This window comes from Strix aluco, chromosome 26, assembly GCF_031877795.1.
Source record: "Strix aluco isolate bStrAlu1 chromosome 26, bStrAlu1.hap1, whole genome shotgun sequence".
In the NCBI taxonomy this organism is placed as follows: domain Eukaryota; kingdom Metazoa; phylum Chordata; class Aves; order Strigiformes; family Strigidae; genus Strix; species Strix aluco.
The window spans coordinates 4,208,717-4,482,864 of NC_133956.1; the positions used below are offsets into that span (position 1 = coordinate 4,208,717).

A 274,148-nucleotide genomic window follows, 5' to 3' on the forward strand; every position below is an offset into this window, starting at 1 on the left:
CAGAAGGGACAGAGCCGTTTCTCAGGGCTGCTCTGCAAACCCTGGCCCCAGCCCTGCCCAGTGCCAAGGGCTTGTTCAGGTGCCCTTTATCCCCCACGAGTGGGCTGAGGTCGCTTGAGGGGTTTTTTTGCAGAAGCACAGGAGTAAAACATGCAGGCAGCAGGCTGACCCCTCCCCAAATTCCAAGGGGAGGTGAGCCAGGAGACAGGCTGGGAGGAGGGATGAGCTGAGAGGAACGGAGCCACAGAGAAGGGTCTCCTGCAAGTCTTGGGGGGGATTTTCCCCCCTTCTTTCCTCTCACCCCAATAATCCCACAAACAAGAGGAGAACGAGAATAATGCAACCCGCAGGCCTGGCCCTCGCTGGCCAGGAGGGGGTACCAGACGCACCCCAGCTCCCGCTGCGGGACCGTCCCCACCCAGGATGGCTGTGGGTACCGGCAGGGAGAAGGGGAGCGTGAACGTGAGCAAGTGTGAACACGCACCGTGGTCTCCCCAGCCCGGTGTCACCTCCGCCAGCCCCGTCCCCGGGCAGGGAGCTCTGCAGCCTGCCAGAGCCTGGTCACGGGTGGGAGTGGGGATCTCGGTCTGTGCCCAGGAAGCACCCGGCTGGACTCTGCTCTCCTGCTGCCGCAGACGAGAGGCTGCTCCTTGGGTTTGGACTCAAGACTGACGTTAAGAGACCAGTGGAGTTTCCTCCCCCAGCCCTGTCAATCCCAGTTAAAACTGGTGTAAAGATGAGGTGACACCCTATGAGCGTCCTAGAATTATTAACGCTGCTGTGGGCAGGTCGTGGGCACCCCCTGCCCCACCCGTGCTCCGTGGGACCCTGGTTCATCCTCACTGAGCTCGCAGAGCCCTGACGGGATATTAGGGGCAGCTGCCCTCCCCACGCCGCCTCGGAGGCAGCTCTACCCCAGCCCTCGGGGTGCGCACGCAGAGAAAAACCATCCTCCTCCTCTTCCTCCTCTTCCTCCTCTTCCTCCTCTTCCTCCTCTTCCTCCTCTTCCTCCTCTTCCTCCTCTTCCTCCTCTTCCTCCTCTTCCTCCTCTTCCTCCTCTTCCTCCTCTTCCTCCTTCACTGCCATCACTGCAGACCCGCGGGTGGGAGTCCGGCGGGGCTTGCTGGGCTCTGCGTGGAAGGGGCACCGAGTGTGGGCAGCCTCGGTGGCGGGCGGGGGCTGTGCGGGGCAGGAGGAGGAGAAGGAAGAGGAGGAGGAAGAGGAGGAGGAAGAGGAGGAGGAGGGAGAGAGCCGTCCAGGACCCTGGACAGGGCCGGGGCCGTTCAGCACCATGGTCAGCGCCGGCGCCTCGGCGGCCCCGAGGGCGGGGGGGGGGGGGGGGGGGGGGGGCGGGGGCGCTTCCCCACGCGGGATTTTGGCGGTAGCCGGGGGGTGTGTGCGTGTGTGTGTGTGTGTGTGTGTGTGCGTGAGACACCCCCCCGGGTGACACCGCTGTCCCCGACGTGCCCAACCGCCGCTCAGTGCCCGCCCCGCTCCGCGCAACGATACCACGCGGGGCGAGTCCCGAGTGTTGGGGGGGGGGGGTCGGTGCAAACAGCACCCACCCCCCCCACCCCCCCACCCCCAGCTCTCCCTGCGGACGGGGGTGGGGGGGCACTGCCGGCTCGCTCGAATTGGGGGGCGGTGGCGTGGGGACCCCCCCACCCCACGCACACCCCCCAGCGCCCGGGAGGGGCGGCGGGCGGCGCTGTGCCCCCACGGGCCGGGGCGGCAGCGGGGCATTGTCCGCCCGCCGGAAATGGAGCCGCTGGTCACTCGCCCTTTGTCCCCGCCCGGCCCGGGGTGGAGGGGGGGGGGACAAGGAGGGGGGACGGGCCCCTTCCCCCGCCGCGCCTCCCCGCCGCCGGCACCGGCGGAACGCGGGGGGGGCACGGCCCGGGGGCTGCGTGTCCCCGGGGGTTGCGTGTCCCCGGGGGTTGCCCGCCCCACGCGCGGGACACGGGATGGGGCTGGGGGAGCGGGAAGATCCCGGTGTCCCGGCTCTCCCCGGTGCCGGTTCCCCGCCGTGTCCCGGGGAACGGGGCCGTGGCTCGCAGGTGGCTCCGCTCGTGGGGTTGGCCACGGGGTGGGGGGAGGGAAGCACGGAGAAACGCCGTGGAAACTCCCCCCCAGCCCTCGGGGGTCCCACCTCCTCCCCCGCCCCCCCGGGGGTCGCATCTTCCCCTGACAGGTGGCCTCGCCCCTAAGTGGGGGGGTCACTCACATTCTGCCCCCCCCCCCCCCCCCTTTCCAAATCCCTCCCGGAATGTGTCGCTATTACCGGCGGGGGTGTTAATTAGGATCACGTGGGGGCGGGATGGCGGAGCGGGGCCCGGCGCCCCCCGGCCCCGCGGGTGGGTCCTTGGGGGGGGGGGGGCGGGGGCGGCGGGGGCTGCTATTGTCTGCGAGAATTTGGGAGCCTTTGAAAAAACCCTCCCGCTCCCTCCCACCCCTATTGTTGGAGTGAAGATGGAGTCAAACCTCTCCCGGCTCCCTCCCGGCGGGGTCTAAGCTGGGGGTTTTTTTTGTTGGTTTTTTTTTTTTCCTTTTTCCTTTTTTTTTTTTTTTTTTTTGGCTGGGCTGATACCCTCAAAGCTGGCCGAGGAGGAGGAGGGAGGAGGCGGTAACAGCCACAACTCGGAATTTGCAAGCGAGTGTCGGGATGGGGTCTGTTTCCAACCAGCAGTTTGCAGGTTAAGTTATATTATTGTCGCCGCCCGCCTCGGCTCCGCGATTATTAATAACGGCGGCAGAGCCCGGCCGGGGGGGGGGCACAGGGACACCCCCCCCACCCCACCCCCCTCCTCACGACCCCGGCCCACCCAGACCCGCTGCACCCCAGCAGCGCGGCCGGGCCCGCCGTGGCTGCAGCTCTGCAGGGCTCGGGGGGGGGATATTTTTTTTTTTTTTCACCCCACCCCCCCCCTCCCCCCCAGCCCGAGGATGAGCCCAGAAGTTTGGGGCCGGTGGCGACTGCTGGGGTTGTTTGGGAGCGGGGGGGGCCCCGTGCCGCGGGGGGATGCTGACGGCAGGGGAGACTTTCTCCAGCGTGGCTTGCTGGGGGCGGGGGGATTTCGGGTTGGTATTTTGGGGGAGTTTTTCCCTTTTTTGTGTTTTCTTTTATTTTTAAAAAATTTTGGCTTTTTTTGTTTGGGTTTTTTCAGCTGGTTTTTTTTTTTTTTCGTTTTTTAACGTTTAAGAGGGGAGAACGGATTTAGGGCGCCCACCCCGCTCACCGCCTGGGTCGTGCCGGCAGGAGCTGCCTTTCATCCCCCCCCCGCTCCTGGCGTGATCCCCACGCACACGTGGAGGCAGAGCTGACCACTCTATTTGGGCTTTTTTTGGGTTGTGGGCGGTTTTTTTGTTGTTTTTGGGGGGGGAGTTTTCACCTTTTCCAGCCTGGGCAACCTGAGCAAGATTTGGGAGGCTCCTGCTGCCGGCTGGGTACGGGGTGGCTGAGCCGGGGAGGGGGGGACCCGCGGGTCCCCCAACCCCAGGCTCAGCGGCTCGGTGGGTCTCTCCCCAGGTGCGAAGCCGGGCGAGGAGCCGGCCGGAGACTCACCCAAGGCCGAAAACGAGCCCCAGCCGCTGCACGGCTCTGGCATCTGTAAGTGGTTCAACGTCCGCATGGGCTTCGGGTTCCTCTCCATGACCGCCAAGGGCGGCGCGACCCTGGACTCGCCCGTGGATGTCTTCGTGCACCAGGTACAAGGCTGAATCCTGCGTGGGGTCCTGGGGAAGGAAGGGGGAGCAGCCTCCTGGCACCAGGAGGATGCAAGGTACGATGGGGACCCCCTCTAGGCCGCCTCAGCGCGAGGTCATGGCTCCCCCCCATCCCAACCCCGCGCCCTGGTCGGGGTCCCCTGGGCTCGTTTCCCCGGAGCGAGACGGGTGGCGAAGGGCAGGCACGGCCACTCGCCCTGCCGCAACCTGGGGCTCCTCTCTGGGGACCGGCCCTGTAAGCTGATCCCCGAACGATTTCATTTTCCCATCATGGATCCCTGGGGAGCCCCTCGGGGCTGGATCCAGGGGAGCAGGTGCCCGCGGGGCTGAGCGGGACGTGCTGGAGCGGGAATGCTGCTCACCCCACGGAGGGACTCGGGGAAGAGCTGGTTTTCCCCCCGCACTGGGGTCCCGGGAGCCCTGAGCCAGGCAGGGATGCAGGACTGGGCTTTCCCCAGCTCTGGCTCATCCCCAGGGTGGGGGGATCTCAGCCCGGGCCCCTCGTTCCGGCTGTGGCTGGCACAAAGGCGTGCGGGGTCGCGGACGTGCCGCTATGGATTCTGTATGATAGTGACAGTCTCGTGTCCGGATTTGGCCCACATGCACCTTGCTGAGTGGGGAAGCCCCACGCGTGTCGGTGATCCTGTGCTGAGGGAGGTTGTGGATTCGGGGATGCAGCTGCTTGAACCCCCCCCGACCCGGCTGGTGGGGGAGGATTTGCCGGGGGACCCCATTTAGGAGCTGGGGAAATGGATTTGGGGATCGTGCCCAAATCAGCGCCAGCGTTGGGAGGGAGATGTGGGGCTCAGCACCGGCTTGCGTGGAACTGGGCCTGTGTGACGAGCGTGGCCCGTGTCCCCTCAACCCAGGAGAGTGACTGCCGTCGGGGCTGGGGAGCAGAGCGAGCACGGGCGAAGGGGCACAGGTCTCTGGAACAAACACGAGTGGTTTTGTGGGTGCTTGGGAGCAGCCGCGCAGGATTCGGCCCGAGACAGCGTGATGGTGCTGGCTCTGGGGACCCTCTGGCCCAGGGGCTCCCGGGGGTCTCTCACCCCCTGCCCACGAGGCAGTGGCTGCTCCAGGCAGGGCTACGGCGAGTTGGCAAGTGAATGACGAGCAGGGGAGAAGCAAATCTTTTCCTGTTGGGTGCAGCGTGGTGGAAGCGCCTTGGTAGGAGCTACCGTCCCAAAATCAGCTGGGTTTGGGGACGAGGGCTCCAAATCAGCCCGGGAAAACCGAGATCCTGGTGCTCTCAAGAGAGCAAATGGGTCTTTACATCTCAATGTAGCACAGCAGGACCCAGGGCCCGTGGGGGGAAGCCTCCCGCCCTCCCTCTCTTCTCCTGGGGGTTTATTGCCCCCAGACAGTCTGGTTTCCTGATTGCTCTTGCCCACATTCCTGCAGGAAAAGAGATTTAGCTGGGGTGTCTCTGCCAGGAGCATCCCGCCGCACAGGGAGAGGTGCAGCCTCCTGGTGTTCCCCATTTTCCGAGGCCAGGGGGAGCCGTGAGGTCCCATGTGTAGGGTTTGCTGCGTTCAGTAAATACGGTGCACGCTGGGTAAAATCGGGTTATTTTGGGTAGCAGAGGGGCAGCGGGTGTGTGTGGGGGGTCCCCTGCTGCAGCGAAGAGCAGGGTGCTCCCAGCGTGGGGCTTGGCACCACCAGAAGCGGGGTGGCTTTGGGCTGATGTCGAGTCTTTCCCCCCCAGGTCGGGCTTTGCCTCCTGCCCTGCTCGCTGGTGGCACAAAGTCGCTGCTCTCCCACCGCAGAGCACCCCAGCCCCAGCCCAGCCCCGGCCCCTCCTCACAGAGGGTTCAAACTCACTCTCCCACCCCAGCCTTGCTGCTTTTGGGTGGCTGGTGGGGAAACGGGCCCTTCTGCTGATGTTCTCCCCATCCCAGCATCCAGGCGCTTCCCGAGAGCCAGTGCTGGTTCCGCTCCCCGGGGAGGGAGTCAGGCCTGGGAGGGCAAAAGCCAGCACAGGCCAGAGGGGGACACAACACCCAGCGCTCAGGGTGCCGGGCTCAGGGTGCTGTGCCCAGCACCCATCACTCACACCACCATTGGGGTTTAACACCCCAGAGCCCCCCATAACCCGCTCCTTCCCCTCCTCATTTACATATGTGAATGATGACCCACAGGAAGTAATTGTGGGAGAAAGAAGGGAATTGGCCTCTTTAGATCTATTAAATCACTTATTACAGGAACCAGGTCTGAATGGCCCTTCTCTGCAGGGAGCGCGTCTCCATCTCGCTCTCCCTTTATCTGATCACAAAGAGATTAAAATCTCGGCAGGACAGGAGACTAACAGGGCTCCTCAGGGCTGCCTTTCCCTCGCATTGTGAGCTAAAAATGAGGCATTTGGGTTCAAATGCCTCCCCTGGACACTGGAGATGGATTCATTTGGGGGCTGTGAGGAGTCAGGGGGGATGAAGCACAGAAGAGGAGAGCAGGTTGTCCTGGGGAGGCAACGTGAAAGGGGTGAAAGGGGTGGGGGTCTCGAGGTGGCAGAAATCAGGCTGGTGCTCCTGAAGACCCCAAAGCTGTGGTGGTCCCCTGGGGATGTGGCTCCCAGGCTCGCACCGCGGCTCTGGGCATCACTTACAGGAGTGTGGGGCTGTGGAGAAGGCAATCTGGGAAAAGGAGAGGACAAAATCTGGGCACCCTGTGGCCCCGAGGCTCAGGACCGCTGGTTGGAGCAGGAGAAGCGGGTGCAGCTCCTGAGGTTCGCAGCCCATCCCCAAACCTGGCCCTGCTGCCCTGGGGGAGAGTGGAGGGGAAGGGGCTGCCCGGCCCCTGGAACTGCTGCTCTGCACAGCTCAGCTCTGTGTCTCCAAGCCTTTCTCCAAACCAACAGGTCTAAATTCTTGATAAAAGCAATGTTAGTTGGGGTTTTTTTTTGGTTTCTTCTCATGATTTTGGCAAGGAGAGCTGCTGGGCACCGCTGGGTCCCCACCGCTGCTGTGGCATCTTGGTGACATGGTCCTGCATGTCATTGCGTAAGGCTGTGCCTGTAGTTAGACCCGCTGGGACTGGGATGTGGCACTCCTATCCTGCCTGAGAGCCCAGGGCAGCCTGGGGCCACCCAGGCACATGCCAGCACAGGGGGAGGCTTTGGTCCCCCCCCCGGTCCCCTGGGTGCTGCTGTCCCCAGGAGCCTCGTGGGGGTCGGGGTCAGTGCAGGGGCTCCATCCCCGCTCAGCCGGGCAGGGGATGGGTTGGAGGGGGATGACGGCTGCCGTTCAGCCGTGGATTTTGGCTGAGCTGTCTCCCACCTGGGCTCATGCCGTCCCCCTGCGCTTGGCTGGGGACGGGGACAGCCAAGACACGAACATGACGTGAGTTCTTAAAAAAAAAAAAAAAAAAAAAAAAAGAGCACGTGTTTGGAGGCAACTCCATCCCTGACCGCGCAGAAGAGCAAAAAACAGGGGCACAAGGGAGGATTTCTTCATTGGGGAGTAGGGTCCAGCCTTCCTGCTGCCTTTCCCCTGGGCTGGGGTGCAGGGCAGGATCCGACCGGGGGGATTTCATCTGCGCGGCGCTGGGGTGGCAGCGAGGGGAAGGGGGAACCCACTCAGAGCAGTGGTTTGAGTGACTCGGACCCGTGATGCTCATAGAGGCACGGGACACATTTAATATCTCACTTTTTCTGCTTTTTCATGGGCATCGCTCCTGCGTTTGCTCCCCAGGACCAGGGTCACCCCGCAGCACACCCTGGGGTGGCTGCAGGACCCGGGAGCACCAGGGTTACGGGTGTCTTTGGGGAAGGGATCCCCTGGGGTAGAAACGCGGGTCGGCATCTCTGCTTTTGAGGGGAGAGGGGTAGGAGCAATTTCTTTGGGGTTTTTTTTGCTTTGTTTTGTTTTTTAATAACCGCTGAAATAAAATTGTATCGCGCCGCTTGTGCGCCACGTCCTGATGGCAAATAGTGAAAGAGAGCGGCTTTATTCCACCCCTGAAACTCCCTCAAGACGCACACAAAAAAAGCCTCCTGTCTCTGTCTAAAGATTAACTGATGGCTGCAGGCACATCCCTTCCCCCAGCTCCCCCCTCTCAGCCCCAGGGCGAGGGGCAGGGAGAGAAAACACCCTTAAATGGTCTCCCAGATAAAACGGCCCAAATGAATGGGATTGCTCCCGTTAAAGCCGGGGAGGGAGGGCTGGGATGGAGCCGCTGGCTTGGCGAGTCCCTGTCTCTGCCACCCCCAGCTCCGGCGTTTCCTTTTCCCTATTTCCTTGCTCCTAAGAATAAGCGGGATGAAGCCGATATCGCTGACGGAAGGTGCGCTGCCGCTCCTGGCCGTGCCCCTGCTTTAATGTGAGAGTATGAAATTAATATGCGACCGCTGGTCCCAATTAGCTGCCCCCTGGGAAGCACGGGAGGGTTTGGGACCCTCAGAGTGGGGAAAAATACAATGGAAGGAGCTGAAAGTGTGGATTTAGGGCAGGTAGCTGATGGATTAAACTCTGGTGGATGCTTTTTTTTTTTTTTCCCCAGAATTAGTAGTGTTTAATTTTGCCGGTTGATGGTGGAAAACTAAGCGCAAGCGTAATTAGTTTGGCAGGAAAGTGGCTTTAGTTTGGTTTTAGTTGAATGGGGAAAAAAATCCTTGGGGTTATTGCTACGGATGACAGTAGGGAGATACTGGAAAGCCCTGCTCATGTTTTGTTAAATCCCCCGTGCTCTTGCCGATGGGCTCCCGCAGGCATCACTCTCTTTATCTCTGCACCAAGCCCCCGGAGCCGAGCGAGGACCCACCGGCCGCTCTCAGGGGGGCTGCGCCGCAGGGAGGGACCACGGGCAACTCCTGCTTCGAGCCGTAGGCCCACGAGCCCAAAAATAGCAGCAGCGCAGTCGCCGGTGCTCAAACTGCCGGCACGGGGAAAAGATTTGCTGTGTGGTTTGGGGAGAGGGAAGAGCTTTGCTTGGGGACGCATCCAGACGTGGGCTGGGAAGGCAAAGGGACGTTTCCCTGCTGGCCTTGTGGCTAGCAGTGGGGAGCTGAGCTGGCCCTGCTGCGGCGGGGGGGTTTGGGGCATCGCTTGACGCAGCTGAAATCTGTTTTGGGGGTTGTTTTCTGTCGGGCAACGCCCAACTGAGGGGAGACCTGCTCTGCTGGGAACGGCTTGGAGCTGGGCTGAGGCTGCCGCATCCCAGCGGGATTGCGATGGCATTGCCCGGTGGCAATCGGAGCCGTGCCCTGAAAAACTGGGCGAGCGTTAGCCCCGGCACAGCGGCTTATTGCCAGTGCAGGAGCTGAGGAAGGGGCTGCTCTGCACCGGCTGGGCCAAACCTGAGCCCCGCGGGGCTGGGGGGGGTGGAGGGCTGGGGCTGCTCCCCCGGGATGTGCTTCTGCCCTGGGATGGGCCCTCGGGGGTCGTGGTGGGGTGAAGCTGGCCGGGACGTGGGGGGCTCTGCGCCCCGACCAGGCTGGCTGATGCGTTGAAGTTGGCAGCACAGGGCAGGCTTGAGCAAAACAAGAGATTTTTGGGGACGGGGACACTGCGGCTCTGGGGGTGCAGAGGCCAGTGGGGCAGTGTGGTGGTTGGGGTGCCATGGGTGCAGCAGTGGGTGCACCCCGGACAGGGAACCCCCAGCCTGCAGGCAAAGGTGGGGTGCAGTGATGGGGGCACAGACCTGCTGGGGGGGGTCCGTCTGTCTGAGTCCCTCTGGGCCACTTCCCCTCTGCGGAGTGGGGGAAACTGAGGCACGGGGCCTGGCTGCAGTGGGCTCGGGCTGCCCCAAATGCTCTGGGCATGGCCCGGCCGTACCCCTGGCACAGCTCAGCGCCTTCCTGCAGCCGCAGCGTCCCAACCCCGCTCGTTTTCCGAGGGATTTCAGTTTAACTGGCCGCAACACTCCCGCGCTGCTGGGAGCGAGGTGCAGCGGCCGCTCCGCCCCAGGCCCCTCCGGACACAAAGATGGTTTGATTGAGTGACTGGGGCTGGCTGGGAATAAACGTCCCCTTGTGTCACGCTGGGGAGGCCGCAGGGACAATGGTGACCCCGGGGCTGGCTGAGCCCCTCCGGAGCCTGGCAGGGTGGGGGAGAAGCAGAGCCTGGAGGTTTGGGGAGCAGTGGCTGGATTTGGGGTGCTCTACGGTGTCACCTCTCCGGGAGGGGAAGAAGGTCTAATGCTGGGATCTGTGCTGAGAGATGTGCTGGGAGGGAGGAAGAGGAGGGATGAAGGCACCCATGTGCAGGTGGAGAAGGGGAAGGAGTGAGGGTGGGGGACACCCAGTGCCGTGGGGGCGGTGGGCAGCGCTCGGCCGCTCATGTGCTGCGTCTTTGTCTGCCGTAAATAACCACGGAGCTGCCGGGGTGCGGGGTGGGTGGGAAAGCGGAGAGGTGTCCGCTGTGATGCCTGGCGAGGGGGTGCCTGGAGGGTCACAGAGAGCTGGGTGAAGCTGTGCCAGCTCTGCTTCTGTTCCTTGGCTCACTGGTTAACTCTGGACCCTAATGATGACAAGTGAAATCCTTGTGCTAGGATGCGCTTTAAAACAGTTTTACGACGAGGCTAGTGATGCTTTGTGATTCCAAGCCCAGAGAGAGCCCAGGGTGTCACCCTACACCCCCCCATACCAAAACCACCCCCCCCAAAGCTGACCCCTCAGCTCTGCTATGGCACCCAGACCCCAAACCCCAGCACCCAACAGGCAAGACCCAGCTCTCCCGCAGCGGGCGAGCTGGGCTCAGGGCTGATGTGCAGAGGGGCTGCAGGGGGTCAGAGGGGCCGCGGCCATGCCGGCCACCCTTCCTCCCCCCACCGTGGCCTGGAACTCCTGGAATTTGGGCAGCGGGAGCGCGGCCGCCGCCGGCCCTTTGTTCTCGCTGGCCGGTGGCTCCCGGCCCTGGCCCTCCCCTGCGCTCCCCCTCATCCCCAGCATCCCCGGCTCGCTCCAATCCCCCCCTTCCTCTCTTTATTTTTTGGGGGGTGTGTGTGTGTGTGTGTGTGTGTGGAGGCCTGGGAAGGCTCCGGCTTTGTGTGTGGTGTGGGACAGGGGCTCTGGGCCCCTTCCTTTCAGATGCAGGAGGTATGCAGCTAATTCAATGGGCTGCAGTTTGATTACCTATCTGATAACAGAGGAATGCCAGCAATGTGTGTGTTTTGGGAAGGGGGCAGGGGGGATGCGCAGGGACCACCAGCCACTCTGCAGCTCACATCAAAAGGCTGCAGCGGGGGGAGAGCTGGGGCGCCCCGGCCGCTGCCCCCCCCCCTCCTTCCCCGGGGAGAGGGCGTTTCCTTTGGCCTTTTGGCGGAGGGGGCCGGGGGGCCGGGGAGGTGGTTGTCATCCTCACCCGCTCCTGGAAAATAAATCGCTTCCCCCCCCCGTCATGTTGCGGCAGCTTCTGCATCAACCCTCCTCTTCCTCGAAATGGGGGTAACGGATGACTCACGGGGGGAAGGAGCTGGACACCCAGCACTGGGGGTGTAGCAGTTTGGCTGCCCACAGGTGATGACACCCAAGGCGTGGGCTGAGCTGGGGGGGGCTCAGCCTGTACGATGGGGTCCCCCCTGCCATGGCTCGGCTTTGTCCCAAAGCTCGGGGCCGAGCGCCTGGGAGTTTTCATCTCCGCAGTGTAAACACAGCTGGGCCAGCCGGTGCTGCAAACACCCCCGATAAGGATCTCTGGCTCTCAGCCCCCCGCCTCTGGAGCTGCCTCCTGTGCCACGGAGTGATGCTCGCCATGGAGCGATGCTCAGCTCCTCCTCACCCCCAAAATGCAGCCCCAAAACGGGGGCAAATTCACCATCCGTGGCAGCCCCTGTCACCCAAAGTGCCTCACGCAGGGCAGCGGGGCGGCACGCTGGGGACGGGGCAGGGTTGGTGGCTGACCCCGAGGTGCCAAGGCTGAGCCAGGTACCTCCTATGTTGTGCTGGCAGCTGCTTTGGACACAGAGCTCCTGCCTGGGTGGTGCTCAGCATCCTCCTGGTGACGCTCAGCGCTGGGGGAAAGCCGAGCTGAGGGGGGGGAGTGGTGTCTGGCCGTTGTGCTGAGCATGGCAGTGTTTGATCCTGCCCGGATCAGTCCCGGATGGGCAGAGGATGCTGTGAGACCTTGGCACGTCCTTGTTGTCACTGGGAACCTCATAGCTCATGGTTTGGCACTTCTTTTTGGGAGCAGGAGCAGGTCAGAGAGCAAAGGTTTGTGACAATCCCATCCAGCCCACCCTGGACCCCATCCCATCAGGCAAGGGTGGATGTGGGTGACTTGGCCCAGCCCACAAGGTCTGTCCTACCCAGAGCTGAGCCCCCAGACACAGAAGCGAGGGGAAAAGCAGCAGAAAAAGGGGCCTCAAGTGTTGTTCCTCAAGCTCTGCCGCGTTCCCACCTCCCTCGTGTGCCCCCAGACACATGCACGTTCTGCGAGACCCCACTGAAAAAAGTTCACTCCTAAAACCCAACAACTCCATTTCCTCCTTCTTTGCTTTTATGTGAGGTGCTTCCATGGGGGTCCTGGTGAGATTTAGGGTGGAAAAGGAGAAGCGGCCATGCCTGCCCGTCCCCAGGCAGTGTGCGCGGGGAAGCTCGGTGCGGGAAGAATGGGCGGCCGCGGCCCACGTGACGGGAACTCGCCAGGCCATGAATGGGGGAGATGCTCATTCATAAATGCAGGGTCCTGCAGCATCGTGCTGGCTCTGCCGGGAATCCCCAGCCCCGCTGGAGCTGCTCCTCCCTCTGCCAGCAAATCCCCCTTAACTCTTTGCTGGCGCTTGTTTGGGCTCCGCTAACAAAGTTGAGGGAAAGCCCTGCTCGAATCGCTGCCCGGGATGCAGCGGTCCTCTGGCAGCGATGCTCGTGGCAGCACGTGCTGGCACAAGAGACATCGACTGCATCGCCCAGCTCGGCTCCTTATGAATTTGTTCTGCTAAAATAGAGAGAGCTCATGAAAGTAGAGCGGATTTTTCTATCATCTCATGACCCCCCTCCCCAGCCTGGGTCTTTCTGAGCTCCTGAGTTTGATTGCACGGTGATGACCGATGTGGCGATCCTGGGTGGGACAGGAGGTGCTCTCAGCAGTGACAATTCAGGGCCAAATGGCTGCCTAATTAATTACTGGAGGCAATTAAAAGGTTTGAAGCAAGGTCAGCTGCAGTGAGGGGGATCCCTGGGACCTCGGGCTGGCAGTGCCAGCTCCCAGCCTCCTGGACTTGGCGGGGTGTGCAGGGAGCTCAGCCCAGGTCCCACGGGTTCTGCTGGTCTGCGGGGAAGCGAGCGGGATTACACGTGCCTGTGCAAAGCCTCAAGATCCTTTTGTCTCTTCAAAATGACATTTTTGGATCTCCCCATGAGCATCCCCAGCCCCGGGTGTTGTGAGGTGCAGGAGCAGCTCTTGCTCCCCAGCCCAGGGTGACAGTGGGAGAAAGGGGCTGTTTTGCAGCGCTGGGAGTCAGCATTTTGCAGCAAATACTGTTGAAATTCGGGTCAGAGCTGGCTCTGCCAAACCTTGCTTGCCAAACCAGTGAGCCCCACCTGGCTGGGTACCTCAGCTCACTGAAGGCTCTGAGTTATCAAACGGGGCTCCAGAGATTTTAGGGAGATGATGGTGCCTGGTCGAGCTTGGTCCCTGATGTCTGTCACCTCACAAGGGGCAGGCATGGGGTGATGGGCAACTCTCGTGCCACGGGAGGTGTTTGCTGGGCTGGGGCTTGTCGTGTGCCCAGCGGACTCCCCAGCTCCCTGCTGATCCCCGTCCTTTCCCTGTGCCCCCCAAGAGTAAGCTCCACATGGAGGGATTCCGCAGCCTGAAGGAGGGCGAAGCTGTCGAGTTCACCTTCAAGAAGTCATCCAAAGGTTTGGAGTCCATCCGGGTGACCGGCCCAGGGGGCGTCTTCTGCATCGGCAGCGAGAGGAGACCCAAAGGCAAGAGCCTCCAGAAACGCAGATCGAAAGGAGACCGGTAAGGGGTGGCCAGGGCCTGATTCAGGGCAGGGGCTGAGCTCTGCGGGCACCAGGAGCTGCCCAGGACCCCGCCCACGGCATGGGGATGGGCTCGGATCCAGCGGGGTGGGCAGCAACCCTTCCTCTGGGAAAGCGGCTTCCTTCGGCAGTTAATGAGTGGCAGATGCAGCGTGGTGGGGAAAGGGCAGCAAACCAGCAGCAAAGGGCAGAGGTCAGGGACACCCCGGGCGGCCGCTCCCCTCATCTCGGGGAGCTGTGCTGGGCAGGGGTAATTTTCTCGAAGAGAAACCCTTCCTTGTGGGAAGGAAATGGCCGGACGTCCTGGCAGCGTCTCCCACGGTGAAGCTGGGAGCCCCGGGGCAAGTTTCTGCCCTTCGTCCCCCCTCTCCTCTCCTGTCCTCTCCATCCCAACTGTCCGGGGATGAGGCATCCCAGCTTTCCCCGTGGATGCTGCCCACCCCACAACGGTTGTGTGTTCTCACAAGTGGGTTTTAAAATTAATTTGGAAAAGAACTGGGAAAGAAAAGGAAAGAGCAAAGGGTTGTGGCTGTCCTAGACAGATGCAGGATTTGAAATGGACACAAGGCAGCTGCCTCTGCCCACATCGCTCTGGGGTGAAGGTGGCACTGGGGGACGAGCGCTGCAAGGGTACAGCTGTGAGAGAAGCCACCTTTGGGGTTGTCCCCACACCGATGGCCACCGTCCCTGCAACAGTTCCCCAGGCTGGGGCTGTCAGTCGTCCGATTGCCTGTTCCTGCTCTACCCCAGGCTTTTGGTCCATAGCAGACCCTGGGTGCAGGGTCTGTAGACACAGAAGCCAGAACCATGATGGAGCCAGAGGGGTGGAAGCCCCCCAACATCCCCGATTTTTGTCCCCAAGTGCTGGGTTTCGGTGCAGGGGTTTGCTGCCATCTCCTGGGTACCAGCAGCACCACTGAGCCAGGTCCAAACTGGCCGAGCTGGAGCTGGGGCTCCGCAGGGACCAAACCCAGGGCCACCATCCACCCCCAAGGAGCCAACCCCACATCCCTGCAGCATCTGGGGCATTTTAAGCCCAGCTCTGGCTGTGCAGCAAGACGGGTCCCAGACACAGCCACGGCAGCATCCCACCTCATTTTATTTCTCCTCCTCGAATCTCTCTCCTCCCCCCCCCGCAGATGCTACAACTGCGGCGGGCTGGACCACCATGCCAAAGAGTGCAAGCTCCCGCCGCAGCCCAAGAAATGCCACTTCTGCCAGAGCATCAGCCACATGGTCGCCAACTGCCCCGCGAAAGCACAGCAGTCCCCCAGCTCCCAGGGAAAACCTGCCTACTTCCGAGACGAGGAGGATATGCACAGCTCGGCCCTCCTCCCCGAAACCCGGGAATGATGGTGGGTGACGGGGAGGGGGGGCTTCCACCGGGATGAAAAGGCTTTGGCAAGGCAACGGGCAGCCGCGGGGGCTCGGAGGAGGGAGGGCAGGGTGAAGGACTGGGGAGGGAAGACAGCGGTGCTAACGGTGGGGACCCGGTGTCCCTGCACAGACCTTTTCCCCCTGTTCCCAGCCTGGGAAAAGCTCTTCTTTAATAGGGATGGCTCGTTCCAAAAATAGGGGAAGGCAGCACCTAATGCACCTCTTCCAGCTAAAAAAACCTCAAACCATATTTGATTCATCTTTATTCTTTTCCTAAAAAAAGCCAGGCAGTAGTATCTCTGGGAGGAGGAGCAGAGCAGCAAAACCTCAGGGAGGAGCTCATGGCTCCTTGTTCTCCTCAGCTTCAAACAGGCTCCAGCACAGCTTGGATGAGCTGTGGGGCACCCGCTCCTACGCCTGTCCCGTCCCTCTCTGCCCCAGGGAGCGAGGCCGAGGGGGGAAGGCTGGCTGCAGAGCACCGGGGAGATGCCCGTGGGCTGGCCCCATGGGTCCCTCTGCTCCCTGTGGCTTTACACGTGCTGGTTGGTGCAAGGATTTGCAGTTTTTCTGTGGTTGTCCCATTGCTGAAACCAGCAGAGCCCAGATTTGGGCTCAGTTTGGAAGGAAATGGGGCACCTCTTGGGGCTGGGCTAACTCTTGCCACCTGCTTATGGGCTAGGGGGAGATCAGGTCAAAAGAAACACTTTTTTTTCCCCCCTAAGCCAACCCAAGTGCCAGCCCAGAGAGCACAAGGTGTTTTATTCAGTCAGCTCTTCCCCTCTAAGGCTTCTCTCTGTGTCCGAAACGAGGAGCTGGGGAGCGGGAGGGCTTCATGGAGCAGAAATGCTCTTCGTTAAGCCTTGGGCACCAGACACGGGGCAGAGCCGGCTCCCGGGGATGTTGCTGGCAGCATTTCCCTCGGAGTCCATGTACACAACTCACCCGGCGCTCACGCAGATCCAGCCGTGGCTTGATCCAGACACCAAACTGCCTGGGTCTCCCCACGGGCTCTGGATCAAACCCACGCAGGACAAAAACGTACTTCTGCTCCTCCTGCCCATCCCACGCTCCAGAAACCGATGGCTCCTGGGCTGAGCTTCCCCAGGGGCAGAGGAAAAGGGTTCCCCAGGTCGTTAGTGGCTGCTGTCCTCCCTCCCCACCAGCCCCCCCAAGTCTTGCCTTTATTTATTGGCCCCGGTGGACAGCCCTTCTCCCGGGGCAGCCCCCCCGGCCGTGCCGAAGCCAACGCCAAGTGAAACCTGCACTAGGACGTGCGTGAATGACGTATCTTTGGGTTTGTTTGTCGTCTTTGGTTTTTTGTTTTTGTTTTTTTTTAATATAAATATTCTCTTTTTGTATTTTTGTATATTTTAATCTTTAAGAGAAGAAAAAAAAAGAGAGAGAAAGGACATAATTCCTGCAACTTATTCTCAGGTATTCGAGCAATCTCAGGGATAAAATGCCTCTGGAGCCCAGTGCTGGACAGAGAGGAGGGTTTTTTCTAACAGCACAAAGACGTGATGAAGTTTGTATTGGAAGTGTAGATCTACCTCACTGGATGTTCGCTAGGTGGACTGACGTGTTGTCGAGCTTTTCAGTTGTGTTTTTTGGTATGTTTGGAATTTGTTTTCTTTGTAACTGTATTTTAATAGAGTCTCTTTCCCTTCCCCATGGACTGAGGAGGAATTTGGGTCCGTGTGTGGGGACGGAGAAGCCAGGCAGTGCCACGGGGCAGGGAACAGCTGCTAGAGCCCGTGTTGGCTCCCCAACTCCAGATTTTCTCCCAGCCTGGTGGCTTTTGAGGACTGTCCTCCATTTCTCTCTCCTGTTTACGCTTACACGTCCCCTCCTCACCATCCCGACAGGAATGCTCCAGTCCGCCCCGTGCCCCAGTCCTCCCATTGCCTGTGGGCTGGGATGTCGCACAGGCTCCCAGCAGGCTGGTGCCGTGTGGCTGGGGGTCAGAAAGCCAGGATGGGGGTCCCAGCCCATTCAGGGGGGACGTGGCAAGAGCTGAAAGCAACCAGGGAGACCAAGGGTTATCCTCAATCCCCTGCCCTAACTCGCCCTCAAGCAAAGGGCTGGCTGCCTGCCCGTGACCTCCTGGGATGAGGGACCTGGTGCCAAGGTGGACCCAAGTCCAAGGGAGGTGCAACTGCTCCATCTTTCTCCTCCCTTCCTGGCTTTCCCCAAAATGCTGGTTCATGATGGCCAGGGCAAACTCTGGATCTCTGGTTTGGAGGGAAACTCTGGATCCCTGGTTTTGGGGCATTAACACTCCATTTTGCATTCCAGGGGCTGGCTGGAGCCTTCCCAGGGAGGGCGTCTCGCTGTGCTGGCGTGTCAGGAGGTGGGCACGGTTTCTGCTGTTTTTTAGGTAGCGATAGGTTTAGATGTAGAGCAGAGCTGGAACAGACGGGGAGCACCTACTCCATCCTTGCCAACGAGCATCACTGAGGGGGATTTGCTGAGGCTGCTGGAGCCCGGTGACCCCTCTGAGGTTTTGCTCACGCAGGTCCAGGGGGTAGGATGGAGAGCTGCTCCCCAGCTGCTCGCCTGCCCTGCTCCAGTAGTTTTTATGGTGAGGTGGTGGTCTCTTCTTGGGAGGGTGGGGGGAAGGACATTTTAGTTCTTGACTAGCAATGGGATCTATACAAAACTACTTCAGGAAAAACGGCTTTTGTCTGAACGGGGTAAATGCAATAGAGCGCACTGGGCTGCGCGTCTAAGCCTGGGCCTCGCTCCCGCTGCCGCGTTGCGGGGGGGCTGTTGGCCTTCCCCTGGCACCTCGGTTGCGCTGGGGAAACTGCTGCCCCCCTAATTCTTGTATCTGTCTTGAAGAATCGTGTAGGACCTTTCCCCCCTCGCCCCCAGTTTAATGGTTTGGTGATTTTTCTGCTAGATGTCTAGTGTGTGTAAATACCTCTGTAAATCTTTCCATTTTTTCTCAGTATTCTCCTTGATTATTGTTTACAAAAGTAAGAGGAAAAAAAAAAAAAAAAAAGGAAAAAAAATAACCAAAGCATCTAATAGGTTATGGACCAGGGAGACAGGATCTTCTCTGTATACTCTGCCTTGTAACTCTGTGTGGGGATATGAGCTCTGCAACCATCCCTGTCCTAGGCTAAAGCAAATAGCAAATGGCTTAGAGAATCACTCAGGTTTCCCCCGGCACCAGCGTGGTACCGGGATCCAAGAAAAACAGGGATTTTTATCTGTAAAGGGAAGCCACGTTGGAGAGGATGGGATTGATTCGCATCTTCTCGTTGCATTTGCCATTGTGGTTCTTCCCGTATCTTGAGAATAATTAACTAAATTGCCGCATCATCACCCACCCTGCCCAGGCTCGGCTCGCAGGCGCTGGGCACTATGCATTAGGGGACAGTGAATCGCGGGCGGATGAGGCCGCACACTCAGGGTCCTGCTCTAAGACGGGAGCGTTTGAATGTATGAGGAAAAGGTGTCCCTCACGAGAGGGGCTCTGCCCTGGTGCGAAAGCCTTGAGTCACAAGATTGTCTACGAGGAGACGGAAGAATGTAATCCATGTTTACTGCTAGCAACCAAAGCTTGTTTGTGTCAAACTCTTGAATTTTTATGAAGTGGGTGGGAGGGAGGGAATAATCGGGGTGGCTGTGTGTGGCTCAGGGGTTACCCCGAGCTGCGCTTTCCAAAGAAATTTCCTGCTGGAGCCCCTGCAGTGAGATCCCCAGTTCCTGTTGCTGCAGGTTTTTCCCCCTCCTTTCTTTTTTTTTTAATTTTTTGTACCAACTATGTAAAATGTGTTTCTTTTCTGGAAAAAAAATAAAGACCATGGGCAATGGCTGCTGGTGATGTTGTGTGTGTGGTTACTTTTTTTCCTCCCCTGGGGTTGAGAAGCCCAGACCCCAAATGGGTGCTGCCTGAGCAGAGGGGGAGGGAGTGCTGGGAACTGGGGTGCCCCACAGCTGCCACGGCCAACACACCCCAGAGCTGCCTCGACTTGCAGCCGATACCCAGCCTGGCCCCACTGCCAGCTCCCAGCCCCCCATAACCACCCAGGCCTCGCTACCAGCCTGCAGCTGTCTCTCCCCCCCACCCCACCTACCCCCACGGCTCCCCCAACCCCCCCAGCCCCACTGTCAGCTTGCAGTCACCAATTCACCCCAATTGCAATAGGTCACCCCAACTCTGGCACAGCCCTGACAGCCACAGCCCCCCTTAACTGCCCCAGCACTGCCATCAGCCTGCAGCCCCCCAATAACCGCCCAGGCCCTGCCATCGGCCTGCAGCCCCCCAATAACCACCCAGGCCCTTCCAGGCTGCCTCAAAACCAAGCTGACACCCCCCCCTCCTCCTAACGCCAGCCCCGCCGTGGGCCTGCAGCCCCCCATTCCCCCAAGCTGCCCTGGCCCTTCTGGGCTGCCCCACAACCGCCCTGGCCCCCCCCGCTCGCTGCCCCCCACCCCTCCTCCCAGCGCCCCGCGCATGCGCACAAGCGCCGCCCCTGCCCCACCCCGCGCCGCGGCGCCGGCGGGTGACGCAGGCGGAAGGATACGTCACCCTTCGGTGGAGGTGAGGCGGCACCGGCCGAGGTAACGGGCGGCGGGTACCGCGGCGGCTCCGCGGGGTGGGTGGGGGCGTCTCCTTGCGCCGGGTGTTTCCCGCTCTCAGCGCTCGCTCCTCTCCCCTCACGGAGCTGGGGGAAGCGCTGAGGGATTCCCCGTTCCCGCTGTGAGCGGGGAGATCCGGTGTCCGCTTCCCGCCTCGCCCGGCTGGGGCGAGCTTCCCTCCCGCAGCGCGGGTGGCCCGGGTGTCCTTCCCGCTCGCCCCGGCCCTGCTCGGCAGCCAGGCTGTGTGTGGGGAGAGCCGCCTCCCGGAGAGGGCGGCCGGGGGGGTGTAAAGCCTCCTGGCTGGGCGGGAGCGAGTGTGGCCTTCCTGATGCCCTGTCCCTGCCTGACAGAGGAGGTCCTTTCTTGTGAGGCTTATTTTTTAAGATGACTGTGTGAAGTCGTGTGGGGAAGGTTGATCGCTTTTGACAGCCAAAGGTGGTGTTGGGAGAGGACGGGCTGTTCGAGGGGAGCGTTAAGAGCTTCGGTAACAGAGCCCGAGGTTCAGCAGTTCCTTGCCTTAATGTTTTGTGGCTGCATCTGTGGCTCGACGTCCCTTCCTGAGGGAAGTGGCAGAGAAGGCCTGTATGGAAAATTAATGCAATCAAGTGTAATTTGAATCTGCTTTGGCCCCTAGATGGGTACCAGGCGGTTGGAGTTGGACTGTTGCCCCCACAGCTTGCTCTTCATAGCTGCTTTGCCCACACCTCTTCGGGTTCCTAGCTGAGAGAATTGAAGATTAACGTGGAAGTTCAGCAAATGTGTCTTGTTAGCTCAAACCAGAACTTAGTATTTGATGTGGAGATAATGTGGTAAAAACCCCAATATTTTTACAGCTCCTACTTGTGAAAGAAAAGAAATATCAGTGGTGACACAAGTGCAGGGTAGTTGCTGATGTAGATGGTTGCCTCATTTGAAAGGTTTCCAACACAGAAGCACTGAAGGTCAGTTTGCGCAGCTGCCGCCCTGTGACTCGCCTGGTGGTAGCCCAGATTGTGGGTCCGGACTAACTAGCTGGTTCAGCTGGAAGACGCTGTCGTGTTTTTCTCTTGCTACTGGCTAGTGCAGAATCCCCTCTGATGACATACAGCTGGAAAATTCCAGAGCTCATTTCTGAGTTCCCTCATTGTCTGCTTATCAAAGTACTTGCACAGGTGATAAAAAGGGCTCCAAAACAGCTAGTCAAAGCTTAATTTTCTAAGGTGATGGTTTGTAGCGTTGCTTTGGGTTTAAACAGAATCTTCTGTACCTCTAATCCCTTTATTTTCATCTTCCCGTTGAAAAAGAAAAGGAGCTCTCACTAAAACATGTCGTGGATCAGAGAGGGCGAGCTGACCATCATAGAGAGATTTTGTGCCAACATCATTAAGGTAAGAAATGAATTTAGTTACCTGTGGTAAAAAATTGGCAGGTTCATCGGGGTTCAGAGTGGAACTGTCTCTGTGACTGCTCTGCTGTAGAAAGATAGTGTTGCTGGCAAGGGCACGTATTAATGCTGGCACTGGGTGTACATCCCTAAACAGCATCTGGGGGTGGAAAATTACTTAAGCTTAGTCTTGCAAATGAGCAAGGCTGTAGGCAGTGCTTGCCAGTAATGAGCTTATGCTCCCAGGCTTCCATGTTTTGTGCCCTTGCTGATGAAGGCAGGGCATGGGAAGGAGGGCGAGAAGCAAGATGGTGGGATTAGGAGTCTAAGAAATGAAACTGAGTTTCTCTTGATTAGAATAATAACTCACCAGTTCCAGGAAGATTCTAGCCTTGCTCAGCAGAGTCTTGAGACTGGTGATGCTGTCCTTGCACAAGGATCTGTGCAGACCTAATGAGGTCAGTGGAAAGGAATACTCCTCTTAAGGGGGGGAAAATATCCTGAATTTTTGTTTTCTCTTAAGTTAATTGTGTCTGTGAAGATGCCCTTGAACTCTGAAATAAAAAAAATACTTATAGCAGCACAAAACTGTGTGCACCCTTCTCCGTGGCTGCGGGGAGGTTAACTGTGGCAGTGCTGCTTTCTGTCCCTAGTTCTCTGTCATGGGATAGAAATGGGGAGGGAAAAGTTGCTTTTCAGTTTAGGCAATTGTCAGTACTGACATGCTTTTTAGCCTAAACTGGGGTTAACAGGGAGGTAATTAGCATCTTACTCTTTCTGGCTCCAGCTTGGAGCTGGGAGATACACACTGCATCCTACAAATAGGCGGTGCTGCCGGGAGCAGTGCGACTAAACTCTCTGCGATGCAAGGTGCCAGCTTGACTGTTTCCTTTCTGGTCTGTTGTGTTTCTCCTTCTTTTCTAGGCAGGTCCGATGCCCAAGCATGTTGCCTTCATCATGGATGGCAATCGCCGTTACGCCCAGAAGTGTCACGTGGAGAGGCAGCAGGGGCATTCACAAGGCTTTGATAAGCTGGCACAGGTAGGGAGGGTGTTTGCTGCCTTCAAGTTGTGCGTTGGAAGTTTGAGCCGCGTTCACCAGATGACTCGTCTGCCACTTGGCTGGTGTATTGTGATCCTTTTCCTCACTGGGGTCAGGCCTGTGCTTAGAACTGACGTTTGTCATCAGGGTTCCCAACTTCAGCTCCCCTCTCTCTCTTCCTCTTACCTTGCAGAGTCATTCCAATCAACTATTTTTTTTTTCCTCTCAGTTTCACACTCAATTAAAATATGTGCCTTGCAGATCTCAAAGCTATGAAACAGGTTGAATTTCCCTGAAAAGGTTTTGAAAGGTCCGGTGTTATATAATGTTCTCTACGAGAAGTGCTGGATCAGACCCATATCTCTTATGGATTCTCAGGCTTAGATCGTGATATCTTCCTCCTGTTCTTTAAAACGAATCCAAAATGCTCATCGACTGGGTTTCATTGTCAGCTCTTGATGGTTATTTCTTTTGATCCAATCTTTGCGTAGTGGGAAACGACAGGAAGGTTTTAGCAGTGGAGAAGCTGCGTCTTGCTGACTTGTCTGATTGTCTGAGGCTGCTTATCTGACTTTTGTTTTCCATTATATTTTTGTCTTATTGCAGACACTACGGTGGTGCTTAAATCTGGGTATTCGGGAGGTCACTGTTTATGCCTTCAGTATTGAGAACTTTAAACGCTCCAAGGAGGAGGTGGATGGACTAATGGATCTGGCAAGGCAGAAATTTAGCCGCCTACTGGAAGAACAGTAAGAATCCTGTCACGTCTGTATCCCACAGGGTGGAACTAAAACAAACCACGATTAAGAGGTGTTACAGAGACGTTGGAAGTTGTGAAAGTGGATTAAATGAAGGGAGGTGTTCTCCATTTCCAGCTAGAGATTTGTTTTGAGGGGCTCTGCCTACCTGGATGGCATGTACAGCTCCTGAGCACACCCAGTCCCCCCACGCACCAGATTTGTGTCTGTATCATCTGACTTACCGTGCAACAATCCCCGCCAAGCGCTGGGGCAGTGCAGCTTTCAGATGAGCACAGCACGATTACAAATTCCTGCTTAGCCCTAGAGTGCTAGGTGCCTTGTTTTGATGAAGTATCAAAGCTTTGTCTGAAATTCTGTCCCTGTACTCTTGGCAGATCAGAGTTTAGCTCGGCAACTTGCTTTGCACTAACTTGAGACTTCTACGTATGGGCACGTGGTGTGTTAAGTCACGTGTTGGAGTTGGAGAACTAGTTTGTGTGTGGTGTGTAGATGAAACCGGGGCAGGTCTGGGTGAGCTGGGAGGGGTGTTACAGTGCCCTGTTGCTCGGTAGCTCGGTGGATGTGTTTGTTTCCCCAGGCCTGACTGGTGTGAAGAGTGGTGCATGGAAGGGGTCCTTATCTGGTTGAAGTCGATTTGAAAGGCAGCGAGGGAACGTGGCTGGAAGAACGGAAGGGAGAGGATAGTGTGTGTGCACTGGAGTTGGGAAGATCAGGGCTAACCAATCACTGTGATTCAGAGAGACCTTTTCCCTGGTTTCTCCCTGATGCAGCCCTTCCTCAGGGAGTTTGTAGCACCAGACAGGCAGCAGCAGGAACCTGTAAGATCCCATGGGATGTCCTGTCTGCTCAGAATAATGCCAGAGTGGGCATGGATGATTTCCTATCTTGTCTGACATCCACCACCCCCATCCCACCCTCACTGCTACGTTAATATTTCCTCACGCCAGGAAGTAGTTGTGCTACTCTGTGGGTGACCGTTAGTCATCTTAATTTTTGATTCGTTACAGCCCAGAGTCTGTGGCTGTATTAAGTTTTCTGTATGGATTTTCATAACTTCAGGTAGGAATGCCTAATCTGTGATCATTTTCTAGTCCTTTGGTTATGTCTGTACCTCAGGAACTTCTATGGGGAATGATCAGTTTTCCTTTGTGGAATGGTTTGGGATGGTCAAATCCAAGCCAGCTTTCAACACCTGGTCATTTTCCTTTTTCCAATTCTCCGTTTTGCTGAGTTTTGCCTGCTACGTGCCTGTTGTTTTCATTTGGTGGATGTTACGCAAGGCAAACGTGGCACTTGTGCAGTAGAGACTGATCTGTTTTCTGTAGTCCTCACTCTTGTTGTTGGGTGTAGGGAGAGCTTGAAGAAGCACGGGGTGTGTATCCGTGTCCTTGGGGACCTGCCGCTTCTGCCCTTGGATATTCAGGAGCTGATTGCCCAAGCTGTGCTGGCAACTAGGAACTACAACAAGTAAGTAACGCACAGTTTAAAGTAGCTGCTACCTGACGTCTTCCTCTTCTACCCGAAGGCTGAGACTTGGCAGACATGCTACATCTTGTTTTTCCTTGGTCCTACAACCACACAGAACTGTTGTCGATGTTCTTCTCTCTGCCTTCTGCTGGACCTTCCTTAGGTTAGTCTTACATCTTTCTCCTCTTTTCAGATGCTTTCTAAACGTCTGCTTTGCGTACACGTCGAGACATGAAATCAGCAATGCTGTCAGGGAGATGGCATGGGGGGTGGAACAAGGATTGCTCGAACCCAGGTAACTTATCTTTCTGTGTGAGGTTTCATAGATGAAGACTGCCTGTCTTACCTCCTACGCTTTATTTATAACCTCTCAGAAGCCAAGTGGCTTTTAAATAGATCTCGTTAAACCAGTAGGACTGGAACAAATGACTTAAAGTTACTATGCAATGTTTGGTTTTTATTATTTCGGTTGCCATGGTGATAGATACACAACCAAGACAGAAGAGAAATTAGGTCTGTGTCTTAAGTTAGTTTAAATGTGAAGGCAGATTTTATGCCACAACAATTGGCTGCTTGGCTGGCAGTCTTAGCTATGAGGTCAAACAACAGATGAATCATGAATCCTGAACTGTTCCTCCACCCTGGAGGAGATGGAGGAGTTAGCACTCTGCTCTCTGCTCCAGATGGAAGGCCTCACAGTCTGGTTCCACCACTGTATTATGTTGCAAAAAGCATGGGGGGGGGGATGCTCTGGGGGCTGAAAGAGCATTTGAAATAGCCTGTGGAGCAGACAGCAGCGTCCATCAGAAGCGAGTTGGTGACTGGGTGAGGTACAACTCCACCACCCAGTTTTAATCTGCAGTCCTGTGTTTATAAAAAACCCTCAGTAATTCTGATTTAGTGGTGCCACCTCTGTCGGGTCAGGAAAGTGATCTTAATAAGATGCATCTGTCTTTCTTAGTGATGTGTCTGAGTCGTTGCTTGATAAGTGTCTGTACACCAACAACTCCCCTGACCCAGACCTCCTGATTCGAACCTCTGGAGAGGTTCGGTTGAGTGATTTCTTGCTCTGGCAGGTAAAGTCTTTGTTTTTTCCTTGAAATATTCCTTTTTTGCATCAGAGTGTTCTACTGTCTCCAGGCGTGAGCTGACACGAGGGCTCTTAATCTCTCTCTGCCAGGGGTTGGGTAGCTTCTTGGATGGACTGAGTGCTGGGGCACCTCTGAGGAATCTGTTTCTTACAATTCTGTGATTGCCTAAAATACTTTGCAGCACAAGTCTGAAATTCTGTCATCCTGAAAACACTTAATGAGAAATCACAAATTAGGCTAGCTGACAGCAGTCAAGGAAATCATGGATTGCTCATCCTTTTGCTCCTCTTCTCACATGTAGGTAGTTCCTCGTTTGATTGGTAAATTCCTGGCTTTGATTAATTTAACCTGGCAATACGTTTCCTGGGATGAGGAAATCCCAGACAGGATTTCTGGATTCCTGGGAGAGGTGTTTGTCACATGTCAGCTGGAGGTTTAACCCTGTAACGTACACGTAACGTACACGCCTGTCTTGTCACAGTTTCAGAAGTGTATTTGATAGCGAAACAAGACCCCACAAGACAGGTTCTAAGGATGGCAAAGTCAAATCAGCATGACTCGGCTGCTAAGTTAAAACATAGTAAGTTCTTAACGCATATAAAGTTTATGTATTTGCAGTTACTTTATACATGGTTATTTGCATGTATTTGCAAAGCTGCTTCCGTTTCTCTCCTGTGCTAGGCAATATTGACTTGTTTATAACCCAAACTTTGCAGCAGAATGTTTGAGTCGGGCTGCTTTACTTAAAGCTAACATTTTGTTTTACATGTACAGTTTGGAGCCAAAACCCAAATTGCCTTTAAGCAACCACATCACATGTTCCTATTCCAAGTTATTTAATTGGCAAGTTCACAGAAGCTGTCTGGCCTGAGTTGCGGCTGCCTACCAAGGCATCTCCCTCTCCTCCCTGTATTTTTGGGCACACGTATACCCTGGATGGGTGTCAGTGCTGCAGACGTAACATTTTGCTTGCTCCTCTTGGTGGTAGTCCTGGCAGAGATGCCTCAGAGACCGAGCTTGTAACTGGTGAAGCAATACTGAGGAAGTCAGTGCTCTGGGAGGCTGGCGTGGTGCCCCTCTCCCATGCCATGGATCACAGCTGAAGCAGCGGAGGAGAACGTGTGCTTGTGCTCCCACTCTGCCAGCTCACACACCAGGGCATTAGCGAAGATTTCCCTTCGCTAGCAATCATGTGTGTCCTGACAGCCCCAAAGTGGGAGGAAATTGTGCTTTCAGGATGATTCTCTAGTGTCAAAGAAAATGTTCTTATAGTGGTTTTTTGTATTGAATTGACACTAAAAGATTTTCGGTAGCATTACGATTTTGGGAGTCATGCAGAGTCCTTTTAAGTACTGGATTTTGTAGTAAAGGTCATAGGAACACATTTACCTGAAACTTTGAGGAACTTGAAGGCAAAAATAGGTTTTAACTTGAAAGCTTGCATCTTTCAGCTCTGGGATATCTTCAGTGCACCACAACTCTTAGCCTCATTAAGCAGTTTAAATGCCATGAGTGGGCAGCAAGGAATATCACGAGATGTCATTTGATGAATGGCTTAAATGTCATGTCCTGATCCTCAGTTCATCTGTTATTCCCTTAACTCAGCCTTTGGTAGTCCAGTGTTGCTATTTTAGTTTTGTTATATGTCTGTGATGCTTAAGCTATTAAAAAAAAAAATACCTCTGTGAAGACCAACACAGCATTAGAAAGAATTCTGCTGGTATCTTTGCAAGAATGGATGACTGGTGGCCCAGCATTAAAACCTAATTAAAAAGACTCTACATTGTGCAATTTCAAACTTTCCTGGCTGGTATTTATTTCAAGTAGAATCTGATAACACAGCCTAGGTAAAATCTTTGTGGGGAAGCTGGCATAGTTTGACCAACACAGCTGCCATCTTGATGATTTTTCCCTCACTGATGATTAAAAATGTTGGTGATCTTGCTTTCTGCAGACATCCCATTCATGCCTGGTGTTTCAGTCAGTCTTGTGGCCAGAATATTCCTTTTGGAACTTGTGTGAGGCCATCCTTCGGTTCCAGATGAACTACAGCGCTTTACAGGTAAGGGAGCCTTAGGGAGATGGAAAGCTCTGCACAGCAGCGTGCTGGAGATCAGGTGAGTGTGCAAAGTGGGAACAGGAATTGTTCGTTTAGTGCAGTTAGTTAAGATCTTGTTTCAGCAGCAGCTAATGCCAGATGTGTTGCTTCTCCCGTATCCGTGTGGCTTGTTACAACATCTTAGTGCGTGGACAGACTCCTCTACTTTTGGGAGTACCTAAAGTATCTGAAGTCACCACTATTACTCTATTACTCACTGCTCATTCCACCAGCTGGAAGTATCTGTCCCCGCTCCCCAGCTGACAGGACAGAACAAGTGAGCACTCCTGGTTTGCTACGGGGTAAAATCAGCCCGTTTAACTCAAACCGCTTCATTGGTGGTTTAAGCAAAGACTGCTTGAGTTCACTCTGGAATGAGCAAGGGAAATTTGCCTGCTCTTTCTCTAACTCCACTATTGTTTTTAGGGCTGTAACAAGTGGGTTTAGAGTTTCCTTTCTGGGAGCTGAAGTGAGGCTGCCTGAGCTGTGAGACTGTGGACAAGTGTCCTCTTTCTGGTGGGTCCAGATGTGCCTAATGAAGAGCTTGTTCCTATTGCTCGTTGTCATTGTTCCTCTCCTCTTAAATTTGTTGTGAGTTCTCCCTGACCTGGTTCAGATAAATCTGGCCAATTTAGTAGCAATTTAGTAATCTGGCTATTTTTAAGCAAAACAAGTCTGGGAGCTCTTGATCTCTTGATGGGAAAATCTGGGGGGCAGCAGCTTGTAGCACAGAGTAACTGGCAGGAGAAGGACCTTAGTGTGGTGCCTCTTACCTCCACCGTACCTGGTTGCTGAGTGCATCTGTTCCTTAATTATTTGGGTCCTCAGTTGTTAAAGACAGGCATTTATTGCCCTCTTCTACCTTCAGGGACCTTGCTCACCTCTGAGAGTTGTCAAAAGGATTCTAGACAGTCATGATTATGGGTGAATTTAATCAGGTCCAGTCGGTCTGGAAGCATCCAAATTCTCTACATCCTTAACCTCTTTTATTCCTATTTCTGCCCCAAGTCTGCCCTTTTCCTACCAGTATTAATGCAAGTAATACAACTAATGGCAATTCACCTTCTGCATGAAGAGGAAAGCCAAAAAGGCTGTAGTGTTTGTCATGGACATTAGCTTTGCCTCTGTCTTGAACGGTATTGAACAGTAAGGTCACTGTTCTGACGTTGCTCCTAGTGCTAATTCTGACGGGTAACAAATGCTGCTTCTGTCTCATCTCTTCTTGTTTGTGGCTCTGTGTGTTCATGCTATGCTATTATCAAGGTTTCTTATCATCCAGATTTGTTCTCTGGTCAGTTTTCTTGCTGTGAGACCCACTTTGCAGTACATAAGGCTGCCCTTTTTTCAAGGGGTGCAGCCCAGTTGGGCAGAAGGGAGCACTTCTCAGAGGAACTGCTGAGATTTAGGAGCTGGGGTTTTTTGTATTTGAAATAGATGAACTTGAAAGACACAAGTATCTGGAGCTCTTGAAACAAATTACCTTGGTGGAGGGGTTGCTTGTCAGGGAGGATGATGATGGGGCTGGGGGTTGCCTTGCTGAGAAGCCAGAATCTATTACAGCAGCTGTGTCTCCTCAGGACACTGGAGGCAGTTACGGTGTGGATAGGAAGGTTTGGTAAAAAAACTTGATTTGGAGGTATTTGACAAAAGCTATCCTCCTTCCGTCAACTCAAACAGCATCACATTTAATGGCCATCTTCATTTTTCCAGTTAGCCTGCTGCTCAAAGGAGTCTGCTAGCTGGTTGTTGCTCACCACTTAGTCCCAGGATCAGCTGTAACCTGCTTTTGGTAGTGGTAGACCTAGGAAGAGAATATAGATGTTGGCTGGCAAGCCTGCAGACTCTTTTCTGGTGAATAGACAGAATTTCACTTTGTTCAAGGGTGGAAGTCTTAGGCTGAATAGGCTGATGATCTTTGCATTTCAAATAAGCAGAGCTCCAGCAGTGGGGTGCTATCAATTCAGTGGGCTCTCTGTAGCTATGGATATTTCCTCTCTCATTCCCAGCACAACAAAAGCTAATTTACAGTGCCAGAGCATAGACTACTGACTTGGGCACTGGGAAAGTGTGGTGAAGAGTGAGTCAGGCTCTCATTAGAGTAATTACTTCTTGCTCATTTGAAAGGCCAGCACTCCCTAAGAGTGTGTATGTATGTCAGGTTATGTCACAGTGACCGGTTTTGCTCTTTTTTTTTTTTTTTTTTTTTAAATGAAAGCTTAATATTCCTGCAGGCAGATGTGGTTTTGCTGCTGGAGGCTGCAGGCTAGGATATGTGTAATAAGAAGACATCCAAAAGTGATGTTCTGCAAAAATATTTCAAATGCTTGAAGGGTAGGCAAGGATAGCTACTGCCTTTACCTTTCTCCTGCCCATCCTGCTGTGTCTCGAGCTGGTACATTATTAGATCACAGGCATTTGGGAATGCTGAGCCCACTCATGCTTTTGTGTTGAAGCTGATTAGCTCAATACCTGATCATCAGCTCAAAGAATTGCCCCATAAATCATTGTTCTGAATCCCCTAAAACCTTTCAGCTGCCGTGTGAATAGGATCAAAGATTCTGTGATGACACTGGCGAGGACAGCTCGTGTGTGCGTCTGGTTTAGAAGTCGTCTTGTGTGCTGTTCCTCTCTGATTCCAATATCTGAGGGTTTTTCCACAATCTGTCATGACCTTTATCTATTTTAACTAGGAGCTAATGCTGTGAGCAGACTTTTGTCTTGGGGAGAAGGTCCAGAAGGATATCCCTGTAGTTTTTTTTATAACCAATCAAGCAGGCTGCCTCAAAGTGGAGGAGGCGCACGCAGAGCCACCCTTCATTTAACCTGCAGACCGATGGCCAAGCAGAGGCTGTTTCTTCCGTAACCTCTGCTGCCTTGTGTCTGTGCCACAGGTGAGCTGGAAGGCCTGGTAAAGTGCTAACGCTCTCCTGCTTTTCACTCCAGAAGGCCAGAGACTCCTACATGGAGGAAAGGAGGCGACAACAGATGGAAAGGGATCAGGCTTATGTGACAAGGAAGCTGCAGCAGGAGGGGTTTGCGTCCCACGGAGACTCCCGGCGCCGACGGACACTGTTGCAGAAATGCACTGCCATGCGGGAAGAGAGAATCCAGGGCTTTCTACAGGCACTAGAGCACAAGAGAGTGGACTTCTTTGAAAGATTGTGTACGGTGTCTGCATGACATAGGTGCTGGGTTGTTCTTGGGAAGACAGTTTTTAACGGCGTTAGAGGGAACAGCTGCTATCCGGAGGAAATCACTCGGTGTGGTTCTGCGGGGGGGGATGCAGGGTGATGTAGGACTTGACGTCCCTGCTGGCCCTGTCCGAGGGCAGGGACAGAGTACTGTGAACCTTTCTAGTTCTGTGATTGCTGCTGGGGAAGGTAATGCCGTCCTTCTGTCTCGCCTCCCTGCCCCTGATGCTGGAGAATACACGCACCCTGCCATCTCTCTGCTGCTTGGCACTTGACAGGCCTGGGTGTTTTGGTGACGTTAACTAAAAAGAGCCTTCGGTTCTGTTTGGCTCCTCATGAATTGGCCCAGGCAAACCACTTCAGTCCTGTGAAATCAGTCTGCACTTGAATTCCTTCCATGGCTTTGCAGGAGTGAATCTTCTGTTGAGATTTCCTCTGCTGTCCCATAAGGGCAGCCTTGCATTCTGTAGGGAGAGGATTATTCCTGGCGTAGAAGGGGGAGCCCTGTGCGAAGTGGTGGCAGAGATATTCCTCACTGCCTGCTTCATGAGAGCATCTTGGTTTTCCCCGTCTTACTGTGCTGGTTTTGATCTATCTGCTCTTGGCTTCCTAAGAGCTAAAGCGAGGTGTTGTCAGCCTTGCTGTAAAGAGAAAAAGATACTCCAAAGCTTCACCAGGTCCTGTGATCCCTTCTGAGCAGTGTATGTGAGGAAAACAAAGATGCTGATGTTGGAACAGACTGACTGTGCTTAGGAAAGAGGCTCTGAGCAGGCAAGAAAATGGGATTGGTTGGGAATTAATGGCTTAAAAAGAAAAAGAAGTTAGCTAAAACCGGGTGATGGATACAGTATGCGAAATCCCTCTGAGACCTCTCGAGAGCTGGGACTTCAGGTCCTGTTTCCAGGGAGTGAGGGTGGGCTTAGTTCAGGAATACAGTAGCCAAACCTGACCTCTGACCCCAGCCAAAACGAAGGGCTGCTTAGTGGATTTTGATGGGGGTGGCTGGAGCAGCTGGGGAGTGTTGTTTGTTCTCAGTTTTCCATCGGCAGGGAGATGGACGAGCTAATTTCCAAGATTATTTCCGTCTCTAATTTCTCCTGGTTTCCGTCCCCGTGGTCAAAATAACTGAAATGTCTTGATTTTTGTTTCTGATGCACATACAGGTGCAGCAGTACCAGCTATTGCTGTTTTTAAAGTATTCCTTTTTACCTCCAGGTGAAAACTAGAAAATGCAGATTTAAGAGACTTGTAAGTGCTGCAAACTCAGCACTCTGAATGTGATTGTGAAGAGGATAACTACATTGTCAAATCGTGAATAAAGCATATTCATACCAAACTTATTTAAAAAATAAGCTGAACGTTTAAAAGTACGTAGAGCTGCTTATTCTGAGGTGTTAATGAAGTTGGCATCCAGGTCTAATATAATGTTGTTTAACCTGTGACAGACTCCATATCCGATTCCTGTTAGACTGGAAGCAATTTGAAGGCTGTGTTCTTTTTACAGTCTAGTGTGAGCAATTTGCTGATACCCCAAGGCTTGGCCGAACGAAGCTCCGTGCACGTACCTCCTCTTGCGTAAGTAGCAAACAGTACCCTGGATAAAAGTGTGCCGAGATAATGGGAGCTGTCAATTTTAAACTTCTTTTGCAGCCTTTTATTTTCTCTGTCTTCACATTACAGGAAGCTGTGTGTGGAAATAGTTTACTCTCCATGAGATGGAGCACTCTCCAGTCAGCTTTGCCGGGCTGATGGGGAGACTGTCTTCTACCTGAGAATGTACTTTTGCCTTAAAAGAGAAAAAAAAAAAAAAAAGTTTTTTTCAGTTGTGTTGTAGATGATACAGGTGACCAAAACTACAGTGGTGGTTTTCCACAGGGTACTGTTGCAGGTGTGGGAATTGAAGGATCTAGTTTACAAAAGGCTTGTAGGGAAAGTTTTAATCCCTTTTATAAAAGGAGAAAAAGTCCTTCAAGGAGTTCAGAAAGGTTTGTGTTACCAGACAGTTTTATTCCACCTGCATCAGTTACTCCAGTAAAATACCAATTTTCCCTGTACGCCTCGCTCTGTTAGAGGGTTGGGCATACGTTATCAGGCAAACTCTGAGCTTTGGGAGTGAATCTTTGTGACAGTTGTGGAAATAGAGCGACAGGTTTCTTCTTCAGTGAGAATTTAACTTCCTTAATTCATTTTTATATGGTGAAGATGTGAAAAATCAACACGACTGGAAAAACGTGCTGCTCTTACGACTGAGGTCTGAAAAAGCCTCAGAGATTACCTGGAGCGGGAAGGGGGGAAAATGTGCTCCTTGAAGTGGTTTTTTGTTGTTTGGGTGGTTGGGTTTTTTTTTTTTCCTGGATGAAGTTCAAGTAGAAGGTTAAAAGTTGGGGGCACCACGAAGTGTAGATTTTGGAATGGGGTTTGTAGCCAGGGGCTGTGCCTGTACCCAGCTCTGAGAAACGGCCCCTGCTAGAGGAGCCCAACTTTACAGGCCACTGGGCGCCTGTGGGAATTGTTTTAATGTCATTTTCTTGCATTTTGGTTTTTTTTTTTTTTTTTAATTTTAGCACTGCCTCACCCTCTCCCTTACTTTGGGTATAACTCTCCCCACCTCCCTTCTTTTTTTTTTTTTTTAAACCAGGAAAAATCCCGCTAACGCTATTTTCCCCGCCCAGCGCCGGGAGGGGTGGGGGGGTGTTGCCGTGCTCTCCGCGGCCGCGGAGGTGCTCCTGGTGCTGAACGAACAGCTCCGCTCACCTGCGCGCTGCCCCGCGCAGCCCCGCGCGGGCGCTTCTGCAGCTCCCAGGGGAGGGGGGGTGGTGGTGTGTGTCCCCCTTTTCCTCATGGGAGCAGCGGCCGCGCTCCCTAGGGCCCGCCGCTTTTTCCATCGCTTTGTATCTACCCCTGTTCCCCCCTTTTTTAATTTTTTTTTTTTTATGCCTCCCCCCCTCCCCTCAGCGTTTCCCGCCCGCGGAGCGCTGTGGGCAGGCGCGCGGGGAGGGGGGAGAGGGAGGGGGGCGCGAGGCCCAGTTGCGCGCGCGCCACCTCCTCAGCGCGGCCACCCCCCCCCCCCCCATCCCCTCCCTCCCCGCCTGGCCCCACCCCACGTGACCTTGGCGGGCCAATGGGCAAGCGGGGCGGTGGGGATCCGGCTGGAACCGGTTGGGCCGCGTCCGGCTCTATATAAAACTTTATAAACACCCGATTCAAATTAGTGGGGTCGGCAGCCAGCGGTCGCCAGCCGGGAGGCAGCCCCGCCGCGCCGCCCGCCGCCCAGACCGCCGCTCCGCTCCCGGCTTCCTTCCCCTTCCCCCTCCCCTCCCCTCACTCCCTTCCCCCGCTTCTCGCCGCCGCCCCGGACCGAGCGCTACCGGCTTCCCCCCCCCCACCCCACCCCCTCCCCTTTTCCCCTTTTCCTCCGCCTTCTCCCTCCGCCCCCTCACGCCGCCCAGCCGAGCTCCGCGCTCCCTCACACACACACACACACACACACACACACCCACACACACCCAACACGCCCGCCCGGAGCCATGCCGAAGAGAAAGGTACGTGGCGCCGCCGGGCCGGGGGGAACGGGCCGCCCCACCGCGCCCCTCTCCGCCGTAGCGGCCTACATCCCCCCCCCCCCCCCCCCCGACTTTGCCGCCCGCGCCTGTGGAAGGGGGAGGGCGGGACTACGCGCTCATCCCCCTCCTTTCTCCCCCGTTCCCCCCCCGTCGGGGCGGTAACGGTTGCGAGGAGGCCCTAACGGGGGTGGGGGCGGGGCGGCGCGGACACCGTTACCGGCGGCGCGCGTAGGGGGCTAACGGCGGGGGAGGGGGGGGATGGGGAGGGGAGGGGCGCGCCGAGCGGCGCCGGTCCGATCCGGTTGGTTTTGGCGGGAGGTCCAGAGGGGGGGAGGGGAGCGCCGGTGGGGCGGGAAAGGGCGGGAAGCGGCCGCGCTGCTTTGCCGCCAAAACCGCCGCCCCACGGGGGCAGCCGTGGGCGGGAGCGGGGCCTCCCTGAAGGGGCAGCGCCGCTCCCCCGCCTCCCCCCCAGCCCCGGGGGAGGTGTCAGCCCCCGCCCCGCTGTGGGGAGGGGAGGGAGGGGGATCGGTGTGAGGCTTCGGCCCGGCCCCGAGAAGGGGGGAGGGTTGCCCGGGGATCCCGCGGCCGAGGGGCTACCCCCCCACTCCCTCCCCGCCGGCCCCTCCCCGAATGTCGGCGGCCTCCGGAGCGCTGTCCGCGGCCGGACCGCCCGGCCTGCCGGCGCCGAGGGGCAGGTGGGGGGAGTCCCGCCGGCCCGAGGCGCGGTGAGGGCTTGGCACCCTCCGGGAGCGGGTTGGAAGCGTCTCCTTTGCGGATGGGGAGGGGGGACAAATAACGGCTGGGTGCGGAGATGGGGGCTGAGCGTGCCTCCCCTTAACTTGTCGGTACGACTTCTCTTTCACCTCCTAGGCTGAAGGAGATACCAAGGGCGATAAGGCCAAAGTTAAGGATGAGGTAAGAAGTTCAACATTTTGCAAAAGTTGGATCATAAAGTGTTTACGTTGGAAGATGAGGTTTAACTTCATCAAAATAAAGAACTGGGGAGCAGGGGGAGGGTTGGTCTTAATTCAGTCCGAGTTTTCAAAGTATTAACTGTCTTTTAACCGTGAAAAATCAACTTAACTCTAGTTAGCAACTAGTGATTTAAATGGGGTAGTCTCATGTTTCTTGAGAACGGGGGAAAAGGAACTAAAAATTGAACCATGAGCTCTGGGATTTTACTACTTTGAAATGAAAGTTACTTTATGAGGTTTTGAGAGTTCATATTCCATCCCATTAAATCCAATCGTTTTTCTTTTTAAACAGCCACAACGGAGATCGGCGAGGTTATCTGCTGTGAGTATTCTCTTGTTGAGCGGAGATGTGACAACGCTCGGTAGTTTTAAGCTTGAGTATCGGGGGCTGCATCTGTGTGAGAACTGTAGGTATTCTGGAGAGACGCATTGTTCAGTTGAAAGAAAGTTGCTGGCTTAAGGAACTGCCCCATTGTGTGGTGCTCTGGGAGTGGTAGAATAATTGACAAATCAAATAAGTGCTTCGGTTTCAAAGAGTTTTGATTTGCTTTCCTGAAATTAGACTGTTTGGGTTGAAGGTTCTAAAAAAAAAGTAGTACGTTTCTCTTAAAGTAATTGGAATAACACAATGTTTTTTTTCTCGCTTACAGAAGCCCGCTCCTCCAAAGCCAGAGCCTAAACCTAAAAAGGCAGCTCCAAAGGTGAGTCATGTCAGCGCTATTATTGAGAGGTAAATGGGTTACGAGGTTTAGATTTGTCCGGTAATAACTAATAAAATTTTGAATAACAGCACGTGTAGTGATGCAGTTGAGCTGTATCGTCACTTTTATAAAGTTGTGCTGAAAACTTTTCGAATTTTACAAAATTTTCATAAAAGATATCGCAGTGAAGACTCTTAGCAGTTGTTGTCAATCTCTTAAACACGCAAGCGTTTGTGTGTTGTGCTCTTTTCGGGCCAACATCCAATGTTGGTTTTTACCATTCTAGTTTTTGGATTCTTGTGGCTTACTGACTGGATGTTGGTAATTGTTATGGTGTACGTCATCTTACATTCACAGAAGAGCGAGAAGTTGCCCAAGGGAAAGAAGGGGAAAGCTGATGCTGGCAAGGAGGGAAACAACCCTGCAGAAAACGGAGATGCCAAAACAGACCAGGTATAACAGCGGGTCTGGCAGCTTCTCTTACATCAGCAAATTACTTTTTTTCCATATCAAACATAGACACGTCTAGGCTTGCGCTAATGAAGAGGAATTATTGCTTGATTATTTAGACCTGTTGCTTACGACACACCACATCCACAGATGGGGGGGGTGTTGCTTGGCTGGTAAAGAGTTAAAGTTGTCTGTTCGCCGCTTGAAGTTGCCACGTGAAAGTTACTGTTCTGCCTTGTTCTGAAAATGCGTAAAGTTCGCACGTAATAAAGCAACTTCAGGTTGCCTCTGACAGTACTTCAAATGGTAGGTTTTGGTTTGTGCAGCCCAGATAAGATTTCTTCTGTTCAGAGAACTGCTGTTTAGTAAAACGAGTTATCAGCTGTTTGGTGCAAGTGCGTGGTGTGTATTGACTGGATCCCCTTTTTCTTTTAGGCACAGAAAGCCGAAGGTGCTGGTGAAGCCAAGTAAAATGTGTGAATTTTTGATAACTGTGTACTTCTGGTGACTGTACAGTTTGAAATACTATTTTTTATCAAGTTTTATAACAATGCAGAATTTTGTTTTACTTTTTTTTAAGCTATGTTGTTAGCACACAGACCGCTTCATTGTTGTGTTTTAAGGGGGGGGGGGGGGCAGTGGGGACAAATGTCACTTAGTTTATTTCTTGGAATCTAAATTTTAATAAGAAAAGTTTTCCCAGCCCCCAGTTTTTGGAAGAAGGGCCCTTCCTGAATAGGGGAGGAAGGGATTCCTTCGTTCTGTGAAGTGCATCCGAGTGAACATGGAAGCTCCCAAGGTGCCTGTTGCCGACTTCAAAACCGCAGTTTTTAATGCCCTCTGTATTTCCTTCCACATCCTCGTTGTTTGCCTAGAGCCTATCACTCCGAAATACGGCAAAAAAGGCATTTTGGGACTTATTCTAAATGCGTTGTCAGGTGATCCAGACTCCTGGCGTTTGATTTGGGATCTAATGGCTCTAAAAGGAGCTGCACTTCCTCTTTTATATGGTTGGTTTTCAGATTAAGAAGCCTGCATTTTAATTTTTTTTTTCCTCTAAAAGTCAGGGTAGGTTTGTGAAGAGTTGTTAAACAACATGCTAAATGTGAAAGTGTCCACCCTCACTCTAAACTTTTCCCTCTACAAGTATGAAATGAAGATTCTTCAGTTTTATAGCAACTTTTACGTTTTGGTAGTCCATGAAGGGAGGGGAGTTTGACAGTTGTTGTAAAATGTTGCAGATTGTAGCCCATGTCCTGCCTAAATTACCATGATTGTTTATGAAAAGTACCTTTAATAAAGCTGGATACGGTTTGGCTTGGACTGTTCTTAATGCCTTTCTAATTCCTCTTGCCTTTATTTCATCTCTAACGTGGTTGATAGAATACTTGCTGTGTACGTGGATGCATTTGTATTTAGGTGCTGTTTTGCTGATGGCCAAGAATTTGTTTTAAGCATCTGAATTCCGATAATTAATTCAGTCTTAATTCACAAGTGAAAAGTGAGATTTCCTTACCTAAAAGCTAGATTGCTGCAGGATGTTTTGAAACTCTTGGCTTGCTAGGAGGCCCAACACGGAGCCCGTAAGTGACTCTACTGAGATAAATCATCTTTGTTACTGTCTAAAAAGTGGTACTACACAAAAGGAGGAAGAATACAGTAATCTTGCAGTCGCTGCGGAGAAAAATAAATTCTGGTAAGCTTTTCTTGGTAGTGAAACCAGAACTAGCTCCGTAAAACTGATTATGTGTTAGATTTCTGCACTTGAGCTTGAATATCGTTGCTTCTGCTAATCAAATACAGACTTTGCTGTGGTAGTGACTAAGCAGGAAACAAGATTTCTTTGAGTAAAAATGCACCATTTTTATAGTCACTACTTAAACTGTCGAGCAGAGCCAAACCAAAAACCCTAATGTGTAAATGTCTCCTTCAGTAACTTTCTCAGATGGAATATTTTTTCCATCTCCTTTTGGCCTTCCCTGGGATTTCAGTGTCTGTTCTTGATTAAGCTCAGTGACCTGTTTCAACCTGTGCTGTTTTCAGAGGGAATCCAATGAAAACGAACAGGGCAGAGTTTGACATTAAGAAATTTTCAGTGTCTGGAGTGCTAGAAGTATTCTAGAGTGGCTGGAGGAGCAGAAAACAGCCAGTTTGAAGTGTACCGATATGAACTCTTCTCTCTTGCATTATCATAGCTGGTACGCCTTAACATCTAGCAAATGTAAGAAAAATAATGTTTAATAATCTTGTATGTACCCCACCCAGAAGCAGCAGCTTAGAAACAGCCAACAAAAATACCGACAACTTGCTTGAGCAACCAAGCAGTAGGATGCAGCTGCCGAAGGGCCGCAGCTCCCCGGGAACAGGGGGAAGAGGTTGTGAACTGCCGCAGGGCGTTAGATGCAGCTTGTGAGAAACCCTGGGACATCCCTGGTGGGCAAAGCAGAAAGTGAGTCAGGGATTTGCAAGAAAAAGGCTGTTAGGGTACCCTGCCGTGGCTCTGCCTTGTCCTGCAAAGAGGTTGTTGTAGGGACCTGAGCGAGAGGCTGCTGGCAGGTTCGAATTTGGGATTTCCCAATCAGTGAAGTTTCAAGTGCCAGGGGGAGGTGAGCCCTGAGGCTGTGGAACAGTCTGAGACACTGTCACAACCCAGGTGATGCTGTAAGTGCTCTCTGGGTGGTGAAATCGGGATTTCCTCCGATAATAATGGAATTCTCGTTATATTAAAATAAGTTTTTAACTAAATGTTTTAAAATCAGAAATTTTGAAGTAGCCTGCCTTGCTTTCGTAGAGCCTCGCGTTGTTGGGCTCCTACAAAGAGAAGGAGCAGCTCCAAATGAGCCGGGTTCTGAACGGGGCTGCCAGCGGGGCTGCTGTGGTGTTCTCTGCGAACATCTTTGTGGTTGGAAGGTCTCTTCATCCCCTAGTCATTAAATAAAGCACCGCTAATAAAGCGTAATTGCAGGGTTGCTTTTTGTTGAAGAACTTCCTGCTTAACTATTACTTGATCTTTTCAATACCTGGAAGTCTAAACTGTTGCTGTCCTGTGTGTTACTGTACAGGACAATTTTCTCCAGCTGAGCAGGAAAATGATTATTTTACGTGGTAACTGCCACTTAAGTTTCTCTGCAGTTACTCAGCCACGCTATCTTACGCTAACCAGTGAACTTCCAAACCTCACTACATCTCGGCTGTACTGAATCGACTGCCTTAATGTCTTTCCCACACACGTTACCTCATGCTGATACCATAATACGCTTTGAAAGTATTGACGCTTTCATTTTTGCTATAAAACTCCTGTATTTTCCTTTATCCTGGTCTGGAATCTACTTGCTGATCAGAACATCCCCTCTCCTCCGTGCCTGTAAAAGTGGCGAGAGAAGTTGAACCCCCCCGGGTGAGCTGCGCCGTGGCTCGGTGAGGGGTCTGCCCGTCTCCTCTCCCCAGCTTCAGCGACACATTTGCTGCTGCAGGATTTGAACCTCTTGCTACATCTCGGGTGTTTCCCACTGGACGTGCCCTTGTGCTGGAGTTACTGGGCTTGACTTGACATGCAGGGCTCATCTATTTCTCCTTAAGCAAATAGAGGGTAAGGGATGCTAAAGACAGTAAATCCAACTAATTAGTTCTGTAAATTAAAAGCTAAAAAGCAAGCAATGCTGTGCTGCAATCCCTGCGTGTTTAGTGGTTAGAACAGCCACAAATCTGCATCTCCAGCTGCCAGAACGCCTTAAGCTAAAAATAAGTTTTTCTGTTAAATCGTAATCATTTTACGTGGAAAATTGTCTCTGTGTATCGTCTGGGAATGTGATTTATGCTGCTGGGTGCGTTTAAAAAGCTGCCCTGTCAGGTGGTCTTTGCATTAGCATGTGTTTTGTCCTATTTCAGCTTACAAAAACTGGAGCCCACCGGTGTGATGGGAACAAAGCTAACGTGAAAAGCTACCCAGTGATCTCCGGTTGGAGGGTACCGGTGCTATGCGGTAACGTGCAATTATTTTCCAACTTAAAAGACAGAGAGCATCCTATTTTAAATCCAGCTGAGGGTTTGAGCATTAAAAAAAACTCCTGGGAACGCACAACAACGGTTCCCGCTTGCAGCTGATGATTAGGAAAGACCACGGATTGCAGTAGCTTTAGGTAAAAATAAAAGAACTAGGTGTAGAGACAAACACTACTGGCAGAGCTCAGCTGGGTTCCTGGGCTTTGCTCAAACATCCTACCTGGGAATTTGTCTGTTGTGGAAGACATCATCCTCTGTTTTTTGTCCACTATTCTTCAATACTTCTCAAATGTTGATAGTCTTGAGGACCCGCAATGACATTTTGGGAGGGTAAGTAATCCGGGACGCAGGTAACGTTTGGACAGCTGTGTGACTTCAGTTTAGGTGGTTACTGCATGTCTGGAAAGCTGTGCTGGGCTGTTGGGCAGTGCTGGCTACGCTGGATGTGTCCTTAAAATAAAACACGAAAGCGCTTTGTCTTTCTGCTAATTACCCCAGTTCTGAACGTTTACTGTCAATTTACATGATCATTTTTCTTGTTCTGCTGCCTGATGCCTTTCCCACCTTCATTTTTTCCATTGTTTTACAGAAAAACTTGCGCGAGAGATACACAGTGAACCAGCAGCCCGACGTGATACGCCGGGGGAATCTTGCTCCGAGTTTCAGCGACTTGTGTGCGACGGGGAACAGCCACAGCCAGGATCCAGCGAGTCACCGCTGACAATAGAAAGGCAAATGAGTAGGTTCAGTGTTCCTTATCAGGCCTTGAAGAAGTAGCTGTGTACCAGTATGGTTTAAATCCATGTAAAATGAGTGGCTGTGCCACTAAATTGTTTTGCAGTTTATTAATTTCAGCACAAATTATCTGGGAAATAGACCCAAACTGCTGTTATCGTTTATTTGCCTCTTAATAGGTAAGATTGCAAATCATGGCCAAGTTCTTAACAGCACTGAAACCTTTGGCAGGCTTCCAGCAGAGCCTGTGGATGATTCTTGTTTTCCTGATACTTCAGGTTTATGCTGGGGTCTTAAGAACATTTAGATCGGTGAGAAATGATAGAGCAAAGTGTCTGGACTCCCCAAAAGCAGTGTACTAAGTGATGATTAAAGCTGAATAGAAGTTAACCTGAGCTAATTGCAGGCCAGTGGGTCACTTACCGTGATCCTACAGAACCCCCTTCACCCCAACGATGTTTTTACTTTCAAGTGAAAGTGGATTGGGCTAAAAAAACCCCCATGAGAACAAGTGAGCTAGATTGTGTTGGGAGGACTCCTCAAGAACAACAAACTCCTGTCGCTGCTCCTCCCAGTGCAATGCCCTTGGATTAACGGTTTTGAGTTTCAGGATCATTTCCTCCTGCAGCAGTTTTCATCTTGCGTTCACAGAGCTCAATTATATTTGGAAAAAGTGACAGTATACTTCTCCCGTCAGCCAAGCCCTGCCATGGGTGGGTATGAAAAGGAACAAGGAAGGAAAACGGACTAAATTTCAGTGAGCGCACCCAGTGAATATTGAGTTGCAGGATCATTTGTGTCAGAAGAATCACCTAGCTTGATGGCACAGGGATTTCATTGTCCCTAAATCATCCCAGATATGGTAATGCCATACCCAGGGACTAATATTGCTGACTATAATTTCTGAGAAATGGGTCCTTATCCTGCAGTTCGTAGGGATGAAATGGAGCTCTAGTTAAACTCACAATTTACAATGCGAGCCCGTGCTCACTTGCAAGGGATGGGAAGGAGATGGCACAGGGGGAGCTCATTCCGAGTAAAGTTTGATTAAGGCTAATGAGGAGGAGATACAGACTAATAAAGAGCTTTAGTAAGTTGGCATTGAGAAGATTTCTGATGTGAAAGGCTGGGCTTTTTTAAAAAAATGTTTTTGACGATCTTTTTGGTTCTTAACCATCTCCTTCCAAAGGGAATTTTTAGGGTGCCAGAAAATCTATGGTGTGGCAGAAGAAACAGCCACAGAAGACATCAGGGGAGACTTCCTAAATGTGAGATCTATTAAAATGTATTAAAGCCTCTGAACTTCATTGCCTTAAGTACGTAAAACCGGCCTGGAGAGAGTACTAAGGGAAGGTCCTACAGAGGCTGCAGATGACCCCGGGGTATGACATCTTCCCAAGCACCTTCAGGTGCTGGACGACTTTGCATTTGGCTACTGGACACTTAAACCCCAGACTTCCTAGGTTTCCCCCCTCTAAACAGATTTAATAGTGGATTTAATTTTATCTTACTGAATTATCCCGCTGAGTTTACTTTTGGATTTTTAACCAATCTCCCTCGGGGCAACAGTTGTCCCCTGCTCTCAAGCCTGTTGGTTGCTATTACTGTGCAGAGGTGAGCGTATACGGCAATCATGAAGGAAGAGAGGAGTTACTATTAAATTACTATTAATCTAGTTACACTAGATTACTATTTTAGCGTTGCCCAGACAGGAGATTTTGTCTGCCTTTATTCTAATAAAGTGGTATCTCGGTGCTTATTGTTGATGGAAATAAGTGTTATCTCAGTATAAGAACTGAGTGTACATATATTAGGGGTTCTGAGTCTAGCCTGAGGACTGATTGTAAGCTTAGGCAATTAAATTAGTTTTTCTCATAATTTCCTTCTTACTGGAGATAATACCAGGGATTGTTACTATGTTGTGGGTGTTTGGTGAATAGGTTTTGTTGGACTGCAGCCTGGTTCGAGATGCCCAGCTTTCCCTGCCATACCATGAGCAAATTAGCTTCTGTGTTGGCAAGCCCTGCAGAAATCAAGGCAGGCAAACTCCATTGATACTGAATTAATTTCTCTTGCAAAAAATACCCATGGTTTCAAAAGTAAGCTGGATCTGAGGCACGTTGGCATGGGAAAACTGGATTTGGCAACCTCATGGTACCTCCTTGCCACAGCCCAGTGGACTGGGGGATTTGTGTAGTGCTGTTTAGCTCATTAACACCGCTTTGATTAACAGCCTGTTCCTTCCCTTCGCCACACGGTGGTACCAGGAAACACAGAATCGGTGCTTGGAAGCCAACAAATGGCAGGCAGCGTCCAAATGCAGCACAAGCCGCCGGTTAACAAACTTGGGAGACTGGAGCCTGGTTTATCACAATCTAATGGGTGGTGTTTGCTTTCAGAAAGCAGGAGAAGCGCTCCTCCAGCAACCTCCATCGCCCAGCCCTTCTACCAGCCTCGGAGGATCAGCGTTAGACCAACGATAATCGCCTGAGCAGCGTGAGTCCCCTCTGAGCCTCTTTTATACAGTCACAGTATGCGAGTGCGTTCCAGATTTGTTATGTTTTTGCCTGAAATCCAGACAGAGTGCTCAATTCACGATCAGTTTACAGGCATAGCTGACATCTCACAGGAACCTATCCATGGTAGAGCAAGCCTTTGAACTTAGGCTTCCCAAATTCTATTTTAAGAATCCCTGGACCATTTCTTTTCTTCCCCAGGCAGTTATTGCAGCTGCTGTGGCACATGTCCTGAAAGTTTAAGCCTAAACTAGAGCTGCTGCTGTCCATCTCATCTGTCTTCAACTGGGGAAGGGATACTTTATGCTAAACCCAGATTTAAATAGGTATCGTATAAGCCTAGTTACCTTTAGGTGTGTTAGTACAAACTACTTATATCAGACTTTTGCTGAATCTTCAACCTGAGGCTGCAGAATCAGTCATGTTGTTCAAAGAAATAATGCTTTATTGAAAAGCTTGCTGCACTTTCTGCCGTGTCTCCTTTTGCTTTTGTATGCCAGTATCTTGAGTGTGTGTGCTTTTTCTCTACAAGCTAAATCCAGGAAATCAAATTGTACTATTTGTGCTGATGCACAGTGCTCCTCAAAGTCTAACTAGCGTGATTTTTCTGATGCTGTAGAACTCGGTGCTCAGCTTGCCAGCCAGCAACTTTTACCAACACTGCATTTGTTAAGTCTCACAGAATGCCATCCTATAACGTGGCTGAAGCAATGCCATCAATTGCAGAGAGCTGTTTTTTCTTCACCTTCTACATTATGAAATACCTTAGTCATTGGGTTATCTCCTTCTAACACATGTTTTCCATGTTTACCTTTACTAAGGAGCGGTGTGTGAAGATGGAAAGGAAGTGGCTGCTTCCCAGAGCTGGCAGGATTACATGTGAAGCACTTGACACCCTCATGATACTTCCTTGAAGTGGATGCAAAATGGAAAGATGAACTCCTGGTAAGCCAAACTCATTCCTTCACTTCTCAGTACCTGCTTGGGGCAGGGATTTATGCATTTATTGGGGTGGGGATTTATTGCATTTATTGGATGAAGTGGGCAAGACACCACCCAGAATTACAGGGGAAAGGCAGAAGGCAGAGATTTCCAGTCACAAGTATAAATGCTGTGGCATGAAGATGTAGCAAACATGAAACCAAATGTTTCAGGGACATCTGAGTGTGCGCTGTACTGAAGAATACGATGCAGATTTTATTCCCATCTCCATTAAACAGGCCCTGTCACCATGCCCCACTAGTTCATAGATAACAAACCTACAGTGCTTATTCAGTGATTAGCAAAATGAGCAGACCAAGGCTCTTACCCATTTGCATGGGGATGCTTTGGGAGTTTGGTTTATTGATTAACTCAGTAAATGAACAATTCCTCTCAGCAAAGCAAGGATGAGCCAGCCTTAAGGTTTCTGATTGGGGAGGAAAACAATAGGCCAGCTCAGCCCAGATCAGGGGGTGCTGATAGAGCCTCTCTCCTGTCTTTCACGGAGCTGGTGGGGCTGGCACGCACTGTTTGGGCTGAGTGTCCTGGCCCCAGGTTATGTTCTATACAGCGCCTGGCTCCCACACGTCAGTAAACAGATTGTTTAAGGTAAAACGCCCCAATGTCATCCCAAGGTCCTTCTCACATGTGGTGTGCTCAGCACTGGGTTTGTGCACCAGAGCGGTGAGAAGTGCAACGATTTGTTTTCTGAAATCAAAGGCGTTGGGTTCCTGCCCGGTATGAAGAAATGGAGTCTGAGCAGGTACCTGGTTACACAACCAGACGTAGGTGAGGACAGAACCGTGGCTGCTCGTGCGCAGCAAACCCAGCAGCACTCCCCGTGCACGGTTGCCTTATGTAAGTCTCCATGCAATACCGGGCTTTCCTCGCAAGAGGGATTGACTCTCCCAGCATCGCCGCCTCACTCACACTCGGGTTCTGCTGATTTTTTTTGCGTTTCACAGTCCCCATCTTACACTGGGAGGCAATAACTCAGTTTTCCCCGTGACTGGTGCTAAGAACTGCAGGAGCACAAGGGGTAACTAACAGCTGCTCCGGGCAGGCTGGTTTATCTGTTCTTCATCCAGACTGGTTTGCTTTCTGACATAACCCTTTCACTTTTCGTAAACATTTTATTTCTAAGCCCATAGTGTTGATATTTCAACCTCTCTTCCTGTCTGTGTAGTGATGATATTTAAACCCATCCATTTCTGCCTGTATCTTCCACTTTCGAAATCCTTCTGGCAGCAGGCGAGCTTGTGCCAGAAGTGAACTGGTGATCCTGTAGAAGGGACATTTGTCCGTTGGTAATTGACTCCCATATTAATTTCCAAGGAGCTGGCAAACAGCTGTCAGAAAACTGGTTCCCATCTCTGTTGATCAATATTACCTTTCAACAAGTATATGGTGTTACTGAGTGTTAACAGCTAATAGCACGATGTTTCTTGTACTATTTTAAGGACTGCAGCTTACCCCAGAGTCCTTATATTTGAAAGAAGACTTCTGAGTTAAATAACGTTACATCAGATGTTATTTATTAGCCATTTCCAACACACTGACCCAATTTCCACCATATCTTATGCTGGGCTGTGCCACAGGACATTTATCTCCCAACATTATGTTAGTGACTTCTTAGATTGAGAGGGAAAATGATTCTGTGCAGCCTGTAAATAGAAACATAAGACAGCAGGTCCAGCCAGGACTTTCTGAAACCAGGTTGTGAGCAAATATCTGATTTTCCTCAGGAAAAGGGTGAAAGGAGTCGTTACCTTCCAGACAAGTCTCATTTTTGCTGTCACTGAAGTTGGTGGCAAAACTCAAACCAGCTTCCAGAGTTGGAACCTTTTAAAATGCCCCTGGCAAAACCTTTATGGATAGAAATCAGCATGCGCTGAAGCTTTCATCGATCCACTGGGTGACAAAATACCTGTTGCATCAAGTTTTTACTTTGTAAGTTACTGTTACTCAGTGGCTGGAGACACAATGTGCGAGTGAGACAGGAGGTCCCACCGACGGCTGGGGGGTGTCCCTTGAGCACTCTGGGTGCTGGAGGTTTTTCTGTGCATTCAGCAGCGTTTGATTATTATTTTTTTATGTGCTTATTTTATGCATTCTTGAACATGGGACGCATTTCTCTATAAAAGATATTTAGTCCCCAGTGGTAATACTTTGTCACTGTGAAGAGGGGAGGGTGGTGTTGCTCAGACAGCAAAGACACAGCGTAACGTAGAGATGGCTTTTGATTACATGGGTGCCCACAAAGTTTAGCGGAAGAAAGATAAAAGTAAGCTTCTTGCTTTTGATCTTAGAAATTACCTTTTCTGAGTAATTCTGGGGTATGACAATGACATGAGAGCAGCACACAAGAATCAGGCAGGCAGATTTTTAGCCTGCTAATGGAAAGCCCTTTGGGCTGAACTTTGAATGCGTATGTGGGCAGTAGAGAATAATTCTGAAAGAGGATTTTTCCAGTTAAGGATCAAGTGGTTCCTCCCTCAGCAGAGGTGTAAGTACTCTAGGTAAACTCACCGAGAAACACACCAAGCCTCTCAGAGAGCCAGGAAAGGCCCAGCCAGTCCTTACGTTGCTAATATAAACCACAAGTGCCTCTTTTGAAAAGAAGAATGTCTAAAGAGCAGTCTCCAAGCTCCCTCCTGTTACTCATCACGAAGGTAAGAGGAGGAAAAGAGCAATTTAAATAGTCAAGCAGCAAAGTACCAACCTTGTCTTTCTGTACCATTTTACGGTCTGCTGCGAGGCATGTAACGCTGCAAAGTATCTAAGAGCCTCACTAACTCCAGGATCTGTTTTGGTTTTTTTAAATGCTGATGAGGGATGGATAGATTTTCTTTTGCCAAGTAATCGGGTTTCTGACATCCCTGAACCTGTTGTGCCTTTTGTTCACTCCCCAACAAGGAAACCATTGAGCACCATGTAGATGTATCTGCTACCTGACCATGCAAGCCAGCTGAGTCATGTCTGTGCTCCTGTGCTGTCTTAGTTTCTAAAATACAGAAAAAAACTGTTACGAGAAGTTGGAGACCTGTTTCTCTCTCCCTGAATGATGAAGGCACCTCTTTACCACACCTGTCTAAAAAGTCATGCTTGTGTTATGTCTTTCTATGTAACACGATTGATCATTAGGCCAAAATGTTCCCAGTTAGGATAATTTCTCATATTCTGGAAGTTTATTTCTTTCTCTAGTTATATTTGGGATGTGGCTTTTCAAGGCTGGATGTGTGCAACAGTCTCTGTTTTGTAAGAGGTCTGAGAAATAAAATACTGCCAGTCATGAATGTCATGTCAACAAATCGGAAATAAAGTTTGTTTGCCCTCTAAGGAAAATAAGATGCTGGAGTGTTTAGGCTTCTCATCAAGATTTCTGAAATTCACTTCCAATTTTGAATGGTTGCTTTTTTTTTTTTTTCCTTTTTTTGCTTTGAATGATGGCGTCCCAAACTGTGGAATGGAGTAATTAGGAACGGGTATTTGTGTGTGCCTTCTATTAAGCAGGATGAGACTTGTTCAGTTGCATGATCTGGGCTTGAGACCGCAAACACTGGAATGACATTTTCCTCTCGCTGGAGCTGGGTTTCTGTTGAAATGTGCTTTTGTTTTCCCCTACCCTGTCTGGAGAAACTGAGACCTGTGTGCTCTGTAAGTAGCACAAAATTGAGGGCATCTATTTGTATCCACTTAAAAGCCCCATCACTTGTTTACAGGTTCTTAAACCTAAAAGAACCATAAAAAACGACTGTACTTAGCACTGTTGTTTACTCAGCTTTCTCCCTGGCTAGGGGACAGTGAAAACAGGCCTGGCAGTTTCACTTCTGTTTACAGGTTCTAATAGTTTTCTCTTTCATGTTATCACTCCCTCGCATAGCGCTACACTGAAATAAACTACAAACATATCTGTATGCTAATTAAAACCAAAATTTGCTGGGTGACTCGCTCTAAACAACTTAGGACCTGGGCAGAAAACCTGCTTTAAAACATTAAAATTAAAAATAAAGCAATTGCTTGCATTTTATATGGGGTTTTGTAAAAGCCTTTTTCAGGTGTAGTTTGGGCCCCACTTGACCTCTCGTTTTTCCTTTGAGACAGGGAGCTGAAGTCACTGGAGCCTGCGGAGTCGTGCTGGGGTGTGTGTGCTGAGGCAACAGCAAGTGCGTGCAGCCGGCAGAGTTCAGGTCCGTAGCAGCTTGTCATGAATCCAAAAGGCTGAGCCAGAGCAAAGGCTGAATGGGCTGTGAAAACAGCTCCTCTGAGGTGCTAGGAAATAGCCAAAGGTTAGGACAGCACCAAATGCAATTGGGCAGAGCATTATCAGACTCGCATAGTTCGAATGCCGAAAAAGCAAGTCACCTCCCACTCTCCCCTCAGATGACGTAAAGAAGAGATGTCTAGGTTTGAAACAGATGATTTTCTCTTTTTGTTTGGATGACAAGGGTTGCGTCCTGCATAGGAACAGGAGCAGACCATCACTCGTTTATTTGCATCCAGGAAAGGGAAGGTAACTGAGACAGGAGACCGGCAGCGATTGTATCCATGACAACCAGCAGATATGGCCTCGCTGCCTCGCCGCTCATTCCCCATCGCCTCCCCTGCCTTCCCCGGGCACATCCCGGCTCCGACGGGTCCCTCTTCTCAAGGCACCTTTTGGCTGCAGTTCAGTCTCAGTGTTCCTGAGAGATAGGTGCAAAATTCACAAATTAAGTGCGTTTCCAGGAGCCAAAAGCTTAATCGGTTCTGCTAGCAAAACTCTTCCCTGGCTTGAGCTGTGTGTGCTTCAGCCAGGGGCTCCCTGGGAGATGCTTCAGGAGATCTGGTCCATGGAGGGACGCGTGGTTTACACTAATACCACGTAGAAGTGGGGTGAGCTTCGCAGACTGACAGTCAGTTTGCAGGACCTGCAGGCAAAATGCAATATATTCTGCAAAAGAAAGGGTTTCAGGTGTGCTAGATGCCTTGAGAAATACAAATGAGCTGAGCAAGGTAGCACGATGCTCACCTTTGCAGGGAAGTATCGGAAGGTTAAAGGTGTTTGCTCCATGAATGAGCCTTCAGCCTACGCAAGCCCCGTTCAGAGGAATGAGAGCTGGGCTGTGCTCCCCCAGGAGCTCTTCATCCCACTGCCTGCTGGGGTGCAGTTCCTGCATTCCGACCGCTGCCTGGACCTGCCTTGGAAAACACTGACATTTGAGGCAGCTGCAGTCGCACGTGGTGCTAAGGAATGGAAAGAAATCTGTCCAAAAAGCAAGAAAGCAATTAAACGAAGCCCAAGTTTCTCATTGCTGGGGCCACTGCTTTGTATCTACACTGTGACGTTTGTACCACGCTAAGGAAAAATGCGTCCCTGGGATCAAAACAAGGTGATCTATCATCTCTTCATAGTGGCAAAACAAAGCAGAAGAGGCGAGGAAATGAGATCGTGAATTGAGAGCTGGGGATTAGAAGACAGGACATGGAGTTCAAGTTCTGCCCCGACAACCTATTGAAAACATGACTCAGTTTCCCTGTTAGTACAGCGGGGATAACCGTGAACTATGGAACTGATTAGTCAACCCTAACAAATACAAAGAGGGTTGCTGCTGCGAGCTCTAATTAAACGACTGTCTTAGCGTGAACACAAAGCAGATTACACGAGTCTGTAAATTGTAGCAGGCATTTGGGACTCAGCCTTGCGAGTTCTCGTGCCTGCAAGCTTTTTGCGTTTCCTTATATGTGTAAAAGCAGCGTAGCATGAAGCAGACAGTTAACGAGAGATGTTCTCTGGCTTCGGTGAAAAGAAAGGATATGGTGAGCCGTGGGAGCTCTGGGTTACTCTGTGGTTAGGTGGAGAATCACTTGGGCAGCTTTTGGAATAACAAGGGAAAATTGGATCTGGTAATGTGGATACGGACCCATCTCGATATGTCCGCCTTGGAAATGCTTCTTCGGGGATAACTGGCTTAATGAATGTTGTCAACCTCTCTGAAAAGCAAAACGTTACACACCACAAGCCAGCCAGCTGCAGAGGCAAAAATATCTATAATTGTATTTGAGGAGGGTTTGATGTTTTTAAAACTAACTAAAACCACAGCATTTTGAATTTTCAGCAAATGCAATACTGACAGAAGGGCCATCCAGCTGAGCTGGAGTCTCTGTTTACCGTAGCAGCAGCTCTCCCCAGCCTGCAACTGTCTCAGAAAAATGCCAATATATGTGTTTTAATCACTGTATTTAGCCATGACAGTCACCCAAACAGGGTGTTAAGCTCCAAAGAACATTTTTTTGTACCCTGCTTTCGGAATAGGGGCTGCTTTTTATAGCTGCTCTTTGACTAGGAAATAAACCCTGGGGACACCACTACCTCATTCCTCTTACCCAAACGTCCCGCCCTGGACTTCCCGTCAATCTCGTGTGGCACATTTCTCATTCTGTTAATCAACCACGATTCAGCAATGTTGGATGCAGGAATCGAGGGAAGATCAGTCTGATAACAGCTTCTATCAGAAAATAGATGGCTTCGAGTCCTGGTGCTGGGGATTGAGAGCCCTCAGCCGGTGTACCCAGCGTTGCTGCTGAATTGCTGTGGTGTTACTCAGGCTTTTTGGGGGTGTTAGTACATTTTTGAGGATACTGTAGAGCTACCTCAGCAAAATCCTCTTCTAGCCTTTAATAAAAGTAGCTGCAGAGATGCAGGGAATACATCGGGTTTGGTCTCCCCAATACCTTTAATTTGCTGTTTTATTAAAAGAAGTGGACAGGATAATTTGGTAGCTTTATTTAGGTGCAGTGGTACCCATGGGTTTAGAGCTGTCTTTTTCTTCCAGCTTGAAGAAGTCATTGCTCCATAAAGCTTCATAATTTCTGTCTTTTGTCAAGTTCACAGTCAGCCTGCCTGTCTTTCTGCTGTGAAATATGACGGACTTTCTGCATCTCAATAGACCTGCCGGGGGCTGGGAGCAGCAGCGGTTCCTGTCTCCTTCCCTCACTGAATTGCAGTAGGCCTCGCTCTGCCTTTCAAAGGTTCCTCTGGATGTTGCCCATTAACCTTTCACTGTGACCTTGAAAATGAAAACTTGCTTTTCTACTGGTTACTGTACCACCCTATAACCTTTCAACACTTCAAAAGTGATTTATTTTTAACTTTTTTTTTTTTACACTGTTTATGATAACAGTCATGACCTTGAAGTCAGAAATTTCCCAGGAGTTAATGACCAGCCTGGCTGCGATTATCCCCTCAGCTGCTGCAGGTAACTGCTCAGCATCTGATCCTGCCAGACTTCCACACGTAACCCTCCTGGGAAGTCGGGAGGCATTTGGTGGGTCCCCTGATGGGAAAGGGCCTTTGTGCCCGGCATTATGGCTTCGATTCTCCCTGGGGGCTCGGCACCCGGCTGGGAGGCTCCCAGCACACCAGGATGTGACATCCAGAGGTTGGACTCATGGGGACTGGTGTTAAAGCATCCAGTAGGCAGCAAGTAGTGTCTCATTTTGTTCTCCTTCCAGAGAGGATGCAGAGAGCACTGTCCTAACCTCACCCCCTCTGCGGTCCTACCCCAGCCTGACACGCTCGCGGAGCAGAAGGAAAGGGAGATGCGTTTTGCAAACGTGTGAAGAAGGTAAACGCGGTGCCGGTGTTGACATCGTCATGTTATTGATGCCATTTAAAGCAGGTTGCAGCAGCTGGAGGACGGGTGTAAGCAGACGGCACGCCGTGTACCAGGCAATAAGGGGAAATTATGGGTAGCTTTGGAGCTGAATGAATAACTCTCCACAAGATCTGTTTCAGCTTGCTCCGACAGTGACACGAGTTTAATTGGCTATAACAGGACCTCACTTAGTACCAGTCGGGTGGATTTGTGTTATTTAATGCCTTCATCTGGGGCTCCAGCACTTATGGCACAAGCAGGGCTTGAAGGACTTGAAGATGGCAGTTCCCAGGCTTGGCTCAAATACTTACTGTCACCGTGGGAATTTACTACACTTGATTCCCCCACATGCAAAAAAGATGACAGCTCTAGCCTAAATCACAAGCAGGTCCTGATAATGACTTACACATTAGCTTCAGGTGCTGTAAAGATTAACTGGGATTTTTCGAAGCTCTGGGCTCTGTCCTAATTCAGCTTTTTTGGAGTTTGCTGCCCTCTCTGAACAGGTTAAGGACTAAGGGCTGTACAGCCCCAGCTTCCTGGGACAGCTGCTCTCAGAATGCAAAACCCCAGCTGGATATGCTTTCGCTTAAGCTCATTAAATATTTCCAGCCACACCTTGATGAAGTCAACCCTTAGCCATGCATTCTTTTAAAAATATTTTTTTTAACTAATAATTTTATGATGAAACATGAAAACAGGGTGCTTTGAGGTTTGGTAAAATGTGAGTAGGAGAAAACTTTTTCCAATTTGCAAAGCCTAGCAGGTGGGAATAGCTGTGAATTATGAACACTTGTGCTTAAGGCACCGTTCTTCTGAGGTGCTCCAAACACGGTAGGAAGTGTTTGATATTTTTTTTATGGGTTTTTTCCATGTTTTGTAGGGAAGGCAGGGTGAGGGGGGCACTGCAGGCGGTGATGAGCAGTGACTCACTGCGCATCTCACACTTGGAGTCCGGATTTCCCAGCGCAGTTTCCTGCTTTAAGCAGCACTATCTGAATTGTGTCACCGAGTTTCTCCTCACCACCTCTTCTTTGGGTGATGCTGTGCAGCACTGGGTGTACCCCGAAACGGCTGGATGCTCCTCGAGGGAAAAAAAAAAAATCTTTCCAAGGCACAGAAGAGCAGGGCCACTCGGTGTCGTGTATTTTTGGTAGATGTTTGGTGTTGGGGTGTTCTCGGTGCTTTGAGGATTGACTTGGTAGGCACGAGCAGGCACCGACTGTCCCTCTCACCTCGCGAGGAGCGAGCAGAACCCTCTGAGTCGTTTTAAACTGTTTGCATCCCAAAATTTATCAGGGCGAGATGCCCAGGGCAGGGCGCAGCTGACGGGGCTCATGGATGGCTCATCACTGAGGCTCTGGGCAACCTGGGCTCGTGGAAGGTGGCCCTGCCCAGGGCAGGGGAGTGGGACTGGATGATCTTTAAGGTCCCTTCCACCCCCAACCGCTCATGCCCGCAGAAGGCTGCACGTGCCCTCCGTGCCCCCCTCGCCACCTTTGTCCCTTCATCAACCCGCCGCACGCCGCGATGATCGGGGTCGCTCGGTGCCTCCGGCTGGAACCGTCCCCCCGCGCCCCGCTTCTCCCGGCCCAGCACCGCCCCGGCTTCCCCGGGGAGACCCTCCGAGCCGAGCCCGCTCCCGCCCCGCGGCTCGGCGGGCGGAGCCGCCCCGCTCCGCCCCGCCCCGCCCCGCTCCGCCCCGCCGCTCCCGGCCCGGCCCGGCCCGGGGAGCCGGTGCCCAGCGCCGCCGCCGCCGCTCCCAGCGCAGCCGAGCCCCCGCGGGGCCGCTCGCCGGCAGGATGCCGCTCGCCCAGTTGGCCGAGCCCTGGCCCAATATGGAGCTGGTGCATCTGGACACGGAGGTGAGCGGGGCACCGGCCCTTCCCGGTGGCGGGGGGGTGGGGGGGGGGCTCCGTTCCGGTCCCCCGGGGGTGCGGGGGGAATTTCCGCCGAACAAAGGAGCGCCCGGCCCGGCCTCCCCCCCCCTCCCGCCTCTACTTCAACCTCCTGAGCCCGGCGGGACCCTCCCGGCTGGGGGGTGCTGCAGTCACCCCCACACCGAGCGGGGAGGGGGGTGGTTTGGCGGCCCGGGGGGGTCGCAGCCGGGCGCTGCCCGAGGCTCGGTGTGTGCACGGCGGGGATCCGGGGGTTTCCTGGCCCCGCTGCTGCCCTTCCAAGCTTTGGTTATTCGGGGAGCGTGAGCAGCGTGCTCCCCAACCTCCTCCCGGGCAGGAGGAAAAACAGTCCCTGCTGAAGGCCCCGGGAATAAATATCTCGGATTTTGGGTCTTTCTCCTCCAGGCTTCCTCGCTACCCGCCTCCCCAGCCCCAGCTGCTCTCACAGGCCTGTGTTTCAAACTCTGATGGCAGTCCAGTGGCACTTTGCTAGATTCTGCTCTTCCCTCCCGCTTTGCTCTTTTCCTTCTCCTTAAAACCTCCCAGCCAGATGTGCAGGACGGTGCGCAGCATCTGGCCACATCTGCAGCCATTTCAGAATAAAGGGGACAGCTTGTGGCAGTTTTCACCCGTGGCAGAGCAGCCAGCTGAGGCACCGTGCTCTGGCACTCTTTAGTTAAACATCTTCTCATCCAAATTGGAACTAGCAGCTCTCCTGGAGAATCTAGAGGGGTGGGGGGGGATTTTATCCCAGGTATTGACTCAGACCTTGGTGCTTTCCCATCGTTTTGGGTGGATTTGATGCTGTCACGCTCCTCTATCACGCTTAGGGCCCTCGCGATGCTTAACGGGTCAGATTTGCTCATTCCGATTTAAAATTGCCTCATAAGAAATCTCAGCTTTGAGTGGAGGCAGCATTTCCTCATGGCTGCAGTGGCGTCTGGGAGGTCTGCTGGCCGTCCGAGGGGAGGTCGCTTCATCTTCATCGGCCACGTATGGGCACGGCTTCTCCTAGAGACCCCCCCCCCCTTGCCCGTGGGGTGCGGTGCCGAGGGCCCGCCCGCGCTGCGGGTGCCAAGCAGCCGGCATGAAGGTGGGGTGGGCTGGGAGCATCTGCTCTGAAAGCATCGCTTGAGCCACGAGGGTGGGTTTGGGCTCGAAGGTGGGAGAGGAGGGAAGTCCTGCGGTGACTCGACGGCGATTCCTGACACCATGTCGTGTGCCCAGAGCCGGGGTGTGGGTTATTGCTGGGAGACGGGGCTTTGTGTTTGTGGTTTCTCTCTTCCTCAGTAGGAAGATAGCCTGAAAAGCCAGAAAACGCAGCTAGACTCATAATGGGAGGAAACTAATGCCAGTGCCCAGGGCGGCGAATGCCGTGGGCGACATTCCTTTACTACTTAATCCCAGGTCTCCCAGGTGCCAGGCAGGCGCTGTGTCAGCATCATGGGATCTCTTCTGAGCGGAAACGGCCGGGGGGGTCCGGTGTATTTGTCAGCCCGAGTCATCTGTGAGGATCACAGCAGCCCCAAGGACTGTTTTCCCTATTGCGTTAATAACGGGGGTGTTAATTGTAAACTGAAACTGGAGGGCCTGCCTCTGGTTTCTGAGCCGCCCCCTTCCCCCATCTCACCTTGGCCAGAGCTCTAGGTCAGGGTCAGGAGCAGTTCGCAGGTGATATTTCTGCAGATCAGTCTTTTTGCATCTCAGTATCACAAGTGGGACATTAGCAATTTACCTCCTTTAGTTTTAAGGTGAGCAAGTACGTGCACTTGATTCCAGTGAGGAAGATCATACAGATGTTCTTCACCTCCCAACCTGGCTGCCATCGCCTGGGCCAGGTGTTAGAGGGTTCCCTGAGATCCAGCAGCGTATCTGCGAACAGTGGAAAAGGACTTGGGCTTGGGGGAAGTTTTGCACCTTGAGGCTAAAATCACCAAGCGTAGGGGCCTGAGGAGAAGGTTTTCACCTCTCCTGGGCAAGGTGGCACCATGGAGGAACCGAGGAGACTTTTCTGGAACGCCAGTTACGTAAATTGCCCTGGGATCGCTGCCATCCAGGTTAGAAACCGGCTTCCTCCAACCTTTGCTTTCTGAGTCACGGAGCAGCGGTGCTGTCACCACGCTGGTGGAGGCATCAGTCCTGTTGTTAAGGGGTTTGGGGTTTTTGCACTGAGTTCTGGGGGTGTTGGCCATGTGCTGCTGGGGATGGGGCACGGCTGGTGCCCCTTGTCCCAGAGCGCAGCCTGGAGCCGTGCCAGGGAAACACGGAGGAGTGGGTGGCAGCGGGAGCTTGAACTGATCCCTTGCAGGAGACCAGTCCCTCCATCCTGGGGCCTGAGCTAGCTTCATAATACTTTTTCCTTTTTATTTTTTTCCTCCCTGTTCTCTCTGCTGCTTATACTATTCCGAATATTGCTTATGTAGTAGAAAAACCTGGCTGGGGCAGAGTACGAGCAATAGAGTGGAGTGAATGACTTCATCACCATAGCGATGGATACTGTCATCGGGGCTATGCTTTTCTTTTAAACTCTTGTCTCATTACACAAACGTACAGCAACACAACTGACGTGGGATTACGCCAAACCCAACCACTTCAAGCTAATTATTTTTCCTTGTATATGTGTATCATCCTTTATTGAGCAGGAGCTATTCATGAATAACTATCTTTTTCAAGCATCTTAGCTGAACAATGCATAAAGCAATGATCAAAAGATAGGGGAGGAAGCCTGTCGTCTCTGATACGCCTTGTGCATAGACTCCTCAGTCTGTTTGAGCTACCTGAGTTCTTCTGGAGATCTTTATTTTTGCAGAATCATTTCCTTTCTCTGAACTGCAAAAGGCAAGATCTATAAATTCCACTTAATAGTAATAACAACAATAAAATGCCTCATTCTTGTGTCAAATGGCAGAAGCTCTGGGGTGAAGAGTTTCTTCCTCCATGCCCTCATCAAAGTTGGGTGAAGGAGCATCTCTGGGTACCTGCTACCCTTGTTGTGTTGTCTGTGGGCATCTTGGAAACGACTAGTCCAAGCCTAGAGGTCCAGAAATAGCAGCAGGCTGCTTTTCCAGGCAGAGCTGTCGATAATCCGGGATGACTTGTGCTGATGGTGCTGACAATAGAGCGCAGCCCTTCGTGGCAGCAGGAGCGGGCATGGTCCCACCAGGGGTGTGACTCGTCCTGGTTTCAGAGCAGCACCGGCCTGTTCTGTAAATTGCTCCCTGTGCTGCAGATTATGTGGAATTAAAGGGATTTAAAATGCAAGATGTCCCAAGATAAATATCTCCCCAAGTTCAGCCAGGCTGGCAGTTGTGTAACTGAATGCACTTGTTTTGGGTATACTTTCCTGCGTGCTATGAAGAAAACTCATTAGAGCAGCGTGTGTGCAGAAGGGCTTTTGCGTTACCTCCTGGGCAGCTTTAGCTGTCGCTTGCCCAGAGATGCCCTCGCTGCCAGGCTGCCGCTCCACGTGCCCATCAGATTAGCTTTGTAATCCCCGTTTCCGCTCGCCCCAGAGCAGTGCTGGCTGGAAGGCTGCAGGGACAGGCTGCTGGCCACCAGTGAGGCTCATGCTGCTGCCTTCTTGGGAGCCTAAGCCCTGCTCTGCCACCAGTGTGCATCAGCTCCTTGCTGCCCTGGGCACCCACGGGAAGGAGCTGTGCCTCCCTCCTGCAGCAGTTATTGCCTGGTTACTGCCTGCGGGGAGATCTCCAGGGTTGCTCTCAGAGTACGACGTTCAGGAGGCTCCTTTCCAACCCTGAGAACAACGTGCCATAAGAGGGTATCTGGCACAGAGGCAAACACACGTGCACTTGCTAACACGCTGTGCGTGGTATGCAGGGGGAGTGCAGAAATAAAGCTTTTTAAAGAGACAAATGTCAAACCGAGGAACCACAAACTATTTCAGCTCTGCTTACAATGCGGTGGAATGGCCGTATTTTATCTCAGGGGGTGATGAGTTCGTAGCTGGGAGTGTGTTTCCATCTTGGACACTTAGAAATGCTCTTGAATTCTGTATGAGGGAATAAGGCCTGGTTTTGCTCTGGTGTGGAAGGAAAGCACTTGGCCCTAAATACTGCAATTCTCTCCTTACACATCTGCCTTATGTCAGCTTTGGAAAGTGACTATTTCATCAGGAGCTTCATCCCTCTAAGATCTACATGCCCAGGAAACCTCCCTGGCATGGACACTGTGCTCTTTCTTTCCACATCCCTTCCATCCCCACGTAGGATGGATTTCTGTCAACAGCAGTATGTAGGACAAGCTTTCTTCAGGCCAGGGAGCTGATGAAAAGGTCTGGCAGGTCCGGAGGTGGCACCCGGTGTCTCCTACCGTATCCTTGAAGCCGAAGGGTTGGACAGACCCTGTGCTCACTCACCATGTGCTGGTCTTCCCAGAGGAGTAAAAGACCTTGTCCCATGTATCAACTCACCCCTCTCCTGACACGTGCCTTGTAGATCTGTTCTCCAGACCATGAGCCAGGCACTGTTTCCCTCTGTCTGACACGGAAATTCTACTTCTTAAGCTGTTTTAGACATAAACAGCCCTCCCCAAGCTATGGTTCTGATTAGCAGCGAGTTACGAATTGTTGATCGGTGACAGCTGAGCTGGTAAACATAAGGATGTTTCCAAGCTTGGCTATCTTGAGCACGGTGTCTCCCCCCTCTTTGTGGAGGCTCTGCATAAACACAGAATCTTACTTCACTTCTTAGCTATTCTTTGTGCTAATGGCACCAAGAGCGCCGTGTAAACATCAGGGCAACGTTCCTCTGGAAGAGCTCAGCTTGCGTGGTAGTGCTATTGTTTTTTTCAGTCATTGGCTGAAAATACTTTGGAACTTAAGCCCAGTTTAAGTTGATACTAAGGTGAGTTATGGAGCTCAGAGCAGGTCCGTGTAAATGTAAAGATTGTAGGGCCAGTGTCAGGCCAAGAGGCAGGTGGTCTCCCCAGCTGGTGTGGGGGTACTGCACGTTGTGGTGGGACTAAGGTGTTCGATGAAGTGCTGCAGGCAGCACAGGCTGGGGTGGGAGTGGAGAGACCTAAATATGAAGATATATAGAGACTCTGGACTAATGTCTGTGGATTTGAAGTATCTAAAAGCTAAACTTGTGCTTAAATTTAGCTCTTTAGCATTACACCTTTGATTGTGAGCTAGCCACGAGCAGGTAGCCAAGCAGTTTCAACCCAGCACTGGTGACCTCCTATGGGAAGCAGAAGAGTGGGAACCTGGAAGCACCAGTGAGTGTTGTAGCAAAGCGAGCACAGCATTAGAGGGAGGTTTTCTCAGCAGCCCCAAAGCTCTCTCAAGATCAACAATTGCAAGTTTTGCTTTGTATTAAAAGGAAGTAAGTTAAATTTGGCCCAAGGGGGAGAAGCGGATAGTGTAGTCCTAAGACAGATGTCAGGTTGATGTCCCCTTGCTTCTCCAGGGAAGGAGCTAGCTTTGTTTCTGTTAGATTCCTGAAAGGCTCTAAAATGCAGGCATTCGACTAAAAATCTGCAGCTGAAATACAATTTCATTGCACCTCTTCTCTTGGACTATAAATCTGAAGAGGAGTGAATAAATTTGCCTTGTTCTTTCAAAGAAAGAGAGGAATTCCATGATTTTTGGAGCCTGAGACTGTAGTGCAAATAGATGTCAAAGCAAAATCTTCTTGCCCTTGTTTTTCTCCATAGTCTGCAGAAAACCTCTTGTACGTGCTTATCCTGCTCTGGATATCTACGTCTAATTAAATCCCACCCACTTCTGCTCCTGCTGGCTTCTCCAGGCACGGTGCTGTGCTGAACCTGATCCGCCTTTGGTTCAGCGCTGAGTGTGACCGGCTGACGCGACTCGAGGCGGTTCAGGTCACCCGCTGTGACTTTGTACAGGGCTCCAGCAGCAGAACCTGGACTTGCAGGCCGGAGGTGGCCTGGGGCCAAGCAGGTGCTGCAGATTTCCTGCAGCTGTATCAGCTGCGATAGGGTAATAAATAACTGATAAATGTTCATGTGAAAGCCAACGTCATGGCAAATGGCTGTTAACTGCATGCTAGCGCTGCTTTCCCGGCTTCACCCCATCTCCCCTGCTCGCTCCTTCCTGTAGTCCCAGTGGAGGGGGTGCAGGAGGGTGGATGGTGCAACCGCAGGGCCGTGTCTGCAGCACATTCTGCTGAGGGTGGGACTCCTGTACCCACCGCCCCAGGGGATCCATGCCTGGGGGGTGCAGGGGTGCCGTTTGCCCCGCAAGCCGTGGTCGGTGTATAAGGAGCCCTAATTTCAGCTGTGGGGAGTGTGGAGAGTCTTTGAACACAAGACTTTTTGAAACAAGTTTTTTTTTCCTTGGCAGAAAGTGTCTTCTCGGTGTATGGGGAGTGTTCAATCGTCCGATACCGTGTCTGAAAGCAGCCTCCTCCCCTGTTTGTCCTGCATGAAGGGCTCCCAAAGCCAACAGCCTTTGTAAGGGGGTGTGAGGAGCGGTCCCATGCCTGGCGTGTGCTAATGGCAGGTTCTCTTCCTTTGCAGAATGGGCAGGCTGCTCCAGAAGAAGGTGGGAATCCTCCATCCAAGGTAAAAATGCTCTGGGGTTATATCTTAAAGTCATCCCTCTGAGCTGCGTGGGGGGAATGAGCTGACTTGGTGAATGGGTTGGGGACGGCTATTTTTAAATCCCATAAGCTGCTGCTTTGTAATCGGGTTGAGCACATGTGCAAGTGTAAGGGACTGGAGTAGGGGAAGAGAGGAGATAAAGCCTTTTTCTTTCTGCTGCTTTGGTCATCCAAACATATCTGGAAGGTTTCCCAAAGGGCTGCCTCAGTCCAGCACACAGGAGATGGACTGGAGGCTGTAGCACAGGGCTAGAAGTGAGAATCCCTGGGGTTTCAGTGCCGTGTTTACACCTTTCTCTATCTCGTGATCTTGTCAGACGGGATGAGAAGTACTAGAGTATTTGATGGTTTTGGCACAGCTGCCCTTGCTGAGCGCCTGGTATCTGTTTATTCTCTTGTTTTGGTGGGGCTGGGAGAAGCTCCGCTTCTGTCAAGTCACCCTCTGCGTCCCCATTAACATGAGCTGGGAATGGCTGAGGGAACTGAGCTGCTGTCTTCCATGTTTTGGGCAAGGGTCTTAATCTGCTAGACCTTCTTCAGACCCCTAAAGCTCTTCCTGCTCCACACATGAACATCATGATGTTTGAAGGACTTGATTTCTCTGATGTGAGCCCTCTCCAGGTATGAGGACTGATGTTGTTAGTGTGGGTATTTCCTAATTGTGCCCATACTTCTCTGTGCAGGGCAGAAGAGCCACCTCAGTATTTTGAAATCATGAGCCTTTCAGGATTTCCTTTTCTGATACATACTTGCTATAACCATGAAGAATGACACAACATGTTTGATTTGGCTTGGGAGACCTTGCCGAACGGGTTGTCAAGAGTTTGTCCTGTGCCTTACCCTCAGTGAGTGCCCTGTAGGAGTTTCTGAATCATCGTCTGTGCTAGATCTCTCTCTAATCATCGTCCCATGGGGGCTTATTGTACTGTTTTTCCAGTTGGTTACCGTTGCGTTTTTAGTAAAAGAAATTTAAACCTAAAACCCAATTGTCTACTTTTCAGGCAGTTCTTTGCCAGGAACTTATACTGGACTTCTAGCATTGCTGTTGCATCTCACCTACCTTTTCTGCATTTCTGTCCCAGTTGCTGGACTGGCACTTTTCCAATGGCCTGCAAGAAATCTGGCGTGAGTCTGTGCACTTCCCTCCCCTGAGAATAGTGGTTTTACAGTTCTTCACTGTGCCTGCATCTCTGGCATGGGAAAAAAAAAATATCTGTCTCTTCTGGTTGGATTCCAGCTGGGTTTCTAAGACTTGAGACTTTGCCTCTTTCATCTTCAAACACTTGGCGAAACTGCCCCCCCATAAAAGCTGCTGAAGGACGTTGCTTTAAAAATAATTGAAGATTTTTTTTTTCTTTGAAGGACATTACTGGGACAAACCCTGGCTGGATTCCATCTGTAGATGCAGCCCCAGAGAAAGATCATGCGATAGAGGCCAAAAAGGCACTTGGGGTTCTCTTTACTGCTCTGTGTCTGTCCCTCAGTGGGACGGGGAAGTGAAGTCCCCGTTGCAGCAGGGGCTGGAGCAGAGCAGCAGGCAAGTTGTCCAACATCCCGCAGCAGGGAAGACGCAAGGGCCCTGTGCTACATTCAGGTGTCCTGCTTTCCACTTTTCCGAGGCACTGTGGCCAAAATGCCTGTGAGTGGTGTCTGACAATCCCATTTTCGGTAACTTTTGAACACATGAAGCCCTGTTATGTGCTCCTGAAATAACCTCAGTCGTATTTTCCAAGTTTGTACAAGGTACATTTCCTACCAGCACAGACAAATGCAATCCCTCCTATAAACACATACCTTGAACTTCAGGGTAAACTCTGGCACTCTGAACCAGCTGGGATGCTGCAGAGGGGGGAAGGCAGCGCACTGAATATTTGTGTATTTTTCTGTTCATTTTGGGGGTAGATGTCAGCAGCAGCTTCTGGCACTGGCTCTACCTACAACAAGGACTAAGGAAGGAGAAGTAAGCGGCCATAAACATCTGAAGTTGGCTATTCTCAAGTTGAAGGTTGCTCAGTTGTCCTTCTAGCTGTGTGCGGAGAGCTGTAAGGGGAAGAGGCACCTTTATTCTAGGTTTGTACTTGCTATCCTTTTGCAGCTCATTCTGTGATCTCTTCTAAAAATAGCTTCAAGCAGCGACAGCGGCGATTACTCAACACCCACGCAGAAGTGCCCTCCCTCCCCCTGTCCCCGTAAGTAGGATGCTGCCAGAAGTACAATCGTTATTTGCCTGGGCAATAACCAAAGACACTTTGCAAAGGAGGAAATCCAGGAGTTCCTCAAAAGAGTTGGGAACTTCGCAGCCGGTAGCGTGAGACAGATGCAGTCGAATGCCTCCGACATCATCTCACCTGCTGTTGGGGCACATCAGCAGGGTCTGTGGGCATGAAACGCGATGAAATGCTCGGTGCAGAGGTAGCGAGGGGATGTTTTGGGCCAGGCTGGCTGTGATCTGGTACTTTCTAGCTGCCTCTGTAGCTCCAACTCAGCTTCCTACTGAGGACAGCTGGTGTGTTGCACAACTTCTTGTGGATTCCCACCTTTCAAGAACAATTGTGGTACACAAGTCCCTGCAAGCATCGTACCTTGGTGTGTTTATCTGAGTATCTTGGAAATGCCTGCAAGATCCTGCAGGTTGGGGAGAGCGCTGTCTGGAGCACCTGCCTCCCATTGTGTGGTCGCAGGGAAAGGAGCCTGGGTCTGCAGTCAGGGCCACCCCAACAGCATTAGGCCGTACGGAATTCCAAGCCAAGCTCTCTCCTGACAGCGAGCACAATCCTAGATTGCTCATACCCAAATCCTTGCTTGTCTGGGTGCTTCCAGCCTGTCCCTACTGTAAGAGTTTGCAATCTGCCAGGCAGTCCTGGCCGCATCCTTAAAACCAAACACTGCATTGAACAGGAACCTTTGGCAAAGACAGGTACAAGGATGGCTTTTTTTTTCTCTCCTCTCCTCTTTGGTCATGGTGTTTGACCCTGTTTAAATTTGATGTTGGCTTTAGGATAGCAGCAGTGCAGTCGGTGCAGGGTTTCAGTGCGACGTCCGTGGGCTGTTGAACCGAAGAGCTCCTCTTTCACATTCGTGTTGCTGGGAGAGGAGCAGGGCTGATGCTCACGGAGCAGGACTGCTGCCCCGACACCCTCTGCAGAGAGCTCAGGGGCTGCTTTCCTCCTGTTCTGTTTTCTTTCACACAGCCTGGGCTGAGACTGAGAGAAGCATCTGCTGCCACAGCCATGGGTTAACCTCAGCTGTGTCTCTGTGCAAGAGCAAAACGGGAGGTCTCTTGCTTTGCTCTCAAAAACTGCTCTGCCCCAGGGGCTCATCAGCAGCGCTGTGCATTGGTCCCTTGGTACTGAACCTCATTCTCTCCTATTTTCTTTAGATTTTAATTGTCAGGTAGACTGAAGATTGGTCCTTGTTCAGCTGGGGAACAGCAACAGAGGGCTTGAATTCAGTGGAAAAATGGAACCTCTCATAATTGGGGTTTTACAACCTGCTCTGCAGCCAGCTTGGCTGAGGGGTGAGCTTGTGCTCCCTGAAGGTGCCAAGTGTGAGGAATTATGCATGAAAGTACAACACCCAATTAGTGAAATCACTTCATAATGAAGAGCAGAGGAGTGGATTTGCAGTGCTGAGTGTGCCCACTCTCTCTCTGGAGGTAACGCTGGCGCAGGCTGGGAGTGCTGATCAGCTTGTTCTTGGGTGATAATCACAGTGCGCAACGAGAAGTGGGGAAGTGAATAAGTAACCTCTTCCAGCTCTGCTCTGCACCATAAAAGAGACCTTTGAGACCAGAGCGAGGGCTTTGCTCTGCTGCATGCACCCCACCTGCTCAGGCTGAGCCTTGCTAGGCAGCAAACTGTAGTGGGAATGATGTGAAGGGGAAGACACGGCTCTCCCCCAGATCTGTTTAGCTCCTGCTGATTTAACCTCGTGTCCTGAGTAGGTAAAGCTTGCAGAAAGGCCCTTCCCTGCAGCGCCTTCAGCGAGGGAAGCTATAGGCAGGAACCCTGGACATGGACACTTCTGGGCAGAGAAACACCTGCATCACCAGCGTTAACCTCAGCTTGTATTGTTCTGGGTGAAACACCCTGCTATAACACTCCAGTGATGACCAAGTAGTGGTCACAGCTCTGAGTTGTAATTCTTTGGGATGAGTTGGAGGAAGCAGGGTTGTGGCCATCTACCTGTGATGGCTCTGTGCCAGTCTGGGTGGTTCAATAGCAGCTGGCTGCTGCTAGAAATAAGACTGGTTCTTGGTTTTGCTACACTCTTCCTGCCCTCCTCCTGGTTCTTGAGCCCTGCCTGCAAACTGGATGTATCTGGAGCAGCTTTCCTGCAGGCTGGACTTCAGGGATCCTGCTCTGACAGTCATGACCTGGGAATTAATTCTTCATGCTCCTCCAGTGGGATGTAAGAGAGGAAGGCTCTGTGCTGCTCCATCATGGCAGACTGCATTAGTGAGTGCTCACAGCTCTGCTTTCCAGCAGGACATCTCCCTCTTGCACCCAGATTTTGCACTGTGCGTCTGGCCGTGGGCGTTGCTGACTGGCAGAACATCCACTGACAAGTTGTCCCATCTCTGGAGCTGCATCACTAAGCGGATGGTCAGAGGGAAAACTTGAAGCACCTTCTCTTCACAGTGGGAGAGGAAGAAAAAGAGTCATCGGAGACCTGCTGGCCACCAAAGGGCAAGTCCTGTGTGCCCACCTGGTGCCCAGGCGATGGAGGGCTCTGGTCGCGTCGGCTGCGTGCTGCCAGCATCGCACGTGAACTCCAGCTCCAGGCTGAGTGCGAGGCAGAAGACACGTCCAGTGGCGTGATCCTCGTCAGTATTGGGCACCACTCTAATCGTGGCCTCTTAACATGAAGGGTTTTAAAATAAGCAAGTAAAATGCTCTGCTTTGAAACGGGCCTGGCGTGTTTGCACAGCTGCTGCTGTTTTCTCCAAGAACTGGAAAGCCGTCGAACGTGGGAAGAGACAGGTACCGCAGCAAATCCCTTCTCTGCCCACCGCCCCTCTTCTGCTGCTTCCAGCTGCTTGGCCAAGACTGCTCCGGCCAGTTTGGTCCCCCAGGGCTGGGCAGGACCTGGGAGAACCTGGCAGGAGCAGAACATCTCGAGCACGGCACGGTGCTGCCTGGAAATCTGCCTTCCCCTCTGCACCGCAGGGACTGGGCTGCAGCTATTGCCTCTTAACTTAACGTTCTGCTTTTTCAGCCTGTCAGTGGTAAAGCTCTTAGTTTAAACTGGCTGCTCCGTCTTGTCAGTTGAAGTAATCAAGTGGGTTTGTTTTTAATGTGATGCCTGACAGCTGCCTGGCTTGTTCCTGCCAGACCGTTCGCTCTTCGTCCTTGGCAAGGCTGGGTTATGGTTAACAGCAAGCTTCTGAGCTCTTAAAAAAAAAAAAATACCCACCACAAATAAATGCCTGTTTGAGGAGCAGAGTCTCTGATGAGCTGCAGACTCTAATGAATAATTGAAGAGGGGTCAGTTTACAGGACTCGCACACGAGGAATGCAGCAGAGTCTGCAGAGCTGGCGAGCAGCGCTCAAACAGCCCTCACGCACCATGCGCCAACCCTTCAAAACTGCTCCGGTTTCTGCTCTTCCATTTCCATCCCCCTCGTGGGTTAATAGAAACTGCCTCAAGCTCTGCCTCCAGAAAGCCTCTTTAAATCGAAAAAAAATTTTAAAAACTCTTTTACTGTGTGCTCTACCTGGAGGAAACCTGTGTCATCCAGCCCCCCACCAGTTAAAGGAGTCCCTGTGCCTGCAGCAAAGCGAGGGATCCTCCTGCCAGCCCCTCCTCGGCCAGGCTTCTCCCGGCTGCCTGAGCTGGGGGCAGAGGACACGGGATTGCTGAAGTCAAATTCTTTGTGGACCCAGGAGGAAGTGTGAGCAAGGCCAGAGCTCTGCGAGTGCTTCCCCGGCGGGATGGAGGAGTCACGGGCTCCTCTCCCTGCTTGAGCGGAAGGTGGATGGAGACCGGCCGCAGGGGATGGGGTGGTGGCAGCTCCCTCTGTGCCAGGGACAGCAGCAGAGGGCTGTAACCAAAGAAGACCCCAAAGAGCTCAAACTGAAGAACTTACATTTGATTTTTGAAGGGGTCAGAGTGGGCTTGGGTCTCTGGAGCATGCTGCCCTGGCAACTGGGAGCTGTGAGTCCCCTTGGCTGGGTTGGCTGGGGGGTCACTGGCCCCACGGCTGGCTCAGGTGCCGACCTGGGACGTTCTGCACACACAAGCAGCCTCTCTCAATCTGCAGCTTTACAAGTCTCGGCTTTATTGGAAAGCTGAAGCCTAGTTTGGACACGAGCAGTAAATTCCTTCCCTAGCTCCAGGTGAAGCTGCAATAATTTTTTTCCCCCTGGCTGCTGTGGTGGGGCTGGGGATGGTCTGGGCACAATAGTCCCAGCTGTACTCTAAGGACTCCGGCCATGCCCGGAGCCCTTCTCCTTGCCCCTTAGGAAAAGCCACTCGCCTGGGGCTGCCTCTGCAGCGAGGGAGGCGGGGGCATTGCCTCCCAGAAACTCCAGCTGATCGCACTGCAGCGATGCATCACTCTACAGCTCCCTGAAAGGACGTTGTGGAGAGGTTGGTGCTGGTCTCTTCTCCCAGGGGATTAGTGACAGAACAAGAGGGAACGGCTTTAAACTGCAACAGGGGAGGTTCAGACTGGACATGAGGAAAAAATTTTCCCAGAAAGAGTGGTCAGAGAGTGGAATAGGCTGCCCAGGGAGGGGGTGGAGTCACCATCCCTGGATGTGTTTAAGGGTCGTTTGGGTGAGATGTTGGGGGATGTGGTGTAGGGGAGAACTTTGCAGAGTCGGGCTGAGGGTTGGACTCGATGATCCCGAGGGGCTTTTCCAACCTGAAGGATTCTGTGATTCTGATTCTGTGTGATGCTCTGAGGCAGAAAGGGTTTCCGAACTGCGGCGTGAAATTCAGGTCCTTCCCTTACCAGCCCTGGAGGGCGCTGCCAGGAAATGTCACCCCTTCAGATAGGGAAAATGAGGGCGTTCATCCCTCATTTGTACTTGAAACCTCGATCTCGGCAGATCTGCTGGCGCGGCTCTGGAAATACCAAACGGACTGTGAACACAACCTTTTGTGCTCCCGTAAGCACTGTAAGATGGGGTGGTATTGATTTCCTTGCCATCAGGGTGGTGTGTTTAACGGGACGGCTCGGGCTGGTCTGGTTACAGATTGGGAATACGCAGTGTCTGCTTACAGCGAGGGGGAGGCGATGGCTCTGCACCGTCACCAGGCCAGCCAGAGCACACCGGGCCTGGGGGGGTCTTTGGGGGTCACTCCTTCGGTGCAGCAGCACCAGAAGGGGAACCCCGGGGTCTGCGCATGGACAGAGCTGGGGAAAAATCCTCCTTAAAATAGCATCTTTCATATCTTAGGGGAACAGGACAAAACGTGTTATTCCCAGCGTTCAGGGTGACTGTATTCCCGTACCGTGGTGTTTGGGAAGGGGATGGACAGTGATCATCACGTTACGGTCCCGTTCCCGCACGCAGGGCAGGCGTGTGCCGGTGTCACGGCTGAGCTGCGGAGGGAGCGGCCGCTGGCTGCATCAGTATCATTTACAAGTGTTAAATGAAAAAATTGTGCTTTGCAGTGCTCATCCTGTAGGCTCTCACTAGGGTGTTGGTAACACACAGCTCAGGCTGTGTTTTGGACGTGGGGTTTGTTTTTTTTTTCTTTTAACGCTGCTACAGTTCAGAACCACCATGAAAATGTGATGATCGCTCCTCTTGCAACGTATCTTGCACGTGTGTCCTTCCCAGAGGGTGGGAGAGAGCTGGGTTCTCCCAGCACGCGCGTAGCAAAACCTGGTAGGTACCGAGCAAAGGCTTTACCAAGTCCTGAGACCATTTTTCATGTGTCTTGCAACAAGAAAACCGCCAGCAGCATGTGTGCTGTGGGAGGAGTATGGAATTCCTGCATTCCTGCGATAGAGAATAGTTTCCACATCCCACGATAACTCCAGGGGCAGCAAACAACTCTTGGTTCTCGTTGTGAAACCAGCATTATATTTTATAATTCAGTTAGAGTTTTCAATCTTCTGTACTGAATGTAGCAAAACTGCATCGTGCCTAGGTGGAGGATAGTGCTTTAATGCTGGTTCCTAAGGGTAATGTTCTTCATTTAGAAAAGCCTGGGATGGGATCTTCTGGTTTTACCACCATGAAAGCACAAGCTGATCTGAATTTGCTGAGCACCTTTCCTCCTTGCTGGGAAATGCGTGTAGGGCTGCAGGAAAGGGAGGCAATACCCTTTGCACTTTCTAAATGGAGACTAATTTGCCCTGTTGAAACTGCGTAATTAAGGAGTTCCTTATCTCTTGGCAGTTAAAGGTGTTTTCCTCTCCCAACATCTCATTTCACTGGGTGCAAAGTCCTGCCAGCTGCGAGTGCTTCTCTTGCAGCTCCGCGCCAGGCTGCACTGGCACGGGAGAGTCTCGGAAAGTCTCAGTGAGGTTTGGGAACATCTTTTGCCTGAGCTTGTATCTTTAGCCCAAACTACTCATTGTCAGCTGATCCTGGCCAGCTGTGGCTTGTAGTGCCTGGAAAGGGTGGAGAGATTTTATTTAATTATTTTTTTTAAAGAAACCTTCAGGATCTGGTGCCAAAATGCCCCTGGAGAGAGCCAGGAGCAGGGAGGAGACCAGGGAGTGCAAAGGGGATGCCTGTGCCTGGGCCTCTCTGCTCCCTCCATCCCAAAAGGGACCTGAGCCCTCTGGCGTAAAGCAGATGTGTTGGTGATCCTGGTCAAATGAGTCGGGTAACAACTGAGCAGATCAAAAAGGATGTTGTGAAGCAGAAGGACTTGCCTTGCTGTGTGAGGCCAACTTCTGCCTTCTCCCTTCTTCAGCCTCAGGCTTTGCTTGAGGAAACATCTCACCCATTAATCAGTTCCTAGCTCCCCCCTGGTTTAGGGGTGTTTATGAAATGGGTGTTTATGAAATGGCTCCCACCCTCCTGTTTCAGAACATAAACACATTTTGGACATTAAAGATGCTCCGAGTGCCACCTGCTGGAGTGTGCTCGGGGAGGGGGGGAGCAGTGGCTGGGCAGCCAGCTGGGCAGGGTGCCCCGGGCTCTCAGCCCCTTTGGGGTGACACAGCCTGTCCCACGGCTGCAGACACCCGTACCTGTCACTGTCAGCCCCTTTGGGGTGACACAGCCTGTCCCACGGCTGTAGACACCCGTACCTGTGACCACCGTCCCACCACGCTCTGCCGGGAAGTCCCGTGCTGTGTTACTGCCGCTCTCCTCCTCGTTGCCAGTGTGCTGGTGTCTGTTTGTGGCCTCCAGGATTTTGCAGTGTTTCCTCCCTGTGACAGCTCCGTCCACCTCCCTGGAAGATGATGTGGGTCACTTTCTGACATATAAGAGAAATGAACTTGCTGGTGAGAGAAGGGGCCGCTGAAAAGTAAAAAGGGTGGAACTGCTCCATCTTAACACCAAACAGGGCAAAACTGCGCTGTCTTGGTCTGAGTTTTCCCTTTTTAGGGATTTGCTTGTAACCCCCATTGCGGGGAGCCAAGATCACAGCTCGGAATGGCAGCAAAGTCCTTCCCAAGGGTCACCAAATTAATTTTACACTGAGTATTTGGCTGCTTCTCTGAGTGGAGAGGAATTGCCCTGAGGAAGATGGCAGAGTGCTTCTAGGATGCTTGGAGTCTACGGCTTTTGTTTTAAGCCGTATGGGGGGAGGTTCCTGGCGTTATCTGTGCCACGATGGAGTTGGTCGTTCACTTCTCCCAGCTGCTTTGACCCCGTAAGAGTTTGTGCACGAAGGTAGCGATGAGCAGGATTTCTAGACACCAGCGTTATTGACACCCTCACTGTGCAGAGGTCTGACTGTGTGACCTGGGTTTCTTCTCCTTCCCTTGTTTTCGGTTTGTTTTGTTTTTCAGGAGACCAATAAAACAGTCCTTGGAGATGGTGTAGGGTGAAACGTGCCTCTCTGCTACCGCAGCACTGTTCCCTCTCAGTAATCCCTCCCTGCAAACCTCCAAGCAGCAAAGCTCCTGCCAGGAACCCGCCCCCATCCTTATCCACTTATCGGGAAGTTCCAGTTGCCGAAGTCTCTACTGCTCCTTAGCTGTGTTTGTAGAAGTGACTTTGTCCAAGACTTCCATCTTCAAAGCCACCCCGCGGTGGGCCCTTCCTCCCCCGGGCCCTGGCTGCCTCCCGAGGCTTTTGTCTGTCAAAACAGCAAATGCCCTTGTTCAGCGTGAGTTTAGTTTAAAGCATTAACGAAGCCAGCTGTTTCCCTGCAGATCCTCCTGGATTGCTCTAAGACTCTCCCTCTTCTTTTAAGCTTTGTCTGTGACCCCAGGCATTTACGCTGTCCTGTTTCTCCCTCCTCCTGCAAAAGCTGTTGCTGATTCTCTGAGGGGCATGGGCACACCTCTTCCCTCCATCTGCCACCTGCTTTTCTAAAACCCCCAGGACTGAGTTCTTCTGCAGTTTTCCTGCTCCAAGTGTGGTTGGAAGTGGCTGAGGAGCTTAAGTGAGAGGTCTCATGTCTTTTCTCCCTGACCTTTTGCAGATGCGGGCATGCACATACTAAGCAAAAGTCACCCTGTCTTATAAAATGCAATAAAGCAGTGGTCAGACCTTCGCTCAGAGCCCGCAGCCCTGCAGTGATGCTGGATCGGGGGCGTTTGGGATGATGCTGGAGTGGGAAAACCAGAGCCCACGAGGTTTCATACCTGGAAGGGAGGGCAGCTGTGGGGCTGCAGGAGCTGTATGGCCCAGGGAGAGTGGGCTGGGATTGAACCTATTGGAACACGTGTGGAAGAACAGGACGGAGTCTCCTCTTGGTCAGAGAGGTTTTTAAATCTGCCTGAGGTTTCAAATTTTTTTTTTTTTCTTTAATTGCGTGTGTGGTATGTGTAAGCACCAGAGAGATGGCTTTGGTGTTTAATCTTTGAATACAACCTTGACACTGCAATGCCCGCTGAATTAGATAAAATGAAACTCTTGAATTCTCCCAGGTGGTTTTTTTTTTTTTAACTTCAGCAATTGAATGAAATCGGTACGGCCTCACAAAATGTTCTGCTTGGCTGGACTTCTGTTTTCAACTTCTCTTCTAAGCTGTGGTGAGTGGCAGGCCAGGAAACAACTCTTTTCCTGAATAAACACGGGAGTAGCAGCACCTGCTCACTCTGACCGAGGTCTTGCTCTCCCCTCCCAGCAAAGCCCCAGGAGTGGCGGGGGGGGGGGGGGTGGGGTGTGGGGGGGTGTGACACGGGCAGGATGTGCACGGAGCACAGGTACGTGGTGACATTTCTCAGCTCCTGAGAGGTCCCAGAGCAGTTGCAGACTTCTCGAGAGGCGTCACCCAGCGGGCAGGTTTCCTGTGGGGGTAGGTAGCATCGCCTGCCTTGCTTTCCTGGAAGTCGGTGGATGGCAACAAGGCGAGTTAAAATCTGCAGCTGCTGATACGACCGTGTCGTTGCTGTGGGCAGCGCTTCCTCTCGTGTCAAAACGGCTCTGCCTTGAGGCACAGCTCCCTTCTCTCCATCCCACCTCTAAGCAGGTCCAGCCCCTCCTCGGTGCTGGCTGGTGGGTCCGTTCAGACGCGGGTACCGCGAGCTGAAGCCCTTGGCTTTGCAAGGCTGTGCGGTGTCTCTGCTCGGGGAAGAACGGTGCTGCGTGGGGACAAGTGTCCCACGGGATTTCTAAGGCTGGGGCCAAGTCTGGGGGCTCCCAGGAGCACTGGGGGTGATCCACCAAAGTGCAGACAAAAGGACATGGTTCTGGCCAATTCTTTGGTTGCAAATGAGACCAACCGTCAGCCTTGCCCAAATAAGGCCTTTGCAGGAGGGCAGGCGGTGGCTGGGGAGGTTTCTTTGCTTTGTTTGTTCCCCTTTTTGAGAACCACCACTTTAAAAAAAAGTTCCAGACAGAGGAGCCTTTGCCTCTCTGCTCTTTTCAACAGCAAAAAGCAGACTCGCTTCCTCTGCAAAGCTGCAGCATCTTTTGCTTCCCATTTATTTCAAGCTCCCTCCAGAGCAGGGGTTGCTGCTCTGCAGGGAGGTTATCGCTCCGGAGCAGGTTGCATAGAAGAACTTCATGCAAAAGTTCAGGAGTGTGAAGCTCCCAGGCTCCTGAGGTTGGCACCCAGCCGCAGCCTGCGCTGGAGGGGCCTGCATGAGCCCCGGGGGGCTGCAGCCAGTCCGAGGTCTCCTTCATCCAGGGCTTCCTGGCCAGCAGCCGAAACCTCCGCTCTGGCACGGGGGCACCAGTCCCGCTTCTGAAGCATATTGGCGTGACAGCAGCTGTCTCTCCTCAGGCAGCAGTTCTTCACACCATCGCCTTCCTGTTTATGAAACCTTGATCCTTCCCGCCCCGATGCTGTTCCCAGTGCTCACTGGGACGTAACTGGATCCTGGCAGGAGGCAAAGGCAGTCCCTGGTTATTCTGATTTAAATCTATAGGGCTAGTAAGTGTCCTGTTTTATGGAGCTGATGTTGGGACTTGCTGGAGCTAGTGTCTTGACTGCTGATACAGAATTGGATTCCAGCATGTTTAAACTGTGCACTGGGACCCATTTCTGTCTGGCAGCACTGGATTTGGGGATCGTCTTTCCTAGGGCTGATGTGCCAGTGACAGCAGGTTCACACAGAGTTTACAGCTGGGTCTTGAAGCTTCAGTGCCAGCATCTGGCCCACTGCTGCTCAGACAGCAGCATCTCATTTCTCCCAGGATCCACGGGTATAGGAACAGAAAGAACAGAATTGGCAAACTCACTTCTGTCACTAACTTTTTGCTTTTCAAGAATCCTATGGAATAAGGCAGAGAGGCAACTTAATTCTGCCCTAAGAGTGTCAAACTCACCGGGGATGTGTGAGGTCATTTGGAAGCGGGATGGAGGAAGGCTCTTGCCTCGGCCCAGCCACGTGTCTCTTACCCTTGGACCCGCAACCTGCCTATTGGCGTACAGCTGCCTGCACCGCAGTTTCCTTTGGTTTATGCTTCTTGCTTTAGATTTATCGCCGTATATTGGGATCGTCACCTATTCGTTTGGTTCTGGCCCCTTCTCTTGGGACCAGAGGCAGTGAAGCAGTGCAGGTTTGCACTCTTGCAGCAGCCTTTCCATCCGTGGCTGTTAACTGCATCCAAAGCAAAGAGCTGATGGCTTCTGCTTCTGACCAAGCCTGGTTTATGGTCTCTCGGTTTAGCAGAGGGGCTTCAGGATGGGCTTCTTTCTTGTGAAGAGCCTCAGGAATTCAAAGCACTGTTTCTAGGGGAGAAAAGGGGCGAGTAGGCTGAGCCAGGCCCCTGGCAAAACAGAACAGGGTGAAGATGCAATTCTTTGTGTCTGTGTTAACACACCGGTCAGAAAACTGATCAGAAGAGAGACCAGACCACAAAGCCGGGTACTGCGTCATCCCGTCTCACATTGAAGCATGCCTGCCTTCTGCAGCTGCTTTAATTCTTTGCATGAACTGTAGCTGCCCAAATACAAGCTCCAGCTTCTGTGTTTCTCTGCTGCAGAATTGTTTTGAGATCCCTTGTGCCTCCTGCCACTGAGGAGGGAGCGATCCCCCCTGGGAACCAGGCTATGGGAGTGGGAAGGAGCTACTGGGACGCTCCGTGTAGACACAGTTTGAATGCTGCAGTTCAGGGCAGCACGAAGCAACTTAACAGCTGCAAAAGTTGCATGGATCTGGAAAGAAGTTTGGCAGGAACTGTGACTTTTTTTAAGGTACAAAGTGGGGACAGCTAAAGGGATTCTGTAAAACAGCCAAGGACCTTGCAGTGACACTGGTGAAACAGCTGGGTAACTTTTGAAGCCATGTAGGGCATTTGTTTTGCATAGATGAAATGCAGATGGCCTCCTATGGGAACTGGGAGTACGCACGCACGCGGCTCAGTCTTTTCCTTGCAGACATAGAAATTGGGAGAGAACTGATCCAGAGCCATAGGGCTGAAGCCTTTCTTCCCTCCCCGCTCCGCTCCCTGCCTCAGCACTGCCTGACTTGGCCAGTGCCCATCTCCTTCCCGCTCCAGCCCTATTAAGGCACCCCTGGATGTCTAAGAGCAGGGTGCAGAGCAGCGTCTCGGCGCAGGAGCCCCCAAGCAGGCGGGCAGGATTGTGCAACCCTCCTGGAAGATGTCAGTGTGCAAACCTGGCGTGGGGCCTCGCGGCAGCGTCCCGAAGACCCAATACAGCCGATGACACAGAGCGGGGACAAACCAGGGCAAGATGCAGGAGCTGTCTCCCCCTGGCCCCTTCCCTGGAGACCTGATCCTACAGGGACAAGCGTTTGTGCTGGACTCAGCGTTTGTGCTGCTCAGAGCAGGGGCAGCATAACTTTGGGGGCAGAAAGCTACACAGACTCTCAGTTGCTTGTTGCTGCCTCGTGTAGGGACTGAAATTGCTCTTCCTATGCCTGTTTTCCTGTCTGTGACATGGGGGACTGCACTGATCCTCTTGAAAAGCCTGCTGAGATTTGCTGATGGAAAGAGCCATGCCTAAGCACCCGTAAAGCCGTCCACTGTTTTCATTTGGCTGCTGGTATTGTGCAGCCATCGCCACACAATGCAATTTCCCCATACGAAACCACAGTTTCCTTTCAGTGAAAACTCCCAAAATACATCCCAGTGACGTAACTACTACACTCGGGGTTCTCGTGCTGGTCTGGGTGCTGCAGAGTGCTCTAAGTTCAGAAGCCAGCTTGCAAAGTATGGGAGAATAGCAGCCTAAAGCTTTGGAGATGCTGAGGCTCCTCTTTCGCAGCAAGCCAAGGATCCAGGAGGCAAGTGTCTAGCTGATAAAATATCTGCTCTGCATACAGTACTGTGCTCTGTCTCTTCTGCAGGACGCAAGAAGTTGGTGAACAGCCGTAGAAAGCCAGACCTTATCCAGTTTTAATTAACGACTTCTCTTTTGGAAAAGACATTTCTGAGGGTAAAACTGCTTTCTAAGAAGTGTCTTTCCTAGGTGCTGCCAGAATTTGGGAGTGTTTTGGGACCAGAGCATGTGTTGAAGCAACAGAAATTAAAACAGCTTCTGGTTAGTTGTTGATGAATAGGAAGCGAAATGCCAAAAACGTAATCTGTTTCTAGCTCTTGCAGGTTTTTTTTTTTCCCTTGCATTTAGATGTGACTGTCTCAACCAGCAAAGTGACAAAACGCGAGCAAAAACAAACCTGTCTCTTGGCTTCTGGCTTGTAAAATCCTTCCTCAAAAAAGGGGAAAGTAGGAAAGAGGACTTGTATTTTGAACTTGGTGTTGTAAAAAAAAAAACCCCATATGTATGTCCCCAGCCCCTGATCTGGGATGACTGAGCCATCTGTGCAGTTTGAAGGCGGCATTGGGAAGTTCAGAAGAAGTTGTCTCCTCTTCTGACTTGAGCAACCTCCTGGGCTTAGACCTGGCTGGTGGCCAGGGGTGTCCTTTTATTTTCCAGGAGCAGCAAATCTCATTGCCCAGTGGTGCAGGAATCTGTGTAAAATGGCCTCCCCGAGGTTGTGGGTGTCAGAAGATGGCTGATAGCTCACAGGAGCAGTGTCTTGTGCTGGTAGGGTGGACCTGCAGAGAGATCCGTGCTCGTGGGAGAGAAATCAATCCATCCCCATCCAAGATTTGGTGCCTGCTCACTTGGTCGGAGCAGTGAAGGAGCCGTGAAGGAGCTGGTTTCCCTGTGGGTGGGTGTGATCCCCGGCGCGGGGGACTGCTGAGGTTTTTGTGATCGCTTTTGGGTGCTTAGGAAGGGATTTAATTGTGGCTTTGGTAGATGTGTCAGCCGGCTGCCCTGGGCATCCGCTTCCCACAGCGGCAGCGGGGCAGGCACCTTCTCCCAGACCCAAAGAGATCGTGGTGGGTCCTGCAGCAATGGAGGGGAGGAAGGGGAAGAGGTGACTGCAAGGGCCCCCCTTGGATCTGATTCAGTCCTTCCGGAGCTGAAAATCAGTTAATTCTTAACTCTAATCTCACTGTTTTCATGCAGCTCCTCCCTTCCCTCAAGAATTGCTTTTTCTTCTCTGGCCTCTCCGTAGCTCCTGTCCTACTTTCGGGTCTCTCTGCCTTGTGCTGCGCCCACCCCGTTGACGTTGCTGGCGCCGAAGAGCCCTGCCAGCACCGTGGGCTCCGTCGTGCCGTCAAACTGCTTGAAAAGACACAAGAGAAGTCACAGCTCGAGTCTCTCTCAGATCCCTTCTGTCTGCAGTCACATGAGTTTTATCTCATCTGCAGCCAAAGACTTGAACCTCTCGGAGGAAATGTTTCAAATCTGATTTGATTTTTAGGGGGGGATTTTTCTATTCAGACTTAGCTTGTTATCTAAAAAACAGGTGAAAGAGTACCTAGATGCAACAGCAAATCTATATATGTTCATTAAAATATGGCAGGCTTGGGGACTGACCTTGCAAAAACTTACTTCTTCCCTTAAGTAAGTGAGTTTTTGGGGGAGAAGGAGCCATATCCTAGCTGAGAAGCAGTTCTTTCCTGAGCTCCCTTTAAATGCTTCTGCAACTCTCCCTGTAAGGGTTCACAGAATTGCATCTGGCCCCAGAGGCAGCATAAACTGACATTTCTAATGCTGCTCAGGGACCTGTCAGAGCAGCTGGGCTGGCCCTGCCCTGCCCTCGAGGGATGTGGTGAGTTTTGGTATTTAACTGTGTTCCTCCTGGTTGCTTTAGAAATGCTGAGCATGTCCCTGGAGAGAAGCCCTCTCTTTGCCACGGGGGTGCCAAACTTCCCTGCAGACGCAGGGCACCACTACCAGAACAGATGCTTTTGGAGTTTGTCCAAGCGTAGCTGAGAGTAAAATCTGATTTAGACATTAATCAACCTGCCAGAAATTAATTCTCTCTCCTTGGTGGTGGTACTCTGATTCCTGGGGAACGTGTGTAACCCAGTGCCGGCACCCCACTCCACCACCCATCTGAGTTTATCAAAGCCTTTATTCAACAGCAGCTGGTTCCAGCTGCTCTCCTGGAGCCACCAGCAGAGCTCAGAATCGCATCCCGAGGAGTGATGTCTGGTGGGACACCAGCAGTGACTGTAAACAGCTCACCTGCTCTCGCTAAACAAGTTCATTGGGAAAACTTGAGCGGAGTATCACAGCCCCTCTGTGCTGACCCTCATTTATTGTCCCGCAGGCAAAGTCAGAGATCACTTGGATAGAGAAAGACCTTGTGGACTCGGCAGACAAGGTAAGAGCCTGCTGCAGATGTGCAGACTCACGCATTTAATTTGCACTTTGTCCCATGACGGGTCGTCCCACAGACGCGAGGGCGTAAGCAGAGCTCGCAGGAACCTCTCTGAAAACCAAAGCCTTGCAGCACGCCCCTGCCAGCCCGTCTCAGCTAGGTGGGACTGCTAATACAGAAAACAGCTATTACTCACTTGCTCACGTGACATCCTGGACTTTGACTTCATCCTCCTCCTCCTTCCTCCCCACACCAAACTCCTTTCCGTGCTGTCATTTATGTCTCCTGTGGCTTTCTGATCTTGTCAGCCTGCTGGGGCGGCCGCTCCAGCGTTTTCATTGCGTGGACCCCATCCAGTGGGGTTTTTTCATTGCTTTTCTGAGGCTTCTCTCTCCCCGCACCGAGTGCCTGATGACACAACATGCAAAATTGTCTTGGTGGGGACAAGATTGATCAGGTCTTGCTGTGCCCACACGCAGGGAGCTGGCTGGCAGCACCTCCTGCACGGCTTCACTGAGCAACCTACAGCTTCCCTGGAAGCGGTGACGCTCACCTTGGGATGGCACATTGTGGACACGGGTTTCTGCTTCACTGGGACTGTGGCAGAACGAAGGAGGTGTCAGTATGGACTGAGTCACCTGCAGACTCGTGCTCAGCAGCTGCCCGGTGCTGTTCCATGCTGCTCTCTGGCACCTACTCCCAGCTCCCATGCTTTGGGTCTCATCAGCTCCCTCTGTGGAGCTAGGATCAGCTGTCCTGCTGGTATTAAGTCATTTGTTTCTTTCATTATTGGTTCTCAAAGGGCACATTATGGGGGCGGAGGAGGCAAGACAGTCATAAGTAGTCTCTCTTGGTCCAAACCGAGATCCTCTTTTCATACTTTGCACTCTGGAGAAACTCAGAAATCAACGCTGACGCGGGGTTATTTCTAATTGCAAAGGTGTGTGGGTGGATTTTTACTCATTTCAAGGAGTTTCTTTCTTACCTGCACTCTCTGGGGTCTTGCTGCAGAAAACATCTGTCTGTCCTCACCCAATGCAAAGGTCAAAGGGGAACAGGCTTGGAGAGGGAAGGAGGCAAAACAAGGGATCTAAATACCTCTCTTCCGTCCTGCCAAAAAATCCCAGCAGCAGTGGGTTCAGAAGCTGTCTGCATCAGAAATGCCCTTAAAAATACCTCACGTGGAACTTCCCAGGGTGGCTCTTAGATAATTCCAGCGTCCAAGGCGAGGACTCTTATGCGGCATAAGGCAAACGAAGAACTAGATGCAAATCCTAGTGATGCCAGAGGATTTGCCCATGGGATCGGTGCACCCTGAATCCCATCATGGGTGACCCACCATCCCTGTGCCAGTGTGGGAGCAAAGAGATGTGTGACTTTTCAAGGCGGTGTCGGACATCTGTGTGGGGTTTCATGAGTTTTTCTCTTCCTTTTCAAAGAGTGAGTGGTTTCTCAGAATATTCCCCCGTTGTGGAAATACCCCCAAAGCTCACAGCCTGACGTGGCTTTCATCAGCACTAGATGGAAGTCTAACTAGACTATGTATGTTTTCTGTCAGCGCCTTGTCTGAACCAGGGAACCCAAATGTGAACAAGGAGCTGTGAGATTATTTTTTTTTTAAAAGCAAAACCAAAAAAAAAAAAAAAGCCCCAACCACAAACACTGTTGCTGGGGAGTGGGAGCGTGAACCTGCCTCCGTGCGACCGAGTGGCTTGTCTGCACTGCGCATCTGCCAGCTGGGCTTTAACCACCTGTGTCTCCTCCATCCGGCACCCTCGAGCGTGGGGCGTCCGCGCGGCGCCGCGGGAGCCTCCCCGATCCCCGCGAGCCGGCCATGCTGCCCGGGGAGCTCGCCGGGGTGGTGCTTACTGGGGCTGTGCCATGTTGATCGGGATGGGAGAATGGAGAGGGACCCTAAACTTCCTCGCATCTGCGCGTTCCTGACGCTCTGGCTGCAGAGGAAACATCGAGCCAAGCCCTGCAGCCTGCAGCTGCCGGCCCCCAGCCAGCTCTCCAGCCCGGTCAGTACCGCCGCTACCTCGCTTTGCTTTGCTTGGTGCTGCTGGGTGCTCATCCAGGTGGGCTGATGCTTCACGTGGATGTTTGGAGCAGTTTGGTTTGCTTTTCTTTTGCTGGGATAGTTTGTTTAATGGTGCCATTGGAAGAAGCTTTTCTTGGTGCCAGCAAAGCCTGTTCGTGCTGCGGCTCGGTGGCACGTGGGTGCTTTTGTGCTGGGGACCTGTTTTGGTGTGTCGCTGGTCCCCAGAGTCCCACCTGTTGAATTTCAAGTTATTGGGTGAGTCCATGGGAGGAAACCTCCCTTGTGTCAGCAAGATGCCAAACTGGCATCTCAAAGCTCTCCTCAGGAAGCTATCAACAACGTCTCCGCTGATGCCGCTTTTGGTCTAGTTGGCGTGTGTGTGTGTGTTTGCTGATGCGGTCGGGCTGCGTATGCAAATCCCTGCCTGCCTTCAGATACAGCTTGGGCTGCCGAAACCACCTGCAGTTCAACACACTGGGTCTTGCTATCGGCCGAGGGGAAGAATTCCCACAGCTGTGAAAATCCATCGCTCTGCAGCTCCCGAAGAGCTGTGGCAGGAGGATGGGTCCAGATGCCTTGGAGGTGGACCCAAGAGTTCATTTTAAATGTTCCTCTCTGTACAGGTGTGTGTGATGCCACAGGGTGAAACGCGCCTGGTTGTACCAGTGCTGATGCTGTGTAGACCTGATTTTTCTCTCTCGTGTTTTCATGATAATGGGGGCAAGGGGAAGAGCCCACAGCTTCCACTGGTCCCATCCCCAGGTCTCGCCCTGCTATGGGGTCACTGGAGAGCTGAACCACATGGAGAGATGAGCAGGAGGAGACCTCTTGGCTGACTCCTGCTCAGGCTATTGGCTAGAAGTGGGAAGCTGTTCCCACCCAACGGCTGTCTGCCGTGGGCTAAGCCTCCAAATGAAACCAGAAGTGTAAGGTGGCTGAGTTAAGCTGGGAGATCAGATGGAACATGAAAACTTGTTGTGACAGGGATTATAAGATCTTTCTTGTCTGTGACCACCAAGACCAGCGAGAGGCAGGATAACATGGGGGGAGCTCCTGTCCGCCTGCTCTCTCCCTGTGCTCGGGCTGTACATGCTGCACCGCTGAGATCGTGGGCTTCTCTGCTAGGTCGTAGTGTCTGAATAATGCAGGATCTTGAGAGAACAAAGCTACCAACATGGAAACAAAGCCACTTCCTAATCTAGAGAAAAGCCAGGCGTGAGAGCGGGAAGGGAAGGGTGCTGGGTGCAGGTAGGCAACCACATCCGCGGGTGCTTGGCAGGGCCACCCTCCCCGAGAAGGTGCTGGGAGGGTGGGGAGTGGGCTGGGGTGCAGAGGAGAGGCAGGGCCTGAAACTTAGTTCCTGTTGTTTTTAAAAACTGCTTTGATTAGGTGGGTGCCAGACCGAGTATCTGAATAGTTTTAGAAAACAAAGCATAACTTTTTTCCCCCAGCTCTGCAAGGAGAAAAACTAAATAGTAGTTCCAGCTTTTTGGCAGCCTCTGATGGCCACATCTGCCCTAGGGTCAGAGAGCAACCGAGTTTAATGCCCTTTGGAACATAATTGCTGGCCTTCAGGTCCAAATAGCAACCAGACCACGTCTAACACTGGATAACGTGGGACTGCAGTGCTAAGAAGCCTGGACTTGCCCTTACAGGACGTACAGCTATAAGGGATTTCTGGCCTGAGTAAGATTTGTGTCTGTAGAAGAGGGAAGTTGAGTCCAACCTGCCCTGTGGGCTCTCCCCGTGGTCAGCTGGGAGAGGGGCTGGAACGGGGCAAGCTCAGAGGAAACCTAAGTCCAGATATACTGGCTAGGTGTGATCAAGAGGAGTAGAGGGAAAGGCACAGCTGGAAGACTGGTAGTATAAAAAGTCTTTTTGAATTTGGGATGCAAACAGAAAGCAGCTCGAGGTGTTTCTGTTGAGCTGAACTCTGGGCTTTATGCACCAGGGGTAGGGACAAGGTTTGCTGGGGGAAGGAGGTGTTTCAGCCTCACCTCAGGGTCTGTGGCTGTTCTTGTGTGCTGGCCTGGCTTCATTGGTGAGTTTATTGTAGATACTGCTGATTAAATCTCTTTTTCTTCTTTATTTTTTTTAAAATAAAAGAATGTGTTTTAAACAAAACATGTGCCAGAGACCTTGGCTTCCCCTCAATCTTCTTGAAGGCTTGAGTCTGTTAAAGCATCATCTGTATGTGCTGAAGATGCACTAAGACTTATGTTGCAGAGTTGCTCAGATTGCTGAGCAGATGGGCTCCAACATGTCTGATTTTTGCCAGCCCTGGCCGTGTTTTGACAACAGTGCCGTATTTTTGTGTTGTGGGATTTTTAGTGGCATAAACACTCCTGTTTTTGCTACCAGTGCCTTAAAAAGGAAGGTGCTTTTCAAGCACTCTTCTGAAATGCAGTTCAAAGAGATGCAACACCTGCGGTGTGAGGAGCGGAGCCCTTGGGGAGAGCGCAGGATATTTAACAAGGCTGCCTGGTGCGAGCCTACCGATGACTTATTTATTCCAGATGTTGAAGCCAGGAGATACCTGTGACAAGCACCAACTTTTATGGTTCTCTCAGATGTGGTTCCTGTGAGGCCGTAGCTACAATCCTTGTTCCTTAATCCGGTAAGGCTTGCTTTCCCTTGCTCAGGAGTATATTCCCAGTGAGCCGTGTCCCCTCTTTTTCAGGGCGAAGGTGTTGTGAAGGAAATCAACATCACACACCATGTGAAGGAAGGCTCGGAGAAGGCCGATCCTTCGCAGTTTGAACTCCTGAAGGTGCTGGGACAGGGCTCTTTTGGCAAGGTGAGTTCACTTCTTCCTATGTGTCATGCCAGATAAATGATTTTGATGACAAAAGGCACTGTCCCCTACCAAACCACTTTCCTGATTCCCACCAGATCGTGAGAATCTGACTGATGAGCCCACTTAGCAAATGGTTGTTTCTAACCTGGAAGGCAGCTGTAGCGATGCCTTCCCATAAGGGCCAGCCTGTGTGTCCAAAGCTCCCCATCTTTTTTCAGACGATCAGGAGGAAAGGAGTAGTATCCTGCTCATGACTGCTGGTGTCACGCAGGGCTGAAGGACCTCCTGCAGCTCTAGCTGGCTGCCAAGCTGTCAGCTGAATTGAGGACTTGGAGGACTCGGGCATGTTCCTCTCTTCTCAGAAACGGTGCTGTGTGCCGGGGACTGGTTTGCCCCTGTTTATGGTCCAGTTTCCCTTCTGTGAAGGGGGAAGGAAGTAGCCTGTAACTCTTATCTATTTCAATGTGTAAATAATCCAGGTCTCTTACAGACCATCTGCTCACACATTAAATCAACTTCATGTCAATCAGTTACCAGCACTAACAGTGGGGGCTTGTACAGGACTGTGTGCTGTTGCCTGGGCAAATGCAGCAGTGGCTTATGCAAAAGAAAAGTGGTGTCTTTTTGAAGCTGCCTAAAACCAGGTAAAATGGGACATCAGGGAAGGGAAGGAGGTAAAAACCCAAAGAGGATGCAGCACCTGAATAATAATGAGGAGTTGATCTGGCTGTCAAACCAGCAAGTCACCAGGAGGCTTCATGGTACATTGAAGCATCAGTGCAGGAGCAAGAGGTGTGGAAGACTGGAGGGGGAGAAAGTGCAGTATAAAAGCACGAGTGCTGCAATGGCTGGAGATCAGGGGTGAGAGGAGTCTACACACAGCCCTTCCCTGAAAACCTCACATGGAGAGTTTGAGGGACATCTTAGCAGTCCTGTGGCCAGCTGCTTCTCAGGGTTACTGTGAGGTCTGCCCCCCCGGGAGGCATCCAGCTCCTACTGCTGATGTCTAGCGCTTGGCAAATGTGGTGATCTTCTGCCACAGGTTTTCTTGGTGAGGAAAATAACACCGCCAGACAGCAACCACCTCTATGCCATGAAAGTGCTCAAGAAGGCGACACTGAAAGGTAGGAGACTTTTACTGTGATGCTCTTATCCTCCATGTCTTAAAGAGCACTGGGGAGATGTCACAGCAGCCACTGCTGGCCCCAGGGTGACCTGGGTGAAAGAGGAGAATCTTTATCTCAGCCAAACAACCTCCTTTTCTCTCCGTCTCTATAAGACCCTTGTTGCAGTGATGGATGTGGGAAAAGGTCTGGCTCAAGCTGCCTGGTACTAAACGGCTTAAGGCTGGGGACAAGGCTGACAGCAGGGTGCTGTGTGCCTTTTTTCTGTCTGAGCTGTTCCTCTCTCTTCCCACAGTGCGTGATCGAGTAAGGACAAAGATAGAAAGGGACATCCTGGCTGACGTAAACCATCCCTTTGTGGTGAAACTCCACTACGGTGAGTGTGGAGCTAGTTGGGACACTGGGAGAGGGGCTGCAGGCTTGAACAGACACTGACTGCTTTTAAGTGCAATAAAGAAAGAGGCTACTACAGGCACCTGGATGAGCATGGGGCATCCAGCAACAGGCTGCTTGGAGGATGCTGACAGACCCTCATGGTCCCTAACAGGCTTCTGGACATACCTGAAATGGAGAAAAGGTCTGGATCAGTCCGTGTGTCAGGGTGTGCTGCTCTGGAGCCTTCACAGTCCCTTTAACACAACTCCTTTCCTGGAAGGGTCTTTGGTGCCGTGCCCTCTCTAGCTATTGAATGGGGAGCAGAGCATAGACTGGGAGAAGAGGTTTAAACAGCAAATCCTTGAGATTAAAACATTAAATCAGGAGAAACTGAGAAAGCAGAGTTAAATAGTCAAGGCCGAGTTTGGCAGGATTAATGCTCTGACTCTGAGGAAGGCGAGTGACCAGCGCCTCTCTCAGGAAAACAGCCCTTTCAGTAGGGCATCACTGGCTGAAAGGGAACCAACCCCCCCTAAAATGGGGCTTTCTGCAGTGCCAGAGTGCTGCTGGTGAGCTCCCATTTCAACATCACGGACAGGCTAGCTCATTTACCCCAAATAATTAACCCTACCTGTGTTTAGCCTAGTAACCATGCGAGGCCTCTGCACAACTGAAGCCGTTGGGATTTAAGTGATTAATGTAACACCGTGGAGCCTTCCCTCAGTGGAGGGGTCTGATTCCTGCTCCGGCTTGTGTTTCAGCATTCCAGACGGAGGGGAAGCTGTATCTGATCTTGGATTTCCTCAGAGGAGGTGACCTTTTCACTCGGCTTTCCAAAGAGGTGGGTATGCTCTGGCATCTTGGTGGGTTGCTGAGGCTCTCAGTTCATCTGTGCTTAATTGCCTGGAGAAGCGACTGACCCTTGCAAAGTCTCTGAGAGGGAAACAGCCTCCAACCTGCTGCTAGCCCAGCGCTGGCAACGGGAGAGGATGTCTCAGGAATCCTGTCCTCTGGCAGAAAAGCAGCAGCACAGGAGGCAGGTCTCACCTCCGCAGCAGCTTCTGCTGAGCATCACATTAAGAACAAAAGCAGGCGAGAACTGTGTTCTGCTGCAGTGTTGGCTGGTTGTGTCACCTCGCTGGGACGGGGCGAGGGCTGAGAATGGGAGAAGCTGTGCCAGGTGAAGGCAACTGGGAACATAACCTGGTTAATGTCAACAAAGAGTTTTTTAAAAACCTGGCTGCTGCTTAGCAACCTGGTTTGGTTTTTTGGTGTTGCTGCTTAATTGGTACATTAAGATGGCGGGCAAAGCCTGGGAAGCTTAGGTATGAAAGGGTAGGAGGGAGCAACACAGATGTGAAAGGTCTTGCATGGGTGCAGCGGCGGTGGTCCCACTGCCAGCTCTGTAACCCCAGCGCCCGTCCGCTTCCTCTCCCTTCCTGCAGGTCATGTTCACCGAGGAGGACGTGAAGTTCTACCTAGCAGAGCTGGCCCTGGGGCTCGACCATTTGCACAGCCTGGGAATCATATACAGGGATCTCAAACCAGAGAAGTACGTGCGGCACGGGCTGAGGCAGGGAACCGAGCCCTGCAGTCGGCAAACGGCGCAGCCTCCTCCCGCCAAGGCAAAGCTGAGCGATGCCCCCAGGCCAGCCAGATGGAAGGTGGCAGTGCCAGTCGACAAGACTCCTGCTCCTCCGATGAGCAGTTACGGCCAGGAGCTTTGTGGAGGCAGCATGTGTGCACCACATGTCTGAGCAGTAATCCTTGGCAGTCTGCGGGCTCCAGCTTTAAGCCATTGAGAGCCTTCGGAGGGAAAAGGCAGCAGGCTGGGCCTCTGCGGAGAGAGACAAACCAGCTGCATGACTTGGTTATTCTTACCTGGGGGATATGGGGATCAAAAGTGGTGTAACCTGTGTGGGTCATTCGTTCAGTGTGAAGTTGAGGGTGTAGAGAGAAGGGAGCTGCGCTTTGGCCCACTCGTGCCTTGGTGATGGAGCTTAAAACGCTGGGGGAAGGGACAGGTGACTTTCTCTTCTGATTGTGGGAGCATCTCAGACCAGTCTGCTTGTTCTCACCAGACCTTACTGCAGACAGTAACAACTTGCTTTTTTTTATTCACGCTGTAGCATCCTCTTGGATGAAGAAGGACACATCAAACTCACAGGTAAGGGACTGCACAAGAGCCTCATGCTCCAACAAGGTTGGTTCTTGAAATATGGAGCTTTTCTTAGGCCTCTCTGCTCCATGTGATTGCTCAGAGCACGTGGGTGCACGCTGACAGTTTTTCTCTTATGTAGATTTTGGCTTGAGTAAGGAGGCTATAGACCACGAGAAGAAAGCCTACTCCTTCTGTGGGACAGTGGAATATATGGCACCAGAAGTTGTGAATCGCCAGGGCCACTCCCACAGTGCTGACTGGTGGTCGTACGGGGTGTTAATGGTATGTACCCAGTTAGCGTGGCTGGGGACCTGGCTCAGCAGCTGCCCCAGCAGTAGCTCTGAAACACCCTTCCCTGATCCTGTGTATCGAGCAGATGTGCTGGGGATGTTCTCTGCGCCCCCCCGAAGGGCTCCGCACCGGCTGTCCGGGCGTCCAGCCGGGAGCGGGTGTTTCTCGGGGAGGCAGAGCTGTTGTCCCAGGGAGCGCTGGGGTGCGCAGTGTGGGGTGCGTGGGGGCGTCCGTGTCAGCCCCAGCGCTGGGATGTCGGTGTCTGCGCAGATCTGGTGCCACCGTCTGGTGGTTGTTGAATCCGAGGGCTCCTGCTGAACCCGCTGGCTTGAACATGTTCCTGCTGCAAACCTGGCGAGCCGGGCTCCTTCTGAGAAAGTACGATGCCCGTGATCTTTTTTAGAGCTAGGCTTTTGATCGCTCGCAAGCTTTTCGCTAGCTTTGGCGAGCTCCCAGATGAAGGTGCAGTGGGCTGAGTGCAACGCTCAAGACTTGCTGAGATGTGACCTTCCCTTCTTCTCTTTCCCTTCCAGTTTGAAATGCTCACCGGCTCGCTGCCCTTCCAGGGGAAGGATCGTAAGGAGACGATGACCCTCATCCTCAAGTAAGAGGAGTTTGTCTTTCATGGATGTGTAGGAGGCGAGCTTCTGCTCTTTCTCTGAGCATGTTGCAATTTGGGGGTTCTCGCAACTTAATGGCATTATTTGGCAAGCGGTTTTGTATCAACAGTTAGTTTGAAGGGTGCAGTGTAAATGCCAAACAGATGATTGTACTTTCGGGGGTGGAGGTGCTGGAGTTGGCTTGTGAGCTGGCTTCTTTAAACCTGCAACTGATGGCGTAACTTCCTCTGCAGAGCAAAGCTGGGCATGCCGCAGTTCCTGAGCTCTGAAGCACAGAGCCTCCTGCGAGCCCTTTTCAAAAGGAATCCAGCCAACCGATTAGGTAAGACATTTTTTTGGTTTCTGAGTACACCTGATGCTGTATCGGGGCCTCTCACATCCTCGTGGATCAGCAGCGTGTTCACACTTGCGCTCAGTTAATGGGCTCGTTTAATTACAGCCGGGCTCCCTGTAATACCTGCCTGTGCTGTGTACGTGGTAGCAGCCTTCGCTTGGTCAGTGGTTTAACACAACACACTCCACGGCTGCATCTTTCAGGTTCTGGACCGGACGGGGCGGAAGAGATCAAGCGCCATCCTTTCTACTCCACCATTGACTGGAATGTGAGTATCAGAAACATGAGAACAAACTTCTTCACCCCTCAGCACCAGCAACGCAGTTCTGCTGGCTGCAGCAATAGCACGGTTGTGGTGTTCAACCAGCTGTGGGCGAGATACCAATCCCTGCTTCCATCTGTTCCAATAATTCTTCATGACACTAACATTCTGTTTGTCATGTGAGTAGCTGTTTCATACCTGAGTTGCCTGTGATCTCACCTTGATTTGAATTTACTCATCTCTCAGCAGTAGGGTGCAGGTTTTAACTGGGGTTTGGCACAACAAAGATTGTCTTGCACAAAGTGGGAAGGAATCGGGGAAACATTTCTGGGAAGGAAATACCTTGTTTTGTACAGAGAAGCAGGGCGATAACTGAGGCGGCATTTCCCAGTTGCTTCTGGCCAACTCCCTACTTTACCCCATAATTTTGTTTCTTCCCTGTTTTCCCTTACTTGGTAAGGGATTTTGAAGACCAGTCATCTAATACTTTCAAGGCACCCAGCAAGCTGCTAGACCGAACCTCCAGCAGTGCTAGTAAAGCTTATTTCAAATTTTTGCTTCACGAAGTAATTAAAAAAAGCTACTTGTGCAAGTGCTGGGATACGAATGTCCTCCGAGGGCATCTCCTCTGGCTGTCCCTGGGGAGATACATGTCAGCAAGCGGGAGGCAGGAGGAGGTGGAAGAGCCTGGCGAGGTCAATACCCCATGCTTTTGGAGTGGGGCCAAGTTGCATATAGAGCTTTTTTTTTTTTTTTAATTTAATATATGGTAGAACTTGTAGTATTTCTCCACAAACTGACTCAAAAGCACCCCACTGGCCAAGAATTCTTCCCTCAGACTGCCGAGCTGTAGTTAAGTGCTAAGCCACAGAGCTGTTTCTAGTTTCACAAAATCTCTTCTTGGCCTCTCGTTCCTAGCCAGCCTTTGCACCCTTCCGAGCGCGTGCGAGAGCGTTGACCTGTCGGAGCACTTTCGAGCTGCCTTTGTTTTGCAGAAGCTGTACCGAAGGGAAATCAAACCGCCCTTCAAGCCTGCAGTAGGCCAGCCAGATGACACCTTTTATTTTGACACAGAATTTACATCGCGTACACCAAAAGGTTTGTACGAATTCACGCAAAGCCAATGTTTCCTGTGTGAAGTGATGCTGGACAACTTAAGACTGGTTTGTCGGTGCCAGCAGGACAAGGTTTGCCTCCTGCTAGTGCTGCCAGCTCCAGGCGGTTGCAGCACTGAGGAGGTGGCCCAGCCCTAGATCCGTGGGGTGTTAGGGGTAAGCTCCGTGCTGTGCCTCTGGTCTCAACCTAAAGAGGAGCTGTGGCATCTGGGGAGCAAGGGGAAGGCTTCTGCAGGGCTGCTCCTCTTCAAGTTGTCTCTCAACTCCTGTTGCAGATTCCCCAGGCATCCCCCCCAGTGCGGGGGCCCATCAGCTTTTTCGAGGCTTCAGTTTCGTGGCGACCGGATTGATGGAGGACGGCAAGGTGAAACCTGCCCAGTCGCCTCTACACTCGGTGGTCCAGGTAAAAAGTGGGAGACAGAGGAACAACTGTTCTGAAACTGCACTGATACTCCAGAGCAGGTCTGCGGGACCTCTGCTCCATCTGGAGCAGAGCTAAGGGGAAGCCTGAGGCAGTGACGTTTTGTTTTGAATTCTTGCATCCTGTTCTTTCATTTCTATTGACTGTCATGTGCAAAGGTCATCAGGGCAAGGCAAGTCTGTTTGCTTTCCTCTCCCCAGGTGGACCCACACTAGCAGGAGGTCTGTGTAAATGCCCGTAGGTTGATAGGTGCCACCAAAATGCACCGTGCTCGATGCAGAGTTTTAGCCCACTGACCTATATCTGCCTTGTTCTCTTCTCCTCCCTCTCCCCAGCCGGAGGAGAAGCTGTGGGATGTAGCAGACAGCAGTCTGTCAGCTCGCTCTGTGTTGCAGTTAACTCATCATGTTGCACAAACCCTTTCCTGAACTCTCCCAGCTCATGAACTCTCCGCTCTCCTCTTGCAGCAGCTGCACGGCAAGAATGTCCAGTTCAGCGACGGCTACGTGGTGAAGGAGGCGATCGGCGTCGGCTCCTACTCAGTGTGTAAACGCTGCATTCATAAAGCAACCAACATGGAATACGCAGTCAAGGTCTGAGATTTACCATCTGGACTGAACTCCCCTGTTAGATTTCTGTTCATCCCCATGATGACCAAAATAACATCCAGGGATGAAATCGCTTTTGCTGCTTGTGTAGAGCCTAAATGGACAATTTCTGTTCTGCTGTGCACGTCACTGCACAGACTTTCTTACCTAGGAATAGCAGAGAAGCAGCGTTCTCCTCTCTCAGAGGGAGGACAATATCTCACCTTTCTTCCCAAAGCTTGCTGTGGCTGTGTCAGGTCTTAACAAATAAGCCAGATGTGAAACTGTGGGGTTTGGGGACACAGAACTGATGAGGCAAGTAGGGGATTTCCAGAGCTTATTGCTGAAGAGAGCAGGGGACAGGGAGCGGCTGTGGTACAGGGTCTCTGCACGGCTCCAGACACTCAGCCTGTTTGCTTTGTCCTGGCCCCTTTCCCACCCCGTGTGGTTCATGCTTATCTGTACTCGTGCAGGTTATTGACAAGAGCAAGCGAGACCCTTCGGAGGAAATAGAAATCCTCCTGCGATACGGGCAGCATCCAAACATCATCACCTTGAAAGATGTGAGTGTGACTTGAACAACGTCTCCTGTAGTTTGGTTTAGGAAGCGCGGGCTGGTTTACGGGGGCAGATCGCAGCTCTGGCACAGGCAGCCCAGCGGCCCTGCTCCGTGTATCGCTCTGGGGTGGGGAGGCATCCCCAGACCCTCCTCTGCGTTGCTGATTTCTGTCTGCTTCTTGGTGGTACAAGTACCAAAGGGAAGCACCTTTTGGTTAACCCCCTCCATATTTGCTTTGGTAGGTGTACGACGACGGGAAGTACGTGTATCTGGTGACTGAGCTGATGAGGGGAGGGGAGCTGCTGGATAAAATCCTCAGACAGAAATTCTTCTCGGAGAGGGAAGCCAGTTCAGTCCTGCACACGATCTGTAAAACGGTGGAGTATCTGCATTCCCAAGGGGTGAGTATGGTCACATCTCTTTTCCTGGGAAGCTGTCTGACATTGCACTATGCTCCCTCTCCTCCAGGGAGTAACTCTGCCTGTCAGGACTGTTATTTCTTGCTGGTGTTGCTGTCTTGGCAAGCCAGACATGGGGCCAGGGCAGGGGTTGAGTGTCCTGATGCGGCTTCAGACCTTTTTCTTCCAGGGGTGTGAGAACGGCGCTTTCTTTGCTCCACAGGTGGTTCACAGGGACTTGAAACCCAGCAATATTCTCTACGTGGATGAGTCAGGAAACCCTGAAAGCATTCGCATTTGTGACTTTGGCTTTGCCAAGCAGCTGAGGGCTGAGAACGGCCTTCTCATGACTCCTTGTTATACAGCAAACTTCGTGGCACCCGAGGTAAGTGCCTGACTGACCCGAGACCCTTCAGTAGCTCTCATGTCCCTCCCCTGTGCTCTCACTCAGCACAGGTAGCTCTGCCCTGCTCCTAACCCCAGCCTGCTCTGGCATACTCTGTCCTGGAAGAGGTAATTACAGAAATACCACTTGTAGTAACGGACAAATAGGGGATCTCAAGTGCAGGCCTCCAACTTGTACTGCCCTTATGAGGGGGGCTGCTTAAGGTACTGAGACCTTAAAGTCACAGTGATTTTCTAGGCTGCTTCCCTTCCTGATTAACTGGTAAAAGAGGTGGGATGATTTTCCACTCAGCTATTGGTGCAGAAGAAAGAAAAAGAGCGGGCAGGCATGGAGCATGTGTGCAGTGTCACCGCCCTGGGACGTGGCTTCCTTCTCGCTTGTTGTTTTGATGTGCCTGAGGAGTTCCTCTGTTCCATGCCACCAAAATCTGATTTAAATCCTGATCTTTAGTCCAAGACTTTTTCATTCAGTAGGGCCTTGGAAGCTTTGCTTACGGACTGCACACAGAGGTCAAGCTGCTCTTCACAAGCTGAAGTGAGCTCAACGACAAGAACCGAACACACTTTTCTTTTCTTTTGCTTGTTGTGCTCAGGTACTAAAACGTCAAGGCTACGACGAGGGCTGCGACATCTGGAGCCTGGGAGTTCTCCTGTACACGATGCTCGCAGGGTAAGCACCTCTGTCTCGCTGGCAGGCAGGAGCTGGGGCTGTGACCACCAGACATGCTCCGTGGTGGCAGTTGGATTTCTCCTCGTCGGTCGCTGCTACCTGGAGGCGCTTCCAGGTTGGGTTCCAGGTCAGTAAATCAAATGCTCTCTCTTCCCTCTCCAGCTGCACTCCATTTGCAAATGGTCCCAGTGACACTCCAGAAGAGATCCTGACCCGGATAGGCAGGGGGAAGTTCTCCGTCAGTGGAGGCAATTGGGACACTATTTCTGACATGGCCAAGGTACAGTTTGAGATTGGTCTGCGTTACATTAAAGGGTTGGGGTCAAGCCCGGCCAGTTGCTGTGAGGCTAATTTAAAGCAGGTTGGGGTGGGAGGACAGAAGAGAGAGGAGAAAACCAGCAGTGTAGCTTCCACCCCATGCAAATCCGCCCTGTCGCAGCTCAGCAGCGTGCCTCTCTGCGCTTTGTTTTAGCTCTGGCTGTGAATATTTGCATGGAACACCAACCTCATGCTTGACCCATGCTGGGTGCGCTGCACCTCCCAGGCCTACCAGAAACACATTTATACAAAAGGAGATTGATGTCTGGGGACTTTAAACTTGGCCTCTAAATTTAAATCCTAATTTTGGGGTGGACTGATGGTATTTTTGCATTTAAAGTATGAAACCTTCTAAAGTCTAACTTTACAATGCCCTTAGGATCTGGTGTCAAAGATGCTTCACGTAGATCCCCACCAGCGCCTAACAGCCAAGCAGGTCCTGCAGCATCCCTGGATAACCCAGAAGGACAGCTTACCCCAGAGCCAGCTGAATCACCAGGACCTTCAGCTTGTAAAGGTACAAAGTCTGGGCTGGGCCTTCAGCTGGTTCCTCACGTACCTCGGGCTCCTTGGAAAGCGTCGGTTCAGGTGGGGTGATGGTGGTGTGGGCGAAGTAGGATGGAAGGTTGGAGAGGAGTGGGCCAGGGGAGGCAATACAAGACAACCTAGGGAGGTTCTTTAACAGCCCGTCAGTACGGGAGGGAGGTTTAAAGAAAAAAGATGCTCCTGGCTTTGTGTGTGGGTCTGGCTACTCTGGTCCCTCATCTTGTAAAGCCGTGAGTCTGAAATACTTCTACATCTAAACGACTTGTCGTGCCTTCTCTCCAAGGGGGCGATGGCTGCCACATACTCTGCACTGAACAGCTCCAAGCCAAGCCCCCAGCTGAAGCCCATCGAATCCTCCATTCTGGCACAGAGGCGAGTGAAGAAACTTCCTTCCACCACACTGTGAAGTTGGGGTGGTCTGCGCCCGCGCGGTGCAGTGCGGGCACACCAGGCTTTGCACACCTACTGAAGACGGGGGACGGGAGATCAGGAGGGTGATGCCCGCACAGGAGCTCCCTTGAGGATTTGTTCTCAAAAGGCCAAGTGCCCTCCTCTTCCTGAAAGACTGGCTCCTCCTTGCGTGGACTGATCTTTGCCGAGAGAACTTCACTGTAAAACTTTTTTGAAGTGTAAATTGTCAATTTTTAAAGACATCCATCTGTGTATATGAGAACTAGAATGTATAACTGATGTCAAGTGGCACTAAAAAGCAGCTCTGATTCACCCTTCCCTGTGTAGGGCCAGGTATTTGTTGTAGCTACATCATTTCCTGGAATTGATCCTCTCCAACACCACTGCAGCTGGAAGACTGTGTAACGTTTAGGGTTTAGGCTTTGGGGTTTTTCCTCCCGTGAACCTTCGGATGCCCTTCCCAAAGCCAACCCTGCAGACTCCTAGCCAGCAGCACTCATGTTTGTAAAGGACTTCACTCCACTTTTTGTGCGTGTGTGTTCAGAGTGTAAGGTCGTTTTTTCAGACTCCCTTTCTTCCTCTCTCCTGCTCTCCCCCAGCCCAACCAGCAGTTCTCTGAACAACATAAACCACAGGTTTCCCGAACACTCCCTTAGATGCTCAGCTGTCCAGAATACCTGCTAGGTTTGGCTCATTCCTTCCCTCTGCCCTCCCATCTTCATCTTCTCCCCATCGCTCCCTGGAGAGTTTGTCACCCATGCTGGTGGGATGACAAAGGAACCTTCTCCTCAGCAAAGCTGAGGCTTTGGGCTGGCTCTGGCTACTGCTTTTACCACTTTTGGTTTTCCTTTCCTTCAGCAGGAATCTATGAAACAAACCATCCTTTTTTTTTTTTTTTTTTTAATTTAACTTTGTTCTCCAGCTGGTAACTCAGGGTTTCTTTCTGAATTGTACAATAAACGTGTCATTCAGCTGACGTTATTCTACCGACTGACTTCTAGCTGCAGAATAAGCGACCCTGGTTATTTCCCCACGTCGTACGGGGATAACGTTTCTTGCCTGCCTTTTGGGAGATCTGCAGAGCTTTTTCATCTGGCCCTCTGATGGGAAAACCAGCAGTACTGTCGTAGGGCTGCATATTCTGCCACCTTCTCTCAGGTGCAATACCTCCCTTTGCAGTGGGAAGCAATTAGAACCAGTGATGGAATAAGGCAGTAATCAACAGGAAAGGTGGCAGGATGCGGGCTGCGGAAGGGAACTTCTTACTCTCAGGACATTTTAGTGCTAATAGAAACCAACACTTGGAGGCAAACTGTGCTAGAAATAAATTCCCGACCCATTCTGACTTGCAGGGAATTGCTGAAGCTCCCTGGTTTGGTGGTGGATGTTTCTCGGGAGGAGCAGGAGAGCTACGGGGACTGGAAACGCTCACGTGCTCAAGGATGCAACTGAAGCCAGCAAAGGTTCTCATGTGAATTTCTGCTATTTTTGGCTGATCGTATAACGAGGGGGGAAACTTTCAGTTTTCCCTTTTGCTTAGTCCCAGTTGACTCTAAAATGGAGAATTCCATAAAAAAAATTTCTCTGAGATGTACAGCTCTCTCCTCCTCTACCCTCATCCAGGCAGGTCCTGTTTTAATCCCCGGAGCAGCCAGTGAGAAGCTGAAATAGTCATGATTTTCTGCTATATTTATTCCAAGTACTACCCTAGTGTCGAGTGCCGCTGAGAGGAGGAGGCCAGTGCTGGTGCACACTGGATCTTCTCACTGGGTTTGCCACCGACCCCCAGCAGAGCTGGATTGACTGTTTTGCTGGTAGCTGGGAAGGGGGACACTCCACCACGCAAAATGCCTTCCTTAAAAATACTGGCTTCCTCCTCCAGCACAATGTTTGCGTTGGCGCCGGTGAACCTACCTGATGTTTCCTACAACTGTGCAGAAACTCTCGTGCCAGTGAAAAGGTGTGCAAAGTACCTGAAACAAATCCCATAATGATAAAGAGCTTCTTTCTGGAGCTGGGGTCGGTCCCTTTGGGTGCTGTTGGGATTGTAGCAGACACCTCGACAGTTTCTCAGAACGTTTCCTATGTTGTGGTTCAAGGGTGGGGTGTGAAACGGTGGACGGGGTTGGATGTGTTGGTGGTGTCACCACTCACTGTGAACCTCTCAACAGTACGGACCATCAGGCTGGGTCTTAAACCAAACGTTCGCCCTGCTTGGATGGTAGCTGGCTTGTTTGTATGAAACTGTAAATATTTTCAAGTATCAGTCAGGAAAAACATTACAACCTGTGCTTAATCCTCCCTGTAACGGTGCTGGTGTGAGGCCAACTGGTGACAACTCAAAGATGTGTAGGACAGCCCGGTGCGGAGCTCTGTGGGCACGGGGAGAGCAGCCCACAGCTGCTGCAGACTCTGCCTGGCTGTGAGACGATCTCCAGGGCATCAAACCCCGATACCCGGAGCGACAAACCCCTCCGCCTCACGGGGGTCTGCAGTCAGAGAACTTTGGTGCAGCTGTAGCTCCTGGGACCTCCATCACTTTGGAGAACAGAGTGAACAAGAAGGGCTACACCTTGCTTTCTGGGGTGCTTTTAACCAAGTTGTTTTGAGTGATCCTTCCATAAGTAAAAATAATTATTAATTTTTAGTTCCAAATCAACCAAGTGCTGTTACTTTTTTAATTCTAGGGCTCAATAAAAATGGACTTGTTGATCTTTCTGTGTATGAGAACTGTAGGTGTTTGTAACGGGTCGGGTGGGCCCCTCGTTCCCCTTCTGGTTTTGTCCTGACAGTGTTAAACCTTTGCCAAAATCCACTTGGGACCAACTGCTGTCATCTTAACTGAAATTGCATTATTTCAGGTGAAAGTTGGGCCTGTGGCAGGCTGGTTCTCTAATGCCTGTTGGGGGGAGCCCGTCTGTGTCTCAGAGAAGACCAAATGATCTGCTCTCACAAGAGTGTGAAGTCATTCAGCTTTAACTCGGGATGTACAGCTTACCTTTGTCTTGATTTGAAAAGGGACAAAAATGTATTTAACTTTCATACATAAGGAAATCTTTACAAGAACTGCTTGTGTTATTTCAGGTGTTTAATAGTCGACTTGACCTGTGAGATTTTGTCCTGTACGTCTATACAAAACCTCAAGGGAGCAGAAATCCCGGAATCCAGCCTCGAATAGCTGGGTCTACCTGGAATTAACCTGTGTGGAAATTGTGTGTTAATCCATAGACAAGGAGCCTGAAAATTATATAATACAGCTTCTGAATAAGAAAGGCTGAACTTTCCTATTTCGGGGCATAAATCAGCAACTTTTCTGGTGTAAAGAGGTTGACTCAGCTGAGAGGCTGTTTTCCTTCCCACTGTGTCAGGTAGTCTTGCCTTTCTCTTAATGATGTGGTACTGACCTCTGTCAAATTAACCGGAGCATAAATAAATGTATTTTGACCTGATAAATATTCCCATCGGGATTATTTAGGCTGTCTTTAAAACTGAAGGCCGGTAACTTTCTCAGCAATCGTCTTTTTTTTTTTTTCTTGGTGAAACTTTGCCGAGCAACCGATCTGCTTTCTAACTTTCCATCCAGCAAATGCAAATACACTCTTCAAGTCCCCACCTTCAAGTTAGTTCACGTAATTCTTTTTCCTGCATTTTTTGCCATTTGTGGACAGTGAATTGTGCAGCTGGCGGCCTCCTGGGTGCCACCAACTCCTCGTGGTAGCCACTGCTGCCTTCCCAAGAACGTGGGAGGCTTCGGAAACACTCAGTGACTACGAGTGTGCTCGACAGTATGTGGGGCGGGTGCTGTGCTTTCATGTAATATTCAACAATTTAATCCCTCTTTTAATGCAAAGAAAACATTTAAAATATTTCAAGGTCTTCTTTTGCAAATACATAGGGGGCTCTGAATAAAACCTTCATTCATGCTATGGAAGCTGGAGGTCTGCTGCCACTCCATTTTCTTGCCTCTGGTTATTAAAACATCAAGCTGTCTTACTACTTAAGCTCAGCTAACTTGCTGCCTTCCTCCTTTTGTGTTACACTGGAACACCTGCCATTAATACTAATTCTACTCTGGAGAGAAACTCCCTTTCAGATATGCTTGTCTGAAAATAAATTGACATGTAAAAGGTCTCTTTTGTCAAGAAGTGCATGTAAAGTGCTGGGGTAAGAAGCTGATCGCTTACAAAAGGAGCGACTGACTTTTTAAATGATGTGTGTGAAGGGGTTTATAAATGTTAAATATGGAGGGTGATGCTGTAAATGGGCTGACGTGATACGACTAGAGAAGGATCGCATAGCTGCATCCTCTGTTTGGTATTAGACTTAAGGTTTTGGGTGATTTTTCTCTAAACTGCTGCATTGTCTCGGGGTGAATGGCTGGGCTCCATAGGGACCCCTTTGGAGAAAACTCATTTTTTTAGAAAAAGTGTTGTTATTAAGAATACCTCCTTGCTTTTTAACACAAAACCTAAGAGCATCGGTGGCGAGTCCTTCGATTTAGGTGTGTAATGAATTCCCCAGCTCTGTTGTTTTTCCCAGGACAAAAGTTTGTAACACTTTCAATCAGGAAGCAGTAAAAGAATCCTTGGTTAGAGTATTTATTCTGTCATACAGGCAGCAGTGTGAGACAGCAAAAGGTAAATATTTTTAATAGAAATAATTATTTTCTTTGAGTTTCTCACACCCTGTGGAGCCTATGGCTCTCTCCTAAGAAAAAGTTCTTAAGTAGGATCTTTGGGCCAGGCTTTGGAGTGGAATTACACTGCTTCAAAAATCTGCTTCTAAACTGAAAAGATGGGGTCCAGTGACTGTGGATGAAGATTTCAGTTTTGTGGTGTGGATCTACCTGGCTTTCAGCTGCAGCTTGTTGGGTTTCTGCGTCTTCTAGCAAAGAAATAATTCACTTCATAATTAAGATCAAGTCAAAATATGTTCAGGGCTCATAGTGAAATGTGCCAGTTTCACAAACCTTCCAGATTAGCTGCTGTCACTTCTGGTTTATCAAACAAGTACAAACTCTCGTGTGCTGCTTAGCTCAAATGCTGTCTTATTTTTAAACAGCAGATGGTGTTAGAAACCTGTAACAGGTGGAACCTCTTCAGTTGTATGTGAGAGATCAGAAGTAGCAACAATTTCTTGTTTCCCTAGGGGTAGTTTCTTCACGAGAGAAACAGCAAGCTGGCCCTCTGCTTGGATATTTATTACAGAGGGAAAAACTTTTGAATCACACATGTTCATATGAAAGAAAGCAATTCTAGTTTGACTTATTCTGGTTATAATAAAAGGAACCTGGTAATGTTCTCCATAATCCTCTGTTAGCAGCTCTAAGAGAGAGACGTAGCGGGAGAAATGAGCTGTGTTTGCTGCTGTGCCTCAAAATCCGGCTCCAATCTGCCATAGCCTATTGGTTTCTTGTCTATGAGAATAGCACTTCACATGCTTGAAGTGTTTTATAAACATTTAATTACTGCAGCATTTGACTCAAAGCCAGGAATCTCTCCTTCATCTGCATCTTGCAAGGTTTGTGAAAATGATATTCAAATTACAGAATTACAAGGAGGGCCGAGTTCAGGCTTCAGTTAAAGAAACCTCCGTTAGTTGGGATCTGGGAGCGTCGCTCGTCTCCGCTGCCACGTTTGCAAAGTGAATTCCTTCTTCAGCGGTGGAAACGGTTAACGTGGTTTTGAATGCCTAAAGATCTGAGGATTTGTCAGTACCCCGGGACAGGGAGCTGCGTTTTAATCATATTAGGGAAACGATATGCTAAATTCTCCTCAGCCTGTGCCGCACGAACTCCTACGGCAGGCAGGGATCGCAGCTATGTCTAGACTAGAGTTGTGTTTGATCCCCCGTTCCCGCCACGTCCTCTGCTGCTGTAAGCGGTAGGAAAATCATTATTTGTTAAAAGTCGCTTTTTTTCCCACCCACCAAACTACTTGTAATTTTAACACGTCTTCTCCACCCCAACTCCCAGCTCTCTTTTTAAAAAAGGTGGAGAAATGCAGGTTTACAGCATGATTTTTCAGCTGTGCCATCTGCACACCCGCAGCCTGCCGTCCTCGGTCAGCCCAGTGCCTCAGCCTGCGGGGAAGCCCCCGGTCGTTTGTGACACCAAGTGGAAGCAGCAAGTAAAGGTAAAAAAGCTTGTATTGGATTAATAATTTCTATCCAACCATCTGCCTCTTTCACCAGCTCCCGTTTCTGTACAGCAGGTTGTTAAATGCAGACTGGGTGTGCAGTAATAGAAATCATTTCCTTTCCATGAAGAAAAAGAGCTGTTGGCTGGCTGCGCACGTGTTTCCATGGGTGAACGTAAAGGATCGCTTCTGGTCAGGGCAGGAAACCCAGATGAGAAATTGTTCCTCCACAAGACACGTATGAGCTGACCCTGATCTCACTGGCCTGAGGAGGAGTTGTCCTAAACCATCGAGGAGAAAAACTGAGGGCTGCAACTGCTAACATTTCCAGTCTCTAGCTCTGAAGGCATATTGTGAGCCCACTTTAATAAATGCCATTGCTGGCAATTAGACCCTTTTTAATGAGGCAGATCCCCAATTTCAAGGCCCCAGGTCACTTGCTGCTTCGCTCACTCTCTGTTCAGTGAGTTGTGAGCGCGTGATGAGCAGCGACTCACCAAGTAAAACAGGAGTCCCTTTTCCTGCTCTGTTTAAAGAAGGGGTAGGGAGCTCTTCTGATGTTTCATTAAAGCTGGCTTTTCTCCTTGTGGCAGAGCAGATTTAATCAGACCCGCCTCCTAGTTCCAGCTGCTGGGTTTGAACGCTCTGATCTGTGCACTGGGTGCACGTCTAATTATGGAGGCAATTCCCATGGATACCAAGAAGAATTGTCTGTACTGGCAAAAATGATCCCAGCTGGGAAAATGGTGAAGGAAAACGTGTTGAAATATTTGGGAAGAGACTTCAAAAGTTCCTGGAAATATAAATGAAAAACGCTTCTGGCGCTCTTGCACCCCAGTGTGCAAATCTTCGTTGTTTTAAAACTAAGACACAGGTTGTTTTCGTTCTGGTTTGCAGGAGTTGCTGCTTTTTGTGCTACTGGAGGATTTACCAGCACAGCAAAGCTGAATTTGGCCCCTCCCTTGCTACCTGCATCCACTCGAGACTGCTTTTTCACCCGTGTTTTTGTACCCCGCAAGGTTCCCTCTGCTCGCTTGTACAGTGAGAAGCAAGTTTCCAGAAAATGGCCAAACAGTTTGTGTTTCCAGAAGGGCAACACCCTGGGTGAGGCAGCACGCTCTGCCCGGGGAGCTGCCGCTGAAGGGCTGGTAATTCTGGTTCCATCCCCAGTGCTGGTGCTGGTGCAGGGGACTTTGGTAAGTTACTCCCCTTTATGCCTCATTCCTCTGAAATGTATGAATTTAAATAACTTATTTCTGTATAAATTAATATTGGAAGAAAAAAAGAGCACTCCCTGGTTAAAAAGAGAGGGGGGAAATACCTAGTCAAGCAATGCTCAGATGTGGAAAATTAAACAAATATGATTTAAAATTATTTTGTAATTGTTCAGCTGCGAGGCCTTATGTTCAAGCTGCATGGGAAAAAAAAAACAACAGGTTTTTTTTTAATTTAACTACACAAATAAAAAAGTCATTTTGAGTTGTTTTGGGTTTTTTTTGCTTTGGGTTTGTTTGGAGGGTTTTGGGAACATCCTAATCAACTACATAATGGTTATAACTGGTATTTCTGTCACTAATTTATCTCCAGCAGGAGCTCAGACACTTTTCAAGATGTCGCTAGCTAATATAAACACACAGAATAAGAAAAGCTGCAGTACTATTAGGTTGGATTTCCATCTCTTTCTCATCCAGGGCACCTGCTCCCCTTTCCCTCCCCCCCCAGTCTTCCCAGCTGTCTGTCTGTCTCATTTATGTCAATTAGAGATTCAATGCTGCCTGATTTAATTGGCCTGACTTTCCCCTCTAATAGAAACCCAAGTGAAGGCAGGGCAGGCAGGCAGGCAGCTCTCCGCGGGCTGCCTGACCGGGGAAGGAGTCTCCCTCGTGGTTGGGAGGGCTGGGGCTTGTTTGTGGAGCAGAGCACAATAACCTGTTTGTTACCGTCTGCGATGGAGAGGTTGGTGACCTCCTAACAGGGCTGGGACCCGGGTAATGATGTCATTTGAAAGCTTGGGGATATTTCTGAGCGGTTAAGGAATTTGTGCAACCAGTCGCTCACTTCGGGTTGGCTTTTAAGTGTGCCGTAGAGGTCGAGATTTGCTGCCCGAGCCGGCGTTCCCTCCAGCCAGGAGGCTGACTCCCCGTGCACCGAGTGAGCAACACAACTTCCACCAGCCACAGCCACAGGGGGCTCGTCCTTCCTCTTGAGCCCCAGCCACCCCCAGCAGCGTTTAACCATGAGCGAGGCTGACCAAGACCTGGGTTTCACAGGGTTTAACAGGAGGGCCTGACCCTGCTCCCCCTTCGGGCAGCAGACCTGGAAGCAAACCTGCTCAGATGAAACCTTTGCCATCCCTCCGCTCCCCCTCCAACAATCGAATCCCAGGAACCAGATCTGACCTACTTCTCCCTGGCTCCTCGCTCACATCTCCCTGACAAATCACACGGCCTTTCTTCAGCTCTCGGCAGAAAGGTGAGTTTCCCAAATAGCCGGCCCGCAGAGGCGTCAATATTAAACAGCAACAGTACCATCTAGTGACTTTGACTTCCAGAGAGCATCATTTAGAAGGGGAACAGGAAATCTGGGAATTAGGGAGGCCAAGTAAAGTCCCAGATCTGCAACTGAGATCCTATCCCTCGGTTCATTTGGATTTGGGAAACAAATCGTGCTGGTGCTGCGACAGTCCTTCTTTTAGAGAGCTGTGCTGTGACGTTTCCTTGGGAGACAGTCCCATTTTTAGCCTACTGACTCCCCGCTGAACCCAGCCCTGACCCACGCTCCCTCTGCTGGTAACGAACTAATTGATTTAATGTGTTCACAACTTCTCGCACGCCCACTCGCACGTAAAACAGCAAATCCTTGCCAATGTAGGAGACGAAATTTAGGGCTGTGGTGGTTTCTCAGTCCCAGTAAATGTGCCCCTTTTTGCTCTGATGAGCCACTAGTGAAATCCCGAATTGGACGCGTGAAATAAATAGATACAATCCAATTTACTAAATCAAAAATAGGCCCAAAACTGAGCGTAAAGGCCCCACTCCACGCAGATCTGAAATTACATGCTCCACAGCTGAAGGGAGGAAATCAAATCAGAGCGTTCTTTCTCCATCAAAGGTCTGATATAGGCTTGCTACGCCTCGCCGTCGTTCATCGTGCACAGGAGGAATTCCAGCTGACCGAGGCATCGTTTGGGGGTCCCGGGTTAATGACGGGCTACGGCGTGTTCTGCGCTGAAGGTGGCAACTTTTCACAACTGTTTTGCAACGCGCACGCGTTACCTCTTCCCCGTGAAAGAGGCTGTTATCACCTGCACAAAATGCACCGGATTGAGGAGAGGTGACACAAAACCCAGTGCTGCAGAACTTCAGTGCTAAAACACTCTCTCAAGCCTATTAACTGCCATCGATACCGGCAGAAGAAATCGCTTTGCTGGCTAATCAAATGTGTCCCCTCTTTGCTGTCAGGAGTGCAGTACTGCCCTAAGTCCACTCAGCCTTGCTCATGGGCTTGATGAGTGCCTGACAATTTTCTGGTTTCAAATTAAACAGAAAACTAAATTAGCAAATTAATTGTTTGCCATGTTTTTCCTTGGTGCCCATCAGCTGCCTCAGGACCTGCAGCCAATCCAGAGCCCCTCTCCGCAGTCCCGAGTAGAAGGTGGAGCCCCGCGCTAGGGCCTGCTATCTACCAAGTGTCAGTCATGTTAATTTTAAATTACTTTTGTACAGCTTGGTGTCAAAACGATTAAAGCATGAAAAGAAAAACTGAACTGGAGGGAGGGAAGGGGGAGGGAGGGAGAGGGAATGAATAATTTACCTTGCATTTACAGCAAGGACACTTAGATTTCTTCAACTCCTCAACTCTGAGAAGGCTGAAACTTTTTTTTCCTCGACTGTAACCTGCTTGGGACTGTGCCTGAGCAGGTGCTCTGGATCCTCGTAGTCTACAGGGAGGCAATAACTGCTCGCAGCACAAAGCTGTGATTTTATCTCAGTTTCTTCCCAGGTAAGACTTTTCTTCGCCCTACACTCACCGACTGTTGCAATCACCAACACAGACGAACCCACCCACCCACGTGCAGCCCTTTTCTCCCCTTCTCAGTGCACCACTCCCAACTGGGTTTACTCCATAACCTGCACGTACTGTGCTGGATTAATTACACACTCGGAAAATATAGAAATGCATAATCAGATACAGCCTTAAATGTGCAAGAATTAGAGTTGTAGGATTGCAGCGTAACATCCCTGTAGCTCTCTGCCTCTAGTTCACACAACCAACCCATATTGTGGAAATTTGGGGTTTGGGGCACAGACTGCTTTTCTCTCTCTTCTTCACTCCATCCGTGGCTTCTTTCTCTTTCCAGCTACTAAACGGTACAATCAGTGGTTCTCTGAAATATCATTCTAAATGTGTTGAGGCCAGAAGAACAGCAAGAAGACTTCTAAGAGGGCAACTCGACATCGCCAGAAAATGTAAAACAAGTTTAGCCGCTTCTGTTGGTGTTTACTGCGTCTTCAGCTTATCCATAAGAGCATCTTCCATTCATTAAAAAAAGGATATAAATATTTTGAATTATTTTGTCTTGAGGGACTACAACTTGCATTGAGGTGCCTTCGATAGATGATCACTAGTAGGGTGCCAGAGCTGTTTGGGAAGTAAAGGCTAGATACTCGAGTGTGATGTATCCCGCAGGACGCGTGCGCGCTTCAACTGATTTATCAAATTTGAGCAAAGAAAACAATTCCGCTAATGGGTGTTTTCTGAAAAATGAGCATGCTGTCTTGGCAATTTTTGTTCTGTCTTGTGCTCTTTTCTCACTGCCTCTCCTCGGCAGCCGCAGAGAGGAGACACCTGTATCTTCTACCTGCATTTTTACTTCTGTGGCCTTAGGACCAACACAGCCTTGCCAGATCCCACACGGGTCGCGCGACGGGTTGAAAAACATACTTCAAATTTCCTCCTCCAGAAGTACTTGCCTGACTTCTCTCACGTGTTTGCTTTGGCTCAGTAATCTCCACCTCTCTTCCTCCTGGTGGCTCTAGTTCCTGTGGCCTGCAGCGTGGTCTCAGAAGGGGGGAAGCCAAGCACAGGCACCCTCACCAGTGGCTCGTTCGAACAAACGATGCCATCGTCCCTCTGCTCCCCGCGTGCCTGCACTCGGAGCACGGACATGGTGGGGATTTGCACGGTTTAGGAGCTCTGACTGGACTGCAGGGTTGCACGGGCTTTCACTTATGCATCCAGGCACGGAAACGTTTCGTTCATTAATAGCGGGATTCCCTTCACATGACAATGTTTCTTCAGCTGCTGATTCACAAATACATCATTTAACTGACTTTTTTTTTTGCCTTTCCCATTTGGGAAGCTCCTGTAAACTTCCCTCATCCTCCGCCAGAGGCCTAGCAGAGGCTTGAAAGATGAAGAGCGGAGTCTCTTGCAGTGTATTTCAGTAATATCACTTCAGACGTACCATGTGGGAGTACCGAGTATCAAGTACTCCAGTCTGATAACCACAGCTTTCCCTGTTTAATATGCGCTAAGCGCTAGAACAGCAGCTATATAAAACTAGCACCTTTTTTACTAGATTCTGCGAGTCCGGATTCAGAGTGATCTCTGCTTGCTTGAGTAAGTTTAAAAATAAAAAACGTTGTCAGCTGGAACATTAAAAATACAGGTGTAAATACTACACTGGATCTGGTAATTATTTAAAATAAAGCACAATTCTCAACCAGATTATCTTTTTTTTCTCCCTAACCGAGCAGGACTGCCCTTCTGCCTGGTGCTGGGGAGCTAACAAAACAGCAGGAGAGGGATTTGTATCGGATCTATTATCAACGACACTGTTAAATCACTTCCAACTGCAAAATCTTTACGTATCAGTTATGAAACGGTTTCAAATTCTAAACTGTCTGCCGGCCAGGCAATTAACATCTTTAATTGAGTAAAATTCAGCCAGAATAATTGATTTATACTTAATCACAGAACGTGAAACTTTTCAAGGTGTATCTTTGGGTCTTACAGAGTTGTGCTGAGGATCCCGGTGTTGGGCTGCAGGTGCGTGAGGGATATTTATCACTCACACACTCCTCAGGAATCACTAAAAACACTCAAGTGGTTAATATTAAAGTGGTCAATACTGAAGTGGTGGCCATAAAAACAAGAGGACAAACAATAACTTACTCAGACTAGAGCACACTAAAAGGACATTTAGGAATAAACCACTTCTCCTCAATTAAGAGTTCATGAAATCAGGGAGCTGTGGGCTTTTTTTCTTTTTCTCTCCAACACTCAAATTTCCTGCAGTTGGACAAGAAGAATTTGAGTTCTTCATTTTAATGGGGGGGGGGGGGGGGGGCGGGATTTAGGCTTTTGATAATCCTCCCATGATAATTTAAACTATCTACCAGGCAACGTAAAGCTTTTCAGTCCAGACTATTGAATCAGCTCTTTGTTGGTAGACACTTTATCCCCTTGAAGTATCCAGGATGATTTATTCTTATGGGACATGTAGACAAAGTGACATTTTCCTATCTCCTTCCATCTCAACACAAGATTGCAATTACTCCAAAACAACGAGCATCAGAATGTGGTGCGCTATCGGCTTCTCAATAGCGGCTGTTTATTAGCTTTCCTCAGGACTTGCTTTTTTTATTGAGGGAAAAAAAAAGGATCTGGAAACAATCCATTCTCAGCCAAAGTTTTTTGAAGGAGTTGTTTTTAATTTGCTGACTTGCTCCAGAGAAAGCTGTCTGTGTGTAAATTTGCAGATCTGCTGATGAGTAATCAGTGAGCTTTTGTGTTTTAATATTTTGATGGTAGAAGGGAAGCAGCACAAGACTGACAGAATAAATACATGTATTTACAAGACGTTCTGTACCAGTTGGAGTACAAAGACCAAAATAATAAAAGTGCAACAAAGAGAGCAACTAACTAAAAGATATTAAAAGGGAGCTGAGGCCTAAAAGAGAGCACAGACCATCTTTAATTGACTGGAGCTGGAGGCGTGTAAAGCCGATAGATGTTTCTCTCTTAGTCCTCAAGAGCTGGAGGCTGCTCTTTCCAGTAGACCCTGAACTACATAATTTAGAGCTAAAACCGATGAACGAGACAGCAACTTCAAAGGGATCAGGAGGCCGAAGACAACCTTCACCCTCAATTTACATCTGGATTTTAGGTTTGTAAATGAAACCACCTACAGCTTTAGGAATGGCGATAAGGAAATGGAGGCGTCTCAAAGGTGTCGGGCATCCAAAATCAGGAAATTTCCATGGAAATGCTTGGTCGCTAACAGCATTTATGGGTATCTACTTGCTGTAATGGATGGTTCTCTTCCACATAATTTAATTACATGTTGCCTGCTTTCCCCGGGTAGTCCCAGCATCCCCGAAACTCACGGATTCAGCGGAGGAAAAGGGGTTTTTTTTGTGTCAACGAGTTGCATTGCAACACCAGAGAGGATCAACAACTCCATGTTTAAGGGGTGGTAAACTCTGAGAACTGGCAGAGCTGGAGAGATGAGCTTGTAAAAGCCACAAGCCAGAGGAGGCAGAGGAAGTAAGGTCTTTAACTGTGAGGCAGAATCATTAAAGCCCGTATCTAATGAACCATACGGTATTTACTGGTGCTGTGTGTCCTTGTTTGTGTATCATTTATCAGTGGACTCGCTTTCCCCTCCTGTTTTTTCATTTTTTTTTGTGGCTTGCATACACTGTGCATTTTTACTCGTCTCGTTACACGAGCACTAAAGTGTAGACCCCAAAGCCCTCTCAGCTTGCAGGTATCCTTTAGCAGAGTCTAACAGGAATGAGTTTTAGCCCCTTAAGCCTAAATTTGGAAGCGAGGGGAAGAGGAGTGCATCCACCCCCAGGAAAGAGATGCCCTATTGTATTCAGAGCAAGAAAAGCAACACAGGTGTGAGAGCTGACCCCATTTCTTCAATTTCTTCACCCCAAAAAAAGACATGCGAGTTTTTCCTTCTGGCACGTCAAGGCAGGAGGAGCGCTGCGCGGGAGGAGCCGGGGTGCCAGGGCTGGCCGGGCAGTGTCCGGACACTGTCCCCGCGGTGTCCCCGCGGCCAGGCCGGGGGCTCGGCAGGTCCCTTCCGCAGGCAGAGCTCAGCGCCCGCCTCGCCGAGCGCAGCGGCAGGCAGAGGGCAGCAAAGGGAGGCTTTTTACTTTTTTTCTTTCCTTTTTTTTTTTTTTTTTTTTTTTTTTTTTTTGTTCTCAGCCCTTTGCAGTTGGAGCTTTCCAGCCCGATTGTGCTAAATGCTTATGTACCAGTGTTTCCATTTACAAACTCGGCCTCCCCTCCCCCGCCCCCCCCCCCCCTCCACCTTCCCCGGCCGCTCTCGCATTAACTCCCCGCCGCCGCCAGCTCTCCCGGCCCACTGCGGGCACGGAGGGGCCGAGAGCCACCCGGGGGGGCACTGCCTCCCCCAGCCCAAGCAAACACGGGGGGAAACGGGGCAGTTTGAAAGGGCCGCTACCTTCCCCCCCAGGCTGCGTCTCCCCTCCCCGTCGAGCGGATGAAGGGCTCTTCGCCCCCCCACCGCCCCCCCCCACGTTCCCCCGCTCCCCGTCCCCCTCTTTCGGGGGTTCTGAGGGGGGCTCCCCGCCTTAGGAAGGGTTAGAGGGGTGTCTGCCCCCCCTCACCAGACTGCACGGCGGTTACGAGGGAGTTTATCCCTCACTTCTCTGGGCTCCATCTGCACAGGAAGAGGGGGTGTGGGGGGTGTGGGGGGGGGGAGCGGTTTGAGGGGTATCAGCGGGCTCGGAGACTGTCCGGGCTGCGTGTGCGCGTCCCCGGTGCGGCGGCGAGGAGGGGGCTGTGCCGTCCCCCCCCCTCCCCACCCGCTCCCGGCCTGGGACTCTTTCTCTCCCGCCCCCCCCTCTCGCTCCTAAGCGGGAGTTTCCAGGAAGCGCTGAGAGGAGCCGCAGCACCGCGCAGCCTCTCGCACAGCGAGCTCCTTCCGCCGAGACCGTGGCAGGAACGCCAAGTAGTCCCAACCACCTTCTCCTCCCTCACCCGGCCGAAGGCTCCGTCACGCTCTCCCTTTGGGAGATGCCGTTAGAGAAACGAGGAGTCTTCCTCTCTCCCGCCCTCACCCCGCCGCCTTGGCCGGGATAAATCAGGAGGAAACGGTGAAGAGGGAGAGGGGGAGGGGAGGCGAAAAAAACCAAGCGCCGGCTCCCGGCGGAGGGATCCGGAGGCGCGGAGGAGTGAGGAGGCGCGGGGAGCTCTGCGCGAGGGAGGGGGGTGAGCGGGAAAACGCGGCGCGGAGCCGGGAACAGCGCCCCCTCCCCCTGCCGCGGGGGCGTCGCTGAGGGGGCGGCCGGCAGCCGGGCCCCGCCGCCTCACCGCCCCCCGCGAACTTCGGGGAAACTTTCCCCTGGTTTAGGGCGAGGGTCTGGGGTCGCACCCCCCACACACACACACCTCCCGCCTCACACGACGCGGTGTCCTCCTGGCAGGTGAGCGCCCTCGGAGCTGTTTCCACACACGGGCCCTGGGGCTGCCCCTTCCCCCCCCCCCCCCCCTCGCCCCACCACTCGTATTCGGTTTTCCTCCCCCTTTCTGAGGGCCCGCGTTTCTGTCAGCACACCTGGTCCCTCCCTCCGGCCCTCGCCATCAGCCGGTCTTCCTGCGCCCTCCAGATAAGGAGCTGGGCTCACCCCACCCCATCGATGGCCACCCCACGGGCAACTTCTTGGCTCATTTTTCTGGATAAACAGGGCTCGGAGTCGCCGAAACGCACCGCCACGTTTAGGGAAGTTTGCCCCGGGTCTGTGTCCCCACACACCCCCCACACACACCCCGGATGTTTGACTTCGCACAGGACCCTACAAATCCTAAAGCTGCCCCTAGACAGAGCTTCACCTCCTGCCGTTAACCCTGCAGGGAGAGCAGGGCAAGAAACTGGGATCTAAGGCCTTAACACCACCCGCCCCCCCCATCCCCTCCCCCTATCCCAGTTACACAGGCTTCGTGTCCTCCTATTAACCCTGTGGAGAGAGGACAAAAGCTAAACTATGATCCTGCTCTGCTTCCCCCATCCCATTCCCAGCTACATGAGCTTCACATCCTCCTGTTAACGCTGAAAGGAGAGGAGAACAAGAGCTGCTGATGATTGTAAGGCCTTGCTCTGCTTCTCCCCACCCCCTCTGCCAGCCCCATCCCCCACTGCAGCTCCCATAGACTTGTATCCCTCCCATTAACGCTGAAAGGGGAGGACAGGAGCTCTGATGGGTTTTTCTCAGGCTTACTCTGTTTTCTCCCCCCCTACCAACCAATACCAGCTCCACAGCCCTGCCTAAGTGCAAAGCATGCATCTGGCTCTGCTAGCACATCGAGTGAATGTCCTCTTTCCTCTGAGCTCCACAGCCCTGCAAGAAAAAAAAAAAACCAAACACTGATTCCCTTCGTTTTGCTTATTCATTATAAAGGGGTTGGTAGTGTGCTTTTTAAAACGTGTGATCTCTTGTTTTAGAAGCATCTGTGCTTTAAGAATAAGGTTTTGTCTTCTGTCATCTTGAATGTAGCTCTTCATAATAATCTCTTGAAGTGCTCCATTTTTGTCCTTAAAGTTCTATTTTATTACCTCTTTGGGATCAGTGAAGGTCGGTTTAACCCTTTATATATGAAAATCAGCAGTCACTTTAGAAAAAGGTCACCTTTTTCCTTACTAATTCCTGGTTATAATAATATTTTGTTGAGTGAGGGGTTTTTTCCAGACCAGTCCTGATGCATGCAGCACCGATTAAAGTCATGTATGAGTTAATGAGAAGCTTGCAGAGTATGTGAAGCAAGAGAAAATCTTTAACCAGCTCTGCTGTTCCTTCTACATACCACAAACTTGTAAGCTGTAACCAGAAGGTGGATTGAATATGTGTGAAATGCTGCAGTAGGGGACTCTTGTAATTGCATCACAGGTGGATGCTCACTCAATTAATGTATTATCATTTACAAAATACCTTAAAGTTGGGTGGGTTTCAGTTTTTTTAAAGTGTTTTGAGACTTCATATTTCAAAGTACATTGAAATCCTTGGATGAAAGATGCTACAAGCCTACAAAGTATTATTTTCCGGATTTTTTTTTTTTATTTTAAACAATCTCCTCCCCCCCCCCCCCCGCCGATGCTAACTCCTTTCCGGATTAATAGATTGATAGCACATAAGAGACTCTCTGGCACTGGAGGAACGTTACCGGTGGTGTCAACATCCTAGTTGTGGGACTTCTAATTTAAGAAACGTATTGTCATAAGGAATAAGATCAAGGCTGAATCCTGCTTGCATTTAGGTCCAAATATAAAATACACTTTGGAAGGAGTCCCCGGTGAACACTGAGAGTAATTAAGTAAAAATAAAACCTTTCGCTTCAGCCCCCCCTTTCCCTTTTAACACACACAAGTAAGTGCAACACTGTTTTCATTCCACATTTTCATTATGTGTCCTGATATTTCTTAATTTTGTAGTGCATCTTAAATCCTCAAGTGAGTTATAATTTCTGTGATTTGGGGGTATTTCTAGACCATACTTTTAAAGGAGTCATCTCACTGTGTCCCAAAAGGAGCTATTGAGCAGTCATTCTCATAAAAAGGACTGAACTTCTTAACAGCTTTGCCTTTTCAAACACCTATTTTTTTTTCTGCAATTTTCATACTTAATTGTTGAATTCCTTTTTCCTTACATTAAGTAAATATTTATTAGTACCAGTTGGATTTTTTTCATCTTTTTAAAAGAACAGAGCCTTGTCACTGAGACAGTCACTTCATACTGTGTTGGGGAGATGACATATAAAAGGAGTGAAGGAGAGTTGTCTTGTGCTGGGAACATCAATGCCGGTTTTGGAAAACAATACTATAGGAAATGGAAATGAAAAATACGTTTTATGCTGGTGGGAACTTGTAATGAGGCTGAGAGAGGATTTGATGTCTCAGAAAAGCAATCATTACAAGGGAAAAAGCGGGACATTATCATCCATTTGTAAAAGTTCTCTGGCTGAATATCCTTTTGGGGAACTGAAATTTGGCTCAAGTCTGTTTATGAACATCTGTTGAATGGAATTTTAAAAAGGCACAGATTATAATCTTAGTTTCTGTTGACTATTTAAGATGATAAAACAAAATAAATGTATCTGCAAGTACATTTTTGATTTTTTTTTTTTTTAATAATGAGTTGCATGATTGTTCAGCACCTCTACTGCTGGTTACCTGGTCGTCTATGTGTCTTCCATATATTTTTCTCTTTAGCATATACAAGATAGCCTCTACCCCTTTCTGTAGCTGTTTCATTCCATTGGAATACTTTCCTAGTAAGCTTTCAAGTTTTATTGTTTTGTAACAGGAGACTCTTGGATTTTGGTGTCTCTGACATTTTTTGCACAAAGAATACAGCAATATATTTGAGGGGAAATTTTGAGAACTGTTGGGTATTCCCAGAACTGTGGCCATTTGCTTAGATTCACATCCTGCCCACCTGTCTTCTGCTAGGTTTCTGTAAATGCAATCACTTTGTGTCCACTGTCTCTGGATAGTACTACTTCAGCATCTATTTCTGCAGTGTTTGTGACCTCCTGTTATTCAGGGAGGTCTTCACTGTAATTTTCCCTCCTATTATTTTGCCTCTTTCGCAGCCTGATGTTTTTGCTGTTGTTTTATATTCCAAGCAAGGATCCTGTGAATGCTTCAGCTCAAAATTTAGGTCATCTCCGATGGAAGAAGGAAGACCTAAAAAGTAAAAATAAGATTTCAATGTGCCTTTAAAATTGACAACTCTTTAGGAAAAAATGTACAAACTCATCTGTATTTTGTGGCTGTGTGGACTGGGGGGAATGGAAGGTGCCTTTTTTGATTCCAGAATGAAAGCTAAGTATCTGCATGTGAGTGCGGTTTCTTTCCCATGTGCTTTCCTGGTCTTTTTCATTTTCACACCTGCTTTGAGCTTTAATCACTCAAATTATTCATAGACTTGCCCTGGAAAAAGAAGAGAGTGACCTTTTCCCATCTGGAGTAGATGGATTTACCATCAATAATTGTAAATGGACTTGGATGACTTAATAATGGTTTTTACGCTTAAAAATTTTAATTCTGTGATTTCATTGCTTTTTAAGAATTCTGCGCGTGGTCTTTTCCAAACTGATAAATTGAAGTTATACCATAGAGATTTATTTCTTGCAAATTATCTCTTGGCGTTGGGCTCCCATCCACAAAGTGCCGATGATCCCCCATGAACTGCTGAGTCATCAAAGACCGTGGGTCTTTCACAGGACCAGGCCCGTGAGTCGCAACCTCCTTTTTTCAGCGATTATAGACGATGTCTTTCATGACAGAGAACCCCAAGACAATTTATGAAATCAACAGCCACGAAAGTAGCGCGGTGCCTGTTGGGGGTTATGTACTCACACTGATTACAATTTAGCAGTCCCTCAGCCTGAGGGTATGGAAGGGGACATAGAGCCAACTGCTTCTCAATTCGTGTGTGTTGCTACAAGCAGCAAGCTGGAACTGATAGATATCTGTTGCTATTGCCAGCAACTCCTGCTTTTCTGTTACTTTAGTGGCTTAATTTAGATTATTAAGAAACTTGTGATTCTGTTTTGTTTGTTTTCTGCTCGTCCTAGCAGTTATCTGCAGTTTTATATGTATTAAGTGTGCTAAGCTTCATCTGGCCTAGATGTATAATAAATACCTTAGTAAATGCGGTTAAGTCCAGTTTCCTCTATTAACTCAGAAGAGATTTGTTTCTTATCTGAATTGTTCCTCCATTCAGAAGGAGAGAAGCCTTGCATAGCCAGAGTTCACCTCATAAATCACCTAGACAAATTGAACTTGGGGCAGAAGAAGATACAAAATGAGAATAGTTGTGATTTAGACTCAATGACCTTTGTGGTGTTCTGCTATGGAAATGTGCTTGGCATGAGACAAAGAGAGAGAAGCCACCTGTCACCAAATGCATCTTCATGATGGAGGGAGCACCACGAGGGTGACTTCCATGGGCTCAGCCATCGTGTGGTGTATTTAGATAGTTGTCCCATATTTCTCTAATGTTGTCTTTTGCATACAGCGCTGCCATTTTCTCTCCGTTACGCTTTTTCTGATGCTCAGAGTACAATGATATTTTTCACTGCAGACAGGTTGTTGGGCACTTTGGTGTCTTCCCAGTGCGTTCTCTCGGTTCACAGAACAAGGGATGTTACTTCCTGACACTGATGCGGTTATTGTCGGCAGCTGCATGGAAGGGCCACTTCAGAAATCAGCAGCTCTTCAGCCTCCCAGGTTTTACTAACTGAGTTTAACCTGTGGTGATTAGTAAACAGACGTGTTAAGAAAATCTGTGGCCCAGCCGTTCGTCTTTGCGATTCCTAAGACTCGTCAACCCAACTCTGCGCCCTGCCATCCACGTTTCCGTTTCCCTCTCATCTTACTGCAGTTTTGGGCTTTTCTGTTGGAGACGGAGACGTGTTAAGACATCTTTAAGATGGCAATATTTTTGGTGCAAAGAAAGAAAGAAAATGCTCTTCCACTTCTGAATGTAGGTGCTGGGTGCTTTTGTAACACCAGGCCACTAGTTTCTCCTTCCCCATCTCCCATATTTGGTAGAATCTTCATTGGGATGGACTCTAACAACTTCATAAATTAGTGATGTATTTCACAGGCCTGTCACTGGCTAGAACAAATCCTGCAGGAGAAGAGGAAGCAACTGCTTTTTTTTCCTAATTTCTAACAACTATTTGAAATATAAATGTTTAGAATAGTTACCATTTTCCAACTATTCCTTCAACTGACTTGCATCGTCAACTAAGGCCCACTTCTCAAGAGTGCCTCCCTTCACCCTTAAATATCCTCGACGTTAAAGTAGTGTTTGATGGCTTCCATTTAACAGTATTGCTCTGTTATTGATAACTTCTTATCAAAAGATTAGAAAGACCTTCTTGGTCTTCACCCAGACTCTGCTATGACACGCAGATATGTCAGAATCTACTGGCTAATTTATCAGGCTATATCATAGAAGACAGGGCTACCAGACAGCAATCTGTGCAGCCACAATAATTCATATGACTTGGAGTGCAGGTTCTGTACCAAACGATGCTAACGTGCAGGATTCATCTCCTCTCACCCCACAGTAATGCTGCGGCTGCTTCTGATGATAAGAACTCTTCTGATTAGTTACCAAGCTGCTCTTTGTTTGGTCTTCTGCCTAATTTAAACAATTCATCTTGTCTTTATTCAATACAAGGTTATTTTCTACTATTAGCTCTTTTATAATGTCTTCATTACTTATTGATTACAATTCTGAAATAGTTGGGGGTTGAGGGGGGTTCTTTTTGATTCAGAGAGTGTTTGATGAATATATTTGCTGGCACCTGCAAACTCTGGCCATGTTTCCTCCACTCCTTCCATAGTTACTCTAAGGACCCTTCACAACAATCTCGACTCCCCTAGTTACGATGGGTCTTTCCTTCTACTAGATGAGAGCTTCCTGTTGATGTTTTGTCGTGTCTGAGTAAGGAAAGTCTGCTGTCTTTCAGCTCAGTCGTTGCTTCGTCTCCTCAGCTCTCCCAGGGGTCTTACACGCGCTTTCAGTTCTGCCTTACATTTTTGATTTTGTGAAGTTCCCTGCTATTTACATTTCTTCACCTTTATCCTCTTCATACCATCTGCTACCTTATGTTTTGCTCATCTCTGAAATGTAGTAATCATACTTCATGCAATGTTGTTCTACATTATTTTCTTAAAATTTAATTAAAAGGTTCTGAAAGAACAAATTAGAATTCACCTTTCCCGTGTAAACACCTTAACTGATGAGGGAACAACTCACTAAAGACCTTCAAATGCCTTGACACAAATTAATTTGTAACCAAAATTTTGTACATTGTTTATCCAAAAGGTGTGTTATCAAGTCGACTAGGAGAGGTTCATTACTGACAAAAGGTTTTTATTAAAGCACGTAGTTGTCACTGTAAACTCTTTTTCTTTGGAATTCAGCAATTCTTCTAAGTAGTATTTACTTTTGAGTGAGCGTGTGGCTGTGCCTTGTTAGATAAAAGCTGCAGTACTAAAACTGTTTTACTGAACTTAGCTCCTGACCTACCTTCTGAGGCCAAGTCTACAAAGGGATGATACATCAATCTAGTTTGTTTGATCTAATTACAGCTATTTAACTATATTGAGCACAAGTACTCTCACCCCACTTTGTTATGCTGATTTAAGGTATTTTCACTGTTAATCGGGTGCACGGTTCCTTCTTCTATTAATTTACCTCTCAAAATATTCTGGGCAGTTATCCCATGGAGTGGTGTTCTGCTACTCAGCTGTATGGGTTTTCTTCACAGTGTGCTGACAGGGAATTCTCAGGAATTTGGGGATTCTCTGGGTCAACCTGACAAATTACTATTCCTTTTCTCCCGGCATCCATTGATTTTTTGCCTGTGCAACTTCTTTCTCAAAATGCTGCAAGGTTGCATGAAGAAGAAACTGGTAAATCCATTACAATGCATATTCCTGCGAGGCTGCGCAGGTGGAAGGATTTAGTTCTGCGGCTTCATGGAGCTTTTGCTACTTTGCTAACGGAAGAAATGCACAAAGAGAAACAGTAAGGTGTAATCAACCTGCTACTTCTGTGCGGGATTTATCTGGAGCAGTTTACTCAATGGTGTACTGTTTCTGGGTGTAGTCAGCTAGCAGTGACTGATAGCACAGGGTACTGGTGCAGAACTGGGGTGGCCAGTAGCAGCAGCCAAACATCAGGATGACAAAATTGCATTCCTAGAAACCTGTGTGGATCTCGGCTGGAGAGGCAGAACACAAAGCAAAGACTTTCCTTAACATGCCGAAGCCCACTGCCACCTGTGGCAAAGCATCATTTCTGATTACTTCCAACTGAAAACTAGCCAGTTTTATGTCAGGGATATTGTGATGGGAATTATTTTTATGTATATATCTGGAGAAGGTGCTGTTCTTCTGTGTCATAAAGCTTGGCAACGCATAAAGAAATTATTTAAGAGTTTTTCCCAGGTACAGTCCGTGAATCAAATAAGGGTTAGGGGGGTTCAAGGAATAAACATGGTCTGTCAAGCCAGGAGAAAGAATTTATGAGCACAGAGAACAACTTCTTAATGGTTGTACAGGGCCTTGCTCATCAACGTCGGTGATTTACCATTGACTGGATGTAGAATGGTATTACAAAACTTCTTCAGAACAAACTCATTAGTAACTTGAGCTTGCCCTGATTCATACAACATCTGTAAGAGGCAGGGAAAGATACTGAAGGGTGGGTAGAAGCAAGGAACAGCAATGTTCAATGTTACAGGTATCCAGTGAAAAAGCCTCTGCAAAATAGCCATTTTATAAGGAAAAACTGCGTTATGATTTTATAAACAAGAGGTGACAGAGCAAATTAATCAAAGAAACTGTGTTTGACATTACTAACAATTACTGTAAGTGATGTCATGCTACTGTGGGCTGAGGTGGAGCTCGGTGAAGATCTTCAACAAAAGTGTATCAAAGTAGTTAGGCTTAGCAAAATAAGATTAATAAAACAAGAAACACTTAATCTGAAATGCCTCGTAAACTCAGAGTGGATATGTATTTGCACGTGATGCACTTAACGCGTTCCTTCATCTCTTCTGGAGCTGGCAGTCGGAAGAAAGTCCTCCAGACAACTTACTGAAATGGTCGCCTGAGACAGCGGCCCAGAGTGGTGTGTTCCTCATCTACAAGTCCACTTTTCTAATTGTAAAATTCCTTTCTCACCAGTATTTTTCACACTCCATTTGCTGTAATAAGAAATAAAGCTGTCGGGGAGGAGGTCCTTAGATCCCTCCTGACTCTGAGACGAGAGAGACGCTTATCTGTATCCCATACAGATGTTTGTGTACCCTGTCCTTAAAAAAAATCTGAAATGCAGGGCATTCTCCAACTTCCCATACTAGTGTTTTCATTCTTTAAACGTCACTTCTGTTACTTTACCACATCTTACTGTGAATGAAGTCTATTACCTATTCTACTTTCAGCGGACATGAACATTTGATTGCTGACCTTTACTGTAACAAAATAGACTACTGGTATTTTGTCCCCTCTCAATTCTCGCATGAGCTCTCTCCTTTTTCTTTTCTTTTCTTTTTTTTTTTTTTTTTTTGATAAAGCAAAACCAGTATTTCAATTTGTTCTTGGGGGTTAGATTTCCTCAGCCTCCCAGCATTCTTGTTGCTCTCTTTGTGTTCTTTCCAGTTGGCTTATATCTGGTTCTATTTTTTATGTGGTACCTGAAAATGGATACAATATTCCAGCTGAGATTTCACCAACACTGAGTTGAGCAAGATAATTGTCATGGGTGTCCTACATAAAACAGCCTTATTAAATATTTCTGTGATGTATTATCTTTATTGTGTTGACTCAAATTCAGTTTGTGATCCATTATAACCACTGGCTTCCTCAGTGCAGTACTGCTGCCCAGCCAGTTACTCCCCTCCTTGCATGCTCGTGTCTTGATCCTTGGCAACAAAAAAACTACTGAAAATGTCATGCCTGAAAACAAGGGGAAGAAAAAGATCTGAGGAGGCTTTTCAAATGCACTATTCTTGTGAACTCCAAGTGGGTCAGCCTGCCAATGGAAGAGGAATTGTGAGATAATGTTAATTTTCAATATTGGATGGAAATTAGAATATGTTTTGTCATTATTACTCAGAAAGTGTTAATTTCATAAAAGTTCTAATATGAGCTGGAATAGGAATGTTTGCATGCAAATGGAAAAGAACATAGTTATAGAACATGACTCTTAGATTATCATTTTCTTGCTAAACTTTTTCACTCTCCTGCTGCTCACAAGAGAGGCAGAATAACTTTGTTAATGTCCCTTTGAAAAAATAATAAACATAGTTGCTAGAGTTGAGATGAACCAAAGTTAAATCTGAAAGGCATTGGAAGAAAGAAGAAAAGAACAACAGAAAAGCTATGGGATCCTGGTTTTGTCCAAAACATTGACATGAAGACGCAATTTATGGATGTGAGGTGTCCTCTTGGGCTTTCGTGCCGTTATCTGGTCAGAATACTGAAAAACAAAAAAAAAAAAAAAGAAAAAGGAAAAAAAACCCCAAAACTGAAAAACTGAAGATGCTTTTCAGCTCCAGGCCTCTGCCTCTTGTTGTTTCTAGAAACACGAAGAGGTGGCATATACAAGGAAGGAGTCTTTGGCAGCACGGAACACCGTGCGTTTGAAATCATGAAAAACATCTCCAGTGCTCAAACAGTTAAGAATAGAAGATCCCAAGAAGGGCAGCCCTGGTTTGTTTGCTAACGAAAAGTATTGCTAAAGCAGGTATGTTTTGTCTGGAGAGATTAAGAGACCTTAGATGGAAAGAAATAGGTGATACATATTCCCAGTGATGTTATTTATGATGGAAACAAAAGAAATGCAGCGTGGGCCTTTTGTGGTCTTCTGGGGAGGTGCAATACTTGGGCTTTTTGGAAAGCTTTACCCTTAGAAAACCTCGTTCTTTCAGCAGTTCTCTGCAGAACTAGAGGACCAGTGCACTGCTGGGGTGACAGTGTGTGCAGGCTTGACTCCAGCAAGGATCACTGCTTAGTTCTCCAAGCACTGTCTGACACAGAGAATTTGCTGAGCTTGTGCGTGCTCCAGGGCCGGGTCAGCCTACGTATTATTCACTCTCTGTATTTCATGCTTCTTTACGCTCTTGTGACCCGGATGAATTTAACAGGGAACTGAGCAGTGTGTTTAGTTTTCCTGTGTATGGTTCTTACACTTTTGCCCCTCTTAATCCAGTTCCTCACACTGTGATGCAGCCTCTAATTATAAATCAAATCATATAACCTGCCTTCTCAAACCCTGTCTCATTCAATGAGGTTTTTTTTTCAGATTTTTCCTTTTATCCTTGTTATTTGATGTTTGCTTACATATTTTATTTATTGCATATAATTCAAGTGCTGCAGAAAATACAGAATTACTAATTGTAATGGATTTTCATGATGCTTTTCACTATAGTATCTTAATACTTTTTAACCACCATAAATGTATCTTCACGATACTGCAAAGAGATTTTCCTCTCGCTGCACTGATGCAAAGCGGGGAAATTAATGGCAAAGCTATCAAAGTTCTCCATTGTATCTGAATGTTCCTCAGTGACAATAAAGAAATTTCCAACTTGCCCCAGTAAACTAATTGTATCTTCTTCATTAATTATCCACCAGCTTGCAGGTGAGCTTTCAAAGGGGGCTGCTGGTACTGGTTCCCCCCTCTGTTTGGAATTCCCTAACACTGGGCTCACGGAGCCTCCCTTAGCTGCCTCATGCCAGGCTTCTGAGGCCTCACTTTGTCCATGCGGACATCAAGCTCCAGCATAAAAAACCGTTAGTCCCTTTCAGCCTAGTAGCCCCACTAGAAGGTTTTTTTAAAATCCAATTTTTCTAATAATAAGACATCTACCTAGCTGTCATCTTAAATATACTCAGGCCTTTACATAGGTGCCAGCGCATGTTTAAATACCTGTGTTCAAACCATAATCTGTGTATACAAACTAACCCTATCCTATCTCAGCCTTTCTCTTGTTGGAGTTAGCTGAAATAAAACTTTAGTCTTTGCTCCTGATAGATTCTTTGTTCTTACAACCATCTTAGGAAGCCTTTTCTGTGCCTATTCTAGTTTTCACCTATTGTTCTCGAACAGAAACCGTACCCAAAATTCTGCAAGAGAGCTGTTGCCATAACATCTGGATGTGCCTTACCTGGTCTTTAGATCACATTTGTCATCTTCATTTTTGCGATGTTTAGTCATTTCTGTGACTAAAATAATGCTTCTGAGTCTTCATCCTTCTCTATTAACTGTGATGAATTCCCAGTTTACAAGAATTTTGGCTGTTAGTTCCTGTGTGAACAGCCTTGTGATTTGCATTAATCGTATTACTGCATTCCACCAGTCCATTCCTCAGGATTCCTGGGCTGTTCCAGAACCTCATCCCGCTCTTCATTGAAGGTTTTCCAGTCTTCTGTATTGATGCTTTTTGATTTTGTCAGTAACTAGCTATATTACCTCTTTTTTTCAATCCCTTGTGCTCATATCACTTAAAAGCAATAAATAGCACCGGCTCGGAGACCAGCGCTGGAGGAGCTTTAATGCACGCACCCTCTAGCCCAAAAGTTCCCATTTCAACACAATTCAGCATGGGTTTTTTAGCCATTTTTTACCCACAAAGCTCTTCTTGCACGAATCTTCATATTTTCCAGTTTAACTTGTATTTTTGCATGTGGCACCAGATCAAATGCTTTACTGAATTTTAGGTGGGTGAGATCAACTGTGTTTTCTTTTACCGAGAAAAATCTGCTTTCTTATCAAAGAAGGACATCAGATTTGTCTGGCATGATTGCCTTTGTTAAACCTATGGTACATTTTATCTGTTTGTTTTCTTCTACATCTTTTCACCCTCTGGGGGAAAAATAACTGAAGTTTTACATCTCACTGAGGTCAGGCTAATTAGTCTCTAGTTGTTTGGACATTGTTTTCCAAGTCTTTGGCTTGATTTTGGGTTTGGGGTTTTTGTTTTGTTTTGTTTTGTTTTTCCCCAAAGTAGGATGTCAAGTTTAGATTATTTTTGTACCCCTAGAGGAGGTAGGAAAAAAATCACTCATTTGCATCACAACTCAACTGTAGTGCTTCATGTTTTGTTTGGGTTTTGTTTGTTGGTGGGGTGGGTTTTCCTGGGATTTTTTTAAGCAAGATGCTATGTCATGGCTATCGATACAGAAAAAAGTAATGAATTTTGAAGTATTGCAAAGTTCTTTAAAAAAAATAATAATGATAAGCTTCTTAACCAATGATAGCTGAATCCAGGAGTCCATTATCCTGTGTAACTGCTGATAACTACCAGTGGATCATCACAGCCCATGGCAACCTGAGCACTGACATTCAGAAGTTACGTTCCTGGTGCTGCTTCAGCATTATTTACTGCTATAATTCCTGTGCTTAAACAGAAGTGTGCTGGCTACTCTGCACACCTGTGTAAGGTACTCCTTAAAAACAGTGTAAGAATAGACAAAATGAATAAAACAATACAATAGGAAGGTAGCAGTGAATCTGGAGGGTCAGGATTACGTAGGGAAGGCTGCAGTGCTCTCAGTGATTACATGAACCCATGCCATTGGAAAAACCTGGGGCATTAACTATGTTTCCTGAAGGTAGGAAAAAATAACATTTTAAAATACTTTGCTTTGTAACGTATGTAGTTACACTCCTTACCAGTTCATAGAATGGATATGAGTCTTTCTGAGCACATTCAGCTCAGGTACCTCATTATAAAGGTAGGTATGGAAGCAACAACCATTAAATGTTTGGATTCTGAGGAGGTTTTTTGTTGGGTTTTGGGGGGATTTTGCCAGATATACTCAATATTTTTATAAATATTTGAAAACTGTGTCTTTTCCATGATTCTTCAGTATGTCTGGAGCTCAGGATTTTGTTTTACAGAGAAAGGGAACAGTTCTGACCAATGCCTTTGTTTTAGTGAAAGTGCATGTGATAGTATCAGCCTCTATAAAGAAGTAATATTGCTAAGGTTTGATTGTGGGCCTCTCTAAAGTCATAGATAACTGTTAGATAAAAATGACCTTGTTTCACAGTTCCAGTACTGAATTCTAAAAGTTCCAGGGAAGCTGGTCTGAATGTGCTTCAATTTTTGTTTCTAATGCAAGTAAATTTCACTGAGGTACAGACTTGTGAAGTTAAGAATCTTAACTTTTGGGGCATGTACATTTGAACAAGACTACAGGATGGAGGCCTTAAGAGCAGAAAAGCAGCCACATCCCTGCACGCAGACTTCTGTGTGCGTGTAAAGTCCTAAAGCTCCCCATGTGGGTTAGATTACAGAATTAAGATTTTGAAATACACATTTATGGGTGACTGTTGAAAGATAGATAAGTAGAATTTCTGTCTGGCCCTTTCATGATCAAATGTTTCAAGGCTGGTCAGCACCTTGTTTGTGTGGAATATTGCAATTGGTTTGTTTTATTAAATTTTCTATCGGGTATTTGTGCCTGCCTTTGTATATCTGAAATGAAGGGACATTACTAAGTGTTCTCCCCATAGCATGAATATTTAATAGTTTGTGTGTTCTTTCTCTGTATTGTGTGTGTGTGCCTATATAATATCAACGAAATCTCTTAAAATCAATTTTTGCAGGAGATTTTCAAAGCACATCATATGATTGAGTCACAGTGCTGAGTTAAACTAAGCTATTGTAGAATTTCACCTAAAATACCGGAACGATTTTGCCAAATGGTGGTATTTTACAAATAAGCATGGATTCAGCTAACTTCCCCTAGAGATTTTATTCCAGTTTGATCTGAGTTCCCAGTACTGATGAACCGGTGTCTTTTAGAAATCAAAAAATCTTTAGCCCATTTCAAAAGAAGATTTTCTTTGTTTTCTCAGATGTACAGATACTCATTTTCTTGAGCTAGGAGCTGGTATGAGTATTCTGGGCGGATCCTGCAAAGTGCTGAGTACATGGTTAACTTTAAGGGAGTATATGCTTAAAATCACCGGGACTGCTGATGTTTAAAATTACGCATATACTTAAGTACTCTGATGGCCTGAGGCCAGTGGCTTTTGCCTCTTCTAGGACTGAGCCCTAAGGAGACTACAGTGAGCAGTTGCAGCTGAATTTTCTCTTCCCATTTTAAATAGACGGTTTAAAGCACAAATTCTGACAGCTGTTTAATTAAAAATACTTATTTTAAATGTGAGGAATGCGATAGGCAGAGTCGCTACGCCTGGTTTCTTTCTTTCTGTCTCTCCTGGCATCCGAGCTCGCTCCTCTACAGCGTTAGTGCAGGGCTGGCAGTTTTCAGTGGTGCTCCGTTCCTGCCTTATCCTCTTCCATCTTTTCCATCTGCTTCATTCTGTTTGGAAAATGGCAATGTAGAATGTGTTTGGTGTAACCTTAATCCTGACCAGCATCTGGGCTCCGTTTAAAAAAAAAAAAAAAAAAAGCATCTACTGCAGGCAAGGTTTCTGTATATGTTTCCCTGCTTTAGTAAAACAAAGTTGGGGGGGGGGGGGAGAACAACCAAAACTAACCGTAGGAAAATAATATTTATTTTAATGGACGTGCTCATTAATATGTAGGTTTTAATATGTTTTCCTGCGTACATGGACAAACCGTGGTGGTTGTACTTTTCACCTCACCTCTGTCCTGGTGGGTGTCACATCAGAGGGAAACCAGGTTTGCACCATTTTAGTCAAGGAGAGGAAGGAGAAAGGGGGTTGTCTTTAAATCTCCTTTTAACAGCCACGCTGTTAATTACTCACAAATACGTAAAAGTTAATGCCACCATAAAAAAATGCGATGAACTGAAATTCCTGTGCAATGCCTTATGACATTTCCCTATTAAACTTTTACAGGCCTTTCAGAGGGCCCCGACGGCGAGGCGATTTTATTAAATACTCCCGAAGAAAGTCACGAAGATGAAATCCTGGCGACCCTGCTGCCGAGGCCGCGTCCCCTCTCCAGCTACCCCGGCCCCGCCCGCAGCGAAGCCGCCCCTCAGGTCGGTGAAACCGGCGGAGCCCGGGCCCGGGCACCGCTCCCCGGGGGCTCTCCACCCCCCCCCGGCAGCCCCCGCCGGGCCGGGAGGGGTTTTTTTTTTTTTTTTGGCGAGCTCAGCGTGGCGGGCACCGGGCGCCTTTGAAAATCTGGCGCTCGATGACTCCAGCACCTGGAGACCGCGCACATGACTCCGTAATTGTGCACCCTGCGGAGCACATTGTGTGCAGCCACACGTTCAAACAGCCGCTTCAGAGCCCGGCCCGATGGCCGGGGTGTGCCTCCTCATTACCCAGCGCGGAATTGCGCTTTGCGGCCAAAAGCGCTTCCCTGGCGGGGGTCCCCTATTTTTTTTTTTTTTTTTTTTTTTTTACTGTTTGATTTTCCCGACCCCGCAGCCGGCGGCACCGTGCCCTGCGCTCCCGGCTCGGGGCTGAACATCACTCCCCGAGCAGCCGCAGAGGTCGCTTCTGAGCACCACGAGAAGGGGCTTATTTCTTTTTTTTTTTTTTTTTTTTTTCCCCCACTAAGGCTCTCAGTCCCTCATGGCCGGAGTGGAAAAGCACGTTTAAATCCTGAACTCGGATTTCCCACGTGGTGTCTCGCTGAGCTGCTGTCACAGCCACGCCGTGCACTCCCTTCCACAGGGCGAAGGCGCTTCTCTCCCTCCTCTGCTGAAAACGCAGAAGGTGATTAACATTTTTAATCAAGCGGTATTTCCAGGACACGGCACTAAACACCAAACCCGTGCGAAAAGCTAGCTCTCGTCATCAGCAGGCTCTTGCTTTCTGAATCCACCACCGAGCGCACAAATAACGAGGGGATTAAAGTTCTACCTCCACCTTCCATGGGTGACTTTAAGCGATGGCTGTTTGTCAGCGATTTGAGGGTTAATTCAGACAAGTTTAGAGCGTTTGGCATTCTGGGTCTGTATACATGCAAAGAGCATGTGTGGTTTTGGAGTGAAGAATTAGCAGTGTGCAACGGGAGACAGAAACAATTGTTTATGTGACTGTAGGATATATTGGGTACGTGTATAAGCATTAAATCGGGGGGGTGGGGGTGCTTTTTAGTTGACTTTTTACACCATCCAGAGATCCTGGTCATAATGCGCGGGGTTTCAACACTCACTGGGGAGAAAGGGAAAGGGAGGGGAGGACCCAAAGTTGCATCTGGTCCTCAGACCTCCCTGTAATTTCTAAGGGATGTTGTCCCCTACCTTTAATTATTTAGTTTAAACAGACCTAGAGCACGCCTCATCTTTAAGGCCTTTTCCCTGATGTCTCTAGGAGGCACCCTTCATCGAGCAAGGAGATAAAATCTTGGCAAAAAGAGCACTGAAGGATGTGAACCCCTCGGAAAATTCCACTTCCTGCACAGCAATGCTTGTCCTTGGGTCTCTCGCTCATTCCCATGCACTTAACAAGGGATTTCTGCCTGAGGCTACCACACCAACTTTCTAAATAAATGCCGTGCTGCAGAGAACAGCTCGCTGCTCTGGCAGTTAATCTCAGCTCAGCACGATCCGTCTCTCCTCTCTTCCTACTTCCCTCCATTTTATTTCTCCGCTGGTTTTTCTCTTCCAGCAGACTCCTAACTCTCTCTCCTGCTGAACTTGCCGGGAACAAAAGGCTCCGTTCCAGATCCAGCCCGCAGTTGCCGTGAGAAACTTCCTTGCAAGCGCTGTCTGTCGCTCTGCTCTCCCTCCCTCGCTCGCTCCCTCCCTGCCTGCCTCGGTAAAATGGCAGTGCAAGAGCTTTATGAAAAGGGTGAAAAAACCTTCTTTCTCGGCGCCTGCCTCTCCCGCAGCAACCCCCCCCCTGCCCCAGTCGTGACGCCTGAACTCAAACTTCTCTAAAAATACACTTTAGCAGGGCAGAATTTCACGGGAGTGAATATTTTTTTTACACTCCGCTGAAAAGAGGAGCTGAGGGTGGGAGAAACACAGAGGGACAGCTCGCTGGGAGCCGGCAGCTTTCTCTCTGCTGCTGCTTTCACCTCCCCGCACGGCATTGCCAGTTCCCAAGTACTTGAAACAGAATAATAGTTTTGCTTCAGTGGGAAAATCCAGGCCCAGAGTTGAGGTCTTTCTCTTTTCGCAGCTTTAAAAAGCTTTTTTTTTTTTTTTTAACTCTTCCGAGTGGGGTTTGCAGTGTAACGCGGTTGCTGTGCGAGCCCACCCGACAGGTCCCAAATCTGGTGGGATTCGGTAGGAAATTAGACAGTTGGCTCCTGATCCAGTGCAGGGGTTTTTACAGACTCCAGTCCGCGTTTTGGGTTGGGTTGTGGGGGGGTTTTTTTGCCCTTTTTTTTTTTTTTTTTTAAGTAGATTTACTCTTCCTTCTCCGAGTGATCAGCACCGGAGCTGGTGTCTGAGGGCGGCTGGGGAGCCCGGGGTGTAAAATAAATGCGGTTTGCTCTTTCCCTGCACTTTATTCTTGTTTTTCTCCCCGAGTTTTCCCTTTCCCGAACATCCCTCGGTTTTCTCTGGAATGACGAAATTCCAGCTCCAGCCTTTCTTTTTCATTACCGGGTCAGAGCTGCCCTCCTCGATTAGCCCCGAATCCGCACACACGTGCCCCAAAACTTGCTCCTGCTCCACTTCTACCACCCCGGGGGTGGCTTAGGTGGGGCAGCGGCCGTGGGGCAGCGAACTCGCGTGGCACCAGCCCCGGCTGCCCCCCCCCCCCCCCCCCCCTCCCCTCCCCGGCTGCCCCCCGCGGGGCGTCGCGCAGGATGCGCGGGGGGGCTGCGCTGCGCTCATCGTCCCTTCCTCTCCGCAAACTCCGCTTCGCCTTTTACTCCTCCTAGCGAGGGCTGCTAAAATAATGCATTTCCTCGAGTCAGGCCGAGTCCGCTTTCCTCTCTTAATATGCATCCAAAGTTTTGCAGCTCCCTGTCAGATGTTAACACCAGGCTCTAGCAGGGCGGCCGAGGCGGGGGCTCGGCCCCTTCCCTTTGTAACCTTTGGTGCTCGCCCGGTGGGAAGCCCCAAAATCCCGTGTCCGATCCACTCCTGCCTTTGAGCTGTGCTGCTGCGTTCAGCGATCTGACAGAGTTACCTTCTGCTGAAACTCCACTTCAGCTGGCAGCCGAGAGCTCTCGCTGCCTGCCCCTGTGCCATTGTGTCAGCGCTGGAGAGGGAGATTATACAATATCTTGACATTTTTTTTAAGAGGATAAATAAGCATTGTCTCACACAATGCCCAGCACATTAGCCACTCGCAGCAAACAAATAATTCAAATAATCTTAGTGGTTATGAAGCTGCAACGAGAGTGCTTAACCTAGATATGACAGTGGCTAAAATACTGGAAGGCATGGGCTGGGCAAACATAAACATATTTAGAGGAAATGTAATTTTCTTTAGCAAAATTACTCTCAGATAGGCTGAGGCATACAGTAGATAACCTTTCCTTACTCCATTCCATATTTTGCAGCGTGCTCCGTGAATTATAATAGATGGGTCTCTTGTTCTTGGGTCCAGTCTGCATATCTCAGCATACTGTGCCTTTCAGTAAAATGGAAGAGCATCCTTCTTCACCCAACTATATTAATCGCTCCTCAGCTCGTTTCGTTCGAGCTTAGTCGCGCTAGTTAATACTTTATTATAGAAACTCTACCCAATTCCTGAAGTAATAATCCAGTCCACGTTTGTAGCAAGTTGAAAGGCTGGGGATAATGATAACTTGTGTGTGTGTGAGCGTGAGGGAGCGCAGCTGACTTTAGTCCGGTTTCCATGTCAACGATTCAGTCCATATTTGCCATCACACAGTTGGCAGAGCCTTTTTTTTTTTTTCCTGGGGGGGGGGGGAGACACTACTCCTGTTTCTAGTGCTCTAATCTAGACCAGGTTTCCTAAACTGCCTTAGTGTTGGGTTAAATGGCATGGCCACCTTCATGAAGGAGACTTCCACTCAGGAGGAGCCAGCCTAGTGGTGGTGGCCTGCAGTGCCATGTGAGAGCGCGGAGCTGGTTCCCCAGCCTATCTGAGAGCCAGGGGCTGAGCCTGTTGTGGAGGAAAGCGTGCTCAGCACTTAGGGAGATGGGGAAGAGAGCACTGCTGCGTGCTACTTAGCAGGGATCACTCAGGCTGAGAAAAGAGTGATGAGGCGTTGCAATGAAAAGTCTCATCCGGTTCTGCGGAGCTGGAAAGGTGGTAGTTACAACACGGGAGGACATGACTGGCGGGAGGATTTTCAGCTAAGGGGTGGAAATGTTGTTCAGAACTGTACTGTCATCCGCTTCCCAAACCCCATAGTTGGAAATTCATCGGATGCCTTAGTGTTTAGTAAAGTGCCAGGGCCTCATTGATGAGGCATATTCCAAAATCTGCTTCAGCTTTCACAAACATTTGGTAAAGTGAGTGTCTCCTTATTGTGTGGGTGGCTGGGGAATCCAGTCTGCTTTTCACATTACAATCAACACCAGGTTTCATAGTCTGCCATAGCGCTCTTTGAAGAAGATTCCAAAAGGCTGGCACACGTAGAGAGGTTGCGAGCATGGGGGCTTTATCTGGATGCACCCAAGCTGCAACCTAAGCTCCTGAGCTGTAGTCGTGAAACTTTTGGTGGTGCTCAGTTAGATGGCAGGGCTTTGCTTCCTAAGTGGACCATAGCTTTGGAGCTGGGGAGATGGTTGCTCGAGATGCTTCTGGGATTAAATGGCAGAATTCTCTCCAGGTTTGGGGGTTTTTTTTTGAAGTTTAGCATACATGAAACATCTGAAGAAGCGTATTTTGGTGCTGTGGTGCACTATAACCCACCACAGACATTAACAAAGCCACTGGGCCTCACTTGTGAGAGTCTAGCCTGATGCGTTGAAGGAGTTTTTCCCTCTGCTGCTTTGTCTTTCTAGAACCCAGGGCTTGATCAAGTCACAGAGGCTCCTCTGAAGAGAGCACGTAGATCAACTTTTTGTTCTAGCATGTTCCCCAGTTTTCAAACTCTCCCGAAGAAGATTATCTTGGCAGTTTTGCTGCTCTGTGGTCCACACATGCCAGTAAAGCCACAGAACCTCCCGCCTGAGATTCTAGCACCGCACTGGGGCTCCAACCTTCCCCAAGGCCTCTGAGTACTATCACAATACCGATGGCATCGCTTATTACCCTTTCCTTGCTAGTAGTTTATTTACAGCTGTGGAGAAAGACCGACTGACCGTTTGCTGAGATGGACTCTGCTTTGTTTGGGAGCCTGCAGGGCAGTTTATTACTCTAGAACACATTTAAAATTTTGCTGTTTATTGCCCTGTCCTGCCTCCCCTCCCAAATTTTCAGCTTTGGAATGAACCGCTTTGTTCCGCCACCTGCATTCTAGATGATAAATATTTGATGTTATAAGTTTTATAATGAGTGTGAGGGCTGAGTTGACAGCAGTAGACACCGAAATCTCCCATTCATCCATAACAGCGCTGGCAGTGATTCAGACCTTCTACGCATTGCCTTGCCTCTTGCTCTGGACTCAAGTTTCCCCACCGTCATCAGTGTTGTTAAAATGGGATTTCTTGTGGAGCGTCCTGTTGTTAGACTCAGGCCGAGCCCTGTGCCTTTTTCACTGTGCAGCTGGTAATGGGGGTTACTTCTGCCCTGTTTTTTGTTTTGAGGTTCTAAAATGGCAGCCTCAGACCTCAGAAGCGTCTTTTGACTCTCCACCCATTGCTTTCTGATGTTTTCTCTCTCCTTAAAGTTGTATTTACTTAAACTTCACTTTTCCAAATATTTCTGTATTCCAGAGGAGACCCTGCCCACATTCAGTACGTGGGACCCAGACCTAAACTGGACCATGGCCGCCATTTTGACCAGGCAACTGCGTCCTAATTTCTGAGAGTTTGGTTTTTATAATCCAAATAACTCATCTTTTTGTACCTGCCGTGCTCTGCTGCAGACCCATACCATTTGATGTAAAACACGCAGCTCCAGAACCTGCTGGCATAGGACGGGCCGTGTCCAGGACGGGGTTCCAGGTATGTTTCTCTTCTCCCTTTTCCTGCTCTGGGAAAGGCCGCGGGGATGGAGGAGGTGGGAATCTGGGTCTGAAACAGTTGCAGAAGAGCGTGGCCTAATTCCCAGTTCACCTCTTGACAGCTGGGGAGCTTCAGCACCGCGTTACCCTTTGCGATTGCCGGAGCATCCTGGCCCATTGCTCAACGTGTTGTGTCTAGACACGTTCAGGTGGTTTTGGTTCTCCCCATCCCTCCGCCCCGAGGGAGCTCCTGGTTCAGTGCCCACGGCCCTCGCTTTGGCAGGAGCGGGAACCGGACTTTCTTGGATGTCCGTGTGTGCAGTTATAGTTCTGGCGCGCCGCCAACGCCTTTTCCAGAGGGACACGACCAGCGGGGAGGAAATGACAACCGCTAACAGTTTTGCAAAGGCTAATTCTAAATGGAATTTCTAGGGACAAAGAAGAGGCTCTTCGTTAACCCACGGGCCCATCTCTCCGCCGAAACCCCCGAGCCGGCGGCTGCCCACCGCTCTCCCGGGGTTCCCCCGCTGCAGGACGTCGCCCCGTTTCCCCGGGAAGCGCCCCGGCAAGGTAAAGGAGGCCGCTGCCCCCCCCCCCTCCCCGCCCCCAGCTCCGCCAGCTCCCCCGCGCCTCGCTCGCCCCCCCCCCCCCCCCAACCTCCCGGCCCGCCGCCGGGGCTCGGCGGCCGCGCTCGGCTCCGCGGATCCGCTGCGGGTTTTGCGTGCGGCAGCCTCCGCCGCGCCGAGCCGCCAGCGGCCGGGGCCGGCCCGCTCCTCCTTTGTGACGGGGGGGAGGCTCCCGTCCGGGCCGCGCTCCGCTCCGCTCCGGGTTTGGCAGGCGGCCGCGGCGCTGGGTAAAATGGCAGTGCTGAGCCTCGTGTCGGAGTGAGCCCCACTCGGCGGACCAGAGTCGGGAGCTGCCGCTCGGCTCGCCCAGCCCGGCCCCGCCGCCGCTCGGCCCGGCTCCGGGGACGGCGCCCGCCCGCCCGCCGTGTCCCCCCTCCCTCCCTCCCGCCTCTCCCGCACCGGGAGCCCCGTCCCGGGTCCCCCCCACCCCCCCCCCCACCCCCCCCCTCCTCCTCCTTCCCCCCCACTCCCTCCTCCTCCCCTTTCTCCGCCGGCTGCAACCGAGGAGGTACAGCGGGGCCAGGCCCCGGGAAGCCCAGCCCAGCGGAGCCCTCCCCGCCTCGCCAACCAGGCCGGGGGGGAATGAGCCCCCGCTGCCCTGAAGAGCCCGCCGCCGCCTGAGCGGGGAGCAGCAGAGCAGCGAGGCCTCACGCCGGCCGGCCAGGCAGGGAGCAGCTCGGGGGGGACCGGTCCGGGGGGGGGGTGGCTGGGTGGGGAGGGAGGGGGGGATCATGGCTGCTCAGGTCGCCCCCGCCGCCGCCAGCAGCCTGGGCGCCCCGGCTCCATCCGAGCTGAAGAAAGCGGAGGCGCAGCAGCGGGATTGTCCCCCGGAGGAGGCGGGGGGTGAGGCGGCGGCGGAGCGCGGCGGCGGCGGCGGCGAGAAGCAGGCGGAGAGCGAGGGCCCCACGGGGAAGGAGCTGCAGGACGGGGCCGAGAGCAACGGAGGGGGCGCAGGGGCCGAGTCCGACCTGAAGAGCTCGAACGGGAACCCGGGCCCCAGGCCCGCCGCTGCCGCCGCCACCCTGAACAATAACCTCCCGGAGCCGCCCGGTGGCGGCGGCAGCAGCGACGGGGTGGGGGCGCCGCAGCAGCAGCAGCCGCCGCAGCAGCCTCCCCCTTCCCACCCGGCCGCCTTGCCCCCGCCAGCCTACGGCTTCGGGCAGCCCTACGGCCGGGGCGCCCAGGCTGCTGCCGCCGCCGCCGCCGCTGCGGCCGCCGCCGCTGCCTTCCACCAACATGGCGGACAACAAAGCCCTGGCATGGCAGCGCTGCAGAGCGGGGGCCTGGAGCAGTCCTACCCGGGGCCGGCGGGAGCCCCCGCGGGGCCGCCCCCTCCCCAGAACTCGCACGGCGGCGCCGAGCACGGCTTCCCCAACCACCAGTACAACTCCTACTATGCGGCCGGGGCCGGGCGCAGCGCCGGCTCCTACCCGCCTCCCCCCCAGGCCTACGCCCTGAGCTCCCCCCGGGGCAGCGCGCAGAGCTCCGCTCCGGCGGCCGCCGGCGCCAAGTCCCCCGCCGCCGCCGCCTTCCAGCAGCAGCAGCGCTTCGGGGTCATGGGGCCCTCGGCCGCCGGCGGCGCAGGAGGAGGGGGCGCCACCCCGCAGCCCACGGCCACCCCCACCCTCAACCAGCTCCTCACCTCCCCCAGCTCCGCCCGCGGCTACCAGGGGTACCCCGGGGGCGACTATAGCGGCGGGCCGCAGGACGGGGGAGCCGCCGCCAAGGGCCCGGCCGCAGCGGAGATGGTCTCGCAGTACGGCGGGGGCAACAGCCAGGGCTGGGCCGCGGCGGCCGGCGGGGCCCCGCCGAGGAGCCACCACGCGCCCATGAGCCCCGGGAGCAGCGGCGGCGGCGGCGGCGGACAGTCCCTCGGCAGGAGCCAGCAGGTAACGGCGGGGCCGCGTGGGGCGGGCGGGCGGCGCGCCGGGGCGGGGGGCGGCGGTGGGGGACACACACACACACACACACACGGGAACGGGGGGACGGGACCGGGCCGGGGGCGGCGGGGGGCCCGGGGGGGGGGTGTGGGGGGGTGACGGCGCCTCTCCCGCGGGTTCCCCCCGCCGGGCCGGCGCTGCCGGGGAGCTGCCATTGTCTGTGCCTGCTCGCTCGCTCTAAAATGGCTGCCTCGCCGCCTTCCCTTCCTCCCTCCCCAGCCTTTGTGCGAGGCTCCCGGCGAGCGGCCGCCGTCCTCCCCGCCGCCCCGGCCTGCTCCGGGGGGCTCCCGGCGGGGGAGCGGGTCGGCCGCCCCCGGCGGAGGGCGGCGAGGGGCAGGCGAGGCCGGGCGCGGTGGGGCCAGGGGCTGCGGGCGGGCCCGCCCGGGCCAACGCGTGGCCCCGGCAGCGCGGCCGCCGCCATCCGCGCCGCCGCCCCGGCCCCGCCGCCGGGCTCCCCTCGGCCGCCCCGCCGGCCCCCGCCCCGGGGGGTCCGCACCCCTCGGCGGGGACCGGCGAGGGCCGCCCGGGCGGCCGCGGCTCGGCCGGGCCGGTCGGGGCCATCTTCCCCGCCGGGCGGCCCGATGGGCCGTGGGCCGGGGCCTGTGGCTGGGAGCGCTGGTAAACAGCTCGGCGATGGGAGCAGTAAGTGCAGATCGCTTTGGTTTGGGATTTGAATTATGGAGGTAAAATCCTTCTGTCAAAGCCAGGAGACAGTTGGTCTTAGGTTGACATCCTATCTGTGATCTGATTGGCTCCCCATCTCCTGCTCTTGGCCATTTATAATTGCCTCTGATGTAATGGTACAACAATCCTGATGAGCTCATAAACTTTTACACTCGGCTTTTCTGCCAGCCCGGACCCACGGCAGCCCCGCCGCTTCGCTCGCTGCCTCCTCGTCCCCCCTCGCCGGAACCGGCCGTGACCTTGAGGCGGTTGGGTGGCAGCCCCGCATCGGCGGGAGCGGAGCCCCAGACGGCCTGCCCTTGTTGCATTGTGCCTGAAACAAAAGAGGAGGCGATGGCATTTTGTTTGTACCTTGGGTTTATTTTGCTTGTGATGTTTTATGCAGCCTGGAATAGAGTCTGTGTTGTCGGAACAGTGGCAGCGCTGCTCTGCACAATGGGCTTGCTGTTTATTTTGGTTATGTGACTTTCCCTTTGGTATAAATGATTTCTTTGATGGATCTGAGGATGCGTTTGTTCCTGGCTAATTTTGGCCCTTTTCAAAACTGGGGCTGTTTGGATTCTTTATTAGATGGAAAATGTTGGGGGTTTCTGAGGTATGTTACAGCCTTAAGAAGGAGAAAAAAACCCCAGACAACAAAACAATCAAAACCAAACTTGTGGCTGAAGCACTGAAAATGGTGAATTATCAACGTACGTTCAATAGAGCTTTAATATAGGACAGGCCTGAGTCTCTAGCTGTATGTCTTAGGGCACATTTTGCCTTATTTTGAGGAAGCACTGCTGTTTCTCCTTCCCCCCCATAAATAAAGGGACTTATTGCAGACATCCAGGTGCTGATCGTGGTCAGGCTCAATAGCGTCACAACTCTTTGCTTTCCAGAGGAGTGAAAATAGGAGGAACGAGCCTGTGAATTATGTTTATTGTTGTACGTGTAGAATTACCTGTTTGCTGGAAATATGGATGGCCAGAAAACATGCCGAGGAGAAAGCAGTACAGCGTATGCATCAGACATTTTAGATACAGGGGAAAAAAGGTGCTGGTATCTAATATCTGGAAACCTTGATTAAAACCAGGTTGCTTTCTGTGTTTAGAAATGCATCTCCAAGGCCCGCCGTGGCCTCGTGCAGGACTGACAGACTTCCCTTTTTCATTCTGGGTACTTTGCTCTAACTTCAGGCCCTGGGTCGGAGACATTTGATACCGCGTGGTGTGACATGCAGCCTCCAGAGTTTCCCTTCTTGCTCAGTACTTCTCTTGTGTCGATCCGAAAACTGCTTAATTTTTGTTCCCTTGATTACCGAAGGCAATGTCTCCTTCAGCGTCTTGAATTACTTAATTGTCTTTTCTGTCAGATTGAACTAGTGCTCTCTAAGAGAGTGGATCTTATCTCTGCTGTGGTCATCAAACTGTCCAACGGTAACTGGTAGCGAGTATTCGATTATCCTCAGTGAAGATTTCAGCTCCTCAGGTGTATGTTCACGTATACCTGCGGTACGTTCGGACAAGTGTCACAGATGTGAGGGTGTTTACTTGAAGGTACTTTTTGTATCCTGAAAAATTTCAATTTAGATAAAATGTGTGCTAAAATACGGTGTCAGATTGAACTTTACAAGCAGGTATTTTACTACAGCACGTATCTGACAAAAGTGTACTCTGTCAGCATTCTGATATGAATTTGTGAAAGAAGCTTATTTTGTCTTGGAGAGTGAACTTAGAATTGCTGATATACAGTGTATTAGTAATGTCTGAGTAACTAGTCCCATCAACTGGAATTATTAATGAAAGCTGTTCTGAGAATTAGTTGAACTTTAGGTAGTACAAATAGTCTATATAAAAAGTAAACCAACAACCCCCCCACCTGAAAACCAAACAACCCCCTCAAAATACTTTCTGTGCCAAGGATTATTGGACTCAAACTGACAGTTCTCTTTTTTTTTTTTTTTTCTGATGGAAAAAGAAAAGAACAGAGTTATCTCGCACAACAAAAAAAGGCTCCACGTCATCTGTGCTGCCCACAAGAAATGGTTGATTAATGATAATACTCCAGTCCTAAATGACAGCCTCCTTTCCCTGTGTATTCTGTTAAATTCCCTAGATTGTGAGAATTTAAAGCTTTGTGTCTTTTCTTTGTCTTGTACAGTGATGAACAGAGTGGGTTGATGAACCTAACTTCTGAGAAACTCTGGGAGAGCGAGAGGAGAATGTAATTCATCTGACCAAACACTAGAAAGAGAAGCATCTCTTGGTGCAGGCTTGGAGGAGAAGATGTGGGAAGAGTGTGAGGTTCTTCCGCTCGGGAATCCTTGGGATAGTAAACCTCAGGTTTTGGGGACAGGAAGCAGGACGATGCAGAAAAGAGAAGCGCCTTTAATTCTTGATGCTTTTTAGGATTTATGAATGATGCCATAAGGAGAGTTTCACCGCATTGCTCATCAAGAAAGGCGAAGTAATTTCTGGCGCGAAAGTTTGTTTGGGTGGAATATTTCCTGTAATAAAATGAGAGTAGAGTCACTCGCACAGAGGTAGGCTGTGGTCTGTGGCCCTCATGGACACCTTTGCTCGCTGGCCGGTCCCGGGAAGGTGGTGCTGAGCGGGAGCCCCTGGGAAGGCCGGCGTGCTCCGTGTTTGTCGGGACTGCAGCAGAGGACTTTGCATTTTTTTTTCCTGATGACCTTTATAGCTGGGAAATGTGGAGTAGGATCAAGAGATCAGAATGGCTGGTTTACAGTGTGTGGGATGATAAATCTGTGGTTTTCTGTGGGAATGACTTGTAAGAAGCCAGGCCAGGGATCTTAGTTTTCAATTTTTCCAGCTTTACCATGTATTTGTTTCCACCCCCCCCTCCCTTCAGAGCGTGCAGCAGTTCTTAATAATACGTTGGCTTTCCCAGTGTCTTGGGACTTGAAGGAAACTGCTTAAGAGAAAGGACTTCCCTGCCTTTAATAGATGGGCATTTCTCATGGCACACGCTTTCGCTACAGCAAACAATGTCTCCTGTAACGGGAGATGTCTTTGGATCGCATTAAACATTGACGTCTTGGATAACCTCTCCATAGGTGCACTGACATCTCTAGGCCTCTATTATAACTTCGGCGAAGGCAGTTTAAAAATCGTATGTTAATAAAAAAATGCTTTTGGGCCTGTTGCCATACCATAGCTATTTTTTGTTGACTTAGATCTCAACTTTAGTAGCGAGCGAGGCATGAAAAATGTTGTTGGAAATATGTTTTTTAAACTAGATTGGCACCAAATGGCTCTGTGCTGCCAATGAGCTGTGATATCTTGGAATCGGAAATTGAGACCTGGCTCCTGTTGGCTTGTGTCGCAGGGTTTTTCCTTGCTTAGCATTGTAACGTTAGGAGCCCTTGAATTGCTCGCAAGGTGTAGTACGCACTAGATCTTTCCAGCAAAAAGGAGAGTGGTACATCTTCTTTTTCTGGGGTAGGGTTTGCCTCTGAATGAGTGATTTTAGGCCTTGTCTGTTTTAGAAGAAGTAGGAAAATCGTGCTAGTTTAATTTTGTTCTTAAGAGCTGGTTAATTCTGGTGTAGACACTGAAGGTTTTGCTGGCTTACCTTTTTGAATAGTCTGTGCTAGTCTGAAGTAAACTAGGGGTTGCCTGATTCTCTTAAAATCTCTTGTTTTCTGAAATACCATCTCCTTGATGCTTCGTTTCGAGGTGACCAACGTTTCCAGGCAGGATATCTGCAGGATACAGGACAGTAAACCTCAATTCTGACTCTCAGCTGGAGCTTTTTTTTCCCTGTCCTTATCACCACCAGTTTACTGGGAAACCTGGGACAAACCACACAATTGTTCTGTAGTATTTTTCTCCTTGGTGTGAAATGGGGTTAGCAAGGCTTGCCTGCTTGCCTTTTACAAAGTATAAATGAAATGCTCTGTCTATCCTTATTTATTATCTGGGCGAGGGGAGGGTTTCTACATATGGTCTCTCTTGTAATCGTGTTGTTGGTTGCAAGACAGAAATGTGATTTCTGGAAGGTATATGTTTGACTTTTAGGCCTTTTTTTTTGCCTAGAATACTTACTGGTTTCCTAAAACTGCCCAGTTTAATTCCTTTTACCTGCTACAACTTCTGTTTCTTGCAGTGACTGCTCAACAAAGAGGCAGAAGCTCTTCCCTGTTCTGAAATAACACTAGAAACTGGGGTTGGGGGAAGCATGAGAATCAAATGTTCTGTTATACAGCTGTGTCTTACTGTTCTCATAAGCTTGGTATGTTCATACTACTTTGTTTTTTCTGTAGTCTTATTTGAGAACACTGGTCAATGAATACCACGTTACAGAAGTATTACACGAGACCCTACTAAGGGTCTTGCATAAAGACCGTATTAAAAAACCCAGCAGCTTTCCTTCAGAGAAACTAGTGTCTAAAATTAGGCTAAATAGTGCAGCTGTTTGTTTTATCTGTTACCTCATACGCGACTTTTCCACCATTTTTCTTCCTGCTCTTCTCAAAGGAACACCACCAACTTGGAAATCCAGTTTTTACCCTATGAATCTGAATCTGTGATCTTGGTAATTAAAATATTAGAGGAGAAAGATGCCCTTTCCAGTTTTCACTCTGTGTATTTGAAATTCTTTGTCTAGTCAGTTTGATTTCTTTTTTGAATTGCAACTCCTGTGTGATGGATTGCTCTGGGGAAAAGCTCATCAGCATGCCATTGCCCAGTTCCTGCCAAGAATGTTTGAAACTCTCAAGTAGCAGCAGTAGCAGAGCAGAAACCAAAGGCAGGCAAGCGTAATTGGGGGGGGGGGGGGGGGAATGAGAAAGAGAAGCTTGTCAGTATTTAGCATTGCTGTACCGCTACTTGCTTTTTTTTCTGGAAGGCTCCTTAAACCATCAGCAAGGATGCAAAATAATCTCTCTCCCCTTTTGTTCTGCTGGAAAAAAAATAAAGGAAACATTTTTCCTGTGAAAAAATGTTTTTGAGGAAGAGTCCTGCAAAAGTTTTTCTGTCATGTGCTGATTTCAAGAAGTTCAACCTCTAATTTAGCCGGAGGTTATGCATGTGCAGTGGTAAAACTATACTGGATGTCTGTTAGCCAAAGCCATAAATCTCCAGCCAGAAGTGAATGACAGGTGGGATTGGAGGAAAAAAGCAGTTTTCTTTGGCACGCTGGACCAAAACTGACACGCGTTCTGTCTGGGTCCCTGCTGTCCGCCTGTTCCTAGATGACATGAGAGGAGTTGGTGCCTTTTTGTCTTTTGTTCTAGTGGCTGGAAAAGCAGAGAAGTTGGTCACCTGAAGAGAGACTATGTGTACTTTCTGTGGGCTCAGGAAGACCATGCTGTGTTTATAAATCAATTCCAGTCAGAAATTTAATCATAATTATAAAATTGCAGTCAGAAATTTAATATAATCTCTGCTGTATTGAGTGTATGCTTATCATTCTTAAGGCTGAAATTCTGTAGAAACTAGTTTTCAGGCAGTCTTTCGTTTTGCTGTGGTACGTAGAGGAGGAAGGCGAAATTTTAAGCTCTCAGTGACTTTTCCAGCAGAAGCAGCTGAGATGCTGATGTGGGAACTGGCCAAGGTGAGGCCCTAGGGCTGGGACAGGGCGGAGAGTGGAATATAGGTCTTCTGAGTCTCATCCTCTGCTGTAAGTGTGAGACCATTTTTCCTCCCTAGTATATGGTTTTAGCTGAATATATTGTTAAGACCCTTTTAATGGAGTTCTGTGCTTAAAGAAGCAGCACCCAAGCCTGCCCTCGGAGGCTCGTAGAACGAAAGAAGCAGGGCTGGAACAGGAGGAGCTGCTTCTCTCAGGACTGAGCTCATGTACATATTTTACCAGTTCCTGTAGTGTCTTGATCAGATGATAATATGTATTAACATATGGATGAGGGAGGGGTTCCCGTCTCCTCTGTACCTGCACTCCCAGTGTTAAAACTCAGCAGTTCAGTCCTGCCGCTTGAGCATTTTTGAGGTTTTTTGGACTACGTCAAGAAGAGCGTTTCCAGGTTTGCCATGGTGTTCTTTTTGGAGTATTTCTGCGTTTAAATGACAGCTCAGTAAGTATTTACACAATGTGGGCATGAACTTTTTGTAGTGAAATGTAAAGGATGCTACATAGTGATAGGTAAACTTAATAAAAGCTACTTCAGAATTTCTCAGCAAATAATTTTTTTGCTTTGTATGTTCAGAGTAAAGTGATAACTGTAGCTAGAACATAATTTCTAATCGTGTTCTTTTTATTTTTGGGGGAGAAAAAAGGGACAGAAGTGGGTAGGAGCGAATAAAGAAGGGAGTGGGTTCATTCTGTAAATACAGTAAAGAGATTCCTTTATGGGAGGGTGAGAGAGTGGAGATAGAGAGCGTATGTGTTAATTCCTATGAAATTGCCGTGAAAAATCAGTTTGTGTAAATAACTCTGAAAAAGCTACTGCTCCATTACAGTTATTGGCATTTCATGCAATAACCAGCATGTCATTATTTCCTTAAGTTAGTGATAGTAATTGAAACTCTTTCAAGGACAAATTCAATTGCTACTAACTTTATTTCCTTTTTTCCACCTTCTTTTCTTTTTTTAAACTTGAGTAACTTTCTCTTTCTCCTGGATAACTAGTATTATGCCCGAACTGTCCCAAGAAACTACAAGTTAGATGTGGGGAGTAGTGTTTAGAGAAGATCTGGGGGACCCTGCTGCAGCCAGTGTCCCCTCTGCGTGGAGCAGACCCCCGCTGCTCGCCCCTGCCGTGGGCTTGCCCCATGTTCTGTGGGGGCATGTGGCCGCATGGTGAATCGCGGGGGACCGAAGAACACTGGTGGGTTTTTGGTGGGATGTGATGGTGACATCCTGGACGTGGCCGGGAGGAGAGAGCGTTTTGGTGGTCACCAGCGTCAGACTGTGGCCCGAGATAGCCGTGACTTTCCATCCTGAGAGATTCTGCGACTCTGCTCAAAGAGAAATTCTTGAAGTTCGGAGGACTCTGGAATTTCCCCCTGGGGAGAATTACTGGGTTAAACAAGTACTTTCCCCCCCTCCACTCACTTGTGAAATTTCATTCAGGTTTGACTAAGAGAAACCCTGAAAATTACCATTTCCCTTCTGATGTCAGCACCGTTCTGGCACCCTGCCTGTGAATAACTGAACAGGAATGTTTTAAAACCTGCGCTCAGGCCACAACTACAGCTGCAGCTACACACCTCCAGCCGCCGTGGTGGGAGACCTGCTCTGCCCCGGCCAGGGCTGAGACTGGGGATACGCTCAGACCCGTGCCTACCACGGCCAGCTCAAGTTGTCAACAGTGGGTTTGTACTGTCTTATCACTGTTAGTGTCCAGAGCAGTAGTTTCAGGAGCGTGAATACGGTCTGAGAAGCGCGAGGCACAGAAGAAGGAGGTACCCGCTCTGAAAACGGCCATTCTGGTTTGGGTTTGCGGCACTGAGTTTGATCTTTTCGGCGAAGAGAACGTGCGGTGTAGTCTGTGCTGCTGCAGACTCTTGCTGTTGGTTTGTTGCCTGCATTGTCTTTCTAGGTGACTGTATTTTACTTGTTGAACAGAGGTCTGGATCTGAATTTGAAAGGTCATCTAGCCTGCTGTCCTGCTTCAGGGCAGGGTCAGCTCCACCTGAGAACAGGACAGATGGTGATGGAGCTGTCTCAGTCTCTTTCAGTGCTTTGCTAACCTTAGTGCTGGACATTAGGAAAAATATTGCAGCTCCAGTCATCTTAATTGAGTATCTCTTGTTGTCCTAGTTTCTCTGGGTATGGAGAACAGAGGCAAAAGTGTATGGTAACCTGCTTTTGAATGTGTGGCTTTCTGCCTGTCCCCTATTTCCTTGAGATAAACTTGCTAGTTAAATTGCAAAATGTCTCCCTTTACTTCCAGATTATTGTGGTCGCTGGGGATTGCGTTGAAGGGATTGGACTGTCCTGCTTTGCCACCTGAACTTCTTCCAGGGTCCCGGAGCTGACCGGGCCCGCTTTGTACTTCTCTGTATGGGATCCTTCCTGTAGGCTTGTTTGGAGTTTCGTACTTCATAACAGTCTGATGATGGATTTAAAGTCCAAATGACTGTAGGACTATGCACCCTGTACGAGTTTAGGAGGAGAATCTGTTATTCATTAACTGTATGTAAATAATTAAACCAGTGCCAGTCTAGAGGTGGTCTTCCTTCAGACATACTCCTTGTGAAATGGTTTGAAGAAAAGTTCTTAATCTGTGCAGAAGATACATTGAAACAGCAGAAGTGCTGGAGTTAGTTAAAACTTGATTATTTTTTTTTTTCCTTTAAATTAAATATCTCTGACTTTGGACCTGGCACGGCTAATCAAGGAAAAGGCTTCCCCATTCAAGGCCAGTTTACTGAGCGTGATCACGTGTCTCCAGAAACTGCCTTTTTGTTGTGCTGTGGCTGCACGTGTTGTGTCAGTGGTCTGAGGAGTACTAGAGTCCTGCCCTTCAGGCTGGGGTAGCTGTGTGGGCGGGGGTTTATTTTTTTATTAAAAAAAACCCCAAACTCATTTGCTTACTGTTGCGTGGGGGCTTGTGGTAATTGTAGTGCTTTGGATCCCCTGGAAAGGGTTCGGGGCAGCTGCTGCATATAACAGATTTGAACATTTATTTTTTTTAAATGGTATGTGGATAATTGGACACTATTATGAGAGGAAGCATTGAAGTATCAAAGTATCTCCTAGTCTTTCAGTTTATCGTGATATACCAGCGAGGCTAGTATGAGCAGTTCTCCGTGTCTCAGAAGCCTTTCCTTGCCTCCGCACCCTGCAGCTGGGTGCATGGGAAATCTTCACAGTAGGTGCTCAGAGCCCTGTGTCTCAAAATAAGGGTAACGCTGTAACTCCTGTAACTCCTAGATCGTCCTTTCTCTCTGGACGTGGGGTTATGCCTGGAACAGTTTTCTTTGGTTTTACAAAAAGTCGTCATGCTGGCAATGTTGTTTCTAGCTGCCTGTGGGCAGAATGTGGCTCCCCTGGAATAGGGCATGTTAGTGGGGAAGGGACTTTGAGGCAGTGAGTGTGCTAATCCTGATGAGGGTTTGTAATAGAAATGGCATTAAAAGCACTCTTACTCAGCTCATGCTCTGGAGGAGAAGCAAAATGCCTGGCTATCGACTCTTGGATGTGCAGAAGAGACCAACAGACCCATCCCAAATGATCCTACCTGCCTGTATTTTAAAGATATTTCTAAAGCACCTCTCAGGCCTTCCTGTTCGGTTCACAAGGCATGACAGTGTTGCAGAAGCTTGTTTCCACGTTAATTGTGATTGATTACCTTGCAATCTAGGACAAGATTTCCTTTGAAAAGCTATATGCCCATTTGGTGTCAGGAATTAAAATCAGATGAAGTGATTAGTGTTCTATGAAATATCCCAGAGCAATTGAGTGCTCTTCAGCTTTCAACTGTGTTTTGGCCCTTAACCCTTGCCTCCCTTCTCCTTCTCTGGAGCAAGGTGCTAAATCTGGTGTCCGCACGCTCAGGCAAATAACTCCTTAGGCGTATTGTGTCAGGAGATCGTGGTATAATTTGCTGCTGAGCTTCAGAGTGTAGATTTACTGGCTTTAATGATGAATGCAGAGTGTGTTGAAAGTGCACTGTGTCAAGGCAACAGTGATACTTGTACTGAATGGTGAACATGTATTAAGGTTAGCTTTAAATCTGATCACTCTGTAAATGGCAATAAACTGTTCAGAGTTGTCACTGCTGTCAAGGTACAGTCATGTCTCATCTTCCTTTTCTCATATGAGTTGTCTTACAGTTTCTTGTTATACCTGTTCCTGAAACCAGTGAAGACTTTGCAGCGTTGGCTGTTCCTCCTCCCCCCATGGCATTGGCACAGTTATGAATTTTTGTGTCTTCTCACCAGCTGCCAGCACGCACTCCTTTTAACTTGCTAAGCAACTCTTCACATTGTTCGTTTTGCTTTAAAAGAAAGCTGGGTTTTTCTGGATGTAGATGAAATAAAAGCCCAAGGACAGAAGCGAGCGTGGGGCAGTGGACCCAGGCTTCAAAAATCACTCTAACCAAAGGCTGGTGGGCTTTTTTTTTTTTTTTTTAAAATCAGTTTTAAATAACAATGACCTTGTGTCACTGTGGGGCTGGGATTCGTGTTGGGCTTGCCAAGTGTAACAAACCTGAATCACGACAGCGTTGGCTTGGTGAAGGCTCTAGTAGTGTGTCTTCACTGCTGTCTGGGAGCTGGCTTGGCTGCAGCTCCGAGTTTCTTGCCTACGTAGTCTTTTCATCTCCCCCAACCTCCTCTGCTCTTACCAACGCAGGCATGACAGCAGCTCTGCTTTCTGGATGCAAATAGATCATTTGGGTATAAATACTGGAGATTGGTTGTTGCTTGCTATAAAGTTACCGAGTGCATCCTTGGTAAATGCAGATGGTAACTTGTCATTACTGCAATTTTAAATATTTTTGGTTCCATGGAACTGAAGTGGAGCCTTGAAGGCTGAATTTTAAGGCTAAAATAAGAGAAGGCTCAATAAAATCCACAAAAATAGCATCTGAATTTGTCAGCTGCTGTAATGAGAAGGGAAATAACTTTTCTTCTTCCTATTAGCAAAACAAAGCTTTGTCACCTTGTGTCGTGTTGGGTCCCTCCTGTAAAATGCTGTGGCGGGGTCAGGAGGGATGGACAGGGTTTAAGATGTACTAAGTTGCTTCCTAAAGAGGTAACACCCGGGCTAACCCCAGTGCAATGCAAAATGTGCTGTGAAGGTCAGCTGCTACCCTGTAACTGAGGTATGTTTGAGATACTCTTGAGGTAATTAGCAGAGCGTTACCCCAGCGCTCCTGGCTGGGGTAAGGGTGTGCCTTTGGGCAATTACAGCTGGCTGATGCCTGTTACCCCATGGAAGAGCAGAGGTGACCTCCGCCACTGAACTGTGAGTTTGAAGTGAGGTCTGGGAGGAGAGGTGATGGAGTTTTGTGCTGACTTAGACTGACACTGCCTGTCTCTTCCGCAGATTAATTCCAAAACTCAGATTTCTTGGATGGTTTTCATCTTCCTTTATTTAAAAACGTTTATAATGAAACATAAATTCAGTTACTCTGTAGAAGCAAGGGAGAGCCTGTGTGATTCTGAAACGTGGCTTGTAGAGACTACAGGCCCCGACATGCAGCTTTTATTAAAGCAGGCAGCTGCTCTGGACAAGATGGAGCTCTGCACGCTGAGATGAGGTAGGTCCGACAGCTGTACCTCTTTCTTACGATGAGCGTGGCTGTGTCCTCCTCCATCTTAGTGTTGTGTGCAGGAGGAGAGTTGGGACGGCTGGAGACCTGCTGTGTTACAGAGCCCTGACCTGATCTGGAGATGTCTCTGGGGTGTGCCCTTCCCAACCTGGCATGGTTAGAGGTCATGGGAATTTGCCTGTCCAGTTGAGTCTGTTCAGCCACCATTTATTCTGGTGTAAAATGAGACAAATTTGCAAAGTGATGAGATATTGAAATACAGATTGAGCTTTCAGACAGACACAAGTGGGTAGAAACCTGCAATGCTGCATTTTACGGATGAAGAGCTAGCAAGAAATTGTTTTTAGAAAGCTCAGAGGCTATGCTGGAGGTACCTTATCAACTCTTGAGTGTGCACTGGGACCCATCGGATTTCTGTGCAGCAAGGGCTTTTAACGAATTGATAAAACTGACTTTGGTGAGCTCTAGCGGGCCTCTTGCACTGGGCCTTTCTTCAGGCCTAAAGTTTTGGAAGATGTTCACCGTGTTCAGTAGCGAAAGACATCTGTCCACGAGATCAGTATTGCCAGTTTGAAAGGAAACGGGTTACGAACAATTAGCTGGATGACTGAAGTTTGCCACAGGTTGCAGTTTTCTGTATTTACGGGGCTTCTGGAGCCCTTTCAGGTTTTCAGTGGTGCTTAGTACAAATATTTTGCATCTCGCAAGCAATCTAGAACAGCTGCTCTCTTACTGATCGAAATTAGATCACTTAAGTAGTGGTGACACTTAATATAATTTTGCTCTTCCATCCTAGCCCTTCCTCCTCTTGCTTTTTTTTTATGGCTTGCTCTTGGCCTGGTCCCATTTCTGTGGTACAGCATGAGCTTGCTTGCTCCTTCTAGTGTGTAAGTAGGCCTGGAACGAAAATGCTGTAATGAGACACTTAACTGTCTTTTTGTTGACTTGCCTCCAGTTCATTAGAGCAGACGTAGGAGGTTGGCTAAACTTAAAGCCTGATTTAATATTCAGGAAGGAAGTTTCTTTCCATCTTAAAAGGAACACCACCTCATTACAACTATCACATGTTCCTTGGGATCATCTCCCATGGAGCTGAGTTTTCTTTACATCTTGGTGTTGCTTAGATTTTTGGGAGGAGTCAACAGTGGCACTTTGGAAATCTTGGGGCGAGTTGGTTGAATAATGTGCTTCTAAAGTGAGTTGAAGTCTGTGAGTGGGGGGAGAGCTAGTTACCTAATTATTTGGATAGGAGGAAATTATATTTTCATCCTTAAATGTAGGTTGAAATTATCAGAGGTGTTAGAGATCACACTGCCTATCTAAATAGCAAACTGCATAATCTGACTCCAACTACCTGTGAAATGTCTGAAAATTTCACTAGTCTCCAGCTATTGCAAAAGAATCATAACCCTTTGTTAATTTTGACTGCATTTAAGGCAGTAAATAGTGTTTGTCAGAATCTCCTGCCATGTTAAAATAATCGTGCAAGTCGCTGTCGGCTCGTGCTTCCCCATCAGTGTCTGTTTGATAAAGAAGGAACCGGTTGCCCAGCCACGACATCCGCTCTGGGCTGGCTTGTCAGATCGGGACAACGTGTGTCGTCCAGCCTGTCGCAGAGAGCGAGGTGAGCCCTGCCACGGGCAGGCTCAGCCGAGGCTTGGGCTGGTCTCTGCCTGCCGTTCAGAGCCCCTGCAAAGGCATTACATTACGGTATTTTGAAACAACGTGGGTGTTTAGTCACATCATCAGTGTCGTGCTGGCAAAAGAGAGATGGAGGGAGAGGGAAATGAATCCTCTGGTTGTTGCCTGGTTTTCAGGTGGTAGAGGATGCCTTGTGCTGCTCCCACAAGGATGTGCACCGAGGCTGCAGGCAGGAGAGGGGTCTGTGAGGAGCCCGTTTTGTGTCACCTGTGCATCTCGGGAGGACGAGGGTACTGTGCGAGCCCGGCTGTGGGCAAGGTTCAGCCTGGTGCTGACTTTGGGTAAAAACAAAGCAGTTTCCCCCTCTCCCAGGTCAGCCCACCTCAGTGTTTACAGCGTAAATCTTACGTCAGGTTGTTTTGTACTACAGCTTTTCACAAGTCCAGAAAAACATCCTCTTAATGTGAGCATGCATCTGCCTCTGAGTAGATCCTGAAGATCGCAGAAAATCCGTTGTGTGTTGTCTTTAGATATGATAGTGGTTGAAATACTGTATCGAGGGTCCTGAGAGATACCTAAATGATGTGGTGTGAGAAGCAGTGTGGCCATGTGTCAGAGAGAGCAACTCACCGAAGAGGGAACTGAAATCCAGAGCCTGGATTTGTTGAATTTGGTAAGGAAGGCTTAAAGTCAGTCTGGGAAGGAAGATGAGATCAACAAATGCACTTTGTTTAAAACACAGGCAGGCTTGGCACCTTCCCACCCTCCACCTTTTAAAAAAACCCGAGAAAAACCCCAGAACCCTACTTATACTTGGGCACAAACGATGTACCCCTGTTGGGTTATTTTCAGTGAGGGTTTGATGTGGGGCTCTCAGTTCACTTCCCCACCAGATCACCTTCTTCTGATTGACTTCTTTCAGAAATAAAATGTTCTGTAATGATACATCCTGTAAGCAAAACTCTGGTCAGTTTTAATCAATTTGAAGAGTATTAGTAAGAGTGGTGCTTAGGAAAGTCCTTTGAGATCTGTGAACTGGCCTCTTGCTGAGAAATGTTAATAGGGTAATTACTGAATTGTGTTTAGCCAGGGAGTTACAGTTCATAGTATAGCTGCTTGGAGAAAACTTACTCATCTTTTTTCCACTGGTAAAATTTAGTATCCTGGATCTGGTGCCATAAATGTATAATCAAGGAAAGGAGCGACATTTAACAGGGCTGATTTTAAGTTTACAGGAGCTCCAAATAACCCTTGGTTAGAAGCAGGTGACCAAGGCAATTTAGAAAATGTCCCGTTTTCCTTTTGTGTGTCGCGTTAGCTTATTCTGAGGTCTGTGTGTTAGCAGAGGATTAGAGGAATAGAAAGTGTCTTCTGTCAAACTCTGACCTACTGGAAAAAGTCAGAAGAAAAACCAGGCTCCCTCTAGTTGCAGAACTGAAACTATTGAGCCAGAGGTCAGTTATCTGAACACTTTGGCAACCGATAATTTAATCTGCATCGGCCATTGATAATGAGATGATAATGACATATTGCCTCTCAGTTATGTATTAAAATTCTAGGATTTGTGGGGGCGAGATGAGTTTTATTCTTCCATAACTTATGTAAAAATTGATTTGTCCTGCAAGTTTCCAAAGGGTGAGTGTTTGTAACCCTGAAACCAGTCCTGTACTATATTCCAAAAGTCAGGTTTTGGTACCTCAAGCTTACGGGTGTGAGGCAGAACCACCCAGCCTGCTTCATTCCTGCAGTGAGGTGTGGGAGCACGACGTGTCAGGAACCTCGAAGCAGAGCTCACTGGCACTGTAAGGCAGACACGGGGCATTTATTTGCTGTTGCTGCCCTGATGTTTGCAGGAGTCGTGTTGGCTTTGGTCTCCTGTGGAGTGCCTGTTTCCCAAAGCGATGGGTACGGCCCTGGAGGGGCAAGGAGAGGAACGGATGGGTGCTGAGCAGTGCCGGCGCAGGCTTGGCCTGTTGTCCTGCTTATGCTGAGGGACTGAAGGAAGTTGGTGGATTTCTTAAGTTTAGAAAAGGGAGGGGAAAAGAAAAAAAGGAAGTGCACATTTCTGTGATGACGTTCTCAGTAAAACACTCTTGTTTAAACTGTCCTGGTGAGACACTTGACACACATCAGTGTAGCATTTACTGCGGGATTTTCTCGGTGTTTTGTCTTTTGGGGGCATCTTCATCTACTACAGGAGGATTTTTCTTTTTATCTTAACTTTAATTTGCCCTCAGCCTCTTCCATCTGGCTTTATAAGCAGACCACCATAGGAAGAGAGGCAATGAAGTACGACCCAGTGTGCTGGCCCTTCAGAAGGCTATAAAAGGCAGCGAGTTCAGGCTGGGATATTGACCTTAGCACAGCCAGTTGCACCTTAAATAGATCAGATGAAAGTGTCCCTCGCTGGAAAACGAACCGTGTTTGCTTGCGAATGAGGACGGTTGTTAGTTTGTGCTCGTTTCTCAGCTTGAACTCTCCAGACTGGCTATGGAGGAATTGGAGTCACTTGTGTGTGGAGTTTCAGGAGATACAAATGGGCGTGAAAGTGTCTGAAGTGCCAGTTTGAGGCATGAGAGTGACCTGTGGCTGCAGGTAGGGTTTGCTGAAGCATCTGTGCTGCCCCTCCCCCCATGAGTTCTGGGTTCCGTGTGATGCTGTGGCGTTGCCATGGTTGCGTGGTGGTGTTGGCAACCAACTGCTTGCACCAGTTTGGCAGTTGGTGTGAATCCTCACAGCCTCGCTGGTTTTGGTGGCTCTGCAAGGCTTCGTGCCAGCTTGGGACAATGTTTCCCAGGCACTTCATTCTTATGGATGGGTACCTCGTGTCCGGGAACCGTGTCACCTACCATACCTTACTTCTGGTGAGTATGAGGAAAATGGGGTTTGTCTGGATGCTACAGGCAGCACAACTCTGAGTGCCTTTTGAACTTGAGAATATGGCAGGGGTTTACTCTAGGGGGAGGGCTTAGAGGTCAAATCCCTCATCCCTGGAGGCAGTGTGGATGCGGCGTGTTAATGCTGTTGGATGTTGGGACTCCAAGACCTGACCTAGCCTTGGTGTCTCGTGGTAGCCTGAGGTCTTGGTAGCTCTGGAGGATGTAGAACGTGCTAGAAGTGGCAAAGGTCAGGGCAGCCTCTCCGCTTTGATTTGGGTTGCTTTTTCAAAACGTTAATGCTCAGCATCTTGGCAGCCTTGTGATCGAGACAAAATATTTTTCCTGAGTGATTCTCTATTTGCCATGACTCTCATGTGGAGGTTCCCCTGCCTGCCTTGGCACGGTTGGTGTTTCTCAGCGGGGTGGAAGGCGCTGGAAAGCAGGCAGAGAAAGCTGCTGATTTTGAACCCAGGTCTTTTCCATGAGCCACTGTAGGTGTTACCAGCCTGTTAAGGTGATGCTGCTGTCGCTGATTTTCTGCTTCATACAGCTTGTTGATTTTGACAGAAATAGCACAGAAAGGTTGGGGGAGCATGGGTGGTTTTATTCTCTTGCCTGGTTTCCGTGATTAAATCCAATACGACCATGATTCCAGCTGACTAATTCTCAAGGAAAATGACTCCCCCTTCCCAGTGTTGTCCATCACTACTATGATTTTTATAGCCAACATGGCAATCTGCTTTGGAGCTTCGCTGGCTGCCGAGACTACTTGCCCTTGCCTTTGGGTAACGAGAGGTCGGAGACACGAGGAAAGAGCATGCTCTTCTACCAAGACCTAGTTTTTTCACTTCAGTAAGATCCCATCCGGATTCAGCCTGGGGGAGGTGAGCAGTTTGTTGTCCGAGCCTGCGGGACGGCGTTAACCGGCATTAGTGCTGGTCGGCCTCTCCTCAGCTCGGGCAGCCTCTCCTCAGCTTGGCCGCTTCCAGGCCTCTGGGCTTTGGTGGTCCCCGTCCTCCGGCCAGCCCGACGATGGCAGGGGAGCAGCTGCCGCCTCTCGCTGAATTCGCAGGGTCCAGCCGGGCTTGTCTTTGTACCGGCGCTCAGCAGCCAAACAATAGTTTGTGCTCGCGGGGCCATGTGGCGAGTCACGTGCGCGGTGCTGTTTCTGCCGGGGTCCTTGCCCATCTGTTCTCGGCTCTTTCTGGGTTATCAGGCGCAGGTCCAAGTCCTCGCAGGCAGCCAGCTCCATGGCCAGAGATTACGAGCACTAACCTTCCTGGCAGGAGTGGTGTGGCTTTGCTTTTATGCAGATTAGCCATGTGCTTCTCACTTCAAGGCGTTCCACAGGAAAAGACGTTTCCTGTGTTTGGTTCTCGGTGGGCGGCTCCGGCACGTTGTACCGGCCGGGGCCGAGCCTGTACGCAGCGAGCGGGCTTGGGAGAGGGATTACGGCGTGCTGCCCCCCCTTCCCCTTCCACCTCCACTGCTACGTCACCACAACACAACCACACGCGCGCTCATACTGTTGGTGTCATTCATTCAGTGCCAAGATTGCTTTAAAAAATTCCCTTGGCCCCAGTTCAAACAGGAGTACAGCTGGGATGTGTTAGATTTTAGGCAGTCTGCCCTCAATTTGAGATGAGTTATAAATAGCAGTGCCGACTTCCTTAACTACCACTCTCCGAGGTAAAATGCAGGTTAATTACTGTGGGAATCAATTAGGGCTTCTCTCGGTTAAACAGCCAGTAATGCTTTTTATTATTTTTTATCACAAAAAATGGACAGCAAATCTGGTCAGGAAAAGATTCCGAATCCAAGGTGAGAGCTTAGGGCTTTTTTACTATTTTTCTGGTCTTTCTATTTTTTTGGGGCAGCTGAGGAAACCAGTTGTGGCCAATACCCACATTTGCCAATAACTGAATGACGCTGATTTGAAACTGGAGAGTTCAGTAAATGACTCTCTTTCCTTTTCTTCCTCTGGCGTAATAAAATACAAATATGTAATAAGGTAATCGGGAAAGTCAGAATTACATTTTTCTGTACAGCTGTGGAAGGTTTGGCTCTTGCTTCTGAAGTGGGATTTGCCTCTTCCCTTTACTTGTTTTCCTGCTGGGACCATTAGGCAAGTCCCCTCCAATTTAACCAAACTGTTCTTTCAAGAGGCCAAATTTCTCTTCTGTCGGACAAAATCTGAAAAGAATTGTTTGTGGAATCCTCTTGTCTGCTTAGAAGCTTTTTTTTTTTTTTTTTTTTAGGAAAACTCCGGCATTGTTTTTGAAGGCTAGCTGGTTTTCACAGTGCCGTTTCATTTTAGGGGTCTGACATCCTTTACATCACACATAGTGATTTGGAGAGCTTTTGAACTCGGCAATTTAAGCTCGCTTTGGGCTTGCTGTTACAAGCTCTTAGTCTAGAAATACCTTAAATTTTCTCGAAAGCTCAGCGGTTTCTCTGGAGCACGGGCTTAGGGTTGCTTTCATTACATACCGTACCAAACTTTGCTTTTGAAAGTTTGACTGGTGACAGGTCTATGTTTTGCCAAGTTTTGGTACTTAACAGTGTTATAAAACAGCAGAGATACCGAGATTGAAGGGAGAATAGAAGCAATTTCTATGAATGCGAGGAGGTGTAAGCAGGGGGTCTGGACTTCAGTGATCAAGGAGCAACACTTTCTCTCAATTATGTCTCTCTGTGGCAGGGCCTTTGCTTTTGAAGTGTAATCACAGTAATCTACTCCTGTGGTTTCCTATTGAAAGGATTTCCCATGTATCAGTCCAGAGAAGAATCCTCCAGCCTTTTGCAGTCAGAGTTTGGTATTTCCTTATTTATCCTGAAGTGTTCTTGCAAGTGAACAGGCGTCGCTTCCTCTTGGCTTACCCATCTCGTGTAACATGGGTGTACAAAGGAGCTGTGAGCACCTCTGCTCCCCCCAAAGTCTTTGCACGAGCTCTCGGATCGATCTGCACTTCACTGCGTTTCAACTTTGACTGTTCTTTTCTTGAGGCACGCGTAGTTAAATTACCTAAAAGGATTGAGATAGCAGATTCAAGTAGACTTCCTGATGGTAGGCTCTTTAAGCCAGAGCAGCACTGCGAAGATGGGAGCAGTTAAAGCCCTGGCAGCAAAAGAGATGTGTGTCTTTAATGGGAGATTTTGAAGGAAGAAACAACGCGTTGCAGCATTTGAGATGTACACGGCAGCCCCGGGGAGCACGAATTAGCCTGTTGGTTTGCGACGAGTCAGGAGTGTGTATATGAAATAGTTCCTTCATTAGAGATTAATTGGCGTTTACATTTCTTCTGTTTATAGAATTTTATCTGTAAGGCTGTAATTTAGAGTGATGCTCTTCATGTTTGTTTTTAGCATCCTCTGTGTGCTAGGGCCTTGTGGAAGAGTGGCAGTTCAAAGCAGCGCAGTTCGGAAGCACGTCGTGTACTCCTACACTGAGCAATCAAGGTGACGACTTGGTCACATCCTGGAAATATGTTTGGGTTTTGTGTTTTGGGTTTTTTCTTTTCTCTTTTCTTTTTTTTTTTTTTTGGTAATGACAGCATAAACAGTTCCAAATGTTTCTTGAAGTTTTCTAACAGTCGTCATGCTTCCTGTAGGAGTCATGGAAAAGTGGATCTTCACCTTGTTTCTATCCTTCCTGAAGATATGGTTAGCTTTGTGGGTGACCACAGACAAGAAAATCTGTGCAGAGGAGGCAGCATGTGGTGTGTGCGTATTTAAAAAAAAAAAATATTAAAAAAACCCCTAAACAGGAGTGTGTTTGAGAAGCTGCCCTTGCTAGCGGGCTGCGAAGGTGAGGTAACAACCAGGAGGAAGCAAGTAACAAACGGAAAAGATGCTGAAATGTTCAGTCAGTAACCCCAGAGTTGCACTCGATCAGGTAGAAGAAAGGCGGTGTATGCTTGGGGGGTGGTGAAAGAGAGGTTTGACTCGTCAAAAGCTAGGAGCTGGGAAGCTCCTGGTGGCACAGTTTTTACATACCAAAGAAGATAATGTGGGGAGGGAAAAGATGTCAGTAATCTAAGGTGATACCCACAAGGCAAGACTCAGGAAGCATTAGGGACAATTGCTTGAAAGATGTAAACACAATTTGCATCCGTTAGGGTGTATGAAAGCTCCACATGGGTGCTGCCATTCAGGAGGTAAGTCACTGTAGCTCTGAGGATTCAGACTACAGCCATCAAAGACCTCTTTTTTTTTTTTTTTTTTTTTTTTTTTTCCCCTGACCCCCCTGAATGGAAACTCCTTTTCAGAGGATGGTACAAAACCCCGTGTGGGTGCATGGCAGGGTCAGTGGGGTACGGCCGTTTGGGAGGGAGCGCAGGGATCTAGAGCTTCCTCCTCTGAGGTCCTGCAGCCTCTCTCCGTGTTACTCCTCAGCAATAGCATCTGTGATAACTTGAACATAAAACATGAAACGTAACTTTGTCAGAACTGTTTTAGTATCAGTGTGGATGAAAACGGAAACATCTAGCACAGCTGAGCATGGCAGGGCACCTAAAATCTGCCTTGGTGGAGAGAATCATACTGGTGCCATGCACACGGTTGGCTGTGAACAGCTTCTGTAGGACAGCAAACACTGTATTGGCAGGGTTGTCCGGGGCTGAACTGGAGTGGAGGAAGGGACTTGGACCTGGTTCTTAATTGATTTGTGCCATATTGGTGCAAATTTCTCTAAGAGAGCCTGATTCCAGTTGAGCGGGTAGCCCCCCCCCTTACCAAAACCGGGGTGCTTTTCCTGCCATCTCCATTAAATTCCCCCCTGTGGCCCAGCTCCTGTTGCCCCACAAGAGTACCATTAACTCCCCGTTGCGCCCCTACTTACTTCTGTTTGGCGTGGGCTCGGTGCTGTGTGGCTTGCCTGGCAGGCAAGACGTAGCAGACAGCTGGTCAAACAAATGTTTTCAGGGTCTGTGTGTTGGGACTTCAAGCTGTGCTGGCTGTTGGGGTAGGATTTTCTGAAGTGTAGCATACTGCACGAACTTTTTTTCCTAGGAGGGTGGATTCTGCAAACATAACTGAAATACTGTTCTGGTCTCCAGGATTCTTTCAGGTTTCCAGCAGGAGCTGGCTTTGTGCGATACTTGCTTGTGCAGGCCTGTAGTGCCACTCCTCAAGCACCTGATCTCAGCAAGAGAGGGTGGATCTGTACAAATACCACCCTAGGGCTAGTTGCAGGAAGGAATGGTGTAATAGAGAGTCCATTGTCATGGTGATCTGGTGGAAAACATCTAATTGGTATTAGTTAGGTCATCAAGAGATCAGTGAACAATTCTTATTCAGTCCCAGTGATGGAGGTTAAAGACTGTGCCTGGGATTCATTTGGAGGTCGCTCCGCCAAAACAGTCCTTGCTTTAGTGTGGGAATAGTACTGCCTAGGTAGAAAGACTGTGTTTGCAGTTTATAGCACTTTCAGGAAATTTGATTGACTGTTCTTATGTCTTGGCTCCAGGCAGGGGTAGTACAGATTAGTAAATCCTAGGAAAGTTGCATTTATTCACTCGTCTCATCATGTCTGTTCTAAAACTCAGGGACCCGGCTTTCAAGGCTGACAATTTTTTTTTTTTTTTCATGCATCTGAAGAAATTTCATTTAGAAACCTTTATTCTACAAAAGGCAGCAGACACAAAGCACATGTAAAAAAAAAAAAAAAAAAGCAAAAATGGAACTGCAGTCTTGAACGCTGTGAATGTCAGTAGCACTGCCCAGTATTACTACATCAATGTGAATTAATTGAAATGCGTAAGTGTAAATTAACAGCCTGCAGTGTTTTGGGAGACCTTGTTATATGTGAAAGAAGCAGTGTTTCTTGTGAATATTTAAATTATCAGCCTAAATTTACCTTGTTGTGGAATATCTGGATGTTAAACTATTACCTACTATGGGGAAAAGCTACTTAACACTGATAATTCATCTTTCTTAATGATCCGTCCCCCCTTCTTTCCTGTCCTCCGGCCACGGGAGATACGTCAGCATAAAATGACTTTTTCTCATCAGTTTGTTCTTTGTGAAACATCTGTAGGTTTGAAAGGGCAGCAGGAATCCTGCTGTAATTCAGAGTGTAACTGTGGGGTTTAGCACCTGAGAAGAGACAGATGAGCTTCTGCTTGTCTGCGCCAACCTGTTGAAGTTTTCTTCTGGGGTTTTGGGGAAGTTGTGAACAATTCCTGTATGGAGCTGGATGTACATCATGTGTCGCAACTTGCTTTGCAGCCTGCAAGCCCGATGGATCAGATGGGGAAGATGAGGCCTCAGCCCTATGGAGGAAACAACCCATACACACAACAACAGGGACCTCAGGCAGGGCCACAGCAAGGACATGGCTACCCAGGACAGCCGTATGGGCCACAAACTCCCCAGAGATATCCCATGGGAATGCAAAGCAGGACGCAGAGTACCATGGGCAGCATCTCATATGCGCAGCAGGTAGAGCACCCAAGCTTCTGTGGTCTCTGTTCACAGCAGGGGCAGGCAGAAAAGCAACAAAGTGCTGTGTCTTCTGAAGGGACGGCCTTCAACCAGGTTGGAATTGGTTGTGTAGGTAAAATGGTGTTTCTTTAGGCTGCCTGTTGCACTGCACCTGGATCCGGGTGCAATCGATGTATCGGGATCTGTGGAATCCTTGCTTCCAAGAGAGGCAGTGGCAGAGCAGAGAACCAAACAAGGGAAAAATAAGTAGTGAGGGGAGCAAGATACTCTTTCTGCTGTGTTCTGTTGAAGACGCAGCTGTTCTTAACAGAAGAAATGACTTCAGGTCAGTTTTGGCTTGTTACATGATCCAAGTGGCTCCTGCTGGGCTGTTTTCAGGATTCAAAAGGCTGCCCTTTTTTTTTTTTTTTTTTTTTTTTTGGAGCAAGCAGTCTTTCAGTGTTCCTATTGTTGAAGGGTGGTCAGATAAGGATCCCTAAAAACTTAATGGTACCTATTAAAATTTTGTTACTGCCAAGAATAATGTCATACACAAGTGACTTCTGCTGTTGTCTGGGAAGTATCTAGGTAGTAACATTTCCAGTACATTCCCAGTTATCTGCTTTGCAGAGGTCTCTGAATTTTTTTCTCCTTGAGCATAATCTTGCTTTGTGTATGTAAACCACTTCCATAACTGGTATAACTCTACCCTCTTCTTCTGTAGATTCCTCCTTACGGACAGCAGGGCCCCAGTGCATATGGGCAGCAAAGCCAGACTCCATATTACAACCAGCAAAGCCCTCATCCCCAACAGCAGCAACCTCCATATTCTCAGCAGCCTCCATCCCAGACTCCTCACTCTCAGCCTTCTTATCAGCAGCAGCAACAGCCTCAGTCTCAACCTCCACAACTTCAGACATCGCAGCCTGCGTATTCTCAGCAGCAGTCCCAGCCGCCCCATCAGCAGTCCCCAACTCCGTATCCTCAACAGCAGTCCACAGCCCAGCAGCACCAACAGAGTCAGCCTCCCTACTCACAGCAGCAGTCACAGTCGCCCTACCAGCAGCAGCAACAAACTCAGCAGACGGCTTCCTCGGCTCTTTCTCAGCAGTCATCTTCATACCCTCAGTCACAGCCGCAGCAGCAGCAGTCTGCCTACTCCCAGCAACGCTTCCCGCCTCCTCAGGTAGGCTGTCTCCTGCTTTGTTTCCTTCTGTAAGTGATTTTTTTAAACTTGGGCAAATCCTTTTCGTTGTGCATTAAAGTTGGTTGAACTACATGTCAGCAAGCTGGCTGGAATGATTACAGTAATAGATGTGCTGCCTTCTCTGTTGTGTCCAGATCTGTATCGCTTGCAGAGAGATGTTACGGTGGGAACAGGCTAAGCCGTGCTAATACTGCAGTTTTGAAGAGTAGTGTTGAGTAAATGCTGCTGATTGGCAACACCAGTCTAAAGGATTTTGTACCCGAATGGTTTTCACGTTGTGGTCTGTGGAAGTTCTCCAGGTGGTCTCCAGAGCTACTTGGTTTAGCACAGTAGCAGAACACAGTTTGCAGAGCGACACATGGATGGTGATGGAAGAGTTTGCTCTTAAGTGTAAAACTTGGCTTTAGGGAGGAGACATAAAGCAGCAAGGGAATTGAAAATAAAATCACGAAGCAAATTTACTTTCTTTTTAATAAATTGTATTTATTTTCAGCAAGGCTTAATAATATTTTAATAGTTGTGTGAAAAACTAGCTGGGACCTTTCAGCAAACGTTGGAACGCATCGGAGGGAGCTTTTGAAAAGTTGAAGATTTTAATTGACTTGCCTTGTTTGTGTAATGAAGTACTTGGAGCTATCGTAAGATCCTAGAAGATGAAGAAGCTAAGTGGGCAGTCTCCCAGGACAGTCTCTGTTCTTCAGGATCTGTAATAAGGGAAAGCCAGAGAATTACTGTTTTGTCATGTTTTAGACTTGTACCCCCAACGCTCTCTGGAGTAGTCGGGCAGTGTTTGTCCTCCTCCGAGCGGTTAGGTGGGCTGGCTTGAACTCTTTGCTGTCTTATTTCCTGGTTTGGGCAAATGTCACCAAGGGTACGTAATTCTTCCACAACATGAGAATATACCAGAGCGATTCCAGCAGAGCCTTTATTTTATTCCCTTTTTTTTTTTTTTTTTTTTTGGTGTTTCTTGATGTTTCAGGAGTTATCTCAAGACTCGTTTGGGTCCCAGGCATCATCTGCTCCCTCAATGGCTTCCAGTAAAGGGCAAGAAGATATGAACTTGAATCTTCAGTCCAGACCTTCTAGCCTGCCGGTGAGTGGTGAGCTGATCTAGAAGTGAATGGGGCGAGGGCAATCAGAAGCACAGCAGGATAAATTAGCACTGGTAATATTCCACATGGAAATGGGAATGATGGAGGCTGCCTGTGCTTTTTACTAAGTCATTAGCTTCTGGCTTCCCACTGGAGATTAAATGTAATTTACAAAAGTAATGGATTTGAGAGTAAAGTTTAACCCTAAATACTCTGGTCTGCATGTTCTAGCTAAAAGATAGATATTTTTTGAGCTTTGTATTTGCAGTGTCTGAAGTACCTGACTGCTGTTAGAGTAGACCCTGACCTTCAGGGGAAAGTGTCTCATTTCTGTTTTATTTTCTTGTTCCTTCAGCCCACTGCTGCACTGGTGGTTAGCAGACTGGCAGTGCGGTTCCCTTTCTGTGTCACTGGATCCTTATACTGCTGATTTAAGCTTCTTTGGTCCGATCTGATGGAACAGTTGGTGCAAAAGACAAGTTATTAGTACCTGGAGTGAGGAAGATCAGTCAGAGATAGCCCTTTCCTTGACAGATGGAGAATTATATTTTCTTTTGCATTCTAAATCTGCTTGCTGTATGTACAGTGAACAGTTGGGTATGAGATTAGTGCCTAGTGTTCCAGCAGTTTTTGGACCAGAATAGTTTAACTTCGGGTGAAAACTTCATCCAAAAAATGGAGAAGGGTTAAAAGTTAAGATTAGTTTACACAAGTTGGTCTGCGCCTCTGACTTGGAGCAGAAGTTTTGAGCTGCTGAGTTCTGATTTTGCTGGTTACTTTCATTGTAACCAGTAGGAAGTGAGTGAGCTTTTATTTTTTTATTTAGCCACTGGCTAAGTCTGTTTTCTAAGCTGCAGTTGGATTGGTCAGAGGAGAGTGAGCTGTGTATATAGCAAAGTTATTTTTGCTCTCAGCAATGAGAACGGCTTTGTTGTGAGCCCCTTGAAATAATTCCTTTGTATTGTGGGTACAAATTGTCACCCAAAATACAAAGTGATTCTAGTTCTGGCCACCTAATGGGAGTAGTTGTGGGTTGGTTCTTTTTTCTTTCTTTTCCTTTTTTTTTTTTTTTTTTTTTTTTTGCCTTTTGGACCCTGATTACAAAGATTTAATTTGTTCTGAGGCCTGGGGAAAAATCCTTTTAAATAGCATGTTTCTTTCCACTCTGCCTCTCCACAAGTTCTTCCATGTGACCCATCTTCTGGCGAAGAATGTAGGAAAAGTGAAGCCACTGAAGTAATTGAAGAAATTGCTCTAGCTCTGAACGGTGGGAAGTCCTGTTCAGTAGCATTGTTGATAGAGCCTTCATGAATCCTACCAATCAGCGCCCTCTGACTCAGATTATAGGAATTAGTTGCTCTGCTTAGCAGAAGTGGCTCTTTCTCAGCACCAAGTGGGAGTTTGTTTTATACCTTGTGGTTAAATGTATTTGGCCCCTTTCAAGTTTTCCCTTTTCCCAAGCAGTTTAAGAAAAGATATCCATCCCTGCTGTAAGAGTGAAGGAACCTTAGGAACGAGGGAATTTGATCCAGTTTAAAAGTTCTCAATGTCCACCAATTTCTGATCAGGTACTTCAGAGGTTTGCTGAAGAGAAATGCAGGGTGCAAAAAATGGGTCTGGCTTTTAGAATTGGCCTAGCTATAAAGCTCGCTTCTGTTTTAAACAGACTTTATAGTCATCTTGTTTTCCTGACTTTATCATCAAATAATTTGCATTTAAGAAATCAAGCAGTCCTTTAGCTTACCCAGGCCCAGGGTATCTTCGGGCCTTCTCTTCCTTGGTAAGCAAAAATTAAAAAAGGACACCCCCCCCCTGCAGAAACTCACCCTTATTCTTGTATGTGTTTCATAATTCCTTGTCTTCTTGTTGGGATCTTGTAGGACAAGACCAGCACCCCATCTGTAAATTGAGAAATGCATCAGACAGCGATGCTGTGGAGTGGTTTAAAGGCAGGACCTCTGAGGTGTATGGAAGCCAACTCATTGTTTCAGTGATCAATCTCTTGCATGAAGTTTGGCCTGGGGATGCTTAGAAACAAAAGAGCTATGTGGAAGGGTGCTATCAATTTCTTTTTATCTTCCTTATATTGCTCAGTCTGTCTGTTTTAGAAAGTTTTATCCTACTCGGGAGGATTCCTAGATCCCTGTTTTGCCATTATGTATGACTTACAGAAGCATAGTTAGTTTGTGGGCTTTTAATTTTTTGTGGAGTTCTGAGTCCTTTTCCAAGCCTCAGTGGGCGCTGTGGAATAGCTCACTGGGTATCTTGGAATCGGAGCAAATCGTGCCATGCATCATCTTTAATTAAACATAGATCAGCTCCAGCCAGAAAAGGAGGTTGCTGCTTTTTAGGTTCTTATGAAGTGTTAAATTTATGTACCCAGTGCCTTTACGAGTCTTTGGCCTTTACACATTAATATTGTACGTCAACGTTCGTGTTGGAATTCTAAGCGGTAAAGGGGGGGATGTTTCTTCAGCTGATCCTATCACCGTTTCAGGAGGTGGGGATCTCTTAGATGGTGACATTGTCAGGTGGTTCAACTCCTGTGAGCTCTTGCTGGCTTTGCTAGGATCTACCTGAGAAATGTCGTGTTGATCGTTCTGGGGTCTTCAAGATATCTTCCCAATAAATGATTTTTGTGTCACTAACTAAACATTTTCCTGACAATGTTCCTGGGTTCAGACTTTTAACAGCAGAAGAGTCAAATTACTGATTTCTTTAATGCTTCGTCTGCTCATCTATAAGTAGCAAAATGTCTGGTCTTCCATTTCTACTTGTGTTATAGGCTGTTCTAGCTCAAGTATTTCCTGGTTGGTTGTTCCCTTTCTGAAGATTATGCTTGCTGTATGTCAGGGGAGAACGCTGCTGCTAACTTAAACTTGATGTCTTTAATGCATCCATGCGAGTGGCCTGGCTGGTTCTCTTTTCCTGTAGCAGGCTAGGTGAAGAATTTCTCTGAAGAATTTGCTGCTTCCCTAGGGAGTTTCTGTCAGGATTGCAGCTAAACTAAACTTAGATTGCTACCGTGTATGGGAGAAGCAAAGTGTCGTCTTTTGTGTCTGGGTGTAATAGAGGAATAGTAATCCTTAGTATAAATCTCTTTCTCCCAGGAGACTCCCTAGCCTCTTCTCCTTAGCAAAGAATTCTTCCTGGCAAGTCGTATCCAGTTTATTTGGTGTCTTTACCTTTTGAGGCTTGGATTCAGAGTCTGTAAGAGTCAAATATTTCCAGCTGTTACTTACCTTCTGCTTAGACATGGAAGGTGGAGCATAGGGGAAGTAAATAGGGTGCTAAGGACACCCATTTGGGTTTGGGTTGCAGATCAGTTCTGCTGCAAAGTTCTATGGAGTTTTAGGTTTGTTGGGAGGAATTTTGTACATCATTTTGGAGCATGCGACAGATTTTTATCTTGCCCCAGCCTCTGTCTTATGGGCTGCCTTGAAGGAGCTGAGTGCAAGTTCCTGTCTGGGATGGATGAGGAGTAGAGCATCGAGACAGTGGTTTATACCTTCCCAACCACAGAAGTTGGTATCTGTGGTGTTAGGACTTCCAGGTTGGCCCCAAAAGCCATTTATAAAGCAAAGCCAGTATATACTGGCTGGTATTTGCTTTTCACTGGACCTTCTGGGATTTGTTCAGTGAAGCTTTTCTATTTGTGGAAACCAAAAGTTTTGTGAGAGGTATTATTTTCAGCAGTGCTTCAATAGGAAAGGTTCTGCGTGGGGTGGGACTTCTGGCCGAACCAGGGGGACAGATACAGGCAAGGTTTTGGAGGTCCTGAAATAGCAATGTTGCGTTTGAGTTTTTGTTGCAGCGAATACGTAACGACGTGAACTGGGGCAGCTTGGACAGAAGTTTTAGAATTCCCACCCCAGAATGTCCTTAGTTTGTTTTGGTCAGTGTACTGCATAGCCTGAGGGAGAAACCCTATCCCTGTCCTGGGCAATTTATTTTCATCTCGATGTGGAGTGGGAATTGTTTTAATCTCAGTATTTTGCACTGTTGGAAAACTGCTTTGCTTATTCAGCTGCATTTCACTTTAGTTCACCTCTGACTTTAGATCTGAAAAGTGTCTTGTCAGTGGCAGAAAGGAATTTAATCAACTGAAAACAAATTTCTGGTCTATGTTTAACTTCTGAACGTGCATTCTGGCCTTGGGTCTTTGCAGTATGGATTTAGCAAAATTAGGTTTTGTGGAGAGGCGGAGAGGAATGAGGCTGCAGAGTTTTGGCTTGTGCAGAAAGAACCCTTCTGTGAATATCCCCAGCAGTTGTGGGATATTTTTTGTTTGATTCCCTCTTCCTTTCTTAAGTCAAGTAGGTTCTGAATTTGAACAGTGGAGGTTGTCACAGAAGCACCGTTTGGATTTTCCGTTCTTACAAAGTGGTCATTTCAGCTGGTACTCTTTAGGTACTTGAAGTGGAATAAAGTTGAGCTCTGTCAGCTGCATCCTCTGACCTGGAAATAATCAACGCAACAGGCTGAAATGCAGCAGAAAACTGTCTCAAAGCTGCTGTGGATGGGGAAGGAGATGCAGCCCAGGAAATGAATGTTTTCTTAAAAATCCTTTGAGCTTAAAATTAATCATTTTGACAATTTTTTTTTGGGGGGGGTGTGTGGAGAAAGAACCTTTTATAGTTGAATCTGCTGGTCATTTCAAGGCCTTTTAATTTTTCTTTTTCCATATGGGACTTCCTGCTTCTGTTTGGTTTGTATTTGGCCTTTTGAGCTTGTCTTATTGCTTGCCTTAAGAGAGGGATTAGTGATGTATGCATTTCAAAGCAGGGTAGTTGCATGCTGTGGTGCCTGGGCATCACAGTGGATATGCAGGTAAACACCAGCACCCCCAGGCTTCCCCTCCGGAGCACAATACCTGAAACACTGGTATTAGAGAGATTGGTGCATTCCAGTTTATGCTGATATAAAGGTTTCTATCCCAAGTTATGGTGATACAGAGAGTAGAAAATGGGTTTTATGCCTAACCAAGGCTCCTCTGCCTAAGCTTTTCTCAGTGTGAGATTGTGCCCATCATTTCTGTGTGTTTTTTTTGAGAAGGTTGTGCCTTTTAAAAAAGTATTTTTTAATTTTGCTAATAATGGAGAGCGTGGAGTGCTGCTCAAAGCTACCCTAATCTTCCAGCCACTCCAGTAACATGTTTCACGCCTGTGACCTGCTTCTCAGGGTTACTCAGCTATTTGTCCATGTGGCAATTTTCTCTCCTCCCACCCCTTCCTCCAGGTTTGATCTGAGCTAATCCCACCCGGCGCTCAGGAGGAAACTCCCCACCCCATGCTGCATCACCCGGGGCCCTCTCCGGGCTGCACAGAGAGGCCTTCGCCGCCCATAAACATCCCTTTTGAGATGATGCCGCACGGAGCCGCTGATGCAGCTTCGCGGGAGCCTGCGCTGGCAGCGGGTTGCGCTATGCTCGATGCCGGGCTCGTTTCCTGTTTCTATTCTGGTCACCAGCAGCTCAGCTCTGCTTCCTGCCTGCACGCCTCGCACAGATTCCCCTAACCCCCAGCCTTTCGTTTTCTTAGGAGCGATTTCGGTTACGGACCCAACGGAAGGAGGAGACCGCGACCTCCGCGTGTGGTGGGCGGCGGGGACGGCTGGCGGCTCGCTCAGGACAGGCTCTTGTGCTTTTAGACCCGGACGGAGTGATTAGGCGGGTCAGTGTTTAATCAGGAAATTGCTGTAGGATGACCAGTTCTGGTCTTGGATCCCGAACAATAGTCTGTGCTCTGTCACACGCATCCCCTGCGCCGCCGCAGCCTGACCGTCCAGAGCTGCTCCTTGCGCCGTCACCGCTGATAGCGCGCGCCTCGCGAGGTGACCCTCCGCTTTTAAACGCGCTCTGAAGCGGCTCGTTGGTGTAGGCAGGGAAATCAGTTTTTCACTTCCTTTTTGCTGATGACTTGGTGTCATTGGAGACCCTTTAAAAAGTGCAGAAGCCTCTTGTCAGTCTGATGTTGGGCCTCATCCTCTTCCCATCAAAACTGAGCCCTCCCAGAGCTCCCGCACCGTGCAGGGGAGGGAGAGCCCGTGGCACTGTGACCTTCATCTGCTGCGTGGAGCGGTTGCAGGGATAAAGGAAGGTGTTTAACTTTGGCTGACGGCGCTGCACGCCTTTTAAACACTGCCACACCTGAACTTTCAGTTTACAGGAATCATTTTCCTGTTAATGTCCTTTTGGCATGCTGGATTGACTTGTGTTGGAGATGTGCACGGTCGTAAATGCCGTGAAGAAAACTGTTTCCACATGGCGCTCCGATGTGGGGCATGGCAGGGGCCCAAGGCTCGGGCTGCTCCGCTCCCTTCCTGCCGTGGCCACGCTGCTCGGGTGGGCTTGTGCCCGCACCTTTGGGTGCAAGGTTCGTGCTGTAATTTCAAACAAGTCTTGGTAATTGGAGGAGGAGTTGTGTAATTGGTTTTTTATTATAATATTGAATCAGGTCTTACCCAGGAAAACAGGAGGAAAAAAAAAAAAAAAAAAGAGTTGAATTTCCTGAACTGACAAGAAGTGACATCTCTAGGAATTGACTGTTCTGGCACCCTGACCCCGAGGGTAGCACCGGGCGTACGTCAGCGTCTCGCACGGGCCAGGTTTCCATGGTTATGTTACCTCTTTCCGTGCACGCTGGCTGCTCTGAGCCAGGACGAGAGGAGAATTTCCTCGATTCTTTCTAAATGTGTCTTCAGTGTCTCCGTCCCATCCAGACCAGCGGTGCGCGGGTGCGGTGCTGCGGACAGGTTCTTGAATGCAAGAGGTTTCTCTAGAGGTGCTCCAGCTGGCAGTGTTGGGGGCTCGGCTGGAGCCCCTCCTGGCGCTCCAGCGCTGCCTCCCCACAGGTACGACGGACGCTGGGAAGGAGCTGCCAGCTTTCCGCTGTGTCTTTCAGCAGCTTTTGCCAGCGAAAGGACTGCCGAGTTCATCAGGCTTGCAAATACCTGATACCTTAGAAATCTTGTTCTCTCCTAAAATCTTCCTTCCTTCCACTTTTTTAGAAATCGATTCTGTCACTCTTCATTGTTTCAAAGCGGCTGATAACAACACTAAAAGCTGAGTTGTCTTAAAATCCAACGTGTTGGCCTGAACGGGGGCCTTTTTAATTTTTAATTATTTCAGACTCCTGCCTTTGCTGCATTTCTTTGCCCACCCTAACTCGTGTGGTTGGCATGGTGGCATAATCACATGCTGAGATGACTAAATGCTTTGGAGTCTAAATTGAACACATTGGAGACTGGAAAGCGCCTTCCAGAGGAAGCACTGCTGGGGAATTGGAATATCCTCACGGCTGGCAGTGAGGGGTAGCTTCCTGCCTCTTACGTGATTTAGCGTTTTATATGATCTGGGGTTTGTCTTCAGACTGAAGTAGAATACTTAAAAACCTCTGGAAGGAAAACAAAAGCTCTTTAAATAAAGAGGTTGTGGTCTGTCATCTGACAGCCATACTCATTTCTCACTTGCACTTGCCTTCCCGAGGCCTGGTGTCAGACCAACCTTTCTGGTTGATGGGATTGACTTGTAGCTCTCGCTCCCCCCGCACCCCCAACGCCCTCCAACAAATCAGTGTTGCTGAGAGCATCCTCTGGTGCTGCTGCAACGTTGCTGCTCATTGTGCCTGGGGTCCTCCGTGCTTCTTTCCTTGTTTTAGGCTCAGTGTTACTGTTGAACCTGGAGGTTTTACCTTCTCTGTGGCAGCGCCGCTGCTGACCGGCCAGGCCAACTTGTGTGTTAGCTGAAGTGACACTACTCTGTCAAGCAAAACTTCAGCATTTACCACTGCTGCTTGGAATACTTTTATCTTGTATCAGTGTTTAGATAAACCTGGGAGTACTTCTTAGAAGCTGAGCAGCTTTCAAAGGGTTAAATGGAAACTCTGGGGAGTTTTGCTGCTGTGTTTCCCAGGGTGCTGCAGAAGAGCTCAGCACCCAGCGCTCCCCGAGTGGGAAAGCTGCCCTTCCACGTGGTGGGTTTTCCCTTCAGCGACATCTTGTTCTGTGGATGAATCATGTTACTCCTTCTATACTTTGTGCTGCAACTACAGCTTTTGAATCTCTCCTCTCCAAAGACCGAGAATATGAAATTTGTTAGTCTGCTCAGTGTTGGGAGGGGGAGAAAACCCCCCCTTGTCCTCCCCCCCTTTTCTTTTTTTGTTTTAATTTTATTTGGAGGGGGAAGAGAAGGAGGGGTGGCACAGGGTAGGAGCAGTAGATGTGATTAAAGCTCCTGCCGAGTAGATCTGTGGGAGTGGAGTATCGACCTCTGAAAAATCAATGGCTGCTGCGGTAGCAGTGCTGGCTGTTTTGCAAGGTCTCCCGTTGCAGGAATGTAGTAAAGCCAGCAGCACTTCCGTCTATCGTCCTCCCTTTTTATTTTGTACCTGCTTTCTGCCAAGCGACCAGACTCACCTAGATTTACTGAGGTGGATTAAAACAGCAGCTTATTTTTGCAATCAGAGTAAAATTTCTTGTGTGACACTGAGCCCCTCCTCCTGACAGCCTCCTTTCCAAATGCTCTTTTTCCTGCAGTGCAGCTAGAGCCAGCAGCTTCTACCAGTTTGTCTAAAGCCAGCCTGGAAGAATGAGCTTTTCAGCTTCTTTTTTGAGCAAGGAAACTGCACGAATCTCTCTTGCATGTTCTAGTCCCCATCTTAGGTTTGTAATTGTCAGTGCTGATGCCTGAGAGAAGCTTAAACTCCTCATAAGGGAAGGGAATATGGATTCTATCTAGCAGAAGCTGAAGTCTTGGTAGTGTTACCTTCCTGATATTTGTTTTAGTGGGCAGGTGGTTTTGCCTTGAAGTAGTAAAAGTCTAGCACATATTTCCTTTACCTAAGGACTGCTTGGATGAGTAAGTGGCACGTAATAGGACTCGAAGCTTTTTATGCGCGCTCGGTCTGGTAACCGGGATCTTGGGTTTTTCTCCAAAAGAGAACTGTCTAGTTTCTAGTCGCTCACATGTGGTCCTTGTTCAAATCGGATGTTGAGCTTCCAGGGACTTATCCAAGGGGCCAAAACCAATTATTTCATTGCATAATGAAATCCCTTTGTTCCTTCTGATTGCTGATCTTGTCCCATTTTAAAGGAGGGATAGAAGAGAAGAGGCAAGGCTGTGAATTTAAAAAGCTCTCATAAAACACAGAAGTTTACTGTGCAGCTCGTGGTAGTGTGTCAGCGATCTTCCTTCAGGGCATTCCCCGTTTCTTATGCCAGGAGAAAGTCAGCTTTCCCTGATAAACTAAACCCAAACTTTGCAGTGCCTCGGACAGTAAGAGGTAGGAGCTACGTGGCAGTGGAGGAAAGCTGTATGTGGTCCAGGGGACACCAACGTGTGTTGCTAGGCTTTGGTGCTATTTGATTAGTCTTTAGTCATCTTGGGTAGCTTGGGAATGTGGATGAACATGCTTCCCACACATGTATGGACACAAAATCAGTAACAGGTAAACTGGCAGCTTAAAAATACATCTTTTTGTTTTCTATCCACTCCTCCCAAAGCATGACAGGGTACACAGCACACAGGAACAGAGTGTTAACAGCACTTTCACCTCACTTTAAATTCCAGAAATATTCTAGATGTGGCAAGAGATTTTATTGGAGACATATCCTACATGCATCCTTCCTCCTCCTCCCCTTTGTCTCCCGTCCAGCCCACACGTGCACCAAGAATGACGATCATCTAGAAGGTGCTTTCGGTGCTGTAAAGATGGACTCGTTATCTTCTGCACAGTAACCGATGGTAGAAGAGCAAAGTGAGGTGAATGATGATCTTCCCTGGGACAATTTGTATATTTTGGGGATAGGACAGGACTTGGAAATCTGTTTTGGCTTTGAGAGTTGACTCTCTCCTCATGGCGATGGTCTTTACGTTCCCACCCAGGGTGTTCAGCGAGCCTGCAGCTGCCTGCCAAGTGCTGAGAGCCAGCTCTCAGTGGGTTTCGTGTTTGTGGTGGTACGTGCTGATGGATTTTGTCAGAATTTTAAAGCGTGGCAGTTGAAATGAAGCTGGTGGTGGTGATGCAGGGTTTGCAGGAGTGTGGGCCCTTCCCAGTGTGCCTCCGGTAAGCTGGACCAGCTCCGAGACTGAAAAACTCCGTTCTGACTCTCAGATTTATCAGCAAGAAAAATCTTTGGAGACTGTAGATTATAACAACTCTCTCTAGATGGAAAGTATCAACTGGATTTCTTCTGTAGCTCAACTTGTGTTCCCCAGCTCCAACTTCTGGTTTCTACTGGGGGAACAATCTGCAAGAGGCATACGGTAAGTAGGAAGGCGGTGGCAGGCTGCAGAGCCCTCTCCAGACCCTTCCGTCACATCTGTGGAAATCTCAAGTCAGCTTTGCAAGGTGTCCTCTTGGATGTGATGTGAATCTGTAAGTCTGGTGTAAATGGAGCACGGTGAGGTCTCCGGGCCGCTTTGTGTTACGAGGTGATTTGTGAAGCATAAGATGCAAGATTCAGTTGTCTGTATGGTAGAAGGAGGAATGAGTCTATCCATTTCCCCAGAATAGCAGGGAGATCCTAGCTTGCCAGTCAGCTGTGTAATTTTTGTGATAGAGAGGATTGAGGTATTTTGGGTGTGGAAACAAAGGGGAAGGAAAGGACAAGCTTGTGATTTTTAAGTGTTGATCATTCTTGAATGGGTGGAAAATAAACTGCAGAGAAAATGAAATTGTAATAGAAAGTAGGTATTTCAATTAGTCAGAAGGAATGAAGAGGCTTTTTCCCTTTCAGAAAGACTCGGGGAATAAATTTAGCCATTGTTCTCTGGTCTTGCTTGTAAGCATCTTTATGGAAACAACTGGCCTTACAGAATTTATACGCTCCACCACATGCTCGTCTCCAGATCATAATTTCCTTGAGTGCTATCTAGTGATCTGATAGTGCCTACAATCATTACAGTCTGACTGTGCTCCTTCCCTCTTCCCCCACGCTTCCCATACGCGCTTAGGCTGGGGATGGGCAGGGGAGTAGTAGAGGAAGGCTGCAGTCCCCAGTGAGGAGATCAATTTGCTTTCTGGTCAGTCTTCCTGCTCTTCCAGATCAGTGGGATGGGCCAGAGTGGAGCCTTGAATCTCTTCTCCTCTGGGGTTTTGTTACCTTGATCTTAAGTCTTTCTTGTTGTTTCATCTTTATGTTTGTTTAACAAATGAGCTTGTATCAGATAGTGAAATGGTGGTTCCTCTTTTCATATAAAAGAAACCTTGCTGTTTCCAGCATAAACTAACCGGCTCCCTTGTGTTGGTCATGCCAGGACTTGCAACCCTTTCCCTGAGATAGATGAACTCCCCTGCCCCCTCCTTTGGGTACCAGATTGTGTGATTTCAGGCATGGTTTTGTTGTGGTGTGAAAAGAAGGTGTTAGCTGCTGAGTCCTTGTTTGTCAGCAGTACTGACAAACCCATGCTGGCATCGGCAAGGGTTGGGCAACCAATCGCAGCTGGAACAGTTATCGTTTCAGGGTCCCTGTGGGCTTCCGCTATCAGGTCACATCCCAAAATAACACTGGGCAGTATTTCAAGTGAAGAAACTCAGGCTTTGGGGCTGCAGCCAGCCTGGAGTGTGAGATTCTGTGTGAAATAGTTGGAATCCCTCCAGCGTTTTTGATCTGCATGGCAGATGAGCAATAAAATGCATAAAAAACACATTGGAAACACGTGAGGAAATTCTCCAGACCCTGACGTTTCCTTCAAGTTGGCAGAGTTACTGCTGTCGAGCCTCACCTCCTGTCTCGGCTCGATTGGCTGCGCTCGCGGGAGGAGGGAAGAGGAGAGCCCTTCTCCTGGTGCTGCTGTGTCTTTCCAGGTCTCCTCCTGATGCTCTGTGGGAGGCAAATAAAACCTCACTGGCCCTCTCCTCTTGGGCTGGATCCAGAACGCACTGACGGCAGCAGGTCTCCATTATTTTCAACGAGGTTTTCTTTTTTTTTTTTTTTTAAAGGCTTCTCTGCTACGGCCATCCTTAAAGCGGTCTGTAGAGAGATGGAGAGATTTCTTTTTCCCCTAGTTGTGGCACACTTGAGTAAATGCGATATTAGAGCTGGAGGGTGTCCCTTAGGTTTAGTTAAAAAAATCCAAAACAAACTAAAACCCAACACTCTGTGCCTTGATGGTTGGCATCCTGAGAAAATAACTTGATGGGTGGAAAACAGCTCCTTGCTGATTAGCTGCTTGCACTTAAGCATTCCGGTCCCTGCTTCTCTCCTTCCCCTTGCGGGAGTCTCACTTCTGAGAAACTTAGTCCTGCTGAATAACCCACTCAGAAAACGCTGCTGTGCTGGCAGAGCGTTTCTTTGCTGGGAAATGACTTTATTGTTGGAATTCATAAAACCTACAGATCTTTAGAGGTGAAAGTCATTTTATGAGTGACTTGATTTTTATGGTCCTGTTTCAATTCATGTTCTAACATCCAAGAAAGGTTGACATGTAATTCACTTTTAACTTACTTAAACTGATGATCTGGGACTCTGATCCAGAGCCTTACAGCTAGAAGGCCTACTTTTCCTATCCGTGAGGTCCGTGATGGTATGCCAGCAATGCAGAGGGGCCCTCGCTCGCATGTCTAAAGCAACCCTGTATTAACCTGCTTAATTAAAACTGAATGTTTTTAAATGACTTGCAGTACTTAGGTTAAGCTTTGATGCATAGGCAAGGTCGAAGACATCAGCTTTAAAGATTGTTATCTAGTTACTTAGGAGTTAATTTTCAAACAGTTTTTAACATTGCTTCGTTTTATGTTTTGCAGATATTTTTGTGCCTGGTATTACCAAGTCATACCCTCCTAGTCTGCCCGGTTCATGTAGGAACATGGCTCCCACCATGTAGCAGACAGTGACTCCTCAAATCCTGGAGGCAAACCTTCTCTTTTGCCTCTTGGAGAAGCATGTCACTTACACTCCTGATAACGGAGGGAAACTTCCACATTTCACCTTGCACGTTTGCTTTTTGTCTGTCCTTTCGTACCAGTATTGTGTCTCAGGTGTACGTTTATAATGTGTTTTTTCCTTTGAGCCTAAAAACCTCTCATCTAAGTAGCTGTTAGGCTCTGCCTGTCTAGTGTGAAGGTTTAACTGCTCTGAATAAGCTCGTGTGGTGGGGATTTTAAAGCTGCAAAGGGGTTTTGGCCTCCAACTTCATTTCAGTGATGATGAAAACAGTGTTTGGATGCATTTGGTGATTCAGACTAAAAGTATCTTGATGTATTTAAGGGAAATACCAGTATTTCAACCCAATTTTCAGCTGGACTGAATTGGCTTCTGGACATTCTGATCCCTTCGTTGACTTAGTGGGGAATCTAGACATGTGTCTTATAGCAGTGGCTGAAGTTAGATGCAGTGAGGCTCAGGGAGAGGAGTGTTTTGCTCTTGATTGTTTGTGTTGGTTGATGCTTTTTATTGCAAAATGTTGGAAATACTGTCTCTTTACTCCCACTTCAGATGGTTTCCGCAGTAGCAATGTGGGGTTTGTCAAAGTTGTCCGGGGGAAAAAACCAAGTAGCTGCATAAAGGAGCAATGCTTTTGATGTTACAATAGGAAGGTAGTGAAAATTGCAAGAGCTCTTAGACAACTATTTTTAGGCTTTTTTCTGCAGTTTTTTAGCTTTCATTGAAATAAAACAAAGCTCTTTTTTTTTCCTCAGGAAGATAATACTTCAGCAGTAAACAAATATACCTCTGAGACTGTCGTGCAGGAAATGATCTCTCAAACAGAAGCAGTAATGGAAGGGAGGATGGACATACTATGCACTAAGTCATCCCACCAAGTGTCTTGCGTTTTCAGCTCAAATGTAGCATTTGGCAGTGTTTGTTAGAAGCATTTTGATCAAATTCCACTGTTAAAATAGACAAGATTTCCCAACTTCAGCAGACAACTGAATGTGGTGCAGCTGATGCCCAGCTCTCCCCTTTGTCCTTCTGAATGTCCCTGTCTAGCCAACAAGTGTGATGAGGTGGTTAGATACCTCCCGAGTCGTTTCTTACTCTTCCGTAACTCCAGTTTTCCACTTCCTAGGATGTGGTGACGTGCAGTTCTCCAGCTTACATGATGGGGACGTGCTGTCAGAGCCTTTTCACGCATCACCTGCACCCAGGTGTTACAGAGTGATAGGGCTCTTGGCTTCTGAAGGCTGATAAGTTTGCAGTATCTTGTGACTGAGGTCCTTCTGCACTGCATGGAGCTGGGAAAATGTTACCCGAACTGCTGCTAAACAAGTCATCATCTGGTCAGTGTAAATGAGACCAGGGTGTCCAAGTTATGTATCAGTTGGCTCAGCCTTTCTGCACGGTGTTTTAAATGAGGTTGGCTCTGTTTGTGCTGGTCACCTGAATTCTGTGCAGAGGGAGTTGATCCGAAATACTTTCAGGGCTCAGTCAGAACACTTCTGATCCAGGGCTGATTGCTCTGAAAGACTTATAAAGGATAGGTGAAGTCCTGGTAAGCTTTGGTCTGCCACTTCTTCACCTTCTGTGATCCTTTGAATCTCTGGCAGAGATTTTATCTAATTGCTAGAATAGTTACAACTTCCCAGTTTCTCTTCAGATGTGCCACCGCTTGCTCTGTCTCGGACTGTTACTCATTTACTCGGGGCCAGGCTGATGCACCTTATATCAAACAGCTCGTACAACTGTGAATGTTCAATCTGCACATCATCATCTTGGAAGTATCCCTGTTTTTCAGACTTGCCAGCTGATTTTTGGTGCTGTCACTTTGCAGTCGGTGTTGTGGCAATTGGAGGTTTCAGCTTTCTTAGGCTTTTCATGCTTTTCTTCTTCAGGGTAGATACATGCAGTAGGAAGGGTATTTTCTAGCCTTGCTTCAAGAAAAGCTGAACTTTCCAGGCTGATATTATAACTGCTAATTTTTGCTATCTTTGAAGAAAGGGAAGTGGGAACCCTGAAGAGTATTTTATGGTTTTCTTTTAAATCTCTGTTTAGTTTGTTTTATCCATCTCAAGTGAGTAGTCTCCCAGCTCATATGAGGTTTATGAATTAATTATGGTGAGGCAGGAGTTTCTGTCTTTCAGAGGCTGAGCCACGTTTCTCCTCCAAGCCGTGATCACATGAACTGTCTCTATTTGCAGTTTTACGTGTATTGTTGATGCATTCTTTAATTTATCGCCTCTGAACTGAATTAAAAGAAGCAAGTCAGAGAATCAGCCAGTTGTTTTGGACCATCAGCAAGCACTCAGCAAACCAGCTAGGGAACTCTTGGGTTCAGAGACAGGCAGCAGGATAAGACACATTTGGCAGTTACCTCAGTCTGCAGCAGCCTTCGCTACTGACAATAACATGAACAGAGTTCATTGATTTCTATTTGTAGTATGCCTAAGGGAGAAATGCACTCACTCTTAGTGGTATGTGAGAGAACAGTCCCATGTCTTTTTATTTTTGCCTGATCTGTTTCTCTGTGTATTGCAGGACCTGTCTGGTTCAATAGATGATCTACCCATGGGTACAGAAGGAGCCCTGAGTCCTGGAGTAAGCACATCAGGGATTTCCAGCAGTCAAGGAGAGCAGAGTAACCCAGCTCAGTCTCCTTTCTCTCCACATACCTCTCCTCACCTGCCAGGCATCAGAGGACCCTCCCCATCCCCAGTTGGATCTCCAGCTAGTGTTGCTCAGTCCCGCTCTGGTCCACTTTCACCTGCTGCAGTACCAGGTAACGCTACTCTGCATGTGTTGATCTTTTGGTGGGGCTGCCTCGTGCAGCTGGAGAGTGGATTTAAATGGCCAGTGGGGAGGAATTGGCCAGCATCAGTACTGTGTGGTTACTGAGGTCCTGTGATCTCATTTGTTTGCTTTAAAATGTCTGTAACTTTTAAAGGATGGAGTCTGATGGGTGGGATGGCTGGTAAACCAGCAGTGTCATTTTGCTGGGTTAATGTGACTGATCTTGCTCTTGTTTTTCTCCACTGTGGTTAGCATACCCTTCTCCTGAAGTTGTTTGTAGTTCTGGTATTTAATACTCTTGCATCCTGGGTTTTGTGGTGTGCAATTTTTGTCATTAACCACTCTCCTTTTTTGCGGTGTAGGCAATCAGATGCCACCCCGACCGCCCAGTGGCCAGTCGGACAGTATCATGCATCCTTCCATGAACCAGTCAAGCATAGCGCAAGATCGAGGTGTGTGACATGAGTTAAAAGATTTAATTGTAAAGCTAGGTGTGTAACTAAAAATTACCTGGCCTGATGACATGGATTCTATGGTGAGACAGCATTTAAAAGCTGCCCCGGGTTTATAAGCTGGAAATGTTTAGGCACCTTGCAGTAAATTCAACTGTTGGGTGGTTGTTTGGCCTCTTAATATTCCATCCAAGCTAGTAGTTTGGCTCGTAAAGTGTTTTCTCTGGCTTTTGACACACTTTTCTGTGAATGTTGCTTGTCTAAGGTCCGTGACCTTAAAATTCAAAATGAGGGGTGCTCGCAACAATACTGTGTGCCTTTTCCCCTTAAGAGAATAAGGTTAGTGTGGGGGAAAATGTGTCAAATATCAGCTCTCATGGCTGAAGGTATGTAGTTGTCACCCTGAGAAAACAAACAAACAAACAAAGAACAACAACAAGAAGCCCCTAGGATTTGCAGAGTCGTACTGTCTACTCCTGTAACTCTAAGTTGGTTTTTTTTTCCTGGTTAGAACAGGAAATTGGTTCTGTTATCTTAGTAGATAACACAGGTTCCTTAATAGCAACCACTGTAAAATCTGTCTAGGCTGTTGCTGAAAGGATTTGGTTAGTGGGTCCAGGGTGGTTGTTACTGAAGAACACGTGTGTCCAGTGGCACCTCTGGATACTTTGCACTAATAATTGTCACTGGGTGACCAGGTTACATGCAGAGGAACCCTCAGATGCCCCAGTACAGCTCACCCCAGCCTGGCTCAGCCTTATCTCCCCGTCAGTCTTCTGGAGGACAGATGCACGCTGGAATGGGGCCATACCAGCAGAACTCCATGGGAAGCTACGGACCCCAGGGTGGGCAGTACGGACCTCAAGGTGAGGCACGGTGGGCTCCTCGAGGTGGGAACCGAGCTCAGCAAATAGAAAAGGCCGCTCTCTATTGTAACATCTTGTCTTTGAGAAACTGGTTTTATTTCTCCCCTCTTAATGTGTGGGTAATACAGAACAGTGTGCTCCTTAGGAGCTGGAAGGAACTGTGCTTTCTTCGTGATGAGATGAACAAATATGTTGCTTTCAGGGCAAGTTGTGCTTCTAAACGTAGGATCCTTCCTCCTCGTTTAAAAAGATGTAGGTTGTGCATCCAGCGTAACAGAGAAGAAGGGCCATTTCTCTTTGGAGAGGAAGGAATTGTGTGTTGTATGTTTTGGAAAGGGTTAAGTGAGTGTTTTACATCCTGTCCTGGACGGTTTAGCTCAGTCTGCTCAGTTGAGGTTTGGGAGAGTTTCAGGCAGCTTTTGAATCGATGTTGTTACTTGGCTGTGTCAAAACACATTTTATGTGGCTTATATCCAAGTACTTTGACTTTTTGTTGAGGTGTTAACACTCCCCCTCATCTCTGTTAGTAATCTTTAAATATTTGCTGATAGAAAATTTTTTATGGTGATTCATAAACTGACTAGTTGAATGATGTTGTCTTCCCCTCTTTTTATCCCCTCAGGAGGTTATCCCAGGCAGCCAAACTACAACGCTATGTCCAATGCCAACTACCCCAGTCCGGGAATGGGAGGAAGCATGAACCCCATGGGAGCAGGGAGCCAGATGCACGGGCAGACCGGCGTGCCACCGTACAGCGGCCTTCCTCCGGGGAGGATGAGCCACGCCACCATGGGCAACAGACCTTACGGACCCAACATGGCGAATATGCCACCTCAGGTGGGGACGGGGATGTGCCCCCCCCCGGGCGGCATGAATCGCAAAGCACAAGAGGCGGCTGCCGCCGCCATGCACGCTGCTGCCAACTCCATCCAGAACAGGTGAGGAAGGAGATTTCCCCTGCTCTCTGTTAACGTCCCTTCCCTAGGTCAGATCTGGGTTTCAGAGCTGCGGATGGAATAACTCAGGTTTGGGTGAACGTACACTTCCTTGAAGGTTTTCCCTTCTTGGAGACTTCTCCATCAAACTTAAGCGTTAAAAAAGGAAGAGCATAAAGCTTGGACAAGCAGTGTGTTGGAACACATCCTTAATGACATGCTTAGGGAATTTTTCATATTCGTAGGTGAAATCTATTGAACTCGGAGATCCCTTCAGTTGTTTTCACTTTCTGGTTGTCTTTGTTACATGAGTGACTTGAAAGACGCTGCCTGTGTGGGAAAGCCCATAAATCTACCAGACAGCCATCCAGCTGCATTTGTCTGAACCAAGGCATTACTTGTCCACTGTAATGAACTTCTTCCTTTTAGGGCCTTGATGAGCAGCTGTGGGAAAGGGAGGCGGAATTCAGCACTGAACTTTGCAACTATTTTCTACGTGTGGGTTTTTTTTAGGTTTTTTTTTTATTCAGAGAAGGTATATGTGGCCTACCAGAATGCCGTGAGAGCCATGAACTTACAAATTGGGTTCCCCCAGTAAAGCTGTTTGATACATTTGTTGTCTGACTGGGTATTGTGCTCTTTATCCTGACTTAAGGGCTGCTTCTGCAGACTACTGTCTGATGTTACCTATGGCTGCCAAGAGGTCAAGTTCCCAAACGCCAATAAAGGCATCAAAGCGTGTCCCTTTCAGTAACAAGTTTGAGCGACAGTTATGTATGAGGTTTTCTGATACATGTAAAATAATGTAGCTTGTATGGGTAACAAAAAGGAAAGAAATAAAGAAAAATCATTAAATGTGGCTGGAGCACTACACTGTTCATCTATACAAATAACATATTCCCACTTAAATGCCCAGGGCTGCAGGATTTGCGGTCTGTTCTTCCCTGTAAAGGCAACTTAACAACTGAAATGAAGTTCAGTCTGGGGATGTAGTAGACCAAGATTAAGGGTGAAAATGTTCAGAACTGAAGTCGCTCTTTCAGAATGGTTTGCATCCCCTTTTGACTTAGGCTCCAGGGTAGCAAAGCTTTCAAAGAGCACCCGATCTTTGGTCTTTGGCTGGAAGAGGGAGCTGGAGAAAGTCACTTCTCCACTTCCTTTGTAGAAGGTTTCTTTTAGCAAACCTGCTTCCTTAGAAGACAAGATCTTAATGCTCAGTATTTGGAGTAAGTGTCTTGTTTCTTCCTTGCCTTCTCTAGGCCTCCTGGTTATCCCAACATGAATCAAGGAGGAATGATGGGCACTGGACCTCCGTATGGACAGGGAATTAACAGCATGGCTGGCATGATCAACCCCCAGGGCCCACCCTACCCCATGGGGGGGAACATGGCTAACAACTCTGCGGGTAAGCCAGTGCTGACTGTTAGGCATTTCATTGATTTCACTGTACTGGATTGAAAATCAAGTGTTAAAGATTCTTTTAACTTCCTAGGAATGGCAGCAAGCCCCGAGATGATGGGTCTTGGGGACGTCAAATTAACACCTGCAACTAAAATGAACAATAAGGCAGATGGGACGCCAAAAGCGGAATCCAAGTCAAAGGTAAAAATGTTTTGGGTTTTGTTTGTAATGACTCCCATCCTTTTCAGCATCCAGGGAAATAAAACCATTGCATGTTAACTGGGATTGAACAGTGGATCTGTGTAGTGTAAGTGTGGTTCCTGAGAGATACTTGATTTGATTTGTCCTCCTTACCCCGAACAGACTTCTCGTTAGCATCGCTGTCCTTGTAGTGTGTGATCTGACTGCTAATTGTGACCATGGTTCTAACGCAGGAGTGTGGCGAGTGAGTGGGGTAGCCTCTGTTGGGTTGTGTTATGTTTTAGAGCGTAATTAAAGAAGCAAGTGTCTCAAAACACGTGTGTGTGTGTGTGTGTTTTAGAGCAGGATCTGACTGCACTTGCAATAAACCATGAAATACCCGCTTATATTAATAACAACAGTATTTTTGAAGAGCCAGAACTCTGCCATCCCCTACAGAGACCCACTAGCCCTCAGGCCAGGAAAGGGACTTCTCCATCAGCATTCACCTGTCCTTCCCCGTTTGACCCACGAGTTCAAGCCTCCATCTAGAATTTCTAACAGATGCCTGGCACACCTTATTTATAGGTTCTCGTTTCAGTTGTGGGCTAGTCTTGCCTTTATTAACTGGGGAGAAGGTACCTGAGCAGATGCACCTTTTGAGTCAGCTTTATCCAAGTCCCCAGAGCCTATGAATAGCTAATTAGACTGTTGCTTGAATCAGAAGTTAAAGGTAAAGACCATGGAGTTGAAGTGCTCGATGTAAGGAGATTAAACGTGAATTACGCTTGATGTGTCCAGCCCTGGCTGTGCTTGAACTGTGCCAGTGGTTCCAGGAGGTTCTTCAGGATTTAACATGAAAATTCAAACAATTGAGGGTTTTACTTCTGGGATTTGTAAACCCTTCAAAAGTGAAGGGGAGTGTTTCCCAATCCTTTGGGAATAATCAATTCCACTTGCAAAACAATTTAGTATTAGGAATTATCACCTGCCACAGTGAAACTGCCAAAAGAAGTGTAAACAAACCTGAGTTGTGTTTGGGGTGTAGGCTTGGAGCTACTCAGTTATCACCTCTCAGCTGGGAGGTGGTACACTAAAGTGTTACAGTTGTTTCACAAACAAGCCTCTTACTAATCCTGTATTAAAGCCAGAAGAGGGAGGCAAACAAGTTCTTCAGGGAGTGTTTTTCTTTGCATTACTGCTACCAGTTTCAAAAGAACCACCAAAAGAGCAGTTTCTGAGCCCGTAGTCTCCTCTTTTGCTACTTGAAGGAAAATAGATGCTCTGCAAGTTTGATCCCTGTACCACCAGCAGTCTGTGAGAGGATTCAGAAGATCTCTCATGTGTTCTGGCATCTGTCTCTCTACTGATGACAACCAAGGACTCGAATGCTCTTGGGCTAGGAGATGCCAGAAGCTACAAATAAGGGTTGTTCTGTCTTCCTGGTCTGTGCTGTTCAAGGATCATCTCATGTGCTAATGACTACACTCAGTCTTGGATGTAAGGATTCATCTAGAACACCATCAGATTTGAAGTTCACTTCTACTTTGGAAGTTCATTTTTAAGTAAGCCTTTAGAATGCCAAAACCATTTCTGCCTTTACTCCAAGTGTACGTGATCCAGGTGGTGAAAGACAAAATAACATGCTCACGCACTATGTCTAAAGACTTGGAGGAAACAAGGCAAGACGCAGGACCACGGGTTTTACTTCTAAATAGAGACTCGGTCACTTCAGTGAATCGGATGTGTAGGAACTAGTGTGTGATACTCCATAACGCTTGTATTCCAAATCCCTGTGACACCTTTCCGTGTCAGTCTTTCTGGATCCTTATATGCCAGTGATAGCAAACCAGTATGGGGGCTTATGTCGTATCTGGGCAGCAGGAGATTCCTGCACTTCTGTCAGTGAATAGGCAAGGGAAGAGAGATCTTTGTGGGGGACCCCTCACCCACATTTGTCAAACAGGTGCCTCTAATCTTTATTTTTCTTTGAGGCCTGTTTATTCCTTTTAGTGTCAGTTGAACCTGGCATGGACCACTTGGGTAAGAGAAGAGCCTAACCTGAGGGCAGTATTCACCCCGGGAGAGTGCAGTAGCCACGGGGAATCTCATTTGCAGTTGAATTTAGATGTTTTCTCATATTTAGCAAATGAGCCTACAAAGGATGTCTCGAAGAGATGGCTCTCTGTAAAGTCTCCTTGGGGTTGGTTTGGTTTCTGTAGCATTCCTGAAATCTTTCACTTTTTAAAAATACATATTCTGTGAATTCCCTGAGTAGCAGCTGGTTTTGTGATACCTTTGTCAATACTTGCCTGATGTTGATCTGTGACAAGTGTAGGTCTAATATAAATCTGTTCTCAATGTAACAGCAGAACTTTGAACTCTTATCTGACTGCTTTTTTGAAACCATCTCGGGTGTGAACTAGCTGCTTTTGTGCTGCTCAGTCCTGATATCTCTTTCCTTCTCCTAGAAGTCCAGTTCCTCTACTACAACCAATGAGAAGATCACCAAACTCTACGAGCTGGGTGGTGAGCCCGAGAGGAAGATCTGGGTAGATCGTTACCTGGCCTTTACTGAGGAGAAGGCCATGGGCATGACAAATCTCCCAGCAGTAGGCAGGAAACCCTTGGACCTTTACCGGCTCTACATCTCAGTGAAGGAGATTGGAGGATTGACTCAGGTGAGTGTCCAGCAGCCGCGGTGGTGACTGGGTGTTTGTATTCAGAGCTGCCCACTCTTTGGCAGTCACAAGCCAATGGGCAACACAATTCACAGCTAGCTTTGTAGCTAGATGTAAGCCCTGACTTTCCATTTAGCTGTGTTTATTTTCTTTTTATTTTTTTAAATAATACTTAGAAAACTCAGCATCCTTTAAGTGAGCCAAATGTCTGCTCTCCCATTGCCTGGTTGAGAACAGTCTTCGGTGAGATTCAATTCAAGTGTTTTATTTCCCTGCTTTGTCCAGTGCAAAGATCGGTGACACTGTCTTCATCTTTGCATCTGGCTGTCAACTGGCCTCATGAGTAATTTGATTTGCAATATGTCCCTGTTTGAAAAGTTTTCTGTAAGTGAGGAAGAGAGTTTACTAGTTTGGGGTTTTGAACACAACTGTGTCTGCTCTGCTTAGCCCTTACTGCATCCTTTGTGTTAGCTGGGAAGTGTTGATTTCTCCCCAGAAAATTTCTTGGAGGAGAAGTAGCTGGGATTTTGAGTTTAGAGCCTCTTGTTTGGTTGTGCAGGTCAACAAAAACAAGAAATGGCGTGAGTTAGCCACAAATCTCAATGTGGGCACATCCAGCAGTGCAGCTAGTTCTTTGAAGAAGCAGTACATCCAGTGTCTCTATGCCTTTGAGTGCAAGATTGAGCGAGGTGAAGACCCCCCTCCAGATATCTTTGCAGCTGCTGATTCAAAGAAGTCTCAGACTAAGATACAGCCTCCATCTCCAGGTGAGTTTAGATGCTGGTTTAAGGTGTGCAATGAATGTCTGAACCTGAGGATCTCGGGCACTGTACGCCCGACTCCACGTGCTGTGGGCCAGACTGGTTCCAAACTTCTGCAAAGCCCCCATCTCTGTTTCTAGTTAGATGTTCTCTGGTTGTGTAGATTAAATACTTTTGTAATGGGGGAGTGAATGATACTGGGAGTAGGTCAAGCTTCATGGGATAGTTCAAGCTTCATGGGATAGTTCAGATTTTGTGTGTCCTACCTCTGTGCTAACCTTTAAGAAAAAGGAGAACATAAAAATATATACATACCTACATACACACACCTCTATGCTTACTGGTACATCACTGCCTTACGCGAATCTGGTGGAGAGAGAAGTCTGGAGTGATCCCTTCAAGGTGATCTCTGTGTATCCTAACAGCAGCCCCTGTTCCCAAAGCTTAGCTTAGCTTTGGGAACTTGCTAGAAAAGTTTTGGCTATGCAAGTGCTACCTTCTGGGAGTAAATACTTGATGTGGGTGTGCGCTCCTCATCCTCATGAATGACTTCTTTCTGTCTTCAGCAGGAGACAGTGAGGACTTTCTGAGGCTTTGTGCACATTGTAAGCCCATCACAAGTTGGATGCTCTAGAAATCAGGCCCTTTAAAGTGAACTTCTGCTGTTGTTTCAGCTGTAACGGGGTGCTCCAGTTTCTAAATATTTAAGCATAGTGTTCAATTCAGATTTGTTAAACTGAAAAAGAGAAAATGTCCAGGCTAGTAGTGAGTGCATGCTGTACTCTTTAGTCTTCAGAAAGTCTGGTTGTTTCTGTCTCATTTGCCTTGAGTTCATTGCTTGAATTGCTGCTGAAGTTGCCAACCCTTTAAGCTTCAGTTTTCCAGTTTGTCTTATAAGTAAAACCTTCAGATGCTTTTTCTGGTCAGGAGCCTGTTCGTGTAGGTAAAACAAAAATTTTGTCTGCTTTCAAGTTCCCGTAATGTTTGCAAAAATTGCCTTTTTGATTCTGAAACCTGACATCATCCTTGTCTTAAGTCCTGAGGAGTGGAATAATGAACCCTTTTTTGATTGTACTGCAGTTGTGCCTCAGCCCTGCTAAGCCCTTGATTGACACTGTGCTTGTCTGAATATTCTGTTGGCAACTACATTCATCTATCCTCTCAGTTACAGAGTGTTGTTTTTTTAAAGAACTAAATAATGTCTTTTCACTAGTCAGGAGACTGTGCCAGTGTAGCTTCACCCTTGGTGTGTTCTGCAAGATAAAGCAACTTTTGTATCATTAGACTAAACTTCTGTCTAAAGTGATGTCTGAGTTCTGCTTAAACTAGACCACAAATCCATCCCCACTTTCTTTCCAAAACCTCTTTCTTGCCCCCCTGAGATATTCGGCAGTGGAACAAAGATGTTAAGAGCATTTGGAGTTTATTTGGAGAGGGCTGAGACTTTTAGGAGGCCACTTAAAACTTGTAGCACTGGGTGCCTGTCAGAATGGATTAGATGGTGCATCAATTTTTATTCTGTTTTAGCTAATACGGTGGTATGTGAAGGTGGTGAGTCTGCCTTCTGTGCTGCCGTACAGGTGATCTCTTGCTTCAGCACATGAGCAGTAGGAATTTGCAGGGCTGCTATCCCAACCTCTGCACGTTTGTGCAGCTCTGTTGACTCAGTCCACAGGTTTGATTCGTGCTACGAGAGGACTGTGCTGTATTTCCTGTTTCAACTCTTCTCTCCACTTGTCTTACTCCAGACTCCTGCAACTAGGAATATGCAGAGGCAGCACTGAAGCATGGTTGGTCGCTCTGATCCTTTAAACCCTATCACTCAGCGTGTTCGTGCTCCTCTTTCACTTTGCTTTTCTTCCTCTCTCCTGCTCCCCTGGCTCGGCAGGAGCTGAGGGTGTAGGGCACAACACAAATCGCTCGCTCAGCTCCAGGCTGAAGAGCCTTAGAGCAGCATCGAGTCCCAGTGGGCACTACTGTTCCAGGGCCTTGCTGAGGCCCCTCCAGACCTGCACACACTTGCCTGTCTCCCAGCGAATCATCCTTATGGAGAATAACTTCCGTGTTTGAAAAGCGAGTGGACAACAGTGGGGCATTTTGGAGTCCCATCATTAGGATGAAGGGCTCTGTCATCCCACGCAGACACACGTGCTTTGCTGTCCTTGCAGACTTTATAACCTGTTGGTGTTGGCTTGCGCTTCCTTTTGGCCTGTTCTGTCAAATCAACTACTGCATAACTTTGTGAATGATGAGGATTGCGCTGCTCAATCCTCCATTACCCACTTTTTGAGGCTGCGGAGCATCTAAAGGCCTTGCAGGACAGTCATCTAGGTAGAGCCCTTGGTGCCAGAGCTGTTTTCCACGCAGTGTGCATTCATAACCCTCAAAACCCAAGAGTGTTTGCAGAAAGGCCTTGGCTGGATGGGCTGGGCATTGCCTCGTGGGCACTCAGCACGGGTTTCCTGCAAACCTTCTTGGGTTCCTGCTCGCAAACTGCAGCGTGTCCCTGGGGAGGCGTAATCAGTCTGCTGTTGGGTTTTAATTCCCAGAGCATGGAACTGGCCCGGCTCCAACTGTGTGTAAATTTGTGAGTGGGAGGGACGGCAGGGGGTGGGGACAAACACCAAATGGCAGCGACGCAGGGAATGTCTCGAGGCCTCTTCCTGCCGATGCCAGCATTACAAACGGCGAATTCCTGGGGGAAGCGAGTGGAGCTGAACCGCCACTGACGAGGGAAGGAGAGCGGCGGGGAGGGCCCATGAATGAAACTCCCTGCTGAGCTTGCCTCTGCCCTTCCTTCTCCCGAGACCTCCCCGGGCTGGGAAGGAGTCACGGAGAAGAGGACAGGGTGCCAGGAAGGTGGGGTGTAAACAAACATGCCCTGGATGTGACCTCGGAGGATTTTAATGAATAGCTGAAATGACTCATCAACCAGCAGGGCTGAAGCTGAGGGATATCGGGTGCTGGGGATGGTAACTAATGGAAACATTAATTAAGAGTTCAGCTCTTGCCAGCTGTGAGGAGCATATGAACCTGAGAGCTGACACTGTCACAGCGATCCAGGGGCAGAGGAGAGCTCCTAGAGCTCACAGCACAGCTGGATTACACATGGGCCTGGGATTTTTGATGAAAGCTTACTGTAGCATAAAACAACCCGTACAGAGCCAGGGAACTTGCTGGACGGGTTTTGTCATTCAGTGAAAGATCCGGCATCTCCAGCATTCCCTGTTCCAGGAATCCTTGGGAGTGGTGCTTGAATTAACCTGCATGAATTAACCCCTCTTGAAGGGCAGAGCAGGCAGAGGAGCCTTGTTCAGAGTTACTTGGTGACTTCAGCTGACGTCCTGGAGCTTCCATCACTAGAAAAATTGTGAGACTTCCAGGAGAGGGTTCAAACCCACCTTCTTTCTGGGTAGAAGGAGTGTGAGGGTGCTGGGTCAGTGGTTGTCTCCTGGCAAGAAGCACCGTATTCCCTGGTGCGAGGTGTGCTGTAGAGCCTCAACCTTTGAAGCTGGATAGTTTGGGCAACATGACACAGTGCCACAGTGCTGGCACGGTGTGGAAAAGGGAATGTGGTTAAGAATCAAGGCATGATGAAAATGAACACGCCCTCTCAGCTTTAGATTACTGTACATGGTTCTTCTGGGAAGTCTGGCCCAGTATGTCCTGGAAATGTTGAGCTCCTTGTACTTTTTTGGCTGTATTTCATCTGTCTCTTTCTTGAAGGACTCTTTGCTCTCTGTTCTTGAGGCTGATGTTCTGGGAGGTTCTGGGTTGCATCTGTAGGGTGCAAAGCTGCTCACACAACATTTCTGTTCTTGCAGCGGGTTCAGGCTCGATGCAGGGTCCTCAGACACCTCAGTCCACCAGCAGCTCCATGGCAGAAGGAGGAGACTTGAAGCCACCAACCCCAGCATCTACGCCACACAGTCAGATGCCCCCTTTGCCAGGCATCAGGTACGAAACCATCGCACCCTCTTCCACTACGCTGGATGTGGGATGTGACCGTGAGGTCGCTTCTGGGTTATTACTGCAGATGGCTGGAGACCCCAGTACCTGTTTTGGTGGGGCTCCGGGGCATTGCTCCTGTGTTAACGGCTCACAGCAACATTGTTGACTCTGCATCTGTGTGTGAATAATCATAACTTTGGGATTGGGTCTGAGGACAGTATTGTAGAATGGCAGTTCTTTGTGCCTCTGTTAGAGGCCATGATTGTGGTCCTTGTAGGGTATAGCAACACCTGAGAGGGAACATATGGGGAAAAGTATCCTGAGGAGCATTGTGGGCCTCTCTAATTCTGTGTTTGTGTGGGGTTTTTTTGAATCAGGAGTAACTCAGTGGGCCTTCAGGATGCCTTCGCAGATGGTAGTGATCCTACGTTCCAGAAACGGAACTCCATGACTCCAAATCCAGGGTACCAGCCCAGCATGAATACCTCCGACATGATGGGTCGCATGTCTTACGAGCCAAATAAAGATCCTTACAGCAGTATGAGGAAAGGTGAGGAAGTCCTTGTGTGCTTTCCCCCCCATTTTCTCCTTGAGTGCTAATCCCTGTATCTGGCTGTATGCTGGAATGTGCTGTAGGAGACCTTCTGCTTGCCCTTCTTCCTTCCTAAGGCAGAGGTAGACGTGTTTATTGGTCCTTCTTTCTCTATTTCAGCTCCAGGAAGCGATCCCTTCATGTCCTCAGGGCAGGGCCCCAACAGTGGTATGGGTGACCCTTACAATCGTGCTGCAGGTCCAGGGATGGGTAACATGGCCATGGGGCAGCGGCAACACTATTCCTACGGAGGTCCTTACGACAGAGTGAGGTGGGTACTTGAACCTGGCGAGATCCCGATTTGTGCGACTCGTGTGAAATAATTATTTGACTACTGTGACTTTGCTGATCATCCTTTTCCCTTTGGGGAGCAAGGGTGAATTTAAGTGGACGTGTGGGGTTTTTCTCTTTGTTTCCATCTAGGACGGAGCCCGGCATGGGACCTGAGGGCAATTTAGCAACCGGAACTCCGCAGCCAAACATCATGCCTTCCACCCCTGAATCGGGGATGTACTCTCCCAGCCGCTACCCACAGCAGCAGCAGCAGCAGCAAAGGTCTGTGTGGGGTGTTGCCACAAACAGCTCTTCCCGGTTAGAGAGCTCTGAGACTGTGAAAGTGAACCATGCATCTGATCAGACAAGTAATGCATCTGTTTCTTCTCCAGACATGATTCCTATGGCAATCAGTTCTCCACTCAAGGCACATCCTCGGGCAGCCCCTTCCCTAGCCAGCAAACTACGATGTATCAACAGCAACAGCAGGTAAATTATCAGAAAGTTTGATTTGTTCGAGTGAGAGAAGAGTTTTATCTGTTAAATTTGTCAAGAGGGGGGGATGCAAACACTTTGGGCTGTGTGTTTGCCTTATGAACGTGTAGAATTAAGTACCTTATACAGGAGGCTTTCTTTTCCTCCATTTTCCAAATAGTTTAAATAAGTTCTAGTTAGTGTTTCCAGTGTTGTGTTAGCAAAACAATGTTCTGAGAACGGAGGTTGTGCAGTTTGCAGACATGCGTGCTCTGGTCAGGCAGCAGGAGATCAGGAAGCTTTATTGGGCTTCTCTGCCCCTCTGGAACTTTCTGACTCCCATCATGTTTCTGTAACGCTTTTGGTCCAAGTGATCAGATGAGTTTGTTTGGGGAAGTCCTTGGTCGTTCTGGGGAGCTCGTTCAGGTGGATCATTCTGCACAACCCAGGGCTTTTTCTGCCTTTGCCTTACTGAGCCTGCAGATAAAGGCTTCAGACCTGCCTGCACTCCTCCGTTGCCCCACTGCCTCCTACTTGCTGTTCTCAGAAACATCAGGTTTGTTTCAGGACAGAGTTTGAATGAACATCTATCTCTTTCCATAATCCTTATGTATGACTTGCTCTTTGTATCAGTGCCAGGACCCATAATGTTTTCCTGATAATTTTGAGTCCTCTGGTTTAGGAGAGTATAGAGAGGGCACTCGCTGAGCTGTGCTAAGAATAATTCCAACTGCTCTGCAGTTTGGCTCTGCAACCAGAGCCACGGGGCGCTGAGCCAAGAGTTCGAGTTACTCTGGTACTCGTCATCTTTAAAGCCCTAGAGTTCCATCTGAAGCCAGTCATGACCGTGGAGCCTCTGAGTAGACTGTATAGCAGCTAGAGCGTAGACCCTTGGAGTCAAGAGGGATCTTGGATTTTAATTTTGTCTTGGCAATTGACTGTTTTCTCCATTGGCACTTAGAAGAAGTAGGAGGGGGGTTCTTGCTCCTTTCAGAGATGTGTTTTGAAATCTACAGGAAAGGAAGAAGCAGGAAGTCACAACAGTTTTTCGTTTAGCTTGTTTGATGCTTTAGCAGAAACCTCTGTTTTCCAGGAAATAGAAGAGAAATAGGGCCTGATAAAATTCCTGGATATGAAAGGAAACAAGGACCTGTGCACAGTTTGGTTTGCAGTGAATGTATAGCAGAGCTGAGTCTTTTCTACAGGAAAGTCCTTTCTGTGGGCAGACTTCTGCCCCCGAGGCATCCTTGTAGAATCCGCAAGGAAACTACCCAGCCAGCCGCAAGGAATTGGTCTTGGCTTGGGAAACTGAAAGACGGATCCAGCTTCACACTGGCTATGGCCAACGACGAGACAAGTCTTGCCCTCTTACAGGCCACGCCGTGGGGCACATCCTCTGGCTCCGAGTAGCTCTACCCGCTGAGGTTTGGGTTGCTTGTTCCTGAGTGGATAATCTTCTGTATTTTCCCTGTAGAATTACAAGCGACCAATGGACGGCAGCTACGGCCCGCCTGCCAAGCGACACGAAGGGGAGATGTACAACGTCCCGTACAGTGCCGGGCAGGGGCAGACGCAGCAGCAGCTGCCTCCAGCGCAGACCCAGCAACCGAGCCAGCAGCAAACTGCACAGCCGTCTCCCCAGCAGGACCTGTATAACCAGTATGGGAGTACATACCCTGCTGCTGACCGCCGATCTGCCGCGGGGCCGCAGAACCAGTTCCCATTCCAATTTGGCAGAGACAGGGTCTCGGCTCCCCCAGGCTCCAATGCTCAACAAAACCTGCCTCCTCAGATGATGGGTGGTCCCATACAGTCTGCTCCAGAGGGCCCGCAGCAAGGTGCCATGTGGCAGGGCCGCAACGAAATAGGGTACAGCTACCCGAATCGGCAGAGCACCGGCTCTGCGCCCCAGGGGCCTGCTTATCACGGAGTGACTCGAACGGATGAAATCCTGCATTCAGACCAGAGGGTCAACCACGAGGGACCGTGGCCTTCCCACGGGAACCGGCAACCTCCTTATGGTCCCTCTGCCCCTGTGCCCCCAATGACTAGGCCTCCCCAGTCTAACTACCAGAACCCCCCTAGCATGCAGAATCACATTCCTCAGGTATCCAGCCCAGCACCTCTGCCCAGACCTCTGGAGAATCGCACTTCTCCTAGTAAATCTCCATTCCTGCACTCGGGGATAAAAATGCAGAAGGCAGGACCGCCAGTCCCTGCCTCGCATATAACACCAGCAGCTGTCCAGCCTCCCATGATCCGACGAGACATCACCTTCCCTCCGGGATCAGTAGAAGCTACGCAACCTGTGTTGAAGCAGAGGAGACGGCTGACAGCAAAAGATATTGGTAAGAGGAGACTCCTGCTTTTCTCCTTGTGCCTGTTAAGGGGATGGGTGCTGCTGCTACCCCTTGGTACAGTGCTGCCGAGTGGCGGGGCTCTGCCAGCTTTGAAGGAATTACATTTTTGCAGACTAATTGTGTTTTCAGACATCATTTTGACATTGCCTGCAGAGAGATTGCTGGTACATATAGTCTGTACATCATCTTAAACAGGCTCTGCCCTTCATGGGTCCAAAAAGCAGGATCAAGTGTCGTCTTTTTGTTTTTAAACTCCAGGAGCTGGAAGTATCATGTGTTTATGTTACAGGAACTCCTGAAGCCTGGAGAGTGATGATGTCTCTGAAGTCCGGGCTGCTAGCTGAAAGTACGTGGGCCTTAGATACCATAAACATCCTGCTCTATGATGACAACAGCATAATGACCTTCAACCTCAGCCAGGTGGGTGCAGATGCTCTCTGATGCAGGTCTTTGAAGTGCTAATTTTGTAGGCTTTTCTGTCAGCGAGATAACAACGAGCAGCTCGTGCCCTCATAGGGCCGGACTCCCGGACATCCCTGTACCTGCGGAGCACGCCAGGTCGGAAGAGAGCGTGGGGTCTGGGTAGCTGGGTGCTGGTTACTCACTGGCCCCTGTAATTTGTACGTTCGTTGGCGTGCAGGCGTGTGTGTTCTCCTCCCTGGTGGGATGTATTGCCTCGGGGACAGAGGAAGCGAACAATAATGGGGAGGCCATAACGCACTTCGCAGCGAGAGTGCTACGAAAGGCTCGAGGCCGCTTGCGTTTTCGGGTGTTGGTGGTGTTCGTTCACCTCCGGCTCTGTCTTTCCTCGGGACAGCGCGCGGTGAGGCTGGGGTGCCAACCCAGAGGCCCAGCCTTCCTCAGTTAGTTGCCACGTGCCTCTGTGGCTGTTGTAAAAACTGCTCGGCAATACTGTAAAGGTCGTTCTGCTTAGCACTGCCCTTCACCTCCCTGTGTATTAACCAGAGGGGAGATACAACCAAGAGCACGTGTGTGTGTGCACAGGTACGTGTGTGAGGAGGGGGCGCAGCTTGGGTACTGACAGTCAGTATCTGGTTTTGCCTTTGTTCCTTTTCTCAGAGGACAGAAAGCTCTCTTTCGCGAACAGTTCCTTGCCAGCATGAACTCATTAATTAACAGCACTGCTTAAATTCTTAGCCCCTTATGCCCTGCTTTCCCAGTTGCTCACGTTGGCCTAAGTTGTTTTCTGATCACTGTTCCCTTCCTTCCTTCCCCTCCCGTTTTTCTCCTCCCCTGTAGCTGCCAGGCTTGCTGGAACTCTTGGTGGAGTATTTCCGGCGCTGCCTGATTGAGATCTTTGGAATCCTGAAGGAATATGAGGTGGGAGACCCAGGGCAAAGAACACTATTAGATCCCGAAAGGTTCTGCAAATCTTCAGCTTCCTCTCATGAAGAAGGGGAGGAGGATGATGAACCACGGAGCCTGAACTGTGAGGAGGAAGAGGAGGGTGAGGAAGAGGAGGAGGCTGCGTTTTCGAGCAAGGACAAAGTACCTCTGGAGAGCAGCGAGGAGAAACTAGTTAGTAAATTTGACAAGCTTCCCATCAAGGTCGTGCAGAAAAACGACCCGTTTGTGGTAGATTACTCAGACAAGTTGGGGCGAGTGCAGGAGTTCGAAAGCGGGCTGCTGCACTGGCGGATCGGCGGCGGAGATACCACCGAGCACATTCAGACCCACTTTGAGAGCAAGACGGAGCTACCTTTGACTCATAAACGAGCTTCCTGCAACTCTGTCTTGAGGAAACGTTCAGCAGCTGAGAGCAATCTGAGCACTAGGGAAGGAGAGACTCCTCCATCCGACAGCTCCTCGGAGAAGAGGATAACTGCCACCATGGACGACATGCTTTCGGCACGTCCGGGCTCCCTGGCGGGGGAGGAGGAAGAGGTCAAAGCTTTGGAAACGGTGAAGGAAAGCAGCAAGTTTCCCTTTGGCATTAGTCCAGCTCAGAGCCACAGAAATATAAAAATTCTGGAGGACGAACCTCACAGTAAAGACGAGACGCCCCTCTGCACCCTCCTAGACTGGCAGGACTCTCTGGCCAAGCGCTGCATCTGCGTCTCTAACATCATCAGGAGTTTATCGTTTGTGCCGGGCAATGACTTTGAAATGTCTAAACATCCCGGGCTGCTGCTGATTCTAGGGAAATTGATTCTCTTACACCACAAGCATCCAGAACGCAAACAGGCACCCCTGACCTATGAGAAAGAGGAGGAGCAGGACCAAGGGGTGAGCTGCAACAAGGTGGAGTGGTGGTGGGACTGCTTGGAGATGCTGCGTGAAAATACACTGGTCACGTTGGCCAACATTTCTGGCCAGCTGGACCTCTCCCCTTACCCGGAAAGCATCTGTTTGCCTATCCTGGATGGACTCCTCCACTGGGCAGTGTGTCCATCCGCAGAGGCCCAGGATCCCTTTCCAACACTGGGGCCCAACGCGGTCCTCTCCCCTCAGAGACTGGTTTTGGAAACACTCAGCAAACTCAGCATCCAGGACAACAATGTGGATTTGATTCTTGCAACTCCCCCCTTCAGTCGCTTGGAGAAGCTGTACAGCACCATGGTGCGGTTCCTTAGTGACAGAAAGAACCCGGTGTGTCGAGAGATGGCTGTGGTACTACTGGCCAACTTGGCACAGGGGGACAGCCTGGCAGCAAGAGCGATTGCTGTGCAGAAGGGCAGCATTGGCAACTTGCTGGGCTTCTTGGAGGACAGCCTGGCCGCCACGCAGTTCCAGCAGAGCCAGGCCGGCTTGATGCACATGCAGAACCCACCCTTTGAGTCGACGAGCGTGGACATGATGCGCCGAGCCGCTCGGGCGCTGCTCGCCCTGGCCAAGGTGGACGAGAACCACTCGGAGTTCACGTTATACGAGTCGCGGCTGTTGGACATCTCCGTGTCGCCTTTGATGAACTCTTTGGTTTCACAAGTTATTTGTGATGTACTGTTTTTAATTGGCCAGTCATGACAGCTGTGGGATCCGAGACCCTGTGTGCGTGTGCGTGAGTGGAGAACTTAGAAACTGACTGTTGCCCTTTATTTATGCAAAACCACCTCAGAATCCACTGTCTGCCCTGCGCTGTCCTGCTTCTCCCTTGGGGAAAGATGTCCCCGTTCCCTCTCCCCTTCCCCTGCCCTTCAAATTTGTCCTGAATCCCTTATTAAAGGAGACAAAGTTCTGTCTACATAGAAGACTTTTTTTATTTTAACCAAAGTTACTGTCGTTTACAGTGAGTTTGGGGAAAACGACTTGCCGTGTTATCACATTGACAGGCACCACTTTCATAACTGTTTTTAATGGTAAACTCTGAAGGACAAAAGTGACTGCTGAACTCTGTGTGGTTTATCGTTGTACATTCACAATCTTGCAGGAACCAAGAAGTTACCAGTTGTGAACAGACCTTGTCCAAGGGAGGCCTGTGCAGTAGCGTGTAGAACTTCATGTACTGTACACCTTAAACTGTAAACATACTGTAATAATGTCTCACATGGAAAAAAAAAAAAAAAAGCTGGATCAGCAGCAAGCTGTAGTTTTTAAAAATGTTTTTAGTTAATGTTGAGGAGAAAAAAAAAGGCTTTTCCCCCAAAGTATCATGTGTGAACCTACAACACCCTGACCTCTTTCTCTCTTCCTCCTTGATTGTATGAATAACCCTGAGATCACCTCTTAGAACTGGTTTTAACCTTTAGCCGCAGCCTGAATGCTGCCACGTGTGTATATATATATGACGTTGTACATTGCACATACCCTAAGATTCCTTGCAGTTTTGTCCCCCTCTCCCTACCCCTTTATAGTATGACGAGTTAACGAGTTGATGACCTGCAAAAGCGAGACACAATTATTTAATCTCTTGCCAGACATCCCTCCCTGGAGGATGCTGTACAGGTCTCTGTGTATAAAGTCATTGCTGTCTCAGCAGCCAATCAACTTATAGTTTATTTTTCCTGTTTTTGTTTTCTTTCTAATCGAGGTGTGAAAAAGTTCTAGGTTCAGTTGAAGTTCCTGATGAAGAAACACAATTGAGATTTTTCAGTGATGAATTCTGCATATTTGTATTTCAGACGATGTAGCTAAAAACTTGATGTAAATTCCTCCCTTTTTTCCTTTTTTGGCTTAATGAATATCATTTATTCAGTATGAAATCTTTATACTATATGTTCCACGTGTTAAGAATAAATGTACATTAAATCTTGGTAAGATGTTTGTAAGGGTTTTTTTTGTTAGCAGGATGGAGAGGTGACTTCAGTGCTGTCAGGTCTTGTAGACGTGATGTTGTAGGTCAGCTCCTCCTTACCACGCGGCACGGAGACCTCAGAGGTCCCGCGTGGTGCAGCAGTGGCTGGGGGTGACAAAGTCCTGTCTTGCTCTGGACACCCCGTTGCCTTTGGTCTGGCTTTGCTGCCTCTGTTTTGGCTTGTTTCAGCGATGGAGTTTTGGCTTGGTGCTGCTTAGGCTCGGGTAGGAGCGGATTTGGAGCGTGAGGTGAAGCTGTGGCAGAGAGACACTTAGTTCGCAGGGTGAGGGAAAAAGGCTGTTGCTCGGCAGGGAGGCAGTTCCCTCTCAGCTCTGTAAAATGGAAAATTTTCATTCCCCTTGCATTTTTCACATTTTCTTGGAACTGTGGTGTGGACTCTTGACTTCCTTCAGAGAACGGGGTTTTCCAGCGGACAGAGCTCTGATGCCCTTCAGCAAACAGACAAAGTTCAGGCTCTTTATGTGAAAATCTGCACGTTTTCGTGGGTTAGTAAATGGATATTTTATTTAGCCTGAAGCTTTATCCTCAAACGATAATAGAAGCAGGCTAGCTAGAACTGTACCGAGCTCATTTAAGCAAAAGAGCTAGTTAAAGAAAAAGGAAAAGCTTTCTTAAAGGCAAATGTAATTTTTGTTCAAGAAATCACCTCGGTTTATCCCCCTAGTCCTCTCCTAGGAAGCTTTCTGTTCCCAGACCTGTATGCTTTAAACTTCACGTTTCTGGGAGTAATTGTGCCAGAATCAAACTGACTCGCTTCTAGAAAAGTCTGTTTATCGGCAGGAATTACAGGAGCTCTTTGCCTGGCAGAAGGAGAGTCTCCTTAAAATGGATTTCTTAAGAGGCAGGAATGGTGCTGGGCTTCCTTGGCTTTAAAAAATACTGAATGGAAACCAAGTTGTGACATAAGAATTCTGCTGGACTTTGCCATTCTGTGACAATGTTGTTGATTTAAACCCAACTTCTCTGGTGATTTAGTTCTGTATTCCAGGAGCTTTGTTTAGTCTGATCAAATTAACGTAAAAGTTTTACTTCTTTTTCGAAACAGAAAGGACCTCAGCAGCAAGGTTGAAGAAAGGAACACGAGCAGCTTTTGTACAGCCTCTGTGTTAATGTTACGGTGAATTTAATCATAAGTGAATGCTACATTTGGGAGGGGAAGAATAGTCACAAGTGGTACTTAGTACCCATTTTACCAGTATTTATACAACCAGTTGATCTGAGGGGAGTAATTCCACTCCCCCAGCACTTGCGTGCACGCAGATGCGTACACCTCTTACACTTGTAAAATGGTTAAAAGAAAAAAAAAATGTAGATGAGAAATTAGGAAAATGAGAACAAGCAGTGTTCACAGTTTGTAATTAGGGACTATTTTGAGAGCCACACCTGATCTCAAACTCGACTTGGCTGCCCAGAATGCAAATCCTCGATGCTTTGACCTGATTTGTACCCAAAGCTTTCAATTTCTGCAGGCATTCCTTAAAAACGCCTCTTTGACCCCAACCGCTCCGCCGTTTCCCGTTTTTGCCAGCAAAGGAGAAAGCTTGACTTGTTCCCAAGCCAGAGCCCTGTTTAAAACCACTCGGGGAGTCTCCCGTAAAGACTCTGTTGGCAATGCTGGTTTCTCTTTCATTCCTGCAGTCGGTTTTAAGCACACGGGGCCTGAGCCCCGCCGGCTGCTGCCCCGGGCTCGCCGAGGGGGTTTAAGCGCAGCGTGAGCTTGGTTCAGGGCGAAAGCAAAATCCGATGCCTCCCTCATCACGTGGACGAGATCTTGAGGGAAACCTGCCCACCCTCTTGTAATAGTAAGTAATTAATATAATAACATACACTTATTACCAGGCTATTGTTATGTGATGTTGCTTAATGTGTTTTGGCAAGAGACTTGTTTAAGCCCTCGCTGCAGCTGCCGTGCGGCTTCGGTTGAGGTTTGTGTTGGTGCATCTCCAGGAGGAACACCTCGCGCTCGGCCAGGGCCGCTGCCTGGCGCGGATGGGGCGGTCGCTGCGTCCCCCTCTGCTGTCCCCTCAGCGGCAGCCGGACCCTCCTCGTCCCCTCTGGCCCTGCCTGGCTGGTGGCCACCCCGGGGCGCGGGTCCAGGAGGAGCCATGGCTGAGGAAGGCCCCAGGCGGTGCTGTGGGAGCTGCAGCAGCACTGTGGGCTGCCAGGCCTGTGCCCACCGCCCCTCTGCCGAGGGAGGAAATTTCAATTTGCGACCGAAGAGAACCTCTCCCCTCGCCGATACCTGATTTTTCTCAGGTCGATTTGATGCTCCCTCACCTCATGATAAGAGGGGGGGAGGCGCGGGGCTGCCCTCTGTGGAGCGAAGTGCCCCAACCAGGCTCGTCTGTTACCGCCTGATCCCCTCAGCCGGGGGGTCCCGCCCTGCGGCCCGAGCGGCGGGAAGGGCCGGGCTGCGCGGAGAGGCCATGAGCGCCTCCGCCCGCCCTTAACAAAGATGGCGCCGCCCGCCCCTTCCCCCCCACCACACGCACACGCACCCGTCACGTGACGCGGCGCGCGCAGCCCCGGAAGAGGCGCGGCCGGAAGCGGGGGGCGGGGCGATGGTGACGGCGGGACGGAGCCGGCGCGGGAGCCGCGCGCCGGGCGCTCAGGTGGGGGAGGGGCGGGGCCGCGCGCGCGCCGCGGGGGGGGAGGGGCGGGGGCCTGCCCCTCCCCCCCCCCCCCCCCCCTTTTTCTTTTTGCATCGCCCTCTCGGAGCGCCCCCCCCCGGCCCCGCGCACCCCTGAGGGGACGGGCCGGGGAAGGGCCCGGGGGGGGCTGAACCGTCGACGGGGTCCGAATCGGGACTGGGGGGTCCGGCCCGCGGCGCGGGGCTGGCGGGGGCAGCGCGTCCTGCGCTTAAACCTGCTCCCAGCGAGGCGGGGCCGGACCGGCCTTCGGGCTTTATTTTCCCGCCAGCCCTTCTGACGGGCCTCGCCGAGGATCGGGGGAATCAAGCGAGCGGGTTCCTTAGGCCGGGGCCCGAGGCCTCTGCTCCGGCCGGCCCGGGACGCGTCGGCCTGCCCGGGGTGAGCCCCGCCCGGCCTTGAATATCAACCCGTTAATAAACACACAAGCGATCACTGGCCCTAATCCTGAACACATCCCTGTTCAGCGCTTCAACCGTCACCGAAGGGCAACGGAGCTGGTGCAGGGTCTGGAGCACAGGTCTGATGGGGAGCGGCTGAGGGAACTGGGGGGGTTTAGTCTGGAGAAGAGGAGGCTGAGGGGAGACCTCATGGCCCTCTGCAACTCCCTGAAAGGAGGGTGCAGAGAGGGGGGATGAGTCTCTTGAGCCAAGGACCCAGCGGCAGGACAAGAGGGAATGGCCTCAAGCTGCGCCAGGGCAGGGTCAGACTGGCTCTTAGGAAGGATTTCTTTGCAGAAGGGGTTGTTGGGCGTTGGAATGGGCTGCCCAGGGCAGGGGGGGAGTCCCCATCCCTGGAGGGGTTGAAGAGTCGGGTTGACCCAGCGCTGAGGGATCTGGTGGAGTTGGGAACGGTCAGGGTGAGGTTCATGGTTGGACTGGAGGAGCTTCAAGGTCTTTTCCAACCGAGATGATTCTGTGATTCTGTGAACCTCCGCAGGAGAGGGGAAACCATCCTGCGTTTCGTTTCTGCCCCCTGAAACGCCGGCTGCGGCGGCTTCAGCCCATCTGCGAGGAGCAGTGGGGGCAGGAGCGGGAGTCCCCAGCGTGTCCCTGGGAGTTGGTGGCTGCGCTTTACCGAGCGGGGTTGGGGACGTTGCTGCAAGGGTGAAAACACACCGGGAGCGGCCGCGGCGCCTTCCTGGGCTTGGCTCCCTGCGGTGTGCTCAGACCTGAGCTAAACCCCCGCAGCTCCAGCATCGTCCGTGGCCTCGAGCCGAGCCGTCAGGTTGCGTTTGGATCCAGCGTGGGGTTTGTTCTCGCGCCTGAGCGGGGGATAGAAACGTGCCCGTTTCCGTTCAGACACGAGCCAAGTGCTGGGGCTGCAGCCACTGGGCAGGAGCGAAAGCGGCTGCGAGGCCGGGAGCGCCCAGGCCCACAGAAACAGCGCTAGGCAAACGGGATTTCCAAAATTTGGTCCTGTTTCTTTGGCATCCTGGTTAGAACAGGTTTTAAAATATGTCTGGAGTATCTCTTGACTCTAACAGCAGGTTGGAGAAGTCCCCAGAGGTGCCCAAACACTCTCCAAGTGTTCCTGGGACGCAGCCTGGAGCCGGTTTCCCGGTAAAATCCCGCACCCCGGTGTGCGGAGGGAGGAGAAGCCTTTGTGGCGAGGGCCTGCTGCCACCGGGTGGAAACCGCTCTCCACTGCATCTTCACAGTCCTCGCCGAATTCATATTTTCATTTACATGATAATTTACCCAGCGTCTATTTTGTTCATGTTCACATCCTTTTTTTAGCACGGTTTCCAGAGCCGGCAAAACGCAGTTCGTATCTGAGAGCAAAGGGAAACGCAGAACGCGGAAAGAAACGCATCTTTAATTAATACTTTGCATCTTTTTCTACTGAAATATTTTTAACCCACTTCTGCCTTTTCGTCTCCTTTTTCCGTTGGTGCAGGTGCTCTTTCACGTGGCACTTTTCGGGGTAGAGACATTCCTGCTCTGACGCCGTGTTCCCGACCAGAACGGTGCTTGTGGGCTGCAGCTTTTTGTAGACTCCGCTGCTCTCCGTTACAAGGTGTGCTGCGTCGTGACAGGAACAGGCTTTTTAAAGCTGTTTGCTTTGAGCCTTCTTGGCACATTGATGCGAGGCTTTTTCTCTGCTTTTTAAAAAATATTTAAAGTGCTGGGACAATTTTTTGCCGCTGTGCTTTAATAGGATTTGCAGCTGTGAATGCGCTTTAATAGAATTTACAGCTGGGCTGAAGTATCCCCTCTCTTAAAATAACATTGCAGCTTCGTGATTCAGGAGAATGTGCCTCCCACTAGTTGCTTTGTCTGTAGCTGTGAATGCTCTGGAGCAAGAGGAGAATATAAGCAAACCCAAAACTTTTGTATGTGGCTAAATAGGAAGCATAATCCTGTGGTTAGGGACTGGAACTATAAATGAGCGTATTTGGATTTTGTTTTTTGCTTTGCTGAGGATTGCTTTCTGCTCTCTCATGCAGTTTTTAACCTGCCAGGTTTGGTTTTTTTTTTTTATCCATCAGTAATAGGAAAAACCTCAGCGTGTTTTTAGATCATTGAGCGATCGGTTTGGGGATCTTTATGTTTCGTAAGGCGCTGGATCAGAAAGATGGCAGGTGGGAAATAGTGCAAGATGTGGTGTCACTGGAACCTGGCGAGAACTGTGGGTCTTCTGTTTCTCAAACTGAAAAGCAGTTGGTGGCTGGGGAACCAACGGAAGAACTGTGTTATCTTAAAAAGCTGCATAACAGATACTGCCTGCCTCTCGTGGCTCCGGGCCAGCAGCTTTCATGGCTGGTCCCACAACGTCAATCCAGAACACACAGAAAAGAAAGCAGCGAGACTCCGCAAAGCGGTTTAAATCTTGCAGGTGAGGTTTGCAGGGAAGAGGTGGACGAGAGCCACCTTAGCATATGCAATTCGCTTGACAGGCAGATGTCCTCACTCTGGAGACCAGGACCTTTGCCAAAATACTGGAAAATCGCAGGTGGCGAGGGTGGAGTGGTGCGAGTGTCACGTCCTGGAGACGCTGCCTCTGATCGGTGGAAGGGGTGGGGGGAAGCCTGTGTGGCTGAGAAGGCACCTTAGCCTTGCCCTGACAAAGCGTGTGGGGCCGGTGCCACGGAGGCAGCGGAATAAAGCTGTTCTCAGCTTCCCAGGGGCTAACGCAGGGCAGAGAGCTGGAGAGAGGAGGGAGCGTGCCTGGCAGCGCCTGCGAGCCCCCATCAGCAAACTGCTTACACGGGCGTTGCGCTCAGAATCCACATTTTAATTCTGTCTCTATTCAAAAAAAAAAAAAAAAAAAAAAAGGTTTTAAATCCCATTCAGCTCATCGGAACTTGACTGTGTGTGTAGATGCTTGGCGGAGTCCTGGCTTGAGCTGCTGGTGTTTCTGCCGAGGCAGCCGTGGAGGAGGCCAGTGAGCCTGTCTGCTTCTGGAATTTACACTGGCCCCGTAAGAAATGGGCTGAGGATACATGTTACAGCCTCTCTCCCTCTGCGTCCTGGCCAAGGTTAAGAAGTCAGGGATATTTTTTTGAATAGGAACAATATCAAAGAGGTCTTCTGCGTCATCTCCCAGATCCGTGATCTTTTTCATAAGTGACTTCCTTGTTCATAGAGATTTGCAGCCCTTTGAAGTGCCTGATAGTAAATAAAAGCGCATAATTTACAAACGTGACTGGAGCCAGAAATACCTTTCTGTGTCTGTCCTCTCTGTTTATCAGATTTCCAAAACCAGAGGGAGAATTTCCCAGGACGTCAATGACCTACCGAGGCAACTTTGGAGCTCAGAATGGAGCTGGTGAGCAGGCAAGACCCCCACCTCCGCGAGGTCGTGTGGTTTGCGGTGCGCTGCAGAGCCCTGACGCTTCTGCTCCAGGCAAGTCTCCTGTTCCTGAGCCAAAGGTGCTGCGACGCCCGGCGGGTGCTGCTCCGAGGCTGCTCTCTGCGGCGCTGCCTTGCGCACGGCGCGCTGGCTCCTTCTGCTTAACTGGGAAATCGTCTTCTCCTTTGGAGAACCAACAGACCAGCTGCATCCAGGGGGGCGGGTTGCTGTTAAGTAGAATTACATAAGTTTCCTTGTAGCTTACTGTGTTTTCACGCCGCTGTAGCGAGAGTGGAGGGGCTGAACTCTCTGTTTATCCACAGAAAGGGACAATAAACTCCTCCTGCGCCTTCCTCCTGGGTCTTGTTTCCAGAGATGTTCTCTGAGCACGGGAGAGCTTGGTTACTCACTCCATCCTACCTGTGCGTACCGAGACAGCCAGCAAAGAGTCTGTCTGGAGCCACGGCCCTCCTGAAACAAAATTGGCCTGAGAAAGCTCTTCAGCAACAGGCCACCAGCCAGCTGGCACGTTGTGGCAGCCCCGGTCACCGCTGGCTAGGGCTGAGTGGAACCATCAGCTGAGATGAAAGACTCTGTATTGCAAATGCCAGGGGCCTGGTTAGACCAGATGTGGTGCTTCATGGTAAAACGGCGGCTTTGTAGGTCTTTTAGTCCAATTTGTTCAGTGTGGCCTTTTCTCTTTTCTCTGCCAACGCTGAATTCAGTGCGGGGGACTCATCCTACGTAGTTAAGCTACAGAACTTAGCAGGTTTTTTAGGTTTTTTTAAACATATTGTAATTTGGAATTACATTACAATGCCTCAAGTTGCATACTTCATGAGTATTCTGGGTTTTTTTCTCCCCTTTTAAAATGTGGTCAGCACCACAAGCTCCTGCTTGCTCATCTCCAGAAAGCGAATCCTTTAATTCGTGCCGAGCTGCAGAGGCGATAGAGATCTAGAGACTAGAGAGGGGGCCTGGGAATCGGCTGCTGTCTTCTGCATCAGTTTGCTCTGGGAAAATCTTTTTCTCTAGTTTCTCCTCTCCCTTGGAGGTCAGCTGGGACAATAATGCCAAATTGAGTAGAGCAGGAGGCATAGCAGAGGCACCCGGCGTGAGCGTACGCAGCTCGATGTGCCTGTGCGTGGGGCTGAGCAGCTTTCCCAGTCCAGTTCTGTGGGGATTCGTGCTGGATATTGTTCCAGAGCCTTATTCAGCTCAGGTGTAAATGCCTCCAAAGATTGCGTTTGCACCTTTTCACAGCCTTATGGGTGTCCTTGCTGCAAAGCCCCTCAGCCTGGCTTCTGTGCTGCTCTTGTCTCCTCTGAAACCCAGGAGATTCACCAAACTCCTGCTCGGTGCTCTGGGTAGGGTGCGAAAGGATGTCTGCCGGACTTCAATCCTCTCTTCTTTTTTTCCAGGCTCTGTTTAACCTCCTGCTCCCAGATCACGCCGCAGACGCCTTCTCTCCCCCTCGCCTGCCCGAGCCTGGCCTGTGGGACCTGCTCTTGGAGCGGCTGCTGGGCGGCCTCTCGCGCTGGGATGCCGAGCACTTCCTCTTCATCGCCGAGCGGGGTTACCTGTACGAGCACAACTGCGCCTTCCTCCCGCTGTACCCCCTGAGCCTGCGCGCCGTGGCCGAGGGCACTCTGTGGCCCTTGCAGCCGCTGCTGCGCTTGCGGAGCCGCCTCCTGCTATCGGCCGTGCTTCTTAATTCTCTCTTTTCCATCCTGGCAGCCGCTGCGCTGTATAAGCTGGGCTGCGTCGTGCTGCAGCGTCGCGGGGTGGCTTTCCTTGCTGCCCTTCTCTTTCCTGTCAGCCCTGCCAACGTATTTATGGCAGCTGCTTACTCAGAGAGCATGTTTGCCTTCCTGGCGTTCACTGCCATGTGGCAACTGGAGAAGGGGCAGAGCTGGCTGGGTGGACTGCTCTTCTCCCTCGCTTCTGGGGTGCGTGCCAACGGGCTTGTTAATGCCGGCTTCGTTCTCTATGCCCGCGGTAAATGCTTTGCCCTCCAGCTCCAGGTGGGTTCGGGATCGCTAAGGAAGCTCCCTCCATTGTGGAAGCAACTCCTTAGCATGACATCTTCAGCGGTTCTGATGTGTGCTGGGATTTTTCTACCTTTTGCTTTATTTCAGTATTATGCCTACGTGAGGTTCTGTGGTCCTGGCACTGGCCTGGAGCAGACTGTTCCCAGGCCGCTGCTGCAGCTGGCTCTGGACAAGGGCTATCGTCTGGCGGCCAGGAACGGGGTTAAACCCCCTTGGTGCTCCTGGCGATTCCCCGTGGTCTATTCCTATATTCAAGACGCTTACTGGAATGTGGGTTTTTTAAGGTATTTTGAGCTCAGACAGACACCAAATTTCTTGCTTGCTTTGCCTGTCACGCTTCTGGGCTCGTGGGCTGCCTGGACCTACCTCATTGCAAACCCCCGGCACTGCCTAACTCTTGGTCTAGAGAGAAGAAAGAGTGAAGAAGAGGGTAAACCAAGAGCTGGGTTTTGCTGCCCCGCTGTCTTCGTCTATGTGGTCCATGCCACGGTCTCGCTGGCGGTGGGATTCTTCTGCATGCACGTGCAGGTAGGCCCTTCGCAGGAGCACACGGGAGTGGTTTCTGAAGGGGAATGTCCCATGGTGGCCGAGGCAGTGACAGTCCCCACCTGAAGCTGTCCTGGCTGCAGGGCGGCGCAGGGCAATGCAAACCGAAAGCGTTCGCCTTTCTTCTTTCCACAGAGAGTTTCCAAAGCCAGTTAGTTCCCCTGTTCAGCTGGAGAGTTCCCAAAGAGAGCTGGCCAGGCGCTCGGTGTGATGAGGACACCGCGACGGGGTTAGGTCACGTTTGACGTGTGCTTAAGGCCGGGCTTGCCAGGCCCTGCTAACCAGCTGTCGGGGAACGAGGTTCCTGGGTCATTAGCATGTTGGGCTGAGCGTAATGGATGACAAAGGATCCAGAGCCTGTCGCCAGTCTCTAGCCTAAAGTGTTAGAAGGTCTTTTTAGAACACAGAGAGTGGCACTAAAGGTTGGGGGTTCCAGTGAAAAAGTGATTGAAGAGTAAGATTCAAATCCCCCCCAAAGCTGCTGCCCCTGCGCAGCTCCTGAGCTGGATGGTGACAAGGATTTTAGTGAGATGGTGACAATTAGTTACTGTGCTTGTCCAAAACCTGGGGACCGCTTGACTGCTTACACAAATGTCGTAATAAATAAAGCAGGTTGAGCTGAGAGGTGTTTCATTTCAGTGTAATAAATCCTAGCCCTGCGAATGGAGGCTGTATTTCAGGCCCCTTTACCAGCAGACCGTTTGAGGCAGATAGATGTTTTCCTTCCGCGCCTCAGGATCAGGGTTGGTCACAGTCAGAAACCTGCAATTTATGTGATTTTTGCTCTGCCTGTCGCCTCCAGGTGCTGACCCGGTTCCTCGGCTCCTGCTCTCCCATCCTGTACTGGTTCTCCGCTCACCTCCTTCAGGAATACGAACCTTTACTCTGGAGCGAGGGGACTGATAATCAAACCGCCGCACCTCGCTCCGAGAAGTCACTTGTAGATAAATCTCCTGGTTCCTGCAGGAAGGGGACGTCGGAAAACCCCCTTGTGAGGCTGCTGATGAACTTTAGATTAATTACCCCCCTCAGCAAATGCATTCTTGGATTCTTCTTGTCCTACTGGCTGCTGGGCCTGATTCTGCACTGCAACTTCTTGCCGTGGACGTAGTGAGGGTCTGGATCGGTACAGACGGGTCGTGGGGTAGAAGCACTGGTCTGAATTGAAGCTTGCTTTTTCTAAAAAACCTGACGTATTTGTAGTGATGCCGTGCTCTCGGTTACAAAGGCGTTACTCCTCCGTTACTATGTACAGGCAGCACCCTGCCTGTCTCTGCTGTCGTTACTGACAGCCAAAATTCCTGTAAGCTGCCTGGGATAGGGAATGTTTCTCCATCTCCTGGGGGAAGTACTGCCGCCGAGCAGTTATTTACAGCCAGGATCTCGGGAAACCTCCGGGAAGCGAGCACCCCTTGCCGGGAGGACCCCACACTGCCTTGCAGGAGCCGCTCGCACCTCTCCGGTTCCTTCTTTTCCAAAGGCTGGCGGCAGCCCGTCTCTCCGTACACGCACATCCTCGAGGAACGTGGATCATTTCCCGCGGGGCGGGGGTGTTGGAATGTTTCGCCGGGGCGACCGGGACCGGGGCTGCTGCGGGGCGGCGGGCGGCAGGGGGCGCGGCGGTGAGGGGGCGTGGCTTTGTCACAGTGGGCGGGGTTAGGGGGGCGTAGCTTGGCCACGAGTGGACGGATCGAGGAGGGGGCGTGTTTTGGTATTGAGTGGGCGGGTTTCTGGGGGGCGTGGTTTGGTAGAGTGGGCGGGTCGACGGGGGGGCGTGGTTTGCCGATGAGTGGGCGGGGGCTGGGGGCGTGGTTTGGTGCTGAGTGGGCGGGTCGACGAGGGGGCGCGGCTTGCAGCGGAGGGGCGCTGCTGTGTGGGCGTGGCTTGTTGTGGAGGGGCGGGGCTATGAGGGGGGCGTGTCCCCGAGGGGGCGGGGCGGGGCGGACACGTCCGCCGGGCGAGCGGCGGGGCCGGGCCGGGCCGGGCCGGGCGCTGCGGCGCCATGAAGGACTGCGAGTACCGGCAAATCCCGCCCGGGGTAACGGCTCCGGGATCGGGTACAGTCATCTCGTTACCTCAACCCCCCGTAGGACCGGAGCGGCCCGGCGCGGCCCGGCGGCCCCGGCGGAAGTGGGAGGTGTTCCCGGGCCGCAACCGCTTCTACTGCGGCGGCCGCCTCATGCTGGCGCGGCACAGCGGCGTCTTCGCCCTCACCCTCGGCCTCATCCTGGCCACCAGCGGCCTCTTCTTCGCCTTCGAGTGAGTCCGCGCTGCCGGGCCGGGGGCTCCGGGCACCGCCCTGGGGCCTGCGGGGCTCGGGGGGGGCGGGACACGACACCCTCAGGTCCCTCAGGTGCCCCCCGCTGCGCTACGGCCCCGGGACACCCCCCCCCCCCCCCCAGGATCAGGTCCCCGTCCCTGTCGGGGTAAAGCCGTGGGGGGTCTGTCCCTCGGATCGTTCCCCACGGGGGTCTCTAAACAGCTCTTGGCCCCTCCTTTAAGCCCCCTCCTTTCGGGGGGAGCCGTGGGTGGGAGGGAGGTGGGCTGGGGGGCACCTCTCTCCCCTCCATAGGAGCCCCAATATCCTTCCCTTCACCCCGCTGCCCCCCCAAGCCATTGCCCTGTTGCACCAAGCCCCCAGACCCACGTTGCGAGCAGCCACTGCTTCCCCTTTGCTTGTCCTCAGGTGTGTTTTTGGGGGGTGGGGGGACAGGGGTGGCCCCGGACCTTATTTTCTCAGTCTGGCCCCGGGAAGGGGTTTAACATCCTCCCGGGATCTCCTCCTGGTCTCTAAATGCCCCCCCAGTCTCCCTTCTGGCTACAGAGAACTGATCCAGAATTGCAGGCAGGAAACCCCCAAGACTGGTGGACTTTGTCCCGAGAGGCGGCAGGGATAGTGTTTCTGTTAAAGGTGCTTGATAAATGGTGAAATCCCTCGGGGTCCCGCCTTGAGGGTCTGCCCTGGAGCTCTGTCCCCACCGTGCAGTGGTGTCTGGGGAAGAGGGAGCTGCATCCATCTCAGTCCCCTTTGCTTCAGGAAAGCTGGCCCGGGGAAGCTCCCCGCCCCTGTGCCCCAAGGGAGGGGAGAGCCAAGAGCACCCCGTTACGTCCTGCGCTGCCTGGAGGAGCCGGCGAAGGAGCCCCGCTGGTTCTCGACACCTCTGAGAGCTTCTGCCATCCTGCCTCCGCGTTTCTGTCTCGGGAGGGAAGGCAGCTTGGTTTTCCTGCTGTGGTATGGAGCGGGGTGGGGGGCTCATGCCTGCCTTGGGATCACGGCGTTATCTCCGTGAGTCTCAGAGTAAAGCTGCCCAAGCCTACTGGCGGGGAGATGAAGGTATTTGATCGGATTAGAGGTTCTGAGAAGTCAGATTAGCTGAAAGGGGCAGGCAGCTGTGGGAGGCAGTAACGGCATCCCGACGGAGAAACTCCTTTCTTAGGGTCTGTGTGTCTTTGGCAGCTTTCTCTGCTCTATCTGAAACTAATGGGCAGCACTAGCACAGTAACGGCTTTGTACCAGGCCAAGCAGAGGACATCTGCTCTCCCCTCCCTTCTTGCCTAGTCACTCTTTCTTGGTTGATGCCCTGGGGCTTTCCAAGTTGTTATTTTAGTAGTGTGCTTCTGTTGCATGAGTTACGGTTTGCTAGATGTGCAGCAAATACCTCTTGCCTGTGTCTACAGTTCATTTTTGTTTTAAAATGCCGTTTCTTTTAGGGAAGGACTTTGTAGTGTCGGGCTGGTGGTTGGACTTGATGATCCGAAGGGTCTTTTCCAACCCGAATGATTGATTCTATGATTCTTGGTGCCTGATGGGGGAAAGCGAGGTGCAGAGATTCTCCTGGAAAAGGGGCGACAACAAAGCTCACACCTCTCATTTCAGAGATCTTTCTGTCCCTCTGTCAGGGACACGACCGAGGGGCTCGGCAGCAGCGTTGGTCTCAGGCCGAAGGGGTTTTGTTCCTTGGTGGCTGCTTTGTTCTGGACAGCTGAGCTTGGGAGTTGAAACAAAAGTTACTTAATCCTCTCAAACTGCCTCGCAGAGTTACTGAGACTTAGTGCTGCCCGCAGACATCAGGGCTCAAGCAGCTTGCCTGTCTGCGCTCGGCTCTGGCTGCTTATCGGTGCTTATAATAGCAAATCCCTCTGCGGAGCGAGGGGTGGGAGGGGGCTCCGGCGCTGCGCCGTGCAGAGCGGTGTTCCTCGGCCCTCTTCACCTGTCATGCTGCGATAACAGAGCTGCCCTGACGTGGAGCACAATCACACTGGTCCCCATCTGCAGAGGAACAGCCCCAGGCCGTAGTACAGCGAGCCCAGGAGCGGGCGTCCTCGGCTTAGATGTCTGATGGCTTGTCACAGCGGTGTCAGTGCTGGAAGGCATCCTCAAAACATCTGGCACACCAGGAAGGGCACACGAGTCATCCAGAGACAGCAAAGCTGTGTTGAATCGAAGCCAAGTTCCCTCTCGGCTTCACGTGTTGGACCAAATGGGATCGTGTTCACGCTGGTTTTGATCCCTGCTTAGCTTGGGGTGTTTCTCCACGTGTTCTTGATGCTGCTGTTGTAGAAGGTGACCGGGTTTGGGGGCGACTGGCAGGTTTTTGAAATGCAATTCTGGGACTTCAGAAGGACAAAGAGGTTGCCGTCTTTGTGCCAAAGCCCCTGTCTTCCCGGTGCCACTCCGGTGTTTCTGGGCTGGCACTTGCTATTCCAGAGGTCTCTGCAAAGCAGCAGCTCTTCAGCCCACTCCCCCGTGCTAATTCATAGCGTGTAGTGTCACAGCTGGTAGCCAGTTCTGTAGCAATGGTTGGTAACAATGCAATTTTTTTTTCTTTTACCAGCTGTCCCTTCCTTGCCAGTCACCTGACCCTGGCCATCCCCATCATTGCAGCCGTCCTCTTCTTCTTTGTCATCAGCTGCCTGCTCCAGACAAGCTTCAGAGACCCAGGTATCCTGCCCAGAGCCACCCCAAGCGAGGCCGCAGACCTGGAAAAGCGGATTGGTGAGACTTCTGTTCCCTCTCCTGTGTTTGGGCCAGTGCGTGCCTCTGTGTGTGTGCGTGCACGTGCATTTCAGGCTCAGCGAGTCTCCTTTCTTGGGACTTGACTCCTTACCAGTTGTCCAGGGGGGAGAAAAGGCCGGAATATCAGACTGTGAGGCTTGTCAGTGCCTTAGAAGTCCTGGTAAGAGCGGTGCGACGCGCTCCTCTAGCACAGCGGGCCGTGCTTCCGAGAGAGGATCCGAGAGAGGATCCGCAGAGAAGGGGAGGTGCTTTTCCTTTCTGTCGTACAGTGCCTCGGGGCTGTGCCTGGTCCTGCCCTCAGGACCACCCCGGAGCGGGCAGCGGCCCCAGGCAGAGCTCAGGGGAGGGAGAGAGCTTGGGGCATCGGTGTCCTGACCATCCCTACGGTTAGGGACTGCGTACCAGAGGCTGGGGGAGCACAGAGTTCCCCTCCAGAATCACGCTGCCAGGCTCTTGAAGACGGGGCTGCTCTGTAACGGTGTGTTAGTTACTTTGGACAACATTCAGACTTGGGGGAATCTGACCCTGTACCACCTTCTGCAGAACACGGGCAGCGAGGATGTAGGATAATTAATTCAGGGATTAATGCTTTTTAAGATTATGATTTGCCATTGAGCCTGCTGTGCTGCAAGGTTTTCTTTATTGTAATGGTTTCTAACAGTATCCTAATGTTTGTCCCCATCTAAAAACTACTATGTCACGCTGGTTTGGTGGTGGCCAAGGAGGTGTGTGCACCCGGGATCTGTGGACCTTGTTGATGTGACCCGTCATCATAAATGCTTCAGCTTGAATCTGCCCCACTGGAGACAGTTGCAAGGCAGTAATTCTACATCTGACTAAAAATATGGTTTTAAAATATCCTCAGAGTGGTTATTCATGTTTCTGTTTCTAAGTGCCTAAAGCAGTAATCTGGCTGCAGATGCTGCCTGATGTGCCAGCTGTTACTGTTAATATAATCTACTTATTATCCTTTTAACATGCTCACTGTTACATCTCTATTTTCAAAGACTTCCTCGGAGTTGGAAAGGTGCTCTTTTAAGAGTGACTAAAAGGAATAACCCTCAAAATCACCAACGTCATACCGAGGTTTTGCAGCTCCCACTTTTGCTGAGCAGAGAAACAGCCTCCAGCTGCCAGTCCCCGATGACTAATGAAGCGCCAGCACGCACTGATGTAACTTGCGCTGCCCCTAGAAATCCTCAATTCTGACCTTGAGGAGGAGGAATCCTCTTGTGTTACTAAGATACACATGTCAAATTTCAATGAAAGCTGCCTGGAGCACCTCGCTGTCCTCCCCCTCTGCGGTGGGGATGAGTCTCTTGAGCCCGGCGGTGCCGCTGGCTCCGGCTGTGAGTTGGCAGGTTGTGTGCTGGCGGTGGTGGGGGGACGTTTCTGCTGAGGTGACCCTGATTTCTGCAACTTGGATGCTTACAGCAGAGGAGGAGCCGCACGTGCGTTGACAGATGATGTTGCCTCCTTGTGTTGTGATCCGTTAGACACGCAGAGATGAGTTGGTGTTACTGGGCACGTTAACGCTGCTGCTTTTGTGCTTGCTATTTATAAATTGCTTTATGTTCTCAAAGCACTGGGCAGATATTACTTCCTCTTGGCATCCCAGCAGCATTGCCATTGAACACAGAAGGAAAGGACATAAATAATGCTGCAAGGAGCTGACTGGAGTTCCTGGCTGCCCACCCTGCAACAAATCCTGTAGGCTGAGCTGCCTTTTAGCTTTTTGCTTAAAATCAGGAGAGCTCGTGCCAATCCCTTACCCTGCCAGGAAGCAGCTCGGGATGATAACGGGGGTTTGGGTTTCACCTGCACCAGTCTGACTGTCCCTCCTCATCCTCGCAGACAGTATGGGTACCTCTACCTATCGCCCGCCGGCCCGCACGATGGAGGTGGTCATAAACAAGTACGTGGTGAAACTCAAGTACTGCTACACCTGCAAAATGTTCCGGCCTCCACGCACCTCTCACTGCAGTGTCTGCGACAACTGTGTCGGTAAGCCCAGAAAGGGGAAAGGTGCTGAGATTTTGGGATGGGGGTGTGTGTTTTATGTTCCTGGACAGATTGCTTTTGCTTCTCGTAAAGGATTATAAAGCGAGATACTGAATGGTTCTTTCTTCTTCCCATTTAAAATGAAAGCAGCACCAGTGCAGTCGCTCAGGGCAAGGGGCAGCACGTCCAAGACTCCGTGTCTCTGCTCTCCCTGGTTCTGGGAGGACAGTGCTGTGAAACGTCTCCACCAAACACGAGGTTTGCTGTGGGCTCCTTGCTCTCTGTGGCCTTGCTGTCACCAGATACCACCATAGATGCTGATTGAGCTCTTCCGTGTCCTCTCCCCGTGCCCTCAGAGTGTGGTGGGGCAGGAGGGAATGAGCAAAGACCTGAAGAAAAGCCTCTGATGGCTCTGTGCAGGCGTGGGGCAGCTGCACGGGGGTGGGCAGGGAGGTTCCCAGCGCAGCCTGCCTGCACCAGAGCAGCTTGAACCAGCAGCAGGGCGGCTTGTGATTTTGGGGCATGCCCGGAGAGTTTACTCCTGGTGCAGCTGCTCCTGGTTGTACATCGTGTGGATGCAGAGGCTGTGCTTTACGCTGTCTGCTGGGGCAGCCTGAGGAGCGAGTGACTGCTCGCAGGACCCCAGGGCTCTGGCTAAGAGAAACTTGAGAGTTGCCAAGCGTTCTGTGTTTTGGGGATCGCCGTGGGTGGCTGTGGCTGGAACAGCTCGCTGGAAAGCAGCGTTTGAAGAGGAGCCATCCGGGGGGAGCAGGCGTGTGCCCGCTTTGTGTGCCGTGGGTTTTGTTTGTGCTGGTGTCCCCCGCAGAACGGTTACCGCAGTCCTGTTAGTCTGCAGTGCAGCCCTTTCATTAGAAGGCAGTCGGGAGCGTTTCCAGATATATTGCACCTGCCCTGGGTTCCCAGGCAGTTTCTGTGGTTTTAGAGGCGTATCTTTATAACTTTGAAAAATTCTTTTCTGTCCCGAAGAAGGCGGGGGAAGCTGACACGCAGAAAGGGAGCAGCGATGCTGCATGCACACACCCAGTGCTGTTAGGTACTGGAAAAACTGCTGCTCTTTCCCTGCTCTCTTTCAGTTTTAGTAATGGTAGGTGTCACCAGTCACAAGGCTTGTACTTACGCAGGGTTTGGTGCGAGGAATGGCTTGGTCTTTGATGATTAAAAAAGGGCATGTGAGCAGGCGGCAGCGCTCTGCTGAAACTTGTTGCTGTTGTGCTGCTGCAGAGGGGTTCTGGTCTCGGGGTGGCGGGTGGAAGCTCGATTGGTAGCCCCTGGTTTTTGGAGGTTCAGCAGACATAGTGTGGCCAGCAGGGACAGGGAAGGGATCTGACCCCTGTGCTCAGCACTGGTGAGGCCGCCCCTCGATCTCTGGGTTCAGTTTTGGGCCCCTCACTCCAAAAGGCCATTGGATGACTCGAGCGTGTCCAGAGAAGGGCAACGGAGCTGGTGCAGGGTCTGGAGCACAGGTCTGATGGGGAGCGGCTGAGGGACCTGGGGGGGTTTAGTCTGGAGAAGAGGAGGCTGAGGGGAGACCTCATGGCCCTCTACAACTCCCTGAAAGGAGGGTGCAGAGAGGGGGGATGAGTCTCTTGAGCCAAGGAACCAGCGGCAGGACAAGAGGGAATGGCCTCAAGTTGCGCCAGGGAAGGTTTAGACTGAATATTAGGAAGCATTTCTTTACAGAACGGGTAGTCAGGCGTTGGAATGGGCTGCCCAGGGAGGTGGTGGAGTCCCCACCCCTGGAGGTGTTTAAGAGTCGGGTCGACATAGCGCTGAGGGATCTGGTGTAGTTGGGATCTGTCAGTGCAAGGTTAACGGTTGGACTAGATGATCTTCAAGGTCCTTTCCAACCGAGATGATTCTGTGATTCTGTGATGTGCGAGGTGGCAGGTGTCCTCACCGTGTCCCTTTGTTTCAGAGAGGTTTGATCACCACTGCCCCTGGGTGGGCAACTGCGTGGGGAAGCGCAACTATCGCTACTTCTATGCCTTCATCCTCTCCCTCTCCTTCCTGACAGCCTTCATCTTTGCTTGCGTCGTCACCCACCTCACTCTGCGTAAGTACCGCGGGCGCCAGCAGCGCCGTGCTCCTGCCCACAGACGGCTTGGGGCAGCACTGGGCCGCTGTTCCTCTTGGGCAGAGCGTGGGAAGGGTCTGGTTGGTTTAACCGGGCTTTTCAGGGTCTCAGACTGCAGGGAAGCACAGATCCACCCTGCACCTCGCTGCAGAGAGACCTTGAGAGCTGGTGACTGGGCTAATCCCCTCCAGAGCAAATATGCTGGTGGGTGCATCTGCTCTTAACCTGGTGGGGAAGGTGATTTGCCTGTCAGCCCCAAATCTCCTGGAGCTGTGTCTGTGCGCTGACGTTCCTGCAGAGTTACAGGCTGCAGATGTTTCTCGGGCAGCCAGGCAGATCGATGTGACCCACAGAGGGGTGGCTGCGTGCTCGGGAGGGAAGCATTGGCTGGAGATGCGACGCTGCCTGATGGGATGTTGTTCCTTGTCCCATTTTGCTTTGCAGGCTCTCAGAGAGATGGATTCCTCGTCACTCTGAAGACCACACCTGCGAGATATCCTTCTGGTGCCATCAGCTGCTCAGATTGTCACTGGCGCAGCAACGCTGCCCATGTCACCGAGGTGCCATGAGCTCTTCATAGGGCCACCCTGGTGAACTTCCCACCACTTAATTTAGTCCCCTAGCTACATGGCTGGGGCAGACAGGCATCTGCAGACCGATAACGTCACCAAATCGGGAAGGCCTTTAGTTCACCACCAGGGTCTAAGGGTGGGTCAATAACTTGTTTCCCAGTTTACAAATTTATGTGGGAAGGGAAGCGGCTGGAGCAGGCTGTGCCCCGGTGGATGCCTGCAGAATGGCACAGGGAATGGGAAGCTTGCTGGGGTGTTTTCAAGGCCCAGTGTGTGTGGTCGCAGCACATACATCCCAAAACAGTCCTCTGCCTCTCCTTGAAGAATGATTTTGTTCCTTGAGACTTCCTTGACTTTTGTTTCACTGTGCTGGAGCTGGTGATTTGTTTTTTCTCAGTCTGGTCTATTTTGGGCCTCTCAGGTTTTCACACTTATTTAGTCGCCTCCAACCTGACAACGAACGAAGATGTAAGTACCCGAATGCTTGTCCTTCTGCAGGGGCAGCCCTGGTCCTTCTGAAGCAGAGGGGAGGTTTTCAGGGGAGCCTTGGCAACCTGCCTTGGTGCAGTGTCTCAGCAAGGTGTGATAATCCACTGCAAAGCAAATGGCCAGTGCCCAGGATGTTTAGGCTGTAGTTTCAGACGGCTGAGCCTGCACCCAGGACATTTAGGCTGTAGTTTCATGTGGCTGAGCCCGTGCCCAGGACGTTTAGGCTGTAGTTTCAGGTGGCTGAGCCCATGCCCAGGACATTTAGGCTGTAGTTTGAGGTGGCTGAGCCTGCACCCAGGACATTTAGGCTGTAGTTTGAGGCGGCTGAGCCCATGCCCAGGATGTTTAGGCTGTAGTTTCAGGTGGCTGAGCCTGCACCCAGGACATTTAGGCTGTAGTTTCAGGTGGCTGAGCCCATGCCCAGGACATTTAGGCTGTAGTTTCAGGTGGCTGAGCCCATGCCCAGGACGTTTAGGCTGTAGTTTGAGGCGGCTGAGCCCATGCCCAGGACATTTAGGCTGTAGTTTCAGGCAGCTGAGCCTGCACCCAGGACATTTAGGCTGTAGTTTGAGGCGGCTGAGCCCATGCCCAGGATGTTTAGGCGGTAGTTTCAGGTGGCTGAGCCTGCACCCAGGACATTTAGGCTGTAGTTTCATGTGGCTGAGCCCATGCCCAGGACATTTAGGCTGTAGTTTGAGGCGGCTGAGCCTGCACCCAGGACATTTAGGCTGTAGTTTCATGTGGCTGAGCCCATGCCCAGGACGTTTAGGCTGTAGTTTCAGGTGGCTGAGCCCATGCCCAGGATATTTAGGCTGTAGTTTCAGGTGGCTGAGCCCATGCCCAGGACATTTAGGCTGTAGTTTGAGGCGGCTGAGCCTGCGCCCAGGACATTTAGGCTGTAGTTTGAGGCAGCTGAGCCTTCACCCAGGACATTTAGGCTGTAGTTTCATCTGGCTGAGCCCATGCCCAGGACATTTAGGCTGTAGTTTCAGGTGGCTGAGCCCATGCCGAGGACATTTAGGCTGTAGTTTCAGGTGGCTGAGCCCATGCCCAGGACATTTAGGCTGTAGTTTCAGGTGGCTGAGCCCATGCCCAGGACGTTTAGGCTGTAGTTTGAGGCGGCTGAGCCTGCACCCAGGACATTTAGGCTGTAGTTTGAGGCGGCTGAGCCCATGCCCAGGACGTTTAGGCTGTAGTTTCAGATGGCTGAGCCTGCACCCAGGACATTTAGGCTGTAGTTTCAGATGGCTGAGCCTGCACCCAGGACATTTAGGCTGTAGTTTCAGGTGGCTGAGGGGGGAAAGCAGCCCGCAGCAGCAGGGGACTGTGTGACACGTGTTGCTTGGCAGTGTCAGGCTATGGGCGTCACATGCTGAAATGTTAGACAGGTCATGTGTGTGTTTTTTCCAGTCTGTGTGTGGCCTTGCTTAAAATTAGGAGTTCTGAAACTAAAAAAAGGAAAACTGGCCCCAGAGATTTATTTGGGTGTTAGCCTGGAACATGGGTGATCTTAATTCAGCATCCCACATAACCACAGGTTTCCTCTGAGACCCTGGGCAAGTCCCTTTGTCTCTATCAGTTCCTCATGTCTAATAGGCAAATAATGTACAGAAATCTCCTGATGAGATTTACCTCAAAGTCTGGGCTGTGTGCAGACTCCAAGGGCCAAACGAGTACCCTGAGCCGGGCAGATTGTATGGAAAAGCAGGATCTGTCTGATCCTCAGAAGGAATCAAAATTCACCCTTCTGGCCAGAAGTACCTGTTTTCCTTGGTGGAACTTCCAGTGCTGCAGAAGGCATGTTTGCATCCCTTTGGTTTAGTGTTTTTTTTTTTACTTTTTCCCCTTTCCTCTCCACCTCCCTGTTGGCAGAAGCGCGCGGGGCCGTGTCAGTGAAGCTTGCGGAGGTCGCCAGGTGCTCTCAGTCCGTGGGGTCCGAAGCTCCTGGCCTGTTGCCTCTCTGGCTGCGTTGCCCACGTTGCCAGCCTTATGCTGCAACTGGGGAGAGGAAGTAAAAATAAAAGGAGGAAATGTAATAGTAAATGGTTCGCTGCAGCCGGAGGCCTGAGGCCAGGTATAGCATCTGCCCACTCGTGTGTGCCTACGCTCGGTGTGATCGGGGTTTCGAAATCAGAGTCCCCGTGGCAGCTGCTCAGGGTGGGGACAGATGACATTTTTTTTCCTCCCGTTGCAGCACGGCCTGGGAATCCCCTTGTTGTTTGTTCAGCCTGAGGAGCCCAGGAGGGTCCGTGAGCTAGAGCCCTGCTCTGATGAGCTTTTAGCTTAGGAGACAACGAGGGGAGGAGGCGGTGGCCGGCGTTTGAAGACAGTGACGCTGCCACGCAGCACGGGGAGGACACAGCTCCAGAGCTTTTTAGCTGCAAGGCTGAGCCCTGGCAGAGGCTGGAGCAGTGTATCGCTGCCTCCTCGCTGCCTTTCTGCAGCTGTCCTGCCTGTGAAAGCAAAGAGAGGGAGGACATTTGCAGTAAGACAAGCTTTCCACCTCTTGAGCAAGGGTGTGAATCAAATTCATTATCGTGTAATTATCCGCTGTCACGTCTTTCCTGTCTCAATCTGCGTGTATCCTTTCCCTTTCAGATCAAAGGGTCCTGGTCAAACAAGAGGGGCTCAGAGTTTGCCAATCCCTACAGCCATAAAAGTATCCTCACAAACTGCTGTGCGGTGCTGTGTGGACCATTCCATCCCAGGTAAGAGCCTTGGGCCTCCACGGCGTTGGGAATCGCACCCTGCTCTGCGAGAGGGGCCTCGGAAAGGACGGATTTATCAGGATTCAGGGCAGACTGTCAGCACAAACACGACTGCTTCGATGATGAAGAGGGAACAGTTTCGCAGTCTCTGCAGAGAAAGGCTGCAGATGTGTATAAGTAGGAGATACAACTGTTGCTTCTCCTGTGGTTTGAGCTTGACGAGTTCGGGTCAGTCGTAACCGTTTCATGGAGCTGGCAGATAAGACACATCCTGCGCTTCAATAAGGGGAGAGTAGCAGCAGCACAGGGCTCGGAGCAGATGGTGAATACCAGTAGTGGCAGGACTTCTTAGAATCACAGAATCCTTCAGGTTGGAAAAGACCCTCGTGATCAGCGAGTCCAACCCTCAGCCCGACTCTACAAAGTTCTCCCCTACACCACATCCCCCAACAGCTCACCCAAACGACCCTTAAACACACCCAGGGATGGTGACTCCACCCCCTCCCTGGGCAGCCTATTCCCCTCTCTGACCACTCTTTCTGGGAAAAATTTGTTCCTCATGTCCAGTCTGAACCTCCCCTGTTGCAGTTTAAAGCCATTCTTGGCACAGGAGTTTTCCTCCTGTGCTCAGAGGATCGAGCATCGTGGCAGCTGGCAGAGATCCACACCAGGCAGTGCAGACACCCTGGGTTTTACCAACACTTAAATCACCTGAAATGCTTAGTTGCATCCTACCAAATGCTCGTAGCTGTGAGTTAAGCAGAGCCGACATTAAAACAAGGGCCAAGGCGGGTGTAGGGAGGCGTTGGGCCTGAAGCAAGTACCTGCACCACGGGATTATCACTGCTTTGTCACAAGAGGGTGCAATTGGGCAGAGTCAGGCTGCTGTCACAGGAGTTGGGGATCCTTGAGACACAGTTTATTCACTGGATCCAGTGTGGATTTATGTGGAGCATCTCAGAGGTGCGTACTCAGTGTAACAGCAGCAGGAGAGGGTGTCTGAGGCTGTGCAGCTGGAATCAAAGTGTCTTTTTTTACACTTACACCTGGCCCTGCTCTCTGAAGTGCCCCCAAGTTTTTTGTTGAATTCAGATCTGCCAAAATTTTCCATTAGGAAAAAATGTTTCCCCGAAAGAGTGGTCAGAGAGGGGAATAGGCTGCCCAGGGAGGGGGTGGAGTCACCATCCCTGGGTGTGTTTAAGGGTCGTTTGGGTGAGCTGTTGGGGGATGTGGTGTAGGGGAGAACTTTGTAGAGTCGGGCTGATGGTTGGACTCGCTGATCCCGAGGGGCTTTTCCAACCTGAAGGATTCTATGATTCTATGAAAATGCCAGTGCTGCCATTCAGAGTTGGTAAATCTGCGGATTCAGGGCGCCAAGCTGCTCGCTGGGAGGTTGCGGGGAGAATAGTGTTTTACTCCAGTTCTTCCCTCATTCATGTTGTTTTCCTGTTGTGAAGACGTTTCGCCAGTTCCCATTTGGGTTTGCGGTGACCCAAAGCTTTAACTGCCCGAAGGCTGTTGGGGGTCGGTGTGATAAGTCTGTGGTTTGTGTAATGGGCAGGAAGCTGCGTGAGCCAGCGCGCTCCTGCCGGCGCCTTGGTTAGCAGCTCCCATGAGGAGAGAGCCCTCTCCTCTGCGCCTCGGGAGCTCCCGTCTTCACACAACCTTCATTTCCATCACTCCTCTCCCCTTGCACCCTTCCCTTTCTGTTTTCCAGTTTGATAGACAGAAGAGGATTTATCCAGGCGGATGTCGGGACCCCGTCCAGTCCTAAGAGTGAAATCCCTTCTTTTGGAGCCAAAACTGACACCAGCATGGTAGGAGGCATTCCCTAGCAGTGCTGGGATGTAGCCCAGTGCCTGCTGCGCCTGCACCTCGCTCCAGCCAGTACCTTCCCCTCTTACCATCTCCCCAGCCTCAGGCGGGACAGCCCTGTGATGCAGAGCTGCCAAAGACTCAGTTGAGCCATACGTTGCCTTTTCTTTTTTTTTTTTTAATTTATTTATTTTTGTTTTGTTTTGTTTATTTGTTTCACTGTGATGTGGCCTGTCTGGACTTTCAACCGATAGAGCCCAACAGCATGCAGGACCCTCAGACTCGTGCAGGAAGCTGGGGGGGTCCCTGCTGCACCTGGAAGCAAATCGATCTGGGGAGCCACCAGATCTCTGAGCCCGGAGTCTCAGCTCCGGGGGGGTCGATGTGTTTCCTGCCTGGAGTAACGAGGTGGGCCAGGGATGCGAGGTGGGGACTGGCAAACGGTTCCCTGGCTGTCATGCCTTGTCTTCTGGGCTGTTCCCTGATAGCCCTGTTAATCTCCATGAACACGTCCCGCTCCCCTGTGCCGATGTGGAAGGACTGTTCTGTCTCTTAATGGCCAGGTTCTCACCTCGGCCGCTGCCGGAGCAGCTTTTTTTTTTTTTCCAGAAGCTGCTGTGCCTTGGTAAGTTGGGGCTGTTCAACTGGGAGGACCCTGGCTCCCAGCAGACGTGGAAGATAGTTAGCTGTCCCAGCTGCTGCTGATCCTCTTTGCTGGCTGGTCACCGAGGGGGTGCTGAAGAACTCTTTGTGTTTTGGCTCTGCCAGTCAGTAGACAACGTTTTGCAGCAAGGACACGAGTTAGGATGACCCCCCCTTTTAATGGGGAAGGAGAAACATGCCGCGTTCTGTGGCTCTCGTCGTGAGATGCTGGTTGGCAAGGCTACAGCTGTAAGATTTGGGAAGCTCAGCTTGCCAGGAAAGCCTGGTTGTGTCCTGTCTGTAGGAGACCAAAAGGCAACACAAAAGGGTGTGAATTCCTGAGGGTCGCACCTTTCCCAGGTGGAGCTTCAGAGGAAGCAGGGAGCGGGCGCTGGTCTCAGTCACCTCACGTTGTGCTCTTGCTTTGGGTTTCGGGCCGGTGGGTGAGAGCAGGGCTGTCCCCAGCGCCCGGGGAGCGATTCCCGTGTGCCTGGGCTCCCCGGGAGCATCGCTCTGGGCCTGCGGAGCCACGGGAGACCCGGGCAGGGCAGCCAGCGCTGTGTCACCAACCCTGGAGTGTGCTTAGGGGAGTCACAGACCTTGTTAGCAATACTTGAATCATGTTATTAAAAGCTGCTGGATATTTTTGCACAATTTGTAGATTATTTTTTTTTCTACGTAGAACGTTTTATATTCGGTGCAGGTAGTGTTGTGCATGTTAGCACCAGGGCAGAGGCTTGCAGCATTTTGTGTCAAGCTGCCTGGTTAGGTTTCCATGGGTCAGACACATGTATTTCAACCTCAGGCAGAGGCAGCACATTTCTGGGGGCAGCACGTCCCCCCGCCCCCCCGATTCACCAGCGTCGTGCTTTTCACACTGTGAGTGACCGCGCGCAGCGTCGGGGCACGCTGGGTGACGGCAGAGGCACAGGTTTCCCCTGGCCTTACATTTCTGACCGGCCCCACAGAGATCTCGGGGCTTGTTTGCTGTTGGCCACCAGCTCTTCCTTCCCCTCTGCCGAGAGCCGAGGTGAGAGCACGGTGGCAGCTGCTGAATTTCTACCGGATCCCGGCAGATGGCCCTCGCTGCCCGGGGAGGCTCCTGGTGCTGCTCTGCCCGTAGCCCCGGCCCCGCAGCTTCGTGCTGTGCCCATGTTGCATCTGGAGAGGCCACCGTGCTCTTCCCTCCCCCCTTGTCCCGCAGGGATGTCCCCAGCCGGGCTCGTCCCAGCCTTCGAGGAGCCTCAACCTTCCAGGGGCAGGCGTGGGGCCGAGCTGAGGGTCTGGTGCTGGGGAGCGAGGAGCAGTGGGGGGGGTGTTATCAGGGGCCAGACTCCTTCCTGGTTTTATTTAAACCGGTTTCCTTTGTTACTCGACATAATAAAATTATATTTTTAAAGAGTTAATTGCTTTGGATTATTATTTTCTTCCTTTAAGACAGAGCAGGGCAGGTGTCTGACATCTGCCAGGTGGCAGTTGGACTCTTTATGAGGCCCAGGCCTTGCCTGGAAGCTCAGAACCTCCTGCAGGATGGGGCTGTGAGGGGTGCCTGGCAGCATTGGTGCTGCCGTGACTCTTGCTGGAGCGAAGGGCTTTTTCTGTCCCACGTCCCCAGGCTGGGCAGGGTCTCATCCACTTGCCCATCCCTTTCCTGCAGAAGCCATCATCACCTCAGTGTCCTTTCCCCACCCACCCTGCTCGGTCCAGGGCTGTGCTGGGATCTGGGGTCTCCCCATCTAACCCAGCCCCCTCCAGCCCTACGGGCAGGTCTGGAGGTGCATAATGTCTGGTGTCTTCCCCAGGAGGACGCCTGCCAGGACTTTGCCATTTCCTGCACAGCCTGATGGGATTTTGCCCCCTCCTTGGACGTTAGCGCTGCTTTCTGAGGGTTAGCTGGTAAGAAAGCGCTTTCTTCTCCCTGTCATCCGCTCGAGCGACTCATCTCATCTCCACCGCATGACCAGCTCTGTCCATCCACCCGTCACTGGTTGTGTTGGTGTCCCTCTGCCCCCTCCATCCCACCAGGATCCCACCCCTGTGCGGGGCAACGAGCCCTGGGCTGTGCTGCCTCGGCGCGGGGCTGCGTGCCAGAGGGGCTGGTTGCCCACAGCCTCGGCGAGGACGGAGGGACGGTTCTTCCCCCCACCCAGCTTTGTGCTGGGGTTTGGTATGAGATGGAGCCGCCTGCTCTGCCTCGGGGAGGGGCTGGGCTGGGGGCTGGCTCCGGGCAGAGGGTTTGTGAAGCCCGGGGCTTGCTGGGACCACGATGGGATTGGAGGGAGCCCCCAGCTGATGCAGAGATTTGGTGTTTGGAGCGAGCTGTGGCCTGAACAGAGGAGGGGAACCTGGAACAGATTTCTCATCCCAGCTCTGACCTGCTCAGGCGATCCCTCCCCTCCCTTCCCCTCTGCCTGTTTTCTTCTCTCTTAACACCAGGTTCCTCCTCCGACATGCCCATGGCCACGGTAAGTTCCTTCCAAAGCACGTTGTGACGACGCCTGGCTTCGCCTGGGGGCTGTGGAGCTGCCCCTCTCCCTCCCTGCACCACCCCACGGGTTCGAGCCCCAGTGGCAGCGATGGAGGAAGCTGCTCCTCTGTCCTGGCCTGTGGCTGCCAACACTTTCCTCCATCCCGGACTGTCTCCCCTTTCTGTCACCGAGCCCGGGTGCTCCCCTCTGCTCCCTGTTGCTCCTCGCTCTTGTATTTCTGACACTAACCCTCTCCTTTTCTTCCTCCTCTCTCCTCTCCCTCGCATCGGGTCGATCCAGTATCAGGAGCTGTGGCAGCCCGCAGCCCTCTGCCTCTCGTGGAGTTGCCCCATGGGGAGCCAAGACGCCGCGGGCAGCACCCGAGACTACAGCCATGACCACCACGAGTGCCTCCGCTCGCCAGGGCTACGCGGCTGCGCCTTCCTCCCTCCCACTGCAAGAGAGGGGGGAAAGCGGCCGTGCACAAGGAAAAGCTTTTCCAATCCCCCTCCGGGAGGCAGGACAGCCGTCCCGTGGGTTCAAAGCTCGAAGCCATACAGCCGTCCCACCCCAGAGCAATAACTGGAGTTCCTGCTGTCTCCTGCCGCTGGACGGACTCGCGCAGCCGAGCCGAGGCCGCCGGTGGCTCCTTGTAACCACCAGCTTTACCCCCAGCGAAGGTGTCTCCCCTCCCGTAGATGCTGGGAGATAGCGGTTCGCATTCCAGCGGGTTTTCGAGATGAGCAGGATTCATGCCAGAGCGTTTACAGCCGAGCCGGTGGCATTACACACCCAACCCCACCAGCCCCTCTCCGAGCCGTGTCCATGTGCTGGAGGACTCACCTCTCCAGACCGGAGTTAGTACATGGTCAGAATTTACCCTTGCGACCCCCCTGGCCACTCCCCCCTTCCTGTTTTGTCTTAGCACGACTCTAGTTTTAAGGGAAGGGGTTCAACCCCCCCCAGCACCTTCAGCAGCCGCCTCTGTAGCTGGTGTTGCTGGTGGCTGCAGCACAGGCCGGGCTGGGAGCTGCGCTGCGGTGCTGTGCAGCCAGGCCTGCCCACCATAGAGCCCGGTAGGATTCACCATCTATTTATGCCTTTTACTTTTGTAACAAAATAAAAATTTCTCCTATTTACTGTACGCCAGCATCTGGCTGCTGCTCTGCCGGTGGAGGGGAGCTGCTCCCTGCACGCTCGTGCCCGGGCACGCCGGTGCTGCGCGGGGCGGGGGAGCCGAGTGGAGCCACGGAGGGCTGGCACCTCTCTGCCACCGGCTGTGCCGGCCACGGGGCCAGGAGCTCCCTGAACTCAGCTGTGGCACTAGCCATGGCCTAGAAGCAAGTCTCAGCCCTCTGTGGCTCTGCACAGCGGGGAGGACAGGAGCCTTGCTGCTGGGGATGGGAAGGAGCGATGGGCAGCGCCTGTGGGACCCAAAATCCGTCCCCCACTGAAGTGTCGGGAGCTGGCAGCGTCCCCGCAGCCGAGGGGAGCGGCAGGGCTGGACTGGTGAGGAACGGGGTGGCCGGGCGGGCTGTGAGCATCCTTCCAGTGCCGCTGGGAATGGCCACGAGCATCCTCTGCCCCCGGCCTGCCATCGTGGAGCCGCTCGAGCACCCAGCCCACGCCCGCCTGCAGCATCGCCGGCTCAGCTCGCGGGACAGGGGATGAACGCTGGCCTGGGCTCAACTGGGTGTCCCTCTTTGTGGGGCGACGCACCTTCTGCTGCTGCTCTTCGGCATTCGGGGTGCCCACGGGTGCTCGGCGGGGTGATGCTGCAGCCAAGCTCACCTGCAGCCTCTGCAGCGATCTGGGGCTCTTCCCTTCAGCCACCCGCTGATTTTCACGAAACCGGTAGAGCAGAATGTTTTTGCAGCCTTCTCTCAGCTCGTTGCAACCAGGACTTGGCAGCAGCTCAGCCCCTTTGGCAGGAGCTGCTGGCAGACGCTTGAGCCGAGGCTGAGCCCTCGCGCACCCCGTCTGAGCTTCCCGTCCTGCTCGGGGGGGTCCTGCCGGGGGGGTCTCCCAGCGGGGCCCTCCCAGAGCAGAGCTGACACAGGATTAAACAGCCCAAGCGCAGCCGGGCAGGTGCAGGATCAGCCCGAGGTTTTGAAGCCGGGTCTGGCAGCGAGTGCTCGGGCAGGGCCAGGGGCTGCGGACCCCCGACCACGTACAGCTCTGCTGCTCGAAGGGGCGCGAGCTCAGACTGACTCCCACCTGGGAATTGCTGCCTCGTGTTTTTGCAAGGGAACGAGGTGGTTTTTCAGAGGGCTGGGTACATCAGGCTGCCTGTTTGTGCCTCCCTCACCCCCTATGGGGGCTTTTGGGCTTGGTTGAAGCTCTTAGAGGGTCTCTGCAGGTCTGCTCCCACCCCGCCCAAGCCTCATCCACCGGGCAGAGGCTGGCGGATGGGCAGTGGTCTCCTGTGTGGCTGTTCCTTCAGAAAATGCCTTTTCCCAACTCAGTGGGGCGTAACCTGCTCCCACGGTGGATCACGCTCCTCTGGGGAAGGAGCTCTAATTGCTGACGAGGCGTTGCACGTGGCATGGCTCCGGGGGGGACACACAGGGGGGGCTGACGGGAGACCGGTGGAGCTGGATGCCCTTGTGCTGTGAGCCCCTCCATGGGCAGGGGTACCCCAGACCCACCATGTGCCCGGAGGCTTGGCCGGGAGCGGGTGAGCAGCCCCAAATCCCCCTCGCCAGGGTGGGGAGGGAACTGTTTGGAGGCTTGGGGGAGCGTTTTCCTGGGCTGCAGCTGGTTTGGAAAAGCATCTACGGGTCTTCTTTGCATCTTCCATCCCCAACGTCCTCCATCGCCTCAATCGAGCAAGGCAGGGGGGGGATGACGGGGCCGGGGCGCTCCCGGCCGGGGTGGCACCGGGGGCTGTTTGCAGGGATGAGTAAAGCAGCGAGTCACGCTGATTATTTAAAAAAAAAATACCACCCCTTTTTGTCTTGGCTCGGTGCCGCCGGGCACCCGCCCCACCCTGCCCTCCCCGCACGGCTCCCGCACGGCAGATAAGGCCGGGGATTGGCGCAGGCGGCGAGGCCAAGGCTTCGCCAGCACGGCCAGTAGCCGCCAGCACCCGGCGTGTGGCAACAAGCTTAAGCAGGATGAGAGTGAAACTGCAGCGCAACGCGAAGCAGAGATCCTAATCGGGGCGGCACGTTTCCACTGGCGGCCCAGCATCTACAGCGAGTTCGTGTCAAAAAGAAAAAAAAAAAAAAATTTAAAAAAAACACCCACCCAAAACTCTTCAACTACAGTTTGAGAGAGGAGAAAAGTCCCCAGCGAGATGCTGGGATGGGGAAATGCAGCCCTGGGCTGAGCAGTGGAGGAGCCCTGGGGCCAGCGGGGTTGGGGGGGGTTTCCCTGTTGCCGGCCGGATTCGGGCTCACACCAGACCCTCAGACTAGGGGAGGTTTTGGGGGGGGTCAGGCTGGTCCCGCTGCGCGGCGGCTCAAAGGCGCGGGGCGATTGCGCCCTGCTTTGGGGCGGTCCCTCCCGCGGCGCTTGGGCGAGTTGCTGAGCCTCTCTGCCTCGGTTTCCCCACCTGTGGGAATAAATACCTGCCCGTCAAGCCCTCGCAATTACTAGTGAGTTAATCACCATATAAAAACGACAGTGATATGATTTGGGGGGGGGGGGGGGGGGGGAAGAAACCATTTCTATGACCGGACACACCCCATGGCCCATTTCTCTAGAGGGGGGAGTGGGAAGAGCTGAACGCTGCCGTGTCTCTGTGTAACCCCCCCTCCAAAAACAATAACCCACCAGCTGTCCCCCTTCCAAGCACTTGTAGCAGCGGGACGGGCGTTTCCCCAGCCCCGGGGTGGGTGTTGGCTGGGGGGGGGGAGAGCCTCAGGGCATCCATGGGTGCTGCACCCACCGCCAAGCCCTCCCCGAGGACCCAAGGGGAGGGCAGGGCGTTGGCCAACCTCCCCTCGCCCCTTCCCCAGCGCCCACCGCCTGCGGGTGATGATTCACGGCAATTTTCCTTTTAAGGCTGGGCTCGGCAGGGAGGAAGCAGTGGAGGAGGAGGAGGAGGACACTCCTTCGACCTCACAGGCTCCTCCCGCTCTCGCTCGAGGCTCCAACGCTCAGCCAAAAACGAATCCCGGCGGTGGGGCTCGGCAGAGGCTCCGACGGCTCCCGGCCCCGCTCCTCGCCCAAGTGTCTGCCCTGCGCCCGCGTCCCAGCCATGGCAAGAAACCACCAAGTGCAGAAGGCCAAGCTGGCCGAGCAGGCTGAGCGCTACGAGGACATGGCGGACTTCATGAAGGCGGTGGTGGAACACGGGGACGAGCTGTCCAACGAGGAACGCAACCTCCTCTCCGTCGCCTACAAGAACGTGGTGGGGTGCCAGCGCTCGGCGTGGAGGGTCATCTCCAGCATCGAGCACAAAACCGAAGAGGGGGACGACAAAGCGCAGCTGGTGAATGAGTATCGGGAGAAGGTGGAAAGGGAGCTGAATAGCGTCTGCAAGAACGTCCTGGCCTTGCTGGACAAGTATCTCATCAAGAAGGCGAGCGACCCTGAGAGCAAGGTCTTCTACCTGAAGATGAAGGGTGACTACTTCCGATATCTGGCCGAGGTGGCCACCGGGGATGAGCGCAAGAAGACGATAGACAACGCCCAGGAAGCCTACCAAGAGGCCATGGACATCAGCAAAAAGGAGATGCAGCCCACGAACCCCATCCGCCTGGGGCTGGCCCTCAACTTCTCCGTCTTCCACTACGAGATCGCCAACGCCCCCGACCAGGCCATCTCCCTGGCCAAGACCACCTTCGACGAGGCCATGGGGGACCTGCACACGCTCAGCGAAGACTCCTACAAGGACAGCACCCTCATCATGCAGCTGCTCAGGGACAACCTCACGCTATGGACAGCCGAGTGCGCCGGAGAAGACGGCGGCGAGGCTGGTGAAGAGCCCAAGAACTGAATGGCCCCCGCGGAGCCGGGGACCAGCCCCCACCTGCCCCCTCCCCACTCCAGTCCCTTCGGCATCTCTTCGTGTTTTTTTTTTTTTTCGGTTGGTTGATTTTTTTTTTTTGTTTTTGTTTTTTTGGGAGGGGGGGAAAGGCGTCTCGGCTCCCCCACAGCCCCCCCAGCCTGGATGCTGGGAGTGGGGGGGTCATGTGTGGTGTTTGCTGGGCGGCTTTGGCATGGCCCCTCCCCAGTCTTCCCTCTCCCCCATGCTCTTGTCTGGGGGGGCGGAAAGGGAGGGAGAGGAGGTGCCTCCATCCCGGAGGGCTGCCACCCCCCAACTATTTAACATTTTGGGGAGAAAAGAGGCACAGCCCAGCATGTGCCAGCTCCAAACCCACCATTCCAGAGGGCTGGAGCTGCAACGGGAGGAGGTGAGGGGCCGGGATGGGTTGAGAGGGGGGTCCGGGCAGCCCCCCATCCCAGGGCGGGGGGGGTCGCGTATTGCCAAAGCCTCTGTGCGTCTCCAATAAACCATCTCCTGCACGCCTGCCTCTGGTCTGCCTCGTGTCTCCCCCGCGCACGTGTCCAGGCAGCTCCCGCCGCCGCCAGGCACCCGCTTCGCCTCCTGCCCCGCCAGGACGGGGGAGCGGCCGGGTCCCCCGGGTTCTGCAGCACCGGTTCGGCTGCTTCTGATCCCACCCCCCCCAGCCCCACAACGGGGTCTCGGGGTGCCCAGCGAGCCCCGTCCCTCGGCAGCCTGTGGAAGGAAGGGCTCAGGGGTGGGCTCTGCCTCCCCAGGGCGAAGGTTTTGGCAGCCCCACGCGGACGAGCTGCCGTGATTTCCAGCACTGGCTGCTCCGCGGGGTGCACCGAGGTCCCTGACCCTGCAGTGGGGTGTCCCACCCCCTTGGTGCAAACCCACAGTGCCCCAAAAGCCATCACCGAGGCCCTTGTGCAGGTCCCCCCCACCAGGTCTCCTCTATGTCCAGGGTGGGGGGTGTGTTCCCCTAAGGGAGGACACAGTGACATGGGGACAGCCTTGGGGTGTCATTGGGGTGGAGACATCCCAGTCAAGGTCCGGACGTGCTGGAGTGGGCAAAAGCTCAGCACTTCTGGCCCTGGCGTCCGGCCACAGCGAAGGGTGCAGCTCACCGAGCGCAGCCCCCCCTCCTCCCGCCGCCAGCACGAGTTTCGACATGAAAAATAATTACAATAAAATACAGTCATGGCACCCTGGGCTATGAGCTCATCAGATCAAGCGCAGCAGGGCTGGGCAGGAGCCGGCCTTTGATGGGAAACACCGGGATGCCGGGAGGAAACGCGCCGTGACTCAGGACGTGCCATCCCGGTTCAGCGGGGTCCCCAACTGGGGACGTGGGGGACATGCCAGCCCCGAGCCCCGGCATGGCCAAGCCCCGGCTCCTGGGGTGCCAGATGCTCCTGGGCTTTGGGGAAACTGAGGCACGACCAATGAAGTGACCCCCCTGCCCCGCCTTCCAATGTGTGCAAGGATCGTGGGGCACCCAGTGCAAAGCCCACGGGGCTGCTGACCCTGTGCAGCGACCGGCCTGGGGTGTGATGAGGTTTGCCAGGGCTCTGCCGTGGGAAAGTGCTGACTGCTGTGAGAGGTTGAGCTGCACAAACCAGAACCTGTTCGCCCTGGATGGGACGAGTCACCTGGAGCAGAGCCCAGCCGAGGGGATTAACCCCTGTGAGCCCCCCGCCTCAGCCCCTCGCCCACCCCCTGCCCCTTCCCAGTCCCTTCCCATCATGGCATCTTGTAGAAGCAAACACGGGTGCTGCCTTGGCCCTGCCAAGGACCGGGTCAGCGGCCCTGGCAGGTTGCAATTTGCTCAGCAGGTCCTGGCTGAGCTGGGGGGGCCCCCGGCAGTCTCGGGGAGCCCAGCCAGTTCCTGGGGGGGAGGCCAGCGAGGGGCCCGACGCTTGGCCTCCGCCCGGCCCTGAGCACTCCCAGCCTGGGAACCAGCCCCAGACCTGTAATTAGCCAAACCGGGGCTGGCCGACGTGAAAAACGAGCCAAGGGCTCTCGCTGGCCCTTGACCCGGCGGTCTGGGGACACGAGCAGCCTGGGCTGGTCAAACTGGGGAGTGATGAGGTGGGAGCTGAGGGGTGCTGGTGCCCGGGTTAACAGGGGTGGCTGTCTGTCCCTGCTGCTTCTCGGGGCCCACGGGGGCAGGAGGACAATGGGGCTCCCACTGGCCTCCCACGAGTTAACCAATTTCGACAGCACCTGAAATTGCAGCCTGGCTGGGCCGTGTAGGAGGACGATGCTCCTCGGCCTCCCAGCCAGTCCAGCAGCTTTTTGGGACTGGGAAGGAGTCCCCCAGGCCCCTGTGACACCTCCTGTGAGAGGGTTGTGCTGGTGGGGAAGTGTGGGGTGTTTCCCGGGATCCTCCTGACCCCCTGTTCCATGCAGGGTGGTGGCGCCCAGACAGAGGGGACCAGGGAGATGTTTGGACCCTGATCCCCACCCTTGTGCCATGGCTGGGAGGATGCTCTCAGCATCTCTGTCACCCCCCTCAGGAAGGGGCACACAGCAAAACTCTCCAATTTATGTGTTTTAGTGGACAAAGAAGAGCAAAAGGACATGGGTGCCCCAGGACCAGGGAGTGTCCCCCACCCTAGAGCCACCTTCCCAAGCCAGGCCCTGGGTGCAGGGTCCTGGCACAGCCCCATGTACACTGTGGCTAGCAGCCATGGGGTTAAGGCTACTGCAACAGGTCTCTGAGGGCAAGTGGGGGATGCTCCTACTGGTCACGCTGCCTGCAAAAGGCTCTGCCAGTCTGGAGTGGGGCTGGAGGGCTGCAGGACCCACAGCCAGGCTTGTCTCTTGTCCCCACCTCTCACAACTCCCCGCAGGACTGAGGCTGAGCCACCAACACCCCGGTGTCACCCAGGGGAAAGGCGCTGGGTGGCCGTCACCCCTGGCCCTGGGTGGTGATGGGCAGCCTCCTGCCAGGCAGGCACCGGGGTGTGCCAGGCTTGCCCTGGGGGACCTGGTCTGGGGGCTTTTTAGTTTTTGGAGGGGCTTTTCATGCCACCTTAGAGAACACTTGATGGGGAAACTCATAGCCTTTGAGCAGGAGCCCCATGATGGAGCCAGCAGCCCCCTGACCTGTTCTGGGGCAGATGCTGTGAGGTCATGCTGGCCCCATCCTCTGGATTTTAGCCCACGCCCTCATCCATCCCGCAGCCCTGGCAAGACTCCCAGCACGGGACCAAGTCCTGACCCACATTGTGATGGCTGGGGGCTGCCAAAAATGCTCAGCATTTAATCCTGGTAGCCACACTTGCATGTGGCTGGCTGGCTTGGCCTGATCCAGGCACCATGTTTTGGGCTATGGAAAAGGACTTGCAGTTGCCGGGGGGAGGGTTAACCCAGTTCTGGGGTGCTGCTGCCTTCCCAGCAGCAGCTGTGGTGACTGTTTGGGTCCAGGACTCCAGTGAGGTGGCCCGGCTGCAAGACAGGGGTTGGGGGTGGAACCTGGAGGTGGGGGGCACAGCAAACCCCGGCTCAGTGGCTGCAATTGAAGCCCAAACCCCTCCATCCCCAAAAACATGACCTGCTGTGCTCAGTCTGGCCCAGGAGGTCCCAGGTGGGCCGGGGCAGGTAGGACCAGCTCGGCAGAAAGCCTGCCCCCCCCCCCAGGGATGTGCCTCGATTGGGGTGACTAATCCTGGCCCTTCGCCCCAGCTGATTGCTCAACGGCAGTGACAGGAGCCAAGGTGTCACCTCCCTCAGCCCCGGGAGCCTTGGCGAGGCCGTCCCCTCCCAATGTGAGGACATGTGGGTGCAGGAGTCGCTGGATTTCACACCAGGGTCCCTGGCCATCCCCGCCTGCTGCGGAACCATCGTCTGCTTCACCAGGAGCAGCGAGTATTGTCCCTGCTGAGCTGCGGGGCCCAAGTCAGCCCCTGATTTCCAAACCCGGGCTGCAATGAGCCCCTCGGTGCAAACCCACTGCGCTCTTCAAGCTGTAGCTCTTTTAGGCCTGAGCATTTCTTGGCTCGGACGCGGCAGAGGTTCCCTGAGCTGAGAGGTTTCGCTCACCTTTGATTGCCATTTTCTCCAGCACCGGCACAGCACAGCAGGGCTGGCGCTGCAGCTACTGCCTGGGTGTTAAAATAAAAAAAGCCAAACAGCCACAAAAGCTTTGACGGCTCTTGCATAACTCCAGCTTGACCTGACAATACCCTTTTAAGCCACCAAATCTCTCAAAGCCATGAAAAAGCCACCATAAAATTCACATTTTTATGATCACATCTTCCATCCCTTCACAGCAACTACAGGGATCAAAGACGAGTCTGCGAGACCACGAGGCAAGGCTGGAGGTTCAGCTCCTGTTACGGTTACATGGGCTTCCAGACCTTCAGCCCCCCATGGTGCTGAAATGCAGCCACTGGGTTTCAGTCAGGAACATCCAGGGAAGTCCCTGGGCTCTTGGGAAAAGAGCTCAGGCCCTGACAGCAGACAGGAATTTGACTTTTATATTTGAAATGTCAGCGCAGTCTTTAATTGAGAACTGATCTGGTTAAAGCACAAGCTGTGTGCGCGCATGGAAGCGTGTGTCTTCTCCCTCCTTCTCCCCTGGAGCTCCGCCTGGCCCCAAAGCTGTGAGATGCAGGAAAATTTAGTTTGAATTCCCTGCCTAGCAGCAGTCCCTGCTAAGCCAGACCCCGCTCACATTTAGATTCACCGAGCCGGTGGTCCGCGGCCGCTCTGCCAGGAGCCGAACCGACCTGCACAAAGCAGCCGCCTTATCTTATGCAAGGTCTTGGGCAAGAGGCGATGCTGAGTCTGCACCCCGAGCTGGGAGCCGGGATTCTCACCCGCTCCCACCCTATGTGGGGCTGTGTGAGCTGCCGGGAGCGCTGGGAGGGCTGCTCGGGGTGGCCGCCGTCTTGTAGTGGGGACGCAGAAGGTGGCACGTGAGGCTGGTGGTGTCACCGGCTGGCGAGAGGGAATTAATGACAGGGGGAGGAGGGGAAGCCCCAGGGTTTGGGAGCTGGAGAAGGTACCACAGAAAGCAAGCCCAGAAAAAGGAAGGTGGATGGGGACAGACAAGCCAGCTGCTGGGAAAGGCCAACCACAGGCTCCCACCTCCTGCCGAGTCACACAGGGCCTACAAAAGCTGAGCCTGCAGTTTGTGTGCACACCGAAGGCCAGCGTTGGGCCCCTGGATAAGCACGCACGAGGAGTGACCTGCTTTCACGTCCCACAGTCGCTCTTCTCCCTCCCTCCCTCCCTCCCTCCAGCAAAGGCTTTGTCTGTAGCTCAGGCAGATCATAGAGGAAGAGGACGTCGCAAACACGGAGCCTTTCTGCAAAGCACACAACGCGCCAGCTGCTGTGACGTTCCCACCAGAGGCTTTTTAGCCTTGGGCGTTGTAGCACTTTGGTTTTATTTATTCAGGTTCAGCAAACTCAGAAGATTAAAGCAAGACGGAGGAGTGTTTTATTAAGAAAGAGTCCATCATTATTCAAAAAAAAAGAAAAACAACCATCTTTCTGTCCTCCTTGAGACAGATTGGAGGCTTCTCAGCCTGGATACTCCTGAGCACGAGGCCCAGGCACGTCCCTCCTATGCAGTAAACGCAGAACTTTGGGCTCAAGTGTCACTGCAGAAGAGACAGCTCAAACTGATTTTTCTTTTTCTGGATCTACCTTGGTCATGATGGGGAGGAGACTTGGCAAAGGTCAGTCTCCTTCATCTTGCTCCTCTTCTCTTGCTAACCATGCCTTCACCTGGCTAAATCTCCCCTGCTCCTGAGGAAAGACCCAGCTTGCCTCGTGCTCAGCCGTCACCTTTCTGCAAAAACACTGCTCTGTGCAGCGGGGCTGAAGCACAAGAGGTCAAACCCTTACCGAGAGGGAGTCCAGCAGCCAGACCTCCGCCTGGACAGGCTTTCACTTGCTCTGAGACACAGGACGCAGAGAGAACCCTTAAGCTCCGGGTAGGAAAAGGAGAGGTGTCAAAACAGAGAGCAGCTGTAGAAGAGGTGGGTGTGTTACAGATCCATCACTTGTTCTTCCACAGCTTTGTCCTGAGATTGCACATACTTCTCCTGCACTGCAAGTGTGCTGATAATGCAGTAATTAAGGAAAACAAGGGGCTGGGCTCAAACACTCCCTTCTGCAAGGAGCTCTTAACGTCCTCAGCGAGGAACCAGCCCCACATTAGCCTGAAGGCTGGCAGGAAGAGGCAGTACTGGCAGCAGCATGCATCACCTGAGTTATTTCTGGCTCTGGCTGATCCCAGACCCGACAATTGTATGGTTTGGATGAGGTGGAACGAAGCAGTCCAAGTGAGTGTGAGAGAGAGGAAAGTTGTCAAAAGATTCCTCCCACGTTCACAGTACCAGTTAGCAACAAATGTGGTGGCTTTGGTGTGGACAACTGTCTGCTAAGGTCTGGGCTCTCGCTCTGTGCCATCACCGAACAGCATCGGATGATGTTAGTAATGACCTGGGCCTGCAAACTGCCAGCCCCACCTCCAGTCCCCAGGGAAAGAGAAATTAAAACTCAACACAACAGAGGCTCAGTGGAGAAGGATACGAAGTAAAGTGGAAATCGGCTCCTACTGCTGCCGACATCAGAGCTTCCAGGCTCCTGTGCTCCTGGTCTCCGAAGGAATAGCCGTTGGCTTTGTCCACAGCCTGCATCACCTGCCGCATGCTCTCCTTATCCTGAAAGGGAGGGAGATGACACACAGGGAATCTGGTCCTTCCCTGGAGGCAAGAGCTCGCGCTGGGCTTTACCACGGATTTTCTCCAAGACTCTGGGCCACCCACCCAGTGCCCCAAGGATGCTGCTGGCCCCCCTGAGCCAGAGGGGGGGCTGGCTGACACCCTCCACCCTCTCACTCCCTTTCATCGCCTCTTGTCTCAGCCCATTTGCCTTTGTCGACACTTCTGCGAACTACCAGATGAACGTTTTCAGCCCTTCCTCCCAAATGTGTTCCTCCCAGTCTTCTAATTATTTCGTGCTCCCTAATTTGGTAATACTTTGCCCAGATTTGAAATGCAGGCACAGAAGAGCTGAATGAAGGGGGAGCCTTAATTCCCCACCCCAGGACACAAGGCCCACACAGCCCCAAGCTCATCAGCCTTTTCTCGTCCCTTGGCTGCCACAGAGTATCTACAAGTCTGAGTGTGTTTCACTGCCCTCCTCCATCCCCAAGGTTTTCAGCCCTCATGGCTCTCAGCAGCTGCTACCAACACTCCCTGCTCTCTCTGCCCCACTCCTCCTGCTGCATCACCTGGACGTTGAGCGGAACGAAGGACACCAGGCTGTAGTCCTCAATCACCTCCACCAGCTTCTCGTTGAGGCGGCGGTAATTTCTGAAGAAGGGGTCAGAAGCTAAATGATCAACCAAGTAAGAGAGATCCAGGACCTCCGTGTAGTAATCCAGGTTGAAAGCTAAAAGGGAAACACCAAGAAGCTCTGAAGGCAATTTGTAAATTGAAGAACGCAGGGAGATTTACCCCAGTTCCCCCACCATCTCCCAGCAACATTAAACCGTACCCCAACAGCTGATTTGCACGGGACGCAGCCCAATTCCACGTGTCTCCCTCACAAAGGCTCTTACCCAACTTGCCGTATTGCTCGATCAGGTCCATCTTGGAGAGGACGTTGACGTGGGGCAGTTCCACGTGCAGCATGGTGGAGAGCGAGGTGCAGAGAACAGAGATGAACTTGCCAGGGTCCGTGCAGTAGTGAGAATCCACCAAATGCACCGCAGCCAGCTGCACAGCAAAGGCACAAAGGGACAGCACAAGGTCAGACCCGTGACGATCCATCCGCTCGCTTTTGGGACAGTCTGAGAAGCAGCTGTAGGACAACGTCTGTGCAGACCTGACTATAACCACAGAGACTCCCACGTAGGGAAAGTTTCCTCCTACCTTCCAGCTCCTGTGTATCAAGCACTCTCATATACACGAGCACACATACATAAGTCTGTATCACCACATTCAAACCCACGGACCACCTTGGGGATTCAGGATCCAGGGTGCTGATGCACAGAAAGGGCCGTGGGGAGGCTTACAGGGGTGCTGAGCTCCACCAGCAGCACTGAAAGACACTTAAACCCGCAACTGCTCTCCCTTTCCTCAGGGCTCCTTTCTCTGCAGATGAAGTTTCCACGCTTGTCTGAACTCCGCGGGTTTTTTGGGGGTGGGAGCTGGAGTTAATTCTCCTTCTGAACGACACAACTGCCTCCTGATTTCCACCTTCCCCACTGGAACGCTCACGCACAGCGTACGCTCAGGAGCAGTAACTGTCGCACACCACGCTCTGCTGGGAGAACCAATTGTCATGCGGTTTGAAATAATAATTAATAATTAAATTAATGAGCAGTTTGATTCCCTGTGTTTTGTGCAGCTGTAACAACGTGGTCCCGGATCTCTGTTATGTTACTGCCTGTTACACAATGTTACTCAAACTCAGGGCTCTACAGTCGAGTGTGGTTGAGTCACAGCCATGCTTCTGCAGTAAAAAAAGCCAGTTTAAAGCTCACGGGCAGGTGTAAGCACTCAAGCGGGCAGCAAAACAGCAGTGTAACTATCTTTTTTTAGTAACTACAATTTCACGTACATTTATTTGAATAAAAATAACCTCTAGTGTGCAGATTCCCAGTGACATTCTCAAGCAAATGAACTTGCCCTTCTTGCTCACACCATACAGGGTTTGCACATTCATGGTTTGGCCCAAATGCAAAACAAATGCAACATAAGCAAGTTCGCTTGGTTATGGGACTCTTCTCACCTGCTCTTCCTCATTTGCATCTTCCATTGTGCAAGAAAGCTCCGAGCACGTACTACAACGTGCAGAGCGATTCGGCTTGGCTGCAGGAGAGCCAGGTAGGGCCTGAGATGACGCCTGAATTTCTCACCCAGCGCACATCTACCTCCCCGCTCCAAAATACAGCGCAGAAGGAACCCATGTTTCTGTTCTTGATAATCCCACTGCATTGAATGACCTGAATAAACCTCTCTTCCAATCCCTCTGAGCGTAAAATGGGACAAAATTCCCCTCCTTCCCTAATAATTTCTCGTGAAAGGCCAAACAGGTTAGTAAAGTAAACCGTCATTAGTACCCACAATCAAAAGCTCCAACCGTGCGTCTCACAGCTTCCGAGCCCCTTGCACAAGCACGTGGGGTGCTGGGCGTTGATCCCAGCTCCCTGCGGAGCCCCAAACCTACCCTAAAATTCCACTTGGCCAACTGCGCGAAGACGTTCTTCAGGGCGTGGTGGTGGGTGTAGAGCTCCACCTGCCCTGGGCAGTCAAACAAGTAGTAGTGACCCCTGAACGCAGCCAGCTTCTCCTGCAGCCAGTCGAAGTTGGCCTCCAGGTACTCCATGCAGTAGATCAACCCCCCGTTGGGCCCCAGCTTCAGGTTCTCCATCACGTCGGGCAGGGTGATGAGCTCGGCGATGTCCACGGCACACTGGTACGGCATCGCCTCGTTGGCGGGGTCCAGGTTCACCACCGTCACCTTGCGCCCGACCCTGCCCAGGAACTCCTGCATGCCCTGGCAGTAGGTCGTCTTCCCGGAGCCCGGAGGCCCGATTACCACCTGGCCAAAGGCCAGCGAGCTCCCCTTGCTGCCCTCAGACATGTCGGCTCATTTCCTTCTCCTTCTGTTGACTAAGAAAGGAAAAGCTCCCATTTACCATTTTATTTGCATTTATACGAATGCGATCTACTGGAATTCACACCCAGGGAGCGGGCGGAGAGGAAGGGAAAGCGCCACTGTGTCACTCCTTGCGCACCCAAGCCCCACGTTACCCTGTCACCCCCCAGATGGTGATGCCGTGGCTGAGAACAGGCGCAAACCCCCAGTCAGACGCACAGGGCTGTGCCTGTGGGACACAGACCCCTACTCCTGCCTGTGTGGGGGCGAGTTTTACCCTAGTTGGGTCCTTCCTGATGTGGCAGCGCCCGCAAGCTCCCCCCTTCGCCCCAGCCTGATCCCACGTCCTCCGCTCCATTTCTGCCCATCCCCATGTCCCTCTTCTCCTTCGTGTCTTCTCTCCTCCCCGTGTAACACCCATACCCCCACTCTCCACACATCCTCCCTTCTCCCCACGCCAGACTACGTCCCCTCACCCACATGCTTCTCCCCCCACCCCAGATCCCTTCTCCCCACCATATCCCCTCTCCCCCATGTCCCACATCTCGTGTCTCCTCTTCCTGCTGTGTCTCCTCTCCCCTCACATTCCATGTCCCCTCTCCTCCATCCCCTCTTCTCCCCACGTCCCCTCTTCTCCCCACATCCCTCTTTTCCCCTGTGTCCCCCCATGCCCCCTCTTCTCCCCATGACCCCTTTTCCCCCATGTCTCCCTCTTTGCCTACATCCCCTTCTCCCCACAGCCCCCCTTCCCTCCATGTCCCCCTTTCCCCTCTGACATCCTTTCCCCCCACATCCCCCCCCGCCTGTACCCCCATATCCCCTCTTCCCCCCCCATGTCCCTTCTCCCCCCACACCCCTTTGCCTGCACCCCCAGTTAGCCCCATATCCCCCCCCCCTCGCTTCCCTTTCCCCCACATCCCCTCCTCTCCCCTACACCTCCCGTTGCCCCACGCCCCCCTTTTCTCCCCCACATCCCCCCCTCCTTGCCCAGGTCCCTTCATCCCTCATACCCCCCTCATCTCCCTCACGACCCCCTCCCCATCCCGATAGGCCACCCCCAGTCCCGGCAGGCCACCCCCTGTCCCATTAGGCCGCCCCTGGTCCCGTTACACCGCCCCCATCCCGTTAGGCCGCCCCCCCTGCCGTTAGGCCGCCCACCATCCCGTCCCCATCCCGTTAGGCCGCTCACCGCCCGCCGCCGCCGGTGCCCCCGGCGCTGGGTCCGGGTCGCCGCGGGGGCCCCGAGCGCCGCGTTCCGGGTGAGGAACGGCCGCCGCCACCACGGCGCCCCCGGGCGGCCGGAGGGACCCGCAGCTCCTCCATCACCGGGACGCGAACCCGAGATCCGAAGCCCGGAATCGGGGTTTGGGTCACGGGTTCGAGTCCCGGCGCCGGCCCCTTTTCTCACCAGCACAACCCCACCCCCAGTTGTTTCCAAGAGAAGGGGAAATTACACCCTGCACCCCCCTGACACAGCGATAACCTTAAGGAAGATGCACGTGGCCAAGCTGGAGCCTGCCAGCTGAGCATTCACCAGTTCACATTTAACCCCCCAGTACTGGGTCACTGGGATGAAGGCTCTCCCCCTCCGCCAAGAAGAGTGCTTGCATCAGGAAAACGGGGCACGTCAGAGAGCTGTGGAAGGAAGCACCCGCTACGCCCGACCGCGGGGAAACGCCTCCCACAGAATTCCTCCGGAGGCTGCCAGGACGAGTCTTTCATCCTGACGAGTTTCTCCCAGGAGTGTGGGATTGTCACGCCCAAGCAACGCGAAGCTGCGGGCCAGCAGCGAGCTTTCGGCAGGACAGTTACCGTGCCACGGCTGGCCCTGTCTGTACTTGTCCTTCCCTAGGTCTCGAGCAGCCACAAACTATGAGTTCTGGTTTTTTTAGGCTGACCTAGCACCCAAGCTTGGTTGATCCAGGCAGTAGTATCGGCTTTAAACTGCTCGTCAAACACAACACCCTTCCCTGCTCCCACTGAACAACCAGGACCAGCACTATTTCCCCTCATTTGAACGGTTCAATGAGGGGAAAAAAAAAAAAAAAAAAAAAACCACAACACTGAGGCAATTTTTGTTACAAGTCTGTATTTCTTCCAAAAATAAATATTTGAACACTCTGCTCCAAACCCGAGACCAGGAGCCAGCCTGTGCTCGACAGGAGCAGAACCAGTACAAAGGTTGTGAGTCTCCGCTCAGCGTGACTGGGCACTGAAGCTCCCCAGAGCACCGTGTGACGCCCGGACAAACGCCATGTCCTGCCTGTACTTCATGGCAGTGGGTGGCTGGCGCCTGAGCAGCTGGTCACCGCTGTCCTTTGGGTCAGGGTCATCATAGATGGTAGAGATGAGGATGGGAGCGTCCCGTCGGGGTTTTTTCACCTTGCTGAAAGTTGGCAGTTTCTCCCCGTGGTACCTAGAGGGAAGCAGGAAACGTTTGGCCCAACATTGCTGAGGCAGTCAGACACGCCCGTGCGTCCCAGCTCATCTCCTTCACAAGCTGCAGGGGAGAAGTGGACCAAGACAAGGCAATAAGGACTTTTGTCCTATTCCCGGCTGCAACATTGCTCTAGAACAAAAGCCAGCCTCACAGTGAAACACAGCACCACACAAAGCCTCCAGAAACCCCAGAGAAGGGTGACGGTGCACAGCTACAGCTCACGTCGCTTGGGCTCTCCCCACCAGAATATTGTAGCAGAGGTGACCCTCAGTCCCCAAGCACAGCTCTCCCTCCGTGCTTGTGCGCTGCAAACGGTTCCAGTCCTACTCTAACACCACGAGCTCCTCTAAGAAGCACTAGATCGTCAGGAAGAGCAGCATATTCAGTTCTGGAGCTCTGTGACAGGCTCTGCCACCAGCTGCGCAGAGAAAGCCAGATCCCCGGGACAAGCCCTAGAGTTCTGGTTCACACTCGGCTCCTTTTGCGGGCCGTTAGCTGCTGTGTCAGCGCAGAGAGCCCGGGCAGAGGCTCTGACCACAGGCTGGCAGGGCAGGGTTGGGTACTTACCCCAGCCCCCTCTTGCATCTGGGGTTCTGACCCTCGTTGTCCAGAGCTTCGGCCATTCCAGAGTTCCTGCTCCCCAGCCCCAGCCCCTCTGTCCAGCCCTGCTGCTCCAGCACCTTCCTGCCAAAGCCCTGGGAGAGGGGAAAAAATGTCACAGAGTTGCTGGACAAAGCCCACCCTCATCTTCCCAGAGCCCTCCTCTCCCTAGCCCACATCCTCTGGGTATCGTCACCACAGCCTCTCCTGTCCTGCCCCGTCCCCTCCCAAAGCTCACCTTGGTGTATCTCTCGAAGGTGCCAATCTGTTGCCCTGAAACAGACCCATCCTCCAAACCGTCCCGGAGTCGCTGCTCCAGCCACATCTGGACCGAGTCCCGAGCATCCTTATCACCTCCATCTTGGGAGAAAGAAGCAAGAGTCAGAGCAGCACAGCTCAGGAAAGCCGTTCTCTACCATCATTTCCCCCAAGCACCACGCAACAAGGAGGCAGAACCCGTTCTTTTTGGCAACTCTCACTGCCAGACAAGAAAAACATTGTTTCAAGTGCACTGACATCTTGGATGCTTTCAAAGGATGACAGAACCCCACTGCAGAAATTATGCAGGGTCAGAATTTCCCAACCTCCCTGGTTTCCTTGGTGGGGGAGGGGGTGTTTTCACCTCAGGTACCTTTGTCATAGTAGATGCTCATGTCCACATCCCAGTCATCCGCAGTCTGCTCATCAAAGTCTGCCAAGAGAAGGAAAGCACCAGTTTTGGTGATGGTTGTGGAAGTCTAACGCAGAAGAGCTGTTTGCTGTTGGCCCAGCTCCCCATTTTCTCTAACAAAATGGGAAGGAAACAGTATCAGAGACTCCATACACCACAGCGCTTACACAACAGGCTGCCAGTGGGACCGCTGGGGTCTCTGGCAACTGGATTGAGCCACTGCAGGTTGTGTGATTGAGGGAAGGTTTAAAAAGTGATGGCAAGATGCTCATATCTGTAGCTGGTTTGGAATGCTCATATAGGGTTATACCTGATTTACCTGCAGGGCTGGGCCCCCAGCTCATGGTGGTTAGTGGCTCAGTGACACAAATACCAATGTTACCTCCATTCTTCTCCTGCCAGTATTGAGCATCCGTGTAGAAGACAAGGCCAGAGCCGCCTTTCTCCCACTTCAGCTCAATCTCCTCTTCAAAGAGTCGCTCCTCTGTGCGGTCCTGCTTGGTCACGTCCTCGTGCAGAGCCTCATGTCGCTCCCACTCCTCACAGGTATCATTGTCCTGCAAAGGAGCCGGTGAAAGGTGGGTGACACCAACAGCACACAGCCTCCTCCCTGCTCTCCTGACCCTCACCTTCCCTACGAAACAGCTTTGTCGACAGAGCTCGTCTCAGCCTGCTGTTTTCAGGCACTAACACGACCAGCACTGATGACCTCATTCCCGTGACTAATGCCATCTTCAGAGTCAGCAGACAGAAGTGGTGAAAAATACCACATCACACCCACTTCACAGCATGCTTTCAGCAGCGTACCCAATCCGTAACGCAAAGATGCCCATTTAAGGAGCAGGTGTGTTGTACGTAAAGTCAGCAACAAATTAATTCCACTCAAGTTGATCCCTAAAGAGATTGTGTCGGTTCCAGTGAAGCAGCTCGCTGGCACAGACACAGATCAGACTGACAGCTTTACTGCTGCCTGCCCAGTTCTGGGCAGAGCCCTCCAAGGAAGACATTAACCAAGGAACAGCCAAAAGAATGGCCAGAGATCCAGGAAACAGAGCCTGTGAGAAACAGCTAGAGGAGTCTGTTTAGTCTGGAGAAGAAAAGACTCAATAAAAAGTTTGTAAAGGAGGGAACAAAGCATTCTCTGTGTCCGCTGTTGCTAGGGGAACCTAATGGCATAAAATTGCAGCACCGATTTGGCATCTAAGTTAATTCTGGTATAGCAAAGAACGGGAATGGCTTGCCTCGGGATTGGGCTGCCTCTGTAATAACAGAGGTTTGTGAGAACAGGCTAGACAGGCGTCTGTCAGGTGGAGGGAGCGAGATAGTCTCTGGAGAGCCTGTCCAGCCCAGTTTTCTAGGAGTCTTTGTCATGAAAGCCATTTTTCTCAGAACGACTAACTTCAATCACAGGAGCATTCAAAGTCAACCATTTGTACAGCTCCGCGTGTTGTTTGCGGCACACAAACGTGCTCCCAAATCTCCGGTCACCTCATTTACAAGCAACAGCAGAGTCAGGCCAATCTGCCGTGCAGCAGAGCAGAGATCTGCTCCCACAGCACCAGCCTCTGCCTGCGCTCACTCCTCTGGACCAAAACCTTTGGGCTCAAGCCCTATAACTGCCTTGATTTGGACAAGCAGCGTTGGAGGTGTTAATGCCCACGCTGTTCACGCGCCAAGGGGCTCAGTGCATCAAAACGTGAACAACTGTATTTTAACACCATTTCTAGTCAAGTGATTTATACAATACAATTAAAAGATTAAAAATAAGCACTGAGAGAGTTACATCAGCCCTCCCAGCTTTGCAGCTACAATTGCTAACTTCGGACAGTGCTAGAAAAATCCACTTACGTCATCCGAGCGCGACTCCTCTTTCTCCTTCTCCTTCTCCTGCCCCTCCTCATCTTCCTCAGCACTGGCTGGGTGAGTCACCTCAGATGTTGCCAGAGGCCCCTCTTCCTCTGTGATCTCATCCCCCGTGGCAGTGTAAATTCTTTCTTCTTCTATAACTGTCTCAGTGTCCTGGTATTCAAAAGGCACATTCCCATACCTACGGGATGAGCCTGTCTTTGGAAAATCCAGCTGCAATTTCTTGATAATCCGGGGAGGCAGCCTGCAGGCCCGGATCAGCTCCAGAAAAACTTTCAAGGGGGTGCCCACGTTCCCATAAGGCATGAAGGAAGGGGGGTTGAACTCGGGAAGCTGCTTCAAGTCTGCTTCTGCAACAGATTCGCCTGCAGCTGTCTTGTCTCCACTGTAGGGAAACGTCTCCGTGCCTGGAGGAGAGAAGGAATGGGTTTGGGAGAGAACACACACTCCACCAGAGGGGTAAATCGAGGCCCTCCCGGGCAGGAGGGGGATGAGCAGACCCCAGACTGACTCTTCTTGCCTCATAATGGATTTAAGGCATTAAGGAAACTCCATGAGGGGTTTTAACCACCCAGTGCTCTCAGGTTGGCTGCTGAGACCCGCAGATGGTGGATCCGGTGCCCAACGGGTCCACCGGACCTTTACCAGGCCCACAAGGAGAGGCCCGGCCCGGCCCTCCCCCACCCCGGTGCCCACTCGTACCTGTGCCGGGGCTGAGGCGGACCCTGCAGATGAGGCAGCGGCCGGGTAGCGAGGCGCCGCCGGGCCCGACCCAGCGCTTGCCCGAGTACATGCGGACGAAGCGGCGGGCGCGGCCGGGCTGCACGGCCACCAGGCAGGAGCAAGTCCGCGGCGTCGCGGCCTCCTCGCCATCGCCCGCCGGCGGGCGCTCGGGGCGGTGACGGTAGTGGAAGCAGAGGAAGCCGCCGGCCTCCACGAACTGGCTGAAGTAGGCGCGGAGCTGGGCGGAGCGCAGCGCGGCCGGGATGCCGCTCACCAGGCAGTAACGAGCGGCGGCGGCGGCGCCGCCATTACCGGCGCTACAGCTGGGCGCCGCCATCTTGCCCCACCGAGCCGGCGCGTCACGGCAGCTGGGCGCGCTGTGATGACGTCACCCCCCGCAACGCCGAGTGGGCGCCGCCTGGTGGCGCAGGAGCGCGCTGCAGCCGGGCGGGGGGCGCGGGGGGGCCTGGGGGTGGCCAGGCCCCAGTGGGGGTCACAGGCCCTGGCGGTGGCAGGTGGCTGAAGGTGGCCAGGGCCCAATGGAGGTGACAGGCCCTGGAAGTGGCCAGGCCTTGAGGTGGGTCACAGGCCCTGGGGGTGGGCAGGCCCCTGTGGGGGTCACAGGCCCTGACAGTGGCAGGGGGGGAGGGTGGCCAGGGCCCAATGGAGGTGACAGGCCTTGGCAGTGGCCAGGCCCCGGGGGGGACACAGACCCAGGGGAGGGCCAGGCCCCAATGGAGGTGACAGGCCCTGGGGGTCCTCCAGGCCCCGATGGGGGTTACAGGCCCTGGGGGTGTCATGGCGCTGGAGGTGTCCAGGGCCCCCATGCTGTGCAGTGTAGCGCTGTGCAAGGGGTCCTGGTCTTGCCCTCTTGGTAAAGTCCCAGCGCTGTGTCTCCCATGATGGAGGGGTAGCCCTGTGGTGTCAGAGCTGCCTCATGGGCAGTGGCAGGGCAGGTGCCACGTGGGATAGGGGAGCCCACAGCCATCCCCTGTCCCCAGGGGCTGGTGGTGGCAGGATGGAGGTGCCAGGGGCTGTGTGTGCGTGCCCGGTTCGGTGTAACTCTGGCAGCGGGGCTGGTCGGCATCCCGCGTGCCGTGACTCACGCACGCGTCACCGGGCTGTGTGGCTCAGGGCTGCCCGTGGCTGGCGTGGGCCTGTGGAAATCAGCCGGTGACTCATGCGCTCCCTCCCCATGGAAAATGACCGTCATGGGGTTGAGATCACCTTGGAAGCCATCCGTCACCGTTCAGCAGCAACAGTGAGAGGTGGAGGGACGGACTGACAAAGCAGTCCTTCCTCCTGCCGGGCCGCTGGCTGACATTCGAGGTGTTTCCATGGGTAGGAGGGTGACGGGGCACAGGGAGGCTTCGCACAGCTTTATCTGACACCTCGGCTGGGTCGGGCACGGCAAACGGGATGGGGTTTGTGGCTGTTGGCAGCTGCATGCGCGTCCAGGTGAGTCAGAGCACCCATCTCTGACATCGCTGCTGCGCCGGGAGCCCTCAGGGCGAGGCTCAACGCCCGCAGAAAGGGCAAGGCATGGACGGGCTGCAATTCCGCTGCCTCTGCGAATTTCTGTCTGCTGGGTGCTCAGAGGGGTTTTGTACTGCGGGGCTGTTCATCAGACAGCTCCCGCTGGCAGCGATCGACGTGTGTCCGCATCGCAACGCTCCCTTGTGAGGGCGAAACAGATGGATTTTTATGAAAACCCTGTTTTCATTCAAGCATCCTTTCTCTGCCAAGTCTGCAGCTGGTTTTTCTAACCCCCCCGAAATGTACCACCACCATTTTCCAAAACGCAAAACATTTTATTAAAAAAATAATTTACTGCATCTTATATACAAACCGCAAGAACATTGACTTATAAAATACTGACATCTAACTTGTTGCAGAAGCTGCAGGCAGGAGGAACAAGCTTTCCTACGCGTGCACCCGGCTGTAACTCCAAGGAGGGACATTTGGTTCTCCCACTAAACCAGCTCTGCTCGTCTCCGCAGCGTTCGCAGCTCGGGGAGTCACTTACTGTCACACAAACAGAGGTGAGCCCACGGCCCAAAGTGACGTGCTCTTAGGTAAAACCCATCGCTTTGCAAGCAGTCCTGTTGTATTTTATGGCAATGTGGAGAAAAGTTACCATCTAAGCAAAAGTAAGAGGGGTGGATCTGCACACCCTGTAAGGTTTAATACTCTGGCTTTTTCCCTTTTGGTGCCATCTTTCATGAATATTTTTAAGAGTTCAAGCACAATAAACAGGCCAAGACTTCACCCACACCTAACTCCCATAATGTTTGCACTTGGTAAGCGATCCCACTGAAGACACATTATTCAGTGTGTCTAAACACTGCAGAATGAAGCTGTTAGTTGGGGACAAACCTCATCTCTTGGAGTTAACAGCAAAATGCACATTGATTTCAACAGAACCAAGGATTCACTGAGTTAAAAGCAAGACCGGGCTCTAACTTGACCTGCTTTGTGTTCTGTTCGCAGGGGGCTGAGCTGCTCTGGCTGCAAACAGGGAAAGAAACCCCTCGCCCGCACACGCTCCCTGAACCGGAGACGGGCAGAGGCAGAGCAGGAGCTGCTGTAAACATCTGCTGAACCGGCGCCGTTTCTCCGTGCGCTCTGCTGCAGCTTGGCTGAATCCTCCGGCCTGAGCCCTACCGAAAGGCACAATTCCCTGCAGAGTCCAGAGTGCTTCTCTCGCTAAATCCCCGCTCCCAGATTCGCTTTGCTGCCCCAGTGAGCCATGGGGAGCATCCAGAGGGCTGCTCAGCACGCCACGCGTGCCACGGGAGCCAGCTGCCCGCCGGTTATTTCGTACAGCATTTCCGCGATGAGCTCGACGATGTCCGCGTTGCCGATGACGGGTCGGAAGAAGAGATCTGTGATGAGGGCGGGAGGGATCGATTTTAAGGTAGAGGCGATCAGCAAAATGCGGGCAAAGCGGCCCTGGTCTTCGGGGTGCAGGGGCTGCAGGACCTCCTGAAGCGCTCTCTGGGCTTCCCGCTGGAGGCTCTCGATGTACAGGGAGGCCCTCAGCCCAGGGACATCTGCCAAGGGAGAGGAGGGAAAGCTGATGATGAGGGAGGCTCAAAAACAGCCCCAGGTTTCTCCCATTGCCACCCTTCCCCTTCCCCATTTCTCAGAAGCGATCTCCGAGGCCACGCTAACGAGCTGTACGCAGTACTACTGAGATGTAGCTATTCCAGGGCTGCTGTTGGAAGGAGGAAAAGTAGTTAACTGGGCAAGCTCTTGCTTTACAAAGTAAATCCCGGGGTCTTTTATTGTCTGCAGGGCAGGCAAAGGTTTCTGGCTTTTACCACTACATTTGACATCCCTTCTCCCTGCTTCCCGGGGCGTTTGGTAACGATCAGAGTTAAGGAGAAGGCAACCAGCCCTCTCTGCTCTCGTGCCTGCCCGTGCTCTGAGCATCTCCAACCGAGAGGTGCATGTTCAGGCACTAACATGTGTGGGATGTGCTCTCCCGCCGGCAAGCAGAGCCACGAGGGCCAGGCACTCACCGGGATTAAAGAGAATGGCTCCCTTCAGGTAGGCGTATTCCTTGGGGCTCAGGTCCAGGCTCCAGAAGGTGTTGAGGCAGCACTGCAGCCGCTGCACGGCGGCCAGCGTGGGCTGCGTCCGCTCGGGCTCCTGCCCGTTGCTTTGGCCGTCGAGGAGGATCTTCTTGAGCATGCTGGGGGCCGGGGTCTCCATCACCTCGAAGGTCACCATCTCCTGGACCAGCCCCAGGAGGAAAAGGGGGACCCAGCAGCTGTCCAGCAGCAGGAGCTGATCCTCGCGCGGCAGCAGGTGGAAGGAAGGGAGGTTTTTCATAAAGCTGATGGTTTTTACCAGCACGTTGGAGGCCGCCTGGCAGGTGACGTGGGGTGTGCGGAGGCAGACGGTGCGGCGCTGGTGGCAGAGGCAGCGCTGGTGGGCTGGGCTGCGGCCGCTGCGGCTGTGGGTGAGGTTCTGGCTGAGGAGGGTGTAGAGGATGGCGGTGCGTTTGGCTTCGCTGTGGCACTGGCACCTCTCACAGTCCACGTCCATGCCGCTGGTGGACATAGCTGAGCTGGGTGGCCGGATCCTCAGCAAAACTCAGCTCCAGCAGACAGGAGAGAGATGTAAAATCCTTTCCAAACCCTCCGTCGCAGGCTGGATTCTCCCCGTCCTTCCAGCTCAAACCAGCTCTTATAAGGCTGGGTCACCAGTGAAACACCCCTTCACAGCCTTGACCGCTCTGTGATTAAGCGGTCCTCATTAAAAAAAAAAAAAAAAAAACAACCCACACCACAAAAAACCCAGCCATCCCCAGGCTGATTGGCCAGGGCAAACGAGTTCACCGCACGGCGTCAACGGCCGTTTTCTCAATGAAGCGCCAGCGGCTCGGGGAGGGGGCCGGTGGGTTGGGCGGCCTTATCGCGATTGCCCAAACAGTATAAACAAAGTCATTAACCCAGCCTGTACCATGGCACCAAGGCCCGTGCTGTCATCGGGCAGTGCTGTGTGGCAGGTGTCACTGCCAGGAGGTTCACACGCACACACACGCACACACAGGGCCCTGTGTTCAACGGCCTGTGCACCTCGGCCTTGGAAAGAGCAACCTGGAAGTTGTTTTATCAGCGGCTGTTTGCCTAACCTTGCTGACGGGAGACTCGTGTTGTTACAGTCGAGGAAGAGAAACCTGGTGAACTGGCGGACTGTAGTATTCAAGCCCAGGCTGGGCCCATTGGTTCATGTCTCTCAGAGGAAGCATGAGGTTGGGGAAGGGCAAATTACCAGATTTTCACTTTGAATTACCAGGTATTTTTATCTATTGACCAACAGAAATTGAGAACCTGGACAGAAACCCAGTGCAAAGCATGGGCATGTAAGAATGTTGCCAGTAAACACAGCAGCAGAAGGGGAGATGCTGGTCACAGGCCCACTGCGGTCCAGGAGAGCTCAGAGGGTCTCACCTGGGGTCCTGTTTATAGGGTCCAAGATCACAGAATCACAGAATCATTCAGGTTGGAAAAGACCCTTGGGATCATCGAGTCCAACCATCAGCCTGACTCTACAAAGTTCTCCCATTGACTTTTGTCAGATACTTCTCACTCCGGCCAAGCTCGGACAATGTTCTGGTGTCTTCCGCCAGCTGTGCAAGAACTTGCTGGGTGTGCAGTTCTCTTATTGTTCTCCCGGGCCGTTAGGAGGTGAGGGGCTGTTCTAACCCTCCCCAATTGATAAGGAGGGCAGAGCCAGAAAGCAGCATCTTAACGCTCTGTTTAATGCCATCAGCAGGACTTAACTCCTCAGGTTGGTCTGAGGCCCAGGAGTGGGGGAGGAATCACTAATCCCCAAGTGGCAGAGGAGGGGGGAGAGGGGGGAATTGCCCCACCACAGTGAAGTTCGGGGCATCTGGGGGGGCTGAAGAGAAGACACAGCCAAGGCCTTGGTGACTGGCATGAAACACCAGTGGCAAGCAGAAGACAGAGCTGAGGAGAGGGAGAGGAAAGTGGGGTTACGGTAGCCCCAGAGGTGTGTGTGGAGGCACGAGTGCTGCGGGGGTAGATGTCCAATCCCCAAGTGGTGGGCTGTGACATCAGTGGGCGATGAACTGTGACCTCACACCCCTCGAAGCTTTGGGCACTGGCAGAGCCTGGCCCAGTCTGGCTTGAGCCTGGACTCTGGTAGCGAGCCTGCGAGGTCTGAAGGGCCGAGCGAGGCTGCTCCCAGTGCTGGGTGGTGCTCTGGGGGCTGCTGTGGGCAGCTCTCGGTGCCCATCCCCGAGCCATCCCCTGTGTTTCCCCGGCCCTGCCTGGGTCAGGCAGCCGGGAACTGCTGGGCACCCTTGCGGCAGCAGAGGTGAGCTGTGCAGGGCGGCCCTGGGGCGGGTGACTGGGCTTGGGGAGCCGCGAGGGTGTCCTTCGCCAGGGGCCTGGGCATTTCTTCCTCCCCTCCCTCCCCTCCCCTCGCTGGGACAGTGAGTGACCACTCTCACTTTTGCAGCACGTGACACCCTTTGGCGGCGCCGGCATCAGCGAGCGGGAGCAGCTCCTCGTCCTCAGCGCTCCCCAACCTCCTGCAGCACGAGAACATGGCCTCGGAGACAGAGGAGATCTGCCCCATCTGCCGCGACACTCGAGGTGATGTCGCTTATGCGATGCCCTGTGGCCACCGGTTCTGCCTGGGCTGCATCCTGCGGTGGGTACAGATGAAACCAGAGTGCCCGCTCTGCAGAGGACTGGTGGACTTTGTGCAGTTTTCCGGGCAGGGAAGATCTGGTGGCCACCAATATGGCATGACACTCCTCGAGGTGTCTCCAGAAGGCAGCAGCCAGGCAGGCCCAGCTCCCAGCCGCCGGGCCGAGAACAGCGCCCGTCACCCCACGGTGTCCCCTCCATCTTCTCCACAGGGGACACTGTCCCCACATGAGCAGGGGGCTGCAGAGCCAGAGGCCGTGGGGGGCCTCCTGCCCGAGGTCTGGGCAGAACTTTTCCAGAGCCAAGCGCGTCTCCTCGATCCCGTGCTGGCCTGGCTGCGCCAGGAGCTGTGGGTGATACACGGGCCAATGTGGTGGCACACGCGTCGTGCAACAGGCAACATCGCACACGCCCTGTGTGTCAGCGGCCCAGTGGAGGAGGCCCTGGTCCAGGTGCTGCAGCCGGGCCTTGGGGAACACGCAGCACCTCTGGCCCGTGGCATCATGGACATCATCGTGAGCCAGTGCAGCGAGGAGGCCCAGAGGCTGCTGCGCTCCCCAGCTGTGGGGGCAGAGGACAACAGGTCTGAGGCCAACTCCAGCCCCATCTTCTTCAGCTGCAACTGCTCCTGGTGCAGGACTGGAGACACCTCCTCGACCTCCTCCAGCAGCCGTGACAGCTCTAACAGGGAGGAGGAAGCTGGCACGTCGGAGGCCGCCCTCCGCGGGGGTCAAGGCCGCCCCCCATCTGCGCCTGTCCTGGCAGAACAGGAGCAGCCCCAGGAGGGGCTGGGGGAGGCTGTAGCAGGTCCCTCTGCCCGGGGCTGTAGCCACAGCCCCTCCACTCCCAGGCAGTGCAGGAACCGCTCGAGTGGGAGGCCCAGGCGCGCCCCGAAGAGGAGGGCCCCCGGCTCCCAGGACTCTACCCAGCCCTGCAAGAGGCCGCCCCGTCGGCAGCACTAGCAGGGCTGCAGCAAATCTTTATTAACTAGAAAATAAATTTCTGTTTCCCTGACCCCGGCTCTCGGTGCTGCTTTCTCCCCCCTTTCCTGGTGCCTTTCCCTGGCCCCCTGTACCCCACCGTGGGTGGCACCCACCTGCGGGGGGCACGGCCATGAGCCCCTGGAGCCCCAGGGCCATGCTGGCGGCGCCTCCTCCCACAGGAAATCCTGCTGCAGCCCCCACCCACCGTGCAGCAGCCGCCGAGGGCAGAGCGGGCACGAGGGGAAGCTGGTTTTGCCGCAGGTCCGACAGGAACCCGACTGGGCATCACCCCCAGTCTCCGCTGGGTCAATAAAAGGATTGGGGTGAGCTGTAACCTTTCCCCTCCAGCCTTTGTCTCTGCACCCCACAGGTGTGGCTCGATTACTGCCTGGCTCCCCAAAACACGGCTTAGGGATACGTTTTCACAACAAACTCTTACCCCTTCCCCACCGCCTGCCACACACAGGGCTGCCACTTGCACCCCCGCCCTCCTGTTGCAGTGGGACAGGACAACCTCCCGACCCTACCACTTGCCTACGTGTCTTCTGTGCGCTGGCACCGAGCTCCAGGAACTGCCCACGGGCTTTGGAACAGCGGGGAGAGGCTGCAGGGCATCACTGTTTCCATACTTTTAATTCCTTCCCAAGACACCTCCAGCTCACGGTGGGTGCCTTTGCTAAAACCTCGCTGCCTCAGCCCCCGTCAGGGTGGGCTTTTTTTCAGTATTAACTCTCTCATCCAAGATGAATCTCTTTATAAGATTTGTCTTATAAACAGTGCGGATGCTAGGGCAGTACTCCAGGGAGGCCCACAGTAACATTTCAGAGCAGCAGGATCTCGGGAAACGGTTTCTGCACACCCGTGCCTTTCTCTGGGTTGCGCAGTAGAGGGAGGCGCGAGGCCCATGATGTGATGAACAGGCCCTTCCCTCGTCCTTGAGAAACCACGGGGAAAACAGAAAAGAGACTGAGGAGCTTCTGATCACTGATCTCCAGGGGGCTGGTGGCAGGATGAGGGGTTCCTGTGGCAGCAAGGGAGGAAATCCCCCCTTCCCGGGGCTGGCCGTAATGCAGCCAGCGGGAAGGCCAGATCCAGGCCTTGGCCCGCCGTGGGCACACGCAGCGGGGAGAGGAGGGGAGGGGGGCGGCTGGCAGAGCCAGGGGAGGCCCCGCGGCTCAGCTCCCTGGAGCCGCCTCCCATCACCGCAGCTGGGGGCCGGGGGTGCCGGGCCCGTGGCCCCGGGGAGGGCAGAGCAAGGCCCGGCCGAGACCCGGAACAGCGCCCGAGGCCCCCGGGCAGCCTCTGCCCGCTCCCCCCGACTCCGCCGTCTGCCCTTTGACCTCTGACCCCCCCGCGGGGTCACAGGCCTCAGCCGAGCTTTCTGGAAAGGCCCGGAGAGGCCGTCGCCATAGCAACCGGACCCCGCGCCCCAAGTCCCGCCTCCCTCCGGCGGATTGGACGCGGCCGTGACCAATCCACGAAGACAGCGGCGCGGACGGGCGCTGGGATTGGCGGGTGGAGGAGGCGCGCGCGTGCTTCCGTTCTCGCCACTTCCGCTTCCGGGTGCCGGCGTGAGGGGCTGCGGTGGCCGGTGCGGCGGCGGCGGGCAGGATGGGGCTGAGCGCGGAGGAGGTGGCGGAGCAGGAGGACCGCTTCGACGGCATGCTCCTCGCCATGGCCCAGCAGCACCAGGGCGGCGTGCGCGAGGTAGCGCCGCTGGGCCCACGCGCGGGATGGGCCGGTGAAAGCTTTTCCGTATCCCCGGGGCGGGAGGAGGCGGGGCGGGACCTGACCGGGAGGAGCGAGCGGAGTTGGGGGCGACCTGGCCCTTCCCGGGGCCCGGCCCGGCCCTCAGCGGGGTGCGCACGTGTCCTTCCCCCTCTCCAAGAGCGGCGATAACGGCACAGGCCTGCGGCAGCGGAGGACGCGCTCGTTAATTAGTGAGATGCTAAGGAGGGGCTGGGGAGGCCTGCGCCCTCAGCGTGGCCTTGCGCCCAGCTCCTGCCGCCTCCAGGCTTCCCACGTGCGGGCCCCCAGCCCTCGGTCCGGCCGACGCCGCTGCCCCGCTGGAGGATTCAGTTTGCTGCCCGTGCCGGGTCAGAGCAAAGCAAAACCCCGCAGGGGAGGATCGGGTCCCTCTGTCCCCCTTTCCCAGCACAACTGCCTGGTAGGGGCCCCCTGAGACCTGATGGGTTTAGACTCGACCACGAGGTGTGCTTGAACGTGAACGTGGTTCCCCTCCTCGTGGTCGGGGCTCTGCTGACACCCCTCACACTTCCCACGGTGCTGACTCTTGCTGGGGGCTCTGGGGTTTCACCCTCTGATTGAAATACTGACAGGACAGAATTCCTGGGAAATAACGATAAGCCAAGTCTGCTGAGAGTATGGATTTCCATAGGGACGTTTGGGGGTGCCAGTTCGTAACTGCTATTTCATCAGTGATATCTGGCAGGCAGCTAGTAGTTATTTTGTAAAAATAAACAGAACGTGGCACACTTTGAGGGTTTAGGTGTGAAAAAAAAGCAAAATATGGTATATGTGTATATATGCATACCCACCCAAATTCCTGCCACAGATAACGGTTTGGGGTGTCGGAGTAGCTGTGCCTCCAAGGTGACCTGAGAATAAACTGCTTGCCCTTTCTTCACATAAACCACACAAATGCCTCTTCTGAAAACTGACAATCCAGGAACTGGATCTCCACAAAAGCCACTGGATGTTTTCTCTGGGAATCAGTCACGAGGCTGATTTCAGTATGATCCTGGCACGGACACAGACAGGGAGTACAAAGAATAAAGGCTGCTCAAGGGACACGAGGTGGCTTGGAGTGATCTGGTCTCATTACTCTTTTTTTCTCTCCACCCTTTCTCCCACCCCCCTCCCCGTTTCCTCTACCAGCTTGTGAACACATTCTTTAGTTTCCTGAGGCGTAAAACAGATTTCTTCACCGGTGGAGAAGACGGAGTAGCAGAGAAGGTAAAAAAAATCCTCAAGCTTTTATGTCTTCTAACTTAAATGCCACCCGTGTCTGTGCCATACTAAGACTTCCCTGCCTGAACAACTCAAACGTTATGGTCCATCTGAGGGACCAGCAGCCCGTGATGCTGGTGAAACACATCACTGAAGCAAGATAATAACGAGCTGCCCCTATCTGAGGTGAGGCACGCACGATTGCTTGTTCGAACGGTACCGACGGTGCAGGGTTTTTTTGCCACGCTCTGGCCAAAGGCTTATTTGGAAAGCAAATCTGCCAGACACACTGACTTAACGGTGACAGACACCGCAGTGTCGATAACCCCAGGTTACCTTGTTTGTTCATCTCAGAAAAAGTGCAAAGTCCACATCTCTGCATATGCGGCTGCACCTTTGTCTTGGGGCTGCGGTGCCTGTATGGAGCGAGGGTGCTGGGGAGCAAAGTGGGGGGGTCTGGGCGGCCTCACTGGCAGCCTCAGCATCTCTATCCAGCAGGTATTCCTCACCCAGCTCGAGAGCTGAGAAACTAAATTGTTTCACTCTAGGGAAATAAGAACCAGAACATTCAAACACGAACTGGCCAGGCTTTCTGAAGATTTCTTGCTTGTACTTACCAAAATAGCAGCTTTTCCCCTTCCTGGACTACTGGAACTCCGCCAGCAAAGCTGCCGTGTTGAATGCGTTAGGGCAGATACTAATTGCTAACACAGTGTGTAATGTACTCTGTCTAGTCTCTAAAGTGACAAAACCAAGGCAGGTAAGGGATAGGGAAGAGGATGATTTCAAAGTAAGAAAGATGAAGCCTACTATCATTTTTCTTAGACTAGAGAGCAAATCTCCTCAAATTCCTGGGGACTATGTGCTCCCAGGGAGTGAAATCCTGAGTAGCATTTCAGAGGTGAGCACTGGCTGGTGCTTTTGGAGGTCCTGGCTATTGTTGTTGGCAATTCCATAGCAAATCGTGTCTGTGCCTGTAAAAGAAAAGTGTTTGTGTCCTTGGGTGGTCTGTTAAAATGCTTTATGGTCTTCTAAAAAGGTGTCTCTGACACCATAGTAACCGCAACAAAAATTGAAGATTTTGCTTCCCCAATCCTGCTCGCCCTTTGGCACGAAAGAGAGGGTGGGAAAGTTGTTGTCTTTTATGGGGTGCCATTCCAGAAGCCCTGGTGGTGTGGAGTGAGGGGGGTGTGGTGGTACGTTGAGAGAAGTGCAGTGTGTGCACACTGACAAGCTCGGGCAGTGTCAGTAGTTTGCTCACTATGGATCATCGTGCAGTTAGGAACAGAGGCTGGGAGATGCACGTCTTGAATTCTGTATCCTAGGAGACACCGGACTCACATTGTACAAATAAAACTTGTTTTTCCCTTTAAAACAAAGCAGAAATACTTGGTGGTTGGTTACAAAACTGCAAGGTGTGGATGCTTTGAGTTGCTCTGGAAAGGTGCTGAATCCCCCTAGAAGTTTCTGGGATGTATTATACCTGTATTAATCAGTACCTAAAACCCCCGTCTGTGAAATCTCTCCACTCTGATTCCTTTTCTCGGGTTCTGTCTATATTGTTTTCCAGAGCAGAATTCAGTTCTCATACGTGCTGCTTTGCACAGTGCTGCTGGTGTTATTGACCAGCAATTGCTCTGGCTTCCTGCCTGTGTACTCAGCTTTCCCTCCGAGCAGTACAGCCCTTTGTATCAGAGACCTTGAGATTTTGCTTTTCATAGTCACAACAGCATGAGAATTTGGAGTGAGGTTTGCAGCTAAAATTTATGTAGGAGTTGGCCCCTAAGTGTAAAACATTGAGCTTTTCAAACATTTCTCCTCTAAATCATGACACTGAATCTTCATCTAGTGCCCAAGGAAAAGCCCAGTTGTGGGAAAGGTCAGAAATAGGTAAAAAAAACCTTAGATCCAGTGTCTCCATTCTTCCAGCTGTCCTAGATGCATGGAGCTGTCAAATGGCTGGGTTAGGCATCTGCTCTGCTCGTCCTGCTGAAATTGCACAAAGGCCAAAATAAATGGAGACTTTTTATCTTGTTATCTACTCGCTGTGTAAGGAAGAACTAGGAAGGGCTTCATTTAAATATTCTGAGTTTTCTCCTGCTCTAGATTTTCAGTCAAAAGACTAGAGTGAAAACGAAGGGAAAAGTCACATCTGTATGACTAACAAATGTTCTCGTGATCCTCAGCTTCACTTGAGTTTGAAAAAGTGGTGATTTTTTAAAAACCCTTTGATATGTGTTCCTGTTTCAGCTGATCACAGATACCTTCAACCATCACAACAAACTAGCTCAGAAGGAGCGGAAAGAGAAAAAGGCTCGTCAAGAGGCAGAGCGGCGTGAAAAGGCAGAGAGAGCTGCAAAACTTGCTAAAGAAAAGCAAGAAGCAAACGAGCCAAGGATTAAGGAACTTACAGATGAGGAAGCAGAAAGGCTGCAGCTGGAAATCAACCAGGTGAGAGCGATGTCTGGTGCCTGCAGGAACCATCTAGGTCGTCTCCTCCACTGGCCTGTGTGTAGCTCGGGTAGCAGTGAGTGGTTCAGATGGCTCAGACTGGTTCCTTTGCAGTGTCTAGAGCACCAGACTGGAGTAGGTGTTGTGCTTCAAAATTAACTTAGCCTAGGCTCAACCATTGCATTTTTGCGTGGGTTCTTCATTAACTCGCTTTGCCCTCCTGCCTTCAGCAAGCGCTCTGATTGTAGCAACACCCTCAGCTACAGCCGTCAAGGTGTGAGGACCGAGGGAGTTTTCCCCTTGGTGGTAACTGCTTTCCTGTAACACTGTTTTAAGGGCTGAAAATTCCCTGTCAAGTCTTGTGTGCAGTTCCGAGTCCTGCTCTTTAGTTTCAGCTGTAGAGACTGAGGCCACCTAGTGTCAGATCAGCAGGTAACACAAAGTGCCAACACTTGTCTGAGCGTGTTCGTTCTCTTTTTCTAAACAGAAGAAAGAGGCACAAGGACAGGTTAACAGTGTCCCAGTGAAACCCTCAGAGGATGAAGGTGAATCTTCAGATTCTAACAAACAGGTAAAGGTCATCTAGGGACTTTATTTTAGGCTGAAATATGTTTCTGGACAACCCTGAGAACTCTTGTGAATGTGAGGGGATGTCCCGTCCGGCTTTCTTTAAGAATACATGCTTAATTCTCAAAGGCTTCAATATGTTTTTTTTTTTTTTCTTTTTTCCTTGTAATTACGTTTTAACAGAAACACCTATTCAGTTTGGGCTAAATTTATGTGAATATCAAATATGTGCACCTGACCTGAAATTCTTATAAAAACCAAGAACTGTTGTTACAAGTGAAAGATTAATGGAAACTTGAAAAGCTTCTTTCTTTACGCTTTAAACGGGTTGCTTAGGAAACAGATGACGAAGAGGAAGATGAGAAGGATAAAGGAAAACTTAAACCCAACTCTGGCAATGGAGCTGACCTTCCAAATTACAGATGGACACAGACTCTTTCAGAACTGGATGTAAGTATTGCCTTATTGCCAGCATCTGGGGGATCTGAGATAGGGAATAAGAGCAGGTGCTGGTAAGAACAGTGGAGCAGATGGCCTCTATCTCAGTTGCCTGTGGAAGGTTGTTAGCTGTACTTAACAGCAACATTTCGATAGCTGGGAGAGAGCTTGGTAACTAAATAAAATGCCCAGAAGCTGTAGTTAACTTTGACAAACTTTGGTCTTGTTTTAAGAAGACATTAAAATCCGCTTCCCTTTTTATGGTCCCTTTGAGGCATCGGCCATCCTATTGCCAAACTTACTCTTGTACCCTTTCACCTCCTGCTCACTCAGTACCCCAAGAACAATATTGTGTGCTGTTAGTCGGGTGAAACCAAGGCAGAAAGTGTTAGAACAGCAGCACAAGAGGGTGAGGAGAGACTTCACTGCTCAGCTCCTCAAATCTGATCTTTGTCTGGTCCAGCTGGCCATCCCTTTCAAGGTGAACTTCAGGTTGAAGGGGAAGGACGTGGTGGTTGATATCCAGAGACGGCGCCTCAAAGTTGGCCTGAAGGGCCATTCGCCTGTTATTGACGGAGAGCTTTTCAATGAAGTGAAGGTGGAGGAGAGCTCCTGGCTGATTGAAGATGGCAAAACAGTCACCGTGCACCTGGAGAAGGTAAAGCAGAATGAATCAGGGAGGATTCAGACTTGTCTGCCTCTTCTGTGGTGAAGTAAGAGTCTGACAAAACCTCTCAAGGCCCTGGGCTTTGTCAGCTGAAAGAGAAGAACCATGCTGACCCTTGGTACAGTGTCAGTGATGCTGTTGGAAGTGGGGTATTGCAGGTTCCCCCTGTCCTCAGCCTAACTTCATGCTAGTCCAGGATATCCAGTTGGTTGCCCAGCAGTTCAGGAAAAGTTGGAAGGAGATCAATCGTTTTACAGTTGTTCCTTAGTGGAATAATGCCATGTTCTGACATCTGTTAGTGACCTGAAAATCCAGGGACAGACCTTACTGTGTATTGTGTCCTTTCTGGCCCTCTCCAGGTGATTTGTTTGTAATCCCACTTATGTCATGTCAGATGTGACATCTGACATGCTCTCAGATTTCCCAGTTGTGGAAATTCAGGCTACCTAAAGTGGTTCAAGAATGAAAGTAGTACCCTTTATCCATGTTCAGATTTTACTGACGTTTATAAAGCTGTCAAATAAAGTTTGATTCCAGCAGCTTTTTCCTGTCACTGAGACATAAATTCCTAGAGGAAGTCCAGGAAAAATAAAATATTCTTGCTTCTTCATCCTTTAGATCAACAAGATGGAATGGTGGAACAAACTAGTCTCCACAGACCCAGAAATCAACACCAAGAAAATTAATCCAGAGAACTCAAAGGTAGGAACTCCCCCTCTTTTACTGACTGGAGCCTTCTCATAAATGTGCCCAGGCTCAGCTCACAGTCAACTTGTGTCTTTTTTTTACCAGCATAAAACCAGTACTGGGAGTACTGCTGCATAAGTGCCCCCAAAACTTGAAATGAATGAAGCTGAGTCTATAGATCAGTGTCTGTATAATTATTTCTGCAGCCCATGTGCACAGCGTAGCGTAGCCTCCATGTATTCTTGTTCTCTGCAAGCAGGGTAGATGTGTGGGTTTGAGACAAGTTATTCCAATTTTGATAGAAGTTTTTGCTTTTAGTTGTCAGACCTGGACAGCGAAACTCGCAGTATGGTGGAGAAAATGATGTATGATCAACGACAGAAATCCATGGGCCTCCCCACATCTGATGAACAAAAGAAGCAAGACATTTTGAAAAAGTGCGTTGAAAAATTTGTGGGTATTTGCTTTCCCAAGCCCCTCTTCTCTTCCTCTTTGACATAGATACGTGAGCAGAAAACAGGTTGGCCTTCAATCCTACCCGTGTTCACATCTGCAGTTACACAGTCATTGAATTGTTGGCCAACCCCCAGTGTCTATAAAAGCCTGTGGGGGCAGAAAGCATAATGGGAAATTCTGGGAATAGCCTAGCTCTGGGATTGTCTTAATCTGCTGACTTCAAGTCCAGAAAGCATGTTTGGGACTGGAGGTACCGTCTCTACTGAACTTTAACATGGTCTTGATTGTTTTCTAATCTCCCTCTACTCAGTAGCCCAGATAATGGCCCCTCCCCACACACCTGCCACCAGGCAGCTGTCTCCAAGCCAATAGCACTTTTTATATCTTTATTGCCCTGTTTGGCCTAAATGCACCTTGGCGGGGAAATGACTCCCGGAGCTCCCAAGGCCGTTTGGGAAGGTGTGGAGGCAATTCTGGGTCGTGCAGCTTCTTCAGCAAGTGCAAACCCACATCTTATCTCAGGATTGGAAGGAGGGTTAGCGTAGCAGGCCTGACTCCTTTTCTTCCTTGGCTTATCTGTAGCGGCAGGAGCTTTGCTGTGATCAGTGCGCCGGGTGCAGCTGTTTTAGAGCAGAGACCAGGCTTTGTAGAGCCTGGCTGGGGAGTTGGTAGCATGGGAGATAGCCCTCTCCTCCTGGGAAGTCCACACACAGGGCACCTTGGCAAGATCACTCATTCTGTGCTCTGGGAGTTTGGCTTGGGCGCAGATTGGCTGGTAAAGAACGGGTAGGAAGTTTAGACTTTGCTCAGGCCAAAGTAGACTTGGTGATGCCAAGGTGGGTCCTACTCTCTGCCAGTGGAGCCCTCCTGGCTGCTAAACAAGGACGTTCTTCTCGCAACAGTATTTCTGTGGAAATGGAAAGTGGAAATGCTGTGGTGGCGTTTCAGGGGAAACCCTGAGGTGAGAGCGTGGAGGAAGAAGACAAGACAGAGGCCTGCCCTCGCACGCTGTGCGTGAATCCTCCGCGTGGTGATGTGTTGTGAACCGCAGGGCAGAGGAGGAAGCCACAAGCTTCTGCCTGCACTAATCGCTCCTGATCGCTCCTAGGCACAGCGTATTATTCTCAGAACTTTCTGATGTGGCAACCTGAGTCCAAATGGTCCTATCTGCTGGGATTGCAGTACACTGGAAATCAGGTTGCACCTAGCTTGAAACCAGATTTCTCTGGTCACGTCCTTCATGAGTTTTCACTGTCGCAGCACTGGAGATATTCCCAATGTCCCCGGTAACGCTTAAGCGAACACGTTTGAGCTTAAATCGTAATTTGCCCTCACAATCTCCCCTCTGCCCCATAATCAGTGTCATAGCTGCTACGTGTCTGTCCGAGAGGTAACAGTTAAAGGGTGTGTGTTTGATAATTAATAACTCCCATGTGTCTGGACTTGCTGACCTTGATGGCTGGTAGGATTGCTGATACCACTGACCTGAAGAAAGCGTGTTTGTAGTGTGGGGAGCGTGTCCCAAGGAGCTCAGCAACACAGTCCCTGCTGTGGAGGGCGTGGGGAGGAAGCAAACTTGATAGTGCAGGAAGTAGGGATGCCTTACCCCCAAAACCAGAGCTGTTCTGTGGCTCCTGCTGACTCATGCCCATGTTCTTGTCTTTGTTTGCCTTGCAGGTTCATGGAACAGCACCCAGAAATGGACTTTTCAAAGGCTAAATTCAACTGAGCCCTCCCCTTCTCCCCCCTCTTTCAGTCAGGATGGGGCAGGATATGTATTGCCGGATATCCCTGACCTTGGGCAAGTAAACACTTCCAGCATCCCCACCCGAGCTTGCTGCGGAGGCAGCTTCATGAAGTCGCCCTCGGTTGTCCTGTGTCGAGCAGGATGCGGAGGCGGCCTGTGGCAGCTCCAGCCAGAGCCCGCCGTGACACTTCCCAAACGGCAGTTAGGAGAGAAGGAGGGGTTAGAGCAAGAAAGGGTGTTAGGGCTACAAGAGCCAGACTTGAGAGGTTTTGGGACGTATCCTTAATGCATCGCTTCGCTTCATCTCCTGGCTCTTCAGAGCTGCTAATCCACTCTTTGCCATTTCAGTTTGGCAGCAGGTACTCCTGAGTTTTTAATCCCTTCCCCTCAGCTTTCCTGCTCTCCTGTGAAAACAAGGGCCAGTTTGTTTTCTAAAATAATTCTCCTTCTGCCTCCTTGAGAAGGGAAAACACCAGTCTAAAAACCAGCTGTTGCAGTAGAGGCAGACTCTGCTCCTCCTTGCTGCTGTTTTGATTCTTGCCAGAAGTGGAGGAGACTGAGCCCCGCCGGGCTCGGGCTCCCATCGCAGCTGGAGAGGCTGACCTGCTGTCCTACAGCGAGGGAGGGCTGGGGAGCCTGTGGCTGTGGGCAAGGGAGAGGATGTGGGGGGGTCTTTGGGGGTGCTGTTCTTGCTGGGAGTGCATCTCCTGCCTCTTTTCCAAGAGCCTCTCTCCCTGCTGACTCCTGACAGGCATCGCTGCGTTCTCTCTGAGCTCCTGCTGACAAGTGGCATTACTCTGCATGTTCGTATCTTTGTTAAAACTGCAGTGCAACATAAAGAAAAAACGTGGCATATTTCCAGGTAGAGCGTGTGGTTTCTCCTGCGGAAGGGATCCAGGCTGGGATGGGAGCTGGGAGTGGGCAGCGCCTGGGAACGAGGGAGCCTGGCAGGGGCTGGGGGTCGTAAATACCCCTCGGGCTCCCTGCTCCTGCCCAGCGTTCGCTCCCCGGCTCAGGAGAGGCAGTTGGAGCTGGTGTCTGGCTCAGGAGTGCCGACTAACTCCAAGCCCAGCTTAAACACTCGGGGATGACCAAGGCTCCACCCTCCACGTAGCAGCGCGTGACTGCACTGAGGAAGCCACCCTTGCCCCAGGTCTCCTTTATGACGAGCTAACGAGGAAAGTGTCACGAAAGCCTGGGTTCCTGTCAGTCCTTTACAGGCTACCCCAGGTCCCTGCTGCTGTGGTTCTTGCCTCTGCCTCCCTGAAACGTTTCCCCCTTCTACCAGAGGGAGCGGGCACAAACGGCTGAAAAACCTGCTTGGGCAAAGTCCAGCCTGGCATTGCACCTGGCGTGTTTTTATTTTATTTTTGAATAGTAGGCTGTTGTTTGCATTTAGTCTCCCAGTTTTATAGGCTCTTGGGGTCAAAAACCAGCACCCGCCCAGCTGAGCAGTGACCTTGTGCGTGAACGAGGACTCGGGTCGGGGCAGCTGCCTCTTGACTGCTCAGCTCTGGGTTCTCCCGCCTGTTCATCTCACAGTTCACCCCACACGCGTTCGCGTGTCTGTGCTTCGGCTCTAATAAAGCAACAGCGTCTCCTGTTACTGTAAAAAAAGTCCGACTGTGCTGGCTTTGAAGGTGCTGAGCCCTGGAGTGAGCATACCTGCCAGCGTCTGCTCTGAACCGTGGGGCGGGTGAGCTGGGAGGGCCGAGCTGTCCTGGGGCTGTGATGAGCTTCACCCCGTTCTCAGCTATGTCAGAGCGCTCCCTGACTATGTCAGAACTGCTCCCTGGAGCTGTCGGAGATCGGGGGAGACGGCCAGGCTCTGCACCTGCGGCGGGATCCACATCCAGCTGCCAGCCCCTCCTAAGGAGCAAGCACAGGCAGGCACCGGGGCAGCAAACGGGGACCGGTTGTAAACCGGCGCAGTTCATGGCACCACCCCAAGCCCAACCAGGAGCTTTGTTACTTCCCCGTTACCGCCTCAGCCCTGTAACCGACACCAGAAACCAGCAGTGCGACCTGATGCGATCGCTGGCAGCTGCCTGGATCAGCGGGATGCTGCTACAGGGCTTTGCGCTCCCTGTTCTAAGGGCAGAGCTCCCTCAGTGTCACCAAAACCAGCATCTTGGGGCTGTTCCTGTCCTCAGCCCCTGCAGGGTCGTGGCAATGAGGAGTTTGACAGTTGTGAGTTCTCCAGGCTGGCATGAGGCTTGGCTCTGGCTGGTGTCACTTGCAGGAGGCAGCTGAGAGAAGACAGAGTTAAGACAGAGAAGAGGCAGTGGCAGGAACCCCAGAGGAAGCTGGGGGAGATTTTTTGGGGGGTGCAAGGAGTGTCATTGTGCCTTCCAAGCAGATGAAGGGAAAAGGCAAACAGTCCTGGGAGAAGGGGGCTGTAACTGCGGCTCCGAACCCGCCGGCAGGTGAATGCCCGGGGCTGTGTTTGTTTGTGAACGGCGGTTGAGCCCCTGGACTTCAACCCTTCCAGCCAGCGGAACAGAAGGTGTTTCTCCTGACGGCCTTGTCCTCTGCAAACACCCAGCTGCCACCAACTTTCCCCAGGCCAAGGCAAATCCAAAACACCCTTTTGCTTCCAAAAGGCAGTTTCCCCTGGAACCAACCATGCTGTGAGCAGCTCCAGAAGTGGCTTAAAGAGCACAAAGCCCCACCTCAGGTGGAGTTACTGGAGACCACGGCCCGTAGCCGTGTCCTTGTGACCACAGCAGGGAACCACCGAGCACCACGAGGGACATCGGGGACCAAACCCTACAAATACATCCTTGTCTTGGCTCCCAGCAGATGGTTCCCTGCCCAAGGCCCAGCAGAGCGCGGGGAGGGCCGTGCTGGAGGGTGGCAGGCGATGAAGGTCCCTTTGCCTGTCCCCGCCCGTGTCGAGGCACCACGAGAAGCCGTTTCGGTGCTGCCACCCGCCGGAGCCGCCGCTGCCGGCACAGCCCAGAGCTCCTGCGCCCGCCTGGCTGTGGCTCCCTCGCTGCCAGGCCCCTTCTCACGTCCTTTAAAAGCAAAATCTTGCAGGCATACAGGCTCTGCAGAGGGCTTTCCATATGGTAAAAGTTTCCCTCATTTTTTGGTTTTTTTTTTTTTTTTTCCTAACAGCAGCTCTTAGCGTAGCTTTTATTAATGAATATCGCAGCTCAGACTATTTGGGAAACAGCCCAGACTGCAGGAGTGCTTTGGAGAGAGCAATGAAACAGCAAAACCACAAAGAGGGAAACGGAGGCACTGGGTATTTAACATTACTGCTTAATCTGAGGAGAAGTCACAGCTCCTCTGTCACTGCTCAGGACCAGGCTGTAAAGAATTAGGGTCAATCCTTCAACTTTCAAACTTCTAAGCCACACTGAAATAAATAATTCAGTAGCTCAAGGTGTGGATGGGGAAGATGAATTTCTTTACTTTAACACTCAAAGCCTCGTGCATCCGTTCCCAGCAGAGTTATTGATCTTCCTTAACCCGAACCCAAGGAACCACTGGCAGTGGGGTGGCTTGGGCTGTGCAGTGCACAGGATCCCGCTGAAGTCCCTGTATGAAAGAGCCACGGTGAGGACCCACGTGCAGTGTGAGTCTCCGGAGAGTCTCCTGGCAAAACCAAGCCCAATAAAATCAAACAATGTCTTCAGGAAAAGAAAGGTGCTGAGTCAGGCTCCCAAAAGGAAGTACCTGCGTGAAAAGAGCATGTTGACATGCATGCGGCCGGGTAAAGGGCTCTCGTGCTTGTAAGATCTCCACTTGGGCAACCAACTCTTTCTGCCAGATCACTCAGCAGAACGCTCAACGCTATTGCTCAGAGCAAAAACCACAACAGCAACAGCCAAGATGACAGCAGACACAAAAACCCTGTGGATTCATTCCACGTGAGCAAGGAAACCCACGATCCACACAGCGACTCAAAAGCAGGAGAGTTGCTGAACACAGGACTGACAGCAGAGACACATCAACTACGGCGTCATAGTTTTAAATGCAAAGTTTTGAAATCTGTCCAGAAATTGCTGTGATTCTTGCAGCAGCACTTTGGAAGCAGCCAGTTAGTTGGGAAGCAGCGCTGTGGGGCAGGGGATGAGCTCCCGTGCTGCGCACCCAGCAGAGCTGCACTGAGCAGTCATTGGGATCGAAGCCTCCAGAAACATTTTTTCTTCCAGGGATTCAACGTGCCCAAGAGAAGCAGAAGCAATTCTGCATGTTACAGCCCCTCGGTCACTCCAGCTGCTTGACTGAGTGCTAAGGGGAGACTAACCGCTTCCAGGAAAAGCACTGGAGAAATTTAGCGAGGAAGGGTAGGCAGAGGGCAGAAAAATGGGCCCAGACTTGCAGGAGGAACTAGCAGGGCAGCTTAGGAGCAGGTGGGGACAGCGGAGACGGCAGTGACAGAGCCACATGCCTGCACAGGGTGCCAGCGTTTGGCCAGCAAGCTGCTGCTGCTGGCAGCCTTTGCTCTGTTCCCCTGGGACCCCAGCTGGCTGGTTCGAGGGCTCCAGACACCAAAACATCTCTGGAGACCCTTCCCAGCCGAGAGAAGGCAGCATTTACCTGTCCACTACTTTAAAATCTTTCCAGGAAACATCTCTCGCACAACTGCAGTGGTCTCTGCCTGCTGCCGAAGGGTGCCTGGCCAGGTTGAACTTGGTCTTTGTTTAACAAAAGTGGGACAGAACAGGCAGGGGACCAGGCACAGAAGGACTCAAGTTTAGGCTAAGTCCTCTGCCTGAACGGATCAAAGTTAAGGGAAAAAAGAGGGGTTAGTGCCAATCCTTCACACCATCCACTCTTCCCTCGAAGGGAAGTTGGTCCTGTGCACCAGGGGGGAAAACCCATCCACGAGCACCTCCTGGCTGTCCCCTGCCCAGGGAGGGTGAGGGAGGGTCAGTGGCAAGGAACAGAGCTCTGTGGGTTATCAGCTGAGTTTTCGTAGTGAAATTAGAAAGTGCAAAACTGGTCCTTCAAGTCACAGGGTCTGAGGCTGAGCCAGCCTCCCTCCCCAAGCGGATCCTGCCCTGCCATCAGGGACAGCAGCCGCTCCGGAGCAATTCGTGCGTTTTCTAGCAACAGCTGTCTGCACCCCAGGGAAGGAGCTGGAAATTCTCCCCTCAGGCTCAGTTCTTCCAGAGCTCAGTTCCAGCATCACCCCTCAGGGAAGGCCTGGGGTTTCCCTGTCTGCAAACAGGCACTTCCTCAGAGGCTCCTTTAGTTGTGCCCAGCTTCCCCGTGTCCCACCCCAGCCCGGCATCCAGCCCTCTGATCAATCCCCCTGGGCACGGGCAAGTGCTGCCAAATGGATGAAACAAAATCTTTAGTTCATGTGCTGCTGGGAAAGCAGGGATCAGCACCCCCCGCTGCAAGCCCCCCAGCCTGGCCCAGGCTCCCTCGCTGAGGGATGTTCTCCCCAAACTGATGCAAGCAGGAATGTAAGAGACACAGCACAGGTAAAGAGCACATCTTTTGCTTTATAAAAAAGACCAAATCAGGTGTTTAAGGCCAAGGAGTGCAAAAGAATCCCGTAAGACACCACAGGTGCACCAGCTTCAGGGACCATCGAGTTGACAGTCTTCCTCTTAGTGAGTTTTTGGGGTTGTTTTGGGGCTTTTTTGCAAGCTTAATCCATACACATTCACTCTTCGTACACAGACTAAACATAAAAAAAATGTCTTATTGCATCTGTCATAGCGATCGGCAGCTCTTTGCAAGTCCATCCTCACCCCTCGTCTCCAAAGCTCCAGCGCACAGACCACAGAGCTCCGTGTCAGCGTGACCCACACTGACGCCTCAGTGCACAGGTTTAAGTAAACTTGTCCAAATACGTATGTACAAATCCGTTCAGAAGCAGGACGCCAAACGGGTCCCTCGGTACATGTGGCATTCGGAAGGAGGTGACCAAACACAGCTCCTCTGGGAGTCCTGGGTTGGCCTCGCTTCAAGTCTTTTCCTTGCATAAACAGCTTTAAAAACAAAGCAGGGAGGGGAAGCCAAATCCACATCTCAGCCTTTCCCCTTTATTTTCAAAATCTCTCTCAGTCAGTGTCTTAAGGTGTGTTCTCAGTACTGTCCGTGATTTATGAAAGCACGCTCTGAAACGCGAGCAGTTTACAAAAACAGGCTCTAACAGGGACTTGAACTGTACATTTCAAAGGGCTTTGGCTGGTTAAATAAGCCTGACTGCTCATGTGAAAAATTAAATCCTTTCCCCCCTACCCAGACTTTTGAAGAGTAATCACAGGCTATGAAATAAAGGCACATTTCAGTTCAATTAAGGCACGATTCAGTTCAATTAAGGCACAAAAACGTGGTCCACACCAAATCACAGGGCCTATTTTGGTTTTCCTCTCCCCAGAAAACAGTGGGCGTTTATTCTATGGCTGGTAAATTCAACTAAGCGTTTTCTATTCACGTCCAAGGGCACCCGAAGGTATAAACAGGTCCCATGGCTTCATCTGTTTACTTTATGATAAACAACCAAGTGGCAACACCAGTAAGATAGAGCTTCCTCCTGCTGCAGCGCTGCAGCCCTCAAGGTCGCCTGGCGCGGTGCCCTCGGATTAGCACCACCACATCTCCGGCCGGCGGCTGCAGAGGGGCGAAGGGAAGGAGCCGGCGCCGAGCACCCACCGGGCAAAGGCAGGACCAAGCAGTTCCTCACAGACCCTCTGGAGACTCTCAGGAGAGGCTTTCCTTTTGAAGCAAGCCACTTTTAAGAGAGTTTCCAGCAGAATAGTCAAATTAGTTAGAAAAACTTAAAAATGAACCGACTATTTCCGACAGCTGCCATAACCTGAGCTCAAGGCTGGCCCAGGGACACCAAGCGTGACGGGGAAAGGTGGAGGAGTGAGGAAGAGGTGACTGCACGGCACGGGTCAACCCGTGCAATTGGTAACACCTCGCGCCCGCAGTTCACATCGGACTGGCGGTGGCTGCAAAGCTGAACCCCGGGATCTGCTCGGGAGGTGCGAGCGGGGCGGCTGTGCGGGCACCCCACCCCTCTGCGAGGGGCTCTATCTTGGGAGACACGCCAAGAGGGCAAAGATTAAACGAACCACATTACCTGAACCTTCTCCTTATGAGGCAGCAAGAGATGACGCCACTAAGGATCAGCAGGAAGGAGGAGGATCTGGCTACTGCAAACACCAGGAATAGAGGACTTAGGCTTTTGGGACAAACCCAGCCACTTTAAATAGAGATTTGGGTCCCTAGAGAGCAGGGGCTTGACCTTCACCGTAGCATCGGCACAAACACAGACACACCATCCAGTTATTCCCTACCCAAGTTAACTTATGCAACGCCAGAAAGCAAGAACTGTGGAACAGATCCTCAAAGCAGGGAAAGGACTGGGCCACTGAGGTTGCTGAAGCTACACCTGAAGGATGGAAATCATAGAGGCACAAGTTATCTGATACTTCCTTGTCCATCTTCTCCTCCCTGGGCACACATTCCACCTCCCAAGTTCATCAGCTGCACAGTTCACTTCCTTGATGTTCTATATAGTCCAAAAAAAAAAAAAAAATTCCAGTGAAATTCAGACAGCAGGAGAAATTTGGCTTCAACAAAGGATCAGGGTAGACTGGGGGGAAAAAAAAAAGTGGCATAGCACACTCCATATTGAAAGAGGAGAAATCTGATTGCAGCAGAGCCTTGGAACGCCTGCTGCTGCTTGGGTCCTTTTCCTTAACAATACACCTGAAGCAGAGGTGCCCCAGATGAGTCAGTCTCTGTGTCTTGGAAAGAAGAATCTCTGCTTGTTGGAGAGCCTTGGAGAGGAAAGAGAAGAGATGGTGACATTAGACAACGTGAACTATAGCAGTTCCTGGCAGTTAGGCAAGCAACTGCCACAAAAGGCTTTGTGTATCATGAGGGAGGAGAAAGCCACACAAAGCCCACAGGCAGGGAACAGCCCTGCCTGTATTGTAGCCATCTTCTAGGAGAGATCTGTTATTATGCAGGAGAAAACTTGTCTTTTAGCCCTGGGCTGCTCTTTGGAGTGGAGCACACATGCCATGAGGATCAGAGCTCAGGGGACAGCCTGTCACTCTCCCCTGCTTCCCTTTCGCACAGTTCCTTTTGTTCCCAGTATAACCCAGCTGTGAACTCAGCTGCTCACACCCCAAATACAGCCCCAAACTTTGTCAGGATACCCAGAGACCAAAACTCTCGGGCTAAATGCTGTGCATGGACAGAGAGCACTCCAAACTTGGGTTTCATTCTCTTTCCGAAGAACCCAGCAAGCCGGGCAGACACCAGCCTTCTGAGTCTCCTTCACTCCCAGAGCTCGAGAGAACTACACCCCTTACGGTAACCTAAGAGGCAGATGTCAGCTCAGCCTTTGCAGATGGTGAAAACTGAGGGGATACATAATACAGAATCACAGAATCATCTCGGTTGGAAAAGCCCTTGAAGCTCCTCCAGTCCAACCATGAACCTCACCCTGACCGTTCCCAACCCCACCAGATCCCTCAGCGCTGGGTCAACCCGACTCTTCAACCCCTCCAGGGATGGGGACTCCCCCCCTGCCCTGGGCAGCCCATTCCAACGCCCAACAACCCCTTCTGCAAAGAAATCCTTCCTAAGAGCCAGTCTGACCCTGCCCTGGCACAGCTTGAGGCCATTCCCTCTTGTCCTGGCGCTGGTTCCTTGGCTCAAGAGACTCATCCCCCCTCTCTGCACCCTCCTTTCAGGGAGTTGGAGAGGGCCATGAGGTCTCCCCTCAGCCTCCTCTTCTCCAGACTAAACCCCCCCAGTTCCCTCAGCCGCTCCCCATCAGACCTGTGCTCCAGACCCTGCACCAGCTCCGTTGCCCTTCTCTGGACACGCTCGAGTCATTCAATGGCCTTTTTGGAGTGAGGGGCCCAAAACTGAACCCACTCATTGAGGGGCGGCCTCACCAGTGCCGAGCCCAGGGGTCAGATCCCTTCCCTGTCCCTGCTGGCCACGCAGGAGGTTCAGGGCATTCCCCTCACTCCTGCGACGCCTTTGCAGCTGAGACCCCTGGCCAGGTACGTTACCTGCGCTGCTGTGCCGCCTCATGTTCCTGGCCATCACATCTGCTGGTGTTTCTTCCGATATTTGCACGGCCAGATCTGGAATGGAAACCGAGAGGGCCTGAGACAGGAAAGGACACGGGCAGCTCTGACTCAAGCCGCCTGTCAGGGAACGCACAGGGCTCTCCTTCTGAAGGCACCACCCTCAGGTAGCAGGAGAGGTAGAGTCTGATTCTTCAGATTGCTTCCACCATTGTCTTGGTAATCTGAGCTTTGCAGTCCCTAAATACCAGGAAGCAACAGCAGCCTTACTGCTAAACTGGGAAGCACAACAGCCACCCGGTTTCCTTTGCTACTTCTGGATGTCTCCTTGCCCCCCACACTCAGCTTTTCAAGGTCTTTCTACAACAAACTCTCTTACAACCTGTTCTGGAGGTCAGGCTGCTCCAGACAAGGAGGAGAGCATCCCTGACGGAGCCAGGAGGCACTCACGCCACAGCAGCAGCCCTCCCCTCCTCTTTGTAGGGGTATTACTGGCTGCTCCTCACCCCACCGTGTAGAGGAAGTCTCAGCTCGAAGGAGACACCCTGTCATGGCAGTCTAAGGGTGGCATTAGCAAAGAGCCCTGGTAGAACACAGGGGAGAGAGACAGCTTAGCAACTGGACATCCTCTGGCACAAGCCAGCTCGTCTGGTCATACCAGTTAAGTTTGACTCACGGTCTTTCTGCCTAGCTTAGAGGTGCGGAGGAATCATTGCAGTAGCAGCAGAATAAGCCCTTATACTGCTCAGAACAAACTGCACTGACAGTGAAAGATACTATCAAGGAAGCCAGGACACAGTGAGTGGTGAGGAGCAGAGGTCTCCAGTAACAGGGAAGGACCTCCGTTCACACATCCCAGGGGAACAAGCCCAGCCCCAAGACAGACATCAGCGTGCAACCCTGCTCTGTGGCTGTGATAAAATAACCCTTGTATTGAAGCAGTGACACCAAGGAACCCACACGTACCGTCTTGGCTGATGACCATGGACTCTAGCATCGTTTCGTTACCGCTGTCTGGCGCGTTGCCTCTGCTGGACTTCTCCTCGTGGCTCTGGCTGGCTGGGATAGAAATATGGGGCCGGACCCTGCTTTTCCGGGTGCTGATGCGTATGATGCCTCGGACCAGCCTGCATTCAGCATCCTGCTCATCCAGGTTGTAGTCCTGAGTTATGCTGTTGATGAGGTCCGAGATCTTGTTGGTCTTCTCCAGGAAGACAGTGTCTGACGTGCACTTGGCCAGCTCATCGATCTGGTGGACGCTGAAGAGCTCCGTCAGTTTCTTGAAGATCAGGACGTCGATCTCCCTGCTGGACATGGAGCCGTTCAACTCGCTGATGTCCAGGTCGGACTCGTGGAAGGAATAATACTCCTCCGAACTCCGGTGGCTGCTGGGGAGCGGTGGCTTTTCTATGCTGTTCCTGAAGGGCTTCTCTGGCAGCAGCTCTTTGCAGCATGAATCCGATTCCAGGTGGTGGCTGGGGCTCCTGTTTTGATAAACAGGAATGCCCTTCAGTTTCACATCTGGGTAACTGAAACTGCTACCCATGCTGGACTTTTTGATCTGGTTCCCATTCTTCTCAGTGGGAGAGACGTTGGCGGGGCTGTTTGGCAGTCGCCCGTTATAATCTCCGTTCTTTCCATCATCAGTGGAGGTCTCGGTGGGCCCGGGATAGGGGATACAGACACTGCAGTCCTGAAAGCAGCCCCCACAGGTCACTATACAACAGAAAACAGCCTTGTATGTGTTCCAGGCCTGAGACAGAGATGAACAGCAGAAGCTCTGGTTTGGGGGAGCCTCCGCTGTACCAGAAATAAACGTGATTGTTTCTGCCTCTCTCCCGTTGGAGTCTTTGAGGTCAGCTTTGCGGCCTTTCCGATCCCGCATCTGCTGGGCTCTGCTGCGGCTCTGTTTGATTTCGGGTGTAGAGCCGCTGAACACCTCCAAACTGACATCTGTCTCCTTGGACGCTCTGGTCCGCAGGGGCACGGCCTCCTGGTAGGGCTGGTTCAGCTGGCGGTGGCTGTTCAGGTCGTGGGGGAGTCCTGTTTTCCGGCCCAGCATGGCTTACCGCTCACACACCTGGAGAACAAGAAGGTCTCAAGTCAAGCATCTGTCACCAGTCTCACCTTAGCGAGCCGCTGCTCAGCAGAGGACTCTAACATTCAAATTCAGCAGTTCTCAAATTCAGCGTTTCCATTATTTACAGAAATATTTTGCATTAGGACTCATGCTGTTCTCACTTGTCGCATAGAGAGGGAATCCAGGCTGGGTTTCAGGGCTCTCCGACTGCTCTGGCTTTACTGCTTCCCTTTGGTAGACGCTTGAATCAGAAGAGATATGCTTTAAAAGAACTATTTTTAAGACATCAAAATCCCTGTAACCTTCAGAAGAGGTTTCCTCAATGCAGCTGGAAGACAAGTCAGGCTCCAGAGCAACAAATGAGCAGCACAGCCGTAGGCGGAGCCAGCTGCCAGGCTCCGAAGGGAAAGTATCTTTTTTTAAACAACTTCCCCTTTGTCTTGCATTCTTTAGGATTAAGCTGGGCCCTGACAGCGCTTATCTGTTTCAAAACACACCATGCCCAGGAGGAGATGACAAGCAATCAATCATTATACAAACTGCCAATTCAGACTCCAGATTATTCGACGCTATTCAAATTTAGAGGATTTAGCAATGACGGCGTTACTGACACTGATGATTTTTGCTAGTCGTGCTACGGCTGTGTTACCCTAAGGAAAACTCATGTCATCTGGATTAAAGAAAAGATCTTGTCAACAAGTCGGTCTCAAATCACGCCTCACGGGAGCAAAACCTTCACAAAGCCCTACTACAGAAATCCTACAGCTCAACTGTTTTTCTCGTTGACACGGCACTAACAGCTGCCCCAGGTTTGCACGCAGGAGTAAACTCTTTTTACAGGGTACTACGTCACACTTCAGCTCCGCAGATCCAACACGCAGAGTTTGGCACATTAAATCTCCCTCTTATGAAGAAAGCTCGGCACCGGGCGATGGCGAGGGAAGTCAGGTCAAGGCTGTCACTCTCCACTTCTACTGCTGCTGCTTTTATCCCAGACTATAGTGGGCCCCTAAATTGTCCACGGTTTCTAAGCTTCTTGGCTAACACTGCTCTCACCCCCAAGAGATCCTTTTAGATACTAATTAGGCTAATTAATAAGCAGTGAGAGCTCAGCCATAGCTTAAGTGTTTTTGGACTGTCCCTGCTGCTCTACTATATACTTTCTATAGGGCACCTCAAGCATGAATAAATAAATCTGTCCTACTTTGTTAGAGCGGTGTCTCTTTTCCCCCCTTTTTTTAAAACAAATAGCAACGTTGCTTCCACAAAGAAACAGGCGCAGACTGAAAACCAGGCAGTTACAGCACACCACTGCTTTCCAGGAATATTTTGGCTCCATTAGCTTATAAAAATCCGTAAGTAGCTCATGTCCCAGGAGCTCCCTTTGCACATTCCTGGACAATATGTTAAATATAAAAGCCCCAGACGCTCCAATTTCAGTGCTGAGCAGACAGAGCTCCCTAGACTCAGTATTAGCTGAGAGTTTTGATTGCTTTCACTTCACAACAACAGGGTTTTTTTTCCTCAGCTTCACCATTTTTGTAATGCAGTTCAAAATTGAAAAACAAATTGAAAACATTTGAGCTGATCTAAGCACAGAACTGCTTACTGGGGTATTTCTCTCAATACTGAGGCCTCATCAAGAGATCCGACATCTGCATTGCACAGTAACAATCATTTATATAACAATATATAATATTCTGGAATTTCAGAGCATTTTTGACATAGGGAAGAGCGTTATCTCAGCTCTAGAGAAAAAGACTCACAGACTTAGAGATTAAACCACTTGCCTGACATTGCACAAACCCCCAGCTGCATCTCCAGCCCCGAGCGCTGAGCTCACCCCCTTCCCATCACAGCTCATGCTTCTGTGACCACTGGATCACCCATCAGAAAAGTTCCCCGGGAGCACACACAAGGCACAGCTCCTCGATCCAGCGGCTTCTCCAGCACAAGCAATGGACTGGACCCAAACCCACAGCCAACTGCTTAAGACAGCCATAAACAAAAGCTCGGACTAAAACCCACAGCTGAGCTGATACTCACAAGATCGTTGGGAGCCTTCTCTGTTCTCACGCAGGCACCGTGTGTGAATAAAGATCCTTCTGAAGAACTTCAACATCTGCTTCAGAAGAGCAAGGAGGGATTCACAGACAGTTTGTGCGTCTAAGGGTTAGCCGGGGTCTAAGATCTTCATTGTTCAGAGGACAGGATTTCCTTTGAAAGTTTTAAAAAAGCTAAATTAAGTTGTGAATCTACTCAATAAAACCAATAACCATATTGCTGGTGTTGTTTGAAGCTAGGGAAAGCAAAGCATTAACTTAAAAAGGGACCAGAGGACCTAAATTCAGGATACAAGATTTACACACAGATACAACTTCTCTTAAATATATGGAAGCATCAGTAGCTGTTTCTAAGTTTTCTAAGCAGCCTTGCCAGGAGCTGAAAGCTGCCCTGTAAAGCTCCCGGACTCCTGACTGCTCTGCGGGCTCTGATGGAGACCCTGGCCCAGAGTAACACGGATCTCTCTGTGCTGCTGCGTCCCCTCGCTCACCTCCCTGGGATATAAACAACCCGGCCAAGGAACTGCCTCTGGCCAAACACTTCCCTCTGCCCCTGGCCCAAAACGCCCCCCGTTCCAGCTGACAACCAGGGCTCCACCACAATGCAGGTAAACCAAATTGGCCCCTTCCTTCTCACAAACGAAGCGCTGCAAAGGGGGGAGACCCGCCTGGGGACCAAGCAGAGACCCCTCTGCCTACCCTGGGCCCCCGGGCGTCCTCGAGACGGTGGATTTTGGGGAAAAGAGAAGCTGGCAGTAGAGAAGAGCTGGTTCCCAGCGGCATCGCTGACCGTCCCGGCAAGGCCGGCCCTTTCCCGCAGAGGCTCCCCACTGCGCTCCCCCTTTACTTCTTCAGCCCTCCAAAGCCAAGCCGACCCCAGCAGTGGCCAGAGAGACCCGACCCCCCCCCCCCCCCACAGCGGGAGGGCTCCTCCCGACACCAGTCCCCCAGGGCAAGGACACGGAAGGTCCCAGAGCAGCGGGAGGGGCAGAGCGGGGGGAACAACGACAGCTCGGGGACAAGCGGTGGCGGGGGCGGCCTGTCCCCAGCCCTGAGTGGGGGGCCGGGGCACACGGCGCCTGTCTTGGGGGAGGCCCGGGGCAGGGGGACGGCACCCAGGGCACCCCGGTCTCGGCGGGGAGGACCGTGGGGATCCTCGGGGAGGGGGGAGTGCCCGCCCGTCCCTCCCGCCGTCCCTCCCTCCCGGCCGCGGCCTGCTGCTGCCCCCAGGCCCGGGACGGGCGGCCCCGCCGGGGGAAGCGCCGAGCGGCGGTAGCGGGCGCTGCCGCGGCGGGCCGGCCCCGGGGCTGAGGCCGGGGCTGGGGTCAGAGCCGGGGGAGGGGTGTGTGTGTGTGTGTGTCCCCCAAAACTCCCGGCGGCGGCGGCGCGGCCCCCCCGCCCCGGCGTTACCTGCCAGCCAGGGAACGGCGTCCGGCCCCGCCCCACCTGGGCCAGGTGAGCCACGTGACCCGCCCGACGGGCCGCCGCGAGGGACAGCAGAGCGCGGCGGGCGAAGCTGCCCCGGCCTGGCCCCGGCCCCACGGACCCCCCGGCCCCACGGATCACTGTCCCGATGGAACCCCCGTCCCCACGGATCCCCGTCCCCACGGATCCCTGTCCCCATGGATCCGTGTCCCCACAGACCCCTGTCCCCATGGCCCCCCGTGCCCACGTCCCTTCCCCACGGCCCCCCATCCCCACGGCCCCCCATCCCCACAGACCCCTGTCCCCACGGCCCCCCGTCCCCACGGATCCCCTGTCCCCACAGACCCCTGTCCCCACGGACCCCCAGCCCCGAGGACACCGTCTCAAAGTATCCTTCTGCCCGAGGCTCCTCATCCCCGAGGGTCTGTGTCCCAAACGAGACCCGTCTCTGAGGATTCTCGTCCCCAAGGGTCTCTGTCGCTGAGGTTCACCTTCCCTGAGGATCTCTGTCCCTGGGGTCCCCACCCTTAAGGTCACTAAGGGTCTCACTCCTTGAGGATCCTGTCCCAAAGGCTCCCTGTCCTCAAGGATCCCTATCCCTAAGGATCCCCATCCCTGAGGATCCCCGTCACCGAGGATCCCTGCCCTGAGCAACCCCCACCTCCAAGGATCCCTGTCCCCAAGGATCCCAATCCCCATGGATTCAGGTCACTGAGGATCCCTGTCACTGAGGATCCCTGTCCCCAAAGGATCCCTGTCCCCAAGGGTCCCCACCCTGAGGATCCCCCCAGTCTGCCCTGCACCATTCCTTGTCAGTTTAACTCCCCTGCAGGCAAACACCCCCACACACACTCCGTGCTGCCTGCACCAGGGGTGTAAATTGGCAGGTGTGGGGTGGCCACGTGTGTCCCCTGGGATCCCACAGAACCTGCACCCCAGGGAGAGCATCTCGCCTGTGCCTCCCCAGGTGCTGCCTGCGGTTTTGGGTGCCTCACACTGGAGTCAGGAGTCCACCCACCTCAGGATGAACCTCCACCCAGGCCATGCCCAAGTGCTTCAACACCCCCAAAGCCTTTGGCCACCCCTCCTGGACCCCCCCAGCCCTGCTCTCCCACCTGACCGCAGCCACGGATGGACCCTCACCCTTTGTGGGGAGTGATTTCACCCTCTCTGTTTAGCAGCCTGCAAAGCAACAGCGTCACCCATCCCTTCTCCCGCTGGGAGCGGTTGTTTCTTGCCCAAGTGCCCCTGGGGACAGCGGTGGCACCGAGGGACATGTGCTGCAGGGATGCCCAGTGCTCCCCAGGCACTGGACCTGCCGGGCTAATCCCGTCCTGTTTGCTGCCGCTTGGTGACTCAGTGGTTCTCTCCAAAGAGCTGGTTAGTCACTCTTGGGGGGTCAGATCCTTCCCTGAATGTTTGGAGGAAAGGAAGGAAACCGGGAGGGAAAGTGGGCAGCAGGACAGGCAGGGCAGGCAGGGCAGGAGCCCGGCAGGACGGCACTGAGGCTGCAGCCGCTCGGCTCACACACACCGAGAGGGAAGAGGAGAGAGAGAAATCAATTTAAAGGATGGTGCCAGTGCCAAGAAGCTCATTCCTTCTCTAAAGGGCACAAAGACCGCATTTATTTATTTAAGCCTCTGGCACATGAACACCGTACTTAATTCCAGCCGGTGTCATTTCCCTGCTCGGGCTTTCATTTGTGTTAACTCAAAGCACTGCTTGGAAATGCATCGTTTCCTTCTCTGCCAGGTGCCTTCAGCACAGATCCCGGCCACCAAACCTCTCCCGGCACTGCCCCATCGAGCCTGGCACTTCGAGGACGAGCTGAGCAGCACGGAGTGGCCTCCCGAGCCCAGCACCACGCTGCTTAATGCCCCTCGGTTCCCACATTTCCCCCGTGGCCCATCACCTCCCAGCTGAGCTGCCACCGTGTGCCAGGGCTCCAGTCCAGCGTTGGGGCCGGGACGGCAGGGCAGGGAGCTGGGTCAACCCAGGAGTCCTGGGGGGGCTTAAACCTGAAATCCTGACGCAGGATTCCTTCCCTTAAAGTGGGCCAGGATGAGAGAGCAGCACCTGGGTCCCCCCCTACGCTGGTAACTGGGACACCAGGGTTAAAAATTGCAGAGGGACTGGGAGAGACGGCACTAATATTAATCATTTACTGCCTAATAATAAGGCTTCACTTTTCTGGAGCA

At 51.3% G+C, this 274,148-nt stretch overlaps 14 protein-coding genes and 1 long non-coding RNA gene across 45 annotated transcripts; 10 read left to right on the plus strand and 5 right to left on the minus strand.

Moving 5' to 3' along the window:
* Window positions 1–2,312: 2,312 nt before the first annotated feature.
* Window positions 2,313–14,998, plus strand: LIN28A (lin-28 homolog A). The gene is made up of 4 exons (XM_074807189.1): window positions 2,313–2,693; window positions 3,527–3,705; window positions 13,441–13,625; window positions 14,785–14,998. Exons 1-4 carry the CDS (start codon window positions 2,663–2,665, stop codon window positions 14,996–14,998), a joined length of 609 nt encoding a protein of 202 aa, XP_074663290.1. The 5' UTR covers window positions 2,313–2,662.
* A 4,544-nt stretch (window positions 14,999–19,542) lies between these two features.
* DHDDS (dehydrodolichyl diphosphate synthase subunit) lies at window positions 19,543–32,446 on the plus strand. 7 transcript variants are annotated; one of them, XR_012620978.1, is made up of 10 exons: window positions 19,543–19,594; window positions 20,896–20,979; window positions 21,900–22,016; window positions 22,623–22,765; window positions 24,128–24,244; window positions 24,438–24,539; window positions 25,206–25,320; window positions 27,290–27,397; window positions 32,070–32,199; window positions 32,305–32,446. XR_012620978.1 is itself a non-coding variant. In XM_074807186.1 (10 exons), the coding sequence occupies exons 2-10, from the start codon at window positions 20,917–20,919 to the stop codon at window positions 32,336–32,338; spliced, it is 900 nt and encodes a 299-aa protein (XP_074663287.1). In that variant the 5' UTR covers window positions 19,543–19,594; window positions 20,896–20,916; the 3' UTR covers window positions 32,339–32,446. The 7 variants fall into 7 exon arrangements, 6 of the variants coding, with proteins under 6 accessions (XP_074663287.1, XP_074663288.1, XP_074663289.1 ...); XM_074807186.1 differs by having other exon boundaries at window positions 32,129–32,199; window positions 32,275–32,446; XM_074807187.1 differs by having other exon boundaries at window positions 32,129–32,199.
* A 1,564-nt stretch (window positions 32,447–34,010) lies between these two features.
* HMGN2 (high mobility group nucleosomal binding domain 2) lies at window positions 34,011–37,640 on the plus strand. Its single transcript, XM_074807191.1, has 6 exons — window positions 34,011–34,166; window positions 35,058–35,102; window positions 35,454–35,483; window positions 35,812–35,862; window positions 36,220–36,315; window positions 36,748–37,640. The coding sequence occupies exons 1-6, from the start codon at window positions 34,152–34,154 to the stop codon at window positions 36,781–36,783; spliced, it is 273 nt and encodes a 90-aa protein (XP_074663292.1). The 5' UTR covers window positions 34,011–34,151; the 3' UTR covers window positions 36,784–37,640.
* Window positions 37,641–53,907: 16,267 nt separating this feature from the next.
* On the plus strand, window positions 53,908–96,735 carry RPS6KA1 (ribosomal protein S6 kinase A1). Of its 6 annotated transcripts, XM_074807177.1 has the most exons (23): window positions 53,911–54,048; window positions 60,583–60,627; window positions 77,797–77,850; window positions 82,569–82,685; window positions 83,728–83,809; window positions 84,105–84,185; window positions 84,946–85,025; window positions 85,630–85,736; window positions 86,314–86,351; window positions 86,485–86,627; window positions 87,170–87,240; window positions 87,490–87,578; window positions 87,794–87,858; window positions 88,848–88,950; window positions 89,243–89,370; window positions 89,856–89,981; window positions 90,449–90,538; window positions 90,777–90,935; window positions 91,156–91,317; window positions 91,931–92,007; window positions 92,170–92,287; window positions 92,705–92,842; window positions 93,155–96,735. In XM_074807177.1, the coding sequence occupies exons 1-23, from the start codon at window positions 53,986–53,988 to the stop codon at window positions 93,275–93,277; spliced, it is 2,259 nt and encodes a 752-aa protein (XP_074663278.1). In that variant the 5' UTR covers window positions 53,911–53,985; the 3' UTR covers window positions 93,278–96,735. The 6 variants fall into 6 exon arrangements, with proteins under 6 accessions (XP_074663281.1, XP_074663278.1, XP_074663280.1 ...); XM_074807180.1 differs by lacking the exon at window positions 77,797–77,850 and having other exon boundaries at window positions 53,908–54,048; XM_074807179.1 differs by lacking the exon at window positions 60,583–60,627 and having other exon boundaries at window positions 53,955–54,048.
* A 5,656-nt stretch (window positions 96,736–102,391) lies between these two features.
* LOC141915616 (uncharacterized) lies at window positions 102,392–111,537 on the minus strand. Its single transcript, XR_012620985.1, has 2 exons — window positions 108,441–111,537; window positions 102,392–102,723 (listed from the first exon to the last, which is right to left on the minus strand). It is a non-coding gene; the product is annotated as an uncharacterized LOC141915616 (long non-coding RNA).
* Window positions 111,538–131,068: 19,531 nt separating this feature from the next.
* ARID1A (AT-rich interaction domain 1A) lies at window positions 131,069–192,409 on the plus strand. 2 transcript variants are annotated; one of them, XM_074807308.1, is made up of 20 exons: window positions 131,069–132,438; window positions 155,107–155,319; window positions 156,026–156,487; window positions 157,488–157,601; window positions 173,017–173,257; window positions 173,631–173,720; window positions 174,419–174,586; window positions 175,209–175,524; window positions 176,781–176,926; window positions 177,014–177,123; window positions 179,574–179,783; window positions 180,343–180,550; window positions 184,369–184,501; window positions 184,873–185,045; window positions 185,208–185,358; window positions 185,511–185,642; window positions 185,753–185,849; window positions 187,309–188,182; window positions 188,484–188,614; window positions 189,455–192,409. In XM_074807308.1, exons 1-20 carry the CDS (start codon window positions 131,281–131,283, stop codon window positions 191,177–191,179), a joined length of 6,852 nt encoding a protein of 2,283 aa, XP_074663409.1. In that variant the 5' UTR covers window positions 131,069–131,280; the 3' UTR covers window positions 191,180–192,409. The 2 variants fall into 2 exon arrangements, with proteins under 2 accessions (XP_074663409.1, XP_074663410.1); XM_074807309.1 differs by lacking the exon at window positions 131,069–132,438 and adding an exon at window positions 133,073–133,131.
* Window positions 192,410–195,007: 2,598 nt separating this feature from the next.
* PIGV (phosphatidylinositol glycan anchor biosynthesis class V) lies at window positions 195,008–202,707 on the plus strand. 8 transcript variants are annotated; one of them, XM_074850844.1, is made up of 6 exons: window positions 195,014–195,079; window positions 197,015–197,134; window positions 197,607–197,953; window positions 198,810–198,964; window positions 200,332–201,489; window positions 202,310–202,707. In XM_074850844.1, exons 4-6 carry the CDS (start codon window positions 198,878–198,880, stop codon window positions 202,616–202,618), a joined length of 1,554 nt encoding a protein of 517 aa, XP_074706945.1. In that variant the 5' UTR covers window positions 195,014–195,079; window positions 197,015–197,134; window positions 197,607–197,953; window positions 198,810–198,877; the 3' UTR covers window positions 202,619–202,707. The 8 variants fall into 8 exon arrangements, with proteins under 8 accessions (XP_074706949.1, XP_074706945.1, XP_074706950.1 ...); XM_074850849.1 differs by having other exon boundaries at window positions 198,810–198,886; XM_074850845.1 differs by having other exon boundaries at window positions 197,779–197,953.
* Window positions 202,708–203,453: 746 nt separating this feature from the next.
* Window positions 203,454–220,458, plus strand: ZDHHC18 (zDHHC palmitoyltransferase 18). 9 transcript variants are annotated; one of them, XM_074850686.1, is made up of 11 exons: window positions 203,454–203,766; window positions 206,343–206,503; window positions 208,379–208,528; window positions 208,673–208,783; window positions 210,462–210,599; window positions 211,065–211,113; window positions 211,558–211,660; window positions 214,280–214,389; window positions 216,107–216,206; window positions 218,649–218,742; window positions 219,615–220,458. In XM_074850686.1, the coding sequence occupies exons 1-10, from the start codon at window positions 203,510–203,512 to the stop codon at window positions 218,688–218,690; spliced, it is 1,221 nt and encodes a 406-aa protein (XP_074706787.1). In that variant the 5' UTR covers window positions 203,454–203,509; the 3' UTR covers window positions 218,691–218,742; window positions 219,615–220,458. The 9 variants fall into 9 exon arrangements, with proteins under 9 accessions (XP_074706787.1, XP_074706790.1, XP_074706784.1 ...); XM_074850689.1 differs by lacking the exon at window positions 208,673–208,783; XM_074850683.1 differs by lacking the exons at window positions 218,649–218,742; window positions 219,615–220,458 and adding an exon at window positions 216,459–218,252.
* A 3,011-nt stretch (window positions 220,459–223,469) lies between these two features.
* Window positions 223,470–224,572, plus strand: SFN (stratifin). The gene has a single exon (XM_074807155.1). The coding sequence runs from the start codon at window positions 223,519–223,521 to the stop codon at window positions 224,257–224,259; it is 741 nt and encodes a 246-aa protein (XP_074663256.1). The 5' UTR covers window positions 223,470–223,518; the 3' UTR covers window positions 224,260–224,572.
* Window positions 224,573–229,699: 5,127 nt separating this feature from the next.
* Window positions 229,700–235,127, minus strand: GPN2 (GPN-loop GTPase 2). 4 transcript variants are annotated; one of them, XM_074850915.1, is made up of 6 exons: window positions 235,090–235,127; window positions 233,469–233,914; window positions 231,856–232,012; window positions 231,526–231,686; window positions 230,823–230,953; window positions 229,700–230,348 (listed from the first exon to the last, which is right to left on the minus strand). In XM_074850915.1, exons 2-6 carry the CDS (start codon window positions 233,883–233,885, stop codon window positions 230,276–230,278), a joined length of 939 nt encoding a protein of 312 aa, XP_074707016.1. In that variant the 5' UTR covers window positions 233,886–233,914; window positions 235,090–235,127; the 3' UTR covers window positions 229,700–230,275. The 4 variants fall into 4 exon arrangements, with proteins under 4 accessions (XP_074707016.1, XP_074707019.1, XP_074707018.1 ...); XM_074850918.1 differs by lacking the exon at window positions 235,090–235,127 and adding an exon at window positions 235,059–235,079; XM_074850917.1 differs by lacking the exon at window positions 235,090–235,127 and adding an exon at window positions 234,056–234,167.
* An 845-nt stretch (window positions 235,128–235,972) lies between these two features.
* Window positions 235,973–240,551, minus strand: GPATCH3 (G-patch domain containing 3). The gene is made up of 7 exons (XM_074850965.1): window positions 240,179–240,551; window positions 239,459–239,883; window positions 237,993–238,167; window positions 237,572–237,631; window positions 237,179–237,300; window positions 236,908–237,035; window positions 235,973–236,316 (listed from the first exon to the last, which is right to left on the minus strand). Exons 1-7 carry the CDS (start codon window positions 240,534–240,536, stop codon window positions 236,097–236,099), a joined length of 1,488 nt encoding a protein of 495 aa, XP_074707066.1. The 5' UTR covers window positions 240,537–240,551; the 3' UTR covers window positions 235,973–236,096.
* Window positions 240,552–241,989: 1,438 nt separating this feature from the next.
* Window positions 241,990–244,657, minus strand: NR0B2 (nuclear receptor subfamily 0 group B member 2). Its single transcript, XM_074850822.1, has 2 exons — window positions 243,724–244,657; window positions 241,990–243,252 (listed from the first exon to the last, which is right to left on the minus strand). The coding sequence occupies exons 1-2, from the start codon at window positions 244,265–244,267 to the stop codon at window positions 242,972–242,974; spliced, it is 825 nt and encodes a 274-aa protein (XP_074706923.1). The 5' UTR covers window positions 244,268–244,657; the 3' UTR covers window positions 241,990–242,971.
* Window positions 242,982–247,401, plus strand: LOC141934970 (uncharacterized). Its single transcript, XM_074850820.1, has 2 exons — window positions 242,982–243,116; window positions 246,194–247,401. Exon 2 carries the CDS (start codon window positions 246,282–246,284, stop codon window positions 247,347–247,349), a length of 1,068 nt encoding a protein of 355 aa, XP_074706921.1. The 5' UTR covers window positions 242,982–243,116; window positions 246,194–246,281; the 3' UTR covers window positions 247,350–247,401.
* A 1,525-nt stretch (window positions 247,402–248,926) lies between these two features.
* On the plus strand, window positions 248,927–258,208 carry NUDC (nuclear distribution C, dynein complex regulator). The gene is made up of 9 exons (XM_074850821.1): window positions 248,927–249,077; window positions 250,269–250,346; window positions 252,591–252,791; window positions 253,279–253,362; window positions 253,695–253,808; window positions 254,260–254,454; window positions 255,082–255,165; window positions 255,469–255,587; window positions 257,284–258,208. Exons 1-9 carry the CDS (start codon window positions 248,982–248,984, stop codon window positions 257,333–257,335), a joined length of 1,023 nt encoding a protein of 340 aa, XP_074706922.1. The 5' UTR covers window positions 248,927–248,981; the 3' UTR covers window positions 257,336–258,208.
* A 4,591-nt stretch (window positions 258,209–262,799) lies between these two features.
* Window positions 262,800–271,965, minus strand: KDF1 (keratinocyte differentiation factor 1). Its single transcript, XM_074807153.1, has 5 exons — window positions 271,936–271,965; window positions 270,509–270,679; window positions 267,349–268,462; window positions 266,365–266,439; window positions 262,800–265,113 (listed from the first exon to the last, which is right to left on the minus strand). The coding sequence occupies exons 3-5, from the start codon at window positions 268,442–268,444 to the stop codon at window positions 265,031–265,033; spliced, it is 1,254 nt and encodes a 417-aa protein (XP_074663254.1). The 5' UTR covers window positions 268,445–268,462; window positions 270,509–270,679; window positions 271,936–271,965; the 3' UTR covers window positions 262,800–265,030.
* Between the last annotated feature and the right edge of the window lie 2,183 nt (window positions 271,966–274,148).

Bases quoted from the DNA above. Each gene is read 5' to 3' on its own strand.
- LIN28A (XM_074807189.1), top strand. From the start codon at position 2,663: ATGGGGTCTGTTTCCAACCAGCAGTTTGCAG. The intron at 2,694-3,526 runs GTTAAGTTATAT...GTCTCTCCCCAG, and splicing joins TTCCAACCAGCAGTTTGCAG to GTGCGAAGCCGGGCGAGGAG. The intron at 3,706-13,440 runs GTACAAGGCTGA...GTGCCCCCCAAG, and splicing joins TGGATGTCTTCGTGCACCAG to AGTAAGCTCCACATGGAGGG.
- DHDDS (XM_074807183.1), top strand. From the start codon at position 20,917: ATGTCGTGGATCAGAGAGGGCGAGCTGACCATCATAGAGAGATTTTGT. The intron at 24,245-24,437 runs GTAAGTAACGCA...TCCTCTTTTCAG, and splicing joins GCAACTAGGAACTACAACAA to ATGCTTTCTAAACGTCTGCT. The intron at 24,540-25,205 runs GTAACTTATCTT...TGTCTTTCTTAG, and splicing joins CAAGGATTGCTCGAACCCAG to TGATGTGTCTGAGTCGTTGC.
- HMGN2 (XM_074807191.1), top strand. The intron at 35,863-36,219 runs GTGAGTCATGTC...TTACATTCACAG, and splicing joins CTAAAAAGGCAGCTCCAAAG to AAGAGCGAGAAGTTGCCCAA. The intron at 36,316-36,747 runs GTATAACAGCGG...TTTTTCTTTTAG, and splicing joins GAGATGCCAAAACAGACCAG to GCACAGAAAGCCGAAGGTGC.
- RPS6KA1 (XM_074807177.1), top strand. From the start codon at position 53,986: ATGCCGCTCGCCCAGTTGGCCGAGCCCTGGCCCAATATGGAGCTGGTG. The intron at 89,982-90,448 runs GTCTGAGATTTA...GTACTCGTGCAG, and splicing joins ACATGGAATACGCAGTCAAG to GTTATTGACAAGAGCAAGCG. The intron at 90,539-90,776 runs GTGAGTGTGACT...TTGCTTTGGTAG, and splicing joins ACATCATCACCTTGAAAGAT to GTGTACGACGACGGGAAGTA.
- ARID1A (XM_074807308.1), top strand. From the start codon at position 131,281: ATGGCTGCTCAGGTCGCCCCCGCCGCCGCCAGCAGCCTGGGCGCCCCG. The intron at 188,183-188,483 runs GTAAGAGGAGAC...TTTATGTTACAG, and splicing joins GCTGACAGCAAAAGATATTG to GAACTCCTGAAGCCTGGAGA. The intron at 188,615-189,454 runs GTGGGTGCAGAT...CCTCCCCTGTAG, and splicing joins TGACCTTCAACCTCAGCCAG to CTGCCAGGCTTGCTGGAACT.
- PIGV (XM_074850848.1), top strand. From the start codon at position 198,878: ATGGAGCTGGTGAGCAGGCAAGACCCCCACCTCCGCGAGGTCGTGTGG. The intron at 198,965-200,331 runs GCAAGTCTCCTG...CTTTTTTTCCAG, and splicing joins CCCTGACGCTTCTGCTCCAG to GCTCTGTTTAACCTCCTGCT. The intron at 201,490-202,309 runs GTAGGCCCTTCG...TGTCGCCTCCAG, and splicing joins TCTTCTGCATGCACGTGCAG to GTGCTGACCCGGTTCCTCGG.
- ZDHHC18 (XM_074850683.1), top strand. From the start codon at position 203,510: ATGAAGGACTGCGAGTACCGGCAAATCCCGCCCGGGGTAACGGCTCCG. The intron at 208,529-208,672 runs GTAAGCCCAGAA...TTAAAATGAAAG, and splicing joins TGTCTGCGACAACTGTGTCG to CAGCACCAGTGCAGTCGCTC. The intron at 211,661-214,279 runs GTAAGTACCCGA...TTTCCCTTTCAG, and splicing joins ACCTGACAACGAACGAAGAT to ATCAAAGGGTCCTGGTCAAA.
- SFN (XM_074807155.1), top strand. From the start codon at position 223,519: ATGGCAAGAAACCACCAAGTGCAGAAGGCCAAGCTGGCCGAGCAGGCT.
- GPN2 (XM_074850915.1), bottom strand. From the start codon at position 233,885: ATGTCTGAGGGCAGCAAGGGGAGCTCGCTGGCCTTTGGCCAGGTGGTA. The intron at 231,687-231,855 runs GTAAGAGCCTTT...TTTCCCTTTTAG, and splicing joins CGAGCAATACGGCAAGTTGG to CTTTCAACCTGGATTACTAC. The intron at 230,349-230,822 runs GTATCCTTCTCC...CTGCATTATCAG, and splicing joins GCCGATTTCCACTTTACTTC to CACACTTGCAGTGCAGGAGA.
- GPATCH3 (XM_074850965.1), bottom strand. From the start codon at position 240,536: ATGGCGGCGCCCAGCTGTAGCGCCGGTAATGGCGGCGCCGCCGCCGCC. The intron at 239,884-240,178 runs GTACGAGTGGGC...TCTCTCCTCCAG, and splicing joins CCGCCTCAGCCCCGGCACAG to GCACGGAGACGTTTCCCTAC. The intron at 238,168-239,458 runs GTAAGTGGATTT...GCTCCTTTGCAG, and splicing joins AGGAGTCGCGCTCGGATGAC to GACAATGATACCTGTGAGGA.
- NR0B2 (XM_074850822.1), bottom strand. From the start codon at position 244,267: ATGTCCACCAGCGGCATGGACGTGGACTGTGAGAGGTGCCAGTGCCAC. The intron at 243,253-243,723 runs GTGAGTGCCTGG...CTCCCTTGGCAG, and splicing joins AGCCATTCTCTTTAATCCCG to ATGTCCCTGGGCTGAGGGCC.
- LOC141934970 (XM_074850820.1), top strand. From the start codon at position 246,282: ATGGCCTCGGAGACAGAGGAGATCTGCCCCATCTGCCGCGACACTCGA.
- NUDC (XM_074850821.1), top strand. From the start codon at position 248,982: ATGGGGCTGAGCGCGGAGGAGGTGGCGGAGCAGGAGGACCGCTTCGAC. The intron at 253,809-254,259 runs GTAAGTATTGCC...TGTCTGGTCCAG, and splicing joins AGACTCTTTCAGAACTGGAT to CTGGCCATCCCTTTCAAGGT. The intron at 255,166-255,468 runs GTAGGAACTCCC...TTTTGCTTTTAG, and splicing joins TTAATCCAGAGAACTCAAAG to TTGTCAGACCTGGACAGCGA.
- KDF1 (XM_074807153.1), bottom strand. From the start codon at position 268,444: ATGCTGGGCCGGAAAACAGGACTCCCCCACGACCTGAACAGCCACCGC. The intron at 266,440-267,348 runs GTACGTGTGGGT...TTTCCATTCCAG, and splicing joins CATGGTCATCAGCCAAGACG to ATCTGGCCGTGCAAATATCG. The intron at 265,114-266,364 runs GTAACGTACCTG...TTCCTCTCCAAG, and splicing joins GAGGCGGCACAGCAGCGCAG to GCTCTCCAACAAGCAGAGAT.